Source organism: Teleopsis dalmanni, chromosome X (genome assembly GCF_002237135.1).
Source record: "Teleopsis dalmanni isolate 2A chromosome X, ASM223713v2, whole genome shotgun sequence".
In the NCBI taxonomy this organism is placed as follows: domain Eukaryota; kingdom Metazoa; phylum Arthropoda; class Insecta; order Diptera; family Diopsidae; genus Teleopsis; species Teleopsis dalmanni.
The window spans coordinates 37,265,905-37,554,262 of NC_051848.1; the positions used below are offsets into that span (position 1 = coordinate 37,265,905).

Genomic DNA, 288,358 nt, shown 5'->3' on the forward strand with positions numbered 1-288,358 from the left:
CGCTCTTAAGGACTTCTTGTCTTGGGTACCATTCTCCAAAATTCCACGGAATCTTTCGCGTAATTGGTTGTTTTTTAATAACGCGTCTCATTGATGCAGTCTATAAATAACGTAATAGATGAAAAGAAATATATGAATTAGTAAAATTTTTACATGTGAATATATTAATAAGTTGAAATTGAAAGTAAGAAACATATATAATTTAACTTACAACTACTTCAACGGCAGTGATTTCTTCATTAAATTGAATTAACAAAATTGTAAAATTTTCCAATTGAAACAGCTGACTACATTTTACCCCTTGCTTTAGAATGACTGCATTCGCAGCACATTGGTAAATTAATCGTTCTTGACGCAGTAGCATCTACATAATACAAAACAAAAATTTCAATTATCATTTTAAATATATTTACTTGATTTTGCATATACTTACAGTGAGTTTATGATAAATTCACAAATTTTATTTATATTTTTAGATTTTATTTTAATTTTAAAAATTAAAAATTGTTTACTGCACGCACTTCACTAAAATCAAAAATAGACTAAATGTATACAATGCAGGCAAAACAAGAAATTCTTAATACTCCTTTGCTTTTCTTCTTCATTCTTTTATAATTTCAACCCCGAAATTGCCTATGTCGAAAACAAATGTCGAAAACAAAGAAAAATAAAAACGAAGAGCTATTACCTCTTCGCTTACTTTTTCAGCGCTGGCATAATGGTGCCGCTGGGTAAGAATAGTGTCTTGTAGTATTGCCAATACAAATATCAACAAAGCTGCTACTTATATTTGTTGCATACTTTCAGGCCCTAGGCAATATTAATTTGGAACAATAGACAGTATTTCATGCATTACGGATCCAAAATTGTGGCACCATTCAGATATGCATATTTCCGTAGTAGACGTTTTCACAACTTCAAATTTGAATTTAGTTTTTTTGAAATTTGGTGAATGTTTTATAAAAATAAATGATTTCATAAATAATAACATTGTGATTATAGCATAAGTGCTTCATTTAGTCTAAAAACAAGTTCCAAGAACTATCCAAGTTCCAAGCTATATTTTTCAACATTGAGAGATGTAGTGAGTAAAAAACCACAAATTTTATTTGATTCATCGAATTTTTTGAAAAATCCTACAGCAGATTTAAGTGCTGTCGAAATGTAGATACAAAAATAAACCAACAATGACACTTAAGTCAATAAAAATGCAACAAAGACTAAAAAACTAATTGAATTCCTCCTTTCGTCCTTTCGTGACGATCGGAAACAAGAAAATGTCATTGAGTGCCAAATCAGGATTGTACGGCCAGTGACCTACCAATTCGATTTCTTGAATGTTCAAATACGAGTAGTCGGTTTTTAGATGAGCTGTGTGAGCACTGGCATTACCTAGATTGTCTTGATTGAGAATGATTCGACGGCGCTTGTTTGTTTTCCATATTTGACTGAAGACTTCTGTTAAACAAATGATTGTATACCATTCCGAATTAACCGTTTTACGTTCCTGTAATAGTGTAGTTACCATATGACCAATTTTTCTGAAAAAACAAGCGACCATTTGTATCGAAATCGCGCACAACATTTCTTAGATTTGGTTCTTCTTGAAACACCCATACAGTCGACTTGGTGAAATCCAAGATCCAACGAGAATAAACCTTTCTCACCGCAAAATGATTGTGCAATATTTTATATATGATACTGGAACTAATATCTAGGGTTTCTTTAATCTCGCGACAATCCGCATTACAATTTTACATGATCAATTTTTGCACAGCATCAATGGACACTACTAGGGTAAAAACAGAGAATATGGTCTCCAACCATAAACCACAGAATACTAGGAGTACCACTGTTAACAGAACTGTGTGCTGCAAGAAAGTAATTGGGCGCGACCCGCAACGTTTTCAGCAATCACTGTTGCTTTCCCCTTCTTTTATATCTCTCTTTATCATCAATTATAAATAATTGACAAATTAACAATGCAATAACATTAATAACAGCAACAAATATTGCATAGATGGCAACAATATACAAAACCTTAGACATAACATAGAAACTAATTATAATTATCGGCTTTGGACATACGTATATATTCTTAAAAACCTTCCAAATATTTATAACTTTCTATTTATTATATTGCACTTAAGTTCCAGTTAGACTAAACTATTTAAAAATATTCTTGTAAAAATTTAGTGTTAAATGTAATTATCAATACTACAATAATAAGAACTTTCAGTGTAATCTTATCCATAATCCCGTAATCCGTAATCCACTTAAGCGCTTGAAACTTATCACTGAAGTAAAGAATATAAATTAACAGTCGATACTTATTTTTAAGGTCGATGATGTTTTCAATCCGTACCCTCAAGTGTAAGGCGAGTGTCTAAAATGAAAGGAGTTTGAAAGCATGGACGTTTCACGTACCAACCAATAATTGCTCAGAGATACATGTAGCGTTATTTAACAGTTCAACGTGTCAATTGGGAATAATTGTGTCAATTTCCAATTAACAGAAGTCAATGACAACGTATATCTATTCACATATACTACACTTCTACTAGTTGTGATCTTTAAACTTTTCAAGGTACTTTTCACATAAATGAAACAACAAATAATGCGTTAAATAATATTATTTATTGTAACTGTTACCAAAGCTTTAGAAATAAAAAATATACTTTTCATACTATCTGTAAAAATTTTGATGAATACCTTGAAATAAAAGATTTGATTAAATATTATATGTGTTTGAATTATAACAAAGTTAATTATCCTACTTACTCATAAAGAAAAGTTAGATCCGAAAATATAACCACAAATTTAGAATATCTCTCACGCGTCCTGTCGTTATGTCTTGTCCTTAAGTCGTACTATATGCCAATAATCCATTCATCTATATGTTTGATACCGTCACCGTGAGAATATTAAAGAAGTCCAGAACATTATTGATTGCTGTCAAACATGAGATTTTCTTTTTTTTTTTTTGTTTAAAAAATTATTCAATATATTTATAGTCATATCATACCATTGACGGCCTTTGTAGTGCAATATTATTTTCCGCGAATCCTTCTACCCTTTTTACCCTGTTTTTTAGCACGTCCTCCACGACGGCCTACCTTGTTTTTCTTTGCCCGACGCTTGTTAACTACCCTCTTCCGTTTCGCTGCTTTGCGTTTCCTTCCAATTTTCGGTGTATTATCTTTTAAAATTGAGTAGATACTATCCACAATGTCTTCACTGCTCGACGACACCAGCGGTCCGGGTGTAGAAAATTCCTGTTTTTCTGTTTCATTGAATTTCATCCACATCTCACCACATTCTTTTATAACTTCTACCGATGTCAGTTTTGGGTGTTTCTCTTCAATATACTTTACAAAATTTATAAATCTATCTTCACTCATTGTACCGAAATTTTGTTTTCAAAATTTGATGAAATATATTTTAATAATAATTTTTTATTTTTGTTTATATATATATATGAACATTATTATTGAAAAAGCAAATGTATATGTGATTTAAACAAAAATAAACTTTATATGAAATCAAAATAAACTTTCAATTTTTTTTTATAAAACAATTATTTTAGGGCGATATTATAGACAGTCATACGACGAATGGTCACTGGTATTCTACGGCCATCTCCAAAGGGCTTAAAACCTTAAAGGTTTTTTTATCCCTCTATCATATGGCGACGACTACCGCATCCGAACGAACCATGAACTGTATGAGCTTTATTAACCCATTGATATAATGCAGCGAATTCACATCCAGCGACTTTGCTATTTTGATGAGAATAGAAGGAAATGCTCCAGTGAAAAAGATATTTGAAGCGGTAATTGGAGGAAGAAGGTGTTAAACAAAGCCATGTTCGAATTGAAGAAGCACTAACCACACTTAAAGGATATTGGAGAATTCGTGCACGCAGCAGAAGCATCTGGAGAGGAGTGCTGCGTCATGCCTAAACACGGTAAATTAGTTGTTATCGCTATTAAAGTATGTAAGTAAATTTAATTATTTTTTCAATTATAGTAGACCGTGCTTCTGGTGAAATGATCAAGTTGAGCAAGCTCTAACCGCAATTGATGTAAGAGACGAACAGATGAGGACGCCAAAATCCGGTAAAATAAAATAATTATTTGATCAATTGTAGTAGACCGTGCCTCTGATGCAGTGAGTAAGCTGTGTAAGCACTAACCTGACTTAATGATCAAGACTGGAGTAGACGAGGACTTAACAGAGCTGTCTTAAAAGGAACGCTGCGTCAGGCCAAAACTTGATAAATGAATTGTTATGATTATTTAAATAAGTAAGTAAGTATAATTATTTATTCCATTATAATTATATATTCCATTATAATTATGTTTTCCTTTATAAATATTCATTACATTCCTTTATATTTATTTTATAAAAATACAGTGGACGTCCAATATAACGAATTTTATGTTGCACCCCTTGTTCGTTATATCGAAAAATTCGTAATATCGAATGTTATACATTTACCTACCAATATGGTTATTTTTAGGAGATTTCATATATTTGAGTTCATAAATTAACTTATAAACACGTACGAGTATATATTTATTTAAAAGTATTTTTTATTCGGTTGTTACAAAAATTATTTATAAGAAAGGACGCATTCAATCATAGTGTAGAGTAAAAAAAAATCATTAATTTTTGTTTGTTTTTTACTACACTCAAGACTTTTCTGAACAGCTTTTTCTTGTAGTTCTCTTAGTACAGCTAATTTTGTCAAAATTAATTTTTAAATGATATTTTCAAACAAATACATATTAAATATAAACACCTTAATATGTACATATGTATGTCTTGATAGTATTTCGTATATGATAAACTGAATTTGTGAACAACAGATCAGTGGCGCCTGCATATATGCATTTTGCCATATATAGGCATTTTTCTCAGAAACAAAAAACGGACAATTACATGCATATTCTAAGCTGAATAATGCTAGTTTTATAGTAAAATTATATTCAAAAGCATAATTTGTATAAAACAAAAACGAATAAGAAACAAAAAATTTTTTGTTCGTAATATGGAGCAGAATTTTTTTTTTCGTTCGTTATATAGAACAATCAATGTAAATATTTTGGGTGTTCGTTATATCGAAAATTCGTAATATCGAGCGTTCGTTATACTGGACGACCACTGTAATTGGAAAAAATTCACTTTTTTGGTGATCAAAACCTGTCGAGCCTATTTAACCCTTTAGTTCCCGAGAATGTCTTAAGGCAGCCCACAATAATTTGCGAAATCCTTAAATTTTAAATATATGATGCTGAGTTTGATGATCTTTATTTATATTTTTTTTTTTTTTTGAACAAAGATTGCTTAATTATTTTAAAAATATCTGTAGTGATTTTTCTAAACAAAAAAAAAAGTTGGAAACTGAAGGATTAATTTGGAAACATTTTTTTTTTCTGTTGACCAAGTCCATCATTTCAAACATAAAATATTAATAATTTAATGACGCCCCTAAAACAGCGGTGAAGCTCAAGATCTACCACGCGTCAAAAACAAAAAACAAGAACAAGAAAAAACAAAAACAATTCCGTTGCATTTCGGATTTGCTTTCTTTCTGTCGTGAAAAGACATAAGAAAAAAAACAAAAAAAAAACAAAAAAAATAAAGGGAATGAAAGCATTCCAGTGCAATTGAAAAGCAATGCCTGCACTACTTTTTTATTTGATGAGCAAAACAAAACAAAGCATAAAAAACAATCTGTACCAACCAACAACCTACAACCAACAACAACATTGTATAAGTAAAATCAATTGACATTATTAACTCAGAGCACAGAAGCACGAGAGCGTGGTGCAGGAGAGTCCATTCATTTCCCTTCCAACGAACATTTGATTTGCGGAGTGTGGTGTGTGCTGAGCGGTGTGTGCTGAGTGGTGTGTTTTGCCCACATTATAAAAAAAGAAAAAACAATAATAAAAAAAACAATTTACTTTGCTTTTTACCATTGCTAGAATTTTTCAGCAACAACAGTTTGCGCAGACAGTCTTCGCTCTCTTGTAAGTGCTTGCCTGCTTGCCAGCTTGCTTGCCTGCTTGCTTGCTTGCTTGCTCAATTGAAAAAGTTTGTGCTTAGCAAAAACTGAAAGAGCAGCCGATCGTTCAGTTGTTTTCGCAACGCTTTTGCATGTGGTGTGTCAGGTGTCATGCTCGCTTAATAAAAAGGCGGTTAAGTGCGATCGGAACATATAAAATCGTAATTTTTAATCGTAATTTTTGATTTCAATAAATTTATTTTATTTTTTTTACCTTCAATCGTTTATCTAATTACATTTTTTTTTGAGATTTTTTTTTTGTTGTAATATTTGATTAATTAAAAACAAACATATATGAATTGATGATTTGTTTTTAATGAAATGCTTTACGTTACTGCATTGAAATACATACATAAGTGAATTATCATTTTGTGCTTAAATATTTTTTTTAAATATTTTCAAAATTGTAAATCATATTTTGTACTTAACTTACAATATCTAATACTTCAACACAAAAAAAAAAAAAAAAATAAATAAATAATTAATATATATAGTATATCTGTTTGTAAGTAAAAGTGTTAATAAAAATTAATAAAAAAAATTATTTAGCAATGTGTAAGAAATACATATATATCTACATAATCAGTTGATGGACGCAACGGTGTATATAAATGCGGGCTTATCAGTTTTTGTATTAAACAGTTTGTTCATGTGATAAAAATGTACAAGAGAGCACAGATAAGTAAGAGAAGAGTTAAATAAGAATTATTTAAAAAAAATATATATATTTATACATACATATTTATATGTATATATGTATTTAAAAAATATAATATTTTATTGTATTTTTAACGAAAAAAAAAAACAAAAAAAAATTGTGCAAACAAAAAAAAAACAATACTTAAAACAACTTCATTAAACAAAATAAAAAATACGGAAGTGCTTTCAACTGCTGTGACAAAATTTCTTTAAAAATAAATAAAGTACAACAACAACAATAAATAAAAAATGAAAAAAAACAAAACAGCAAGAAACAGCTACAAAAATAAAAGATATTAACAACAAGGCACCAACAGCTCGAACAACAACAACCACAACACAACAGAAAAACAACAACACAACAACTTTAATTGGTAATAATCATAACAATAATAATGAAATTATAAGATTTATACATCTACATACATATATACATATATAATACATAAATATAATTAAATGTCAACAAAATGTGCACATGTGTATATATTATTTTTTTAAAATTCTTCCACTCCCCTCATTTGCACTTCCCCATTAATCCTGGTACGGCCATTGTTGTGCCTTTAATTTTAGTTATTAACTAAAAATAAAGCAGGTGAATCATTAAAGTAAACGTAAATTATTATTCCAGCAAAAATAAATATAACAAGAATATGCAAATAAAAACTTGTTAACTCAAGCAACAACAAAAATATTAAACAAGAAACAAAAAAAAAAACAAAAACAAAATAAAGGGGAAAAAATGCAAGCATAACTTGTTGATCCACAAATTTTGTTATTGATTGTTTGATTATTGTAGACTTAAGCCAAAGCACCAACTAACAATAGAACGGGGGTGTGCATACACCACAGATTTTTTTTTTGTTTTATTTAAAAAAACAAACACAACAAACATAAAATGATTTTTTTCTCCCTTTGTCAATACACAAATTCGCTTTATAATCAATCGGTAGCATTGTAAAGTCAGAGGATGTACATATGCTTACATACCACCCCAATCCAACTTAGTAGCTGTAAGTCTGCCCCATAAGCAAGCTATTACTAATTATTTCTTATTACAATAATTCTTATTAGAATTAAAACAACAAATATTGTTTCCAATAAGAATTATGTTATTGCAGTTGGTTTATAACCAAAGCATCAACAGTGGCAATCTTAATTTCAATAACAGTAGTGACCGTAACAGTGACAGTGACAGTGTCTGAGGCGGTGACAGTGTCTGTGGCGGTGTGTTTTAACACCATTTATTTATTTGCTTGCTAATTAAAATATTAACAAATTAATTTGTTGCTAATTTCTTGTAAGTGTTTTGAATTTTCTTTTTTCTTTTGTCTTTTAATTATTATTGATAAAAATATTCGCCAGAGTAAGGCGAATCATATCTGTCGTTGTTGGAATTGATAAAGATAAAGTTAACATAAACAACAAAAAACAAAAAAAATAAAAATAGTAAATAATATATTTGCCATTTCTTAAATAAATCATTACTTTTTGAACTATGACAAATGCCTTCGTTGGCGGCACAAAGCTATAGCTATTAATAAATGTTTATATGTAAAATATATATTCGGATGATTATGTGTGTGTTGTGTTATTCTACAAAAAATAATAGCGTCAGTATTAACCGCAGCTCTACGTGCTTCTATGGAATTTTCAAAAAGTTCATTGGCGGCGATTCCAAATAAAATAGGTGCAGGTTTTGTCAGAAATTCGTCAAGTTCAAAATATATTTAAAAATAAAAATTAATATTCCCCTTTTTTATAGATTAAAAATTTTTTGATTTAATTTTAACTTTTTTTTTTTTATTGCAAAAAAAAAATGATTTTTTTAATCTATAAGCAAAAATTCAATTTAAGTTAATTTATTGTAATATAAATAAAAAGTATAGCTATATCTACAATATAACACTATTTAACTATAAAAAGCAGAAATGTTGTATATTGAAAGAGACCCTCCAGATTTATTAAGTAATTTATAATAAATTAACAATTTTATGCTTTAATTAAATTACCTAAATTCGACGTAATAGATTTAGTCTCTACTCTTCTATACTAGGGTTCTTATGAGGAATGTGTTTGCAAAACGGCGAAAAATCGCTAATTGAGGGACATGAAAGTTATCTAATGGCCTGTCACTGCACCAAACTAAAAATGACTTGACTAAACGATTTCAATTGGCAAATCTTAATTTCCTCTTGATTTGTCATTTTTTGCTTGAATTTTGTTCAAGATCTCGATCTTTAACTTTTCGATCGAATTCTTTTTTAAATTTGCTCGAATTTTGCTCGAAATATACACTCGAATTGTTATTTTTTGCTCAAATTTTGCTTCTGATCTGTCATTTTTGTTTGAATTTCATTAAAGATTTGTTCTCGATCTGCAATTTTTTGATAAAATTTTGCTCGAGATCGATCTTTAATTTTTCAATTGAATTTTCCTTGAGATTTCCTTGAATTTAACTCGAAATATACACTCGAACTGTTATTTTTTACTCTTGAACTGTAATTTTTTGCTTGAAATTGGTTCAAGATTTATTCTCGATCTGTAATTTTTCAATAGAATTTTGCTCGAGATCGATCATTAACTTTTTGATTGAATTTTCCTTGAGATTTGCTTTAATTTTGCTCGAAATATACACTCGAACTGTTATTTTTTACTCTTGATCAGTCATTTTTGCTTGAATTTGGTTCAAGAATTGTTCTCGATCTGTAATTTTTTAATAGAATTTTGCTCAAATTTTGTTAAAAATTTGCTCTTGATCTGTCATTTTTCTGCTTGAATTTTGTGGCCCATTAGAATATGTTTAAGAAAATTCCAACATTAAGTGACAGCTATATATATGTCGAAAAGTCAGTACCACTAAAGAAAATGTATGGGAGTAACGTAAATAATTTTGTTGAAACTGTATGATAATAATGACAAATAAATAAATACTTATACTTATTAAAAAATAATTTATATATATAATTAATTTTTATTTAATTTTAATTTTTAAATAAAAAAAAATGATTCTCTGTTAATTATTTAATTTTTTCTTCACCATAAAGCATCGTAATGATTCAATAATTAAAAACAGTTCAGATTTAATTCTAAATAGATCTCGTAACGTAGAGCCATAGAGCTTAAAAGGTTTAGTCAAAGTAACTAATCGCCAAACAACTTAATATAACATATTCCCTGTAACATATTTGCTTTAATAAAGGAATTAAAGTATAAAACAGAAAAAAAATAAATTAAAATTAAAAATTAAAATTTTTTTTTTGTTTCTAATTTATAATTCTCATGTACTTAAACAGTATATGAGTATTAAAAGTATGGAACTTGAGAAAAGTAGTGTATATAATGTTTAATATAAAAATTGTTGCTATAGATAAGATACTCACTAATTGAAATATATTTGGCATTATTATTAGTGATGTCTAGAACTAATGCTAGTATCACCATTATTATCATATATCACTAGAGTTCTGTTTTAAAAATATATATATTTTATATTATAGCTTTTTTGCTAACAAATTTATTTTTTTTTTAAATAAAATAATGTACATTAATGTAATTTAATAATTTTTGTTAAAAAAAAAGGTAATTAGTTTTTTTTATGACTCAAGAAAAAAATCAGTATGTATATTACCCTCGAAGGTTTACAATACTATATATCTTTATTAACACTGTTAAAAACTCCGAGAATTCTTTCTTTCTTCTGTATTTTTATATAGTTTTTTTTAAATATTTTTGCAGAAAACACAGAAACAACCTTTTCTAAGTTCAAATAGAAAGTATACCCACACGAGCAACTACTAAACATGACTTCGGTCTGGTATTCAAACTTCTACCTTTACTCTGGTCTACACTGGTCAGACTTTTGGCATGATTTTTGTGAAGACTCTGACTTTTTGAGAAGGCATATGTTTGTGTAGAAACGAAATTTGAATATAATTAGAATATGTACTCAAGTATGAAAATATTGCAGTCTAGATATTGCGGGCACCAAGTTAACGTGATCCTTTAATTTTGTCGGACAGATAGTGGATCATCTATATTATTATAGAGGTCATTTTTTATGCTAAAATTAACTTTGGTGCCACTCCATAGTCTGTGAATTGTACAAAAAGAGTTTTTTTAAATACGAAAATCGTATAAAATAATTTTAGAAAAATTTTCTAATATTTGGATGGACAAGATATTATTTAAATTGTTAAGTAACTATATACGCTGCAAATTATTCTAAAAATATTTATATAAATTATAAATATTGTTAAGTACAATTCACACGTTTTGAAGAATAGATCCTGATAAGTAATAAAATAACCGATTCATGTTTTATATAACACACAGTTTTCTCTAATAATAATTATATATAAAACTTATTTTCCAATAAACTATCGAATACTTAGAAAACTATTTCTATGTTTAATTGGTTTGCAAATTCATAACAATATATTATAAATAATACTTTTGACTAAATAATAACAATCTATAGGTGATCTTGCGGCTTTATGCCCCACTAAGGGAAGCGGAGACTAAGAAAAATATGGGTGACTCCAATTTGGACTTTAATTTAATAAGAAAAATTAATGTTACTTATAGTTCGTCGAGCAAAAGACCTGATCTCTTCATTTGTATTTTATCAGCAGAGTTTAACCCATCGTTATTTGGCGATTTATAGGATTGTCTTTACTTAGGTAAACAACTGCGACTAGTGATGTATCACATGCTATATGGCTTCTAAACTTAACCTTAACTTAAATGAGTACCTATATTACCATAAGAGTTCTTGACACCATCACAAGTTAAATACTAGTTAAAAAAAAAAAAATTGCTGTTTCAGAAGAACGAATATTTAGCATGTACTTTGATTTATTTTTAAAGTATAAAAGATTCACAGATAATCGCAATACCTTACTTCTTGAGGTCTCGTTGAGGATTCTAAGAATTCGAGCTTTCAAATCTCGAAGTGCGAATTTTGGAAATTTAACGGTTTTGAGTCAAGATCGAAACTCAAATCCATAAGTGATAAAATAAGCTAAACGTTTAATATATAGAAGTTCAGTAAATGAAATGATTAAAATTTGATTCATTCACTATATTACAATTTATTTATTTATTAATGAATTTTTTTTTTTTTAAATAATACATTACAAAGAATTATAACCATTTAATTATTTATTTGATTAAATATATTTGCATTTTTATTTTTTTTGGTGAAGATAAAAGTACTGAAGAGGTACTGGTAATGGATTAAGACACTTCTCAAAAAGTTTCAATGTGATTCTAGTTATCACTTTTTTTTTTTTGTAGCGAGAAGGTGTAATACTTTATGCATTGTCAGAGCGACCGCCGTCGGAATAGTGTGTGTGAGTCCTTAACATATTAATGTGTAGTATACGAACAAAATCACCTGCTCTTCGGAGACACTTATTTCCCGTCTGGAACCGCTTTCGCATTACTTCGAGGAGAGTCTCTTTAATGTTGGTATTTCAAGCTATGCTCTTTTGATTTTCAATCTACGTCCAGACCTCCACTTTTTCACTGCATTGTCTTGACGTCTGCCTTAGTTTTTTGCTTAGTTTCTGCTTCTCCTTTCTAGGTCTAATTTATTCGTTTAGAGGACTTGAATCACATATAATTCTAACATTTGCCAATTCTTTCGGTTCACTCTCAACTTTTCCGCTATATTTTCATTTATTTTTGAAGAGCGAAGATTTTGTAATGATTATTTTGGTTGATTTTAATACTTTAGTGGGCATTTTTCTATAGGTATAACAGTTTCTAGGTAGATAACGAGGTAAATCTAACATCAATCTAACATACTTGTTTTGATTCTCTGTCCTAAGTTAAACTCTTCTCCATGTGTCTATTCTCCATGTACACCCTCTACAGTTTCATATAGCATATAAGATTACTGATCCAACAACTTGATTAGAGTCTTCTAATAGAGTCTTCTAAGTATACACAGTCCTTGCCTAGATATTTCTTCTCGATATACATTAGACTACAATTTATTCGAGAAAACACTGTAGTGGTACTATTATATTCTTCCATATTATTATATATTATTATATATATGGCGTATATAGTACTGGGTGACATGCAGAGATAAACAGACGAAAAAACCTTTAAAGTATAAGAAATATTGATTTAGAAAAAGTTGTGAATATTAATGGCTTACTGATGCCATAGGTGGACCAATTGATAATGATAATTCTTTACCGTAATCAAACTGTAGAATTGACATCGTTGTTTTTATTGATGACGGTATCCCCATATATAATTTGAACAGAAAAAATTAAAGTAAACACTTACGGTTCAGATAATTTAAACAGATTTATTTTCAATAGCAACAAATCTTGTAGTGATATCACGCTTCCCCTAATGATGTCACCGATGTATAATAAAAATATATGGGTTTTCAATTTCTTAACTTTTAATGATTCAAATAATTACAAAAAAAAAACATCATATTTGAAAAAAAAATAATACATTTTTCTATCAAAACGTAGCTTATCACTATCCTGAACTTAAAAGTGGGGTGGTTCGTAGAAATTGATAACCTCTTAGAAAACTCTAATTTAACATAAGTGACAAAGCGAAGGCATACGAGTACTCATATGTGTGCATTTTGAAGTGCATTGATTTCATTGTTAAGAAAATATAAAACCGGAAAAGCAAACAATTTTAATTAATCAAGATTAGAGAAAAAAGCATTTCAATGAAGTACTTCGAATAAGTATTATACCTACATATATAGTAAAGAATTAGGTATACGCTTCAGGCCATCAAAATAAATAGTGTATGATTAATGTCTGATTGAATAAGATAACATTATTATTATATATTAATGTTATTTTTATTAGTTTCATGCATCAACTGATAACTATATTATAAGGTAGAGTATATATCATTATAGTTCTCTTTTTATTTAAAAAAAAAATAATAATTTTTGACTGCTTGTAATCTATAGACAGGGTTGCCTTTAACTATCCAACTTATGGTCTTTGTTGCCATTTTTTAAGATATAGTCTTACTCCCTAATAATTTTGAAAGCTCAAGAATAAATTATAGGAATAAATTATAAGAATATATTATAATTAGTCATAAGTATCAAATAGTATTGCGCCCTGAAAAAAAGTTACAGGGGCTTTCAACCAACACACAGTGTAGCAGAATAAAAACTAAGCACTTAAAAATCAATATTTTCGGTATTAAATATTGTGGTTGATATCTTTCGACATTAGATTTTTAATTAAAAAATAAAAAAATTTAATTAAAATAGTTACTATTTGTTACTATTATTGCTAGAACTATTAAATTATCATACGCTTCTCAAGATAGCTGATCTAAATTATGTTAATCCAGTTCTTGTTGTGGTTATGATAGACCACAAGGATACGGAAAGCATATAACATGAAAGAAATTATATGACGAATAAATGGGTTAGGATGTGGATAGGTCTTCATGGAACACGCTTTTTGATCGTTGGTGCGTTTTCATTGACTTAATCCATTTCTAAGTTCATTGACATCTGATCCATCTGACCACATGTTAATATTAGTTACGGTTAATATTAGTTATACTTACTATTACTGTATGGGTTTAAAATTCTTTTTATCTACTAAATCGGTGTATGATATACATACAAAAGCATTCTTTGTCCAAACTTTTATGAAAATACAAAATTCATTTTACACGGACTTTTTTATAATCCCTTTATCAGTTTCATGTGCCTATGCATCAATTTAGAATAACTGGTCCCGCCGATTTGTTGGATAATTTTAGATATTGTGGAACTTTCTGTCTGCGTTTCGAACATGGTGTCTTCAAGTTTTCTAGCAGACTTAAATAGAATGCATAAGTTTATTAAAAAAACGAATCGTTTATTGCTTCCAGAAATTTTGATAATATTTCAATAGATATTATAGATAATAGATAAAGATATATCGGGTGTTTATTTTAGCTGCATGGAAACTTAAAATTATAATACAAGAGTGAAATATTATTGGAATGAAATTTTTTTATTATAATCTGGTAGATAATATCATAGCTTAAATTTTTTGAATATGATTTCCGGCATATATTCGCCACCGCTACGAGTTACATATTCCATTTGATCAGTCCAATTTTTGACTATTTTTTGCAATAGATGTGATCGTGTGGTATTAGCATAAACCAATGATTAACATAGCGCCATACCCAGTAAATTTGATTGAGAAGCGTTAAATCGCACGAACGAAGGAGTCAGTTAACAGGATCACTTCTTAAAATAAAGTTGTTACCAGTTAGCGAATTGATATTGCAATAAATTGATAGTTTAGGAAGCAAATGTCGTCGAGGTTTAGCTCATTAATTTTTAGGAACAAAAATGGGAACAAACTCATAAACTTATTGAAGAAGTCAATTTCCAGCTGTTATGACTTAAAAGACATTTAACGTCATTATGTCCATATCAAATCGGAGCCATTCACAAATAAGTTGCTAGAAGTCTGATTATCAACTGTGAAAACTGTCGATAATCCGTAAACATGCTTTATGCATTTTAATACTTAACTGAAAGAGGTACTGTTTAGTTTTCCTTGTCGATAAAGTAGCCTTGAGGTGGTGTTAAATAGTGTTTCAAAAATTAAATTAATTTAATTTAACGTCATTAAATAGATATGTAATCAGATTAATTGCGAAATTCAGTAGAGCAAAAAAGGAACCATCATAATTGGAGCCTTCAGACATGGTTATGGTAAAGATGAAAGATAAGCGTCAAGAACGTTGGATGGGTTATAAGATAAGACTCCTGTAATATGTAATATGTAAGATTATCATTCTACATAAGTACATAATGACATACTCAACTAAAAGTAAACAACATTAAATTTTTAAATTATTACTTTTATTATTTCTAATTAAGTTTGATTTTTAACAACAGTTATGACGACACAAACTATTTTCTTAATAGAACCTATTGTTTCAAAGAATTTTGATTGAAGTATTACATATGTAACCAGTCATTATGCGATTATTGGATAAATGAAGTTATAAACAATTGAAAATAAAAGAGATTTCGTTCCCTCTTTTCAATGTTTATCTTCATTATTACTTTGTAAAACATTGTTAATATATGTAACATACATATTATAAAGGAAAATTGTTATTAGAACATACAGGTCTAGATCTGTGTCTATGTCCAGGCTTATCCAAAATCAGGTGGGTGTACCTTTCTTTAACACACGCAGTGATATTTCCAGCATAAGCATTGGCCGGACATTCACATTTATCAATGCTTATGACTGGTTCCAACTTTTCCATTATTCTACCCAATATTTCTTAAAATTGTAGAATTAAAACGGCTTTCTTGGCTAATTGAGGAGGATTCGTACTTTCCTCGACTATAACTAACAAACTAAACTGTCTGCTTATATTGTTTATATGTTTATATTTATATTAATATTGCATTCAATGCTTTAGACAATAAATCTCACGCATTAGTCTCTATGTATATATGAATTTTTATTTATTTTTAGTGCTGTTTTAAAACATTAATATTATTTCTTGTTGCTGTATTAATGCATAAGAATAATTTTTGTTATATTAACTGTTTAATCAATTACTAGTGCATTAAATAAGAAATATATTTTAATAGTGCGTTTTTATTTTGTTGGTTTTTAAAAATCAATTGCTCTAGTGTCGTCATATGTGACTACTTCAGACGAGTATATAAAGTATAGCAGTTGTGATTTTTTATGTATATATATTATTCTTATAAAATTAATAAAAAAGTAAGCATAAAATGTTTAAAAATTAGTTGAAAATAATTCTATTGGTGCAATGTTGATATTTTATTTATGCGCCGTTTTTAATCCGTAATTATTATATTTATTATTATTATTTTTAATAAAATATAAAGAAAAATATAATTGCATATAAAATATATAGATTGTTTAATTCATTTAATATAAGATTTAAAAGTTAATAGATTACATGTTAAAATCACAACATGTACATTTAGGTACAATATACGGGAAAAGAAGATGAGATACTAGATGCTGATGAGATGGTGATTTTTTTTCTTGAAATATTATGAAAAATCTCATCGAACTCATTAAAGATGTGAATGATAAACATTGCTGAATGATATATGAATCAAGGTACCACTTGAATAGATATGGAAGTGAGATTGTCATATAACAGTGTGAACTTGGTACTCATTGTGTACCCTTAAGTAGATGATCAAGACGTAAATGCATGAAGAGTTCAACTTTGTACGCATACATCAAATCATTTATCACAGCGATGAAGAATTTTTTTTGCAATATGTCACCATGGACGACACATGCCTTTATTACTAGATTCAGAAAATAAATCAACTGACATAATCATACGAATATTGTATAGAGCTATTGATGTATTTAGGAATTTAATGGTTTTTTATTGAAGAAGAAAATATTTTGACAACAAGGTGGTAACACACCGTGTCATAAATCGATTATTAAGATCTCCAATCTCTACAGTTTGGTGTGTCTCGATTTGTCTTCCTATGACAAACTTAAAAGGATACTATGTGAAAAAGACTTGTATTGAATAAAGAAAGGGTTTGCTGAATTTGCAGTTTGTTTTGCTTGTCTCCAGAAATCATTCTATAAGAATGATGTAGATATGTTGGGACGATTGTATTAAACTTACAAGTGTATATATCGAACAATAAAACATCATCAAATGCAACAATATATTTTTATTAACATCTCAACCTATCTGTATTATTAGGTTAGAGAACATTAGTAAAATTTGATTTTTTGTGAACTTAAAATGATAATACAAGACAGAAATATTGTTGGAAGGAAATTGTTCTTATCATAATCTGGGAGATAATTTCAAAGCATTTATTTTTTGAATATGCTTTCCGGCTTATGTCCACCGCGGCTACGAATTACATGTTTATATTATATATAGTTTTTTATCTCTTACACACGAGTTTTTAAAATCCTTTAGACTTCTTCTGCTTTAATAAAGCGATAGTCATAATAAGAACTACATACATATAAGAACTATAAACATATAAGATCTGCATACTTGTATTTTTAATTCAAAATAAAAATAAATATTAGATCAGGACTGTCCAGACCAGATACAAACGCGGGCCAATACAAGTCATTGTGCAGTTTGGAGGGCTGCAGAAATAAGCACATATGTCCATGGTTTTTTTGGAGAAGAACAAAAATATGGTGATAATATTACATTTAGTTTTTAATATATTCATTTCAATTAATTTTTTTTGTTTACCATAAAAATTAAATAATGTAATTTTACTAAAATATATCAAAGAAAAATTTGCATAATTGTGGCAGATTAGAAACATGCTTATATATTATTCGCGGCCTGCATCTGACCCGTGGGTCGTGCTTTACACAGCCATATGTTAGAGAATATTTTTATTTAAAGTCTGTTTTACTTAAAAAACCGTCTTTAGTGTTTCTTAAAAATTTGATTTAGAAACATATCAATTTTTAGTTACTTTTTCACATACAAATCCACTCGATTGATTCGTTTCAATAGGTCAAAGTCATGAATAGTCTCTCTGGATTTTTGCCAATATCGATGTTTTATTATTTATTATCTTAAATATGATAAATATATGTATATATATATATATTTATATATATATATATTTATATATATATATATTTTATTTTTTTTCAAATAATTTTGTTTTTAAATAACATGTTGCATTAATTTGTGATTTTGATTTGTATCTGGGGCCTTCAGCAATCTACTTAGCTTACAAATTATTAGATCTTCTAAAACTATTTTTTTGGTTTAAAAAAAAGCGAATATCTTAAAGTTAATTTAAGGTGTAATAATATGTTCCCATTGCAGCTTATTTAATTTGGGTTGCCAATGAAATTTGATTAACCATACAAAAAGCTTTTGTGCCTTTTGACTTAGTTAAGAATAAATCAAGCGAACTCACACTAACATACAAAGAGCTTTCGTGCTTTTCAACTTAGTTAAGAATAAATCAAGGGAAGCCACACTTAAAATGTCGAATGCACAAAAGTTTCTGATACATGAAGGCTCTTTCACATGCCAAAATTAACTTATGTCAATGGAAACGTCCACATCTTAATTTGATTAACATAAATTGATTTGGTTGAAGTAGAAAAGTATTCATATTTGCTTGTTTACCTCTTGAACGCCATCAAAATTTTGATTCGAGCACATAAACCTCTACTTGATTAGAAAAGGAACCTCCGTCTCTATTAATGCCAACCCAATCAAACCAAAAAATAATATAATGCGTAGGGTGCAGATACTAATCGTAGATATAAGTCGAAGGTAACCTGTCTTGTGGGATGCCCGGTTTAATTAGACTTCAAGAAAGCGGACTATTTTGATTAAACAGTGTTTTTTTAACAATAACACCTTTAAGAAATCTTGTATAGAAATTCCATTATTTTAGAATGGGAAACCATTTTATCATTTTAGTAACATCAGCGCCAATACTGATAATAATGAACAGACACTTGAGGTAGATTAATGTTACATCCTTTTGATTAGAGTCGAGTAGTTATAAGCCAATAGAAAAAATTTTTCACGACTCTTCCGAGTCATACCTAAAACTGTAGTTATTGGAAAGAGCTTTCATTCTATCGTTTAAAGATATCCATAGGATTGTCTTTGTTGAGTTGTTCTTTTGTGACTGTAGACGGACCGTGTCATACGTTAGACTTACGACTCTCACGTATATAATAAAGTAGGTCGTCTATAATAAAATAGTCTGTTGATATAGCCATTAAAACTGAATGTATAAAGGATTGTGCACATCTAATAAAAATTATATATTGTGGGTAAATGTGTATTAATTTTGACCAGCTCATCCACATTGGAAAATTTATTTGCCTATGGTAATATTCTATATATAGAATTACTAACTTATAGTTATTTTACTAACTATATTTAGTTTTTTGAGAGTTTTATAAAAAACTTGTGACTATTATAAATTATAATTTATTTTTAATTTATATATTAAAACAATTTAATTAATTACATTGTTATATGTCAGATTATATATCCTATATATAATCATATAACATTCAGTAAGCAAAGTGCTTTCTAAAACATTTTTGTGATTTTTCTATTTCAAATATAGAAATACTCCACAGAGGGAGTACTCTATATGTGTAAAGTATGTGTGGTTCACTTTAACTAAATATATAAACAAGTTGAAATATCTGACTTACGACTTAAAGATCTAGCACAATCTACCCTATTCACATGCATAGTATAGTAGTAGTTTTACAAATCTACTCTTTGACTAGAGTAGCACTGACATTATCCTTATATTAGTTAATATTTGAGAAATAATCAACCAAAGACTTACGTTTAAACCAAGTTTAAAAATGATGTATTATTTTAAAAATTAATAATCACTGAAAAATGTTTATGGAGTGGATATAAGACCCACTTTTATCTCAATAGGTTAGTTAAGAAAAAGATTATATTGTTGGTATGGCCATAAGGTCACCTTCTAATAATAATATACTCTCAGACTCTACTCTCATGGATTTGTAGTGAGTTTTAACCATATTTATTTAAAAATAAAGAAAATCGGAACGTCTTAAAAACGTACCCGAAATAAAGCCATAAATTATAATTTATTTTTGAATGTTCGAATGAATATACTCTGTCTAAACTATTTGTGAGTTCACCTAAAATTTGCTATATAATATATTGTTAGAAAAATGATTTCCAGAATTGAAATCATGGAGCATACCTTGGTTCAACTGTGGTACATGATATAGTGTCAGAAAAATGATTTGCAGAAATGGAGCAGTGGAACGTACTTAATCTCTATACTGCTTTTCGTTTTAAATAGATTGTACTATATAAAATATTATTGAAGAAATCATCACAAAATATGGAATAGTGTTTTTTTGTTTTTTTTTGCGGAGAGGAGGGTTAAAAATGCCTAACCCATCATCACTATGTCGACACAATAGTGGTATGCCCGGTTTGCATACCACCCCTGATGTACCAGACCGTTTCTATCCTGAAAAATATGGAATACTGGAACACACTCTATTTCTACTGTTTATGATTTTAATTAAACTTTGATACATGTTATATTATCAGTGAAATTATTTCAAGAAATAAAACAATGGTCATTGGGTCATTGGAACTTTACAAAAGTCTAAACCATTTCAAATAGTTTTATGCAGAATCGCAAACTTAGAATCTAAATAATTAGTTGTGATTTAGAACATTATCCAAATTGCCTTTAATTTCTCTCGGCACGAAACCTTTCATATATTGAGATGTGATCACAACATGAAACTCATCACTCATCATTACAATGTCGAACCACTCTTCATCTCTCATCAAATGTCCGTCCAGCCGTCTGTATTCTAAGCGGCTGGTTCGCAGATCGATTTGAAGTAACCATTTAAGACCACATTCTGCCACAAAAACCATTAAATTATTTAAATTATTTTTTCTCATTACTTCTGTGCATTTTTGAAATTTCATTTCATTTCTGTAATTTTGTTAAAATGCAAATATTTCTCCAAAATTTAATGCCATTTTTTTCATGCATGAAAGTTTTTCTGTAACCAATTATATATTAAAACCAATAATCATGACAGTGAGGAAATTAAAAATGTGCTTTTTACGATAGATTTTTACATTAAAAACTAATTATAAAAAATAATTGAATTTTCAAATACTTTAACAGTTAAATAAAATATCTTTTCTTTAATATTTATTTTCTCATTATAAATTATGTATTGAATAAAGAATTGATTTTGATATGAAGAAATATAAATTTTACCAGAACTGTTAAATCAATTATTATTATTTGTATTTCGATTAAATCTTTAGTATTATATTTAAATTCAAAAAAACAAAATATATAATAATGAGAAGAAATCATTAAATGACTTCGAAAAATTCCCCAAACAATTTGTCAAAATTTTTTCATTAACATTTTTATTAATAATTAATTGTTCGCTATATATACACAATTTAGCAAAAACCACAGACATAGAAATATCGAATATTTATAAAAAAAAAAAATATTATTAAAATGTTACTATATAAAACCTTTGCCTCACCTAAGAAATGATCTAAGCACACAAGTTGAACCCAACTGAACTTTACTGAACCCAACAATGAACGATGAATTTGCTTTTGACATTAGAAAAAGCCAAGCAAAAAATTATTGTTTAAGATTTTACATATAAAAAAAATATATAGTGTAGTATATAATATAACTTAAAAACTAATTATATAGTTTGGGAATATATATTGTATAGGAGTACAGATATGATTAATACCAGAGCGCTGTTAATGCATGGAAACATCACTCATACGCACCGTGAACTCATAACTGAATGTTGCTGGATTAACTATGCTATGAACCTGGTTGAAAGATCTTAGCATAGATTCATAGTTTTTTACATCAATTTAATTAAAAATTAAATTAATTAAAATTATGTTATGTTTTAAAAAGAAAATAATATTTGATTTTTGGCTTTTGAAGATTTATTCAAAGAATTCGTACACTTCATCGCTTCCTTGAAGTACTAATTTGAAAGAGATGTTTAGGAAAGAATATAAAATCATAAATAAATTCATAATTTGTTAAGAAAAAATTTTCCTCAAGACGACTTTAGATTAAAGTTACAATATTGAAAATAAAATAAATATTCGTTTAAAATAACTGAAGTTGTTTTTCTTAATTTTTTTTTAAAATTTATTATAAAATAATTAATAATTTAAAACTGTACTAAAAATTTTAATTATAAAATAATAAATACAATTTGTTTTAAAAAAATAATTTGAAGTTAATGACCAATTGGCTTAATGCCATACTATATTAATAATATATATAAAAAATAGGCTCCTTGGAATGTATTTTCTTACGGAAGAGGCAATAAAACTCTGTGAAGTAGATTCTATACAACTTTTTATTGACGCAACAGGGCTTAAAGACCTACTCTAAGCCCAGAAGGGGGCACAACAGACCCGACGGTTGCAGTGCCACATCCCCTAACAATAATAATAACAATAATAATAAACAATAATAATAAAATATTTAAAAGTCCTACTTAATTTAATTCAATTTTTTTTTTTGCAATTAACTTTATTTTTTCTAAATTAATTGATATTTATAAATATGGATTTTAATTTGGTATAATGGGTTCTTTGTGAACTTGAGCTGTAGTTGCGCTAAAAATTATTTAATAATTCATATTTGCTGCATACAAAACATATAATTGTTATAAAAAATTAAACAGGGTGCTACTTAACTACATGTTGCACATAAGAATAAGTATACAGAGGCATCATTGAAGCCGCACCTCTTTTTATGAGTTTATCTGCCATTTCATTTATCTGCTTTGGATTTCAGCATGCCTAGAATCTATATTAAGTGCACCTAAATGTTTCAGCCAAGTATGTTTAGGTTGTCAACGCACCCGCATAACAGTTTGGATGTCACCTGGTAAGACATGAGGTTGCGGTTTCGGTAGTTGCGTTCAAGGTTAAAACTGATGCATCTATCTATCGAATATATCTAAGCTTGAAAGATGGTTACATGTTTTCCCAATACTTCCGAGTATCTTTGACTTGCTCCATATACACCAGCTCCAGCTGCGTCACTATTTTGCAGTAGAGATATATTAATTTAATTCAAAATTACTATAATTGTATTCCTTGTGTTTTTTTTCCCAAACTTACTCATTGTAAACCTTTTTGACATGTTTTTGTCAAAACAACCAATTATGTGTAACCTTCGCTCACGATATCCTAGAATCTTCTAAACTTTATTAAACTTTTTATTTAGCTCTGATAAAGAGAAACTTCTAGAAAAAAGTTTCATTTTATATATAATATATTTTAAATATACGATATATATATCTAACGTCGAATATATTTTAGCACTCAATCTTTTGTCTTTTATAAGACAGGGCTGTCTAAAGCACGGCTCACGGGTCCCAAGCGACCCGTGGTTAATATTTGTGCGGCCCGTGACATTTTTGTAATCTGCCATAATTAAGCAAAGTTTCTTTATTTTTTTTTTAATTACATTGTTTTATTTTTAACTTCACATTAATTTACAAGGACTTAAGTATATATTTCATTGTATAACTGATTCAATAAACCTCATATCCTATGCCGTAAGTCATCACATTAAAAATAAAATATTTTCCGTATGACAACAACAGCTATTAGTAATGTAAATACATATTGATATGTATTGATAAGCGGCCCTGTAACCTATTTAGTGTTTTAAATTGGCACACGATCCTTTCTGGTCTGGAAAGTCCTGCGTTAAGATATAAATATCAATTGAAGAATGTTTTCTCAATCGTTTTTTTTTTTTTTTTTTTTTTGTTTTGGGAATATATACTTTCATCCGACTGTATTTGTAACGAGTTTGGACGTGCTCATATCTCTTGGAAAACCTAGATATTACCAATATCTATTATTGTCAATTTATTTTGTAATTATTTTCAGTGAACTCCACTCTTCACTCACAATTTCTTTTGATATATTACATGTACCTAGAATTTAAATATAACAGAAATCATCCATTCTTCAGTTTCCATCCATACTAAATTTACTTTTACTCAACTAACGTAACCATGACTTGTGTCAACAAAGCACCTCTAATGTTTAAACGTCAAATGTAAACTGTACTTAACTCAATAAAATATAGAGAGCCACGACATAACTTACCTTGTTGATGATATGTCAGTGTCGATACGCAAACATCGCCATGGATCAACGGTTCGAGGTGTCAAATATGCTTTTGTCGTTGCTGAAATCGAAGATTGGCACATTGGTGGGCAGCAACTTATGTCTACCCGCAAATTGTTAACATGCAAGTTGTCACTTTTGTGCTATTTTTATTGCTGCTTGCGTTCTGGCCTAGCACCGTACAGAGTGCAGCCAATGTTGCTGTGGCTGGTTAGGCTGTGACCAATGTCATGTATGTTTCTGTTGAATTGAGAATGTTGAATGTTGAATGTTGCTTTTGCTAATGACATTGTTGTGACTGTTGCTGTTGTCTATATAAACATAAATGTATATATATATATATATATATCCTGACTCTTAGAAGTGTTCATATGTCACTAACATATTTGATTTGTTTATTAAAGGTGTGTGCACTTTACACTCTTTAACACTAAACAAATACAGCGATTGGGAATAGTGAAAATGAATGACCAACAGTCGCCACTAATGGTTGTCACCAATGCTCGTCTATTGCAATAGGCAAACTATGATAATTATTATCATCTTCAAAAATTTGATAAGCGCAAATTGCATTCAATGTTGTATACCAGCTGAGTAATCAGCCTGATTCATGCAGTATATTTGGTCTTAGAGTATTTGGAATAATCGCTATTGACTCATATTTATTATTGCAAAAAACAATCGTTTTTATTAATAATGTTATGATTGCGATTAAATTAAACTACACGAGTTAATAAGCATGATAAAATTTGTATTCATATGAATACACCATATGTTTGCCTTCCATTATATGAAATTATCGACATTCATATTACCAGACTACTGTCTCATGCTAACACAGCTTCATTTAGTGATAAAATTCCATTTGTTCTTCATTTGTTCTTCATTTGTTCTTCATTAACGTTAAATGAAGTTTTCTGTTGCACCACTAGTCGCATGAAAAGTTAATTAGAAATTAAGATATTTGGCAACCTAAGCAAAAAATAAGTGTAAAATTGTCTTATATAGAGCGTTCTCTAAAAAACTGACAAAAATTTAGGAGATGATCCTATGGTTCAAAAAATAAAAAAAATAATACGAAAATCAAAATCCGTTCTTAACATTCACGTAGATATAGATATTAAAGCAAAAAAATAAAAATGATAAGAAACAACATTTAATCAAAAAAACACTTAAAAATGGTTAATCCACACAATCCATATAACCATACATTAATTTAAAACTCACTAAATGCTCTTTAATTACGTTTCTAATATATCTTTGTCCATGAAAGTTATATCTCCCCAAGTACAAAAACATCTTAGGCACCAAATTAAAGAGCATTTCGTGAGCCTAAATTACGAATCACATAACAAATAGGTTAGTTTGACAGAATACCTTAGAAACAAATTTACAACACCTAAAATGCCTAAATATATTGTCAGCTTTATACATATTGTTTTTATGCATCGTCAAACTGACCGTCGTCGGAATGGTGTGCACGACTCCCTAACATTAATATGTAGTATACGGACTAAAACACCCCCTCTTCAGCGAGACTTATTCCCCCTCGGAACCGCTGGCGTATTACTTCGAGGAGTTTCTGTTTTATGTTGGCATTTCGCGTCACGCTCTCTAGATTTTCGATCTGCGCCCAGAGCACCACTTTTCACCGCATTTTCTTATTCTATAGCTTTATAGAATAATAAAATCAAAAACAAAAGTGTACAATATCGAATATGTATTAGCTCGAATGGCACAATCTCACTGATATTATAAAACTGCTTACAATCGTTTGAGGTTTGACTTCTATCGCATCTATAGAGAAGAGGTTGAGAATGTATTAGGGACTTACTATCTAAAGATTTTTGGACTGTTACAGTATCATCTAATTTTTTTCTAATATCTTTGGTCTTAATAAAGCCATAAAAAAATTAAGTGGATTTATCTATTGGAGATCGGGAATAGGATACATATTAACTTCTCAAAAAATGTTGAAAAAAATTAGTCAATTTTTTATCGTAATCCATTTTGTGTTTATATATTTTAAGGCTACCTATGTTTTAATGAAGACAAAATTTCGTATTCAGCTTGAAAAATCCATACACACACATATATCGACGATATTATTGTTATGATCCGTACATCAGGTTAACTTCGAGATAGAACTGAAATACCGCCAAAAAAGATACCACGCTGAAGTAGTCAGTTTAAGAATTATATTAGAAGTGCACGAATTTCCTATTCAAATCAAACGATTTTTTTGCGGCAGGTGAAAAGCAGCGAAAGCCACAGTGTGAGACTTGAACTTATTGAAACCATTTTTAAGAAACGAGTTGTGAAGATCCCAACAGACTTCAGAATAAAATCCCATTATAGTTATCAGGAGATGATACTCCTTATAGTAAATCAGGAGTAATCAGGAGATCAGGTTGACAATCAAAGAATCTGCAAATCCAAAAATGGCCAGTAAAATGTAAGGTGAAGCCTAGTTGTCTCCTTATCTACAAATTCACAACCACAATAAAAATTAATATAGGACAGACTAAGTGTCTCTTTAGTCTGCCTTGATACCATAGAACTCAATTGGGTTTGCTTAAATTATTTGTCGCCACAAAAACAATTTTAAATCTTTTGCAACAAAACAAATTTACAATGTTTATAATAATCCGTAACATCATAAACAATATTTGTGTAATAACAACAAAAGCAACTATAACTTCATTATGAAGCATATAAATTAACATCGTTATATACGTCATAATTATAGTTAGAGTATCTTTGTCAACTTAAGGCAACCTCAATGACTTGGGCATTTGCATGCATAATGCATGTGTATGTGGGCATGTCATTTTGACTTGGCCCGACTTGACTCAGCTCTTTTTGGCCTGAACTTTATGGTGACGTTTGTCTGCTGTGTGTGCGTTTGTCATGTCTACAGTCTATAGTCTATAGTCTATAGTGTATAGTGTCTACAAGTGTTGGTGTATATTTTGACGGTGCATAATTTAACAATTTAAGAGTTAATTCCATTTTTTTTTCGTTATAGTCATATTATTTTCCATTAACGTCAAGTGTGACTGACAATTGGCTGTATGCAGCAGTACGAGTATTTAAGATTCATCAGTAAAATTAACAGAATTGAAAAAAGTGCTCACCTACATTGTTTCCATTATATCTATATGATTTATTCTTAATTTTTGTGACACCCCAAAAATATAAATAAGAAATCTCATTTCTTTTTTCATTTCAATGATTTTTTTCGTCATCCAAGCAAGTCCCTAAAAAATGTTTAGGTTTATGTATGAAGCTGTGGAATCACTGCCAAGTAGTATTCATATACATTTCAACATTTTAAGTACTTTTCGACTTACGTGTGGGTACGTATTTCATTAAAGATGTGAGTTGATTTTTAAAACTCACCTATCTTCTTCTCCGAAATTCTTTTGTATCGCTTTTGTCTGACTATGGAAGAAAGATTTGCATTTTTAAATGTCAAATGAATTATATAAAATACGCTGTACGCATGTTCAGCATATTAATTGACATTAATTTGAATATGAACAATACGTCAAAAAATGTGCGAATCTTTACAATTCGTTTCAACCTATGAAAACCGACATCGCGACAAATGAGTCTCATCTGCATATTAACATCACATACGGGTATTTTGTGTACATGGATAAAAATTTCTACACTAAAGTTTTTTCACGAACTCTAGTAATTTTTTTAAACGCATCCCACCACTTAATATAGCTTTATGTTACTGCAAATGACCACCATGAGACACCTTACGGGAGTAGCAGAAATGACGAGAATTTTGAAATAGGTTAGTTCAATTCTCCTACGACTTTGGGAATCAAATTTTAATGAACCAACATAGAGAAATTATAAACAATAAAATTTTTTGAATTCTTTATGAATTTTCGATATGGCGAACGATAGGCTCTTACATACATATTAACGTATGTGAGAGCCTATGAAATATCTATGCATTAAAGAAGAAGATATTTTTAATATTTACCCTAACCTTGGAAAATACTTCTGACCGCAAAGGCGAGCAGGTTCGTACTAGGTGACTGTATAAGCCACTGTACGATTAAAAAATGTTTAGTAAGTTGTATCTCAACGATTGTTGTTCAAGATCTATCTGTTTTGTGTGACAGTTCAAAAATAATATTGAAATATCCATACCCTTTCAACGAAATATTTGGTCGCACATGACTTAAAAACAGCTTCCAAAAATTTTCCGCGTTGGCTTGTCCATCCACATTAATCTTAACATCACGTTTCTAAAACACTAATGCAGAATGACAATCCATCGTGATGGCTACACAAACGATCTCCAATGATAAATAGTAAATTGCAGACGGTGGGCCTTGAGTTCTTGATTATTGTATTTATTTTCTAGTCTAATTTAGGATCTAAGATAAACTACAGATATTTTATTCATTGAGTTAATTGAAGCTTAAAAACTTTAAAATGGTGAAAAACTTTATTCAGTTTCAGCTCCAAAGCAAATAATGAATTTTGTAACAGAATCTTTGATTTTGTGAATAGCTATATCTTTCTAAACTGTTTGTTAAAACCGTAATATATGCGCTGTGCAGGCAAAATAATGATTGCTTACTTACGACTTCCTTGTTTTCTACCATATTTGTGATTAAAATATTTCCATATCCAGTCATTTTGAAAATTTTAAAATATTGATAATAGTTTATTCGATATTTTAAACTCTCTTGTGGGTCAAATAGGAAATCTTCTATTTATACGATATTACAATGGATTACGGTATTATATTCGCCCAAGGTTTTTCAAAATCTGTCGACTAATAAGTTAATAGTAAATAATTAATGACAAATAAATAATAAATTAATTAATAATAAAAAAAAATAAATAATTAATAATATATAATAATAAAAATTAATCTATCAGTGATTTTTTAGAAGAAATCCCGTAACTTAATAGGTTCTGCATACGTTAGACAATAACAAAATGCATATAACACATTATCTTCTTCTTCTTTTTTAGTTTATTATCTTTACCTACATTTTTTTTCTCTTTACTTAATATATATCTTCCTCGTAGTTCTCCTGGTATACGAATCATAATAACAATATCTTCAACTTATATGTGTACTTATGCTAATTTTTTAAATATTGTTTCTGTTATAGTACTATATGGGCCTCTCGTATTGCCTATTTTTATATTGAAGAGTGAAAATGACCTTATATAGATCGTGTTAAATTTTTACTTTGCATCTTACTATATTCTTTGTAGTTTTTGTAATGTTTTTATTTTACAAAATGATTTATTGAACGTCCTAACCACTATTGTGGACGTAACAACAAATTTGTCCTTTATAAAATTTTAGATAGCCTTAAAGTCTATAATAATAAAAATGGATCCGTGTATTACATTATATTCGAATTACTGTTCCGCCTACTAATGACTAAATAATTTCATTTTTTGCCAAAATTTTTTTGACACTTCGGTTAACGGAAATTGATCAACTCAAAGCGGTATATAAATATTTTGACTTTATTTTATTTTATAGGTTTGCTTTGACATTTCATTTCCGTTTGATCAGTTTACTTTATTATTATTTCTTCACTGGTGTTGAAAGCTTAAGGTAAAACAGTTAATTGCCTAAAAATATGAATGATTTCGGTGATTACACAAAAAATGCTGACTTAACAATGCTTCTTCTTCTATCCCGATTTTTTTTGTTGTTACTTTATGAAACTGCGTATTTTGTTATAATTTATTTCTACTTATAACAAACATTTTTCCACAATTTTTTTTTTTTTTGCTATTTCATTGCCTGAAATCAGCAAGAAATCAAATCGAATACAAATAAATTAAAAGTAAGTCAAATTGTTTGTTGTTGTTTTTTGCCTCTGCAATCGCCGTATCAAACGAGTACGGCTTACATACCGTCTGAGATGAACTTCATTATGAGTATGGATGGACATTACGATCAATACTTTAACAAAGAGTGAAAATTTTCATTATTATGATTATTTTCTTTGTTGTTGTGTTTTTTTTGTTGTTTTTCTTTATTGTTTGTTGACTTATTTCAAACACTCTGCAGCTCACAGCTAAGAGCAGCGTTTGCAATACAGCTACAGCAAGCAGGCAGGCAGGCATACACATTGTTATTTCTTGGACAAATGCTGAATGTGACAGTTTTGTCGCATCAACATCACACAGCACAGCGTAAGAAAAACAAAACAAAAACAAAACAAAAACAAAATAAACTTTAACTGAACTGAAGAGAACAGAACAGAACAGAACTGATTTGAACATTATGGCTTTGTGGGCTTAAGTTTAAAGACGAAATGTCAAGGGTTTTTAACAGTATATAACGAATCACCACAAACCTTTGGACGTTACCATCCAAAACCCTAATCGAATTGACTTTAAATGCAGGCTGTTTTCTTTCTAAGCATTTTTACACGCATTGCTACAGCACTTGCACATTTAACAATGGACGACTGTGTTGTTGTTGTTGTATTAGTTTGTTATTAGTGTAGGTGTTAATATTTAGCAAGAAAACAGTGCATCATAAAATTTTTTTTTATTTAATTTGTGCTTTGTTGCCAAAGTTGGTGCTCGTCTCATATTTTTGTTTTGCTTTTGTGCTTACTTTTGTTTTTTGTTTTTTGTCATAACTATTTGTGTGCTCTATGATTGCCGTTGTAGTTGTTGTTGTTGTTGTTGTTTGTGCAAGCATAGTTTTTAAACGTTGCTTTTGCTTTTTGTTTAGGTTGTTGTGTTGTTGTTGTTATAGCTTTTAGCGTTTAGTTCAACTTACTTTGCTGTGTTTGCATTCTGATCTCCAATATAATTCCTTTGATATATAAGCTGCTGTGCTTATTTCTGCAGGCGTTGCAAACACTAACATTTTGCATATATGTATGTACGTACGTATGTCCATTCATTCATCCGTTTGGCAACTCTGCTGTTTTATTTGTTGTTTTTTTTTTGTTGACTGGAATGTCATCAAATCGACCTACTCCAGTATCAAACAAAAGCACGTTTTAATGTTTTTGTTATAATTTTATTTTTTTTCTTTTTGCAAATTTAAGCATTTTTAGTTTAATTCAAATTTATACTAAGCGTTGAAATAATTTTATATCATTTTAATTGCTTATGTTTCAAATTTATAAATAAGTAGAAAGATTTAAAAAAAAAATTCTTTTTAAAAAAAAAAATATTAATAAAATTATTCCCATATATTAGGAAATTTAATTGTAGTCTTACTTTTTACTCATTGGCTTATGAGGACTAATTTAAAACTAGTCGAAACTTATACACAACGAGATATAAGCTAGGTCCGACTGGAATGACAGTCCTCTACACCAAAGCAAACAACAACGTGACATAAATCTTAATATCACGATATTCGTTTGCACTTGGGTCTGTAAAATGCATTAATCAATTAATGCACCATTGGAATAAATTGTGCCAGTAGCTGTAGAAGTCATTCAGTTCGATATAATTTCACTTTGATAAGTAGCAAGGCTGACCTGAAATTTCTTATGTAGTATGGGTTGGCCTGTTACTAAACATTAGTAGTCGGAATAATCATTGCAACGACCACAAATAGTCAAGCCCCATTGTTTGTTGAAATACCACCCTTGTCCATTCCAATACTAGCTACGGTGTAGCTTTAGTTAACGCAATGTTGTATTCATTCCCTGTTTATCTTAGATCTTAAATTTCGCTAGATAACAAATAGTAGATAATACACTAATGGAATGACCACTATATGTGAAACCTTACCATTTGACAAAATACCACATTCGTGCCTTCCAATATTAGCTAGTATCCAACTAAAGCTAACTTAATAAATTAAATATTCCTGGTTTAGTTGAGTTTGTAAATAGCGCTAGATCACAAACGTAGTAGTATAGTGCAGTAATTGAAATGACCACAAGAATTTAAGCACCATCGTTTGATATAATACCATCCTTAACCACTTCATCCTTAATTCTTATTTGCGCTGGAAAACAAATATAGTGGTTAAAGTTTGTTCGGATTCTGAAACTTTTTTTGTTAACCCAATCAATGACAAAAGTTAACTTTTCCAAAGCATGTGTTTCATCCGTACTGCTATATGGTTGCGAAACTTTGACTCGTAACCGAGATAATTCAAAACAAAGTGCTTGCGTTTGTAAAACGGTGCCTACGTTAAATATTACGCATCTTTTGGTCAAACCGAATTTCAAACCAACAATTGTGGAACAGTATGAAGACAAACGACATCAACATAAATATCCTCAAGCGAAAGTTTGACTGAATTGGTCACACCTTACGAAAGCCATCAAGTGAAGTTTGATTTCAAGACCTTACGTATAATCCACAAGGCAGTAGAAGAAGAGATATACCTAAGATTACCTGGCGCAGATCAACACTAAACGTAATTAACAGCCAATCCACATACCTAGGCAGATCATACATCAATATTGTTGAGCTCAGACATGTGACAGCAGGAAGGCAAAGATCGAGGCTATTTGTAGATAGTCTATGCGCAGTACACAGGCCACTTAGAATCATGTGACGCCAAGCAAAGCTTAATAATAGTAATAATAATAATCAATAGAAGAAGTTTCAGGTCAGTTGATGCACTTAACGGAAGTATAAGACAATTGCCAAACTAGCACATTCAAAAATGTATTAAAAACAAAACAATAATACTAATGTTTTTTTAATTAATTAAATATGTAGATTTAAAAATATATACATATATCATTGTAGTCTTTTTTTCTATGATTTTGAGTTTATATATGATAAAATATCTTTAATGTTTCACAGAAAATGGAGAAATACAGAATCATGGATTTTATCATGAACTTCCATTTATGTGCAGACATATCCACATGTGCGCAGGGACTTTCATTCGTGTAGAAGCACTTCCATTTATGTATAGGGATTAACCCATTTACACATGAGATTTGTTATCTTGAATGTGTAAAATAATTGCATTTTTAATTATCAAAGCCAAATAATGTATATATGTACATATGCACATATATGTATGTATAGAAAAATAATAGAAATGATGGATTATAAATTTATTTGCTACCATTTTGCGAAGGTATCAAAACCTAACAGCAGCCGCCCATTAACAGTGACGAGACAACGGTAGCTCTAGTTTTACAGCACCAACAACATTAACAGATATGGCGGCAGTGAGTGCTCTTTTTACATTTTTTTTGTTACTACTGTTGTTGTTATGTTATTAAAATTGTTGTTGGTGTTGTTATGGATGTAGTCATCATTTCGCTTTAATAATTTGAGCTTTTGACAGTTGTAAGATCAAAGATCGCGGTCATAATCACTTCAAAACGTTGGAATTATTTCCAATCGGCACGTTGTACTTTTCATATGTATTAATTTGTTTTTTTTTTTGTAATTTTTTTTTTTCGATTTTTATTTGTGTTGGTTTTTGCTCCATTGCTATCGATTAACATTGATTGCCGCTATGATTTTTGTTATAATTTTTAATTTTTTTTTTTGTGATGTACTTATTTAATTTAATTCTTTTTGTTGTTTACTGTGTGTGTGTGTAACATTAGGCACAACCTCGTAGGTTATTTTTTATCATTGCTCTTATTAAGTGATTTTAGTTGTTGTTGCCATTGTTGACCGCTTTGAGCAGACTTTGCTACTTTGTTAAATGCCGCATTGATCGGTTGGCAAAGTCGGAGCAAATATACGAGTAGCTATTTTTATTTTAACTTTTTTTTACTGCTGATATTTCAAATCATGAAAATTTATTTCTCAAATAAATTTTTTTTTTGTGAGTGTCAGTAATTACAAGTATTTATTTTTGTTGTTATTGTTAACATTCGAATTTGGTGCTGACTTCAAAAATTGACAGAAAAATTGATATATCAGAATTTCGTGCGCCCACATGTATACTGAAGCAAACAACCGTCAAAAATGGTTCGATCTGTTGGCTTTTTAATGTTTTATGAAATTTTTCTGATATAATATTAAATGGACTTTACCAAAAAGAAAAATTATAACATTCTCATCTGTTATGAAGATGTCCAACATTCGCTAGAAACTGAGCTACAATTCTGGGTATTCTCAAGTCCCAGATTCTCAAGTCCCAGAAAAACTATCAAAAACTGATATCGAAGAAGAAGATGTCCAAAACATTGACAATAAGCTGGACTACAGGTTTTTTTGTGTGTATCATGCAATTGGTCAATCTTAACAAGATGCTCAGCTGCAATTCATATAAAACTTTTTCTAGGACACCAAGAGTATCTATGAACCTATCAAAAGAAAAAACTTAGAATCATCACAGGAATCCTAACAGGGCACTGTAGATTAAAACACCAACTTACAAAACTGGGTGTACTTACGGATGCAAACTGTAGATTCTGTGAAGAGAATGAGGAGTCTACCACAAATGTACTGTTAGAATGCCCTGCGCTAATGCACAATCGGAATAGGCTCCTGGGAATGTATACCCTTACGGAAGAGGCAATAAAACTCTGCAAAGTTCTTTGTTCTGTACTACTTTTTATTGATGCAACAGAGCTTAAAAACCTACTCTAAACCCAGAAGGGAGCACAATAGACCCGACTGTCGCAGTGCCACATCTCCTAACAATAAAAATAAGAGAAGCTATCAAATATTGATATCGCAAATTTACCAAGATGAAAAAGAAAATCTATCAAATTCTTATATATTGTGCAGGTATCTTTGGCAAGAAATGTCTGGGAACTACTCATTTTTGAAGATACAAAGAGATGGTTTTTTAGAGAAATTATAAGAAACTTAATTCGAAAGTTTACCAGAAGAATGAAGAATTATCACGCTTTTATCTTTTGTGCAGATATCCAACATAAGAAAAGAGCTGTGCTACAGTTTTTGAAAAACTTTTTTTTTTAAAGGCCTTGAAAAACTATTACAAACTGATGCCGAAAGTTTACCAAGATAAAAAGAAACAATTATCATGTTTTCATTAATTGTGCTAATATTTAATTTTGGTGAAAAACAAAAAAAAATTATCGTTCTCTTAACTATTGTGCAGTTGTTCAACCTTGACAAGAAATTGGGCTGAAGTTATTGGAAATCCGTTTTTTGACAATTTGGTGAAACTATAAGAAACTGAAGTTTCTCACCAAGTTTATCAAGATAAAGAAAAAGAATTATCTTGCTCCTATATATTCTGAAGATGTCTAACCTTGGTAAGAAGTTAAGCTACAATTATTCGAAAATTTTTTTTGTCAAGATGGTTTTTTACTATTCCAAGTTTTTTAAGGGTTTTACGTTGGGTAAGACAACGTAGACGTCTGAATAAAACATGAGTGTGTGAACGTTTTTGTTATTCTTACTGGTAAACTTTTGATTTCAGCTTATTTTAGGTTCTCTGAGAAACTTTTTCTTTGGGTCTTCAAGTAAGCGTTTTCTAAGAATCATCTACATAATAGATGAGAGCCTGAAAATTCCTCTTATTCTTCTTAATAAGCTTTTAACTTTAATTTCTTATAGTTTCTCTAATAAACTATCTCTCAAGGTTTTTAAATAAGGGCTTTCTGAGAGTTGTAGCTAAGATTCTTGCCAAGGGTGCAAACTTTAGACTGCAGTTTCTTGTAGTTTCTCTGAAAAACTATTTCTCAGGGTCTTCAAAAATTTTAAAAAAACATAAATTTTATATAATTTTTCGGACAATAACATTTATATTTTTATTAATTTAGTTGTATTTATTTTGTTTAGTTCTGTCGTATTAACAATAAAATGCATTTCAACTAAAATGTAATTATTTAATATTGCCTTGTATTCGAAAGTCTGGAATATTGACCGCCGTATTTTTGGAACTTTTCTACTCAAGACAAAGTAAAAATATTATCGAATACATCATCGTCATTCAACCTTAATAACCTCTAAAAATACATACAGATGTGATTACACGCAAATGCAAAAGTCACAACCGCACAACAAATATAAAAATATTTATACACGTATATTTATATATGTAACAAAACATACATATGGACATGTATTTAAATATATATCTATATATATATATATATATATTCATAAATATGTACATATGTATGTACATATAATACAGTTCCAACCACAACGACCTGCGCAGCTATCGTATAATATATTTTTAGAACCTTTCAAAATAATGACATGTAGACAGAAAAGCTAACAGACGTACAGACGAACAGACAAACAAACAAACAAACATACCAAATAATCGACAAATATACCAACGACCAAGCAGAGACGGACATAAATTGAAGTGAAAAAGCATTTTACGCGCTGAACTGAACTGAACTGCACTGCACAATCAAATGAAATGCAGTGCAAAATGAGCTCTGAATGCAATTGTACGTAACGCAAAATGTATGTATGTATGTGTGTATGAATGTGTCTTCTCGAAGAGAACAGAGGTCACAAGGTCTCTGATCTTTTGTTGAATTCTTTCTCTGCCTTATCAGCGCCGTACGTATGTCCGTGTTTTTGAGTTTGTGTGTGTGTGTGATTTGGTCTTTTTTTTTTTTTTGTGTGTGTAGCATGTGTCAGTAATCTGTTTCACACACATAAAGGCACCTATCTCAACTGAGGTTGACTGCAAAGATCAGAAAGTCAAATTTAACAACTAAAAACAAAAACAACAGTGAAAAAAAAAATCAAAAACAATAATAAGAACAAAGGAAAAATGACAAAAGTACAAAACGTGTTCATTATATTAATAATAATCATTATCATCTTCATTATTATGTTAAGTTTATTCAATATATATATATATATGTGTGTACATATATGTGGAACTTTTTTTTTGATCTATATTGTTTAGAGATTTTGAAATTTGTGTAGGTATATATGGTATATTTTGTGCTCTGCTGATGTCCCGGGTTACGTCTATTTAAAAAACACCATGGGCGAAGTCACATAAGTGTTCGCCAAAAAAAAGTGAAATGGCAACAGCAACAACAACAACAACAACAACAGAACGAACAGGCGCAAATGTGTACAAGAAGTCGAAGGAGCACACATCAACTAAGTGTAATCGGGCAAATGGCGAAGGCGTCGATATTGTGCGCCACAGAGCGATGCCATGTTACAGCTTTTCTTTATTTTTTTTCCTTTTTCTTTGATTTCTGCTATTTGCCGGTCTTATTGTTGTTGTTGCTGCCATAGCATTTGGTGACTTTTACGAGCAATTTTTTTTGTTTTGTTTATTTTTTTTTTTTTTTGAAGTACACAACAACGCAATTGACTTGTTTGCCAACGTGCGGTAAAAAATGAATTCGAAACGAGGATGGCAAAGGCAAACTGAAAAAGCATGGCACTAGCAAATCTGTTAGGTGGGCGAGAGGAACTTTAGTGACAGTTAAAACCTCAAATAAATAAAATTAAGTAAAAATTGCAAAAAATAAGAAAAATAGAAAAAACAATTATATATAAAAGAATTTCTTGCAAGTTGGTATGGCGTTCGATTCTCTAAGCGTTCGTTTGAGAGTAGGAAGATGTTATTTTCAGTAAATGAGACCCGCAAGAGTCAAGCTAGATCAATGTCTTAGCAATAAGTTCAATACATAGTCATTGAGGTATTTGTGTAGGGAAGCAACAGGTGAAAAAGAACTGCAAAAGATCACATCTGACATAAATAGTCCTCACATGCATTCATTAAAAGAGATCAATTAAAGTAATTTATTATGTGAACATCGATGCTTTTGAATGGGAATACAAAAAACCACTTCCTTTAAAATATTATTTAAAATAGATCACTAGAGAAAACTTAAACTATACCTGTTAGGATTTTAGTATGTGAATATGGATGCTTTTAAATGGGAATACGAAAAGCATTTCCTCTAAAATATCACTTAAAATAGATCAATAGAGAAAACTTAGACTGTAACTGTTAGGGTTTTAGTATGTGAACATCAATGTTTTTGAATGGGTAAAATATATCAATAGAGAAAACTTAAACTATACCTGTTAGTATTTTAGTATGTGAACATGGATGCTTTTAAATGGGAATACGAAAAGCACTTCTCTAAAGTATTATTTAAAATAGATCAATAGAGAAAACTTAGACTGTAACTGTAAGGATTTTAGCATGTGAACATCAATGTTTTTAAATGGGTAAAATATATCAATAGAGAAAACTTAAACTATAACTGTTAGGATTTTAGTATGTGAACATCGATGCTTTTGAATGGGAATACAAAAAACCACTTCCTTTAAAATATTATTTAAAATAGATCAATAGAGAAAACTTAAACTGTAACTGTGGTAGGGTTTTAGTATGTGAACATCAATGTTTTTGAATGAAAATACGAAAAGCACTTCTCTAAAGTATTATTTAAAATAGATCAATAGAGAAAACTTAAACTATAACTGTTAAGATTTTAGTATGTGAACATGGATGCTTTTAAACGGGAATACGAAAAGCATTTCCTCTAAAATATTACTTAAAATAGATCAATAGAGAAAACTTAGACTGTAACTGTTAGGATTTTAGCATGTGAACATCAATGTTTTTAAATGGGTAAAATATATCAATAGAGAAAACTTAAACTATACCTGTTAGTATTTTAGTATGTGAACATGGATGCTTTTAAATGGGAATACGAAAAGCACTTCCTCTAAAATATTACTTAAAATAGATCAATAGAGAAAAATTAACCTATAAATGTTAGGGTTGCTATATATTAGTATAAAAAACATAAGTACATATATTAAAACGTTTATAATGTAAGCAATGAAAACTACTTAAATTCGAATAGATTAATCGGTTAAGTTTAGTTTGTGGTTAGTTGGTTGGTTGGTTGTATTAACGATTGGCCTTATTAACTAGCCATTTCTCGCTGATTTCCTAACAAATTTCTCGTTAGAAACCCTATGATATGAAAAGACACAAACTAAATTTATCACAGCGATATTAGAAAATCTAATAGATCTTGTGTTTTTACCTGACAAATTGTTAAAAAGTACTTCCCTAAAAATCTTTTTCTTTTGGAAGCCGGAATATGGTATTTGAGTATAGGAGTATAGGAATATAAAGGAGTATAGGAGTATAAAGATCAAAATAAATAAGCCTAAATATCTAAAAAAAACCGCACATAAAGTCATATAAAATCTTTCCTTATTATGACTGTTATAAAAACTTCTAATAATCTAATAATTCCTTGTTTACTGACTCTTGGCTAATGATATGTGAAATTATTCCAAATCCTGGGAAAATTAAAACCTAATTTTCTATGTGTTAAAAAATCAAAATAATTGTTGGTATATCTTTCTTCAGTACGGTCGAAAAATCAAGTAATTTATATCTTTACAAAAAATAATTTTTTTTTAGAAAATATAAGGGTCGATAAAGAACTTAAAAAAGCTAACGAACGTGGAGGTTATTATAAGGCCGTATTCAGAGACTCATTGAAAGGTGAAAGATTTTAAGAAAGTATGTTAAAACTAACATATATGCAAATATTTTATTAAAAAAAATAAATTATACGCGTATATTGTGTAAAATAGTCCGAAATATTATAGGCCGAGTTTGAATCTCAAATCTCTCTATTATGCGCTTCCGGCTATTTATAGCCGTATGAGAAAATTAGTATGAGAAAATGTTCTTCATGTCACAAACCTTTCCCATATCTTATATAAAAACTATTCGCTTATTTATTTATATGTATGTAGTTATAGACATATGTATAAACCCAATACATATATATTTTTTTCTTGTTAGAATCTTCAATATCAATCTTACGTATCACTGATCAATATAACGCCATCTAGCGCACTGGTTTCAACTGAATAAAGTTTATTACCCTAACTTCAAGGCCAAACTGAAATTTTAGTATGCTTATGGAATCTCAAGTATCTATACTTGTGATACTACACTATTGATAGTTTATTATACGTACAATAATCTATCCTATTCATCATAGGGTACAGGTTTTTAGAGCCTGTTTTACATTCCTGAAATACTGAGGTGAATATAACTCAAGTCAGGGCTACAACAACAATTTCATTAATTTCTTTATTTAAAGATGTTATATTACTTTCTTAGTATTGATCTTTAGGAATGATAATCGAGTTTTTTTAAACTTATTCTAGTTTTCTATTAAATTCTGTTGTCTTATATTATATTTGTGATATAAAATTTCAGTAATATTTCTTATGAAAACGTATTTTTACACGTATAGTGGGCTTGTGTTGCTATAGTTCTGTCATAAATAAAAAACTTCCTTGCATTGTCGTATTCCTTATGCTATTCTATAACATCTCTTTTTATACTAGTTTTTTCTCGGTTAAATCATATTGCTAATAGTTTTAGTTTAAACTATAAAAACGGCTTGTTTCCTTATGAAACAAGATAAACACATCTAACACTAAAAGCTAAGTCAACGAAATTTTCCGGTCCATGCTGATGTCAGCCGTGTCACCGAATTTTCATTTTTAGCCTTTTCTTTCATAGATTTTAGGTTCTTCAAATGCCAAAATGTTTGTCAATACATCAACGTCTGAGACCAAAAGAGCGAATAGCAGTGCAAGTTATGGGGCTGTTGTGATCTAAAGCATAGGTGGTGGTGGCATTATTGTTTTATACTTTTTTTTGATATATTTTTAGCAAGTCTCGCAAAAGTGTTTGCGTAGACGACGTCGACTACGATGACTACAACAACAATGCCAACAGGCGTCTTGATTTGTTTTGCCCCAATGACTAGCAAACCCACAATCCAAGCAGCAGATCAACCGCCTGCTTGTCTGTCACCCGATTTTGTTGTTGGCCTTTCGGTGTTCAGTTTACTAAATGATCTACACAACTACATGGGCTGACATTTGTTATTGTTTTTCTTTTCGTTATACCAATTGTTGTTGTTTTAAAAATATTCTATACACTGCGAACTCACATAAGTCATATAAGATGACTTTTGTTGGTCGTTTAGTGGTCGCTTATATGCCCTGTGTCGCCGACGTTTGCTCTAATTGTGCTTGTGTGTACTGCCAACATTAGCCACAGTAAAAGCAGAGGCGGCATGTAGATAGTTAAATGAAGAGAGGAAAGTATAGGGCAAATACTGAACGCAGACAGTCTAGCAAGCAAAAAAAAACAAAAATATAGCCAGGCGTCAAAAGAGAACTTCTGAGCTATGAATAAATTTTGAACTATTTAAGATTTGTAGCTGCGGTCATTTTTATTTTCAAAATACAGGGTGTGTTAGAATTGAAAATTCTATATAATTTATATAATTACTTTGTTATTGGAAAATAATGAATACTATTACCAAAGAAGGAATTTATGTCCACTTATCTTAAGAGCATCTTCAATATAGTGGATTAGCAAATCCAAACTGCGTAAATCTTATTACTGATATAACATCAGTTTTCAGTGTATATTTTTTGATTAGATAGAATGGCACACAATGTTTAGATCGCAGGACTTAACCAACAGATCACTGTCTCACTTCCGTTTCAAGCACAGAAACACACAGCTGTAGTCGGCTCTCGAATTTGTTCGTTTCCTAAATCATTATTCCTGTAGCGAGTTTGTCAATCTATTTTTTTATTAGATGGAATAGCACAGTGTTTAGATCGAAACACTTAGCCAACAGATTTGTGTCGCTTCTATTTTAAGTATCGAACCACACAGCTGTTATCAGTTGTATGGTTTGTTCGTTACCTAGATCATTATTCCTGTAGCGAGTTTGTCAATCTATTTTTTTATTAGATGGAATAGCACAGTGTTTAGGTCGATAGGCTTAACCAACAGTCCTGTGTCTCCTTTCCATTTCAAATACAGAACCACACAGCTGTTATCAGTTCTACAGTTTCTTGGTTATCGATGTTTTTATTCCTGTAGCGAGTTATTCGGTATCTGTTCAATTATTAGTGAGAGACTTGCTTTTATGGTTTTATTCCACCACAATACTCCCGTTCACAGAATTGTAGGTTCGTTTGCGCAGATTCGTTATATCAAATTCAGCAGCTGTCTAAGTGCTTAGCACAGTTTTATACTTTTTCGGCTTGCAAACAGATGTCGCCTCGATTATAGTTCATCAGGATTTTTGAAAACCATTTCCTGTGGGACAGTGTCTTGACAACCCTCTAATTACCAGTTTTTTGTAATTATTTTGAATGATGAAAGCAAATGCAAGGCAATGGGCTGTGGAACTGGCTAATGTGAGAATATTGTATTAAGCTCAATGATTTCTGTAATAATTTTAAGGTTAATTTTAGAACTATATATATTATATATAAGGGGTATATTATTACCCCACGACTACTTTTGTTGCTATGTTGGTTATATCATTCTGCAAATCCGCATGTTTTTGATTGTAAACTTCGAATTTTTGTTCAAAACTCTATGTTCCTGATATTATCGCAGATCTCTATTCCAGAAACGAGTTGACTGATTGAATTTTGTCTATTCTATGTATATTAATAACTGAACTGAATTTAATTGTGATCAATCTTATAAACTTTTTGAATGTTAAAAATAATTAATTTCAGGTACTTTCAGTAATTTCTATTAAATTGTATTACAAACTTATTTGTGTCTCTCTTAAATGCACCAGAACTTTGCTTACGAGTTTACTACGAGTACAAATTTCATAAAAAATATAATAGTTTCTTAATTAAAAAAAATTACTATATGAAATTCATTGATTAATGAGTACATTTCGTTAAATGCTTGTTTTTTAAAATTTATTTAATTTTTCTATAAATGTTCGTGCGTTCATTTTTAATCTACAAATTAACATGCACCAATACCGGATCAACCTTTTTCAACTTACATGACCGTTTGGGGTCGTCGAAGTTAATATAAAAACAAGAGATACTAATAAACTTTAAAAGTATTTAGCTCAAAGCTTATATTAAACGATGACTGCAATACATTGTACATGGAACGAGGTTCAACAACAACAACAACAACAACAACAACTACTACAAAATACAATAATTAAATTATTTACAATAAATTGTTGTCAACATTTCTGCGACTAAGTAAGGAACTAGTGTCGAACTATTTAAGAAAGTCAAGACTGATAGGTACCTTCAATATTTTCTTAACTCAAGTTGCTAATTTGCTGAATATATTTAATAATATATAATGAAAACCATACATTATTATATATAATAACAATTTTGCTTTCTAACAATATCTCATTTTTAAGAAACCCAACAGTATGAGGTTGGTTAGGTGAGTGGCTGATTGGTTGCAGTGGCTGATTGTCAGATTCTCTCCCATCTCATTTAATTAGCAATAATTTGTCTTTTTAACACCACATTTCTCGTAAGACATCCTTCTAGTTCAACTAGATCTATCCAGTTAAATTTATATAGTTTAACAAATCATATGTTCTCACTAATGAGCAGTCGAACAGACTGTCAACAAGAACTTCCCTAAAAATCTATTTCTTCTGTTACTCAAAGCTTCGCAATCACTGAAAAATGTGTATTTGTTTCCTCTTCGTCTAAGTTTCCTCAAAGAACTATTGAATAGGAGGTAGAGTATTTCTGTATAATCCTATGTAAGATTGACCTGAACAAACTGCGTTTAACTTGACAGTATAATCTTAGTCTTTGCTAAAAAGTTGGCTTGATCTGATCTTGTTGTACGAAGACTAGGTCGACCCGAATGTCTTACATTTTGTGAGTATGAACTATTATTAGCTGTCTGTAGAAAGTTAAAAAACGTTTTTTTTCTAATGGACTCTAAAGATACATATGCTTTTACCACTTGGGACACTTCGTAGAAGCGCCACAGCTAAGTAAATAGTTGGCGGTCTTTATTAGCGGAAACTCATTTAAGAGTGTATTGACTTCGATTTTTATAAAATATTTCCACAATTAACGATACAAAAAAACTGAGCGATATGATCTAACTTTTGATTTTTCCTTGCTTTAAGTACTATAGCTAAATATGTTTCATGAGTATACTAAATTACTCTCCAATTTCAAAAGCTAAGTTCGTAACTGGATTATTGGCTTAAAAAACCCTATTGTCAAATTTTGCTATAACAGAACTATAGTTATTGGATGATATTATCTAATTTTCTTTGGAAATTATTCGGCTTTAAGTAATATAGCTACCATATTTGCAATATCTTACACGATTATATAAATTAGCTATGTATGTATTACTCTGTTTTCGTTAAAAGTCCAGTGGAAAATAAAAGCTGAAAGTTCTTTTCCGATTATTGGATTATAGGTACAAGAAATAAAATTTTCATAACTTTTGATAACAGATAAACTATATTTATTGAGTGGTATGATCCATCTTCTGAACTTTTTTCTGTTTTAAGCAATTTATATATATAGAATATCTTCCACGAGACACAATAACATATATGAACCATAATTATTAAAGTCGTTAGTTTTCAAATTAAAATAGAATTCCAGGAAAATAGTTTTCATTTTAAAATAGAAGTCTAGTTCATTAAGATGAGTGAGGATTTTGTTAATTTCATCTCAATCTTCTGTCTTGGTCAAATTATGTAAGTTTTTAGTCTCAGTCATAGGTAAATGTGCGAGATCTTTTTAAATTCTATTAAGGAAAATACTTTTCATTTTAAAATAGAGCTCTAGCTCAGTAATATGAATAAGGATTTTGTTTACATCATCTCAATCTTTCGTCTTGGTCAGATTATATAGGTTTTCAGTCTCAGTCATAGGTGAATGTGTGCGATCTTTTTAAATTCTATTAAGGAAAATACTTTTCTTTTTAAAATAGAGCTCTAGCTCAGTAATATGAATGAAGATTTTGTTTACATCATCTCAATCTTCCGTCTTGGTCAAATTATGTAAGTTTTCAGTCTCAGTCATAGGTAAATGTGCGAGATCTTTTTAAATTCTATTAAGGAAAATACTTTTTATTTTAAAATAGAGCTCTAGCTCAGTAATATGAATGAGGATTTTGTTTACATCATCTCAATCTTCCGTCTTGGTCAGATCATATAGGTTTTCAGTCTCAGTCATAGGTAAATGTGCGAAATATTTTTAAATTCTATTAAGAAAAATAGTTTTCATTTTAAAATAGAACTCTAGCTCAGTTAGATGAATAAGGATTTTGTTAATATCAACTCATTCCTTCGTCTTGATCAGATTATAACAGTTTTCAGTCTCAGTCATAGGTAAATGTGCGGGATCCTCTAAATTCTTTGATACATATTTATTTAATAGTGAAATAAAACTAAAAATTCTCACACTATTCCATGGATTCTAAAATGAGCTGCAATTCGCTATGGTTTGTATTCGTCACAGCAGTATTTCCCTTTCGGCAAGTCATTATTCCCATGTACCGCATACATGTGAGATGGGGAAGAGTTCACGCTTAATCGGTACTGTCACTTTATGGATACTCTAATCGGCATTGCCAACACCAAACTTCCAAAAACGCAGACCACAAATTGAAATAAAAATGCATTTTGCATTTCGTGTTTAAAAAAAAAAATCTAAAACAAATGTGTATAAAAAAAGTGTAAAATGTGTAAAATGTGTAAAAAGTGCCGCAGAAAGTGAAGCGGTGAAGTGGTGAAGTGTAAAAATTGTGTGGAAAGAAATGCGCCGCTCTTCATGCAAAAATAATAGCACAAAACCCTTAACCATCATGAACAAGTTCAAAATGTTAAAGCTTTTCTGGATGGCCGCGGTAATTGAGAGGTGTGAGTGTTGCTTGGCCAAATGAACTTTCTCAATGTGTGTGTACGTTTGCATTCCAATGCGTGAGCTTGCATACAAAATGCAAACAAAAACAAATTCAATGTGACACCAAATGGCAAAGTCTGTCTGATTACTTATCTGCCTGTCAGTTAGTCAATATACGCCAACAAACACATGCATACACATGCACACTGTAATGTACATACATATGTATGTATGTACATGCAAGCACTCACTGCTTGACTTGACTGAGTGTATAGCATTTCAATTACTTTCTGTACTCTATACTTCACACTATAGAGATTCGCCTGCCTGCTGCCTGCCGCCTGCCGGACTGCTAGCCTATCAGTTTGTTAATTTATTTAGCCTAGCCGATTGGTAAGTTCTTTCTCTTTCCGTTTCGCTACCACTTACCATACTTCTTCTTCATTGACACATAACAATGTGCTTTTGTTTATCTCTATTTATTTTAGTTTGTTTTATTTAATTTTTATTTATTTTTATTTAATTTTTCATTTGTTCGTACTTTCATAGTTTTACATTTTCTTAGTCTTCTTGAACTATGACCAGGTAACCTCCAATGAACTTTTTACTCATACGAGTGCATTTGCATTAAAAATTCTATGGCTGTGGCTATAGTTGCTGACGTAGTTGAATGTGTGTGTGTGTTTGAGTTTTTATCCGCATTTTGTACGAGGGCCTTAACTAAATTTCATGGCCCTGAAGCTTAATGAATGTTATATTTTTCATTCAGTAAAGATATTACTCGTAACACTTACAAAAGTCTGGGCATAATATTGACATCATCTAAAGATTCTTTGAATTCTTTCTATATTGATTTATTTATTGAAAGATACGAAAACTCAATGGTATGTAGGCATCTCTATTCTTTCATTAAAACAACCCGTAAAAATCTTAGTCACGTTTAGGGAAGATTAAATCTAATTTTTAAGCATTCCTGTTGTAGTTTGTGAAGAGCAAGATGTGAGTCTTTATACCTACTTTGTTAGCACCCAGCGTATACACAGCATTGATTTACTAATTTTCCTTTTTTATGAATTTATGGCCAATTCTACGACCTCCCTCTGCAAAACATTATAAACTTTGGTAAAGGTTTAACGTAATTTTTAAACCTCTGAACAGTATTTATCTCAAACTATACATCGCAAACTGTTACAGAAATTAATCTACAAAATCAACAGATAGCAGTTTTCTAGATTCCAGGAGATAAATTTTTAAGAATACTAGAACAAAAATGACAAATTAAAAGAGTAAATTAACATAACCACTAAGCTTCAGGAGCTTCACCACAACATTGATATAATGTAACAAATTTAAATATATCGGATGTTTGACTTGGTCATATTGTGAGAATGAATATGGTTATGCTCCAGTAAAAAAGCTGTTTGAAGCGTCAGTTGCAGGAAGAATGTGTAGAGCTAGATTGTTTCAATTGTGAATTGGACAGCTTGATGATGCACACCTGTCGCGCTTTTCGTACGAGACTGGATTAGGCGCGTGTGCAGCAAAGACATTCTACATTATTACTGAAACTCTATAATAGATTGTTAAAGTCAATTTGGTAAGTAAGTAAATTACATCACCAGGCTAACATGTATCGGCAGCTGAGCAAATCCAATATTTAAGTAACAATACTCGTGCAGCGCAAATCCTAGCCTGACGGTGAAGTGGGTGACCGTTTAACCAAAAATTAATAAACGGCAAGAGAACAAAGGAAAAGCAAAATTGAGGCATTTCAAATATTGGATTATTGGCATAAGTAAATAAAAAATTTTTAGAACTTTCTGTAACAGATAAAACATACTTATGGAATGATATGATCTTACGTCTTTTGAAGTTGTACTTTGCTTTAAATATTAATTAAATATAAATCTTCAAAGAATAATTGTTTTTTTGATCTTTAAACTTAAGGCTATATTATTGAGAACAATTTATTTGATTATTTACATCGAAGTAAAAATGAGGAGAACTTTAAAAACCAATTCAATTTTGTTGTCTTGATGTCAAGATTAGAAAAATGTTTATTTCTTTATGTTGGTAGTATTTGGTGATCAAATTCGTTGGATTTGTGTTCTTTGTGTTATTATATTTTTTTTTTGTTTTGAGTTTCCTATACTATAAATAATAACCTTTTCAGGTTATGTAGTAAGAAAATAACGTTAATTGGTCAAAAGAGGACCAATGCCGTCTCTGTTACCAACCAATCAACTATACAGAAATGTGTAATTATCGACATCTTTCACATAACTTGAATTTTTTCGACCAATTAAAATCTAACTATATACATAACAACATTTCATAATATTAATTTTCTCTATATCTATTATTAGATATAGTCTGCATCGGACTTTAGTCACAGTCTTTTCTGGAGACTTCAAAACTAATTTCAGCAAAAGAGTAAAAGAGTAGTGTTCTTTATTTGCACACTTCGACACTTAAGCCGCACTTCAGAGCGGCCGAAGAAACTTATTATAACTGAACTGTTGAAAATTTAAATATAATAAACAATTTAAGACTAAAAAAATATTAGAATTAAAAAGACAATAATACAATAATAATAATATTTAAGATTAGTTATTTTATTATATTTTTAATAAAATATAATTTTTTTAAAAAGTAATGTTGAACTGTAAGTAACTTAAGTTTTTTTGTTAAAAAACTTAACACGTTACCCTCGTTGTGCACTGATGCTCACACCAACGTATACGAGTAAAGTGTGTGCATACACTTTCACACATATGAACAGCTTTATCTAAAAGTGGGGTTAGGGGCCACCGAAGTACACAGTGTAGAGTTTGGTCATGCACAGCAAAAATTTTTTGATAGACAAGCGGAGCAGTAGTAGGTAAGGACGCATTTCTGTGCAATTGTAAAGTGCATTTTAGTGTCAATGCAAATTATTATTATTTTTTTTTTTTTGTAATTTTATATAATATTTACTTGTAATTTTATTAATACCAGAAGAATACACAAAATGAAAAAAAATAAAAACATAGTCTAACAATTTTAGTATTGAATTCCTTTAAATAAAATAACTAAAATTTTACTTAAAAATTTTTTTAAGCAAAAAACATAATTAAGAAAATTTTATATTATTTGCTTTCAATTTTTTATTTAATTAAAATTTTAATGACTTAATATGCTTGCACGTGAATTCTTCTCAGCTTTTTACTATATACATATGTATGTATTTATAAATGTATGTATGTATGTTTGTGTTTTTAATTTATTTTTTTTTTTAGTAGTTTAATTTTTGTTGCTCATACGTACGTACGTTCAGTGCAAATCATTTCTTTGACCAACAAGAAACACACTATATTGTTTTGCTAAATTGTTTAGTTTTGTTTTCATTATATCTGTTTTTTTTGTTTTGTTTTTTATTGTTTTTTTCAACAGAGAATTTGTTTGAATTTGAAGCTCTAGCATTGCTTAACACTCTTTTATATGTTGCTGCTGCTGATTTTGAGCTTTTTATTTTGTTGTTTTTGTTTTTTTCTTCTGTTCTGTTTTTATTGCTTTATACGCTCACAATTTGTTGCTCTTAGTTTAGACATGATGAGAGTATAAACACGATTGTATTATATTTTTTTATTGTGTTGCTTTTTTGTTTTTTTTTTTCAAACTTATAGTATTATCAGCTCAATTGCTCGCCCCCTTCTTATATTTGTATTTTTGTTTATTATTTTGTTTTTTTGCGTTGTTGCGTTGTTTTTGCTTTTTAGCGTTATTGCCCCTGCTACTACAGTTTATGACAGTTCATGTCACACTCGCGCACACAAGCACACTCGAACGAACTGTTTGCTACTCGTACTCGGTTGGCTTAAATATTTTTTGGGGCTCATTTTTGTAGAATTTTTTTTATGCTATGTAGTATCAATGAGATTGCGGTCTTGAGAACGCGTCGTGTGGGTTGTGTGTGTGATTTCTGATTTCTGAATTCTGAATTCTGAATTCTGATTTTTCCTTCATTCGTTCGCTCGTTCGTTTGTTCGTCCGTGCGTACGTACTCTTGCATTGCGCGCCTAAATTGATCGTTTCGTTTATTAATAAAAATATTTAAATATATAAATATAATTTTGAATTTTAAAAATATAGAATGTTGTTTAAATATTTTAATTTATTTTTTTTTTTTGCTAAATTAAATAAATGCAAAAAACAAAAAGAAAACAAATTTTGTTTCTAAATTATATTTAACCTGTTGCTACAGCCGGCAAAAAATTAAAAATTACTTTTGTGTGTGTTGTAAATATTAAATTAAAAATATTTTCATTTAAAATGTTATTAACTTATTTCTGTGATAATTAAAATTTTTTTTGTGTAAATATTTTTATAATTAGTAATTAATTAGTAATTGCTTATTAATACAAATAAGAGAAAAAAAAATATTATTTTTTTTAATAATTTGTTTCTAATTTTAATTGTTTTTAACATTAGTATTAACCGTAAAGTTAATTTATTATTCTATAAATTTAGTGAAATTGTTTTAAAAATTTTCAATAACTGTTATACAGTGAAATTGTCGTAAAAAATTGTCAATAACTGTTATACGCGGTGTTGAATTAATGAGTGATTATGTTTGTTAACATTCTGAGCTGAGTCCAGCTGAGCTTAGCATTGCCCCTCGCATGTAAACAGTTTGTGTGGAGTTTAATGAAATTATTTTATGCTGTTGAATTTATTGTCCCTCAATAATTAAGTTCAATAAAAATAATTGTTGTGTATAGAATTACATATGTAAAATTGGTTAATGAAGAAAAACTTTAATTAAAAACTTTTGTGTAGAGTTTTAATTACGATTTTATTTGAATTTTGTTGAAATGACACAATATTAACTCACTTGAGTGAACCATTGAGTCGTCCATTAAGTTTGGTGTCATTCAAGAGGGGTATTAAGAAAAAAAGGGATTAATTAACGTGTTCTAAAAAATCGAAAAAAAGGATGTGATTCGTAGACGAAGTGTCCCTGCAATAGTGATATAGAAATAGTTTTTATTTACTAATAATTTTGACTTAGAATTAGTTTCTATTTAAAAATGATTTTAATTTAGAAAAAGTTTCTATTTTGTAGTATAATTGACTTAGAAATAAATAATTTTGACTTAGATATATTTGTTTTATTTACTAATAATTTTGACTTAGAAATTGTTTCTATTTAAAAAAAAATTCGTCTTTGAAATAGTTAATAGTATAAATAGTTAGTATAATTGACTTTGAAATAAATAATTTTGACTTAAATATATTTTTTATTTACTAATAATTTTTACTTAAACTCAGTTTTTTTTATAAATAATTTTGTTTAAGAAATAGTTGTTATTTAGATAAAGTCGTCACCTAAAAAAAGTTTTTATTATCACGTTAAGGTTAGTTGAGGAGTCGGTGCACTTGAGCACTATTACTCTCTACTAACCGCGAGATTTCTTCATAACCTCTCTCTACGCCTTGTTTCGATTATTGTTTATCATTTCATCAGACTAAGCAATAACTCACCTCAAATCTGCAAACCTCCCCGAAAAGCCTGTAACCATTTTAAGATTCGATAACGCGGTGTGGGTAAATCTGTCAGTTTTCGTAAATAATCTCAGGACTTTATCCTTTTTGTATTTTTTAATTGGATCAATCTTAAAGTTCCTGAGGATGTCATTCATTCTAATCTACCATGGTACCTTGAAAAGTCTTTTCAGAGAGTCTAGCTTTGTGCAATTTCTAGGTGGCGAATAGTAGTGTTTGAGGCCTTGCTGAACCCTACACATCCATGTAGAAGTGATGTAGTATTTAGTTATATATCAGCTTTTTGTTCTTAGCATTGAGATTTTCATTATTGAATAGTGGTTGGAGGTACATGTTCAAGTCATGTAAATCGTTTGTCCACCATGATGTCTAAATATTTAATGCTATCCTTCGAGTTTATCACTATATCTCCCACTCTCACTCTCGACGAGCCTTAGTTTTTTCATTATAGATTTTTATATTCCATTTCTGGAAAAACTCCAGGATGAGATTTATATACTTTTGAAGTAATTTTGACTTAGTAATACTTTTGAACACGAAATAGTTTTTACTTAACAATAGTTTTTACTTAAAAACAGTTTTTATTTAGAAAGATATGTTCTACTATAAAAAAACTCAAAAAAAGATTAGTTAAATTGAAGTATGAGTGATGTACCGTTACTTATCTTATTCTCTTTTATGTTTTGATCACTTATTCACTCTCATGAAGGCGAACAGAGTTACAGCCGTGCACCCACATATGCACTTTTCTAATTACATGAATGTGTGCCTCTCAGCACAACAAACAAAAAAAAATAACAGTAAAGAGTGGAATTGTTGTTGTTTGTGTTTGTTTTTTTTTTTTTTGTTTACATTAACTTTAACATTACCTCTAACAGCATTTTACGCATAACATATTGAGTGACCTTAGTCTGTGTACTTTTTTTACCGAAACTGTTTACATTTCTTTCCCCTCCAAAACCAACTAATTCCAGCTTAAAACAAACGTTCATCAACAGCTGATTTAAATAATAAAAAAAAATTGTTTTTTCTTTTGTCGTTTTTTATAAATCATTTCATTTAATTTGTTTTTTCTTTTCTTTGTTTCTCGTTTTAGTAACATGCGCTTTTCGCTGTTTCTTAGCCGGTAGCAACAAAATCAACTACGCGCTCACGTGCTGCTGTCAATTTGTGTCTGTGAAATGTGCGTTTGCGTTTATCTGCCAGAACCACTGCGTATCTTTACAGTAGATACGACGCCGTAGAGAAATTTAAATAAAAACACGAATAAACGTAAAAAAACAAGAATAAAAATAAAAACAAAACAAAAAAAACAGCACGTGACTGCTTAATTAATACAGATTAATCATTTCAAAAACAAAACAAAACAAAAAAAAAACATGTTAAACAAATTAAAAATAAATGTTTAACAAAATATATTCGTTAAAAACTGAAATTAAAAAACTAAACGTAAAAAAAATGTGAGAATTTTTAAAAAAGAAATTTTAAATCAAAAAATATACAATTAAAAAACTAAAACTAATTTGTCAAATTTGTTTTTATTTATTTTTTTTTTGTTGTTGTGTTTTGTTTCGATCTTTACTTCCACATTGAAATTCACCAAAACGCAAATGCACTAAACTTAATTCACCAAATTTGGTATAATTTTTCGTCAACCTGCAAAAAAAAAAAATTATCCATATATTTTTATAAAATCAAAATCACCAAAATTTTGCACTCTTTTAAATAAAACTTCAAAACAAAAACAAAATTGAAAACAAAAATTAAATAAAAAAATCAAAATTAATAAAAAACAAAATTAAAAAAAAACCAAATTAAAAAAAAACCAAATTAAAAAAAATTCAACTAAAAAATAAAAAATTTTAAGAACAAAAATTCAAATAAATGTAAAGAATTAATAAAACAGAAAAGTTTTAAAAATTCGATTTTATACTCATACATTTTTATTTATTTTCTTTTAGTGAAAACAAAAGTTTAAAAGTCAAGTTTTACTCCTTTTGAAAAAAACAACAAAAAAAAAAAAATAGAATATTTAAAAAAAAATAATAAAGTATCTAAAAATAAATAAATCTGGTTGAAAAGGTCAAAGTGGCAAACGTTGAAAATAAAAATTTTATTTAAAAACCGAGATGAGCAAAACACAAAGAAAGTTAAATAAAAAAATTTTCATGAGATGTTAAATTAAAAAAATAAATAAATATTATTAATAAATAATTAAAGTGTTTTAAAAGATATATCTAATTTTAATATATTTTATATTTATTCACAAAAAAAAATAATAACACATATTTTACTAACAAATGATTAAATAAAAAATTTTTAATTTTTTTTCAATTGCAATTCAACTTAAATAATAAATTAAAAAAATTTGATATAATAATAATATTTAAAAGTATACTAAAAATTATAATAAAAGTGAAAGTTTTGTTGAAAAAAGGCAATAAATTCTGCAAATTTATTTAAGAAGTTATTAATCTGAAGGTAAGATTTTTTTTTCTCTATACATATATTTATATATCATACTTTTTAAGATAATTTTATAAAATAAGAAATAATTAAACTTTAAAAATACATTCCCAAACCAATACAAAATTTTTAATTTTTAAATATCACGGGTTTTGAGAAAAAACCTATAGTTTTTAAGAAAAAACCTATGATAGAGAGAAAAAAAAGGGAATATATATAAATGTATATATATTAGAATATATATATAATATTATATATATTATATATAGAATATATATAATATTATATTTTATATATTCTAGAATATATTATATATGGTGAGCACATCATTCAACTTCTCGATAGTTTGTCACCCAAAAACTTGCATTTGTCATTCAAGAGCATATTTTCGCGTGGTTGTACTAACACACTTACAGTGTGCGAAACACACTTACAGTGTACGCAAACACCCTTATTCTTTAAAAATGTTGCTTGAATGATAAGTCTTGAATGTGACCATGTTCAAATTCGGTCGCTAAAAAAAATATGAGCAAGAGATAGCAGAACTTAAATGGCATTCAAAAATAATAGACTGCATCGCGCTTTATTAAATTAGCTTAAATTTTTTAAATAGGAAGAGATATACAATCAAATTCTCACTTATACTTGCAAGAAAGCTTTTTACACAATTCTTTAAGTAGAGATATCTTATATGTAAATGTGCTACGCTATACAACATAAATATTTACTAAAATTTTGAAATACACGTTTCGTTCACCCATCAATTCACGACAGCGTAGTGTCGTTTACGCATATACCATGTATTAATCAAAGAACATATACATACATAACATATAGTTAAATTGGGGTAAAAGCATAATTCTCTCTCTACGCTATGAGAAATTAATCTTGCAAAATAAAAATGCAGACACATTTGTACTCAGAAAATGAATCCTGAAAATTGATTGATATTAATAAATAAGTTATGTTTTATCAAATCGTATTCAATGCGTTAACTAACATTGGACATCCACATATATATAAGTAGACTGTGTTTTGAACATTTTTATGGTCCAGTTATTTTTGGCAAAATACTAAAAAATTAATTTATTATACAAATTTAATTTTTACAAATGTTATAATAATAGTAATATAAATATAGCCTATTTCTAATGAAATCAGATTGGCTAAGATCGGAATACTATATCCAACTACTACCACATAAACTAAACAATATATTGTAAGTTTTCTTCGTTTTTATCAAAGATATTTAAATTGGATGTGACACAAAATATACTTAATTTCAAACGATAAATTATGCAAAATTTTATTTGTATAGGTCCAGATTTAGATAATGTATATATAAAGGTTTTTGTTAGATATATTTATTTTTAAAAATTGATACGGATTTGCCAACATCGTTAACTGTTCTATATAGATATCACACATACATATAATGTAAAAAACGTATATTAAGTTTACAGAACCCTTGGTACCACATTAAAAACTATATAGAAAATCATATAACTCATACATTTTCTAAGTAACATCGTAGAGACTATGTCATTTAACCATCTTTGTCTGTTTGTTTATCTATTCTTATCTATTCTATTCATGTTTAATTTACATACCTAAATCAATTGGTTTTTGCATATAGAGTTTTTGAGAATTGACCTTGAAGATTTATCAGTCACTGTATTCGCATGTCTACTTTAATATCTGAACTACCGTATTATTCCTCAGAACAGTTCAGAACGATCTAAATATTTGATTTCGAGTATATGTAAACAGTTCGCTAATTTTGACTTTCGAACACTTTAAAACAATATTTTTATTTAACTCCAAAAATGTATTTTTGAATATTTGAGTACTTGATCCAAATATTCGATTTCGAGTATAAACAGATCGCTTATTTTGACTTTTGAGCACTTTTAAACATTACTTTTATTAGTCATTAAAAACTTATTTTCGAACATTTGAGTATTCGATCCAAATATTCGATTTCGAGTATATTTAAACAGATAGCTTATTTTGACTTTCGAACACTTTAAAACATTATTTTTATTTAACACCAAAAATGTATTTTCGAATATTTGAGTACTCGATCCAAATATTCGATTTCGAGTATAAACAGATCGCTTATTTTGACTTTTGAGCACTTTTAAACATTACTTTTATTAGTCACTAAAAACTTGTTTTCGAACATTTGAGTATTCGATCCAAATATTCGATTTCGAGTATATTTAAACAGATAGCTTATTTTGACTTTCGAACACTTTAAAACATTATTTTTATTTAACACCAAAAATGTATTTTCGAATATTTGAGTACTCGATCCAAATATTCGATTTCGAGTATAAACAGATCGCTTATTTTGACTTTTGAGCACTTTTAAACATTACTTTTATTAGTCACTAAAAACTTGTTTTCGAACATTTGAGTATTCGATCCAAATATTCGATTTCGAGTATATTTAAACAGATAGCTTATTTTGACTTTCGAACACTTTAAAACATTATTTTTATTTAACACCAAAAATGTATTTTCGAATATTTGAGTACTCGATCCAAATATTCGATTTCGAGTATAAACAGATCGCTTATTTTGACTTTTGAGCACTTTTAAACATTACTTTTATTAGTCACTAAAAACTTGTTTTCGAACATTTGAGTATTCGATCCAAATATTCGATTTTGAGTATATATAAACAGATTGTTATGTTTAACATAAAAATGTTAATACAAAAAACCAATTTGGCTACCCTCGTTGCTTTATTAATATCATTTTTGTACGATTCTAAAATTGAAAAGTTTTTTTTTGTGCTTAATTAATGCTACAAATATATGAAAAGTAACAACAAAATATATGTACATATGTATAAAATAAGCAAAAAGACAACAAATAAATTATAAATAAATATCATAAACAAAAAACAACAACAAATAAAAAAACCGCACACATTTTGTATAAAGAAAAGCCGCAACAAGTTATCGACACGTTCATGATCACAACGGAAATAAATTTTTAACACACCAACAATAACACCAACAATAATAACAACAACAACAGTCACAGAAAGAGAAGCTGCAGTAGCAAAATAGCAATAGCAACAAAAGCAAACAATAAAAGCAACAACAACAACAGCAAAATTAATAGCAAAATAAGCTCATTGTTCTGCTACGTATAACACCCCCAATGTGCAATCATTACTTTTATACCAACAACAACACAAGCACAAAGCAAGCCATAGTAAGTAAGCGTATGTATGTGTGCGTGTATATGTAATTTCCAAATACTCGAAAAAACAATTTTAAATGGCAATATTAGGAATTAATAAAAAAAAAATTAAATATAATTTTTCTACTGTTGTATTGTAATGTTTAATATTTTTTTTTTTATAAAAATTAAATGTTCGCAATATTTAATACCTGCATTACACGAACAAAAACTTTTATGCTAATAATGATATTGGCAATAATAATAAATAGCATCAACTGTGTTAATATAAGCATGATCGTAACCATCATTATTGACATGATCTGGATGAAAAGAACGCACACGGTAGTCAAAAATATAACTCAATGTTGTTGTTTTCTTTGTTTTCTTTGTTGTCTTTTTTTTGTTTGCTTCTGCTGCACTTATAAGCATTGACCATATAAAAGCTTCTTTTATTGTAAAAACATTAATAAAATTATAAGCTCTGACAACGCGTTGTTATGTTGTTGTTGTTGCTGTAGCGTTTGCGTCTATAATCGTCATGGGGAAGAGTAATGACAAATACATAGAGAAAATGAAAAAAAGAAACACATATGTATGTAGGCATGTACACCTCAACTGAAGTTCAGTTCATTTAATAGCAGAAATTGATAACAATTGTTCGGCGACAAGCTTAAGGTGTGATGGTCATTACGGTGCTATTCCGGTAAGTTTTAATTTTCTTTGTGAACATTTTCTTAATTTGATTTGCCATTGCTCTTTTGTTGTTGCAAATATTTTGAGTTCTCTTGTCATTAGAAAGAAAAAAAAATTCAAACAAAAAAAATACCAAAAAACACACATACTAAACAAATAAAAAATCATATCAAAGCAACAATGAAGAGATGAACACAAGAAAAAAAAAACAAAATTGAAAAAATAAAAACGAAAAAAGAATAGCAAACGAAGGTGAAAAAGTAGGTGTTGAAAGTTCAACTATCGTTTTACCCATTATTTGCCACATTTTGTTACGTTTTGTTTGGTCTTGCTTTTCCTTAGCAATTTTTATGCTGAATGCCTGCAATGTTTGTCTGACTGTTGTTGTTGTTGTTATTATTGTTTATGCTGCAGAACCTTTTGTGTTGTGTATCTTTCACCTTTCGGGTTTCTATTTCAATTTTTTTTTCTTACATTAAATCTCTTTATTGTTTTGCTATTTGTTTTTACTTAAAACACTTTTCACTTTGTTGGCTGATTTGTGTGTTTCTTTTTTAACTCTTTCTCTACCCCTCCTAATAAACTTAAGCTATGAATAGAAATGCGTATTGTAAAATTTCCCTTAATAATTAATTGTTTGGATTTCATTGCCCGCCTTTAACAATTTATTTATTTTTTTTCTCTTATTAAAAATAATTTAATGAATGAAACCACTATTAACTAAGGAAATATTTTTTAACAGAAAAATTTTTATTTATTATTTTTATTGCAATGACAATTAGAGACAAAAAATATTAAATCTATTATTAACCGTGTTTTGTTTTAAGCGCAGATACATCTGCGCTTAATTATTGTTTGCCAGATAACGCGCACATAGAGAGAGAAAGAAAGAGAGAAAAATAGAGAGAGAAGGAGAAATATAGACAAATAGAAAGAAATGGAAAAATAGATAAGTATAGAGAGAGAGAGAGAGAAATATATATTTAGAGGGAGAGAGAGGAAGAGATAGAAAGAGAGAGGAAGAGATAGAAAGAGAGAGAAATATATATACATAGAGAGAGAAATAGAGAGAAAAAAAAACAAAGAGTGAAAGAAATAAAGATAGACAGAAATAAAGAGAGAGAGAGAGAACGAGAAATAGAGAGAGCTAGAGCGAAAAATTGAGAAAAAGTGAACGAGAAATAGAGAGAGAGAGAACGAGAAATAAAAAGAGAAAGATAGAAGTAAAAAGAAAGGTTCGATTTATGGACTTGACTTTGAGTTAAAGAATTTTTTTGCAAATGAATGTAATTTGCTCTCTAAACCTTGTTGCATTCTTTTTAGTTTAAATTATAGAAAATTCGAGTTATAGAAGTTAAAATTATATTTCACGGTGTGTTTGTTAGAGGTGTTGTAATCCAATACTGCTACCACAGTTTTTTGCTACACAACAGCTCTCTTTCTAAAGACACTATCTCTATTGTAGAATTGTAGTATTATAGGATTTCCTGTTATACTACTACGCTGCTATACTTTGTATTTAAATGATCGATTTAATGTATAGCTTTCGCTTTTTAGTCGTTTTAATCTGAGCTCATTGTAGAAAGTTTATTCTTTGCCATCAGCCATTGTTGATGGGTGCTTGTTTTGAAATTGCATTAATTTTGATGATACGGACTATAAACATCGTCGGCGAGTGGCTAAAGAATTGTTTAAACAAAATATATTTTCCTCAAGAAGAGGCTATATTAGCAGCGTTCGAGCAACAGTTTCTCCGCTCTATAAGTGTATACCATAACGGGCCATTATTTGAGCTCAAGTTGGTTTTCTTGGTATACAAAGCCGCCACTGTAACCTAACCTATGAATGTAATCTCTTCTCTTTTGTATCATAAAATCTTTTCTTTTAAATAATTTTGATATATATAATACACTTCACTCCAAGATCTTTCGTGAGTAATCGTTGCATGATTACATAGTAGTATCGCAATTGACTTAATGCTCGGACTTTATTGAGCAGGTTTTTTCTACAATGTGAGCTGCCACATGTACCTTATGCGATGAGGTTTTCATTTAATTCTAACCTCAATTTCCCGAACTATTTTTGTTGCAATTGGAACTTCCACCGTCGAGTTTTGTAAGACATTCAATTTCATTATAACGTGTTGTGGTTCAAGACAGAAAAAAAAAAGATTAATTCACAATTGCTAAATCTATTTCAATATATTATTATTTTAGAGTTCCTTTGAATTTCGTAACGGCAGCAAAACTAGCTGCCATTAAGTGGTATATCAATGCAGAGTTGCCACCAGTTTGAAAGTTTTTGAAGTTGGTTGCAGTTCAATTAGGCCACTTTGTATACTATTTAAGGGTGATAAAAAAACATAAACTTGCTCAATTTTATTACACTGAAATCAAGTAAAAGTAGATATAAGAATTGAATTCGAAGCTAACCTTAAACGTGAAAAAAAAATGTGAAGTACCATTAAAAAAAAATTAAGCATTCCGCATGCGAATAAGAAAAATAAAAATAAAAATAAAAAAATCTACGCAGATAAAAGCGATCACTTTTAAAATACCAATTTCGGGTTGAGATTGTTTCATTACCGTAGTTTGTCTTGTATTAGTTAATGCTAATGTGGATATCGAATAAATTTATTAGTTAAGCTTCGCTGCAATAAAAAACGTACAAAAGCATTTTTAATAAAAAGTTCAGTAAATTAAAATGCAAAGCAAGTCAAAGGCAATTTTTTATTAATTTTTGGTTTTTTGTTTTTTTGTTTTTTTGTTTTTTTGTTTTTTGTTTTTGAAATATTTTTGCAAATTTACTTACCTCTAGACGACACACATGTACGCAGAAGCCTTCGATCCGTCCGATACAGATACACTCCATGAACCGCAGCTTAAAAATAAACTCTTGTGCGGTATTACAAAAAAAAAAAAAAAAAATTAAAACAACAACAACAAGAGCAAAAACTAAATAAAAATCAGCAGTAGTCTCAGTAACAACAATAAAAAAATTTAAAGCAAAATCAAGTTGGGATTTATATGGTCTTCCCGCTGTACAAAAATGTGGTCGTTTGGCCTTCTTGGAACCTTTGACGCGAACTTATGCCCTGAAAGGCAAGAAAAACAAAATTAAAAAATGAAGATAATGCAAAATGCAAAGAGAAGGAATTTTTAAATGTTCAGAAATAAGAAAATACTTTTTTTTTTAAACTGAATTTAATGCCGATTTGAGCAAACAGAAAAAATGTTTATAGTTATGCGATTGTATAGGTCTAAGTTTGCAATATGTATTTCTATAGGTCTGCAATGTATACGAATCCATGCGCTTCATTGGTTTAATGGCTTTAGACACGCACACTTTAATTACAAAAGCAAATTATTTGTGTCAATCATGTTGACTTAATGCAGTACCCTACAATGTTGCCCTGATGAAGAGAACATCATACAGTAAATCTACCAATTTACCAACAGGTAAATTAACTTGTGCAAAATTGAATCTTTATATGACTCTTAGGAAGTGATAATCTTTAAATGAAACTTGTCAGCTACATGGCATTGTGATTCTTGATCACTGACTTACCTCTGTTCAAGTGACTCTTGTTTGTAGAAAATTGAAGACAAATTTATTTCAAATGTTTATTAAAAACTTTTTTTTTAATAAAAACAAATGTAAACTAAGTATTATAATACACATGAAACTCTTTTATGTACCTGGGAAACATTGTGCCAAATATGGTAAGTGCGGAGCTAATAAAGATGTTGATTCTCGGATCAACAGAACGAAAGCCATGTTTAGCGAACTGAACAACATGTGGTGATCTAGTGAACTTAGAAGGTAGACCAAACTGCAAATCTTTAACATAAATATGAAATCTATTTTGTACTATGGCTATGAAATACAGAAGTACTCTAGACGTATAAAGAGAAAGATGCAAGTGTTTGTCAACAAATGTTTACGTAGAACTCTGAAAATATAGTGGTCAGATCAAAATGAACTCCTGCTAAACCAAACGACTCAAAAGCCAACACAAAGTGAGATAAAAACGAGAAAGTGGAAGCGGATAGGCTATATGCTTAGACAATCAAGAGAATACATAGCGAGACAAGCGTTGGCATAGAATTCAAAAGGTAGGTGAAGAAGAATAGTCGCAAATGAACTAGCTGAAGCATGATATATATGAAATGACATCTACAGGGAAGCACCAAATAGGGTCAGATTTAGAAGAATTATTGAGACCCTAAGCTCCACTAAGGGAAATGGACAATAGTAGTACTAGAACAACCATGCATTTCTCTACTTCTAGAAATAACAGGTTTTTAGGGAAGTACCTCTTTGATAGTTTTTTAAACTGTTCATCGGTAAAGACGAAAGGCTATCTTAACACCGATGACTCAAAACACTCGAATTACATATTTAGAATAGAATAGCAAACAAGTTGAAAAGATTTTGAATGTACAGCAAAGCAATACGACTTTAATAAATCTTTTATGCTTTTAACTGCCCTAAGCAAAACAGAAAACATTTAGTCTTTCAAATTGAAGTCGAAATTACTTTCTTTTTGGATTTCCTAATTACAATGGAAAAAATTATATATAGCAGGGGCACAACAATCTGCACTAATAGATATTGATCAAAGAACGCCAAGTAAGGCTGCGAAAAATTATTGATATAATAAAAATCCTAAGTGAAGTTATCAGTGAGATGGTTGTTACTTTCACACAGAGTCGTTCAGAAAGTATTCAATTAATAACTTCCAAGCTGTGTTTGTAAATAATTAGACTAATCGAAAAGAGTTTTTACATTAATTCATAACTACTGAGTAAACATAAATTCACTACTAACATATGTACCAAGAAAGAGAGAGCAGATCTGATAAGTCTTTCTATTCTCAACAATTTTTGTTTATTGATATAGAACATCTATCAACTCACTATCTTTAGGTTGTGCTGATGATATTATAGATATTAGGTCTTATACAGTTAGGTCTTATAGATATTAATAAGATAGCTTAGCTCTTAAATCACTCCATTTCAAGGTGTTTTTGTTAATATGACTCGTTCTATATTTATTTAATATTCGTAACACTCGCTTTTGAGCGCAAGCATACACTTACTTGAAAATCATTGTATGTACATATGTATGTATTTATTGTTATTTAATAGATTCTATTAAATTGTATATAGTATAGATATACAATATATATAATAGATTGTATAGATTATTGTGTTTTAATAGACAACTCTGCCCGATGTCAAATTCTCTTTTTTGTTTTTTGAATTGTGTTAGGTTAATTTGTGGCTTCTGATATTAAATCTGCAACCCATTTTAAAATGGGTTATTGCCTAGGCCTCTGGCAATAAATGGTTTAAATTCAAAAATTTATATTTTAACCTGTTATTGCCATAAACCTAGATGTCTTGAAAAAAAATATGTCATAATTTAGTTTCGAATAATATTGCATTTGCCTAAATCTCTTATAGGTTCAGCAACTAAACCGATAAGAGTTTGAGGAACAGTCCTCTAACTATTCGACTAATGTTTTTGTTTTAGGGACTAGTCTTCTATAGAATAGTTATTCTATTGTAATTTCATAATTAAAAAATAAACGTTTAGCTGCTTAAAAATTTTTATAATACATTTACTTGGGATCAAAAATTTCGGTAATCAAAACTTTGCAATGTATTAATATGTAATTATTCCTCTCTCTCTCTTTCTGTGTCTCTCTCTCTCTCTTTTACTTAACTATTGCAGTAATAATAAATTTAAAATTGATGGAAGTTTTTGTTTATTAGCTACATTATAGTCTCTCATTACTAACCCAACAAATAAACAAGCATACTCCATTGTATTGTATTGGCTGTCTGACACTGTTAATAATAATCAATAAGCATAATAATGACATAGCTTGGTGAAGTTAAGTTGGGCCAACAACAATTGCGAACAAATAAAAAAATGTGAACCTCAATGTGGACAGTATTTGCTCCCCAGAATCCCAAATGAGCTGAACGTGTAAATTATACACAGAAAAACACAATTGAAGTGAAGCAAAACGAACAATAAATAAGAATATTAAAAAACATATTGAAAAAAAAAAGAAAAAAAAAACCCGATGAAGCTAAGTAATGATTGAATAAAAAATTAAACAATCAGCAACGGCAGCAGCAGCAGCAGCAGCAGTAGCAGCTCCTCTTTAAGATTTTATTATCGACTATTGAAGTAGCTGCTGACACTGTTACTACGCTTGCGTCTGTGCTGCTACGCGTTTTGTCTTTGTGTTGTCGCTTTTCATTGCTTCTTCTTATTGTGATTGCTATTACTGATTCTGCTATAGCTGCTGCTGCTATTACTGCTGCTGCTATTATTGCTGCTATTGTTGGAACTGCTACTGCTATAACTGCTGCTGCTATTACTGCCGCTACTATTACTGTTACTGCTATTACTGATTCTGCTATTACTGATTCTGCTATTACTGCTGCTGCTATTACTGCTACTGCTATTACTGCTGCTGCTATTATTGCTGCTATTGTTGGAACTTCTACTGCTATAACTGCTGCTGTTATTACTGCTGCTACTATTACTGTTACTGCTATTACTGCTGCTGCTATTACTGGTACTGCTACTGCTATTACTGGTACTGCTACTGCTGCTGTTATAACTGCTGCTGTTATAACTGCTGCTGTTAAACCTGCTGCTGCTGCTATTACTGGTGCATTTTTTGTTGTGGCTTTTGTGCATGGTTTAAAATGTATTGCGTTGCCTTGATTCATTGTCAATTGACGGCATTTGACATGCGTTCGTCACCAGTGCTTCCAGTATGTCGAAACTATATATGACGTCCATATACTTTTATGTTCAATGGGCTCGTGGCTGACATTGTATGCATAAAATAGCTGCGCATACAAGCGGTATTGCTGCTATACATTGCATGACGCATTTTGAAAAATAAATGTTGTATATTTCATACTTTTACTTACTTTTTATGGATGTGTGATACTTTATCGAGTACATAAATATTTACTTTATACATATGTACAAGCATAAAATTTCACCAAGTTCAAATAAAGCTGAACTATGTAAATAATTCCTACTATAAGTGCTTGTCTATTATCAATTGCTTTTTGTATCAAAAGTTCATTTTTACACTGTATTTTCTATACTACATTGTTTAAGGTGCGCCCATCCCATGAGGGAAGAATACATATTAATAGCATAGACATAATAAGACAACACACAGACCACTTTCAAAATAATGTATAACTTTTAGAGTTTTCAAAATATAACAGTTTTGTTTGAACTATTAAGACCCAAACCCAAATACAAAACATAATGAACTCCTTATATATATAAGGGGTTTATATTAGATTTATATACATATACATAATACGTATATATCTGTAAGCATTAGCTATTGTTACCATATTTCCCATATCAGTAGGTGTAAGTCTACCTGCTATGAGTCACCACCATATATATATAGTCCATTAATTATGTTGTACTCTCCTATCTATCTTAAACTTTTTAATTGCAGTTTTTATGTAATTTTAGTTAATTAAATTAAAATTCAGGCTCAGTTGTAAGTTCACATTTGTTGCTTTCGAAATTTATTATTTAGGCAAAGTGTTCTCACTATATCTTTATCTTGATAAGAAGTCGTTTATTGTTGTCTTTGTATGCTATGAGTTTTAGTTGGTACCTATATCCAATAGTTTTTATTTTAATATAGAAGACTTACCTCTCATTGTTCCATCTTCTACTAATGTTGAGGCTAGTTGAGTTGAGTCAGTGCACCTAAGCACTTTTACTCTCTATTAACTGCGAGGTTTCTACAAAACCCCTCTTTGCGCCTTGACTGGATTATTGTTTATCACTTCATTAGACTACACAATAATTGACCTCAGATCTGCATATCTCCCCGAGGAGCCTGTAACTATTCTGAGATTTGATAACGCGGTGTTAGTAAGTCTGTCAGATTTCGCAAATAATTTCAGGGCTCTATACATCTTCTGTTGTCCTTTATTTTTGTTTATATGATGCTGTTTTTTTTTCTGGTATATTATGTTTATAATACTATATTTTCTGGATCCTTTGTGCTGCTTTCACATTCGCGTCGAGTATTTTCTAGAAACGACGTCCTCGACATCCTTGTCATCTCATTCATTCTACTAAATCTGTACTATTATTAAATTATTATTTATATTATTTCTTTTTTTTATGAAAATATTTTCAGCATATCTTAAGATGATTTGTATTTCGATATACCATATATACTGATATGTAACTACGAAGCAAATCCATATAAATATATTTCATTTGGCATTTTAAATCTTAAGTATTTTTTTAAGCAAGATAAACTTGAAGTGCATATCCAATTTTTATTTTAAACTCAAACAGATGTAAAAGTTTTATTGGTCATTATTAACAACACAGGCTTTAAGTAACAATTTAGCGGAAAACACTAAAATAAAGCTCAATCTGTGCAGATTTATATATTCGACAGATACTTAATTTGACGCCCATTAAACAAACTTTTTTACACTAATTAGTGTGAGAATAGTTAATGATGATTCTGTTGATGTAAAAATACTTTGATGCGGTTATAGTATATAGTATTGTCAGTTAAATGACTGGAAATATAGATAAGTATCTAAAATCTGTAATTAAGTATTTATATGAATTGTATTAAAATGTTAAAAAAATCTGAGTATTTATTTGCTAATTGTTGTGAAAATTAGCACATTCATAAGATTGGACTCTTTCAGATGTCTGACTTATCTCATAATTCCAAATGACAAAGAGGAAAATGACTGTCTTCAAACGAGTGAGTAAAGAGTTATTTTGTAACCGTTTTGGAATCCATATATAAGTATCTTAAATAAGTATTAAGCGTGTTGAAGTTGAGGGCGTTTATATTGAAAAGTAAAAACATATTGAAAACTAATAATTAAGTAGGTAAATGCATTTCTAAAAAATTTGAGATAAATAACCATTACCGCTAACAAATCTGCCAAAGTATTTTCGCGGGATGTTTTAATAAGATTTAAGATAACATAACTTAAAGTTATTTTTTACCAAGATGTCTGATGATTAGCCCTCTTGGGATCACTGATTTGATATTTGTTGAAGAGGTCACCTTTTTTTTTTTTTTGTCATCATTTAGTGTAACAGACTAGATTTTTAAAGTTATGTGTTTTTAATTGTCAACGTTTCTGTTGCGTTACTGCATCTGCTCTTATTGTAAATGATCTACCTGGTTATGCGACTATGATGAAGCTTTGAGTTATGAACATTCTTACTGCACTTCATTTGAGAATACTTCAGTACATTTCATTCATATTAGGGTTATGTTACTTTAGTCTTTCAAACGAAAATATAGTAATAGAAAGGAAAGTAATGCTTGAACACATTGCATGCGTAATGCTGCTAAGAGACGCTACCATTTTTTTCAGTCATTGGTGTATAGGAACCCATGCAGAAAAACTGCACATCCTTCATAATCTTCACTGTAGCAGTTGTGGATATCTGCTTGAAAAAAAAACCATGAAACTCTTTCTCTGTGAATGTCTGACTTTGACGTGCAGAAGAAATAGGTTTTTAAGCAGATACTTGCCTGACAGTTTATCAGACTATTCATCGGTAAAGACGAAAGATCTGTTAAATATAGACTATACTCTTTTATATTAGAAATTCTTGCGAGGAATGCGTTACAAAACTGTAAAAAATCGCTAATTGAGGTACATGAAAACTATTTGTATGCCATTGCAACCAACCAACAAGGAGGTCATGAGTGTCCCAAGATCTGCTTTTGGAGTAGAAGATCATATCTTTTCTACTCTCAGCTGCGTTTTGATAGTGTAGGCAATAAAGACTATTTGCTAGCTGAAGAAAGTATATATATTCTTGAAAGCATCAAAGGCCTTTGAGTATCTGGATCAAATAGAAGTCCAAACAACATGCTTTCGTGTCCTCTACTCTTCAATTATTTTGCAGATGATATTTAAGTATTTATTCCTGAATGTATGGGCGATCACAATGAAAGATTACATGTTCTCTGCTCTCAGCAGTATTTTAACAAATTGGGTTGTATGGGCGTTCTCTTAATTAAATATGGTGGATACATTTTAGGATATTACTGGACCAAACTGAAGTCCAATTCACTATCTTGTTGTATTCCTTATTCTTTCATTATGTTGATGAGGACATGAATGAAGAATAGGAGACTGAATGAAGAATATTTATTCCGAAATGCATAGGTCCAGCCTTACTTAATGGACTGAACAAAAAGACACGGAACACCTTCTTTATTATTTTACTTATTCTACTTTTCGTTTTTATTTTTATATATTTATTTATATAGCTTTAACTTATTTTCTGAATTTGTGTTTCGGAGAAGAACTGCTTTCGTTCCGAACCAAAAACAATAAACGGCTTAAGTCATTTATGTGCGAACTAATTGAGACATCAAATGTTGAAATTTGTTTTACCTATAAAAATGTACAAAACAAGAAAAAAAAAATTAAAGCATCACATTCAGCACCAAAGATGCTAACTTCAATTGTGACTCCCATACCCACATCGACATCGACATCGACATTGCATTGAACTGAACTTCAACAAAACAACAAACACACAAACAACAACAACAACAAAAGCAAACGATGCGGGACAAAAGCCTCAAAGCTGTGAACAGGAAAGTTCCTAAATTATGAGCTAAGGAAGAACCGTGCCAAATATACCAAAGTTTTTAGTGCATTTTAATGGCGATTTTACTGCGTGTGCGCTTGTATAATGAAGTTTAATTTCAGCAAATGCTGACCAAATATCCAGCGCACCACATTGCATCGCACCACACCAAACCACATCGCATCACATCGCATCGCATCGCATCACATTGCATCGCATCACATTGCATCGCACCACATTACTGCGCACAGTGCACTGCGCACTGCGCACTGCACTGCTCTCATCTTCCGAACGACATTAAGAATTCTTGCGCTGCATATATCAGTCCGTATAGCTCCATATGGATACATGGGGCAGGCAAGTGACAATTGATGGTAGGTAGCACTGCTTGCTAGCTAAACGCTTTCACTTTGAGTCGTTTACAGGTGCACGACTTATTCGTCGTCATCTTCCTTAACTTCGTCGTCATCGTCGTCGTCGTCGTCGATGTCGTTGTCGTTCTCGTTGTCGTAGTCGTCGTAGTCATCATCTTAGCCGGGATACGCATATCTCTCATATTGGTAATGAAATATTTTTATTCTGGCTTAATACTTTACATAATACATGAAGTCAAGAAAAGTCCTTAACCATCACGACTGCTTACTAATTCATTTTTGTTGTTGTTGTTGTTGTTGTTGTTGTTGTTGTTGTCTTCTTAAAATAAATTTCTGTGTAAAACTTATAAGAGGTTTCGGACAAGATACATTTTTGTCAAATGGAAGGTGCAGATGTTAAACTTCACGTCTTATTTGATTTTAAGGTTTTAAGCTGTTCTCAGTTTGTTGCTGTTGTTGTTGTTGTTGTTGTTGTTGTTGTTTCTGCAGTTATCATTATTATTATTATTGTTGCTGTTGTTGTTGTTGTGCAAGTATTTAATATATATTATTGACTAATGAAATTTTTACTTGACTTTTTGCAAAAAAAAAAAAAAAAAAGAAAAAAAAATATTCATTTATCTGTCTGTCCATTCATCCGCCCAATTGTGGTGTGTCTGCTGAAAATTGTGTTGTGTCTTTTACGAGTGTTGATTGCATTTCAGGTTCCTGCTGTGGTTAAGACTTCTATACCACCATCCAAACACCAACCTTCTGGAACCTAAAGCTAATTTAGTTATCTCTTGCTTTGAATGTGGCTGTTAAGGAGCTAAGATACTCAAACAAGTTGTCAAAGACATAATGATTAACTTTAATTGCTTAAAATATCTTCTTTTATTTTAATACCAGTTTCTTCATTTCTCTGGCTTTAGAAGTTACTTCTTCGAATTTGTTATTTTCTTTAATTTTTACTATTATTATTCAATTTTCTTAGGACATTTTTTCAATTTCTTTATTTCCACATATTTTTTTTTTCTTCTTTTTTTTTTTGGTTTCCGAAGTTAATGGTTTTTACTTAGTTAAGAGATATTATTGAGGTTTAGTTAATTAGTTAGTAACTTGTTTGTTATCCTACCAAATAAAAACTTCTTAAAGTAACTTGTACTTCTGTTTGTAGATATTTCACTGGCAAGACAGACTCTGTGTTCAGAAAGAATATTTCTTTTTTTAAATAATTTACAAGAATTTCAGAATTTTTATACGCGTTAAATTATTTTGAAATGCATTCCGCACGGTTCTGAAGGTTCAAGCTCCCTGTCATTTAGCTAAGATTATTTGCTCACGTTAGGAATGGTTTGAGGATGTATGTAATGCCATAAGATTTTCTCTAAATATTTAAAACTTTTTAATTAAGCAAATATTTTACAAATTTGTAAAGAATGCATTAAATGCATATTTTTAATGACTTTTCTTAGCATTGTGTGGTGTCTTCGTTTGGGTGAATTCTAATGTTTAGGATTTACACGGTGCTAGAGAAATGATTGACTTATAAGCTAAAAACGAAATTTTGGGAGTGTATTTCCAAAATTAACTCATAAACTAAGTTTTATTTCATTTAGTGCAAATTTTGACCAACCTTAAAAACAATTTATTAAATGTTTTACTCAGGATTTTGAACCGGTATTGAACCATAAATTGAAAACCTAAAAAATTGCTGTTGTGGCCGGAGGAAAAATCGGTAACAAAATAAAAAAAAATTTTATTTATTATTATGTTAAAGCCAGTTGCGTCTCTACGCCTTGATTGGATTATTGTTTATCACTTCATCAGATTAAATAATAATTAACCTCAGATCTGTATACCTCCGCGATGAGCTTGTAACCATTCTGAGATTCGATAACGCGGTGTTGGTAAGTCTGTCAGTTTTCGTGAATAATTTCAGTACAGTATCCCTTATGTATTTTTTGATCAGATCAATCTTGAGGTCCCTGAGGATGTCATTCGTCCTAATGTACTATGGTACCTTGAAAAATGTTCTCAGAGTCTGATTTGGTGCAACTTCTAGCTGGCGAATAGTAGTGTTTGAGGCTTTGCTAAACACCACACATCCACATAGAAATGTCGGACGAATTATTTGGTTTTATATCAACTTTCTGTTCTTAGCATTGAGATTTTCATTTTTGAATAGCGGTTGGAGATGATGAAAAATTTTGGCACAGCTAATTCATTTCAGTTGTACATGTTTAAACCATGTGAAACGTTTGTCCAACGTGATGCCAAGATATTTAATGCTACCCTCCCATTTTATTACCATATCTCCCACTCACACTCTCGACGGGTTCTGTCGTAATAAACACAGCCTTAGTTTTTTCATTATTGATTTTTATTTTTCATTTCTGGAAATACTATAGGATGAGATTTATATATTATATTAATAAGAAATTTTGACTTATTATTAAAATTTGGCTGACCATACTGTTGTAAAATAATAGTATAAATAGAACTCTGTGAATATTAGTTGTAATACACATATATTAAATACAGAGAGAGTCAATCAAAGTCAGGCTGTCGCAAATTAAAGATATATATATAGATATATATATATATATATATATATATATAGATATACTAGCTGACCCGACGAACGTTGTTTCCCCTTGCAATTAATTTTCCTGGCTCAGCTGAGTTATAATATTTGTTGTTATTCAACTTAACCTTTAGCATTTTAATACGAAAATTATTTTGAATTGATTTTTTCTTTTGAACTACAAAAAGTCCACATGCATTACTTATGTTACAAATATTTTCAAATCCTTATAAGCACTACATTTTAAATGAAAAAAGAATATCAATGGATATTGCAAAGCGTCGTAAGAGCGATAACTGTCATCAATCGTATGCACTGTGTTATCTCTGCGTTGTATTCATATATCTTGACGTTCAAATGCGTCGCCAACCATAACAACTGCAACTTCATTAATAGTCGGTGCATTATATCGGCCCGCATGCTGCCCAGATGGTACTTTGTCTGCTTTTATGACGATTGTATAGTTGTCGTTTAGCAGTCGGTTTGAAACGGTATTGAACAACTGGACCAACTGGTTGTGATTTTTTAAAAACGGTTCTAAAATACCCACAATTTCTTGCTCCTCCATCTGCTCGATATGGTTGTACTGGCAACGTGCGTTTATTTGCTACTTCTCATCACCCATGAAGTAGATTTGCAGAAATTTGGGATCGTTATTGGGCATCGGCATTAAAGAACCAATTTAGTGATACACTTAGCCCTGAATCTTAAATGTTGATTGAAAATTGCGACCATTCTAATTCTGAACGATTTTTGTTGCTCCAAATGATGTCATTTGAAAGCACGAATTGAATTTGCGAATTTTACGAAAAAACAATTTAGATTGAGATGTAGCTCCAGCCAATAGTGCTTTCATTGGTTCTGGCGGCGAATTCAATGGTGGCAATACAACTTTTCCAGATGCGCAGCAGAAACCTGCCGATTCACCTTGGTATTTGAGTGCATGACAGTGTTGGCACTGTTTGTTCATAGCACCGATTACAATTCGTGAATGTGACGAATAGTCGATAACCGACTCATATTCAAACGCAAGGTGATGAAATGATGAACGTGTCAATGCCCGATTCATCCGAACCACCTTGCAAGGAATCTATTGCTAACGCGGCCTTCGTCAAGATTAAGCAGAAAAGATGTACCAACGCACTGATTCCTTTTTCTATCTTTATACATTTACTTATTATCAACCTTATTTAAACTTTAATTTACTTCAATTTAATATACTTTTTTTTTTCTTTTTCGTTTATTTTTTATTTTTTATTTTTTATTTTATTTTATTTATTTCTTTATTCTTTGCTTTTCATGAAATAACTTTAACTTTAATTATTATCAATTAACTGCAGTTATAATTGTCAGTTCATTTGTTTGCTTTAGTTTTTTTAAGATTTGAATACTTATTGTAAATCTTCTTATAAAAGAGATTCAATAAATAAAATAGATATTTAAAAAAAAAAAAAAATGCCCGATACACTTGCAAACGCTGTTGTTCACGTGTTCTGAATATGTCGGTGACTCGTGGACGGGCCAGTCTTTGTCTCAATGCATTAGCTCGAAGGCGTTATTTGCGTTGCTCTTGACTTTCATTAACACGTGTGATTGTATCCTGGTTTCTTACATTCTCATTGTTTTCTGCCGATCTATTTAACCGACGGTTCTGGAGTAATTGTGAATTCCGAGTCGCTCGACCAATATTTTCTCCTTGTCCACGAAGACGTGGCATTGTTTTTTGTACGTTATTTATATCTTTATATATATAATTTTTCTTTTTTGTGTGTGTTCAAGTGAATTCAAGGATGGTCTAGATTCACAATTTGGTCCATTTATATTAGACATTTAAAAGTTATTCATTCTTACTTTGATTTGTTTAAAAAGTTTAAACTCTAAAATGAATCGTTCAACTATCCTGTGGAATTTTTGAATTCGCTGGATTTACCAGGAATACCACCACATAACTTAAGATTAAAAATTGGCTCCCCTATAATTATACTGCGGAATTTAAATGCATTTAAGCTATGCAATTTTACGATTCATTTTAGAGATTTTAAACTTTTTAAACAAATCAAAGTAAGCATGGATAAATTTTAAATTTCTAATATAAATGTATATGGATACCAAAAAATAAAAAATTAATTAAAAAGACATTATCCAGTGGGCAAAATTGTGAATCTAAACCTTGAATCCACTTGAACACACACAAAAAATTTCATCAAAATCGGTTCAGCCGTTTAGGAGGAGTTCACTGTCAACACACGTACAGAAGAAATATATATATAGATATATATATATATATAGATTAATATATATATATATATATATATATATATATATATTATAATACTTCCAACGCTGTTTTGAGTATTGCCAAGTACTTATCATTAGGGAATATTTGAATTCCTTAATTAGTTCATAGTCCATATATAATTTGTTTGTTCGCTCTATTTTGGTTTACTACTAGCTGTAATTTTTTCTTTCAGAGTTGTAAAAAAACAGCATTAAGTCTAGTTGAAACAGGTTGGCATCACTTTTAAAATATGTTAAATTGTTTTTTTGTTGACTTATGTTTTTTGTTGTGATTTTAAAAAATATTTAGTGGTATTTTAGTATATATATAATTATTTCTTTAAAAAATAAATGAAATGATTCCAACCGTAATAATATTTGTAATATTGCAGATGTATTCACATGGCAAACCGATATTTTTGCTTGATTAAAATCGAAAAGTATTTAAACTGAAAAACATTCATAATTAAAAATAACTATAATTAATTAATTCAATTATTCTACAGCTGGTTTATAAATTTTTCTCTAATATAACGTAGCAAGTGAATTTGTTAATGAACTTTCACAGCAAATTAACAAAACTTTAAGTTGGAACGTACAAATGAAGTACGGCTTTGAATCAGTTGGTTAATTAGGACTGACTCGAAGCTTCACATTTGGAAGTTGAATCCTTGGTTCTTACAGTTTAAAAAAAATAAATACTAACTTTTAAATGCAAATAATATTTTCAAAAAGACTACTTATGCCTTTTTTATGTCAGAATCAACCAAGATTAATAATAATAATTCAAATCTAAATTAAGTCAAAATTAAATTAACATTAAAATAAAATCAATTTTAAAACTACTATATTACCTTTAAGTGTATTTATTGGCAAAGTAAATAAGAATTATAATTCTGTAATACGATGCTCGTCCCTACATTTACGGTAAGGTATCCTTCCGCAGCAGAGAAGAGTTGAGACTCCTGGCTGGATATTTAACGGATCACCATGGACTACGTTATCTCCTAAACAAAATGGATCTGTCCGAAGAGATAGATTTTCGACTCTGCTTAGAAGCAGACGAGATTGTTAAACACTTTCTCTGTGACTATTCAGCCTCGATTTTCACGAGATAGATATTATTTCGTTTAATTATTTTATTTTATTCATCTCAGAGAGTGTTCAGGCACTTAAACCTTATTAGCTGATGTTATGTAGTTTTTAAACATCACGTCATTTTTAAATATTACTTAATTAATTTTTAAATGTTATTTAATTTTCAAATGAAATTAAATTTTTGATTATAATTTATTTTAATTTTTGCGGAAAAGCAATACTAATATGACGAAAAGTTATTGACCTTAACTGACAAAAGATCAGTTTACTAATGAGTACTAACTCTGAGTTTCAAACCCTTAGTAGGTGCAGCCTCAAAAAATAATTTACGTATAATTATATATAATAATTTCAAGACCTCTAATGATGGGTATTTGGCAATACTTGGCCAATACAATAATTTAATAAATAAGAAAATTTTATTGTTGTAATTTACTACTGTTCAAAATACCTCTCCATCCATTTTTAGTGCAAATTTTGCTTAAGAATGAGACTCACTTTCTTCTAGTACTTAGTAATTGGGACGACTTGATTTAGGTACCTCTGTGTTGTAGTTTCTCTAACACTTAAGTAGTATTCTTATAGCCGAAATTAATTTTCCTAAATAATACCATAAAACTATATACCAAATAAAAAAAAATATTATAAATCATATCTTTGTATGACTTTTTCAAAAGTCATAGAAGTTTATCGATGGTAATAAACAGAATATTAAGTTGTTTAATATAATTACAACACGGTGAAGGAAACACGAAAAGTTCATTAGACACATCACAGCCTATGAACTGAATAGTTTTTAGGGTCTTCTAAAAAACGCATTATTTTGAATAGAATAGGTCGCCGTTCGCGTACATGTATTCTCCTACAACTTTAATGCAATATTTCTGCACATTTCTTATTAAAACAAGCACTTTTTCAATTGAAGCGTTTCATCGTCTTTGTTGTACCATTTTTATAGGTCTGTATTATAGTTAGTGGAAATCGAATCCAAAAAATGTGTGTCTTGTAAAAACGCATTATATTGTATAGAATTGGACGCTATTCATTAATGTATTCTCTTATAACTTCAATGCAACATTTCTGCACATTTCTTATAAAATGTTTTACCAAGGTTTTCGAAATAGTGATTTATTAAAACAAGCACTTTTTAATCGAAGCATATCCTCGTCTTTGTTGTACCATTTTTATAGGTCTGGATTGTAGTTGGTGGAGAACGAATCCAGAGAATAGTAGGAGCGTGAGAATATTATTTTTGAATTAATAAATTACTTTGAGTGAACAATCATCGTTGTCTAACTCGTTTTTTGTTTTTGTTCAAAATACTGATATTTGTTGGGGACCAGATCTGGAGAATACTTTGTAAGGAATAACATTTTAGTCTGATTAAACAATCACAGTAAAAACTCTGTTAAGCGAATACTTATTAGCGCACTTTTGTTCGAATAGGTAGGTTGTGCATACGATAAAGTTATTTCTAAGAGTGATAGTTGCTTGGGAGCAGAACTAGTGAATACTCTGGATGGGTGAACATTTTATATAAGTAATAAAATATTACAGTGAATCACTTTACTAAGCGAACACTAATCGTACGAAATTTGTGGAGGTAGGCTCATTTGAACTATATCAAGTAGTAATAAAAAATGATATGTTTTAGAATATTTTTTCAACCCACCGGGATCTGTAAGTGCTGTAAGGGACTTTCACTGAATAGCTATTTTGGATGTTTTTACTAGAAATTTTTAACATGATCTCTCCTAATCTGAAAACATTTTTTGTGTTAATGCTCACTCGTACGTATGTTTGGCTTTGTCAAAATGGATCTCAGTATTTTCTTACTGCTTCACACATCTACAAAGAAACTGACTGACTTCACAGCTCAAGTTCACTTAAAGATTCAATTGCTTTGTTCGCTTGAAGGGTTCACAATACTTGACCTTCTTCATTTTGCACGTACAACAAATACTCAACTCAATATATTGCGAACACAAACATATCTTCATAGGTATGTTATGTTATATTAATAAATGAATATAAATAATTGTTATTATAAAAAAAAACCAAAAAAAGTATTTTGAAAAAATTCATAAATTTAGATTTATACAGACATCATCTCATTTTTCAATAAATTAACGAACGTTTACCTCTCGGCAAACAAATAAAATTACTTAAAAATTTTTAGGAGGTGTCTAAGTACGTGATCACTGCCAAAGTTCAAAAACGGAGTATAATTGAAAAAAAATATCATTTATGTAAAAATCAAACTTTTGTGTTGATTTCATATAAAAAGTACAGACAATGTCGACTGCAATAATCACAAAAAAAAAAAAAAACAAAAAAAAACATAAAAACATGAGCTCTATAAAGCGATTTGAGTCCAAAACCACAAGAAAAAAATACTTAATTTGTCTAAATCAAGGGGCCCAGTCAATAATGATTGGTCAACTCTTTCTCACTTAGCCGTTTCTCTCTAGTTGTCTTTTTTTTGCATTTATTTGTTGAAATAATCGAGACGTGTTTGTTGCGAATTGAGGCGCTCAAATTTGTTGTTAATGTACAAAGCACGTTTGACGCTCAACGACAGACATACAATTGACGCGTTTTTCTATCTGACTCGACTGAGGTCAAATAACTATAGACCGTAAAAATATGCGAGACACGGTAAAGACTTTTATTTTAAAATGGCAGCTCAAAGAGTTATGCTAATATGACGGCACCAAAAACCGTCAACGAGGTCGTAAAATTCAAAATGTTTTAAAAACATTTAAAAATTAAGTACGAACAGAATGTACGAGTATTAAAAAAATAAAAATTTAACAAAAAACAAAAAACAAAAAAAAAAACAAATTCAAAGTCAAAAAAAAATTAAATTTACTTTAAGCCTCACCTTAACTTTGCTACAAAATAATAATAAAAACGTAAATAAGCATTTAAGTACGTTTTGGTCATACTGGCTTTATGAGATGACCAAAATGGTGTAAACAACCGACAGTTGGATATATGGAGAGATATACTCAGACAGACCCAGGCGAAAGAATGGAGTGACAAACAGACAGTCAAACAAACAGACAGACTCATCATGCATATTGACCGCTCAGACCTGAAATATTTAGTCAACATCAAATTGTTATTCCAAACGACAGACAGACACACAGACACACAGACAGACAGACAGACAGAGGGACGAGGTACTTAAACGAGGAAACTGTAGTCTTTTTTAAGCTTTTTGCTTTTTGCAACTCATCAACATTTAAATCACGTTGCGACATTTTGTCAATATCGCAGTCGATCATCAATGATTTTTTAATTGAATTCTACATCGAAAAAAATGAGCAACAGAAAAATATGTTTTTCGTTAAAGCGCAATTGACTACCTACAATTGCACCGAATAACATGAAAGCCACGTCTAAGCGAACATTAAGGGCCGATTTCACAGTCGTACGATAAGTTTCAAACCTGACTCAAGTATGAATTAAGTCGGAAAAATTACTCACTTAAGTGAGTTTTGGAACTTAATTACGATAATAACATAACATAAGTTTCAAACTTGACTTAGTTATAAATGAAGTCAGAAAAATGTATGACTTAATTTAATTTTATAACTTAATTGTGACAATAAAATCGGTTCTAAACACCTCTCTTCGCATTAAAAGACACCAAAAGATACTAATTTCCCTTAAGCCTATTCACACAGCATGAGTTAATTTTAATTAACTTTTGTTCTAGTTTGAATTTTTATTGTTATGCATGTGTTTGTTGTTTTCAAACCGATTTTAAAAACTGATTTGTGCTTCTAGTGCAAAATATTTTTCAGCACTATTTTGTTTCTATAAAATATACATTTCCTCAAACTAACATTTCTATGAAATTACTATCTATTAATTACTATAACTAGCAAACATTTAATATGAATTTCAATTTAAGCAAAATCAAATAATTGTGATTAACTTATGATATGTGAGTAGAATTTAAATCGTCTTAAATTAAATTTTAATATAAATGAATATAGTCAAGAATTGATATCTCTGTGACTGCCCCACTTTGCTTTGAGCCAAGCGAATACTGCTAGGACGGAAGTTCCTATTCTCGTGCGAAGTTAAGAGGTTCTCAACAGCTGACATTTTGGCTTTTATTCGAAAATGGAAATATCTGGCCGCAACGTTTTGCTCTTTGAAAGCCAGTATCTCATAGAATAAAAAAGTTTATTTTCTATTTTATTTATAGTAAGAATCCATTAGTGATCTAATGAGATAAGTTGAAATAAATTTCCTGCCTTTAATACACAAGAAGATCAAAATACCTCTATAATAATTGTATGTTGTTAGAATTATATAAGAAAAGCAATATCCCTTAATCAAACATCACGAGTTCGTTTATTGACATTAATCTAGATATCAACCAATTTCGTTTTTTAACATCAATCCAGATATCTTCTAACTTCGTTTATTGACATCGATCTAGACATTTTCTAACATCGTTTATTGACATCGATATAGACATCGTTTAGATTTATTTATTGGCATGAACCCACACATCGTTTATATATGTTAAGTTAAATTATTATATATTTACGGCCTTATTCATAAAAAGTTATAGTAGGTTTGTAATACATTTTATCAAAAATGTTATTCATAAACGTTATTTAACAGTGTTATAAAGCATTTATAAAACTCTATTCATAAACGTATTTTAAAGTTAAAATGCTGTTAAAATGCTGTTAAAATATGTCAAAATTTATAATAGGTTTATACCTTCTATAACAGCATTTTAAGCAAAATTTTTGATTGTGTAGTAATTTTTATTGGGTGAATTACAATTAAATATGGATGCCATAAGCATAATTAAAGAAATTGGCGAATATTTAATTTAATTTAAAAATATATAAACAACGTGGAGATCCGTTTATGCTGCGTGATGATGAATTTCAACTGAGGTACCGATTTTCAAAAAAGGGCGTAGAAAAAATAACTGACTTGGTGAAACAGGACTTAACGTTTGATAGTAGAGGCGCTGGAACTTCCGCAAGATTACAAGTTCTAGTAGCTTTGCGATGTTGGAGTCGTAGAGAAGTAACTAATCTTTTTCAAATACTATTACTTACTAGAAGCTTTTAATATAAAAGGTACAAGACGATGCAGGTGATTTACACGGCCTTAGCCTGGCTACAGTCAGTCGCATTTGCGTTAGAGTAGCTAGGGCTATTGCAAAACATGCCGCAACTGTGATTAAAATGCCAGAATCTGATAGAAGAGGAAGCAAATATGAAAAGCTTCAAACGCATAAAAATTTTTCCAAATGTGATTGGTGCAATTGATTGCACGCACATAAAAATTAAAAAAGTGGGTGGAGATATTTCCCAATATTATATAAATCGGAAAGGGTTTTATTCATTAAACGAACAAGTGCGTATTTTTAGTACCTTTAAAATATTTACTTACATTAAAAAACAAATTATATTTTGAAAGTGATATGTGATGCAAATTTAAAAATTTGCAATATAGTCGCAAGATGGAGAGGTAGTACGCACGACTGCCGGATTTTCGATGAGTCAATTCTTAAAGAACAGTTAGAGGCAGGAAAATTCAAAGGGCGCTTGGTTGGCGATTCAGGATACAAACTTCAACCATACCTATTCACTCCAATACTGAAACCACAAAACGCAAAAGAAGAACGATACAATGCTGCACACATTGCCACCAGAAATACAATTGAAAGATGCTTTGGTGTGTGGAAGCAAAGATTTCGTTGCCTTCTAGATGGGTTGAATATATCATTGGAGAATGCGAAAACAGTTATAGTCGCACTTGCAGTATTGCACAATCTTGCATTTACTTACAATGAAAATGACTCCAAAATACCTTATAATGACAATTTTTCTGCGGCTATCAACTTTAGTTCCTTATCTGACTGTGAAGAAATATGTGATGATAATTCAACAAATCGAAAGAAACCTAATGTTATATTAAAAACATTTATTGAAAAAAACTTTTGATGAAATTGCAAATTAAATAACGATTTATTAATCTTAAAAAATTTTTTAAATTTTTATTTTTGTGCTGCATTAATTCATATTTCTCACAGTGTTGTAAAATGTTTTGTGTTTAACAGCAATGTTATTAACATTTGTATTATAGTTATCAAAGGTTTATAATACGTTTATGAATAGTGTGCATTATAAGGCCATTATAAAGTTAAAATACATTTTAACTAAAATGTATTTAAAAAGCATTTTAAGAAATTTTTATGAATAAGGCCGTTATTGTTTATTATATGTTGAATTATTTAATTTTTTGAATTTTAAAAAAAATATTAGTTTAAAAAATTAACTACTCTAAATGGTTTAGGATAGTTATTATTGTCCTGACAATATCAAATAATCTTATTCGAATACTATTATACCCGAATATTTTAGGAAGTAGTAATTTTCGAAGTTATTACTATTGCTAATTGATTTCATTTTGTATGATTCTTAAGAAACATAAACTTCTTGTTTTGTATTATTAAATTTAAATAATTTTTATGTTCAATTAGTTAATTATTTAATTAATTTAATTTTATGTTTAATTTTTTTAAATCTATTTATTGTTCAAAAAATAAGTCAATCGAATTAATATTTTCATTCCTTTTTACAGGGTTGATACATACTACTTATTAATATGTGATGGAAAAGAACTGTTAATTTTAGGTAAGTTAAAATCACTATTATAAATTTAAATAAATCTTTTATTTTTGACAACTCGACAATATTTGCCAACTACAAATTTACTAGAAATCAGTTCCTATAATACAAGCTTGATTATCTCTAACCAGAGATCGTCTATATGCTATGATTATCATGCACGTAATCTTTTTAAAAATTAAAGGACTTCTTTAAAACAGATATTTTTAATAAGGACATCTATTGTATGCAAAATCCATTTTATGAGATTTGGTTTGTTAGTTGGTTTTTGTGACAGTGGAACTTCCTTTCCAGTCTTCACCGGTAGTGTATAAGCGTCATTGGATTACGATTAACCCGGTCATAAAGTTCTAAGTTTTACTTATATTTTCACTTTAGATATTTGTTTTAAATTATTTCAACAAAAAAGTAAAATTATGATTGATACAGAATTGAGCATCCAACAAAGAATTAATAATATATATTGTTTTCAAGATGATAAATATATTAATGATATGGTCTCATTGAAGAACGCAGTTTATGACGGCAGAATTCATCAACAGTATATATGGCTTTCAGACAGATGTGAGACAATAAAGGACAAAAATAATTTTTTTGACCAGTAAAAATCTGTGATCATCAAGTTTCTATCTGTTTTAAGTCTATATACTAAATAATCATAAATGGTGATATGTTATAATATTCAGTAAACATATATGGCCTTATTCATAAAAATTTCTTAAAATGCTTTTTAAATACATTTTAGTTAAAATGTATTTTAACTTTATAATGGCCTTATAATGCACACTATTCATAAACGTATTATAAACCTTTGATAACTATAATACAAATGTTAATAACATTACTGTTAAACACAAAACATTTTACAACACTGTGAGAAATATGAATTAATGCAGCACAAAAATAAAAATTAAAAGATTTGTTTATAATTAATAAATCGTTATTTAATTTGCAATTTCATTAAAAGTTTTTTTCAATAAATGTTTTTAATATAACATTAGGTTTCTTTCGATTTGTTGAAATATCATCACATATTTCTTCACAGTCAGATAAGGAACTAAAGTTGATGGCCGCAGAAAAATTGTCATTATAAGGTATTTTGGAGTCATTTTCATTGTAAGTAATTGCAAGATTGTGCAATACTGCAAGTGCGAGTATAACTGTTTTCGCATTCTCCAATGATATATTCAACCCATCTAGAAGACAACGAAATCTTTGCTTCCACACACCAAAGCATCTTTCAATTGTATTTCTGGTGGCAATGTGTGCAGCATTGTATCGTTCTTCTTTTGCGTTTTGTGGTTTCAGTATTGGAGTGAATAAGTATGGTTGAAGTTTGTATCCTGAAAAAGATTAGTTACTTCTCTACGACTCCAACATCGCAAAGCTACTAGAACTTGTAATCTTGCGGAAGTTCCAGCGCCTCTACTATCAAACTTTAAGTTCTGTTTCACCAAGTCAATTATTTTTTCTACGCCCTTTTTTGAAAATCGGTACCTCAGTTGAAATTCATCATCCCGCAGCATAAACGGATCTCCACGTTGTTTATATATTTTTAAATGGCGACAATTTTTTTTGGCTATTCCATTTAAAAAATCTACACAATAATTTCGTTTTTAATTATATAAAAAAATAAAAAAATTATATAATTATATAAAATTATATTAAAAATTAAATTAAATACTCATCAATTTCTTTAATTATGCTTATGGCATCCATATTTAATTGTAATTCACCCAATAAAAATTACTACACAATCAAAAATTGTGCTTAAAATGTTGTTATAGAAGGTATAAACCTATTATAAATTTTGACATATTTTAACACCATTTTAACAGCATTTTAACTTTAAAATACGTTTATGAATACAGTTTTATAAATGCTTTATAACACTGTTAAATAACGTTTATGAATAACATTTTCGATAAAATGTATTACAAACCTACTATAACTTTTTATGAATAAGGCCGATATAGTTTGTATGTATATATAACGCAAATTAAAGATATATATATCGGATTTTATGGAACACAGTAATTGAAATGAAAATTAAAAAACTTCATTACTGTTGATTGATTGCAGTGACAAGTGATAACTTCCATTAACATCAATTAGCGATTTTGCACTGTTTTGATACCAAATTCCTCATAAGAACCACTAAGATAGAAGAAGATTATTATTATTATTATTATTATTATTAGTAACCCATCACTGTTATTATTAGTGGTTTTTAGAACCCACATCGATCCAAATTTTCAGAAGTTTTTATTTTAAACAATCACAGTCTTTGGTTTTAACTTTCTAATGCCTCTTCAAGAGTATATATTAACCGCAACTTCATACATCCTCATAAAGGTCTTCCAAACTGCTTTGCTATTAATATTTTTTTGTTATTGTTATCTATGTCTCAACGAAAAATATGTGTTTCTGTCACTACATATATATATGGTACATATACATTAGTGACTTCTTGATCCAAGTAATATAAAAAAATTGTGTTGAAAGGTGGAGTTCAATATTTATAAAATGTGTAAAATCTAATAATAATCTAATAAAATCTAGTAATAAGATATTAAATTCAATATTAATCCAATATCTTAACTAAAATTTAGATATACCACACACAAAAAAAATATTTAGTCAAAAAAAAAAATATTTTATGTGCCGAGATGTTTTTATCGGGTCCATCCTTTACATTCCGTTTGAAAATAGAACCTGATTTCTGTTTTTAATTTAACAAATAGAACTTTTCTTTTAGATTTAAGCTAAATTATTATTTCCATTAATATTAGCATATCAGAGTTCGGTTACTTAAAGCGAACACTGTAACACCTCTTTCAAATAATTGGTTCTACACACAAAATTTATTCTGTTTTTTTTTTGCATGCAATACTTAATCATAAATAATACAAAAATTATCAAAATTAAAAAAAATTAAAACCAAAAAAAAAAAAAAGATTCAAAAGAATAACATAAATAATAATAATAAATAAAAAAAGTCACTGTTCGCTAAAAACCTTGTGGAATGCGATTTTGGTCTTGGACTTGGCCAGTAAGCATTGCTGAAATGTCTTATGTATCTTACGCCTTGAATGGTAAATGACGTGCGCTTAAAATGCGACCATATAAACCCGTCAGTACGCAGATAAGCTAACAAACAAACAAATATCCACAAAGTAACAAAATAAATAAGCAAATAAAGAGAATCAACACATAAAAACTAAACATACTAACGAACTAATAAACGGTCGTATAAACGGTCAATCAAGCCCAACCAAACCAAAACAAACTTCATCCAACCGAACCATACCGAAATGAACTATTCAACCAATGAGCTCAGAACGCTCATGCGAGTAATACTCGTAGCTATAGTCGTCACCGTTTTGAATCAGTGGCAAGTGTTTCTCAGATGGTCATTTTAATGGTTGATTATAGTAAAATTGGTTAGCTCCATACAATAATTATAATGCTCAGAATCATGATCAGTCAGTGAGTCAGTTAGTCAGTCAGTGAGTCATTTAATTTGTCAGTCAGTTCTTCTGCAGTCAAGTGCGAGTTAATTACACTATTAATATGTCAGCAATAATCAGCATTTGGGCGCTACAATCAAAAATGCGGCAATAAAATAAAAGGTGTGGTGTCATTTTTAACATATTTTTTTAATAATATAATAAACTAAAAATAAATATAGCATATATTGCACTATTTTTGTATTGTTTTTAATTATATTTACTTAGTTCCAAAATAATACCACTGGAATTATTAAAGTCTATGGATCGAATTACTACACTTTCCATATACCTGAGAAATTAAAAGAACTAATATCCATCGGTTTTTCTTCACATTTTCATATAAAATTTAATACATAACCTAGCATTTCTATTAGTTTAATTTGAAATATATATTAATAAATAACAGTTCACATAAAATAAAAACATATCAAGGTTATTACTGACTGTAGTCACTGGTAACAAAGGTTTTTAAACAAGGCTATAAATTGTTTAATATCTAAAATTTAGTTAAAGTTGAAATAAAAATCGCTTAAACTCTGTAATTAACTAACCATGTCAAGAAAAAGGTCAAGCTGTTGTTCAAAAAAATTATGTCCAAAAAATGTTTGGACAATTTCAAAAATTAAATAATATTTGATTATTTTCTTTTTCCTTTCAGTCTTCCAATATAGGATTAATGCCTGTCTTAATCCACGCAACATCAATCTTATATAATACCATTTTCATTAGTAAGTGTCATAACTACTAATGACCAACGTTTTTTTTTTAAACATAGAGTCCATCCAGAAAATTTGAACTGAAATTCTGAAAAACTTTCACCAAAAGCCTTAAAATGCCATAAATCTAATTTTTTGTTTGTCGAGATATAAAGTCACCTAAGAATTATTGCGGAATTATTGACCGGTCACTGTAGATTGAATAATTACCTATCAAAGTTAGGAATTCAATCTAACTCAGACTGCAGATACTGTAGAGAAGAAAGAGAAACTACATACCAAGTGGTTGGGGAGTGCCCGGCATGGATGCACAAGCTAAAGAAATATCTAGTAGGGTATTTAATGTTATCATAAGGATCCAAGACTAGAAAAGATAGAATCTATACTGTATTTTATTAAAGAAATCGGCCTTGGAGAAACACTCTAATCTGGCTAAGTAACACAATAGATCTATTAGGTCGCAGTGCACCATCAATAATAATAATAATAAAGTCATTTGGTAATAATAATGCAGGGTTTACCACTCTAAGTCATGTTAATACTAACAGCAATACATGTACACCTATGTATTCTGAATAATTTTGAGAATAAATGCTGCATTTACAATTGCAGTTCCAAGAAATAATATAGCATAATGTTTCATATAGAATAGTAGTTTCTGATGTGGAATACACATTTTTCTCAGCATAATGCTCCACATTATAATCAGGAAATTATTAATTACTCTATATATTCTTATTTAATTCAACTGATTTCATATTTCAAACTATCTCCAAATAATTTACTTAACTCAAAGTGGTAATATCTTAACAGTTATCACAATTCCAGCATATATTTCTTCCTTGTTTACAAGTTATATTAATGAATATCAACCTGATACTAGGTTAAACAGTCATATATATAGATTTATCATATGTGTTGTAACAAAAGTGCTCACTTAGTCTATAAAAGTGCTGTTTTTAACCATTTTTTTAATTCCAATATTTCAGTTATTAAATTTTTTGTTTGACTCCCAATTAATATAAGCTTTATTCTCAGTTTCGATAATAGATCGATGTGTTTTTTAGGACAGACTTTGAACATTTGTCAGTGTAACTAAAATCAGATATTCACAAATTCGGTTTTAAGTGCCAATATATACCAAATAATCAGAGTTTTGTATCCTTTTTGTAAATATGTATATACTTTAAAAAATAAGATAATACCTTATATATATAGAAACCAATTTTATACAAATCCAGATGTATCGTGATCTGAGACATTTACTGTGTCTCAGCTTACTGTGAGACATTTTATTTATTACTGTTAATATAACAGACAATAATGATGGCTATTTGTTAAAATTAATGATAACGTAATGATGAAAAGTGATTTTGGTCTGTTGATTTTTTTTAAAGCAATAAAGAGAACTATAATTTTGAGGTTTATTTTCCATTACTTTTTTGAATATGAAAGATTGTCGTCCCACGAATAGTACAGTCACTAATTTTTGTCAAATTTGGAACCGTAGTTGATGTGACATCTACATTAACGACTTTAAATACTATACTTACGATAAATGATCGATTCTAGGGAATTACGCTACAGTTCCATTTTTTAAAACAATATATGTACATAGTTATGGGAAAGTTTCTTTAATAATTCATTCTCATCCATCCAAGACACGTACACATGTAAAAAAAATCTTAGCTTTGTTCGAAGTAACATTTACGGTCACATTTCGAGTTTTGCTATTTTCTTTTTGTCATTGGTCCAAAAAGAAATTACACCTTCCTTGTATATTAAAAACTGTTCACCAGTTACTTGTCACGCATAAATACGTCAGTTCTCAATATATGTCCTAAATGCAGCTCTACTCCTCATGATGTCGACTATCTATTGTTATCTATGCCCCAAAGCGCACACTTACTTGACCTCTTTAGATTTTTGGTTTCGAGTCATTGAAGTGGTAAAGTTTCTCCGGTTTGACCCAATTGAGTTTATATTATTTTTTTCCCACACCCCTCATCCATTACTTATACTAAACACTTTTACTTTTTCCCACATATCTCCTTCCTTAAACATATTCTAACCTATGTATTCGTATTGTAGATCTCCTCGGGTCACAACAGGCACCTATATAAAAACTTTACCAACCATATCTTTGCATTGCGAAAAACTTATCAATACAAATTAAAACAATATCTTTCATTATAATAGTACACTAAGTACGATATACAATAGTATAGTATAGTATACATAGTATATATACTAATATATATATTATATGTATAATATGTGTTATATATATAATATATATATTATATACATATAGCATATAATATTATTATAATCTTATATTATTATTATTATTATGATAATAATATTATATCAATAATATAATATAGTATATAGTATAGTATACTACATTACACTATAGTATACTTAGTATAATACAGGCCCCATTTATTACAATATATAATTATGACAATCAATAAATAAATGTAAATTATAAGAAAGATTATGTTACATGCTACATCGATACAACACCAAGTTAAGGAAGCTGGATCAGATCTGGAAATATAATAAGCAATGAATAAAACAAAAGCTCTTGTAAAATATCACTTATATCTTTGCCTTTTCTTCTTTTGCTCTTATTCTAATTCAGTTCTGATCTTGTTAACATCTGCCATTAGTTTTTTAACCTTTAAACTGGTCGTAACATATTTCAGTTTAAGGGTAGCAATGCGGTTTTTCGTATATGCATCCATATCGTCTGTGTTTCGCATAACATGTTTAAATTCAGTTTTCACTGAATTTGTATTCTCATCAAAAGCCTTAAATACCGCTGCTATATTTTCTTGACCTTGCACTGAAAAATTCGGAAAGAACTTAGTACACATACATATAATACAAATGAATTTTATCATACGATATGATTTCGCAATTTTTATCAAAGGATGATTCAAATCACATTGAGAAATTTCTTCAAGATCCTCTTCTCCGAAACGATATATATTATGGTCTTCACCAGAGACTGCTGGTGGGGGTAAAGATTTTAAAGTATTTATTTTGCCAACATGTTCCTTTGTTTTTGTATTTGTCGGTTTTGGTTTTAGTTCAGTTTTTGCAATTTTTTTTAAACCAATATTAATAACTTTCTTCAAATTATCCTTACATCCAAACACTTTATTCTCTTCTAGCTTGGTTTTCTTTCCAAGGTGTAATTCACGCCGCTTGTCAAAGGGACTTAAACCCTTGTTGACAACAAACTCACTTCTGTGGATATCATTAACATCATCAATTTTGCGTTTTTTAACAAATTTCTTTTGAATAGGTGGTTTTCTGTAAAATAAATATGTAATAAATAAAGACACTAAATTGATACTAAAATACTCACACATTGTGGTTACACTCCGACTTTTTGTTGACCATATTGCCTGCCATTTTACTTATCTCTGCTTTACGAACGTCACCTGACTTCTCAGAGCCCTCAGTATATAAAATTTTCAATTATAAAAATATTGCACTAAAAAATATATTTGTTAATATATATTTTTAATTTATTATATGTTTTATTTTTTTTTATATATATTTTATAAAAATATATGTGGAAAGATAATTTTTAAAACAGTTTTGAAAGAAAATGTATGTACATTTATCATTATAAATTTTCCTTGGCATTTATTAATTGTCAGAGCTTACTTTATTATAAACTTATTTAAGTATATTCTTCTCAGAAGCAAAACTTTTCTATCTAAATATAATACTTTGTACTATTAGTTTTACTAGAAAAAGGAAAAAAACTTTTACAGTTTAAGTTTATCCTAAAAACAGGGGTCTAGGTGTTCCAACATTCTGTTCTTCCACTAAAGAATATACTTGTTAAATGGATTACAAAATTTAGTTCTTTTTGTATAAATAAGATAAAAACAAAAAATTTATTTTTTTAGACAAATATATATATTTGACAGAAGATTATGACTAAAATTACTCCTTTTTGTTTAAACACAACTAGTCAATAAATACAATTTTATGAATTTAGGTATTTTTATATAATGATAGAATAGGACACGCTTTCACTCAAGAGACGTGATCTAAGAATTCTAAGCAGAGCTATTACAGAATGTTATAGCTGCATGTACTTCAAATTAGACGAATATAGGTGTTGCTGTGAAGAGAAAGATTGATTGCCGTATTACTACGACTTTAGTAAGCTCAGGTCAGTCGTCAATGGCCGAATGTCCTTTAATAAAATGGTTTACTAATTTGACATATATATTATGTGGGTGTGAGAGTAGAACGATATTAAAGAAAACTGTATCGAAGATGATGCAGGAACTATTAACGAAGTGGTTGGAGTGCTTGAAAGAACTATCTTTCAAAGTACAACGATATAGAAGGCAACTGTCTCGAGGATGAACTAGAAACTCAAGTTCTCTCACATGTATATCTTACATATATCTTCTGGATGCCACAGTGCAACGATATAGAAGGCAATTGTGTCGAAGATGAAGTAGGATTAACTAAGCGTGCTTAAAGGAACTTTTTCTCAAGTTCTCTCATAGGTATATAAACATATATCTGACATATATTATCTGAATGTCAGAGTACAACGAAATAGAAGGAAACTGTTTCGAAAATAAAAAAAGAACTATTAAGAGTGCTTAAAGGAACTTTTTCTCAAGTTTTCTCACATGTATATCTCACATATATTATTTGGATGCCAGAGTACAACGATATAGAAGAAAGCTGTGTCGAAATTGAGCTAGAAACTCAAGTCCTTTCACATGTATATTTCACATATATTATCTGAATGCAAGAGTACAACGATAGAGGAAGCAATTGTGTCGAAGATGAAGTAGGATTAACTAAGCGTGCTTAAAGGAACTTCTTCTCAAGTCCTCACATATATAAACATATATTTCACATATATTATCTGTATGTCAGAGTACAACGATATAGAAGGAAACTGTTTCGAAAATAAAAAAAAGAACTATTAAGAGTGCTTAATAGTCTCTCAAGTGCTCAAGTTCTCTCAGAAAAAAATGAGAATTTCAGTGACCTCTCAACTTTCAGTCAAAACATAATTCTTAATAAAATGGATAACATTTTATATTATCTGTAGATTTACCAAAGCTACATCTGTTTATTATATGCACACGATAATTCAAGGAAGGTAGAACGATTTTGCAGTCCTACTAGTATTTGGCCTAAGTGCAGCGGCTGCTGACTTTGTAAATTGGTGGCCTCATATAACCTACCTATATACCGAAACAGATTAAGGATTTAGTTTCTATAAATTTTATGTTTAAGATATCATATGTTATATGTACTCGCATTTGAATATTTGATAAACGAATTTAATTTTAAGCATTACTTATTTGTATGGATACTCTCGTATTTATACACTATTTTTATTTGGAAATAATAATAAAAAGTATTGCAGAGCTAAATGAAAATAATTTACAAGTACAGAGAGTCATAGCAACAAATGGTCATAAAAAAGGTGCGTACGGATACAATTTTACAACATAAAATTTGCATAATAACTGCGCGTGCATACGTTTTGCATACAAAACAATCACAGATGCTGAGTTAGTGTGCATCAACATTTGTAGTTTGTAAGTCACTAAAAGTGCTATGGCATCAGATACAATCTAGGCTAGTACAGTATAAATTGATACACATCGAATCAATTCAATAACTATGCAAATTATACGTCAACGAATCAGTAGACATCAAGAATCGAGATATCCGAAAATATATTCAACAAATTTACATGGAGCAAATTTCAATGGAGCATCACAGCAGTGCATTTAAGGCGCAACAAATATCTCAAAGTGTCTAGTATTAGTAGATTTGATTACTTTCAAATAATGCCATTATATAATTTCTAACAAAATAATATTGTATCTCTGGTACTCAACAATACTAATACACACGCTAACCAATCCAATATGTGGATTTTTTATATTTGGAGAAAAATATAGAATGCAAACTAATAAAGAAGCTTAAATTACTTTTGATATTAATAGGAAATGTATCGGGTTTAATACTTAATTAACATATAAATGACGAAAAGTTCTGTGTCAAACGCTGGAGTACTGCAACAAAGTGTTCAATGACAAATTAAAATGAAATTAAGGTGACTAACTATGCAAATGTGACCAGCTTAATTGCTTCAGGTGAATCATTCACCATAGTAACTGCAATTCTTCTACTATTAGTGATCCAAGTACAGAAATGATTTGACATTTGCGAAATATTTGAAAAAAAAAAAAATAAAACACAGAAATGTCATTATACGTTACATTTTTTACTCAGACGAAAAGATGGCCCCTCTACCACATTACTTTGAATCTTAAACTTTTAAAGAAAGACAAAGTAAATTACTAAACATAGAATTTTCACATAAAACCAAAAAAAAAAATACAACTTCATATCAATGTAAATAAATTCAAGTACTTAGTACATAGATATATTACTCAGAAGTAATATATATCTGCATAATTAATAATGCAAATATATTTATATATACCATATTACACACATAATGTTTTTTCTGTCGTAGTGAAGAGGTGGAAAGCTTTAAGCACCGTCGTCGCAATGGTGTTCCATAACATCAATATGTAGTATACGCACTAAAAGACCTCAGCTTATTTCCCTTCGGAACTAATTTCGCATAACTTCGAGAAGGGTCTCTTTTATGCGCTACTCTTGTGATTATAGAGCTGCGTCCAGACCTCAACTTTTTCACCGCATTTTCTTGGTATCTGCACTATTTATTAGCCTAGTTTTTGGTTCTCTTTTTTAGCTCTTATTTTTTTTGCTTTGAGGACTTGAATCACATATGACGGTATCGTTTGGCAGCTCCTGGAATTTATTGGTCCAATCTGTGCTTCCAAGCGTAAGCCATTATTACAGTAAAAGAAGGTGTGCTCTAGGTCATCACAGTCTTTGACGCTATAAATACAGTCGAGTAAATCTGCTTATTCAAGGTACTTACAAAACCACCCCATTTCCGGTTAGCATCCGAGTGAGATAGTGATTTGCGACTCCGGATTTTTATTTGGCCAGGTAATTATATTTGGTATCTTTATTGTCAGATTTCGAGGGTTGCTCCTCCTGATCTTCTCTTGCCATTTGTTGAGTATAGTAGCCGTTTATATTCTTGTATATATTATATTGATATATAACATCTATATGTATACATAATATATTTATTTATATATAATATGTTTTTATATACTGTATATACTTATAAACTGTACTTGAACTTGTTTTAGGCGCCTTAGGTGCTTGAACATATAACCGATATTCGAACATTAAAATGTTCGAAATTTCGAAAAGTTCTAATAATATTTGTATGAAGACATTGAAGAAGACATTAATATCTGTATTCAGTAAGTTATGTTAGCAAGATCATTAAATTAATGGTATAGACCAGGGCTGTCCAAAGCAGATGCGATCGCGGGCCAATGCAAATCACTGCACACATTGAAGGACCGCAGAAACAAATATATACGTTCACAGTTGTTTTCGACAAAAATAAATATACGATCAAAATGTTAAATTTAGTTTTATTAATTTATCAATTTAAATTCATTTATTTGGTACATATACAATGAAAATAAAATAATGTACTTTTACCAGTACATCAAAAGTGAATTTGTGTATTTGTGGTGGAGTGAAAAGATGTCGCGGGCCTTACAAAGATTAGCCGAGGCCCCATATAGCCCGCGGGCCGTGCTTTGAATAGCTCTGGTATAGAGTATTTCACATAGACATATAGACGTAAATTTAAATGTTAACAGTAATTAATAGTAATTATTTAGTAGATATGCAGAAAAAAATAATGTTTATTATTTAAAGTCACCTTATGCAGATTCGAAATGCGCCACTGTACAGCAACTCAGCAATCTAAAGCTATTGACAATGATTGCATTACAATTTGTGACAAATTCATGATTATCTTGCGATTATGATGATTGCTCAAGGCAGCGCAGTAGCAGCAGCCATAAGTCTTTCATAGCCTTTCGTACGTTCGTACGTGCTCCGCACTATTGACAATGACAAATTCCTCTGGAGACAATTTGTAGCAACACGTGTTCATCTCACATCTCCCAATACGAAACCGAAACCGAAACCGAAAATGCCAATGATCACTGTCAGCAGCAAAATCTGTGCGCCGACATTAGCGTAGATGTCAGCTATATTCTGTTTGCTCAGTTGACAATTTGCATTTAAAATGAGCAAACAAAAAAAAAAATAAAAAATAAAAAAAGAAACATAAAACAGTAAACAGTGTTGGGTTAAGGAACTGCCTGGGGCAATTTGGGGAGTGTAGAGCTTTCAATCAGGCGTAGTCACAAAAGATGCAATACTCGCAACAAATTTGCATATCAACAGACGAACGGCGGAGTTGTAGTGAGTGAGCCATAAGCCATAAGCCGTAAGCCATAAGGCATATGCCATAAGCCACGGGCATCGAGCCACTTGCAAATACTAGATATGAGTAGAGTCGTGTGCAAAGAATGCAATAGTGCATTTTGTCTGTCTTGTCAGCAGATAATCGTCAGTGCATACAGCCAGCCTCTATGTAGCCTGTATGTTGTCAACGTCAATGGTTTACGGGTATGGCTCTAGCTTGCTTGTTGGGTTAATGTTAACCATATTAGGACTTAATGTAGTCAAATGAACCGAGTTACAAATTTGTCACTCACAAAAGCGCAAACTCAACGAAATAAATATTAAACAGGCAAAAGGCAAGTGCTGATGTGCCTGATCGTCTGATAGCAATTTACGGCTAAATTAAAATAATAATAAATAAATTCTGAAAGCCTTAAATTCGAAAATATTTACAATGCTTGAAACGGTGCGGTACTGAAAATTATATCGTATCTTGATTTGAATGTATGCAGTCTAACCGTAAGAGATCATCAACTTAATTTATGGTTAAGAAAATATTTCATTTCGTATGCAAAAATGTCGGGCAATTGCTGGATTATGCAAATGATGAATTGATTAAATATTTTTTAAAAGGAGAATCAATCTCATATCACTAATTTTCGATATTTAAGCATTTAAAGCAATAAATGCTAATTATAGGAAGTTAACAACAAATCGGTAACCTTCAGATGAGTCATTGATCGAGCATTTGTAGTAGGAGTGAATAGAGACGACTTATACACAACAAATGATGGTTTTGGTTTTGATAAAGATATGTATAGATATGTATGTACATTGGAATATGTTCCCAAGAAGCTAGAAATTCTTGAAGAATATCTTTTATTTGTATATATAACGTAACATATATGAGCGAAATTACTAACAAATCTGTTTGTTTTTTTAAAAAGCGACCGGTTTCAAATGCCATGTGTCGATGACAATCTGACGTTAAGTTGACAACTTGGAGTTGGTTTAGTAACGATACTTTTGTAATTATGAAAACGATTAAGCAATCTGATTTTTGTGCACTGAAATGGCACTGTTTTTTTAAGACTATTTAGAGTTTTTGAAAAAATATCCTCCTAAATCGAATATATATATGTTCGTTGTTTGATCGAGCTAAGTTTAAATTCAAAACACTTTCGAGTTTAATGGTTCTTCCAGTACATATTAAAAAAAATCTATAAAACTATTTTGAATGACTGTACAATTGCATATCAAAGTATTCGAACATAACGGTGATCCAGCACTTCGAAAATATGTTATGCGCATTTGAACATTTTGCTCGAAGACTTTTAATGTCCGAAAACGATCGGAATGCTCGAAAATCTGCTTTATATTTAACTTTATTTTTGGTTTTGGTTTTATATATATTGAAAATATTTATAACAGGAACTGTTTGAACACAATGTATTCATAGTGGAGATAGAGTATTTCTAGAACAGGAAATAAGACACCTTCCTATCGAAAATATTATGGATAATTGAAAAAATCTTCAAAAAAGTGTTCTGGAAAATAAAGAAAAATCACTGAAATCAAGCAAAAAGCAATCGGAAGTCCTACCTGGAACGAAACCTGAAGTCTGCGACTCAAAAATAAAGCAATTAAAAAAACATATCAGAAAAAATATCGGCTATAAAAACAAAAAAATGATAAAATCGAAACTGAAGTGGGCGGCTAAATGCAAGGTCTACAAAATGCATACGGTATGGAAAAAAATTAAAAAAAAATCAAAAAAAAAATTAAAAAAAGCAAAGAAAAATCAAAACAAATTTAAAAAATACAAAAAAAAAACCAAAACAAGAAATATATCCGGAGTGCTTTAATAAATTCAAGTGTTTTGTTGTGCACGTACATTTATCATACTCGAACATTAAAATGACTCAAGTTTCGAAAAATTCGAATAATATTTAATATTTGAACCACTACGATAATATAAAGTTCGGATAGATAGGTGACACTTAAGCTTCGAAAAATTCGAATAATATTTGAACCACTACGAAATTATAAAGTTCGAATAGATAGGTGACACTTAAGCTTCGAAAAATTCGAATAATATTTGAACCACTACGAAATTATAAAGTTCGAATAGATAGGTGACACTTAAGCTTTTCAAACAATTCGAATAATATTTGAACCACGACGGTATTATAAAGTTCGAATAGATAGGTGACACTTAAGCGTTTCAAAAAATTCGAATAATATTTGAACCACTACGAAATTATAAAGTTCGAATAGATAGCTGACACTTAAGCTTCGAAAAGTTCGAATAATATTTGAACCACTACAGTATTATAAAGTTCGAATAGATAGCTGACACTTTAACTATGCTTTAAGTTAAGCCAAATAAAATAATAATCTGTAATGAAATTATTAAATATTTTATCCAATACTTAAATGATTATTTTATTTTGCTTCAGTGATAAAATTATATATTTGTATGTGAAAATTATTTCTACGTAATTTAATTCAATAGGAAAACATATATTTTCCTTATCTTCTGTGATATACAAACATGCCACCCTTACAAGTTTTACATCACTATAAATATTTCATACAGAACAGAAAAGAAACAAAAATTTAACCCAGAAAATTTTTTTTTTCAGATTCTTTCATTTAAGTTTGCCTTTCTTATCGGAAATATCAGCGTCTCAGTTGACTTTAGAGGTTGTTCAGAATTAAAACGTCTTGACTTTTGTTCGCTTTTCTTATACCGAGCAGTAATATTATTCGCTATTCGAGTTTCATTTATATTTTAATACGTCTTTACGTCTTTCTTTTATAAAATGACTTGCCCGTAATGCCAGCAAATGTCAATCATTTATATTTTAATATACATACATATATACATTAATACATACCAACTATATCTGTGTACTTACATTCAATATTCACTTAATCAATGAAATAGTAATCACTATTAAAGAAGATTCCACTACATCCATTAAAGTCTATTAAGATTTATATATATATATAAATATATATATATATATATATATATATATATACTATATTATATAGTATTACTTTCATTTAATGAAATAATATAAAGTACACAATCGTGATATTAAATAAATTGTCTTAATAAAAATAAATATTTCTAACATAATTTTAAAAAATAATATTAGGTAAAATAAACGTAGTATTTTTTCTAGAGATTTGATTTCTAAGTTTGAAACCTTGTTTCTAGCGGCAGCTTTTTTGACATTTTGCCCCCCATATAATATACATTCAGTATACTTTAACATTTTAACATGAAAACAATTTGAGGTGGTAGTATCACTAGTCCCTATATTGCCAAATATGTACTCGGTCGGAAGTTTACAATGTATAAAGTGCTGCATGTATCCATGCTTATATTCTCCCAATTAAAAAGTGTTAACGCGCAATGAGTTTGATTCTAGTAAGCTGGTCCAATATGTCACAAAGTGCGTGACAAAATTCAACTCTTATAGCTTATCTACTATAAGAATATGTAAAGACCTCAATCTATTTAAATAAACCAGAGACTTTAAATTGCTTGGGAACCAAATTACGTAGGGTTATTGCTTGTATATAGCCTCAATTGCTTGGAAATTGGATTTTCAGACATTCCAGATATTAATAGCACAAACTTAGCTATAACGCCAATTTTATATATATATAAACCGATTTTAGTGCGTTTTATTTCACTTTAAAAATCTTGACACTAAAAACAAACACTCTCTATTCCAGAAATCATTCAAATATATACTTAAATATATATATAGCAGTTCATATTAAGTAAAATCATAATACTATAGAATAATTAAATTAATGAACCTACCCATTTACCCATAAGATATAAACACTATTCCGATCGCTCTCAGTGACACAATATTTCGGTATCCGGCTCAAATATACTTATATTTAACATGACTTATATTGTAGGGTACGATTTATAAACAATACGATTGACTTTTTTTTTTTTAAAACAATATTTTAGAATTTATTTGGTAATTAATTAAATTCCGTTTTTATGAACTTAAAAGAGGTTGGCTGCAGTATATGAAAAGTTAAGGGCAAAGATAACCTCAGGGGAGGGGCAATGTCGTCGGTGTCTATAATAATATTTTATTAATACTTAAAGTATTTTTTATTAATACTTCAAATATTTTTATTACATTCGATTACATATAATTATGCATAGAGTTTACTATTACTATTTCGCATGATATTATTTATATACGGCGATAACCATACTCAAGAGGTTCTGAACTATTGAACTTATTTGGAAATGTTTTTCTTTAATTTTTAATATATTTTTTATATGTCTGACGTAAAACAATTTTAGTTCATTATATACTAATATAAATAATTTATTTAAAAAATTTCAAAAACCCACACAAACATTTAGAAGAATAACTCGATGTACAATTCCATCTAATATTTTCGGTTTTAATAAAATCCGTTATGGTGTTATTAAAATGTTTTAGTGATAATATTAATAAATTTAAGACTTCTCTTTAATTAGTATTAGAATAACTTATACGCATATATACAATGTTTTTTGTTTTAAAGTGCTTTGACCCTCAAATTGACTGATATGATGGGGACTAGAAACAACTAAACGGTCGTATGTATGAAGAAATTTCCAAAATTAACTGAAATACAGGGGAACTAGAGCTACCGTGAGAGAACCCCTGTGTAATCCAGATTAACTCTGAGATACAGTGAATATCGAAGCAAAATGCACTTCAAACATGGATGTATATATAAATGAACTTGTCTTAATAAGTGAAGATAAAGTATCTCAAAGTACCTCAAAATTGTTAGTTGTGTATTTTTATCGAAAAAAGTAATACGTTATCCATTTCAAACACTGATTGCTGGATACAAGTTGTTAATTCTAAAGTAATAGATGATCCATTGTAAATGCCAAATAATGTCAAATTTGAATGGAAATTGAAGTACTGGTATCAGTTGACAAAATCAGTTGTCTTCCTGTAGATACGACAATAGACAAATCTAAAAAAAACAAAAATAGATGTACGTTGAGTTATGGTTTAGCTTTTGCTAATCGTTTTATTAATTGTGTAATTTACTTGTTGATCTGATCAAGTGTCTTTAATTGTGTATTAGTTAGAAGATACAAACGGAAAGGAATCTTATGTATATTTATTTTTTTGTTTTCTATTTTAGAACATCAGCCTAAAATATATATAGAAAATTTCTCTCGAGAACTCAAGAAAAAAATTGTTAGGGGACAGCACATACCTTAGGTTGCTATTCAACTCTTAATACAATTCGCTAATAACTCCTAAGCCCATCCTAAGGGATGCACACTATCTCTAGAAATAAAACTCTGATCTGGCATAGCAATGGACCTTAATGGTTTACGCGTCGCCTTTTTGGTCCGTCAGCATAACCTAACCTTATGCGAGTGTGCTTTCTCTATACGATTTACTCGAGCACTATATATCATATGGACGAAGCCTTTGAAATGTATTTAGTTATATAATATTAAATCTATTGTAATTATTATATTACTTATTGTTAATAGATGAATAAATGTTTGTATAATGATATCCTATAGTTTACTATAGTTTATATTACTGTGCTCACTGGATGCGATTGACTGGAGCACTATATATAATATGATCGACATCTTTGGTGTTCATTGGCTTAGCTAATTTCTCTTGGGTATCGTACCTAATGACTTTAAGACACATCATTAAGAGAAGAATAAAGATTAATATAAAGATGTTCATATTTGTACTACGGTGTGCTATGGTATGGTGCTCTCTGGATGTGATCGATGCAAGCACTATATATCATATGAACGATGCCTTTAGTGTTGATTGAACTAAGCTAATTTGACATATTTAACGTATTACAATAAATTTATTGCCTATTATTCAGAGATGTATAAAAAAAAATGTATTTTTTTAAGCTTATTTCTCAAAGGGCGTGGTAGAATGCACAAAAGATTAAACTGGTCGCAGTGCTGTACTTTCGTCGGGAGCTAGTACCCCGTTCATTCCTTCCTCGAAGGGCGCAGTTATTTGGAATAAATTATTGTTGGATGGAAAGTTAATTAAAGATCACACATTGTTGAATGCTTAGGAGAATTTCCATGGGACATACATTTCTAAAAAAAAATTTTACTCGTGTTAAAAAACTAAGCTTATCACATTTAAATGAGTTTTATATACTTGTTCCATTATTCTAGAGATACAAGTTTTAACTTTGTGTCATCGGATGTACCTAGGTGCACCACTCATCGCTGTATTGGATAAAATCTATGTGATGTGCAATTTTGTGATGCACCAGTTATGCTTTTAAAAATATCCACATCTGGTAGGCACTGTTGTCTTGGCTACCCAGAGATATATCTTTTAGTATTACAGTGTGTTCCATGGGTAATACTTTTAATTAAAGACACGCTATCAGTTATTCGTATTACAAAATTGAGTAAAAATATATAAGCAGCTTAGCAAATAAAAAGCGCAAACTCTAACAGCCATTCTCTATTTTTTTTAAGTATATTTTCAATTATCGCTGGCATATTGATATAAAAGAAGTGCAATTGCAGGCAGACTTAGAGGCACTTCAGGCTTATTTACTTCTGCTTAATTACTGACAAATTTATAGAGCAAAGCGCATTAATTTTCGCACAACAGCAAATCGCAGAAGTGCATTAAATCCGATTTTCTTGTCAGCTCGACCACCGGCTGACGGCATGCGTGTCTATTTATTCCTTTTTTTATAGTCCCGATAAAAACTGAAAGGCTTTAATGAAAAAATAAAAAATAAATATAATATATAAAAAAAAAGACATAAATCTTAGCAATTTTATTGGCTCAAAAGACGTGCGCCAGCTGCAGTTGCAATTGTGGCACCCCAATGTGCAATGAACTAACAAAAACAAGAACCCAAATTCAACCGCCGACAAATGCAATAAACCAACAAAAACAAATAAATTCCTGAAGTGCATCTCAGTGCAATGCTGTATGTGGCTCTAGTGCATAGCGTTCATAATTCGGTCGATCTTATCTGAAATGCATTCAAAATCGTTTATTTGTTTTCTAGCACAAACGCGAAAGCTGCTATGCTGAGCTGCTGAGACTGCGACTGCGACTGCGATCGCTCCACTCCATCATTTAACATAACCTCGCTTAATTATGAAATTTAATTAATCTGCTGCACTTGTGCGCATGAGCGCATGTGGCCAACTGCACCACTCGAGATATCGAAACTGCTTCAGTGCATTTTATCTGGAAGCACATCGATGACTGACAATTATCGCTCCAATGATATTGTTATGTTTTATATGTTTCGCGCAATTTCGCTTAGATTTAACTAACTCTTCTTTAAATCCCTTCAAAACGAGTATATGGTATTTTACTACTTCCCAATTTTTTATTTATCTTTAATTGCTTCCTTATATTAATTATAATTATAAATTATATATATATTAAAATAAAAAAACATACGTACATATGGTATAATTTTTTTTGCTATTGACAGTAAAGTATATTTTTCTTATAATGTTTCCTATATATAAGACACCTTGTATTACTTATATTTGACATTGACACTTATTTAGGACTTGCTTCGAACTACGTGAAAAAATTCTTTTAATAAGGACAAGGTGTCCCACTTGAATTGCAACCAACTTCAATTGTAGTAGCAACATTGTATAATCGCCTAATGACGCCAAAATATTGAAGACCCTTCTTGCATGCAATTGATTAGATAAAAAATTTATTCATGATGGAATACAAACATATTTGTGTAATAGCGCTATATAAATAGAAAATCAGGAGTAGTATTATTACAGTCCTTAAGTATAAGAGCACAAATGTACCGGTGATCCAAAGCAAACCACTTAGACCTATTGATCCACTGTGTTACCGTATATGGAAACAACTGAGAGGTGTAAAATCACCTTCAATTTTTGGCAAAGATTGAAATACTATTAAATCTAGTAGGTCTAGTAGTTGATTACGATCCTAAAAAAAAAGAAGGCCCCTAGAGTAGTAAGACAGCGCCACGCTTTTGCTGGGCAAGAAGACAGCAGATGAGAGGCACTTTCATCGTCCTCTCCACAACTGCTGTAGTTATAGTTTAAAGGAAGATCCAATATTCTAGCATGGTTTTCTAATCTACAATGAACTGCGAGTAAACCCATCACAAAACTGATATCTCTATGGGGCATATCAAAGAGCAGATAATCGATAAAATAAAATAATATATCACTACTAACGCTATTATCGCTTTTCATGCCATTTGTATGTAGTATATGTCATCCTACGAATATATGGTATTAGTTGATATTCTATAAAATCTAATTAACATAGTTTGAACTTAATTTTATTAATTATTCTTTTATTTTAATTTTTTTTAATTATTAATATTTTTTTATTTTTTTTTTCCAGGTAAGCACATGATCAAGATGATTTTCTAATAAACTATTGATACATAATTATTTCATTAGCTTTATAAATGAGTATTGGGCTATCAGTCAGATTTTGTAATTATTTCACCTATAAAGTAGGTACTCAAAAGAAATAAATAAGAAACTAATACTATAATAATGTGGTAAATACCTTTAAATATAAAATTTGTGTACCAGTGTAAATTTATTAAAACTTATGCAGCTACAAAAACTTTCACTATGCATCCACCCTATAATTCGGCCCTTACACTATCTGACTACCATTCGTTTTGGTCTCTGGAAAACTAACTTAATAGTAAAAAATTGGCTGACCGAAGAGACTCTGAAAATTTCTTCGTCGGTTAAGTTTTTTGCCCATAAACCACAGATATTAATAATGGTCAATATAAACATATTAAAATTAAATTTTCACATAAGAAAATTTTCTTCAAAAATATACCCAAAAACGGGGGATACTTTTTTTTTATTACCCAATATACTATATTAAATAAACAAAAGTATTTGCCGTTTTTATTCGAAATTGAGAATTTGCACTCAAAATCTCTTTTTTAATCCGAAATATTTCTTATATTCTATCATTTAAAACTTAAGTTGAGTCTTACGACAGCAGGAGAACGTGGTAGAAATCGTAACTAATAACAGATCGATGGTTTAGAGATAGCTTTTTTAGTAGATTCATTAACACTTCCCAGTCAATATATGTACGGCCTGGCATTGTCATTATAAATCACACAACCTTTTCTCTTGATCATTTCCGGAATTATTCCTAGTATTAGAGGTTCTAAGAAGTCATATGAATGGTAGTTGTAATATTCGGTTTAATGATTCATTTTACACCTCATTATATTTTGAAAGGTTTTTATCAAAACAAAAAGATTACATTTTTACATTAAAAAATTATATCTTATCTATTTCTGGAAATCTTATTTCTATCTCTAGAAATCTAAGTAAGAAAAGAAAAGATATAATTTATTTATTTGAGTAATATGTTTGATGTAATAGTCGAGTCTACATAATAAAATGACTAATCACAGTATAATACTCTTTCAAAAATTACTAATGAAAGATAGTAGAGGATAATTGAAAATGAAATTAATCCAAATCTCATCAAATTTACTTTCGGGACCAAAAAATGGATAACCCGTATCATAAATGGATTATCTCTTAATTTAATACGTTGTGATTATCTTAAGTCTATATATTTACTACATCTATAATTTATTTATTACTACATCTATTATTTATTAGTAAGTTAATGTTTCACTCTCATAATAAGCTGAAGTGGGCTTGAGATTCTATGGATAGTAGTCGAGATTGAAAACTTTTTTTAATTTCTTAAGATTTATATATATTTTCTTGATTTTTATATTATAATATATAAACCAATCAAACATGAATAATATAGATAATATAGAGAGTAGTCAAAATTGAAAAAACGTTTCTTAATTTTATAAAATTCATGTTATTTTCTTGATCTTTACATCATAAAATATAAAACCATCGAATGCCTTAAAATTAAACGGCTATTAAATTTTATATATATAATAAAATAGATTTATGGAATAATGAAAAAACTTGAGAACTGAAACTCATATAGCAAAGCTGAAAGAAGAAAGAAACAAAGACGTTTAAAACAAAAGGAGTTCAACAATATTCCTAAAACTTATAGAGAAAAGACTTGTTTGTAGAATTTGATTAATGTTGGACCCTTAAAATAATACTGTTACGAATATTCGTCACAAAAAACTCAATATACCAAACGTTGAAGTCGAGAAAGCAAGATTCTTTGCTGAGAAAAGAAATAAAATGTCACTATCACCTTTCGTTTTGAGTTCCTTCATTCATTAGGTTTACCTTTACTTTTAACTATGGAGATACCTGCATTTCAAGCAGCAAACTATAAATATTTTTTTGTTTAAACTATCCTTTATTGGGTTTATCTTCACTTTTGAGTATGGAGAGACCTGTATTCCAACCAGCAAACCACTTTTTTTTTCATTCAAACCATCTTTCATTGGCCTTTATTTTTGAGTGTGGAGAGACCTGCATTCCAAGCAGGAAACCATAAATATTTTTTTGTTTAAACCATCCTTCATTGGCTTCACCTTTACTTTTGATTATGGAGAGACCTGCCTTCCAAGGAGAAAACCATAAATATTTTTATCCTCACATCCCTCACTGGATTTTACTTTACTTTTGATTATGGAGAGTCCTGCGTTGTTTGGTTTTTACAACACTGATCTATTGTATGTGTCTCAAAAGTCTTCTGATTTCTATCATTTGATTGCAATATTCACATGATCCATGCTTGAGAAAAGAAATAAAAGAAGAAAGTCTTATTTGCATTTCCTAAGAATTCAATACCGTTGTTTCCTAGCATTAAGATGATGTCCACTGCGTCCATTTAGTTTTATTGATATTCTTCATATGTTTGAAATTTTATACTTGCCATCAAACTGGTAAAAGCAAATTTCTTATTCAATTTAATGTGATCCGGTGAAATCTATTGCCAATCGCTTGAAATTGCACCGGCAGTAAATTTAAGGTGGTGATCTGTTTATGGATCCAAACGGTTAATACGATTATGAGTTGTGTTCAATTGCGTTGAGTGTAACCGCAGATATATTTGACAAAACATTCAAAAAACAAAGAAAAGAAAAAAATCTAATACGAATACTGAAAATGTACTGCAAGTAAAGAAATAAAAAATAAATTCAATGCAAATTGAGGAAAAAACCTAATTAGACTTTGGTGTATCGAAGCAAGACCAGACCGCAAGACAACGGTTTCTGCACTTTAATTGAAATTCCGATCGATAGGAAATCAGATCGCAAGTGCAGCTACTTTTTTCTACTTTTTCATCTTTTAACTGGGCTAAAAAAAAATAGTATCTGAACGCTATTAACAACTCTTTTTTAGAGCGTTTTTTCTATTTTATGTCTTTATGCAGTGATGGAATTTATTAAAACAAAAAAAAAAAAACAATTTATATAATAAAATAACAAATATTATTAACACCTTTGCCATTTGCACTGGACAAACGAGAGCAAGACAGCAACATAATAAATGTCGCAGCTACGAGTACAACTACGTGGAATAGCACAGATGCGGATAGACGGCACTGGTTCAGGTGCAGGTACAGATACAGGTACAGGTACATTCTTATTAGGGAACAGGTTTTATTATCGACATTCCCGTCGTGTAGTAAGCAAAGCAAAATTATTGCTGTTATGCCTCAATTCATAATCAAAAAATTCTAATTTCTACTGCAAACCGCTTTTCTTCACACATTTTTATCACATTTGCTTTTTAAATTTCTGTTTTATTTGTATTATCGTTAAAAAAGTTATTAAGTAAAGTAAATCTGCAAAAGAAATTATAACAAAAAACAAAGTCGGTGAGTAAAAAATTGGTTGAAGTAATGACTTTAATGGAAATTGAGTTGCGATTTGCTGACTTCCATGCAAGCTGCCTGCCTGAAATAACTACGACTGGGTTTTATGTGCTACGTACTGGCACTGTTTAAATCAACATACTTGCAGCCATAAGCAGAAGTATCCACTGCACTCGTACTAGCTTTACTCCAATATGCAACACATTCAGGTTGCTGCCAGGTTGTGTGCAGTTAGAGTTTCCTATCCGACCTATTCAACGAGGAAGACACTGGTTAGCGCTAACTTAGTTATAGGTTTGCACACTGGGTTGACTATATTCTGTTTATTCTGTTTATTCTGTTTAGTATTTAAGTTGTATATAAACCTCTTCAGCCTCCTCAACTGTTTCATCCACTTCATCTACATATCATGGTAATTTCATTGCGTACCTGTTTGTTTTTGTAACTCCACTGACACTGACTTCTTGTTACTGCATTCGGTGTATTGACCACTAAGCCACTCGGTAAAGTGCCAGGCCACGATCTACGAAATGACGTACAACAGCTATTAGCATTTAAGTTTATTATCAAATTCTGCATGCATTACGTTCATTGCACTAAATTCCTGTAAAACAGGTGCATTTGAGTCAATTTACTTGAATACTAAAATTATGGCAGCTCCACTAAGAAACACTCTAACTACAGCACTTACCACATATTCTAAGCATCTAATGCGTTTTCTTCTCTCTATTAGACAGTTTAATGTGTTCCACTTGATTCTGTGATACACTACAAATCACAGTTTACCTAATAGAAATATTGTAATCACAATATATAAAATTGTGATTAGAGACCTACGAAATTAAAAAAGTGTCATATTTCGTTTCCTGTAATAGACGCATTGACTTTCTTAATAGTCCAAAAATTTATATACATATCATTAGAACTTGTAATGACCCTATTGGTGTATTAAATATGTATCAGAAAATTCTGATTAACAGAAAAATAAGTACAAATGCCTTCAATGACAATGATTAGCAACATGTGGCTTTTATCTGCTAAGTTCTGCTTGGATTAAAAAAGATTTTTTAATTTGTGTTAATAATATTATTTTAAATAAATGATATCATGAATTAAAATAAAAATAAAATTAATTTATCATTAGCCAACTGATTTGGGGCAGTTGGCTAATGAACACTGCCTCTGAGCTTCAAATTTGGCAGGGCACAAGTTCAACGCTTAGTATTATTCGATAAGCTTGACTTAAGTATAGAAATGAAAGGAAGTTAATATGGTATTAAATTCCCTGTCGAGTGAAACACGTTAACCATAGTACATTTTTTTCTTTTTTTTAACTTAACAGAAGATATTCAAAATATATTAACAGGATGCTAAGATCCCTGTAGAGCGAAGCAAGCTATCACAGTAGATTTTTTGATTAACTAAACAGAAAGTATTAAGCCATTGAAAAGAAAGTAAGTTAGGTGTATCAGACAGCCGCATTAACCAAATCTTTTAGACTCTGGGATCCATTGTGATAACACTACTCAACGTTTACTTTTAATTACTTTTAATTAATTACTTTTAATCATTTCAAGGCATTTATTATGCGTAGGATATTTTTAATTATGGCGCTAGAGCTAAGGACATAACATCTTAAGAAATTCGCTCTGCTTTTGGATTGATTCTTCTTTTTTTCTCATATCTGCTGCAATAATTATGTGTGAGAATTTTCTGTCTAATAGCTAGTGATCGGCTTTGCAAGCCACTACTTTAGATGTTATATGTGCTCCCTTGATAGACTAAGTAAGTTCATTCATTTTTTATTATCATGTTTTAGACGCATACGGACAATTGCCTTCGCTTAACTGAAAGAAGTTAATCTCTCGGATGAGACTATTCTTCAATAATAGTTAAAATCAAAACCTCTCGAGAGTCTGTTTACTTTCCCATGCAGAAATAAATCAATTTTCGTGCCTCAGGCCCTCTTAATAGCATCATTAATTTACTCTTAAAATGTGCTATAAACAGCACCAAAAAGCGACTTATTAGGTGAATATCGGTGTTTTTTTTTTTTTTGAAAGCGATTACTTTAAATCAATCCTTGTTTACTTTTAGTATGGGAATTTTTTTGTCTGTTTAGTCTAAAGGTACTCTTTTACCTTTACGATGTAGTTGATGGAACACTTTTAGGTCGTCTTTACTGCAAATATGACAATTTTTCTAACAGAAGTATTTGATTTATTTTGAAAATATACATAAATGATATATAAACTCTATTTAGAAATAAGTCTTTGAATGATACTTTGTTAAAAGTGTAATTCAACAAAGTATTATTCAAAGACTTATATCTTAGTAGAGTTTATATATCATTTACGTAAGAAATAGTGTTAGTTGAAAAATTATTTTAAATGGTCAGTCAACACCATTTATACTATATTAAAAAAATTGTCTGTCAGAAAAAGATACTATAACGCTATATCAAAAAAATTATATAGCAAAAACAGATAGTATAGATGTTTGTATGAGATTCGATTTTTTGCTTCCTTCAGTACATACAATGACTATCATTTAGAAATATAAAGTAACGCCTTAAATTTTGCTTAAAATCTAACAGTAAATAGCTGAAAAATATTCTATTGTCTGAAAGCATTGTGACATCAGACTATAAGTACACTCCAATGAATTTTCGGGTATATTCCTATTTCTCAGGTAAGTTGGAATATAGCAAAGTCATTTACTTTGAGCATTATATTCACCAAGCTGTGTTCCTATATAGCGCCTTGAGGTAGTAAATCTACTGGTTTTCAAGTCAATAATATATCTACCTTCAGAGCTCGATATCTCGAAAACTAAGTTATATTTGTGTATAATGTAATGCAATGAATTATTAAAAACAATTTATTTTTGATCAAAATTCGTTGTCAAATAAGTTTGCTTGATTCTTGATTCTTCTTCTTCTTGAGTTAGTGGTATTACGCACTTTTACTCTATAATGGCTGGGGGGCTTATCTCTACCCCACACTAGGCTTTAACTAAGCTAAGAAATCCTATCATTTATTTGTCTTTTAGTTGATGACGGAACTTAAATCAGCATATCTTCCTGAGAGTCCAGAAGTGGACTTGAGGATTGTTAGGGCGAGGTTAATTAGCGTATCAACTTTAGTGAATAATTTTAGGGCTCTGTCTCTGATATATTTTTTCACTGAATCAATCCTAAGATCACTATGTATGCCTGTTGATCTAATATACCATGGAATCTTAAACAGTTTTCTTAAAGCCAGGTTTTGAGCTATCTGTAATTGCTTTAAGGTAGTATTTGAGGCTTTGCTATATGTAACACATCCGTACAGTAGTGCAGGTCTAATTACTTGCGTATAAAGTAACTTTCTGTTTTTAAAGTTGAAGTGATAATTATTAAATAGCGGCTTTAATAAATGTAGAATCTAAGAGCAGCTATTCCGAGTTTGCTTGAGAAATCACAATCATACCAAGTTTTCTAACAACTTGTTGACGTGCCCTCGTATATTTATTGAAAAATGAATTAAAATTAAAAAATATTTTATATAAATATTAGTTTTTTAATTATTCGAGATTTGGTAGAGATTTGGTATATAAACATGGCTAACATAAAATTAATTATTGCCCTCGATCAAGCCTTACTGCATTTTAATTAACCTTACTCTATATATGTATGTATGTACGGATATAATGCACTGACTGCACCCTAATCACTGACTTAGTTCACTATCTTCTTATGGTTATAGCGTGTAAGGAATGCCTGTATTTAAACAAAAAATTCTAAAAAAATAATTAAAAATGGAGCAAGAAGCCATAATAGTTTGCCATACAATATAATCGTTTGTTTAATAGAGAATCTGCAGGTTCTACGCCGGCCATAAAGTTTGCATGAATTTCAATTAGCCTCTGAGTGCAGTTACAGTAGAGTTCAGTGTAGTTGGGTTCAAGTCGAATGTACCTGTTCGACTAATTATTTGTTTTCTGTTGTTGTTTTTGTTGTTTTTGTTGTATTTTGTTTTTTGCGTTTTTTGCGTTTTTTGTTGAAACTTTAAACCAAACTAAATAATAATTAGCGCAGGTCCATATCTACTGTTGGTCATTAACCATTACCATGACTATCGGTATTGTGATCATTAAAATGCTGTGGCCTCTGCAGCGACGTCTTCGGCATAATCGACTGAGTTATCTGGTGCAATACACCTTTAAGTTGCTGTTGCAGCATCGGACAAGCTCTCCGGTATTTATGGTATTCGCCATACAAGTTGTAGTTACGCGTTACAGTTTGCATGTCCAATGGCAATGTTGTACTGTCGATCCGCATTGTGGCATGCAGTTTGTGCTGCTTTCTATGCAACATAAAAGTTCATGCATAAATTCAAATGCTCCTGTTAATGCAGTTTCCACTACCGAAGTTCACTGCTGCCTATGCACATAGTCTTGCGACTTTGCTCTCCTTTACGGGCTCATGAATCAAGTGGGCCCGGTTGGTATATGTTTCTTTCGAGTTGCATGTTGTATTTTGACGCTTCGCTGAATTTCGGTGATTTATCAGCCAATGTTCAGATACAGATACTCAATTTTAATGCTCCTCGCACTCGTACAAAAATTTATTTCAATTTTACGTGCCTTGAAATTAAATACAAATATTAATGATTTTAATTGTGCATAAATATTTTAAAATTGTTTTTAAATTAAAAAATAATTTTTTTGCCAACACATTTGTATACATTAATGTCTATAAGTGTGTAATTAAAATTGTTTTTTAATATTTTTGATTCGTGTGCGCACTTTTTGTATTTATTAATTTATTACTTTTTTTAATTTAATCATTTAATTGTTATGATAACATTTACATAAATAATTTATACAATAGCAATCTTTAATTCACCGATCCACAAAATCCATCGATGTAAACGATGTTTTCTACTTTTATATCTGCCGTCACATATAGATTTTTTAAGAGGCTACTCAACCTCACTGGGTTCAACCTATAGTTCTACTTATTCCAATCTATAAGAGAAAATTTTAAAAGTAGTGGTCAGTCGTGAAGGACTCTAGACTTCGAAAATAACTTGTTGTGAAAACGTAATTAAAATAAATTAAATTTAAATTTTTAAATTAAATTTCTTGATTTAAACCATAAAATAACCATCCTAAATATTAGACAGGTAGCAATAAAGGCTATCAATTCTTGACCTGTGATTTCGTTTGCAGCAAACAATAAAAGAAAAACGTAAAATTTCGTAAATTGGGATTAGTCAAAAAGGTCTTTAGATTTAAAAATAAATTATTGTAAAAAAGTAAATGAATTAAATTATTCCAAATTTTTAAACTAAATTTCTATATAATATTCCCAGCACAGAACACACCCTGTATAATAGTTATATAATATTCCAACCACAGACCACACTCTGACTAATAGATTGGTAGCTATAAAAACTCTCAAGTCCGATCGGATACCGCCAAGACTGTGGATAAAGTGTCTTGATAAACTAATTATTTCAACCTAATCAAATATGAATTCTACACATTCTAGGTCACGCTGAAATTTCTTCCAACGCAATGGAAGATGAATTTGTTATTCATAGTTTGTTACTCATAGTGGGTAATACATATATATACTAATAGTGTAAATACTCATAGTGAGCGAAAATTCTATCATTTATTACTAAGCAACACTGTTTTGAACAACGTGACCTGACAAAGAAAACCTCATCACCATGATCAAATTCAAATTTCTCTCTCTTTTGACTCCGCCATGTCCAGCGAAAAACACTGTGACAAGTCGGATGTTCTTTCTGTTCAACATTAGTAGATCCCTAGTTTTGGCTTTTAAATAGATTCGACATAAATTCTTCAAGCAAGTGCTAGAAGTTTGTCCGGCACTGATGCATAAACGACAGAAATGCCTAAGCATGCATCTAATAGCAGGTAAAGACATAAAAGTAGTTAAAGTAGGGTCAATACTACAATTTATAGAGGAAATTGAATTTGGAGAAATATTCTTTGTCTATAAAAACACCAAAACATATTCAAATTACATCCTAAAAAGTCTTCAAATAACAGTCAATCATACTTCTTCAATCTTCTTCTTTCAATAATCAATAATTATTACAGATATGTTTAACGAAAGAACTGTATTACCAGCCACAAAATATAAATGAAAGTCGGAACTGCATGTAAGAAATATTGTACATAAACATAATTAAACAATCATATAATCAATCATATAAAAATATATAAGATCATTACACATTATTACAGTTCAATATTAACAAATATACAAACAGATTCCACTCCGCCTAATGGATCGGATATGTATATAGTAATAGATAGCTAATATAAAATAGCATAAATCATCGACTTTGTAGTCTCACTAGACAGTAATATGTAAACAATATATAACATTAAAATTGGTACGACTTATAAACAACCAAAATTTCAAGATAATAACAATAATTCCAATACTAATCACTACAACTGGAACCATATGAAGACCAATAACAAAAGTAATAGTAGTTCGCAATCTTTAAGAATGTGTGATCATAGAAAAGTAGAAAGCAATACTAATAAAAACGGTCAACCTAGTAAAAGAGATTCTAGGATGAGGGTCTAAAACATTGACCTCCACAAAGTTCACTTCCGTGCTCTCTAAGAACCGGAGAACATGCCAATCGACTGACTGTGAGAAATTCGAATCATATTAATACTGTATATATACATTATAACGACTTATTACTTATTTACTGGGCTGTTCAACAAATTCTCGAAGCGCCATTAGACTATGAATGCCTTAAAATGAGTTTTCAGTGAAATTTAGATTTTCCGGTAATTGAAGAACTAAAAACATAGCCTAGCCATTTGGTTATGTCAAGTAATTACTTCTTTATAACGTATTGGAAGTGGTTGTGCTAGTAAGCATTTTGTTAAACATTCAAACTATATACTGAAGATTTTGAATATCATAGAATAACATAGAATCAATGTTTTGCTTTTTTTTTTATTAAAACGTTATTGAATGGTTTCAGTGATTAATTTTGAATTGCATCACTAACGCTTACTCATGTTCTGACTAATCTAAAATCTTTTAGTTACTTTTTAATAAATTATTAATAATCTTTGTTTAGATATTACACGTGTTCATGTGTGCTAAGGAAAATACGAAGAATCAGAGCTCTTCATAGAAAAACAACGAACTCTATTACCTTGCGGCTAAGTCACATAGTTCACACTGTACAAATACCTATCTATATCTATATTAGCTGTAAGTAGAAGATGTGCATATACTGGAAGGTATTGTATGTGGTTATACATTTAACTCTATAGCAGCGATAAGATGGTCAAACAATGAACCGAATTGGGGCGATAAGAACACTTAAGATACACAAGTAAACCACAAAAAAAAAAAAATGGTTTACTGATTTACGTAAATATTAGACATGCGAAAAGGTGACACAGTTTTTTACAGTAGAAAACTACTCAAGTACAACCTTTAAGAATAAAATGAAAATTGCTATTAAATCTAACAAACACAGATATATGGTAGAGACATTTGTTAGTATTGCATTACAATGGTAGAACTAAGTAGATATAGATATGAATTGTTAGACATCGTAACTTATACATTACGTGTACCATACACAAATGTCAATACATACTTTTATAGTTTATTTATTATAAAAATAATGAAAAAATACAATTTTTAAGTATAACATGACAAGCATTTTCTAATGTTTCTTCACACTTGTAAGCTAAATCTGTCAGTTACTTTCTGTGAATGAAGATGCTATTGTAAATAAAAACGTAGTGAAATTCTATTATTCGTTATGAGAAAAAAAAAGAACAAATAAACAAGCCAGAAGACATAAATATATATAAAGAAGACAATTTTAGTTTCTAAAATAAAAAATAAAAATTGAAAACAGAAATTTAATTCAAACGAGATCGCTACAAGGCTACACTCCTTTAGATTCTAAGATACACAGTTTCAAATCTATTGTACTACAGGATTCCACTGCACAACCTATACTAAATTTTATTCTGTGCTTCATTACTAAAAATTATAACTCAAGATAAACAGAACATCCTCCAACTTATTTCTTCCGTTTTCAAAAATGCTGGTATCAATCGTCGTCTTCAAACTGCCCCTATTACTCTAACATAAATCTAGACAGTCTAAAGCATCTTTATCCTTTTAATAAAATAAAAGGCTTTCACCAGTTTTTGTCTAGGACATTGCCAAATAACGTATGAGCAAATCATCTGATCTATTGTGATCAATATTATCATATTCACCCTTTCTTTATCATTCGCCTTCTAGATAGTTGTCTCCGACTTGGATTATTTAGAGCTGCTTACGGCTGCACTATAAAAACTTTCTCCCACTTCTTGCGACATATGTAAGATCTATAATTACAAAATTAAACTTTTTAATTACATTAATTAAAATATAATGATAATAATTATTTATTATTAATTATAGTTAAGATATTCAACTTAGATCAAAATATCACTATTGAGGTAAGGCTTTTGTTGCTATTGCTCATTATTATTTTGTATATACATTTATTACTATACTTTTTTTTTATAAATATTAAAATAAATATTTCACAACAAAAATGGACAAAAAAATAATTTATAATTTTAAGGCAATTTTTCTTTCTTTAAGTTTACTATAAGAAACTTAATTCAGTGATCTCCAAAATATTTTTTTTTAAATATTAATAATAATAAATAAGTACATAAAATTTGATGTTATCTCCAATAATTCTAAGAAGTCTTTATAAAATTAGCTGATGGCTCACTTTTTTGTAACAGAGCTGCTGGAACTATAGGGAACATACTGATCTCATTTGTAGGGCTTAATTTATATATTTTTATTTATTTGTTTATATATATATTTATTATATATGTATGTTTATTAAATATATATTTAATATTTTTTACTGTTTTGAAGATATGCATAAATGATTAATAAACTCTGCTCAGACATAAGTCCTTAAATTATAATTTGTTAAACCTTACTTAATAAAGAGATACTGATTTTATACTATATAAAAAAAAATCTTTACCGAAAGAATATTATTATACTATGTACATATATTAAAGAATGACCTAGATGTTTGATCACTATAGAATACCCAATTTTTCCAATTAGAATATACAAACAACATCTACTTTCCTCGTCTACAACAATGGCACGAGGTCTTAAACTCTAAGACGTTGAATTCTAAAGTCGAAAAAGTCTAAGTAAATCTTAAAGTCTAACAATGAGAAACTGAAAAATTCTCTTTATCTAAAAGTATTGTGACATCAGACTATAAGTACACGCCAACAAATTTCAGCGATATTCCCATTTCTCTTTTATTGAATTTAATGTCACATCAATAATCCTAACAAGATTTAAATTGAAGAAACAGCACCCACTGATCTCTGAAATATTTTAATTTTTGTTAAAAATATAAGAAATAACACATTAATATATTAAAAAATAGAATTACAACTCAACGATTCTTCAGCTTAGTCCACTTGAGCTCAAATAATGACCCATTGTGGTACCACAGGAATAGCGTTCATTCGTACATAGACAAGGCGATCAGCATATGACCAACGTCGAAAATGGCAACGACTACCCCATTGAGTGAAGGTAAACCCACCTGACAATTCTATAAATTTGACTAGATCACTAATATTACAGGATGACAGCTCATTCAGCTTGTTCAGGAAAGAGCTCCCAAGATTTTTGTTTTTCTCCTAACTAAAGATGGCCACTGACACATAAGATGAAACACAGTTTTCTCCTCATCCTCAGAGCCACAACTGCGACAAAGGTCATTATTAGGAAGACCTCCCTATTAGGCAGTGACCCGTCAGCCCCGATACCGTAGTACAGAGCAGATTCCGCTTTAGTTGCAGTAGCAGATTAGACTATAAATGTGTCAACTGGATTTATCAGCCCATTGTTGCTTGGGTATATCTGAGAAGTAAATATCTGCCCTGCAATTTATTTATGATAAATAAATGTCATATTTATTTAGAAAGATTTCAAAATAATTATAAAAGAGAAAAGAAATTTTATTCAATCGTTTTTCGCTAAACAATAACAATACACACATTCCAACCAGTTGTACAGCAGAGCCTTGCCTCACAACAGATCAGAACTACCTACTTACTGCGGCTGCGGCTGCGCTGCTGTCAACAAACATGTCTACGCTCTCTGCCTTACAGTGACTTATGCGTGACTGCAACGCATAAGCTCACATTTCGCTTGGGTGTACACTTACACCCAACGCTGCTCATTAGCGACAATGTGTGCCATTGTGTATGGTATTTCGCTGCCTTGTATTACCTTTTGTGACTTTTGTCTGACTTTCAGCTGAACTTCGCAGCAGCGCGTGTACTGACAGCGCTGCGACTGCAAAAAATATTTCAACATTTGTGCATATGTTGACGGCGAAGTGTGCTTGTAGACAGTGGGCAGGCAGTATACATAGTAAATCATTCATATCGGCGCTTATCGATGTCGTCCAATATTAGTGTTGTTATTTTATTATATTTGTTGGAGTTGCTGTTGTCACACTTGCTCCAATACGAATATAAATTCTTTGTGTGTGTGTGTGTGTGTGAAAATATCAAATAATTAAATGCGTCGACGTTTTTAGTATTACTCGTTGCCTATAACCTTTACCATCACTGAACGCACGCAGTGTTAGAAACAGATACGAATCAAGATAAATTATTTTTTAATTTGATTTACTTGTTAGCTGTACTTGTGTTTTGATAAGACAACAATTCTGCTGGCGCGTACAGATATACAAAATTTAACTAATTTTAATAAAAAAAAAATGTGTCTATAGAAAAGCGATCATAAGGTATAACTAGAATCTAACTAGAAGGGTAAAGAGCGCTTGCTGAGGCAGAAAGGTTTATAGTATTTTCGAGGTTCAAGTGATTACAGTACATAGTACCGACTTATGTCACCGCTTATCTGTTTGTCATTCACTACGGGTAACCGGAAGGGAGTTTTTTGCCATACATTAAGACTGAAAAGTTTTCGGAAATTCTCATTTAAAATTCGCGCGCTGTATATTTTTCGATATTTTAAGTTTATGTAGTTTGGCAGCACTGTCCTTAATTACTATGCCAAAAATGAGCTCGATCTGTCAGACAGTTCGTTTACGGCAGCTGTTGAAACCAGTTCACCTCAGTAGTGCGTTGCGAAATGTCTTCGACGGTCGTACGACCGTCCTGGAAGGCTTTGTACCACTCATAAACTTGAGTTTTCGATAAAACTGATTCCCCATAAGCCTTTTGTAGCATTCGCAACGATTCTGCACACGAAATTTCGTTCGAAACACAAAATTTGATGCAAACTCTTTGTTCAATATTTTTTTCCATTGTTTTTTTCGCAACGCCCTACTGAGGTGAACTGGTTTCAACAGCTGCCGTAAACGAACTGTCTGACAGATCGCGCTCATTTTTGGCATAGTAATTAAGGACAGTGCTGCCAAACTACATAAACTTAAAATATCGAAAAATATACAGCGCGCGAATTTTAAATGAGAATTTCCGAAAACTTTTCGGTCTTAATGTATGTGATATGTATCTCACCTTAAAATGTATTTCATCACATTTATCTCAATAGATAAATACAATATAATACAAGAAATTATATAATGAAAATCAGTCTTACACGCTTTATTGGATAATTTTATTGAAGAACTCTTAGAACACAGGTATTCGAGGCACTTTTATGTAAAAAAAAAATTTTTTTCATTAATAAAATTATTTTTAAACAATTTTACCCCTTTCAACCTATAGACTAAGCAAATAATATGCTGCCTGAAAACCACTGTATTTTCAGATACAGTTCTCTGTTCTTTGTACTTATAGAGAACAGTTAGTTATATGTCAAATACAGTTCTCTGTTCTCTGTATATAGAGAGAACAGTTATAAGAAATTTCTAGCAACTAAAACATAGAAACCTTACAGAGATTTTTATCAATAGCACTTAGAATATTTCTTAATGGTCCCTGATTAATTGCTTATGAGTCGAAACAACACGTTATTGGGTTTCAGCCAGATGCAACATTTCTCTCCAGGCGGCACTGCTGCGTGTGCTCCTTCTCCAGTCAAGTATATCAAGTGGGGCTTGTACTGCCTCAACTTCATCATTCCACCAGAGACACATTCTATATCTTCATCTTCTTCTTTCAATTGTTACCTCAAACACCTTTTTCGGCATCCATTCTCATGACATGATCAAGTCAGCAAAGTTGCTGCATTTTAATTCGCTAAATTGAAACAATGTCATAATAAAGCTCCGAAGATCTTATAAAGAACTTTTCTTTCCAAATTTCTTAGTGCTGCTTCAGTATTCTACGATAGCTTTAATGTTTCTGATGAGTCGATACACAGCAACTTCAAAATCACACTTCAAATATACCAAAATGGGCTTAGTAATCATACAAATATTAAAAGATTACATATATTATATGGTTTTAACAAAATTACAAAATAAAAGAAATAGAAAACTATAATAAGCTATGAGAAATCCAAACTAACAAGGACGAATTACAATATATCGGGAGCGAAAAGCCTACTAGACAGAGTTAAAATTGAAATTACAAAACTTGCGGCAGTGCTCCAAGCCTCTATCAAATGGGTACTCATGCCAAAAATCTAACTTAACATAGACGAAAGTCCTACTAAGCAGAATCAAGATCTATAGATTTTATTTAACTTACAGTGACTTTCATTCTCTAAATATATGTCGAACGGTATTTTTATATTGTCCATTGTATTACATTATATTGACAGCGTTGTCATTGGGTATAATATTTCCATCCTTCTTTGTATTAACCCTCTCTCTGCCGCCCTTCTTTTTCACTCTTCTCTCTTTCTTTCTCTTCCTTTGTGTCTGTCTCTCTATTTCCCTTTCTCTCCATCTCTGTCTCCTTTTCTCTCGCTCCGTTTCTGACGCTCTTTTTTTGTCTCTCTTTCTCTTCCTCTTCTTCCCTATCTATTTTCTTCTCTTTTTTCTTCCTCTTTATCTTTTATTTTTCTCTCTCTATTTCATTCTTTCTTTCTTTTTCTTTATATTTTTGGCTTTCTATTGTTCTTTCTTTTGCTGTCTGTCCATATTTCATTCTTATCATCTATTACATGTTTCTTTCAGTACTTTTTTAAGTGTACCATATTGCTGTCATCAGCTATGAGTATTTAACCGGTCAATTTTAATCGATACATTTTTATGTCTGTTACGATATCTTTTAAACCAGTTCCACATCTGGATTAAATATCTTATTGGTGTTGTCATATAAAGCTAGTAATTCTTTATATGAATAAAAATTCTTAGTCTTTAATAAAGCTTAAGATGCTCTATAAGAGGAAGTCCTATAACTGATATAGATGTTCTGAAAATTACGACATAAGTATGTTTCATCTGCGAAGCACTTCCCAATTGAATATATTAGACATGAACATGCCGACTACGAGATGGAACCTATCAATGAAATTACTTGATTTTTAAAGTTAAAGTTTCACTCTCTACTGTTACTTGATGTAGTTTCTAAGCCATAGAAATTAATATGTCATTGATATAGATATTTTCTTACAACTCTACAATCTATGAAGATTTTATGAGTTATTTTGTTTAAAAATTAATAGAAATAATACAAAATTGTATCAATAATATTATTAACAATTATTAAATCATTAAAAGTTGTGAAAATTACTGAAAAATGTTCCATTAAATTTAAGTCAATAAAGTATTTACGCAGTGGGTATTGCAATAATTCTATAAAGTACTCGCATATGAACATTAAACATATTACACATACAATGTATCTCGACTGGTATTTATACTAATATTTTTGTATTTATTGCTCGGTTTTGTTTACATAGTTTTTTTTACATATTTCCGAGTAAAAATAAAATATTTACTTTTTTAATTTTGGCACGACACATTATCGGGGTCAACCGTTGATAAGCTCTTTCATACTCTTTCAGTGCGACTTGTTTGTATGCGAAAAGGTATCTGTGATGTACTTGTGAGTCTCAAGAACCTTTTATCTCTGAGTGTAGACATTTCCCTCTTTATTGTTTGCTGAAATGCCTTATAAAATTTTCTTATTTATTTAGTTTAATTTTTTTCGAAATCGTTATTTTTCTGAGCATTTTTATTTCACAATTTTATCTGTTTTTTTTTTTGTTTTTGTTCTCTTTTTTAAATATTAAATGTTGGTCGCCATATATCTTCCCGAGCTCGTGCTGATAAAAGGTGCAAATGAAAGCCGCTAAAAAAAGAAAAATATGACTGTCTTAGCTTCTGTTAGCTGTAATTTATTAATGTAATCGTAAAATTTAGTTATTTTTACATATTTTTCTTTCATTTCTTGAAGTTAATTGAATTTAATGCTTTTGTATCTTCACGTCTCAAAACCTTGACAGCATTTCTTGTCTTATGTCTTATACAACATCCAGTTAAAAAATGTATACATTTTTATTTCATCTAACTCATAAGAAATCATAGTTTTAAAATCATAGAAATGTAGTGTAGCCCAATGAAACTGCAAATTGCTTTGACTTTTCAACAGGTGGCAACATTGTGTCTATATTGCACCCAATGATCGACCGTTGGTTTACACGAAAATGTGTTTTCAGAAAGCATTGGTTTCTCATTGTCTTCAAAAAAAATAATATAAATGATAAGTCCATAAAACAAACCAGTCTTATTTATTTACTTTTAAATAGTTGTACGTCTTAGAAATTTCAGTGAACTACGACTATGATTCGGTACTAATACTGTTAATAATTAAGTATGGTATATAGTTAGTGCTGATTGGCCGAAACCACTCATAGACCTGATAGGTCCATAGCGATACCAAATTATGATACTTAAGTACAGTTAGTGACAGTAAAGATTACTTAAGATTTAGAAGCGAATTTTACGAGATAGTTCAATAACTTCTTCTAACTGATAAGTTTAAAGGATTTTGTTAAAGTTTTCGATAGAGCCGGTGAGAATTAGAGAAGGATTTTCTTGCTTCCTGATTAATGAAATTTCCTGTAATCGTATCTGCTAATGATGTTTAGTTTTCGCTTATACATTGCAAGCATGCAATGTCCTCTTAGCATATCAACTAACTTTCTACAGTTCTTTCGATTTCCATTTGGTACTGGCGTTTATATGGATACTTTCGTTACATCACCTGTACTTCACCCTCTTGAGCAAGTTACTGTAAACCAATTATTTAATCATTAATAAATTTATTACTAGATTTATCAATGACAAATCAATGACAAATGCGGTGGGTCTGAACAAATTGAGTTGTATTTGCCAAAATTTTGACTCGATATGGGTTTTCAAAACATCTAAATATCTGTTTGATCTAAAATGTTATTTTTCATTGCCAGTATGATTTATTTTGTATCAGACTATAAAACTGAAACTTTTTGTTATTCAATTTCGAAGTCTTTTGATATTTCGTTCTTTATTTGTAGACTTTCTTTATACTTATTCTATTTCGTATTCAGTTTTATAAACACTTGAGAAATTAATGTGTGGGTACCCGAAATTGTAAGGCTTGTTTTAAGTTCCATGCATATTGCGACTTAATCTAATGTACATATAGTCATACTAATTATATCTATATTACTTCATTTAGATATGCTTATATTTGATATCCTTTTTGCTTAATTTATTAAGCCTTGAATTTTTTAATGTATAAATTGACTTTGTTCTCAAAGTTTAGTTAAGTGTCTATATTCATCGCTCATTTTATTCAATTTGGTTGACATTCTAGTTCTTGAATTTTATAATAGATAAGTCAACTGTGTTCTCAAAATTTGTTTAAGTGTATTATCCTTCGATTCTTATATTGAATTGGCTATTGAGTTGGCGTGGCAGTTCTTTAACTCTATAATAGATAAGTCGACTTTGCTCTCAAACATTGTTAAACTATCTCTATTTATCGATTCTTATATTGAATTGGCTATTGAGTTGGTGTGACATTTGTTTAACTTTATAATAGATAAATCGACTTTGTTCTCAGACTTAATAAAAGTGTCTCTATCCATAAATTTTTATATAGCATTGACTATTAGTTCTTTCATTTTAAAATAGATAAGTCGACTGTGTTCTCAAACTTGGTTAACGTGTCTCTATCCATCGATCATTTTATTCAATTTGCTTGGTATGCTAGTTCTTGAATTTTATAATAGATAAGTCGACTGTGTTCTCAAAATTTGTTTAAGTGTGTTATCGACTCTTATATTGAATTGGCTATTGAGTTGGCGTGGCAGTTCTTTAACTCTATAATAGATAAGTCAACTTTGTTCTCAAATTTTGTTAAACTATCTCTATTTATCGATTTTTATATTGAATTGGCTATTGAGTTGGTGTGTTAGTTGGTTAATTTTTTAATAAATAAGTCAACTTTGTTCTCAAACTTTATTAAAGTGTCTCTATCCATCAATTTTTATATTGAATTGGCTATTAGTTCTTGAATATTTTAATAGATAAGTCAACTTTGTTCTCAAATTTTGTTAAACTATCTCTATTTATCGATTTTTATATTGAATTGGCTATTGAGTTGCTGTGTTAGTTTTTTAATTTTATAATTGTCTCTATCCATACATTTTTATATTAAATTGGCTATTAGTTCTTTAATTTTTTAATAGATAATTCGATTTTGTTCGTAAAATTCATTAAACTGTTTCTATCTAACAATTCTTATATTGAATTGACTATTGGGTTGCTGTGTTTGTTCTTGAATTTTATTATAGGTAAATCAACTTTGCTCTCAAACTTTATCAAACGTTTCTATACATCAATGTTCTTGAATCTCTAAAATTTTATCTAAAAAAGGTCATATCATATCGCTCTCTTATACAAAACGGTAACGGAATTATATAAAACGTTTATTCGTTTATCATGTACATATATGTATATCACATATCAGTAAGTAGATAAATACGATAATATAGTACATTATATGTAATATCAAGTCAAATAAATTCCTCATATCAATGTACCCATACTTCCCTCTTAACAGTTCTCCATCACTTCTCTTTTATTTACGGTATAACGAAATGGCAATGAACTTTACCAGCCTAGCACATTCAAAGCAATTCGAACAATTCGAATTCCGTCATATTTCGTACTCTCGTACGCGTCAAAAGTTTATGATGAAGTCGATTAGTATTTATTGACACTTTGTACGCATGTGTCCGAATGAATAAGTACGCCTGACAAATGAACTGACTGACTGACGACTGACGACTGACTAAGTGACTGACTGACTAAGTGACTGACGGACTGACGGACTGTCAAGTTCGAGCAGAGCAAACAAATGAACAATGAAGAAATATCAGCACCGATATATGTGTAATGTCGCTGATACTACCGCCGCTGTGCGCCATCGAAACTGTTGTTGTATCTATCGAACTAGCGATTTATCTGAGTTTGAGTACAAGTATCTAACTGTTGTTCTTGTTGTTGTCAACAGAGCCAATAGACAGTGGAGTTGATAATTTAGTGCGGCATTAGGCACTTAGCACCACCAACACAATTACAACAAAATATACGTATCGCACAATGGCACCTCTGACATTTCATATGTCGCAGCAGTACTATGAAGCGGTGTAAAGAGCAGCGCGGCGGACGTAGCTGCGTCCAAGACTGCTCCCAACCTTAAAATACAAGTTAATTTCTATGCTAATCACGATCGAAATCAGTTAACGATAAATCGCCTTCCAAACAAAACTTAAATTTAACAGAATTAAAAGAGCAAAAAAAAAGATTTTTTTTCAATAAAAAAAAAATAAAAATTAAAATATCTTTGCACGAAAAAAACTAAATGCTGCTAAAATTAGAAGAAAAAAAATGTGTTGTGAGAAAAAAAATAGATGCTAAATGCTTTCAAGCCCGTAAAATGTTAAATAAAATATTTGGTAAATAAAAAAGAAGGTTCCTCCCATGTCAAAAACGCTCATAAAACTGAAAAGTATCTTTTGAAAAAGACAAACAGGTGCCAAATAAATTTTGTCAGTAATTCACACATTCTCTTTTCTATTTTGACTTTGAGTTTGAATTTAAGTTTGAGTTGAGTTTGGCTGTCTAAGGCTAACCAAAAAGGTCAACGCTTTTGTTAGAGGTGTACTAAATTACAACAAAAATGAAGATTTAAATTTTTTAATTAATTTTAGTTACATTTAAGGTTGAATGTAATTAAATATTCCACCTATGCGACTCTTTTGCAAGTAAAATGTGAAATATCTTTTCAAACCATAAACCAAACTGACATTTTTTGCAAGATTCAATTTTCTGCAATTTATGAAATTTTGTTATTTTTTCTATATTTTTCATTTTTTTTTTTTTTGTCAATCAACAAAATTGGTAATTTAACAGATAACAAAACAAATTTCAGTTTGCTAAAAAAAAATAAAACATTTAAAAAATTAATAACTTTCAACTCCACTTTCTTTTTGTAACACAAAAAAAAAAAATTTACTTAAGACATTGTCAAATTTATTGCAATTATTTTTTTTTTCTATTATAATTTCTATAGAAATTGTTGACAATTTGTAACAATGATTAATTTTTCTTATAACAGTAACTACTATAGTTTCTATGAACTATACTTCCTGAAAGCGATCATCGGTTCAGTACTATTCGAAACCTCTCTATTCTCGAAACAGCTGTGTGGTCAGCTTAAAATTCTATTAATTAAAAATTAATAAAAATTTTTGTTGTTTCAATTTGGTACTATTCGAAACCTCTCTATTGTCGAAACAGCTGTGTGGTCAGCTAAAAATTCTATTAATTAAAAATGAATAAAATTTTTTGTTGTTTCAATATAGTACTATTCGAAACCTCTCTATTGTCGAAACAGCTGTGTGATCAGCTAAGAATTCAATTAATTTAAAATAAATAAAATTTTTTGTTGTTCCAAGTCAGTACTATTCGAAACTACTCTATTCTCGAAACAGCTGTATGGTCAGCCATAAATTCAATTAATTAAAAATTAATAAAATTTTTTGTTGTTTCAATATAGTACTATTCGAAACCTCTCTATTGTCGAAACAGCTGTATGGTCAGCCATAAATTCAATTAAATAAAAATAAATAAAATTTTTTGTTGTTTCAATATAGTACTATTCGAAACCTCTCTATTGATCAGCCATAAATTCAATTAATTAAAAATAAATAAAAATTTTTGTTGTGCCAAGTCAGTACTATTCGAAACCTCTCTATTCTCGAAACAGCTGTGTGATCAGCTAAGAATTCATTTAATTTAAAATAAATAAAATTTTTTGTTGTTCCAAGTCAGTAGTATTCGAAACCTCTCTATTGTCGAAACAGCTGTATGGTCAGCCATAAATTCAATTAATTAAAAATTAATAAAATTTTTTGTTGTTTCAATATAGTACTCTTCGAAACCTCTCTATTGTCGAAACAGCTGTATGGTCAGCCATAAATTCAATTAATTAAAAATAAATAAAATTTTTATTATTTCAAGTCAGTACTATTCGAAACCTCTCTAGTTACTCTTTACTTAAACAGAATAGTATTAAAATTTAACAATTAAAAATAAAAATATAATTAATTAATTCAAATATTCTACAGCTGGTTTATGATTTCGTTCTAATATAAAACACAGCAAGTGAATTTGTTAAAAAAACCTTTCATAGCAAATTAACAACACTCCAGAAAAATGTGCGAACATAAAAGTCAATTACGGCTTTGGGTCAGTTAGTTAAGACGCGCTGACTCTGAGCTTCAAATTTGGCAGGACACGAGTCCTATTCCTGATACTTGCAGTCTCAAAAAGTTATTTACGAATGATTAAATATAAGAAATAATTCTAAGACCACTGATACTGGGTATTTGGTAATACTTGAAAGAGCTATATGATCAGCGAAAAATGTATTTAATTAAAATAATATAAGAAGAATTTTTGTTGTTGTAGTTCATTACTGTTCGAAATATGTCTTTAAATTATTAAGTAAATAAAAGCAACATATTTTATTTTAAATAAAAATAATATTGATCTAATAGCACAAAAAATTAAACATAAAAATTATTTACTGGGACCAGAACTCAGCAAAAAGTTGACACGATTCTCTAGCCCAATCAAAATTGTAACTATTAGAAATAGTTGGTAAAATATAACTCAGATTTATAAACCTGATACAGATAAAATAACTTTAAAGCAGAGATACAAACATGTACCCATTAATAGTGACTGTGAATCTAAGTCAATCGACAAAAGTCATAACACATCATACAAATATGAATCTGCGGATAAATAAATCTTTATCTATTTAAGAAGCATAACATCTTAACCACACCAGTATTATAATTCCTTAGTGATGGCTTTGCACTACAAAACTGTATAATAGTTCATACCGAGAAGTCGAGAAAGTCTATATCTGGTGACTGTAGAGACCTCAATATTGAAATTGAGTGTACAACCAAATCTTTCGGCTACTGTTTGGTGGTAAATGTTCTTTCATCGATATGGTTGGTTGCCACCTTCCCAAACTTTTTAGGGGTTAATATACTTAACAGCACCGTTTCTAAGTTTTAAGATCTTTCGAATGGATTTAATTTCGTATAAGCATATTGTTGAACTTTTAAATAAACTTGATCGGTTTGTTTGCTTAAGAATTGTTTAACTTAAATATTTTTTTCTGATCAAGTGAAACGATATTCGAACTAATACTTTCGTTAAAGTACATGATTTATTTTAACGAACCTGTGTTTCTTTAATATCATAAAATCACTTTTTTGGAAATTGCTCATTTTCAGTATTCATAACATATTTTCAGTTAATACTAATGTGTATTGTTTGAATGTCCTCACCGACATACTTTCCTATGAGAGTATATAAAAGTTATAAAAGAACGTGTATTGATTATTGAAAGTTTTCTTTATTGCAATTCGAAGAACTTATAACAATATTTATGTAATTACAAGCAATGTCTCTTTTACTACATCACTATAATATTATCATTTATAATTGAAAATTATTTTTGTTACAATTTATTTATTAATTTTAAATGATTATAAAATTATATATAATATTTATATAATAATTATATATTATAATTAATTATAATATTATATTATTTTATATAATTATGATTAAAAAATTATTAATAATAAATATTGTTTTTTTTTTTCTAGGCTAAGCAAAATATTAGCTGTGCAAATGCAAAGCCCTAAAAATAAAAGAAGGAAAGAAGGTTGATTAAAGCTTTTATCTAGCAAAAATAAGTACAATTGAAAATACACAAATGCACGTAAATCCTTAAAAATTTTATCTGAATATTTTGCTAAAATGATAAGTGAGCGAATAATGCTGCAAAATTTCAACACATTGGCCAAAAATAGCGCAGCAAACAGCTCAGTAGTAGCAGCGACATTCTCTGGTGCTGCCACATATCCAACAGCATCGTCGTATAAGAATGCAGACAAGTTGAAAAATGTAACCAGTTCAATATTTGGCAATATGTCAGCGGAGTCACTGAATCTGAACAGTAAAATCGAACATAACGACTCTGACAGCCTAAGTAACTTAAGTACTAGCAACATCAATCATACAAATCACAGCAGCATTCAACATCAAACACAAATTGGGAACAATCACGTGAAAAGAGAGAGACAAAGTCCCAGTACCAATGGAGAATTACAAGCAACAATATCAAGGTATGTAACATATAAACTGCGAGTATCTAATTAGCAATGTTAGAGCGTATATATATAGTCACTTATATATGTCAGGTAAAAAATATTAAAAATTTACGTATTTACATATATTGTAGGCTTATCTCAGTAGCGTAGCTAGGATTTTTCCAAAAGTGATAATACTAGAAAAGATTTAGTTTTGTCTATGCTTTTTCTAATTCACTAATTTTTTGTGCTATGTGTTATATCATCATTAAAAGGATTAGGAGATAGGTCGTCCTTCCTTCATAAACACTCCCCTGAATACTCTACTTGTGTAGCGTAGCGTAGCTAGGATTTTTCCAAAAGTGGTAATACTAGAAAAGATTTAGTTTTGTCTATGGTTTTTCTAGTTCACTGATTCTTTCCCCTGAATAAGAGTATTCTGGTGTTTTCTATATATACCTAAAACTAAGTAGATAAATAAATATACTTTTGTTCGGTCTGTATAAGGAATAGATGGGTCCTTCCTCTAATCACATTCTTTCAAAATAGGGGACTTATAAACTAAGTTTAAAAATACCACTAAAATAAATAAAATCAAAAAACTTACAACCATTTATATTCCAAAACAGTACAGGTTGGTGGGCAATGGATTTTAATTACCTTTTACGACAGGCATGCCTTTTCTACGGAATATTCGAACTCCAATCCTCAATTGCCAATCAAATTGGCATTTGCCACAAAATTTAAGCAAAAAATAAATGATCCTAATAAATTTTGAACAAAAAAATGACAGATCGAGTGGAAAAAAAGATAGATTGAAAGCAAATCTCGAACAAAACTCAAGCAAAAAATAACAGATTGAACAGATCGAGAGCGAAATTCGAGCAAAAAATGACAGATTAAAAGCAAATTTAGAGCAAAATTCGAGCAAAAAAATTACAGTTCGAAAAATTACAGTTCTAGCTTTGCTCATAAAAAACGACATAAAAATCATGGAAATAAACAAATAAAATTTCACTAATGCCGTATTAAATTTATTTATTTATTTATATTCATTAACAAATTTATTAGTACCCCTAGAATCTAAATTAAATAATTACTTTCTAGCTCTCAGATTGACAGCCAGAACGAAATGTCTTTATTAATCTAAATTGGTAAACCATTTACATACTTCACAACAACAACTAATGCTTTTTGAGCTACTGAAACAAAAAACTGTTATAATCATTTATAACATATAAGCGAACAAGATTTAATTGTGTGAAAAAAATGTTAACTTAACAGCTGTAAGGCCTAATCTGTCTGTCTACAGGCAGTAAGTTGCCACACTTTTGCTGTCATTACAAATTAATATTGATTCTTTTTGTTTCCCGAACAGATTCAATACAAAATTAATGTTTTAAAAAAGAAACATTTAGTAAAATAAACCATTTATCTTTATTAATTAATATAACAAATTAACCACAAAGAAAACAACAACAGCATAACACAACAATAGCATAAAAGCCATAGAACAAAAAATGCAAAAACCTCAAAGCAAAAACGTATGCTTTTACAATAACAAAAACAACATTTCTTTAAAAATAGTTAAGCAGTGAACAGCGTTTAACTAAACGCAACAGCCCGCAGCATAAAAGCCAAAATATTTACAAATCTTGCTGGTTTGTACATAGTATATGCATATGTGTGTGTTGTGTATGTATGGTAGTGTCTGTTGTGTTGTGTTTGATTGTTCTCATTCATAACGAGCATGATGCTTCCTCTTACTGTTGTTTTAAATTAATAGACATATTAGTTAAGCAGCGTATTTGTGGTTACAGCTTAACAACAACAACTAACGTACAAAATATATAACAGAGAACAAAAACAAAAACAAAAACAAAAATTGTCTATTGAACAGAAACACAACAGCAAAGAACAAGAAAAACTGTTAAGACCAAAAATTAATTTACATATTAACGATCGCTTATATTAATTTTGGCACCTGCGGTGTATACTCGTAAATAATAAATTATAAACAAAAATTGCAAAAAAAACCAAACAAAAAAAAAAAAACAAAAACATAATATATTAGTTTTAAGATAAATCTGTGTTGTTTTAACAAATTTTGTAAACCGATAAAAAATTCTCATACTTGCCATCACGATTGACAAGTATAAATAATTTAAAATATAATTTGTTGAAAATTGAATGAAGTATTTATTAATTTGAGTTAAAACATATAATTAATTTACCGTATTTGATCGTGTTGATCGTTATGGAATAAATTGAATAGGTTTGAAAAATAATTATTTACAGGAAAAAAAAAATTAAAGAGATTTTTCGTACAGTAGTGAAATACAACAACAAAAATCCTTTTTATATTATTTTAATCAATTGAATTATTGGCAAACTATACAGCTTTCCGAGTATTGCCAAATACCCTTTATCAGTGGTCTTGGAATTATCTCTTATATTTAATTATTCGTAAGTAATTTTTTGAGACTGCAAGTACCAGGGATTGAACTTGTGCCCCGCCAAATTTGAAGCTCAGAGTCAGCGCACCTTAACCAACTGACCCAAAGCCATACTTGACTTTTATGTTCGCACATTTTTCTGAAGTTTTGTTAGTTTGCTATTAAAGTTTATTAACAAATTCACTTGCTAAAACACATAGTTGTCTAATTGTTTTTATTAAACTTTTACAGATTTTTAAAGCTCAAATTAATTACTCTTTGGATAAAGATAATACTTCAGTTTAAAATATGAAATGAAAAATATTATGTGTTTTTAATATTAATCGAAATAGTAAGTGTTAGAGAAAAATCTATTTAAAAAACCTACAAACATAAAAATCTTAATAACAAGGACAAATAACTACTATATTTAATTCACTTTGACTATAATATTAAATGATTAATATGATTAATATTTGTGGACAGAACTCATTGGGTTCAACGAAAGCCGTGTAGAGGTACTGGTTTATTGGTTTGATTGTTGTTGTTGTTTTTGTTGCTGCTGTTGTTGTTGTAGCTCGAAATGATCTGTGAAGTAGATAACATGATATAAATCACAAAAATATATATGCGTGTATTGCATGTGGATAACTAAAACTAGTGTGAGAAGTGAGAGGATTGTTTGAGGGATCAAGAATAGATTGCGAATAGATGGGATTTAAATTAAAATCAACAAGGATTAAGACGAAAAAATCTGGCCACTTCAATGAACGGATTCAAAGATCTATTGTGCTCAAAATTATGTGTGCATTGGAGTAAGAAAACTAATAGGCGACATCATGGGATGTGAAGATGCACTTAGGAAACAAATTGGAAATTGACGCATTTATGCATGATAAAGTGGGTATTATACATTATACTTGGTGCTACAACTTGGTATGTTGAAAAGATCCTTGTAAAAGGAGGAAATAAGCTAAGTGCATAAATTATACCACTACAAGCTCATCGCTATATATGCATAATGGTGTAGATCAAGTTGCTTAAAAGCTTGAAACATCAAACTCTTTGACATCGGTTCGGAGTTAGTATCGTTACAGAGACTTAGAAGAGGGTGATAATGATGATGACTCGGTGTTTACTGTTTTTGGATTATTATCTTAATTAACTCAAGCATTTTGTAGTGAAAAATTGTATTATTTATAGTTTGAGAATTTATAACTAATATAGATATGACCTATTCTAATAACATTCGCCGATAACACGCGCATCCTAAGTGATGCACACTATCGTTAAAAAAACTCTGATCTGATATCGCAATGGACCTTTATGATCTGCGCGTGGACTTTTTGGTGTGCCAGCAAAATCTAACCTAACCTAGATATGATAGAACGACAAATGATATATCCTGATTTAGGCTTTTAAAGCGAATTATGATGAAAGAAGCTATTTCCAATTAGAAGGATTATACAGTAATGAATTATAACAACAAATTCTTATGAAATTAGTAAATTATAATATATATTTTTTTTAATTTTATGAAATCAAAAATATAACAAACGAAATGCTCTTTTTTTGAAAGATATGTTGAATTGAATATATTTTTATTTAATTTTCTTTAAATATTCTTTCTCCAACAATCTTACAATTTCTGACTTCGCTTCACATATGTTTAGATACCAATGTTGTCAACATTGACGCAATACCAACATTCAATAAGCAAATTCCTATAAGAATTGATCATTTCGGTGTGAAAATCGATTACACCAAAAACAACATTAATAATGCAAAAACAATAAACAGAAGCTACTAAAAAGGCAAATCAATTTGCTAAATTTAAAGTAAAAATACAAAATTTAAAATAAAAAATAAGCAGAATAAACGCAAAGTAAAGTTAATGGCATAATAGCCAACAACAAACAGTAATGAAAAGCAATTGCATTGGAAGCCTTTCCAAAAACAACAACAACAACCGCAACAAAAGTATAGCACAGATACAACAACAAAAAAGCAACAAAAATGATAAATGGCACGAGTTGCTCATATTTCGGCAACTTACGTACGAGTACGTTAGCTGACTACATACATACGTGCATATGCACAATGCAAATTTCAAATATTTTCACATGCTTTTGCTTTTGTGGGGAGCTGTGATAGCGATTTGACCGCACTAAATGTTTATAAACACAGCGTGATCGTGTTGCTGCAATATATGTATAAATGTATCTATGCATATGGCCGTATGCAAGTGTGTTTAGAAAAGTTTGTTTTAATAAAAAGTGATGTGATGTGATGTTTAAAGTTTCAGTTTTTCTATAAATTGGTGCCAAAAATTATTTGCACGTTTTGTGTGAAAAATACACAGTGACTTTCTTAAATGCATTATTATTATTTATTGTATAAAATTTATATTTTTATTATTGTTTCTTCTCCAACGATTCCGTGCAACATTTAACAGCATTTTTTTTAACAATTGCGCGTCATTAGCACAAAATTCAGTATAGTTTTATTTTTTTTTTGTCAATTATTTTTGTATAATTTTGTTTAAATTTTTTTAATCATCATTTCTAATACTAAATCACGTAAAAATCGTTCATTTTTCTGTCCGCTGTCATTATGGAGCTGGTTAAGTGTTAAAATGCAACTAAGCCAAATATCACGCGATTGCAAGCAAAATAGAGAAATAGTAAGTTGAGTTTAATTTTTTGATTAACTGAAATATTTGATTTATAATTGGAAAGAACTTAACATGTACTTTCATAATATATCTATATATCCGCTCACATGGTTATTGCACCCAAAGCGAATGAGAACGCTGAAAAATGTGACGTAGGAGTACAAATAAGAAGACTGAATGATTTAGATATTATGTAAATAAGTGTCAAAATCTTCATACAATCAATTCTAGTATATAGACTGTTTAAGATTCCATGGTATATTAAATCAACAGACATGCATAGAGATCTTAGGCTTGGCTCAGTGAAAAAATATATCAGAGACAGAACTCTAAAATTATTCACTAAAGTTGATACGCTACTTAACCCCGTCCTAACAAAACTCAAGTCGACTTCTGGACTCTCAGGAAGATATGCTGATTAAAGGTGCATCATCAACTAAAAGACAAATAAATGATATGATTTCTTAGCCTAGTTAAAGCCTAGTGTGGGGTAGAGATAACCCCCCCAGCCATTATAGAGTAAAAGTGCGTAATAACACTAACTCAAGAAGAAGAATCAAGAAGTCAAGAAGATGCGAAAGACATATGGTAATGCCTTAGATATAGTTGAGCGCAAAATTTATGAAGAAATTAAGTTGTCCAACTAGAGATTAACAGCTATTGTATATGGTATGAACTAATGAAAAGTAGTTCAAGTATTAAAAGTATATAGATGACAACGAGGTTACTGCACAAATAATTTAAAAGCTGAAATCCATGCTGGCTTATCCACATAGACTAACATTTTAAAGTATATCACAAGAAGTAGTCTAAGAATCACATGATTTTGGTGAACAGGTAACAGGTTCATTTTCGGAGATTAATATTCATAAAAGTCTTTCTTTAATAACTCGAAAGTTGTTCTAGAAATATCATATTTCAAATCATATTCATGCAGGAGATGTCGTTCTATATGAAAGAAACAGTTGATGACTCTTGGAAATAAATAATCGGTTATAAAAAAGTGAGCTGCAATAATGCTAGCCCTAAATCACACTGAAGATTTTTCGGAATATCTCGTTAATTAAATACCCACAGAAAATTATCTAGCGACATCACATCACATAAATTTACTATCTAGGCAACGGGTTCAATTTTTAAAGTTGATAATGTCATTAAATTATTTTTTTTTATAGGAACCAAAACCATTCTTAATCATATTTGTGCATTTTTAAAAAGAAGAAATCCGTCAATATGAAAGAATAGAAAGAGATTTATTTTTAGCAAATGCATCAATTTTACTTATTATTTAAAGCAACTAAAGAAAAATAGACCATTTTATATAGCAATAAAATTATTTGGTAAAAAAGAGGATTGCTTTCTAACCGTTTCGGCGTACATTCACTGAAGTCACAGTACAAACGATGGCTGTGGAACTTTAATTTTTGTAACAAATACATTTTAGAATCTTTCAAACATCGACAGATACATCAACTTCCTATGGACGAAGTCGATTCGATATATAAGGATGTTTCTCAACGCTGGCCTTAACGGGGTTGATAACTTCAGCTTTTTACACTCTACAAATCCTGGGAGATAATATGGTATCCATAAGAATAAAATTGTTGCGAAATTGTTGAATCCTTTTTTGAATAGCCATAGTTAGTTAGTTGATTTTGTTGATCGTAAAGTTAGTTAAGCTCACTGAATGGATTTCTTATTGAGCACTGATTTGAGAAGTCATCTCGGTGCAGCTCACTTATACGATTCTTATGGAGCACTTGTTTTAGAAGTCATTTTGGAGAAGCTCACTTATGCATTTCTCATTTTGGAAGTCATTTTTTACAATTTAATGATGATTTGTCAAGGAATTATATATGCAAATATCCTATTGGCTTTTCGATAATCGATCAACATTTTCAATGTTGCTTCATTGAAGGAATCACCTGTTGAGAAACACTCTTTGAATGTATAATTATAAACTATTGTTATATAAACTATCCCCATTAAACTGAAAAACTTATATCTGATGAGTTAGTTTCCTCTACTTAAAAGCAGATCTATATTGTACCATCATCCGAGCTATTAATCTGTCTAAATAGCCAATGATCGTTAAAAAAAGTACCTTTAAGAGAGAACTGGAATGGTTTTGTGTTTTTTTTTTATTTATTTGAATAGCATGTTTCATTAGACATAGAAAAAAAAAATTAAATTATGTGTTTAATAGTAATTAACATATAAAGATTGCATAAACCAGAAACTCCGAGCAAACCAAAACAAAGTCAATACAAAATTAACCATTAAAGATTTATCAAAATAAAAGAAAATAATTTATGCAAAATTTGTTTATTAAAAACTAAAATGACAAATATCAAAATTCGTGCGTCACAACTTTTTTGTTTAAACTAAAATATCACTTTTTAATTTATTTATAATTTATAATCATTAAGCCGCTTTAATGTGCTTCTTTTTATTTGTAAAATTAGTGCCGCAAAAATATTTGTATTATAAAATGACAAGAGTTCTCAAAGAGTTGAAATAGAATTTAATTTTATGTATCACCAATCACATAAATTGTAAATGATAGTCATCTTCATTGATTCCAAAATTTGCACCAAAGATATGAAAACAATGGATAAGAACGTTCTTGAAAACTGTTAATAATAAGGGTGAACCACCAGTTAATGGCCGATAAATAAAGCAACCGATTATTGAAGATACCAAATTTGTATAATTTGTACTTATACCATAATAAAGATATATCTGTAACCTGAAGAACTTAAGCTCCGCTACTTAATTCTCCGCTTATTTATTTATGTACTGCTCTCCTCTAGTATAGATTATCCAATTTCGTTGCTTTCAAGTATTTTGACTGGATCTAAAGATAGTAACTTAATGTCTGCTATCATATATGATCTCTGGTACTTTTTTTACTATATACCAGCGACTAATAATTCTCTAGTATGTGCTCTGGCGACACAGCTATAGAACTTATCCATGAAACTTTATATAACACATTTATTCAATTTCGTTGCTTTCAAGTATTTTGACTGGATCTAAAGATAGTAACTTAATGTCTGCTATCATATATGATCTCCGGTACTTTTTTTACTATATACCAGCGAATAATAATTCTCTAGTATGTGCTCTGGCGACACAGCTATAGAACTTATCCATGAAACTTTATATAACACATTTATTACTCTGATGTTTCTTAAGCTAACAACAGAGAGTCAATAGCTGGGTTTACATTCCTTTGGATATTAGAGACACTATTTCAGAATTTAAATATTTTGCTATTGTGGTTGCCTTTCAATAATCTTAAATGTCTTAAATCTGTACGACTTGCAGAAAATCCTTTAGAACTCTTTAATATGCTTGTAGACTGCGTAGACCTGTTTAGACCTTATCATTGTTAGGAGCTTTAAGCCCTAAACTTTGTTTTTTCTTTCCAAACAAAATTAATTTCTCAAGACCCACAGATTTATACAAAGTTAAAGTCAACTTCATATAAGCTGCAAGTAGCAGCTTGATTGTTGCATACCATCAAGTGGTAACTTGACATCTCCTAATGTGTAGAGTTTCGTTTTTTGTAACCATTGTGTAGATTAAATTCAGCAAATCTTTCGAAGATTGAGATTTCTGCTTGGGTCTTGTTTACTCGGTTCTTGACCCGAACACTCCGAACACAAAATAACGAAATATTAAAGCATAATAGCTACGAAGCATAACTAAATCTATTTTAAATGTAATTTTCTTTAGGAAAGTATCCCTAATGAAGCATCTCTTACAGCGCAGATAGTACAGAAGAAACTTTAAACTAATAAAGTAAACATAGAGATCTATTTTCTAGTTAGAATTCATTATTGTTCTATTCAAAAAATAGTTTCTTTCGTTATTAAATTAATAACAAAATTAATATTTTAATATATATTAATATTTTATTATTAATATTATTTAAACTCAAAAATTAGATTAATTAAGCAAGTTAAGTAGATAAGTCCTTCAATGGAACCATATTAACAGGATTTTCTTTGAGTAGAGACTTCTTTCTATAACAGCACACTCGAAGAGCTGATACTGAACAATCTATTAACTAAGGGAAATTTGGAAAAACATTGGCATGATTGTTGAAAAATGCGGCAAGTGGAAATATCTTCATCAATGACATTCAGAACATAGTTATGAAGTATGATTTATTCTTTCATAAACGGGTGACCATATTTTATATTAAAGACTCTTTACTATATGAAAAACAATAATTTTTAAAGGAATGTGTTAAGTACTGCATAATCTCTCAATATAAAACTGTGGCATGGTCTCTTCTGTGGAAGTATATGAAGATTCCAGCTTTATAAGCAATCACTGAGATGCGCCCTTAAGAAAATATGGAAAATTAGTATTGTATTGTAGATCGAATTTTTAATGTTTGATACTTTATTTATTTGTTGCAATTATATTAATTTATTTTTACTTTGAGAAGTTACTCTTTAAAAAAAAAAAACAAAACATTCTTTATTAACAAAAACTTTAATAGATAAAAGTTCAACTGAATTCTTGAAGTCTTAGCATAATATTTTGATATATTTGACATATATCATATTTTAACCCGTAAAGAATTTTTATGCTAATATAAAAATATTTTATAAATTATGTAAATTTATTTTCAATCCATAATGTTATGCCCTACACTCTTATGTATTGGTATATTAAATTTGTTGTTAAATATTGCCTCTTCAGTTACGTGTTCATTATTTGATGTTCGAAAATTTTAAACTAATACTAATTATTAGATACTAATTACTTGAGCTTTTTGTTCCATCAATATAAGATTGTAATGACTAAGGTGTACTTAAATCCATTCACTTTTTATGCTTCGTAGAAATTTTAACTGCCTTTACACCCTACGTAAGGTGGGTGTATCGGATTCACTTAGGCCTATGCCCCTGTTGTGTTAGTTAAAGATATGATCTATTGTATAGTAAGTGGTTTAAATGTAAAAGTATAGAAATAATTTTTTATATTTGCGTTTTTAATTTATTTATAATTAAATTATAACTTAATAACAATCTTTAAAATGTAAGGTATTCTTTGGTCTACGCTCGCTCTATCATAATTACGTTTTACTATTCGTGTAAATCGAGTTAGAACCCGTTGTTTCTGGTTCTGTTTCCTTTTGCTTAACCTATTGTATAGGTCTGAACAAAAATAATAAATGTGTTAAAAGTCAAATAATTTAATTAACATATTTATGAGATCTCGTTTTGTCAATTAAGATACTGACCTGTTGAGTAAAGATAAATTTGTGGTTTATGTAAATGATGTAGCAAATTAATATTTATTTATTTATTTTTTTTTTATATTCTATCAAACTTACAGGTCTCGCAGCGCCACACCCTTATCGCTACGAAGTACGCCACCGCAAGCACCACATAACGCAACTCAAGAAGCCCATTTACCAATGCATGGCCTGCCGGGATCCTTACTGAATAGCATGCATCAAGCGCAACTACCAACAGAATCACGTAACGCCGCATTGGGATCTAGTGCTGCAGTCAGCGGCATAGCTGCAGATTTTCCAACGCGCAACTACTCAGATTTTATGCGTAGCTTAGCTGCAAAATACAATAATTCCAATCCGAATGAGTAAGTCCAGCGACAGAAAATGAAAAAGTGCTCTTAATGTTTTTGTTTTAACGTCTTTTTGAAATTTTAGTGGTAATGCAACGCGTCGAAATGCATATGCCAACATTTCATCCACGCCAGTACCAAGTAATAGTAAAGTTCCAGTTACTAGTAAACCCACTCCCAATACTGCAACAAGTTCCTTAAAAAAAGAATCAACGAATGTTACTCAAGCTACGACAAGACCATCATCAATGTCGCCCACAGATGCTACTTCCTCCAGCCTTAAGTCACAGAGTGCCCAGTGTCAGTTGAGTGCCGCTTGTGCTGCAGCTGCAGCTGTTAGTGTTTCACCATTTATGACATCATTACTGTCTAGTCTATATTCGCCCAGTGTTATGCAACCAATTTTTGATATGAGCAGCACACAAGCCTTAATCACACTGGTAAGTAAATTGTTGTAACTATTTTTTCCATTTCTATTTATTGTTTATTGTATTATTTTACTTTACCTTTCACTTTATCTGCTTATTTCAAATCCTAATTGATAGGCACATGCGGCTAAGGAATCAGAGATACGCAGTGCACAAAAAGCAAATGAGAACAGTGAACGTACCCAAAACAATGTTTCCTTATCGCCCAGTCCCAGTTTGAATATTGTACTGCAACAGGCAGCACAATTCGCTTCACCTGCTCTGATATATTCAGGTCAACTTCAAGAGGCACATTCCCAAGCAGTACGCCAATCTAGTCCATTACACACACGTGCTAATGCACGCGTAATCGCCACAAATGCTAACTCCATCGGCGGTAATATTGGCAACAGCAACAACAACAGCGACAATACCAATAGCAATAATGCATCTGCCAATGATAAGTCAGTTGGAACAACAGCACCACTGGACTTAAGCGCACAACCACCCGCAGCTAAAAGATTTAAGGCTGAATCCACTTCAAGTCGCAGCAGCACTGAAGGCATTAGTACAAGACGCATTTCATCCGCATCCACATCACCATCACCACCATTATCGGATAAGGGTTCCGTACCAGGATCTAGTACAACGTATAACGATGAGACAACAACGACTGCCACCACCACAATTTTATCCACAACAAAAGCCAAAGGGTCAGTAACCTGCCAAGCACAAAGCGCAGAAGTCAATTCATGGACAGTGGATGATGTTTGCGCATTCGTGGGCAGCATTGACATATGCGCCTGTTATGTGCAGGTAAGTCAAGATTCTTCAATTAAGTAATATTAAGTCCTTTAATTTACAAATATAAACGCATACAGTACAATTTTTTTTAAGATACAGATGAAAGAATATGAAATCGAATGTCTCATATTTAAAATACCTCTCTAAGTGATATGTATTCACATAATATAATATATACATATAATCATCTTTATGTATTAAGATTATTATTTATAATATAATTTTTTTTATATTTTTAATAATATATATCTATCTGAAGGCTATAAAAAACTATAAAAAAAAATTTTTTGTACAATTGTACAATATAGACGACAACACAAAGAGGATGACGTACCGTAATCCTGATGAGAGTCCTCTCAAGGAGAGTCGAAATATAGAGTATAAAAAAAATTATTTTTTATATATTTTGAAAAATATCTGTCTAGCTATCTATAAAATAGATAAAATTGAAACGAAATAAGGAAATCAAAACATATACCGAGCTCGGATTCTCACTGGGGACTTTACTTTTAACACTTAATGTTGAGGTGCCTCTACCATTGCTATAATTTAACCCAAGTTGGATCTCAAAACTTTGATTATAATTTTAATGTGCCTCTAACATTGTTTTAACTTGACCGGAGTTGAGACTTGAAGCTATGAATATAGTTATAACGTTTGCTTAGACGCTTATACTATTGCTACAATTTGACCCAAGTTAGGACTCAAAACTTTGATTATAATTTAAACGCTTACTTAGACGCGTCTATCATTGATATAATTTGATCCGAGTTAGCTATGAATATAACTTCAACGCTTACTTAGGCGCCTTTACCATTGCAATAACTTGTCCCAAGTTGGGACTTGAAGCTATGAATACAATTTTAATGCTTGCTTAGGCGTCACTACCATTACAATCACTTGACTCGACTTGATGTTCGAACCTGAATAACTAGATTTTAAAATATATACATTTTTAACAGTATCTATCTGAAAACTAAAAAACAAAAAAATAAAACCAAAACTTAAGCTGAGTTCAGATTCGTACAAAGAAGTTTAGTTCTAACACTTAATACTTAGATACCAAAATTATTACTATAAATTGATCCGAGTTAGGCTTTAAGCCTGCTTAATACTTCGGTGGCTATACTATTATCATTATTTGAACCAACTTGGAATTTAAATCTGAAAATTTAGATTATAACGCTTAATACTTCTTACCCAATTCAAGTATGTCACGACTTGAACTTTACAGTGGCTAATAAAATATTGCATAAAGTCATGTTATGAGAGGGTCACTTCCAATGTCTGACTTGATTACGCTGGTAGAGGAAATAATATGAGTGTCATTAGACAAATGACAGAAAAATTAAAAACTTCTTTAGTTTTCATTAAATTTAATAGTCTGGAGACACCTTCTTCACAAATGTATAAATTATTGATTCGTTATAATATATATGATTGCATTATACAGATATCTTTATATAAGACGAACTAGATCTCTCAACTATAAAAAGTTATAAAAAATTATAGCTCCATTTACTATCTGAAAAAAGGCTTTCCATATTACGTGCCAGTTAATCGCTTTGCCACCGGTGAATTTTAATTTAAACATTAAAGCAAAAACGGACTGTAATTTGTTTTGATCATCAAATTTTGATCCTACTCGAAACGTAGCCGCTTTTAATTTAAAGCCATTTGTCGCAATCACAAAACTGCCAATTCGCACGATATCCGTTGGTAGTCCCTCTTGCTTTTAACACTAAATATCAATAATATTTGCGAATGACTTGCAGAGAACGATCGTCAGACAGTGTAAAGACCGCAACATAGCATAACGTATAGGATGAAGTGCAGCTTGCATTTCAAACCTAACATAACAGCAAACATACTGAATTCTTCAGCACTGCACTAACTCTCAGTTCAACAAAATTACTTAAGGATTGCTGCTTAACTACTGATGCTGTCAACAATGCGCAAAGGCAATGGCAATGGCAACAGTAAGAGCAGCAAGAAGCAGCTTAAAATTGTTGTACCGATTGCGGTGCTAAGTTGTTTTAATGCTTCTTACCTGAAAAAGATCATTGCGGCCAGTTCCGGCAAGTTGGACGACTTTTGATCGGTCAGCCTTACGGTCGACGATCGGTCAACGTCAAGTCATTACGAGCAAAGGCTGTTGACTATGTTGACTATGATCTCGTTTAAGTGTAGTTCGGTTCGGTTAAGTAAACTAGTTCGTTTCCGTCTATGGAAGCTGTACTGCTTTTATCCACTACCCAATTCGGTGCGGGTAAAAGTTTGCATTCATTTCGGTATGTGCTTCATTATTTCTGGGCTGCTGCTGTTTGTCTTTTTAATATAAAATCTTTTAATGTTGCTGGAAAATTGAAGTCCACAAAGAAGCCACTCTAGCAACAGCATTAGTAAGAGTAATCGACTTTAGAGTTACAGTTCAACCAACTGCCAACCGCCAAGCAACTTGCAACTATGCAGCCAAACGGCCAAACGGCCAACCTGCTATCAACCCAACTATTCATCCATATTAAATCAATTTGGTGGTAAAACAAGTTCATAATCAGTAAGGTAATTTCTATCATGAAGCTCTGCGAAGTGTTGACGAATAATTATTCGTAATAAGTTTTTTAGCCTTTCATTAGTTTGCTTAAAGCTTCTTTTATTCCTTTTTCAAGATATTGAGGTACAGAACGGAAACTAGACTTGAACATGCTGAAAAAAAGTAATAAGATTAAAAAATTTCTGTTTCTATCGAAAAAAAATAATAAATTAGATAGATGAATAAGAAGAAATGATGTGACTGTAAAGATAATAGAAACTGTCGCCTAGCATAGTATATAAATCCTTGAAAGAAAGTGAATATCTTCTAGAATTTGAGAAGAGTAACATTTGTTGTGAAGATTTTATTATTTTGCAAGTAAACATGATTTCGTTGACCGGAAACGAAAAAGTAGTCAATTGTTTTTCGTTTATAGATTTCGTTTACGTAAATTAAAATTCAGTCATCACAATCGAAGACTGGGTCTCATTACACATTCACTTGGTGTCATGAAACAATACCCACACTTAGAAAATGATTGTATTTACTATAAACGAAAAATTAGTCAATTGTTTTTCGCTTGTGAGATTTGTCACAAACGTTAACCTAATTTCTTGATTACATCTCGCAACTGATTTGCTTTTGAAGATCTTCACAATACTTATTGAAAAAGAATTTTGTTTATTAATTAATTAAAAAAAAATTTCTGTTAGGAAAAATATAATATATATAAATATTTATAGAACAACTACCATTTAAAAGTATTTATTAAAAAAATAATTAATTAAAAATAAAGCAATTTACTATTCCTTATTTTTATAGGAAATAGTATGAAGTCCAAAAACACCAAAAACAAACTCGATACAATTTGTATCAAATATACAAAATATGTTTATAGATATTACTTAAGAAGAACTAATTTTAACCATTGTAGTAGAGAGTCTCCAACAAGAATGAAGTCAAAGTAACCGGTGGTCGAAATAACCACATGAATGAGACTCCATAATAACAGGAGTGTTCGAAAACTATAGCTTATTTTCTTTCTTGGTCAAAATGAAAAAATATCATCGTACAATGTATAAATATTTTTTTAAATTATAGATCCATTTTGGTCCACTACGTTTTGCCAACTTTTTAGAAGTCGTTAGATTACAGATTCATACAATTTCTGACCTTTACTAGAAAAAAAACTAACTAAATAGCAAGTAATAATGACTAATCTAATGAAAGCGTTGGATATGATAATACATCCTATCTAAAATATCTATATTATTCGTAGGCTAATTGAGATGTAACTATTAACTTCTTTAGTGACTTTTTTTATAGCTTTGATATATCTTAAACTTCTTGGTAGCTTGTCTTTGCATATGACACAAGATGCCTTTCTCTAAACGATAATTTCAACATAGGGAAGAGAATAAAATCTCACGAATTCATATTAGCCGATATAGATATTTTATCGATTGAATTTTTTAAAATGAGTTTAAAATGCTCTTTATAAAACTTCTTAAAAACAAAAAAAAGGGAAATAGGCTATTCATGAAATGATAAGAAAGTACTACTCAGTGTTTCTGACAATGTGAATTACTTACAAAAAATGCATTGCATTAAATTTGGCATTCTAGTTTTAATTAACTATGTTGAAGCTATTGGAGCCAGTGCACTCGAGCACTTTTACTCTTTCTTAACTCAAAGTATTTTCAAAACCCCTCTTAACGCCTTGACTGGATTATTGTTTATCACTTCAACAGACTAAGCAATAATTGACCTTAGATCTGCATACCTCCCCGAGAAACCTGTAACCATTCTGAGATTTGATAACGCGGTGTTGGTAAGTCTGTCAGTTTTCGCAAATAATTTTAGGGCTCTATCCTTTATGTATTTTTTGATCGGATCAATATTGAGATCCCTGAGGATGAAGCGATATTACTTAAAATATCGCTTTAAAATTTCGCATGGTAACACAGTGCTGTGCACCCATTTATCGGAAAAAAATTGTGACGGTTTCTGATACGCGAGTTCTTTAATTTATAATTCTTGAATATTTCTAAAACAGTATATATGCTGAAACTTATAAGGTAACAGTATTTTGTATATAAATTAAATTTGTTTAGATTAGATTTTGAAAGAGTTGGAAACTATATCATCACATCACTGCATCCTTTAAGAATTATTGTGACAAACCAACTTTAGTTCCATAGACGCGTAGCAGTTAAAAATGCCATTATGTCCCTAAGAGAGATGTTCCCTATTTTCGTTATTAGTGGATAGGCAGCTGATAAGTACCGTAGTCTAAGTCTGGTAAGATTATCACAGTGACACAGACTGTTTTCTGCTGTTTCCGCTTCTTAGTGATAATGTCTGCAGTTATAGTCCCTTATAATACCTAGGCTCAAAAGATGTTATTTAACTGCGAAATGTCCAGTGAGAAACATTATAAGTCGGATGCCTTTTCTGTTCAGCATTAGTTGCTCCCTAGTTCTCAGTTTTAAATCGATTCGGCATGAAGTCTTTAACTTGTCTTCTATATAAATCATTTAAATTATATATTTTTGTTACCACAGTACCGCAGTGGTTATAACAAAGTAGAAATTATGCAATATAACATTTTTTTTTGTTTTGCAATGCAAGTAGACAATCAGTAGTCTTAAAGAGGCTTGTTGAACGCCCAAATATATTAACAAAATATATATAATTTTTAATGCATTTAATTGCATTTAATTTATTTGCATTTTATTAACATATTTGGGCGTTCAACAAGCCTCTTTAATAAACTTCTCAGTATCTAACTGCATTTCAAAACTAAATGTTACATTCCGTTAAATAGAAAATTTTTTTTTAATAACACTTGAACTAATTTTTTTAAATTTTTATTAAATTAAATTTTAAATAATAGTAATAATAGTTGAAAAAATATTTTAAAAGAAATTTTTTTATAAAGAGATTTTTCGAACAGTAGTGAACTACAACAACAAAAATTCTTTTTATATTATTTTAATTAATTGAATTTTTAGCTGACCTAATACCCATTATCAGTGGTCTTGGAATTATTTCTTATATTTTATTATTCGTCAATAGTTTTTTGAGACTGCAAGAGCCAAGGATTGAATTCGTGCCCTGCCAAATTTGAAACATAGAGTCAGCGTTTATTAGGCAACTGACCCAAAGCCGTATTTGACTTGTATGTTTTTTTATAAATTTTAATTTGCGTGATATTTTTAAAAGTTTAAACTTATTAAATGACAAGCTCTTATGTCAAAAAAGACAAAGAAACAATCGCTTTGAGAATGTAGAGAAAGATTGTATTTGCCAATTTCACACACAAAGATTAATTAAAACAAAAAAGTTCAAACGAATAAAAATGAACACAAATGAACACAAATGTATCTCATTATGTATCTTACATAAAATTTGAAAAATAATTGCATTTAAACGGTGACGAATTTCTTATTTGCATTTCAGTACTTAAAACAAACTGGCAGTGTCAACCAATTTGCATTTGTACAAAAAATTGATTAATTATTGCATTCGACTTAATTACGAATTGTTGCATAAAATTGCATAAAAAAGTGCATAAAATGCTAGCCAAACAATTGCTCCAATCCACAAGAACTCATGCGATACACGAGGAGACACTTGAGATACATTTTACGAGTCATGACTCTGTGTGTGTGTGTGTGTGTGTGTGTGTGTGTGTGATGTGATGTGACGCCTCCACAAACATTTGGCATTTGCCATGTCAAATCGCTAAATTAAAATAAATGAAAAATATAACAAAAAAAAAAAAAAATAAATAAATAAAATATTAATAAATAAAAATAAAAGTATTTAGAAGTAAAGAGCAAAAAACCTGAACTGTTTTCAATAAACTGAAGTGGTTCTCAGGTTTGCCTTCTATTTTTTTTTTATTTATTTTTATTTTTTTCATAATTTTGTTTTAAGTTTTACGTCTTGACTTGACATTTAACATTTCGAAAGTCTTTTTGCGTAGTTGGCATCAAATTTGAATAAATGCTTAAATCGAAAAGTAAATATGTACAAATAAAGTATTTGTACATTTTATATACATATTTTTATATAATATACAAGATTATATATATATATATATACACCTATTAACTTTGAAGAGCAAAAGTTATTGGAGAAAAAAATTTTATGTGCACTTTGATATTTCACAATAAAATATTATCAAAATTAAAGCAATGAGGCAAATTTTGAAATTATAAAATTAAATAATTAATTAATTAACTACTACTACAACAATAACGATTAATTATTCCAAAACCTCTTTTATGGGTTATGTGTATTATACGTTCAAAGGTCAGTGGTGGTGGCTGCTGATAACCTCAATATGTCTTATCTCAATAACCTCAGTATTTCTTATCTCAGAAGTATAATTTTTGAAATTCGGTAGAAATTTTATTTTTGGTACTCGTATATCCCTAAATAAAATTTAACAACACAGTACAAAGATACTATGAATATAAATAGTATATAATACTGTATATAATTCTATATGGTTGTGTAGCATTTAGTAAAACTTCAAACACTACTATTCGCCAGCTAGAAATTGCACAAGGCCAGGCTCTGAGAAGACTTTTCAAAGTACTATGGTACATTAAGACGAATGATATCCTCAGGGACCTCAATATTGATCCGATCAAAAAATACATAAAGGATAGAGCCCTAAAATTATTTGCGAAAACTGACAGCCTTATCAACACCGCGTTATCAAATCTTAGAATGGTTACAGGCTTCTCGGGGAGGTATGCAGATCTAAGGTCAATTATTGCTTAGTCTGATGAAGTGATAAACAATAATCCAGTCAAGGCGTGAAGAGGAGTTTTGAAAATACCTCGAGTTAATAAAGAGTAAAAGTGCACAAGTAATATAATAATAAATACAAATACTTTTAATATAAATAATAGTATTTAATAAAAGTAAGTTGTATTACTGCTTTCCTGTACACCACTTACTTACTTACTTACTCATTTGCTGAGTTTCCCACTACAAACGTTAGACATCCTTGATAACGTCGAGTATCCACCGCCAGCCAGCCTGATCAGTAGCTTGCTTTCGCCAGTTAGTAGTGCAGAGCACTCCCAAATCACTGGTCAGCTGGTTTTTCCACCGAAAATGCGGATGTTTTCTACCACGTTTTCCAACTGCGGCTACCGAATTAAAAACTTTTCTAGCCGAAAAGTATTTTTATTTTGGTCTATTGTAGCCCTCTCTATTTGTAGTACACCAAATTCTATAGTAACTGCTGTTTTACAATTAATTTTTTAAATAAATAATCTCTACTCTAATCTCTACTCTTTTCTAATCTTTACTCTTATTACCATAATTGCATAATGCTGTAATTTGATTTATCTTAGTAGAATTCTAAGATAATGATGATATACTATGCTACTGATGCTATAATTATGTATTAGTTATTCTGCGTAAAATCACTATGCGATATGATATTGTTTGATATGAGATCTAAGTAAATCTTAAATTATTTATATTACTAGATGATATGATCTTTTAAATATTATTACTCCTTAATGAAAACAATTAAATTTAATGCCTATTGTGACATTTGACTAAACTACATTGAAAAAAACATAAGTCCCTTTAAGTCTTAGTTGGAGATCTCAGTAATAATTTATTGTCTTCATTGAGGATTTCATTGATTTTGAATTAAAGTGCATTGAAAGCAGCTTAAGTCCTTTAAAGCCTTATTTGGAGAACACATTTATTTATGGGAATTTATTTATTTATCTATCTATATAGATATATACTCGTATTATATATACTTACAATAGATAATAAATTAATATTGTTTCTATAATATATAACATATTAAATAATATTATATTGTTTTTATGTTCATATATTTATATGTTTGGAGAAGCTTAATTTGGGGAACTGACTGACCCAAGAAAAGATCAAACAAATTTAACAGCTATTTTAAAAAATTTTTTTTAAACAAACAATTATTATACGTTAAAAAGATGTTATAGTTGTTCTATAACTAATTCGATAACTACCACTCAAAGTATAATGTAAGTTCTTGTTCTATATACCAATCAAATAAATGTCTATATATCTACCCCAGTATTTTTCTTATGTGATGAAATTGTATATAATAAAAATGGAAATAGTTTTTGAATGAAGTTTTAATTTTATTTACTTCGCGTTTCCCTGATTGATTTTAAATTATAAGCATTAAGAGTATTTCTACATTGCTTAAGCTGGTCTATAACAAAAATCAAGAATCATACTTTCTGGTATATGCCATATGCCGCATGTTTTATGCAACATAATGCGTTGCCTCAAATATGACGTGTATTTTGAACCAGTTTTCAATGTCTTTATAAGACGTTCAAGTGCGCGTTCATAGCTCAACGGTCATATAAACTAAATACGGGCATATTTTTAACCTCCACAATAATCTTAAGATTGTGCACCTTCCTATGCACCTATGATAATGATTAGTCGCCAAGTCGTCATAGATGTCTGCGTCGTCGTCGTCATCGTCGTCATAGATGTCTGCGTCGTCGTCGTCATCGTCGTCATCGTCACTACTCGTTATACATTATTCGTTGTTTGTTGGTCGCTGCTTATTGGTCTTCATCAAAAATTACGTCGCCTTGCCTTTGTCATATGGTCATACCAACTATTAATGTACTTAGATGCAAATACTTTGTATACGAACCAGCCATGCATCTATCGATATGTTTATCTGTATCTCATAGCTAAGTTCGTTGATTACTGTTGAACTGTAATGTTATTGCCGACTGGTTTGTTTGGCAGTCGGTTGGCTGGCTTGTCGACCGTTCAGTCGCTTGTTTGTTGAGGTCGTTGCAATTGTCATATGTATATGAACTAACAACACTTAATCTTGTTGTTTACAAAAAACTCTATCCACATCTCTTTTACTATATATGTATATAGTTACTTTCCTATAAAGTGCACTAAGGAGAAAAAAAAACAATATAATAAATACCATGAAATTCACAACGTCCACGGATTCGCAATGACATTGCGCGTTCCATAAGCGTGCATGCGGAACAAGTTCATGCAACTGGAGCGACATTGCTAAGGTGTAACTTAGCTTTATATTTACAGATACTCATACTTATGCAGCTATATATGTATATATACTGTGACTATAGTTATACATAGTTTGTATTGTAAATAAATAAACTTAAGCAAATAGTTGGACAATCAAGTCAAGTGAGAACATCATCATGCTGCATGCCTACATTGGTGCAGTTTCAACTTATAGAAATGTTAAGAAGAACATCAATACGTGATGTTTGTTAAGATAATTTAGAGGCCAACTTAAGAACTAAGATATTAAAATCAACATATACAACAGCAAACAAAAAAGCAACAACATTTCTGAGTGAAATAGCTACAACAACCAAAATGCATGTAATAATCAGGTATCATATAGTTTATAAATTCAATTGATTATTACTTAAGTTGCATCTACAACCAGCTTATACGTTACTGCATAATGCTTAAGTAAAAATATTATTGATAATAACGATGTTTGCTTAAAATTAATATTAATATAATAACATATTATTACTAGTTTTAATTCATTACACTCATTAAAAATACTATGTAAGTACTTTTGATTTTGTCACATCAACAGATCTAGCAGAGCTGACCGATTCAGTTGCCAGTTGCTTACATATAGCAAAGAAAAAAATCATTTAGAATTCCAAAAAATGCTGTAATAAAGCAATTTGATGTTGAATTAAGTAGCAAATAGAATGACTATTTCTTTTTATATGGAAGAGAATGATAAAACTAAATCTTTCTTCATTCCTTTAAAATGCTATTCGTGTTCTATTCGTTTTATATTTGGTTTGTACTCGTTATATATTGTTTTTTTATTGTTTTGTATTCGTTCTTGTTCATTGCGACATAACAATATGTGTATCGGAATATATATGTATGCACTTTACTAACTTGTTTTATTTATTTGAATCTTTTACAAATTTTTGAACCGCAATAGATCGAAGTAAGGTGCATAATATTTTTAAATAAGTTTCTATATCTTCCTTTTTTAATTGGTATATGATTTATACTGTCCATTTTCTGTTTAGAAATGGTGGCAATGCTCCCAATTCGAAATCTAAATGAAGAAAAGTCCTCAACTGTAATTTAAGGGGCATTTTCTGTTTAGAAATAGTGACAATGCTCCTAATTTGAAACCTAAACGCAGAAGAATCCTCAACTGTGATTAAAGGTCGATTTTTTGTTTAGAAATGATGGTAATACTTCTTATTCAAAATCAAAACGAAAAAGAATCCTCAACTGTGACTTGAGAGCCATTTTCTGTTTGGAAATGATGGTAATGCTCCCAATTCGAAATCTAAATGAAGAAAAGTCCTCAACTGTAATTTAAGGGCCATTTTCTGTTTAGAAATAGTGACAATGCTCCTAATTTGAAACCTAAACGCAGAAGAATCCTCAACTGTGATTAAAGGTCGATTTTTTATTTAGAAATGATGGTAATACTTCTTATTCAAAATCAAAACGAAAAAGAATCCTCAACTGTGACTTGAGGGCCATTTTCTGTTTAGAAATGATGGTAATGTTTCTAATTCAAAACCATAACGAAGAAGAATCCTCAACATTGATTTGAGGGCCATTTTCTGGTGGCAATGTTCCCAATTCGTAACCTAAACCAAGTAAAGTCCTCAACTTTATTTGAAAAAGCAATTAAACCATATATTGAAAATGTCCTCATTATGAAGTTTTCGATATTTGGTAAAATTTTCATTTATTTTTAGGTATTTTGATTTATTATTCTTTTTTAATTTTTATTTTTTAATACACATAATTTTATTTTTCTTTTAAATTGTTAAATAAGTTTTAAAGAATATTTCAAGCATCTTATATATTATAAATAAAAATTTTGGCGTTCAAATAATGTATATATTAACTAATTTAACTAATATATATATATAATTTATACCAAAACTATATTAAATCCTACTTATGAATAACTCCACTTTATTGAATTTATAAAAATCATAGTGTAAATCCATTTACTTGACTTATGGTACACATACAGTCAGTGCTCAACGAAATTTTCTACTTCGGAATGTAATTTTTGGTAAAAGAAACGAAAAAGTTTTATTACAATTAAGAGTTTATTTTCAATATATATCGAGTTACCGATCCTAAAGAGCCGTTAGTGACTACAGATTGAAGGTTGTAATTGACTTTATGTCAGAGTACACTATATTAATATCTACTCTAAATGTTTATATTAATATTTGATATATTAATATTTTTAAATTATACTTGTTTATAATTATATTATAATAGACAATAGATCTAATAGAAAAACCTTATTTCTCTATGAACTATTACACCATACTATTTAATTAATTTGTTATTAGAAAACAAATCCTATATTACTAAATATTCCGGATTAACTAGAATCTTTATAATAAATATATATTTATTTAATTAATCTATAAAATTGTCTACGAATTTTACATAGTTTGAAAATGAGTTCACAGCCTTTCCTAAAGAAGATTGACTATTCAATTAGACCATATCCAACCTTACGCAAACGATGAAAGAGATGTAAGTTTGATATATATTTCAAATTTTATATATAATCGAATGTTCACTATTTTATAAATCGAAATTAAGTTTTTTAATGTTCATTAAAAAAAACGTACGTACGTAGTTCTCCGATTTTTATTTATATATCTACAAGTTCTGTGCAAAATAAAACAAAAACCTTACCTTTTTTTTTGTGTTGAAATGACTAGTTAGCTGCATTTGCTTAACACTAATTTAGTACCAGTATAGTATCTATATTTGTTTTTTTTTATTGTCATTAAACTAATACTAAGTCACATTGTCAGAATCTAAAGGCTATACTGAGACATTGAAAATGATATTAAATTTACGCGCAACTGCTATTTATGTGTTTTCTTTTATAGTACGCTTTGTTGTTGTTATTGTATCTGAAACTGAAAATGTATCTGCGTATGTACGGCGTATGCCATCGTATAGATTCAGTTCACTTTTCAACAGCAAACGATTTTAATTTATGAATTGTGCTTTTTGTATGGAGCAATCTCTATACTTCTTTACAAAGTCATTTGGAAAGTTGAGTCGAATGACATTGACCATATGTTAATAAATATAAAAAAGCAACGAAAGAAAGGTTAACATCCATGGACATATCATATTCAAAACTATGACAAAATTCTTGATTACACTCACAAAAGGTTTCGTATATTTTCAAATAGTAGGGAGTTCACAAAAGGTGGTGTATTATCTTCCATTTTATAGAATTTTATGAAAATGATTGTAGCAATCCAAATTCAATGTTATAGCTGATACGAGTAACATTGCTATCGCTGTATTAGTCTAATTTCCCCTGGGTCTTTCCATTGCCATTAACGGTAACTGTGATAAAATGGTGTGGTGAATTCGGTCTTAGGATTGATGCAACTAAAATGGAGGTTATTCCGTTTACGAGAAGATATAAAATCTTTTCCTTCGACTTACGAAACTTCTTTATCTCTCAGTCTTAACCTTACCATTACTAGTATTAAGACAAATGTCAAATATCTGAGTCGCATTCTTGTCGATACAGTAAGTTTTTTAGTCATCATATGTGTTGTGATAAGATTCACAATAAGACTTCGTCTGGAAGCTACTTCTGTTACAGCAGAATTATTCTAACTTAACATACCTCCTTGAAGGTATACAGATCTGAAGTCAATTATTGCTTATTCTGATGAAGTTATGAACAGTAATCCAGTCAAGGCGTAAAGAGGGATTTTAAAGATGCCTCGCAGTCAATAGAGAATAAAAGTGCTCAAGTGCACTGGCTCAAATAGCTACAGCATAATAAATAGAATTTAACCATTTGCTTAAAAGTTACTTAATGAAATCTGTAAAACTATTTCTAACGCTTTTCTTTGCAAGAACCCAGATATGGTAAGATTGATACATTCCATTGTAGAAATCTATGATCTAATGTACGCTGTTTGATATCCAAAAGGTATATTCTTTAAAAAAAATTTCCGTTATGCAGGAAAAAGATTAGTTTCTAAACTGTGATTTTCATGGTTGATTTTCACGAATCGATCATTCATTCTTGCCAAAATTAAGATATTCTTTAACAAAAGTATTAACCTGGCGGACATCTGAAACGTAGATTTAAAAAAAATAATTGCCATTATCAAGTGCAAAAATTCATTTTAAAACTAAGATTTTCATGACTTATACAAAAGAGAATAATCTGTCGTTACTAAAACCAACTCACAATAGATCTTTTGGGTCGCAGTTACTGTCCCTTTTTCATAATAATAAAACCAACTTAACATTCCTAACGTTTATTTTAAGTTTAACGAAATTCCGATCGTCTGTTTAATTGTTACACGTCATACACTTTTTTAAGCTCCATTTTACTTTATCTTTATCATACCGACGTTGAAACATGGTTAATTTTTGATTCAGGTTAGACGCAATCTCTATATACCCGCCATCGAAAATTCTATATCCCACAACATAGTAAAATGTATTCCCTCCCTGAAACAAACATCAACCCTCTTCAACCATATGAGGAAACTGTGGTTGCATAAATGACAAGGTCCACGTCTCGGAGGATTACTAGTCTAACCAAGTGTCACTTATCGCTCCGGTTGAAGATCCTGTATTGCGATTTACAATGACAAGAATAAACTATTATTTTAACACTTTCCTTTCAACTATATTTTTATTACTTTGTATCTTGTATAAAATACTTTAAAGAAATATTTATATGGTAAATATTTTCTTGCTTACTCTTAATAAAATTCGTAGTTTATTAACCCTTCAGTACCGTCAAGTCTAATTTAAACTTGAAATGGGTTTCGGTAGGCCTTGGTGGCAACTCGTTGAATCACTGAATAGTTTGCCACTGAATATTAAAAACAATGTTACGAGCATTGCTTCTTAAGTCTATTTCCTGATCGGTTACTTAATTTTTCATCGTTTTTACTGCCTGACAGTCTATTTGTCAATTAAGTTTTTTCACCATCTAATACTTCTGTTTGACATCTTAATCTGTTAATATTCCTGGCTGTATTTGTCTACTGTTTCGCTTACAAGTCAATCACTTTACACACAGTCTTTGTAGTAGTAGAAATCCGCAGGTGCGTTAATATGGTATCTACGAGACATCGTAGAGGCAAACCATGCGTCATGCGTCCGCTTTTGACTTTTTCACTGCCGATTACCGACCTGACCAGCTAATAATTTTACGTAATATATGCACTTGGTTGCAAATTTATTAACGTGCTCTCTCTCTCCACTCAACAATTAAGTGTAATAATTTTAAAAATTAATAAATATTTTATGCAAACTTGTTCTATTCAAGCACAAAAAAAAACTTTAAAAAAGTACGATATAAGCAAATTTTGTCATTGATTAAATGGCAGATCAGCAGTATATGATCTGGGATTCTGGTAAAGAACTTAACTTTTGAGTTATTCTGTGGTTTTCATAAATATTGTTTATTTCTTATTATCAATTTTTTTTTAATATTTTAAAATAGTTTTTTTTTTTTGTATATTTTCCACTTTAGACTTCTTTAGTGATCTTCATTCGATCAATCGAAATCAAAATATTTGCATAACAAAACTAACAAATTTACATATTAATTTGTTTTGACACTTACTACTACCGCACCCCACCCTTTCGCGCACGTGAGTATCTAGTACGTTTATCCGTATTTAGTATCTGCTCATTAGCATATAAAACACATATAAATTATGTGTAAATCAGCAAGCGTAGATCTGAATTATCGCATATGCGCGCTAGTGCCTTGATACCTATGCTGAAAATGTGATTAGACGATTGAAGGTTGTTCAAATGTTTTAGATACGCCACTCAGTTTAGCTGTGCAATGGTTCAGCATTTTAGCGATATTACCTGATTCCGTCTTAACTGTGCTTTCTCGGTGTATCTTAGCATTGCAGACCTGTCTAGGCGCCTTGAAGTTCTCATTTATAAGTTACGAGCGATGTGTGTGTGTGTGTGTGTGTGTGTGTGTTGGGAACAAATTTCACTTATTCTACAAATTGATTCGTAATTATTATTGCAATTGCAGTAAACATTCCACAGAATTACAAATTACAAGTGTTAACAGCATTTATCGTAAAATAAATTACAATTATGAAACAGTTAAAATGTAATTAAAATTGTGAAAGTAAATACCTGTTGCAACATTTCATAAATTTTAGAACATATGAATTCGGTACTAAGAAAAATTGTGAGTACATACAAGGTCATACTATTGATATTTCCAATGAGATCATATACAGAGTATTTCAACTCAAAACTCCATATAGTCAAGAGGTGCATAACAATGATTGTATAAATATTGCCATTAGTTTATAGAAACCTAAGCTAAGCAACTGTGTGATCTATTAAACGTTAACCGCAGAATTTTTGGAAACTTAAGCAAAAAATAAGCGACTATTTTTCCAAGATTTTGGATTAATACTTGCTTGACAGTATATTAGGAAACTCTTATAGGGGTTTTCGATACATAGGCTTATCTATAGGATACTGCTGTAGTTTATTTATTATAGACTATGTCTTTAGACTATCTATTACATATGTATGGAAAACATATGTAATAAATATATAGTTCACATTTACTATATATAGAAAATCCGTATAGTTTGTTTGTTGAAAATGTCTTCAGTGTTTCAGTAGAAAACCTGTATAGTGTATCTATAACAAACCCGTATAGTTTGTCAGTTGAAAGCGCTATAGTGTATCTGTTTTTTTATAGGAAACCCCTATACTTTATTTACAACAAACCCTTATAGTTTCTCTATAGATAACCTCTATAGTATACCAGTTGAAACAACTGTAGTGTATCTGTAGAAAATAAGATCTATAGCAAACATCTATAAATTACATCTGTAGTGTATCTGTAGAAAATAAGTATAGTTTATCTATAGCAAACCTCTATAAATTACCAATTGAAACCTCTATAGATTACATCTGTAGTGTATCTATACAAAATAAGTATAGTTTATCTATAGCAAACCTCTATAAATTACCAATTGAAACCCCCGAAGAGTATCTGTTAAAACGTCTATACTTTATTTCTAGAAAACCGCTATAGTTTATCTATAGATAACCTCCATAGTTTATTTCTACGAAACTCATATAGTTTATCTGTAAGAAATTAGTTTATCTGTATGAAACTAGTTGATCCATTATATAGAGAATATAATTTAACTATAGGATACCAGTTTATCTATAGGAAAATAATTTAACTATAAGTAACTAGTTTATCTACAGGAAACTAGTTTATCAATAGAAAACTAGCATATAGAAAAATAGTTAACTAAAGGAAAATAGTTTGTCTATAGGAAACCAGTTTATCTATAGTAAACTAATATTTATGTATAAAATTTCTATACTTTATTTTTAGAAAACTCTTATAACTATCTATCGGGAACTCGGATTTCATATTTTAAGAAAACCGCTATAATATATTATAGTTTATCTATAAGAAATCACTAAAGCTAAACTAAAAAACCCTTATAATTGAACTATTAGGAAAACGATTAGAAAAGTGATTATAAATTAGGAGGTGGAGGTAATTGCTCGGCATTAAGGTCGAGAAAAGTCATATTAAACAGGAAAAAACCTTTTTTAGTATTAAACGAGCTTTAGAAAAGGAAACAAAATTAAATCAAAATAAATGTTTATTTATTCTCTAGTAATCAAAAATTTTTTTAAACCTTGGGAACCATTTATCATGGCTCAAAAAGATAATAGAGTAACTCGTTAATAGAGCAATTAACGATCCTTAAAACAGTATATATTCGAAAGCAAATATATATATGAGAACACAAAATATATTGTAAAAAATTAATCCTAAAAAAATATAAAAATTCTATATTATATTATTCTTTTGCCTTGCATTTTTTGCTATTCTAACATTTTTATAAAATATTTTCAATATATTATTTTTTTATCTACATATAACATATGAGTATATAATAATTTATATTTAAAAATTATATAATAAAATAAAATCATTCCCATGAAAATTAAAAGAAAACAATGAAGATATCTTATTTTAGTTTTATAAACCAATTCATATATATAATTATAACGTATTTACAGAATTATAATTCTTATTTACTTTCAAAATGAATGCTAATAAAATTAATGTAGTGATGTTATGGAAATTATACATTTAATATAATTTTGTTAATGACCTCTTATTAGGTTTGCTCTACTTAAATTTGCCCCTAAAAAATATATCTTATATATATATTTCTTCTGTACGTGTGTTGACAGTGAACTCCTCCTAAACGGCTGAACCGATTTTAATCAAATTTTTTATGTGTGTTCAAGTGGATTCAAGGAAGGTTTAGATTCACAATTTGGCGCACTGGATAATGTCTTTTTAATTAATTTTTTATTTTTTGGTATCCATGTACATTTATATTAGAAATTTAAAATTTATTCATGCTTACTTTGATTTGTTTAAAAAGTTTAAAATCTCTAAAATGAATCATAAAACTGCCGTTGCATAGCTTAAATGCATTTAAATTCCGCAGTATAATTATAGGTGAGCCAATTTTTAATTTTAAGTTATGTAGTGGTATTCCTGGAAACTCCAGCGAATTCAAAAATTCAACAATATAGTTGAGCGATTCATTTTAGAGTTTAAATTTTAAATGAATAACTTTTAAATGTCTAATATAAATGTATATGGATACCAAAAAACTGTATAATAATTAAAAAACGTTATCCAGTGGACCCAATTGTGAATCTAAACCATCCTCGAATTCACTTGAACACACACAAAAAAGAAGAATTATATATATAAAGATATAAATAAGGTACAAAAAACAATACCACGTCTTCGTGGACGAAGAGGAAATATTGGTCGACGGACTCGGAACTCACAATTACTCCAGAACCGTCGGTTAAATAGATCGGCAGAAAATAATGAAAATGTAAGAAACCAGGATACAATCACACGTGCTAATGAAAGTCAAGAGCAACGCAACGAACGCCTTCTAGCTAATGCATTGAGACAAAGACTGGTCCGTCAACGAGTCACCGACACATTCAGAACACGTGAACAACGGCGTTTGCAAGTGTATCGGGCATTGACACGTGCATCATTTCATCGCCTTGCGTTTAAATATGAATCGGATATCGACTATTCGTCACATTCACGAATTGTAATCGGTGCTATGAACAAACAGTGCCAACACTGTCATGCACTCAAATACAAAGGTGAATCGGCCGATTTCTGCGGCGCATCTAGAAAAGTTGTATTGCAACCATTGAATTCGCCGCCAGAACCATTGAAAGCACTATTGGCTGGAGCTACATCTCAATCTAAATTGTTTTTTCGTAAAATTTGCAAATTCAATTCGTGCTTTCAAGTGACATCATTTGGAACAACAAAAATCGTTCAGAATGAGATTGGTCGCAATTTTCAATCAACGTTTAAGATTCGGGGCCAAGTGTATCACCAAATTGGTTCTTTAATGCCGATGCCCAATAACGATCCCAAATTTCTGCAAATCTACTTCATGGGTTTTGAGAAGCAGCAAATAAACGCACGTTGCCAGTACAACCATATCGAGCAGATGGAGCAGCAAGAAATTGTGAGTATTTTAGAACCGGTTTTAAAAAATCACAACCAGTTGGTCCAGTTGTTCAATACCGTTTCAAACAGACTGCTAAACGACAACTATACAAACCAGGAATGCTACCATATAACTTAAGATTAAAAATTGGCTCACCTATAATCATGCTGCGGTGAAATTATTTGTGAAATCTGACAGACTTATCAACACCGCGTTATCAAATCTCTGAATGGTTCCAGGCTCCTCGGGGAGGTATGCAGATCTGAGGTCAATAATTGCTTAGTCTGATGAAGTGATAAACAATAACCTTTTTTCATTTGAAATGTAGTGCTTATAAGGATTTGAAGTAACATGAAAATATTTGTAACATAAGTAATGCATGTGGACTTTTTGTAGTTCAAAATAAAAAATTAATTCAAAATAATTTTCGCATTAAAATGCTAAATGTTAAGTTGAATAACAACAAATATTATAACTCAGCTGAGCCAGGAAAATTAATTGCAAGGGGAAACAACGTTCGCCGGGTCAGCTAGTATAATATAAATAATAAATAAATTTTATTCAAAACATCAAAAATTAAATAATATTTAAAAATTTAATAACATTTATTTACTTTAAATCGATAAATAGCAAATAAAATAATTTAACGAAATATCCATCCAGTAAAAATTCAAAACAATGATGTCCCAAGACAGTCTTGCTCCTATTTGCTAGTGCTGGACATTGGCACAATATGGTATATGCCTCCTTTTCTTCTAGTGAGACTCACTTACTTCGTCAGTAAGAGTTATTGTTTTGAGGTGACACTCACGGTTGCCACTTGAAAATTTTTTTCTGTACCAAAATTGGTTTAAAAAGGTACCATTTCTGTAAAAAAAGTTCCAAAATTTTTCTATTGTCTTTTTATAAGAAAATACAATTTATATAAAATGTACAAAAAGTATAAAACAATACAATATCCACAATAAAGTTGGGTCGCCGAAAATGTACCATTTTTTGAACATGAGTACCAGAGTACCAAACGGAAAAAAAGTACCAATTTTGGTACTAAAGTACCATAAGTGGCAACCGTGGTGACACTTGAAGTTTTAATGTCCAGCAATTAGTGAGCACCCTAAGCCAGCTTAGGGTGCTTCGTGGATAGCTAAGCACTTTTAACGCTTCGCTGATCAACGGTTTCGCCGCCATGAGTTTAGTCTGTCCACAAGTGCTCATCTCTCTCGATCTATTAAGATAAAGTTAAGTTAATCAGGTAATCATAACTCTGATATTATTAATATACTCTTAGAACTTCTCTCATATATTTCTAATATACTGAACTTAACGTATATGGGGCACTAAACAAGTATTAGGACTAGCTAAGAAAAAACAACTTTGTCGGTAAAAATGGTTTTTTGTATAATGTATATGATATTTCTTATTTAAAGTATAGCGTAAAAATTAGGCTATGTTGTTGTAGCTTACGGACTTCACGTTCATTTAAGCACGTGCTAAACTTTTCGTGCTAAACAAAAACAAAATTCGCGTTCAACGTCACACCAACAACGTGGCTACCTTAAACTAAACATTTCGGCTATTAAATTTTCTTGAATTGCGGATTGCGGATTGCTGAGATGCACGTACAAAATGTACGAATAGTAACACTGAGGATGAATGTACCCATGCTCACAGTACAAATCTTCAGTTGCAGCGACATTGGAGGCATCGGAGGTAGCTACTCTCTTCATTGCAAGTGCATTGTTTGTTTGGGACACTGCGAATTCAAAGCAAGACTTAAATTGCTCTTTCTGCACCATATTTCAATAATCCGGCACTCGATGCGATGAGTAGCCACACAGATACTAGTGGAATTACAAGAACAATATAGAGATATAGAGAAAGCCAACATACCACAAAGCTGGCAATTATTGTACTGTTTATTGTACGTTGATCATGTACTTCGATAATGATGTCTGATGATGAGAAGATGTAGAGATGTAGAGATGTACTGCACTAACTTGAAACTTAGAACAATTGTGATAAATGCGAGTAGTTTCTGGTCTTAAAGAATTGGCCAAGAATTAACTAAACTCCTTAGATGCGTTGAAAAGAATGAACTTAGGTAAACCGATCTCAACTGTTGTCTTTGTTGTGCTCGTATTTATGCCAAACCATGCCAAAACCGCTTCGCCCATGTACATGATGATATCAGGGCATAACTGCGAGCAGTGAAGCAATAATATTTAGTTCAGAGGTTAGAGGAAACAAGTAAAGAGGTTAGAGGTGCTACAATAACTTGTGGTAGCCTTTGTGGTAGTACTGGCGATACCACAAATATGCAACCAAAATATGCCATTTAACTTGGCTTGCCTGCCAGTATCAAATAATAAAAAAGCCATAGCAAATAAAACTGAAAGAAAAAAAAAATATTTAAAAAGAGCACAACTTGTTCATTTATGGTTCGCTGCTGCTGCTGCTTATGTTGTTGCTGCTGGTCGCCATACCATACAGCAGTATTAAAAAAAAAGATACAATATTGCTGGATACAATATTGCTGGATATTGTAGCGATTGAAAAACAAGTAAAAAATGCAAAATATTAACAACAACAAAAAGATCAAGCCAAAGACAATTGCTGCTTCAGGCAAGAAGTCAGCATAAAGTCAAATGCCAAGCCGAAGATCAGCGTTCCACAGGTCGATTTTCTTGCCTGCCGCTGTGATTTAAACTCAACCGAATTGCACTGCGGTGTGTGCTCCATTATGTGTTCCATGTTCCTCAACTGATTCATGGGTGCATTACTGTCCCTTGTTGTTGTTGTTGTTGTTGTTGTAAGTACTGCAATTTTTGGCTTTTGGTGTGTTATCAAAGCTGATGATGATTATACCTACTTGCACGCCTTTTTTCTTGCCAACTGCAAAAATTACTACAAAAAAAAAAAAGAACAGGGTTTTGCTGCTGCTTTACTCTACTTCACTTCATTGTTGTTGTTCTAGTTGTTGTTGCTGTTGTTGTTGTTGTTGGTGCTGCTGCTGTTGCTATTTCTGTTGCTGTTGCTGTTACTGTTGCTATTACGGTTGCTGTTAAGGTTGCAACAATTGGAAGCTTGTAGCCTTTTATGTATTATTATGCGCATGCGCGCATTGGCCGCATAATCTAAAATTGTATCTTTGGTGTGTAACCCGGGGCAGTTTCATTTCTTTTTAATTTAAAAGAAACAAAAAAAAATCTATACATTATGAGCAAATAAAAAAGAAGTGATTCCTTTGTATAAAAAAATGAGATTAAAAAAAAGTGAACCGAAATTCAACTGATTACACTGTTTGCATCCGCACTGCAGCGGAATTTACTGAAATATGACTTTTATATATAATGCACCATAAGAAGATCTTATAAGGGAACATAAGTGAGTATAGATTAAAAAAAAATTATATATGAGTGCAAAGTTTACCGACTCTCAAACCAAGGTCAATTTTCAATGCTACATACAATTTTGTTAAAAATTTAATATATTTGATTCTTTGATTTATATACATAATGAGATATATATCATATTTAATGCATAAATTAACTTTAGACCTTCGTTTAATATATATAATGATATATACAAATTATACTTTTGGATTGTATTATGTTGTATTGTCATATATTGTATTATATTATATTCTATTGAAGTGTATTATATTTTCTGTATTGCGTTGTGATGAACTTTAATATAAGTTGTTAATGTCGATTGATGAACTGTTGTAACCTTCTTGAACCATAATAACCGAAGAATTTTATTCAATGCAATTGATCGATCACTCAGATTTAAGCACTCTGATTTGTAAATCAATTCTTTATAAAAATTCTTTTCTTCTTCTCCATATATTTATTGTGTAAAAGCGAGGCATTCTCCGAAAAGTATGTTCCATATGTTCCATACATAGAAACTCGAAAGTCATTACTGCTACAACATTATCCTTACTTACAAGACATTGATCTGTTCAGATTTAAAAGATATTTGCACTTTTTCTCTGAATAGTTTGTATAGAATAATTGTGTAAAACAAAAACCTTTCCAATTAGCCCACTTGTGGTTAGCTCTATTGATGAAGTTCGATTTAGTTAGACTTTTAAAATAATTTTTGCAGACTCCAAAAGTTGACTTCGGGTCAGTTTCTTTAAACAATTCATACGCTACTTTATTTCTGTCAAAACCGTTGCGTTTCGGTATCAATATTACCAAATGTCTAGCTATCAGGTTTTGTAAGGTATTTACTGTCTCCCACACCAGTCAAGGTCGAGTCGAAATCTTTAACAGTGACCCAGTTATGTGATATGAGAACTATCCTCTTGTGTCTTAACATATTCAATAATAAATGTCTACCACAAACAATTTATGGCGTAAACTTTATTTTGAAATACAGAAGTCATTATATTTAGAGTGAGGGATATTTGGTTATCGGAGTTTTATATTCTCAACCACAATTCCTGTTCAGTTTTAGAGCTATCTACATACCAGACAATATCATTGATAGTGATTGTGATAATATTATCTTCTCACCTCTCAATGTCTGATGTAATAGCACTGTACTTACTCGATGACCAAAATTGTAGATCATGACACTGATGTTTTTCTGATAGTAATGCTTAACTCAAGATGCCCTTACAATCCAAAAAAAACTGTATTGTAATGCAGAAGAGTCTGAGGCACAAAATTCATTAGTAGTGATGGATTCACATTTCATCAATACTTATAAAATTACCCTAAAAAGAAGTTTTTGAGGTGTTAAAGGGCATTCGTTAGCAAACAAGGTATGGCTTAAAGGATGAAGCTTTTCAATGTCTAAAACTTTATATTTTTCAAATGCAAAATACTCGCTATTTATTCGATTAATTGCAAATATAATTTGATGCTGACCTAATTGATTAACAATAATAAAGCGAATATGACCACGTTTGGAATAAGTCATTCACCATTCTACTGTTATATGTTGTACGTGGTGCCACAGAGTCTCCGTATACTTTATATAATTTCGTATAAATTTGTAACAAAGTATCATTTTATATAGACTTGTTCCCTTTTCATTTCAAAAAATACCTAAAGTCGGCCAATGAAATAAATTATTTAAATTTGACTTCGATAGCCAAAATTGCTGATATTTTTTAGCAGTTAAAGTTCCCCGATATAAAAATATTTTCCAAACTGATTTTGACAGTAGAAATAGCTGATATTTTTTTAGTACTTAAGGTCAACCAATGAAAAAAATTATTAAAATCGTTTTTTTTAACAGCAAAAATAGTTTAATATTAGCTATTAGTATTTGATGTCAACCAATGAAAAAAATTATTTTAATTGATTTTGATAGTAAAAATAGCTGATATTTTTCAGTATTTCTGGTCGACCCATGAAAAAAATTATTTTAAATTGATTTTGACAGTAAAACTAGCTAATAATTCTTTAGCATGTGATGTCAACCAATGAAAGAAATTATTTAAAACTGATTTAGACAGTAAAAATTGTTGACATATTTCAGTACTTGAGGTCGACCCATGAAAAAATTATTAAAAACTGATTTAGACAGTAAAAATAGCTGATTTTTTCCTGTATTTGAAATCGAACAATGAAGAAAATTATACAAAACTGATTTTGTTATTAAAAATAACTGATATTAAGAGAATGATATTCTATGAAAATACCATTGTCTTATGAGAATGAAAATCTATTTCGTTATTGAATGCTTTTTATTGAAAACTTTTTAAATAGTCTACGTATTATTTACTGGTTTAAGTATATTTGAAGTTTATTAATTTTATCAAATTTTTTTCTTTGATTATTGAAAAACTTTGCTCCACTTGTCTATGAAACGGTCTACGTACCTCTATATTTTAAATAAAATCTCCGACAGTACGAAGCGCACTGCAAATATTTTTATTGAAATTTGCATTCAACATGCCTGCCAGTAAAAACGCAATCGCAGTTGCAATTTCATTGTTAGTTGCCTCAAAAAAAATTCATTCAGAAAACAAAATTTCAGAGGGGAATCACTGCAATTTACTACATGCAACCTATCAAAAAAATAATAATATTATTACCGGGCACATTGCTCTCCTCCTTGAATGTAGGTGTCCGCCTTTACTCTTTTCTTCTAATTTTTTTTTTCCATTTAATGCTTCCGGACAATAAGCCAAACTGACACACTGACAGACAGACACACAGACAGACAGACAGACAGACAGAACGGACGAAAGACAGAACAAAAGATAGACGGACCTCGGACCTATGGACGGACAAACAATTGCACAAACTTCAGATCGGTTGATTGTTTGTTACAGTCATTTGCTGTTTCTCACTCAACCACAATGGGCCGTTCATAACTAAAATCCTCTTTAATAAGCACCTTCCACACTGCTCCTGGCTGCTGTTGGCTCCTTGTGAATGATGTTGGTTAAGTTAACTTTGTTGTTTTTTACTATATTTTGTTGCTCTTTGGGTATAATTTTTTATATTGTTTCTGCTAAGATGCAAGTACATTTTAATTTTAACTTTCCGCACAACAACAATAACAACAAAAACAAAAGAACGAAAAAAACAAAAAGAGCAAAAAGAACAAACTAAAGAAGACGAAAAAGAACAACGAAAAGAGCACTTAATTGTATTGCGAAGAATTTAGTTGTAGAGTTTTTGACCTGTTTAACCTTTGCGGTAAGTATTTTCTCAATATACTGATTCAAAGTCGAAGTTGAAAAAAAAGTTGATTTACCAATTGCAAATAAAAAGCAAAAAAAAAAGTTAATAAAAACTATTTACTCGTATAAGAAGAGTAAAAAAAAAAAAAGAACAGCAGTCAACAATTTCAGTTCTAAATTGAGCAGCTTCTCGGCTACTATGCCCGGGAGCCAACGGCGTCATTCATACAAACGTGGGTAGAGGCACCTATCATACTACCTACGTACCAACCCATCTACCGTACTCACTTATGTGCCCGTACCCACTTCACTTATTAGCCGCAAACAATGCAGCAACCTGACCATGATTCGAAGTCGTACGCCTATCAAACTACCAAAGCCGTTTTGGGGTTAACATATTTCTCGTTTTTCGTATCATTTTTGTTTTCGATTTTTAGTATTTTTTACAGATTTTACAGATTTCTGCTTTGATGACTTGAGTTGAGCTGAGCTGCGTTGAGCTGCGTTGAGTTCGGCTTCGGTTGGTTTGATTTGATTTGATTTTGAAAGCCCTGTGCTCTGCTTTACTTACCAGCCGTGCTAAGTCACAATTACGGCGCATGTTAACATGCTTCAGTTTTTCTGTTTGAAGCGGTTCGACTATATAAGTGTGAGCGGCTGCCAGAGAACCGCACAACATAAGCACAGTTTGCGGAAATTAAGCTTTAATTTTGTTGTTTAAGTACGTTCATCACTTGACTTGCCGTGGCGATAGTTGCCACTTTTCAACAACAATAATTTAATTGTTATACCATCAAATCGAAAAAAAACTATCGATAAATATTTTCTGAAAAATTTCGCAAATTATGGTTTCAAAAGGTGTGCCTTTCCTTATGTGTATGCACACGGACTAACTATGGTACCACTTAAATTATGTTAAAGAAAGCCTACTTTAGATGCTCTGCTGATTATATGGTTTCTGCTGATTTGAATTATTTAAAATAAATGAAGAAAACTCTCTAGAAACGTTCAGATCCACTCAAGAGGGGTGGAATTTTCTACGCAATAACAAAAAAAATTTGGTTTTTGTGAAATAATCCATAATTAATAGAGATTCATATCCATTAGTGGAATTTTTTTGGTAAATAAACCTGAGTTATTCATTCTGTGGTTCCAAATAAAACACATGTGAATGTTTATTAAAAAAATTTTAATAAATAGAGAAAACTCCATACAAATTGTACTTCCTATCAAGCCAAGAGGGATCAAACTGTTTTCCAAACTATGATAAAAAGGCTTTAGTTTTAAAAAAATTATACAGCTAAGAGGGACATGCATTAGAAAAATTTTTGTAATAATGTAACCTGGGTTATTCATTCTGTGATTCCAAAAATAAACATCAACAAAAAAAAATTTAATACTATGATAAAAAAAGCTTTGGTTTTGAAAGAATTACTCATTTAACATGGATGTGCATTAAGAGAATGACGTCCAAAAATAAAAATCAACAAAAACAAATGTGAATGTTTATTAAAAAAATTTTAATAAATAGAAAAAACTGTCTAGAAATAGTACTCCTTATCAGCTACCTTTGTTCCCTATCGAGCCAAGAGAGCTCAAGGTTTCCAAACTATCATAAAAAAAGCTTTGGCTTTGAAAGAATTACTCATTTAACATGGATGTGCATTAAGAAAATAGTTTAGAGTAATACAAAGACATCATATCCATCATATTATAAAGCCCCGTATTCAGTTATTCTTAGTGTGACTTAAAACTGTTAGAGTAAAGGTGCTGATTCACCAACTCAGACATCTGAATATCAATATATAGTAATAAAATAAGGGTTCTTTATTCGATGATTCCAAAAATAAACGTCAACAAAACACACATGTAAATGTTTATTAATAAAAACGTAATACGAGGATCACTATTTATATTTTGACTCTTGGCAACACTGATTGTTGTCGAGTGTCATCTGATGTATACATACGGAAGTTTGAGATTATTAAACATAACCTATATTAGGCTTTTTGTCAAAGGAGCGTTATTTGTGTTACAAGTATTTACAGTGATTTGTAAATTGAGAATTCGCCAAAAAATGAAATTGACCCGAGAAAATTTTCCTGCGATGATTTATTACAACTTTTGACATGGATTATCAAGACAAGAATGTATCGAAAAACTTACTTCGAACTTCTTTAATTAGCAATGAAGTAAAATTTTCATCCTTTGCATCTATAAATCGCTCACTGACCTAACTGAAATTCGTAAAGGTCATCTTAAATCATTTATTGTGCCAGTAAACATTGATGCTGTACCAAAACTGATACGAGTAATACAAGATCATAATGCGACATACTGTGAAATTGAAGGATTGAGGAAACCTTAGGCATTAGTTCAATCAGTATATATAAAATGTTGCACTATCATTTACCGGTGAGAATGGTTTGTTCCTCTCCATCATTTAATAAAATCTCAAAAAAGATGCTTGTGTCGATTATTACTCACAAATGCTCAAGAAGTACAATGGCGGTGCTTCAAAGAACTTATATAAGATTATAACAAGTGACGAATTATGAATATATGCGTTTGAAACGGAACGTAAACAGCAGTTGACTTTGGATGTTTCAAAATGAACCAAATCAAATAAAAGCTGTTCACGCTCGAAGCAGTTCGTAAACAAATGGTCGCTTATTTTTTTAGGAAAACTGGTCATGTGGCAACTACGAGCATACCATTACAGGAACGTAAAACGGTCAATTCCGAATTGTATGCAACCATTCGTTTACCGAAAGTCATTTTTGATAGAATTAATAACCTAACAGAGATGTTCATAAGTAGATTTTTTACAGTAATAAATAAATGATCTCCACAAAACACTAGAGTATCCCTTTGAGATAATTTTCAATGACTTATCTGCCTATAACTAATCTAAACTGAAGCAGTGTTCGTTTTTCAAACATCCAAAGTTTGAGTATCCTACCACACAATCCTTTGCATAATCCCACAACAAAAAGTCCAGTGTTGTGAAATAACATGATCCATTGCGAAAATATGATGATAGCCTTGATAGCTAATTAAAACTTCAGTTCTTTTTGTAGTATATTTTAGAAACCAACTCTGACACATATAAAGAACGAATAATAATTTAATTTTTTTTTATGTAATCAATATACGTCTTATTTTTTTAATCGGTCTAAGCAAAAGTATATTTAAAATTTCCATAATTTTAAAAAATAAACCAAGAACAAATTATTTTATAAATGATTAGATATATTAGGTATATAGTCTATTCTAAATACTCCAATTCATATATTCATATATTAATTATATTATTTAGCGAATGTTATTATGACGAGGCATAATGTTGCATCCCGCAGAGCACACTCAATTCTAGCTATAATACGTAGGAAGCGATCCTGTACTATTTTGCTTGGAGCAAAATAAATTATGCCTACTATATCTGCTAAGCGTTTACTATTCTTTCACTAAGCGGCACTGACACCAAACCGGGAAAAAAAATTTATAAAGTGGACTGACCAACCGCAGCGAGTTTTTATGACAACTTTATTGGCCAAGCAAATCCAAAAAAAAAATAAAATAAAATAAAATGAAATGCATTAAAGATGCACTTTTAGTAAAAGCAACTCTAATGTTGCTAAGCAAAGTGCAGCAAAACAAGCTTACAATTCGATCAGCCCAATTTTATTAAACCAAACATTACTTATTATTCTCTATAACTTTTTACTATTTTTCGGTCAGAACCATGACTTCCTTTTTATAGAATTTAGTAGTCTTGTCATTTATACATACATATATATATATACATCGTTTGCAATTTATTTTAAAGAACGTTTTTCGTAAAAGACAGTTACAAATAAATGATAATCACTATATACAACCTAAGTGGCTGTATTATAGATGCCACAAAATTTTGCAGATAACGTCTTACTATTATAATCAAGAAATGTGTGGTCTAGAACCATTTTTCATTCGATGAATTCTAAATTCTTCTTTTTCGTTTTGATTTTTCAATTGCTATTGCAATTGTTGATAAAATAGATTTTAATGAATGGTTTAGGCAGCCAGCAGTAGCTCAGAACGGATGATATGGAAAACCCATTAAACATTTAGAAACATATTTCTTATTATAAACACCAAAACAATACACAATGTTATATCTTAGTATGAATCAATAATTTTCCAGAGCAATAGTACTAGCTTATAACAGGTGGTTATAATTATCAATTCAATTAAATAAACATTATTATATATTTTATTATCATACTCGTCTTTGCCACCATTTAAGGAACTTAATACTCTTTCCACCAATAGTTTTTATCGCTTTTTGTCATCATGGGATCAACAGGCGAAACCTTTTAGTATCCTAACCTTTGCTCTCAAAATTTGCCACATATTTTTTGGACTAACCTTAGCCTAACTAACTAACCTAACTTATTTTTGTTATCTTAGATCCCACTAAATCTAATGAGTTGGATTTCTGTATTGTTTTTCTTATTGTTATTTTAAATTCCCCAAAAAAAAGCAAAGGAATATTATTCTCTTCAAAAATTACTTAGTGCCTTTTTTATTTTAGCAATAGACATTCGATCCTATAAATTTTTTACACTCAGTTTATGAGGCACTTTGACATCGATCTACTATTTGTATTCTGTTAACTACATCTAACGATGTAGTGACTTCTCATATTCCACTCTTTTTTAACCTTTTACAAATATTTTTGGATATATGTAATTACACTAGTTTACTCCAAAAAAAATATCTCAAGAATTACACCTATATTTTTAATAGTAAAACGTTTAATAGATTGTGAAAATCCTGATATTCGCTAAAAGTTCTTATATGCCTTCAAACTTCTTTTTTCTATTCTTGAAGTATATAGTACTATGTACCACATACCATATATAAATTTTGGCGTTTTAACACATCTCTAACTCCTTTCAGTGGCTTATACCTATAGGGATTTATTTAGTCAAGACTTTGTACACTACTATTTTATTGAAGTGCCCATTATATCAAGTGTCAAGCGTTTCAAAATATACTTAGGGAAGTTCAAAATTTTTTCTAAGCATTTCTTCTTAAATTAAAATAAATAAATAAATAAATAAAGAGTAGAACTTAAATAAATTTTACTCTTTTTCTGTCAAACAAAGGATTTTAAGTAATATTTTAAAAATCCTTCCTTTTGAAAGAAAAGTAAGGGAATTTGGAAAGAGATGTTTGATGTAAACATATTTATAATAAATTTGCTAATTACACATAACTTGTATATCTCAAAAAAAAAAAAAATTTAGCAATCGCTTGAAATCTCATATTATAAACTTTAAACCGTAAAGGCGGATCTACCCGACACAGCGCACATCTTTAGTGTAAAAGCTGGCTAACATTTAGAGAAGAGATAATGGCTCAGATAGGACCAAAAATCATTAAAATGTAGTGGAAATGTAGAGAGCGAAACCAGAGAACTGACGAACGATAGAGTCATATGTGATTCAAGTCGACAAAGCAAAGAAATGAAACCTAGAAAGGCAAATCAGAAACTAGGCTAATAAATAATCCAGATACCAAGAAAATGCGGTCAAAAAATGGAGATCCGGACGCGGATTCGAAAATCAGAAGAGCATGGCTTGAAATGCCAACATTCAAGAGACCCTACTTGAAGTAATACCAAAGCGTTAAAGAGACCCTACTCGAAGAAAAATTCGTTAAATCCAGAGATCTAGTAATTAATTAATTCTTGGACGTAATACCGAACTCATAAATTAATATCTTTATCTAAATTTATTTATCTTACCTACAAATATTCAGCAAATTCACCAACTAGTTAATAACTAATGTTACAGTTTTGAATAGATCTTTTAATACGATATTTAAAAAGAATAGAGAAAAAGCATTTAATAATTTTAGATAAAATTTGAGTAATATTATCTAATTGCTCAATTTTGATGATTTGCAGATTATGTACTGCATACTCTACCTATTGTTTTTGTACTACGCCGCCTAGGAAAATATTTGCCCAGCACAATTACGAAAAACACTCTACCACCACAACAAGTCTATTTTTGCAAAAATAGAAGATATAACCGAAAATCGTTATGGTTCAATTCGTAAAGTAGAGACTATTGTCTGTCCATTTGTCTGTCAGGTTGTTCATTGATTTTATTTTGCCGTTATTGTTGCGGCTATGTTGTGGCACACGCTGTCATTTACTCTTCTAATTTTACTCGTTTGTGTAACAACTTTTTACAACGAATGGGCCTCACTCGCAGGAGTTCAACATTATTATTTTTGCATATTTGCAGCGTCATTAAATTCTTGCTTGCCGTTGTTGTATTGTTGTTGTATTGTTGTTGTAGCATTTTAGTTGAATTTTAGCAGCACATTGATTAGAGTTTATTGTGCAATCTAGTCGAGGAAACTCCCCTGAGGTCTACTTAGCCAGAGCTGTTGTACTTAAGTTGTTAGTTTGCTGCCTTTCCAGCCTTTCCAGCTGTACTATGTCAATTACTGAACACAACAGAGAAATTTAGCACACGCTTTTTGCCAATCACTTGAACTGGGACTGGGACTACCTATTCGTACAATGGTAGTTTCTCTAAGATATTAATGCTGCATGTGCAGCACTTCACATTTTTCCCCCTACAATTGCACTTCCTTTGTGTACTCAAAATGCTCAATCAGTCGATCGATCTGTTCGTGTACAAGTACAGTTCAGTCGGAAGATCAACGGGAAACCTTCTTTTAAGATGAGACCAAATGCAACAATTGAAATTTTTGCGGTGGGGGCTTTAATGGATATCGACTCGTTAATGTTTTTAGAGCAAAATACAATAGTTGACTGAGTTTAACTTATGAATTCCAATTTAACTTCAGTTCCGAAAATTTGCTTTGCATGATCAGCCAGATTCTGTTGCGTTTTCTATTATTGTTGGTGTGGTATCTATTCAGGCTCTTGGGAAACTCGTTAGGAATATAGGATTTTTAAATTTTATAATTTCAATTTTTTTTTTTTGTTTTCTTTTTTTTGATTACTTATTTTTATGGTGTATTTTTGCATGTCATACTGCAACACAGTATGCGCAGTTTGACACAAGTGCACATACATTTATTTGGTTTTGAGATTATCACGTGGGAAATATTTCAATTTGTGAGATCCTTTTGACATAATCACTATGGTCCAATCGGTTAAATATGTTATGGAAAATAAAGGTTCTATACACGGTGAACTAAGTTTATAGTATTAACAGTAAACTGTGCAATTCGACTAGTCACACAAAAATCGAATTTGAAAATTAAAAACACTTCCAAGTCAACTTTTTCGAGTAACGCCATCTGTTGGGATTTATATGCATAAAGAAAATAGATCTTTCCCTGATGTGTTGTTCAAATTTTATAGATTATCTTTAGATTATCGGTACAAAAATGTTCATCAAATCAAAAACTAAATAAGTTTTGTTTTAAACTTCGTAAAGTTTAAAAAACCCTTCCGCCGATACAGAATAGTATTGAGGGAGTATTGAGAATCGGTATAAATTAATAATAAATTGTTTCTATTGTTAATTGTTTTTTTAATTACAAATCTTACTCATGTGTAAGTTTAATTACTTAGTACTTTAACTTGGTCGTAACCGGTTCCAAGCTAGTCTAAATGACTTTTGAGCACAAACAACTCTTTCAAAACTCACTAAGAAAGTTGGTCACCATAATCTTTGCACCCATCACTTATTGACTAATTACTACATATACTCACAACAAACATGAATCAAAACAGCAGCGAAACTATTTCGCTACGGGGTAACCGGTCCACCGCTAAACCCCTTGCCACGGCAGCAGGCGCGCCAAATTTACGTTCAAATATCTAAATTAATGAAACGGATGAAGTCCTATGCTTCACTAGGGAAGAAGGATAGCAGTAAGTAAGTGAGGTACTCATGACAATATGAAAGATGACCACGATGTTGAACAACCGAAATCTTTCAGTTGATGAATCAAGTTTATATTGTTAATTGTTTACTCCATTGCAGAACTCAAGAATAAAATACGCAGTTTAAAAATGCCTAAGAAGATATATATGATCGTCATAATGTTAACTAAACAAAGTCTGTGATGATCACTGCTATCATGAAAACTACATATGAATCTATCAAGGTTCAGTGAAAATCTTCAAAAATTCACAAAACTGAAATTGAGCATATTAAAAAGGTTACTACATTATAACCTAACAAATGATCCAACATTTGGTCGGTTTAGACTCTTATAATATCAATATTTAAGACATTCAAAAAATAGCTATTTGTAGTCAAGTTAAGGCATCTATTGTATCGGCAAAGTCCACTAATGGCTCTATTCATCTGATTTGGCATCGACATTTGCCATTTGCCAAGACCATCTATAATCCTATTGCCGATTTCTAAAGAGAAGTTGACAATTCTTCATAAAACTAATTGTTGGCGCCAAAAAAATAACGTTTTGCAAATCTTATAAATAAGAAGTATAGAAGTCCTCTTTAATTTCGACATCATTCTATTCGAATATGTTAATAGGCTTTAATTTTGGTTCATTAACGATTTGTGAATAATTCATATTGTGAATACTTAATAATTAACTATCGAATTTGTTAATTAGTGTTTAAAATAAATCAAATATAGTCAGCCAAAAAATTCAATTAATTCAATTTATTTTTTTTTGTGTTGTAGGTTATTACTATTTAAAAAATTATTCTATTAGCACAATAGATTTCTTTCGTCATAATTGAGTTAAAAAACTCAATTTAATGTATATCAAATATTATTTAAATATTGATAATATTATTAATATTTGTGGCTTTTTCCTACTCAGTTGATTTTAAAACGCAATACCTTTAAATACATTAAGACAATCTTGCAAGAAATATGAATGAAAAGACTAGACCTATTTATAAAGACGGTATCATAACGCAATTGTCTACATATTAATGTTGGTCGGTTGCAGTGGCAGGCCAACAGATAACCTTCCATTGCCCACTACATTTCTTAAAAGAAACACTTAGAGAGATACAGACTAAATCTGTCAAATTTAGATAATTTAATAGATCTTTCGTTTTGACCGGTAAGTAATTTGATAAGCTGTCAAAAAAGTACTTCCCTAAAAGCCTATTTCTCCTAGACGCCAAATCTAGGAGAAATAAATTTTTCTCTGGTAATTACTGTTACGGAATGAAAATAACTAATTTATGAAATGTATTATGACAACAGATTAAAAGATTAGCATATAATATATTATAATAAAGATCTGAAGAACCTTTCATTCTTAATTAATTTTAAATAATTGAACAATCATAATCACATCAACATATTGCACTATTACTTTTTTAGTAACTCAAGATAACAATTTATATGCTATATATAATGGTATATATAATAATAAAATTTTAAATAGATAAAAAATTATAAAAAAAAAATTATTATTAATAGATATTTTTATTTTTGAACAATTCATATTTTATTATAATGTTAAATGTCTATTAAATAATATGTGATAAGACTCCAGAAGCTTTCAAGCAGAAAACTTGACTCTATTAATATATTTCAATATATATTTATAATATATATTAAATATATATTTATAATATATATTAAATATATATTTATAATATATATTAAATATATATTTATAATATATATTCATAAAAATTAACAATATATATTCATATATATAAATAATACATATTCGTATATATTAATAATATATATTTATATAAGTTAATAATATATATTCGTATATATTAATAATATATATTCATATATATTAACAATATATATTCATATATATTAAATATATATTTATATATATCAAAATATATATTTATATATATTAATAATATACATTCATATATATTAAATATATTTTCATGTATGTTAATAATATATATTCAAATATTAAATACATATTTATATATGTATATTAACGGACCTATTCTGTGCACTTTATAAACTTGTCAAACATTGACTCTTGTCAAAATTGGCTGCTGTAAAGGTTTTGGTATTCTGTGAGCTCTTTTCCTTGTTAGTTGTCAATACTGCAAATGCTGTTGACAACTATAAAAATATGCTCTTTTTAAGCATTTTTTATTTTTTGCATGCATGACAAATATTCTTAACTAAAATATGGTAACATATATGCTCTTCACAAGCATATTTTTTATTGTTAATTGAATGCATAAAAAATGCTCTTGGCAACTTAAAATATGTGCTCTTTACAAGCATTTTTTACGAACAGTTACGAACATTTACGAACAGTTTTCTATACAAAACTCTTTATACCATAGTGTGGTAAGAAACACTAGGTACTTGAGGTTTGAAATTTGTCAAGATGTGTCCAGAATACCAAAAAGCTTTCTGATTTATAAAAATCAAAAATTTTATTAAAGAATTTGAATTAAAGAAAGAATCTGTCAAGTGCACAGAATAGGTCCGTAAATATATATTCATACATTAAGACCGAAAAGTTTTCGGAAATTCTCATTTAAAATTCGCGCGCTGTATATTTTTCGATATTTTAAGTTTATGTAGTTTGGCAGCAATTAGGGACAATTACTATGCCAAAAATGAGCGCGATCTGTCAGACAGTTCGTTTACGGCAGCTGTTGAAACCAGTTCACCTCAGTAGTGCGTTGCAAAAAAAACAATGGAAAAAAATATTGAACAAAGAGTTTGCATCAAATTTTGTGTTTCGAACGAAATTTCGTGTGCAGAATCGTTGCGAATGCTACAAAAGGCTTATGGGGAATCAGTTTTATCGAAAACTCAAGTTTATGAGTGGTACAAAGCCTTTCAGGACGGTCGTACGACCGTCGAAGACATTTCGCAACGCACTACTGAGGTGAACTGGTTTCAACAGCTGCCGTAAACGAACTGTCTGACAGATCGCGCTCATTTTTGGCATAGTAATTAAGGACAGTGCTGCCAAACTACATAAACTTAAAATATCGAAAAATATACAGCGCGCGAATTTTAAATGAGAATTTCCGAAAACTTTTCAGTCTTAATGTATGTATTAAATTTATTTTCAATTATATTAATAGTATATATTCATATATATTAATATATATTAATTTATATATTAACAAATTCTAATATATTTTTTTTTTATCTAAACTAATTAAATAAAACTTTGAACTCTTAACTTTATACGCTTTTTTAATGACCACTGGAACAAGTATTCGAGACAACCTAAGTCAAATCATTCTTCTAATTACTTTCTATCGATATAGAATAAAATTCAACATTAAGTATGTTGTATCTTTTTTTTTTTTTTGCAATACGCATAAAATATCTTTAATTTAAAAATAAAAACGTAATAAATTTGTATTTCGTCTAATCCTTGTAAAATAAATTAAATGTAGCTACAAAATAAATTAGCATTAATTAATTTACTTATAATCAATCGTTCGTTCACCATTCAGAAAGTCATTCAATGGCAAAAGCCATTAATAAATATTTAAAATACCTAGTATACGAAAGACAGTATAAATTATAAAAATTTATTTGACAATAGAAACGTGGACTTCTAATTTAGATGAACAACCGCAAATTTTTATGATTTTCAAAAATTGTTTACATATATTAATTATATAGTATGATGGATATCGTGCTGAAATCTAAACTCAGTCAAAATATTGTGTTTTTGTTAAGAGTAAATAAAGCTTTTACTAACGACACTTATTATTTTAAAAAGAGAAACACCATATTGTTTGGATATAGTATGAACCATTTTTTTAGTACCGAATGTGATGGAGGCGTCAATCAAATTTATGTACCATTTTATTATATGAACCTTAATAATTCGGTGTGATATTCGACATCATTCAAATATGTCCCACAAAGGACATATTGCAAAACTGTACCTTTTTCAATTATTTTTCGATGGCTTATATCTATTGTATATGGGTGACAATAGCTTGAACTTCATTTGATGGATACTCATTACCAAACTATCAACAATTTGAAGATTAACAACTTTAACTCGATTCATTCCAGTGGTGATAAATAACATAATCTTGATGGCAAATTCACAACATCAAAATATGAATAGGTACATACGACTTGAATATTTCTCATGCATCAGAACTAAAACAAGACGTTGTCTGTTATCTGCTTTGTTGATTTTGGCCCCGTACCGTTGTAACCACATATCATTCATATACATATCATTAGTAGCATTTCAAAAACAGAGTTAGTAATCATAAGACTGTAGCAGTTACAATTAATGACTTATATTAGCAAAAACTGTAAGCCCATCGCCTATGAAAATTGACTGTCACACCTCCAAACCAAATACCACACCATATAGTGGCTTTTCGTGTATGGCTTGATATTGCTTGAATTGATCTTGAATATCGATCTTGATAGCCATCGTTTGGTTGGTCTTTTCGGTGTACAATTTTCGCTTGGTCTCAAAAGTCCTACAACTTTGATAAATCGGTCGTTATATGCACTTGAAATCTATTCTTTATAAAACACTGCATTAGCTTGATTGTGATAACAATTAAATATTTTTGTGAAAATTAAAATATAGGGTATTCCAACTGCGGTTTTAACTTTTTTAACAATTATATTATTATCGTAACCCGCTGAATTGATCAAATTCTAAATGTCGCAGTATCTGTCAACCAGTTTTGTAAATTTTAAACTGACATTTATCGCTGGTTTAAGGTTGTTTTTTTAGTGTCAAACATAAACTACAAAAGTTAACTCAATTGATAAAAATCTAAATAAAATATCTAAAATAGCAACAATAAAATCCCACAATTTTAATCACAAAAACTTTAGAAAGAAACTCGTTTTTATTTAAATTATTGAAGGAAGAATTTTTATTAAAGAATACTTTTTGCGTTATTGTATAGAATGTATACAACTCATGTATATAATATATAATATTAATAACAGTTTAACAGTTTAATAAATTGCTACAGTATTTATCAAAATCTTAATAATCTTTAAATATATATTCACTTTTTTTTCCCCATATTAGAACAAACCACCAAACCATAAAATCACTGCATAATTATATTTAATTAACAAAACATTCTGTCAATTTTAATATTGCTTAAATATTTTTTAAACTTGAATGCAATGATTTCTGGATCGTTTTAGCTTGGCTAAGTTCACTAGATATTTTCACAGACTACCCTGATCTTCTAATTATATCCTGCTAATCTAAAAAATCGTTTTTAATATGCTTCTCAGCAATTCGTAATGAGCTCAATATTTGTTTCTCCATCAGAAATGTTTATAATCCTTGCATGGATGCTGAAATGTTCTCGTATTCTCCTGTACAAAAAGATCTCAATCAATAAAATTAAACTCTATTTGTGACAGGTCTCAGTTAAGATTAGCACTGCTTGACTAATTCTCTCATAAATCATCTTGTTCTTCTGATTATATTATGCTTGTCTAAAAAAGTCATTTTAAAAAGAAATGCCCTTCTCAGCAATTCTTTATGAAATCAGTATTTATATCTATAACAAAGATGGTTCTCATCCCTGCATGAGTGCTGGAAACCATTTCCTCGTATTTTTCGGTGCAAGGAAACCCACATTATTGATATTAAATTCTGATTATTACAAATCTCAGTTAAGTTTAGCAGTGATCACTAGCTCTCTTACAAAACAAATATATATTTTTCTATAATCATTTAAAAAAGTCATTTTAAATACACTTCTCAGCAATTCTTTATGAAACCAGTACTTACCATATATCTCTATCAAAGATGTCTCTGATTGATCCTTGCATAGGTGCTGTAATACCATGTCTTCGTATTCTCCGGTGCAAGAATTAGCTCTTGAAGAATTAGCTCTTGAAATGAAAGAATCTCCTTAGTACAATTTAACTATATAGAGCAGGGTTGCTTAAAACACGGCTAATATGTGTATGGCTCGCGACATGTTTCTAATCTACCACAATTCGGCAAATTTTTATATTTTGATATATGTGGTGTTATTAATTGTTATCCCAAATAAATGAATTAAAATTTTTTAAATAATTTATTACACTTCACGTTAGTTTACTTAATTGGTAAAGACTTTAGTATACCATATATATCTTTGTACAACTGGTAAAAAAACTTGTATCCAACCGTAAGTAATTTATAAAAAATAAGGGATTTACTTTTGCGCTCCTACAATCTAGTGTGTTTTCAGTGTTTGTATCCGCGTCCGCGGTCTTCTCTGGTCTGCACAGCCCTTATATAGAGTATTGCGTGTTCAGTTCCAATTCTATCCTTAAAGCATCCTTATAATTGTAATTGATTCTATGTTAAATGCATTTTCCCCTTACTGTTTCGTTGGAAAGACCTTTACCTTTACTTGAATCTTTATTTTGATTATTTCTTCTGTTGATAAACTTGAAGAAAACTTTTTCGGGTCTTCACAGATCTTTAAGACTAACCCATAAACTAACTGCATAAATGAATGAGGTTTATTTCAAACAATTCTTCTATTTATTTATTTGATATTTTAACATCAAACAGAACACTTTGTTCTTAAACATCCCACACCACTGAACCTACAACTTCCGTCTAACACATTTCTAATATATATGGTAGTATAAGTGACTCCTAACAGAATTCTTTTGAGTTCACTCGCCTAACCTAACTTCACCTGTATTTACTGAAGGCATCATCATCAGCAGCAGCAGCAGCAGAAGTAACAGTCGACTAAATATGGGATTTTTTCCGCCCAGTTTAATTTTTTTTTTACTATTATTTAAACTTTTACCAATTGTTTTACTATTGTTGTTATCGGTACCGTTGCGATATGTTGAGTATTCTACTGGGCAGCAGCAGCTCCACTGACCGTCAATTGCACATTTAATGACTTATAGCTTCCAGGCAGATTTTGTGTTTTTTTTTTATTCATATTTTTGTTTAATAATTTAATTTTTTTTTATTTTATTTTTTTTTATTTTATTTTTTTTTATTTTTTTTTTTAGTAGCAATTTTCCCCAATTGCTATAGTTAAAGTAGTTTTCCTTTTTTTGTTTATAATTTCAAGCTGCCACAATTGCTTCAATTAGGCGTTAGCAACTGTTGCAAGTTTTATTGTTTTTGTGTTGTAGTTGTTGTTGTTGTTGTTGTTGTTGTTGTTGTTGTGGCAATAGTTTCGCCTTTTTACCTCACGCGCACATTTAACTTGATCAATCGTTGATCGTGATTTTGCTACCCGTAGGCGCGTGCCTTCACTCCATTCGATGGTCCGCACAATACCGGACATACAACAAAACCGCACCACTCCACTTAATCGGATATTACAACTTTTCGTTGTGGCATTTAACTTCCAAACAAAAACTTCAGAGAAACTGAATTTAAATAGAAACATGAAAATGTGAAAATGGCAAAATGGCAAAATGGCAAAATAATACAAAATAAAGGAAGTCTCAATGGTTAATCGTAATGTTAATACTAAACTGACTTAATTAACTAAGTCCCGTCTATATGTCCAAACGTTTTTATAGTTAATGTTGTTGTTTTGGTTATAGGTAGCTTGGCATCTTGATTGCTGATGTCTCTAAATTAAATTATCTTCAAGAAACTGTCCATTTAATTGACTCTATAGTATAATTTTACTACTCTTTCTTTTCTCAAACAATGTCTTATATATTTGTAGGTTAGTTCATATTTTAAATTCTATAGAACTACTACTAAGACTTTTTAAATTCGTGTGATATACAGTTTACTATGGCCACCAATTGTTTTTCAAAATTTTAGATCGTTCGACGAAAAAAAATTATTATAGTTTTCGAATTCTACGAAAAGTTTCTCTGTAGAAAATATAGGTCTCATTTTTAAAAATGAATGCGATGATGATAAATGATAAAAATTTTTAATCATTTATAAACTAGTATTATTACAACTTAAATTTTAATGGAACTAACAGAAAAAAAGTTGAAAAATAAATCACATTTTTATAAAGAGATTGTTAAGAAGTAGTGGACTATAACCACAAAAATTCATTTTTATATTATTTTAATTAATTGAATTTTTGACTGACTATACAGCTGTTTCGAGTATTGCCAAATACCCATTATGTATTTAATTATTCGTAAATGATTTTTTGAGACTGCAAGTAACAGGAAACGAACTCGTGCCCTGTCAAATTTGAAGCTTAGAGTCAGCGCACCTTAACCGTACTTGACTTTTATATTCGCACATTCGCACTTGCTGTTTTTATATTAGAACGAAATCATAAACGAGCTGTAGAATAATTGAATTAATTAATAATATATTTTTATTTTTAATTGTTAAATTAATTGTTTCAATACTATTCTGTTTGTAAAGGCATTATTTGCTGCATGAGTCATATATTCTTTCTTATGTATAGAACCTAATCTAGGACCTTTGGTACTTGCAGTCTCAAAAAAAAAAATTATTTGCGAATAATTAAATATAAGAAATAATTCCAAGACCTTGATGATGGGTAATTAGCAATACTCGATATAGTTGTATGGTCAGTCAAAAAATCAATTAATTAAAATAATATAAAAAAATAGTTTTTGTTGTTGTAGTTCACTATTCCTCCTCATAATTTTTTAGTAAACAATAAAATTCTATCTAACATTTTAAATCAGTGAATTTTAATAACATACTTTAGTTTTTGCTAAGGATTAAGTTACGAGTTTATTTTTTAATATAAATCTCCCTAGTCTCTCGAATATATAAATCTCCCTGCTGCAGATTGTTGTACAACATTCCTGTATTAGTTTTTCTAAATATTAATTTATTTTTCAATATTGCATTACCATAAAACTATTTCTTTATTTTTCTAGTAAGAAATCAATCATAATAAAGCAAAATAGGGAATCAGCTTGATCTTTTTAATCTTTTAATACAAATCTCATGCGGATCGATTATATAGCCAACCGCTGATCGAAATTGTGCTTAGCCATGCTGGCGTTGCAAATTCAATTGCTACTGAATACAAAATCCTATTCAAGCTATAAGTAATTGAAGTAAATGGATGAAGTAACCGAACGATGTTCTCTCTTACCATGTTACCATCATAAACACCTTGTTGTGAAATCAGCAAGAGTCAGCCAACGTCAGCCAAAGTCAGCCAAAGTCAGCCAAAGTCAGGCAAAGTCAGCCAAAATCGACAATGCACTGCAATGAGTTCCACAAGCAGATTCGATCATAGGAGCAACAGCAACAGTTGTTGGTTCATAGTAGCTGGCAGGTAGCCTGTTTGGCTTTTTCATTAAGAATTTTAAATGGGCGCACATTAATCAAATACGCCCCAAAACAACAGGAACGGCAGCAACTACAAATTTTACAATTTATACAAGTTGTAAGAAAAAACAATTTCTAAACTAATATCATCATTCAAGTGAACGTATCTGTATTGCTTTTGTGGTTTGTTTTTAGTTTTTAGTTTTTAGTCTATAGTTTATTTATATATCTATACTATACATAGTCTTTTAGATGTTCTCTTTATTTCTATAATATTTAATTTTTCCTTTTTTTGTCTTGAATTTTAGAGTTTTCGTGATCAATGCATCGATGGTACCGGTTTACCACTGTTGACTGAAGATCATTTAATGAACTCTCTTGGTATGAAATTAGGACCAGCCTTGAAGCTGCGCTCAATGCTGGCGAAAAAATTGGGCGGACCATGCCCATGTGTCGCTTGTGTTGCGCAGGCGCAACACATTTTGGCATTACAAAGCAGTACAAGTGCGGCTGGCACGCCAGGCGCAAATATTGGCAGTAGCAATGGTGGCGGCAATAACACTGGCAGTAGCAACAACATTGCCATAATTGGTGGCTGCCATATTGCAACAACCAGTACATTAACAGCGAGCAATATAAATACACCAACAACAACAACAACAACAAACGCTGTATCAACCAATTTTATTGGTGCTGCCAAACAGCTTGACAACGGAGCAAATCATTTTCTAACCAACAGTAAAAAAATTGCTGATGACAGTAGTGACAACAATAGTAACACTAACGGTGACTTCATCAGCAATGTCAGCAGCAACAGCAACAGCAACAGCAACAACAACAATAACAATAACAACATTAATAATACCAATAACAACAACATTAAACTGAAGCGCCCAGGTAGCGCAGACTCAGGTGGGACCTTATATGAAAATAATTAGTTATAATAGTAATATAATTTGCATGCTTATATATGGGCATATGCAATGCTATCTTATAAATAAATTTTATTTCAAAATTTTTATGTTCAAGCAAATTATAATTAATTAATAAATAAAATTGAAATTGTATATACAGATGCTTGAATTTTATTATAAATGAAATATTTCTTTAAAAATAAATCTTCAATTTTTTTTAAAAATAAATATTTAAGAAATATATAAGAAAATATATTTAAGTCTTGCTTAATATTGCAAATAAAATAAATATTTTTATATATTTATACATACATACATACATATGTTATATAATGTAAATACATATAAAATTAATATATGCATAATAAGTTAATAAGTTATAAGTTAATGTTAAGTTACAATAAGTTAATAAATTTAAAATTAAACAATTGAACTATTAAATAGGTATTTAATTTCATATTTATGTTATTTAATTTTATTTTAATAAGTATTTCTGCTATAAGAAATAAAATCAAAAATATTTGTTAATTATTTCGAAGGACGGCTGTTCGTAATTTATTTTCTAAACGATTCTCCGTCTTGACGTTGGACGGTCAACACTAATCGTGTACTTCATTATATTCTTATATGCCGCCCGCGGTGAACCAGAACGAGAGTGAAAATGTCCTAAAAAATTTGAGTTCTCACTTTTGCTATGGAAGGTCATCTAACATAAAACAAAAACACCTCTTCGATTAGACTTCAATTATTGCCAAATTTAGAAAGCTCAAAATCTGTCAGCTTGATTTTTATTTTTAAAATCAAACTGCCTGAAAACTTTGTTCATTAATTTTAATTACATTTAATTAAATAACTTATTTTATTATAAAGCAATTTAATTTTAAAAACAACAAAATTAATTTTCCTTACTATTAAGATTAGCTTAAAATATAACGAGTTGAAGTTCATTAAACTTAAAATATCACAAAAGCGTTTAACATTATAATAAAACACAATAATATTCAAAATACATATAATATATAATAAAATATAAGAGTACAATAATATATATAATAATTTAATAAAAGAATACAATAAACAATAAAAGAATAATTTATTAATTAAAAAATAATAACTATGATTAGTTAATTTAATTATTCTACAGCTGATTTGTGCTTGTGTGTGATGAACTTTCCCTGCAAATTAGCAAAACTGGAAGCCAGGACATACAAGTCTAGTTCGACTTTGGGTCAATTTGCTAATGATTTGGCAAGACACGAGTTTAAACCATGGTACTTATAGCGTCAAAAAAAGATATATTTCCAAAAAGACCACTGATGATGAGTATTTGACAATAAATACTCGAAACAGATATATAGTCTGTCAAAAATTCTTTTAAATAAAAATAATATAGTTTTGTTGTTTCAATTCACTACTGTTCGAAAGACTTCTATAAAAATATGTAATAATTCAATAATATAATAAAATCATAAATACAATAATATAATAAAATCTTAATAATAAAATCTAATTACACAATATTAATATAATTAAAACTAATAATATAATGAAATCTAATAATACTTTAATATAATAAAATATAATAATATAATAAAACTTAATAATACAGCAATTCAACAAAATCTAATCATTTTAATCATTTTAATATAATGTAATAGAATATATAATATAATATAATATATAATATATAATATATAATATATAATATATAATATATAATATATAACATATAATATATAATATATAATATATAATATATAATATATAATATATAATATATAATATATAATATATAATATATAATATATAATATATAATATAATATATAATATTATAATATATATAATATAATATATAATATTATAATATATATAATATAATATATAATATTATAATAATATATAATATAATATATAATATTATAATAATATATAATATAATATATAATATTATAATAATATATAATATATATATATAATATTATAATAATATATAATATAATATATAATATTATAATAATATATAATATAATATATAATATTATAATAATATATAATATAATATATAATATTATAATAATATATAATATAATATAATATAATATAATATAATATAATATAATATAATATAATATAATATAATATAATATAATAAAATAAATTGCAAAAATAACAATAAATATAAAAAATAATAATAATATAAAATAATACAACATATGATATAACTAATCAAAATAATGATATAATATAAAATAATAAATTATAATAATAATATAAAAAAAAGTACTCTCAACGCAACCAAACTTTTTTTCAAACAACAAAAAGATATGAATACCAATTACTTTAACTTTTATTAACTTTTTAATTTTAATTAAAATAACTAATGCATTTCAGTTGCAGTTATAGTTATTAACTGTTATTAAATAAAAGTTTTCTAAGGAAATGAAAATTTTTATACAACAACAAACTCAACGTCTTCCATTTAAATATTTACGTAAAATTTTTAAAAAAATTTTGTTATAAAACAAAAAAAAATAAAATCTTGCTTTTTTAGCTCAGTGTTCTAGAATATTATTAACTTTAAACGTAAAAAAGAGTTTCTAAATATTAAATATTTTCTCTATTTATTTTTTTACATATATCATACGATATTGGTATTTCTTTTTTATTCTTTTTATATATTTTATATCCGGCTACAGGTCACCGTTTTGTTAAAATTAAAATTAGACATTTGTTTAACACATTTTTTAATATATTCTATATATCGCCTTTCCTTGAAAGTCATTATCAGGCTCAGGACTTAAACTTTAATTAATATTAATAAAAGCTTTATCCTTATATTTTCTTTTTTATGTAATATATTATTTAATTATGCTTTTTAATATAATTTAAAAAGACAAGATGTAAATTTTTTAAATTTAATTTTTTATTTCATTTTTAATAAATTCTATTTTTTTATTTGGTATGTTATATATATCTACTAAAAAAACGTCTAGTTATTACTTATTGTACTAATCGACATTATTTTATTATTTTATTATACTTCATTTTCCTTTTGATAAAAATTTTCTTTAATATTTTTATTTTGAATTTAATTTTTTTTTTAATGATTTTATATTTTAACTAATAAATTGTTGCATTTTTTATAGAAAAAAAATCATTTATTTAATGTATATCTATTATCTATATTTTTTTATGTAAAAATTTCAATGCTTTTCTCATACATATATATTATTTATAATTTATATATTTTTTAATTACAATTATTTTTCATTCGTAGTACAGACATATATATTTGTTTATAAAGTTATTTTATAAATTAAATGCCGTACTTATTACGAATATAAAACAAAAACAGTGAAAATTTTTTACAATCTAACTTTTTTTTTTAAATTCAATTTAATTAAAATTTAAAATTTTTTTCTAAATTCCAATTTACTATCTATTTTTTATTAATTTATCTTGCATATATTTTTATCGTTTTTATTATATAAAAGTTACCTGAGAATTTGAATATTTTTTATTTTATACATATTTTTTTAAAAATTCGAACAATAATTAATATACATTGAAATTAATTAATCAATATTTCAATTTTTAAAATTATATTGTAAAAGATTTATATTATAATAAATTTATTTATTTATTTTTTTTTTATTGTTAAAACTAATAATATTTTATATTTATGTTGTTAATAATTTAACTAAATAAAAACAGTTAATTTCTTACATACATTAGGTATATATAATATATATATTATTGGTGGTTATATTTATTTTTATATTACTATATATAATAACATATAATACTTTATTTTACTTTACTTTCACATTAAAATTTTTCTTTTTAGTTATTATTTTTCTAAACAGAAAAATAATTTCCAGAAATTACTACAAGAAATATATACGTTTATTTTTATTTATTCATTAAAATTATATTTAGTGACATTTTTTTAACTAAATATTTGGTACAAGAATTACAAATAATTAATAATAAAAAACAAAAAAATAAATTAATGAAAATTAAAAAATAAAAAATAATTAAAAACACTTGGAAAATTTTTTTTTTGTTTTTAGTATTCATCGAAACCTTATTTTATTTATTTTTTATTTTATATATTGAAAACGAAAAGTATTGAAATTTTCAACAAATTTTATTTATTTGTATTTATATTTATATATTCATTTTCTTTTTTTTGTTTTTTTTTAATTATTTAAATGTGAAAATTAGCTTTCTGTTTATTATATTATTATATATAATATATATTCCAAATCGTTTAGAAAATTTTTTCTTAATTATAAAATTAATACAAAAAATGTCATTGTTTTAAATAAATTTTTTAACTTTTCTTAATTTAATTTATAATGAATATTTTCGTTTTAAATTTTTAATTAAATTATTTTAGAAACTATGTTTATATATTTAAAAACTTATAATTTTCAATTCGAAAGAACAAACTAGAGCTATAAAAGCAAAGACTTAATAAACAAAAACATAAAAAAATTTAAATAAATTCACTGTAATTAAATTATTTTATAAAATTTTAATTAATTCAAATACCTAAAAACAGAATCTAAATATTAAGGAAAAAAAAATTAATTGTTTAAAATGCACAGCTGTCAAACTTAGTTCTAAAATTTAAATTAAGATTATAATTAAAAATTAAGTAATGTGAAGTATGAACTATATATTTTTAAATTTTTAGTCAAATAATATTTATGTTTAAATAAATTAAATAAGCAAAGTTTTTAGTTTTCCAAACTGATAGGTGATTTTTTTAAGTGTACTAATTTTAACATTAAATTTAAATTGTGTTAACTTAAGTTTGCTGCGTACTTATGCGCTTAAGTCAAGTTGGATAATTTATTAGTAGAGTTTATTTTGGAACAAAACCGTATTGTAACATTTTCAAAAACAAAAAAAAAAAATAATATATAAAATGAATATTTCAGAAATACACCTTTTTTATATTTTCCAAAAATTTTATTTAAGAAAGATTTACTATTTTCGAGATATTATATATAATTATTACATACTATCTGTATTTTCCCCTAAATATTCTCGCTCTGTTCTTACACTATTTTCTATTTTTATTATAATTTTTTATCATTTTCGGAATATGTCTCAGTTACACTATTACTACCCATTATTATTCTACCTATTAATTCCTTGTTGGTTTTGAATACCACAAATTAAAAATCCACAAAAGAGTAATATTTCTGTGTACAAATATGGACTTATCTTCTAGTAGTGTTTACTCTAATGTGTGGAAAAATTATTTCAGGTTGGTTAAAATATTTGTAATAAATACGTCGAAGACATTCTAAAGTGTTTGACATTGACTTGAAGAGATAACTTATCTGTCAGTTTGTCTATTTCAATGCATATTAATCTCTCAATTTCTTGAGATGATTTCTCGAATAAACCTTTGCACATAGACTTTTTGTGAATCCATACAATCTCAACCAACACGTAGTTAAATTTGATAGATTATGTTATATATTATTATTATATTTTTCACATATATATATATAATATAACGTTATGTGGTATATAGGATAGTAAGAAGGTTCTTCTATCTGTTCTAAGTTGCTGTCATGCTCATTGTTATTCATTCAAAAATGTTCTTCACCATATAGTCTTGAGTTCTTCTTGTCTTCTAAAGGCTTGCTGATGAAATTGCAATGTCATTCTTATTATATCGAATTCATCGACACTTTTCAGCTATTATATATATTATATTATATGTATAGCTATTATAGTTGTATGGACAGTAATGTTTAGACTGCCATTGTCGTTGTAATTGATTCAAAACCGTTCGTCTCCATGTAATTTTGAACTTTCTTAGTCTTTTAAAGTCCTTCAAATTACATTGCAGTGAAAGATCTAATTACACTGTGGCAATATCTAATCTATTTTCTAGCTTGAGGTATTAAAAATGTATCCACTATATGTTATATAGCGCTCATATAAAGTAATTTGAAAATATGCTTATATATATAAATATATGTAGATGTGAATAAACAAAAATGAAGATATTCATACATACTTTTGATATATATATATGTATATATATACTACATATATTTGAAAATATGTTGTAAGTAAACAGAAGATAATTGATTTGTAATAAAACTACTTATTGTAATAAAAAAGGATATTAAGGGTAAGACAAATATAAAACTAACTTTCTAACTTGCTTAAGTCCAATCCATAAAAGGAGCACATGAGCGATCTTATGCTCATTAACATATATTCACAAAATATTCCAAAGATAGCAGCTTATTGCAATGTAACTAAATAATTTTATATTTTTTATTTATTTGTTTATTTTTTTTAATTAATTTTAAAGTTCTACCTAAATACTATTGAAACAATTTCTACTTCTAGCTTTCAGTAAAGTATGTTCTTTTTAATCTGTTACTATATTCTATGTTCCCAATCTCTCTACAGAATTGATTGCTTTCTTCAGCAGCATACACAATACGAAACACGCCCACTCATTTGTACTTAATTTTTAAAGACCTAACTTGTATTATTTAACATATACAAGTCCATATATTATATACTATACACAATATATCATTTAAATATGTTACATATTTTTTATAATACATATTATTTAATACATACACAAATACAATATAACTGGCAACAAAACATTTAAAAAACTTTAATAATTAACAAATTAATAATTAAAATAAAATTATTTTATAGAATTGTATTTAATAATATTTATTTTTACTAGTCAGTAGAAAAGCTCATGTTTTTATTTAATAATGTTTATTTAATTTATAATAATTTTCAGACTTTAAAAGCAATTTAAATATTAAAAAAAAATAAAATTTTGAATCCATTAATTAAACTTTAAATTTATTATTAAAACTGCAATTAAAAAACTATATATCTTGAGTTGTTAAAAATAGAAATATATTTCTATTAAAAATATTTAGAATTTTAAAAATTATTAGCGAAATAAATTTATTTTTGCGGCCATTTATCAAAATTCAAAAAAAAAAAAAAGAATATAAAAAATCGTAAGACTAATTGAAAAAAAAAAACATCTAGTTAAAAAAACTGACTATAAAAGTCAAAATTTGTATGTAAATAATTTATTTAATTTATATAAGAAAAAAAAATTTTTGATTATTTATGTATAAGATTTTATTAAACTGTAAAATTTGAAAATATTTTTATTACATATCTTATTTTTAAAAATATAAATAAATATTTTACAATTTCTAAGCCGCCAAGCAACTTAATTTTTATATAAAAACTTATTACTGAAAAGTTAAATATATGAACGTATTTATAAAAATATTTATACAGGCATAAAAATACATTTTATTATTATTTAGAAAATGTTTAAATGTTATTAAAAACTTTTTTAAAAAGTTACAATAAAAAATTTTATATAAAAACAAACATTTTTTTTAATTGTTTTTTTTTTAATTACATTAACGAAGAATGAGTTCTCTTACGATTGTCATACATTTAGAGTTCAGGTGTTGGAACGAACTTATATTTGTGAAAGATATATAAGTTCCTCTACATTATTCTGGCAAAAGGCAAAGTAATTATTGATCATTTTATATTAACATTTTTTTAAAGACAATTGTCCACTTAATTTATTCAAAAAAAAAACTATTCCGATTTCGTTCCTCTTCTAATCCTTTTTATTGCAAAGAGAAAATTAGGACCAATAGACCTATATTCACTGCGGTTGCAGGTTACACCCACCTTGTGCCTTTTTATAAGCTTTTTATTTTGTTAAGAAAACATTAATTTTATCAAGTTAAATTCCTTATTAAATATTTTCTATTAATCCCAGCTTTTTAATTACCAGTAGTTCAGTCGTGAATAGACCTGGATTTTTAGCAATTACATGCTTCATTGTGTCTCCATCTTTAAAGTTTTAACCGTATTAGTTTCTTTGGTAGATGTCTTATTTATACAAGTTGCAGTTCCAGCTTTAATACCCTGTAGTGACTTCACATAGAATTCTCAAATCAACTCTGCTATGTAGCAATGTATATGCTCCCCTTTTCATGTTGAAGAATGGGATTATTCTTATCTATAATTCTTATCTATTCGTTCCATGTTCTCAAATATGACTTTTAATTGGTTTTAACCGTGCTATATGTATAACATTATGATCCCTCTCATGTACCTGTTTATTTAGGTTATTGCAGCATTGATTACAAAACATGGACTTATGTTTAAAAATATATCTTTTCAATATTTTTAGTACCTATCTTGTGAGTGTCCGAAACGATTTATATACGAAGACCAAAAATTTTATTTTCTAACATTTTACACTTAATTAAATTTATTTTAAAAAGTTTCGCATTAAGTAAAACACCGCTCCATATACAGATATTTTGAATCGATTGGTATACTATCATTATTCGTCAGTTCTAAACTATAATCTTATACAAAAGATATAGCATCGACACATACAAAAAAATATAAATGTTGTAATATACAGTGAAAGAAGATATTATAAAAATCTGGATATTAGAAAAGCAATATCTTATATAAATCTTTTAAACCGCAACAGGTATGGTCAAACTCACTACTTCGACGAAGTGGACCGTAACCTCTCCACTATCCCCTTATATAACCGCGGCTTTCGTGACCCCAGTCACAAAGTATATTGTTAATTCCATCCCCGCTAGTTAGCCGTAACCCCTCCCCCTTCTATATCATCCATCCTACCTAGTTTATGCCCTTGCTTTCTGACTTAGATGAATCTAGTTCACTAGGTATTAAGTCTATTTTCTCATTCCCCTTTCCCATGATTACTGGAATGAAGTTTCCACATTGCTGTGGAAATCTTCTTCATTCATTCCTAAGAGTTGGTTTTAGTGGGTTCAATCTCACACTGTGGCTTTCGATGCTTTCCACAAACTGCAAAAAAAAAAAAAAAAAAAAAAAAAAAAAAAAAAAGGTATAGTCAAACTCAAAGACAAGAGTTTTCAGATAAGGTTTTTAGAAATATGTTCTATAAAGCTTGCCGCACTTTATGGGATTATATCTTATACTCAAGGAACTCAGATCCAGACATTTATGGAAAATGTAGAACGATGAAATAAATGTAGCACTTTATGGGATTATATCTTATACTCAAGAAACTCAGATCCAGACATTTATGGAAAATGTAGAACGATGAAATAAATGTTAACTAGCATAGGTAAACAAATTTTGTTAAAAAGAACTGTACTTTATATTTATTTTATGAATACCTAACCTATTTTTGCGACAGATGACTAAAGCCATGTTGTATAGTTCTTATTCAATTATACTTATTAGCTTAATATTAGCTTAATATATGCGTATATAAATTAATAAAGAAAGACGTGACTAATTAGTCTCACGAAAGGGATTTGTTTGAAACCTGTTTTATTATAAAGTTAGAGTCAAATTCATCCGTGGAGCATTGTGTTAAGATATGCGACTTGATAGTCGTCACTTGAGTTTAATTCTTTTAGATGAGAAAGAAATTTAAAATACATTAAATATAATTTCATTATTGTAACCGACATTCTTTTAGAATGCAACAGAATAAAAAAATAAATGGGAAATTGGCTCCCAGTGAATTAAAAAACTTCTACCATGGTTACTCTTTTATAGGTCCCAGCAGAACACACTCCGCCTATGGAATGAAAATGAAAATGTCAGCTGTTGAGACAACTTGACGATGTCTTTTGATGAAAGTTAATGTCAAGGACAGAAATCTCTGATCTAACAGACTCCTCCCCTCCCATATCAAAATCGAACAATCACAACAAATGTGACTAGAAGTCTCATATGCATCTAAATAGAGACGACATTGCGTTGATAACGCAGTCCATGTTTGACACGTCAAATAACCTGTCAACAACCTCAGTTCCGTTCTAATGAGGAGGATTTATTATCGTAATTGAATAGGGCTACGTAGTAAGATACCTGTTCTTAATCTTTTTAAATTATTAAGGAAGTCATATACTATTCTGTCCATCTTGATATATGAAATATCTTCTCCGCAGAGTTTATTGCTTGTAATCGGGTTAAACAAATTTTACCAATTTTTCTACATTCAACCGACCGCATTTTGGATTTTTATATGTAACAATGGATCCAAGATATTTTCATTTTAAAATACTATATGGTATAAAACAGATCACTTTAAAATGAAAGAAGAACAACATGTCGCTTGAGAAACCAAGTGTTTATCTAATCCTCTTCGCGGTCGAAAAATCTTCTTCCTGGTACGTCTAATTCGCGTCTCAGAATAATGTCGAAGCTAGAAGTTGTTCTTAGCTTAAGCTTTAATCCAGTTCCACACCTTTACGCAAAAGATTTCTTCGCTTTACAGTTTGACAGTGTCCGCAAAGTGTTTTATTTTATTTATTATTAAACATACAAAATCTGACGGTATTCCAGGCGATAACTAAAGGTTTATAAAATATTTCTTTCTTAGAAGAAAGTTTATTTAAGGATAAATAATAAATCATTTAGATCGAAAAGAATAATTATATAGTAATCAAAGTAGACATAAATTTAAAGAAACTGACTAGTAAAATTAAAAAATAAAAATTTTTGTTTTTTCTCAAAATTCTAGCGTTAACTTCAAAATTTCTTGTTGTATCAATCTTGGTCGTATTGGACACTTGGACACTTGGACATTAAAATGTAGCATCCAAATAATTATAACAATTAAGTTTGTTATATATATATTATATTTCTATCATCACAAATTTAAAAATAAGGTGAGTAGGAAAATTATTTCATAGTTGCGTGGTTAGTTGCGTACTCAATACGAGTATAACGATTTAAATATATATATCAGATTTTTTATTATAATATTAGAAAGGTTAACTAAAACGAAAACTATTAGAACTATAATGCTTTTAACCTTTTCAAAATCTATATCCACTTCTTTTTAAACTTTTTTCAAGGAGGCACCATCCAATCCATCCGTGGCAAAAGAATATGTTAGGAAAACTATATCTCAATTTTAAACCATATATAAACTTTCATATAAACTAAGTTCAGAAAGAGGTGAGTGAGATTATTAGATTATCTTACACAAATTAATTCCAAAGATTTCATTAAATTATAATAGCATTTCGATTTAAGATTCTTTCTCTATAAAATTTCTTTATACTGGATAAAAATTTCCACTTATTATTAAAATGGAGTGAAGTTAAGGATACGTGTTGTTTCATCATTTATTATAATATTAGAAAGACTAACTAAAACGAAAACTATTAGAACTATTATGCTTCTAACCTTATCAAAATCTTATATCCACTTCTTTTAAACTTTTTTCAAGGAGGCACCATCCAATCCATCCGTGGCAAAAGAATATGTTAGGAAAACTATATCTCAATTTTAAACCATATATAAACTTTCATATAAACTAAGTTAAGAAAGAGGTGAGTGAGATTATTAGATTATCTTACACAAATTAATTCCAAAGATTTCATTAAATTATAATAGCATTTCGATTTAAGATTCTTTCTCTATAAAATTTCTTTATACTGGATAAAAATTTCCACTTATTATTAAAATGGAGTGAAGTTAAGGATACGTGTTGTTTCATTATACACTACTATAGATAATGATTCCTTCGACTTCGTAAATTTTTATAATACACATTTCATTTATAAAAATCTTACTATATATCCTTATCTTATGCAAGTTGCTTTGGTTAACAGTACTATATTAATGTGTAATATTCATTATTTAATAAAAGACCAGGTAGGTGGAAATTCAATTAATTATTATTTGTTATATATCTTTAATTCATTGAAATCTTAGATTTTTTTTGAAGAGAGTTTCTCTTTTGGTTATCAACGGATATAATGAATGATTGACTGGTGGAAGGAAGTACATACAATATTTAAAAGCAATTACAATGAAAGCATATACCTATATACATGTATATATACATATATGAAAATTTATAGTACAAATCTATAATGAAAGTGAGTAGTACATATATGGTATATCGAAATCTTCATATTATGCATATGATTTCTTTTGTATTCCCTAGAAATAACCCTAAAAGAATTACTTTAATTAAAACTCTCAAGTGGATCAAAGTAAATCTGTTGAAATCAATTAAGCATATCACTTGAGATATGTGTAAGAAAATATTAATATATCTGATTTGATGAAAAATTATATATAACTTTTAAATTTCAGATTGTTCATGATGTAGTGAATGTAATGGAGTCGTCGTCTATGGAACCATTAGTTAATTTGTGTTTATTTTATTTTTAATCTGGATCAAAAATTTCTGAAAAATAAAGTTAAAATATATTGTAATATCTTTTTTAATTGTCTTACTTTGATTTTTATAATGAGGGAGTTGTCTTGTATGTATTTGTATTTTTAGTTCCTGGTATTGATAATTTGGGAATACACTTGTTTTTGATTATGCGAAACCAAACAGTGTATACTTTTCCTGATATCATAATCGATGAGGAGCAATCTGTAGTAGTGCCAAGCTTTTGAATATGAAGAACACATTGAAACGAATCGAATGCGTTTGCTGTATTCATACAATAAAACGGGGAATTAAACTTTACAATAATGTTGCTTTTATATATGTTAATAACGGTGCTGTTGTTAATTTGGAAAGATGTAAAAGTTTTTCGTGTATCTCTCTCTCTCTCTCCAGAAGATAGCAAAATATTTGCAGTCATATATTTTTTTAAAATTTATTTATAATCTATACACTAGCAAAATTTGCTAAAGTGAGCTTCGTCAATTTTAAAATCCATATGATCGAGCTAGTAGTTCTGCTATTTAAAAAAAGACTCATCGATTTTCACAGCACAAGGTGTAATTCATCAATCCAACAGCGTTCATGAAAAATTTGTGTCTATCCATCCATATTATGAAAAACTTCGCATTCATATCTTGATGGTGCAAAACTTTCAATCCGCTTGATCATTGTTTGCATTATGATTTTAGTAAATGAGCATTTCAACGGCTAATATTTAGGATCACTTTTGCCTTAGTGACTTCATCTAGGAGCAAAATTACTCTTCTTAATGCGAAGAACCTCCGACAGTAATGCTTCAATATCTGATACACACTGCAAATGCACTATTTTCTACAGTTTATGGGCTGATAGCGTAGTCACATCATATTTCTTCAAAAATAAAGTTATTGACAACGAGATCGCGAAACTTGTTAAACAACCGCTCTCTAAAAATTGAGTAAATATGGTCTGTTAGGTTTATCGTTTTAAGAGGATAGTGCGGCATGGTTCTAGAGCAACCATCGATTTGAATTAACCTTTAATGGCAACACAACTTTCATAATAGTGCTTTTTGTACAGATGTTTGAAAGCACTAGTCTATGGCGATGAGCTATCAATGGGGGTAAGCTATCAATGGGGGTAAGCTATCAATGGTGGTAAGCTATCAATGGTGGTAAGCTATCAATTTTACATTTAAAAGTCAAAAGTGAGATATCGTAGTGAATGATTGAAAATATGATGAATAATTCAATCTCGATATTTTACTTTCTCAGATTCTCCCATGTTGTCATATGACCGGAATGATTTTATCAGTAATGCTATAAAAAAAGATCATCCTTTTATATATTTTTATTAAAATTGCATAGTTTTTTTAGTTAAATGACAACATTCAGGGTGAAAATATAATATTATGGTATATGTAGTGCAAAGTAAGCATTTTCATTGTAATTGTTTACTTTGATATATCATATTCATTCGCATGTGCAACATTATATTGCAATTATAATTTCTGTTATTAATTGCTCTAGTTGTTTAGTCAGGAAGTAAATGCATAAGTGGCGGGTGAGCGATTTGCGTGCTTTCGGCTTATTTTCATGCTCTTTGCTGCCTCGCTAATGAATTATTCTTTAAGCTCCAATTTGTAATTAGCTGTTGCCTCTTTTCGACTTGCTAATATTGCACCTTCACCAACCTTTCTGCGTGCTTTTAATTACTATGCATTCTTGGTTGATTTTTGGCGCAACGGTTCCGCTCGACCCAATGTATCTCAGAGGTCAGCTTATGTGTTTTATGCGAATTTTAATTGCATATACGATGCTCCGCATGATGCACAACATGCATTCGTGATCTTCTTTTTGTGCTTCAATACAAAAAAAATGATAACATTTTTATATGATCATTAATCTCTTAATGCTCGTATATTGTTTAAGGTGTTTTCTTCCAATGTGAAAATAAAACAGCAACAAACCTAAAGCACATATTGAATTAATGAGAACAACTGTATTAATTTAAAAATAAATTTCTTGCAAATCATACTTACTGCGAGTAATAGCATATACTGATCTATGTATCTTCTACGTACCGAGATTTTTTAGTTGACCGGTTTTAATATAAATTAACTTTCTATGACCCGCATTAAATGTATTCAATTCATATTATTGTCCTTTTCTATATATTAACCCTTTCTGGTTATTATATGGTCTACAGTTAGCAAATATGTTAAAAAACAAAAAAAAAGTAAAAAAAAAGCTTTTTCAAAAAATTAATAAAATTTTTAAAAAAAATTAAAAAAATACTGCCATAAAGCAATTATAGATAGCACAAAACTTGGCTTTAAGAAGACTAATTAAGATTTATTGGTATATTAGAACAACAGACATGCATAGAGATCTAAGGATCGACTCAGTGAAAAAATGTATCAAGGACAAAGCCCTAAAATTATTCACATAAGTCGATATGTTGCCCAACCCCGCCCTAACAAACCTTAAGTCCACCTAAGGACGCACAGGAAGATGTGCTGACCTACGATCCGTCATCAGTTAAAAGATAAATAAACGATAATAATTCTAATATAGTTAAAGCTTAGTGTGGGACAGGGATAAGCCCCCCCAGCCACAAAAGAATAAAGGTGCGCAATAGCACTAACTCAAACTACAACAACAACAACAAAAATTTTAAAAATAAATTTTAAAAAATATTAACAAAAAATTAAAAAAAAATATATCAAAAATTTTGATATAATACAAAAAAAAATTAAATTAAATTATAGAAAATAAATAAAATTAATGAGAGTTAAAAAAAAAAATTATAAAAGCTTTTAAAAAAAATTAAAAAAATATAAAAATTTTAATAAAATAAAAAAAAATAAATAATAAAAAAAATAATAATAAATAATAATAATAATAAAAAAAATTTAAAAAATATATTTAAAAAATTATATAATAATGAGAAAAACTGTCCATATTAAAGTTTGTTTTAAAGCCCGATTAATACAATAATTATTAAATCTAACTTTAATATTATTATATATACCTGGTATCTGCATAAGTTTTTTCCTGGTGTTTTTTTTTTTTTTGAAACTGAGTAATTTTCAAAGAAAATCAATTTTTTTTATTAAAAAAATTGGCCATAGGCTTATACACATTTCGTCCATCTTTTAACTAATTTATAAACTCTATAACAGAAAAAGTGTCTTTTGTCTTGTTCGGAAAAGGATTTGTCAAGACATATTCCAACTTCTTCGATATTACTGAATTGGTACTCTACAAGCGCGTACCCTATTGAAGCGAAAAGGTAATAGTCAGCTGGCGCCAAGTCTCAGAAGTACAGCAGATGTGGAAAGTTCTCTCACCCAAATGATTTCAAGGTATCTCCCACTAGTTTTACTGTATGAGACTGTGTATTGTCATATAATGCATTGCCATTTCTTGTCTTATGGCCCATTCATTCCATGGTCCAACGTAACTTATTAAATTGAAAAATATAAATTATTTCAATTTAATTTTATTGAATGTTTGTAAGAGTTAATCATAGTTAATCTACGAGATATGATATGATGATTTAAAACCGTACAGAATATTTTAAAATATTCTTATGGGTATGCATTTCGATATTTGTGTTATAGATTATTAGGACTACTAATACTACTAAATTATACAACTATCGTTATCTTTTCGTTTTTCGATTAATACGTGATTTAAATTAATCATTTGTTGAGAATAGAGTTGTGCATTAAGAGTTTCACCGGTCTTCAATAGTTCATAATACGCAACCGTTCTGGTATAACCACGCATGGTCTTCTTTGCCTAAGCGATTCGGCCTTGATGTTAAACTATCGGTCTCGCCAGGTCTACTTCTATGATTGTAGTTTGATATTAGACAAATAAAATGACGTACATGTCAAACTAATACGCTATATAGCTTTCATTTGCGCCATCTCTTAGTTAAACGCGAAAAAACTTAGGCATACACCTTTTACTTTAGCAACAAACTATACCAGCACATTAGCAGTAGTATATCATATATTAAAAAATTTTCTAAAACATATATGAATAATGGAATAGCGATTTCTTTTTGTTTTAGATTTTTACTGGATTGGTATTATTTCCGTTAATTATTCTATGATATTATTCATCGATTTAAAATAAAAGTAATTCAAAAGGGAACTTGAAGGTGACAAACCAAATGGAAGACCAATAACAATATTATATTAAATTTACAAATTCTATAAAGTTGCTATATAACTTTTATAAACACTCATTGGTAAAGTTAATAAGAATTATAATTCTGTAATATGACGTAATTATGTGTATGAATTGTTTTTTAAAAACTAACATGGGAAATATGGATTTTTGTCTTCGATTTTTGATAAGTATTATTTCATTTAATTATATTATTTTATTCATCTCAGAAAGTACTCAGGCACCTAAACCTTTTTAGCTCATGTTATGCAGTTTTTAAATATTATTTAATTTTTAAATATTATTTAATTTTTAAATATTATTTAATTTTTAAATATAATTTATTTTATAATTTGCGAAAAAGCAATACTAACCCTATGGAAGATCCTTAACAAAAGGTCAGTTGGCTAATGACACTAACATTTAATTTCAAATTTGGTAAGGTAGGTGTTCAACCCTTGGTACTTGCAGTCAAAAAAAATTATTTACGAATAATTAAATACAATAAATAATTCCAAGACCAATGATGATGGGCATTTGGCAATACTCGAAACAGCTGGTATGTTCTGCCAAAACTTTAATTAATTTAAAAAATTAGAAAAAATTTTTGTTGTTGCATTTTCACTACTGTTCGATACAAACCTCTTTATTGACAACAAGAGTTTATATATAAAAATTTAGTTTCTTTCGTCAAAACAGGCGTTAAAAATCAATTTAAAATAAGAGCTACTAGGCAATATTACGATACAATCATCACAAACTTACTAAAAAACATAACAATCCGATTTTAAAAAAGTTTATACTATTATTTCAGGGTTTGTTTAAATTATTTATTTAAATAATTAAGTAAACAAATTGTCCATTCATACACAGCCACCACGTATTTTATCCATAGATTTAAATTTTCTAAAATATATTTAGCTTGTTATGTATCCAATGATTGATTTGAAAAAATATATAATATAAACATTTTTATAAACCCAGGTTTACAAAGTTTGTTTATCCATTGCCAAAAACATAAAAACATACAAAAGTCATTCCATTGTACCCCAAAACAGTTCAAAGTCTTGAATATACTGTCAGAAAAACCGAAACATATATCACATAGAGCTATATTTAAAAAGTCAGGTGTCTTCTCGAACTCCATTTTTCTTCATGCAATATCATTTCACACGCTTTTTTAATAATGTATGGGTAACGATTGAATTTGGGAACCCATAGTGGTCCATCCATAGTGGTCCGTAGTGTTCAGGAAATCACATAACAATTTTCAAGTCATTGCTGTATATTATTATTTAAACTTATTTCATTTACAATAAATGTAAAAATTGTAATATAATACATATATTATATATTACAGCAATAAAAGATATACATAAATATATATTTTGGCTATATAGCTTTATACGCTAGTGGAAGAAATTATCACAAATTACGGAAGAAACATCGTTAACTTTAAAAAATTATAACCAGGCTCTCACTGCATCTTGAATATACAGATAGTTATAGATCGTATAGGTTAAAACCACTTTTAAAAATTGATGCCTGACTTCTTTCAGATATCAGCAGGCCATTAAACATTTTGCATAAACACTTATCTTTAATATAGATTTTCTGAAAGTAGGTACCGCGCTTGGTAACATCAGACTTAAAAAATCTTAAACTCAAAAACAAAAATCGGGAAACATACTCCAGTATTAGAGGTTTTTACAGTAGGTGAAAAAAATAAAAAAAAACAGTGTGAGACTTGAACCCGCTAAAACCACCTTTTAGGGAAAAATTTAAATGATCTCAACCATTAGACTTGAAAGTCATCTGGCTGAGATCTCATTCCAGTAATCAGGGGGAAAATATAAAAAGAAGCTTGCAATTAGTTACAACCGATAGTTGATTTAGAGCTGATAGCTGATATATTTCGAATGAATGGCTGATATATAGAAGCTATTAGTATCACATATTGTAAGGAAACATATAGCGATAAGCACGCCCCGGTACATAGCCAGGACACTCAACGCATAGAATTTGGTTCAAATAATTTTACTGTTCATTTAACGGGTCACCATGGACTGCATTATCACCTCAACAAAATGGGTCTGTCCAAAAAGATAAATTGTCAAGTCTGTTTAGAAGCAAACGCGACTTCAAGTCACATACTCTGTGACTGCCCTGGGTCGAAAACTACTCTCCCCTTCTGACATTAAGAGATCCTCAACGACTGTCATTCTGGCTTTCATTCGGAAGGCGGAAAGTCTTCTGTTGGATTAGAGTCTGTTACAGCACAAATTATCACCCATGGTCGCAGTTCGCCGCTCCGTTGGGGGCTGGTAGCGTATTTATTTCTATTCCAATTTCTATTATTCATCGTAAATGGCTATTTTAGAAAGCTTAACACAATACACAATATTTAGAAAGGCTAAATAAGTTTGAACATCGCTGGGATGATTATATAGAGTAAAAAGAAAAATAAGATAGTTTTATCTAAGGTGGTCGTAAAACTTCTGATTAATTTCATAAATAATAAATTCATGTTAAAATTAATGTTATTTTAATTATAGTAGTTTATTTCAATTATGATTATAAATTACAAAATTTATTTATATACCAGCCAGTCAGTCGCCAACCATTTGCCTTCATGCAGAACGTCATTGCACTCTTTGCTTCGAATATTGCATGCAGTTGTTGCAAAAATATACTCTAAAAAAAAGTATCTCTAAAAAAAAGTAAAATAATATTATTAATAGAGAATAAAAAAACGAAATATACAAAATAAATAAAACTCACAAATAAAATATGTGATTTATATTAGATGAAGAATTACTTGATTTTAAAGAGCGATAGCAGTTTATTAGACAAAGACTGATAAATTAATTGCAATAGTCGAGAAAATTTCAGTACAGCACCAAGTGACGACATTTCCAAAGCACTTAGAATCGCTACCACCAAAACTAATTTTTGACTGATGATATTTGAGATGATACCAAAAAAGATTTCTTCAGATCGATCTGAATCTTTATCGGACATTTAAGTTTTGTACGACTTACATACATTTCCACTGAACCTATTTCAGAGTTATACACAAAGAAATAAATAGGTCTTGTTCCATACATGTTGTCACATTTGTACGGAACAAACATCTATAATTTACAACTCCCCTTTTCACCTGGGCAATCATAAATTAAACATGGTACGCACAACCAATACATAAAAAAACATGACTCGATAACTAAGATACAATACAGTGCGTACAGCATCAAAATTCTCAATACTTTTTGAACACATTCTGTAAATCAGATAACTCAACCTAACTTGAAATCGTCACTTTATAGTTGGTTCCGATATCTGTAACACTTTCCTGCTTTTATTGATCTCAAAGGAGGATTAAAAACGGTACCCCTGTGTCACTCCGCAAATATAAAGCCCAATAAATATATTGGGAAGTGGAAAACTCTCATACAGACTGTACTTTATTTCAATAATAATAAATTTCTAATAATTTTGAATCAAGTTGGCATATATTTAAAATAAAGATACTTCATTTATTTACAAAAATAAATTTATTTATAATTCAGTTTTCATCATTTTAGTTGCTGCTTTCGTATTGCAAAATTTTTGTATATTTTGGAGTAATTTATATTAAACATTTTATTTTTCCAAATTCAAAAAAGAAATTGCAATATGAATATTTTTGTAATAGCAATACTTTGTCTAATAATAATCCTGTTATTACATATATTTTTCCACTGTACCGACCCCGTAGTAACATCACCATCTTCTCCTTCTTGGAAAATATGCATTCGTCTTCCAAAAGAAGTGAACATTCGTAGTAAAGTCAAAAATACTAAACAAACAAATAAAATTGGTGTGAATAAACTGAATAATAAAAAATGGAAAAAAAATAGGAGTCCTGGAAACGACAAAGCTCTCCTCAAGCTGAAATCTAAACGAATCCTACCAATTGGTGGAAGTCGTAGGGAAGCTACCTATATTACCAAATTTAAAAAACAAAAAAAATTTGCAAACAAACAAAATAAATTCAAGGACCAGGTGGATTTAGAAAATCCAGAAACTTTTAATGCTACAGAGCACCAACGGGAACAGGAATTTGACTTGGAAGTGTGAACTGAATGCCTACGAAACTATTGAGAACGGATGAAGAGAACAATCTTAGAACAATTTACAACTAAGATCTATGAGTTATTAGTTGAGGAAATTTCACACTTCAGGGAGTTTGATTTTAAACAAACACCTCTTATTAATTTGGTGAGTAGTGGTCAATAAGGTTAGTTTCTCGCAGAAAACAGCAATATGAGGACAATGAACGGGAGGATTAGCAATTGTAAGTTTACCTCATTAAGTTTTTAGAATTAAATGTACACTAATACCCGATTTGCGTCATTAATTGGAACGACCAAATGCGACGCATTTGAATAAAAATTTTGTATATTTCAATATGTTAAAATTGCCATATCTTCAAACCCTCTAGTGTCTGTGTGGAAGAAATGATAGTATGTTTAACGAATAAGTTGATGGGTGGTAAGTGAAGCGGGGTAAAGAAATATAATAATATTTATAGCTCCTACGCTTCTCATGATATGTGTAGCCTACCTAAGCCTATCAATTATAAGTTTGAGCAATGGCATCGTGTAAATAAATGATTAAATGGATTTGCTTTACAAATTCTCCGTCAACAGTGCCCTGTTATTAAAAACTTAAAAAACTTCAAAACCTATTTATTTAATTTTAATTATTTATATTAAAATTGTGGAAAGCTCTGCAGGCAATAAACCTGATACTAATAGCACTACATCGTCCACAATTACTACCTCTTTTACTCTTTTCTAGTTGAGGATAACAAGTAGTGAATTCATTGCGAAGAACATGAGAACACTTTTTTGCCACACGAACTACCAATCTACGTATTATAAATTCTAGTACTAAGTATAGAATAGATGTTCATTAAGAGGACATCTAAAATATTGTGTACAACAGTTTATACCATAGAGTTTTCTCTAATATAGCCTGGTAAATTGAGCGATCAATCGACGATCAATCTTTAGATCATTAAGCTGGAATGAACTAATGATTTGAAAATATTTAAAATCAGTAATTAATGATTTTAATGATTATTACTAATCAATGACTAATGATTTTAAAATATTTTAATCTCTAATGATTTTATAATATTTAAACGTAAATACAAGTAAAATTTCTGCTCATTTTTAGAATGAAGACCATACTGATCTAGCTCAAAGCCCTTGTGAGATAATTGATTGACATCACAAATATCCAATTTAAATGCATATATTTTGGAAAATTTAATATAATTGGAATGATTCCAACCGAACCCGGACAAGTATGAACTTTTGGTAAATTAATTTTATTTTTTTATTTATTTTAATTTTTATGCCAAACATTGCCAAAAAAAATTCAAATTCATTAACAAATAATAATTTGATTATAATTTGAAATAATTTGAAATTTTGTTGATATAAAAATATAATTTGATATATACCTTCTTTCTTTAAAAAGTACAGACAGACATACCCAAGTAAAATTAAGTTAAGTGATTAATAATCACTTAATCACTTAACTTAATTTTACTGGGGTCTGTCTGTCTGTACTTTTTAAAGAAGGAAGGTATATTTTTAATATTAACAAATATAATAATAAAAATAGATTATATAGAAATAAGAACACTAATTTATTATTTATATTTAAAAAATTTATATTTTATAAAAATAATTGTTCTAATATTTCGACTATCTTCGATAGTCATCTTCAGGGAAACTAAACAAAATATACAATGTTCAATTTTATAGCGGAAAATTACAATTGTTTATAATATTCGTATAAGCCTGAGCACAGTTGTCCGTATCCGTTTTATAATTTAGTCTTATACTATTCGGAATTTTAAGTATTGAAAGCGTTTTCAGAAAACACCTTTTATTTTGGTTTCTTTGTTCATGTAAGATCTTGGGATTATCAAGATCAGGCTCATGTTTGCAGCCAATACAATATACAGCCAATACTGTACTGGCTTCAGCACCTCTTTTATTTTTCAAATATATTCATGAATAAATAAAGAATATAAGGAATATATAAGGAATACATAAATTAGTCAATGAGATAGGTGGGACCCTGTAGTACCCCCAGCTATCAAAGAGTAAAAGTGCCCAGTTGCGCTGATTTGAAAAAAGGATCAACATACATACATATATACTACATTAGATTTGTCCGTATTATTTATTTTTGTCACTAAGTACCAGAACTCTTCTAAATTGAATGCAGTGTTTAAAAAAACGTGTTTTGGATGATATTAACCTAAATATCTCTAAAAATTTTAAGCTCAAATATAATAGTTTAAATTATACATAGCCAAAAAAATAATTTTTTTAATTTATATTATTATCAACAATGATAAAAGAAAAATAAAAAAATATCCCTTAAAATATAATTAAAATAATTTTAGGGTAAGGAAAAAAATATTATACCAGCAACAACGTTTCATGGGATGCTGATATCATAACATAATCCAGACAAATTATGAGAGATAACACAAGCATCAAAAAGGGAGAAGATGCTAAACTCAATAATTTATGTCAAAATTAGTAAAAATTTACTAAGTATTTTCAATCCAGAACATGAAGAATTCAAACAGTAAAAGATTTAAGAATATTGTTAAAGAGGCAACAATCTATAAACAAACGTGAGTCTGTTTGAAGAAACATCGTGGAGTCAATACCTAAACCATATCTTATAAAACTAAAGATTTAGTAGAGATTTACTAAGTATTTTCAATCCAGAACATGAAGAAACCAAACAGAAAAAGATGTAAGAATATGGTTAAAGAGGTAACAAACTATAAACACACGTGAGTCTGGTTGAAGAAACATCGTAGAGTCAATACCTAAACCATATCTTATAAAACTAAAGATTTAGTAGAGATTTACTAAGTATTTTCAATCCAGAACATGAAGAAACCAAACAGAAAAAGATGTAAGAATATGGTTAAAGAGGCAACAAACTATAAACACACGTGAGTCTGTTTGAAGAAACATCGTGGAGTCAATACCTAAACCATATCTTATAAAACTAAAGATTTAGTAGAGATTTACTAAGTATTTTCAATCCAGAACATGAAGAAACCAAACAGAAAAAGATGTAAGAATATGGTTAAAGAGGCAACAAACTATAAACAAACGTGAGTCTGTTTGAAGAAACATCGTGGAGTCAATACCTAAACCATATCTCATAAAACTAAAGATTTAGTAGAGATTTACTAAGTATTTTCAATCCAGACATGAAGAATTCAAACAGTAAAATATTTAAGAATATTGTTAAAGAGGCAACAAACTATAAACAAACGTGAGTCTGTTTGAAGAAACATCGTGGAACTACTGATTATTCGGTTTCAATATATTAGATAAAATTTCATAATTCTTCATACCAGTGGTCATCTAACTTTAGAAAACAAAATACAAAAGCAGCAACTAACATAAAGTCTATTTTTTTATTTGAATCAACCAAGACATATCACATAGAAGTATTGGAACTGATAACATAAATTTAGTACATTAAAACTATCAAACATTATGATTATTAGTGGTTTCACAGTAGCAATCGTAATAGTTCTTTTTGGCATTATAGATATTTCAAGAGGTCATTTCTCCATGCGAAATAAACATCAGGCAAATTATTGCAATTTGCTCTTTTAGTGTCGTTTTTGGAGACATCCTTGAGACTAACCTTTTTTTTTCAAAAATCATCTTTTAATCGACGTGAAAAATTCTAATTTGTTATACACACGATTTATATATCTTAGACCAAACTTCTTAACTACAAAAAATTTTGACAACTAGAATACTATAACTAACAAAAAAATTTACATTGAAAGTTATATGCCATAAATCGCATCTCTTTCAGAAACAATGAAAATATGTGATAAATATATATAAACAGTTCTTAAGCTTATATATTCGCAAGGATTATGTAAAAAACCTTCACAAATATATATATGTTTAGACACATAAAAATAAAAACAAGATGCAAAACTTAGCCTTTACGTAGGCGGCCATGGCTACTGGCTTTTATATGTCTGGAACGCATGGCTAATTTTGCTGAGTTACTACTTCAAAAAGGACCACACAATAACTGAAGCATTCAATATAAGTAGTCAACATCGTACGAGTTATTCCCAAAAAAATTCAATTGCTTGACAAAAAAAACTTACTAGTTGATAGAGTAATATTCATGCCGAATCGATCAAAAGCCAGAACTAGGGACCTTCTAATGCTGAACAGAATAGGCATCCAACTTGTCACAGAATTTCTCACTTGACGTTGCAAAGTAAACAAGCATCTATCGAATAAGCATCTATTTATTACAAGAGACGATAACTACAGACTTCGTCACAAAGAAGAGGATACAGTAGAACACATTCTGTGTCACTGTGATAGTCTTGCCAGACTTAGACTTCAGTACTTATCAGCTGCCTACCCACTTATAACGGAAATAGGCAACATCTCTCCAACGGACATAATGGCATTTTTAACTGCTACACGTCTATGGAACTAAAATGGATGTGTCACAATAATCTTCAAACGGTGCAGTGCCATGGTGACAAGTTCTCAACCCGTTTAAAGTGTAATCTAATCTAATATTCGGATAAGGGATATTTTGCGGAGACTATAATCTCTTTTAGTTATTTGAACAGTGGCATATTTCACTATAGTGATTTAAACAAAATAATTAAACAAAAATTTATGAAAAAATTATAAACATTTAAAAAGTAGTCCGTTTAGTATTATGACCTTTAATTAAATTTATAACACAATTATCAATTATATTCACTCCGCTAAAATTTACTTCCTAAGTAAAATATAAAAAATCCTTTAAATATGAATAAAATTATGAAAAAAAGTCTTTAAACTTCATTTATATACTTGAAAAAATTTGAACGAAAAGAATATATAGTCCAAAATATTAAAAAAAAAAATAAAACAACGATACATAATAGTTTTGGGTACAGGGAAGTTTGTTATAGAAGTCTTTTTCCACCACACAACGTTATTTGTTTATTACATTACTTTTGGAGAGTTTTATTTGCAACTTGGAGAGTTATTAAATCTAAACACCAGCAATATATAATTTTTAAGCATCTGCTTTTATATCTATCAAGAGAACTATATTTCCCTCTAAACTACTTTCGAAACTATCCAAGTTTTTGCTACAGCCACAACACCAAAACCTTACAGAAATCATACCAGTAACATCGTAAGTACAACTCTTGCCCCAAAATATACAATTGCATAATATATAATCTATAATATCTATCAATCTTGTACAACATTTCATCCTCTTTTTAGATTGAGAGGGCGTGATAGATGCCATTGAAATAGTAATAATAGGATAGTAATAGAAAATAGTTGTTTGTATTAACATTGAAATAGTATTAGGCCTTATATGTTGCAATAATCCCAGTACATTAAACTCATTTGCTTATCTTGGTATAATAGTATTAAATCTGAAATAAATAGAACTATATAAATCAGAATTTAATAGATTCAAATATATATATAAATACCATGGATTTTGCACGAATAAAACAAAAAAAGTTCGCAGAGCAAGAAAATGTGATTTTATTAAAATACCCATGTCTTCTTAATATTTCTGTCTAAAGTAAATTAACTCACTTTCAAAAAATTACCTACTGTAGATGTAAAAATGAACTTTACTATGGACGCAATTTTTGGACCATATAGGCAAGCGGTTTTAGCATTCTTATCTAAAAGAAAAATATATGAATCAAGTTGCCAATAGAATAAGTATATATTTAATTCATTATTTTATCAAGCCTTCACCTTTTTAGTTTCATAACATAATTTATTTGCTTTAGCTTATCTTCTTCTTATTAGCGTCCGTTTTCCCTAGTGAGGCATAGAGCCGTTATTTTAGCTTGTACTACTGCATAGCCGCCAATTAAAGCCAAATTACTTAAATAACAAAAACGCATTTATAATTACAAATTTTTACATTTATGTCCGTCATAACTTAAACTAAAATTAAAAACTGTTAAAATTGTTTTCTACTAAATTTAAAATTAAATTCAATTTTTTTAACGTACCTTTCGCTAATCTTAACAGTAAATCCTGATAGAGAAACCTTAATTAATTTTCAGAAAAATCAGCTTTGTTAATGATATGTAAAATGATATAAACGATGCTGACAATGCGCCATTATTTTTAAATATTATTACTTCATGCCAACACATCTTTCGCATTTTTATTTAATACATTTTTAGCAAACAGAACTTATTTTTACTCATAGTACTCATAGTAACTTTGAGTAAACACTGTGTATACACAAGCGCGTTCCACCAGCAAATTTTCAAGTATTTTTGTGTAAATTTTACTTCTGTTTTACTCATGTTTTACTATGAGTAGCTCGTGGAACAGACCTAATGTAAAAATATGGTCGAGTTGCCAACTACTTCAAAATTTTTATATAACATACTCATATTTTAGCATATTTAGCATATGCTAATAAGCCGACCATAGCTGATGTGACAATTTAAAAATTCTATTTATACTTTCCTCAGATTTGAAAAAACTAAAGGTGTTTTTATATGTTTATAGAATAAATATTTTATACTTCCATAAATAAGGGTTTTACAGAACTTATTTTTAATAAATAATTTAAAAATATGGTCGAGTTGCCAACTACTTCAAAATTTTTATATAACATACTCATATTTTAGCATATTTAGCATATGCTAATAAGCCGACCATAGCTGATGTGACAATTTAAAAATTCTATTTATACTTTCCTCAGATTTGAAAAAACTAAAGGTGTTTTTATATGTTTATAGAATAAATATTTTAAACTTCCATAAATAAGGTTTTTAAAAATACCTAATGAGCTGATATATATAAACACCAATATATAAATCTTGTGAGAATCGAAGTATATAAATGGCTGTTCTGTGCAGTGAAAAAATTTTTTACATGCATATTCACACTCAATTTTCTTTTATGTTATTCGTTCGTTTGATTTCGATATTTGATACAATTGAACAATATTTAAAAAAAATATATTCTTATAGTACTTTATGTTATCTCAATAAACTTATTTTGACAATTGGTTATTTACGAATTGTATTTAATAAGTTGCATCTTTTCCATGCTATAGAAAATTATATTTATAAAGCACAATTTCTTATTCACTTCAATTTAAAGAATGTTGTCGATTTTAACAATCTTAAAACAACTTTTAAGGCTCGCCTAAACGGAGTGATTCACTGCTTATTGTGATATAATTAATGCCATTTATTGAAACAAATGCTAATTAATGGTCCATCTTGAACTAATCTCGTTCAATAAATTGAATATTTCATATATTATATAATATAATTTTTCATATATAATTTTTTTGATCAGTATATCTTCGTCTTCCAAATAAATTACTTCAATGAAAAACTATAATAAAAAATTTTTACTGAAAATACAACCGTGCAGTTGGTAACTCTATTTTGGTTTGTGCTATTGTCAAAACTGTTTTGCGATTGGCGCTAGACTTTTACGTTTGAGCAGCAAATAAGTGGAATAGAACAAAAGTTAAAGAACTTAAAATAAACATTCTTAAAGAAAACACCGTAAAAATCCAAGAAGCAATATAGCAATGGATATGTACGTTAATAGTGACAGCCAGAATCTAGGTGACGTTAGCCATGGAAAGGAGAAACAGTCTCATGCCTCGCGCCAGGCTTTTGGTGAACTTAAGAATGTCATCCGTAATTCGGCAACTCCATGTACAAATATTGGTTTAAATAATGACAAGGATAAAATTGGTATGGAGAAAAATAATTTTAAAAAACCTATGCCAAGCCATGCGCCTTCAAAGGATGTTAATGGTATTAAGACACCACGTCTTAAGGAACTAGTCGACAACCATTCTAATGAATTTGACGAAGGCTTTATTGATTCTATTGACTTTAATCATTTTAATGGTTGCGAAAAATGTAAGTTAATGTAAGCATATTAAATATACTGAGTTTTAATTTTAACATTTTTTTTTTAAATCGTATTTATAGCTGATCAAGAAATTTGGTCAGAAATGGGTGCATTGGAAGATTCATTTATAAACAAATTAATAGAGGGAGTAAAGGAAACTATGAATTCAAATGATGATGAAAAACATTTCGAAGATGATTTTACAGATTTGATGGATATATATACCAACTCTTTGATGCCCAATTTAAAGCAAATTGACGGCGAACACGAAGCGAGTGCAAATCTATACCAACAGATTGAAATACCAGATTTATCATTATCAGATGATGATTTACCTTTTTTAGATGATTAAAACGTTAATTTATTTCATTCAGTAACTAGTATATTTTGTTCCGTTTGTTTTCTTTTTATTTTGTATTATTTTTATGTAACATTATTATTTTTGAATCGAAATTGAATATAAAATGAAATGAAATCTAGCCACTCTAGAAGTTATATTGTGTAATTTTCTGGCCATCACTTTGAGTGTGGTGTACAATTTATACTATAAAAATTGAATCACCTACTTAAATAACGTAAATATTGTATGTTTAAATAATTATAAATATGTGTATAAAATTTATTTTTAGTTTAAGAAGCATATATGCTTAATTTTAGATAAAACAAAGTTAAATTGTAGAGATAATGTCTTCTTAAAAATTGTCTTACATATTAAATTAATCAGATTAAAATTGTTCATTGAAACTTATCAAATTATAAGATAAAATTAATTTTTCATAACATTTATGATTAGGATTCACAACATTGTGGTTTGAGAAGTGGCCGGAGGGAGCTTTGTTTCAGAAGCAGACGTCAACTCTGTTCGAATACCGCTTGCAGCTCTTATTGTAGTTCCAACGTTTACAGGGTAGACGAAGCAAGTATACTTACTCAGGAATGGTGCAACTACCCGGATCATAACTACATATTTTCTTTCTGTTTAACTTTTGATAAGAATCTACCCGCCTTCTCTCAAAAAGACTGCATGAGTTTCAATGATTCTTAATAAGAAGCTACCTGTTTTCTCTCAAGAAAGCACTCAGTAACAACTGTTAACTACAGAAATAAGAATTATTTTTTATATATAATATAAACCTGTTGATTACTAATGTCTACTCAGATACATATGTATGTAGAACTATACTATACACAATTATTTTAACATTAAGTAAGTAGCCGGTAAAGTCGACTGTAATGTGATAATTCAAGAAAATAAAACAAGCTCTACTTAAAAAATAGGAATAGATTATATCACTTACATATAGGAAGCATTTAATGCAAGAGTCAAAGTATACTACAAGAAAGTATGGCTACTAAAGCAATTCTCGTGAATTATTAAAGTTCAAAGTGAGTTCCTATGGCTTTAGGGATATATGCATATCACAAAGTGGAACATTTCACGTCTACTTACTATAGAATCATTTAGAAATGGAAAATCTACAGCAGTTTGTGAAAAGATGTCAGGTATTCAAAAAGTTCCAATACACATATTTTCAAGAATTCATATTGTGCTAGTGTAACGTTATCATTATAGTATATCCTTAATTTATTGGAACAAAGATTTTGTTATATTATGACCACTAAGCTTCGATTTACAATGCATATCTGCATGAGGAAGCAATATGACTTTAGTTTGGCGTTATAAGTCATTTATTTGTTATTAAAATACAATACTTACGACTGTTTTTAATTTACTATGTATGTATGTCATATCAACAATTTTTTATTTGTCTCGTATAATTTAACAGTTAATGTGTTTTCCCTACTAAACCATTTAAAACCAATAAATTGAAACACTTTTTAGCTCTTCAGACAATTGTCTGCTTTATGTATAGTTGGGACACCATATTGTTGGTAGTTAATTTATTATATATATCGATAGTTTATCGATCAATTATTCAGCATTGTTCCAAACTCTTCAAATTATTAGAAGTTATAATTGTTTTTTAATTTGACATACAATTACACACAACACTATGTATTGCCAAACCCTGTAATAAAGGCTACACTATCTATTTTGTATAAATTATTATTTTACAAGTTTTGCTAGAATTATTTATTAAATAATATAGCTATTAAATTTTAACCAAATAATTTTATTAACACACAAATATTTTAATTATATACATTCAAAATACATTCATAAATAAATAACGTTCAAAAATTGTTTAAATAGCTCAATAAGCATATACGAGTATAATTTCAAAAATTGATTTGATGTTTTAAGCTAACAGCATTTCAAAATACATAAATTGGTAGTAAATTTAAAAATATATTAAATGTACTTATTTAAATTTTTATATAAATACATATTTTGCAAATTCTTATTTATAATTATATTAAGGTACAAACATTATAAATTTTTTCTTATAAAATAATATGCTTAACATTCACAAATTTATTTTAGAATCGATATTATTGCTATATATTTAAAATATATATAATCTTATTTAATTGTTTAACAATCAGTGCGCCATTCACGTTATTTAAAGCCTCGTTACTTTGAACTTTCCATTAACATATAGAATCAATCTCTACAAGCATTCTGTTTAGCAATAGAATTTTTAGCAAATATATTGGTCTTTTGTGATTATATGAAAGCTTTAGTTTCAGATATATATGATCTTTTGAATGCGATTAATACTTGCAGTCATCACAAATATTTTATTCCATTATTTTGTACATAATCGTATAGTATATTGTTGTTGCTGTTCTAACCGTTCTTACGATAAATGGCATAAGTTGTCTGGAAAGATGAATACCTCCGAGACGTTGTTGCAGCCAAAAATCAGATTCCGATATGTTGTTGTGGTAACCATAAGTCAAGATCCAAGACGTTGTTGTTGTTGTGATAACTATAAGTCATGGTCCCAGACGTTGTTTTTGTGATAACCAAAAGTCGAATATCGATAGGTAGAACCGGCCGCGCTTGGAATACCTCCGAACAGCACGCTAATATGCTTTTTATGCACTAAACGCCTGTAAAGTGCACGTTGTATATTTTTATAATTTTATAGCATACACATTTATTTAGAAAAAACTGGAGTGCTGAAGTAAATGCTTAACAAAATTTATAGCTAGTTTTATATTGTGCATATATTTGACAAAAAATGCGTAGTGCTCCTGTTTGGTGGTAATGGTGGAAGATATAGTTTCAATTTGTTTATCGTTCAAAAAGTTTAAATGCTAGCTAAAAACGTTTAATATCTTTAAAGCAAAAGAGCTTCAGTCTATCTTATGCGTATTAACAAAATTTTAATTTCATTTTTGTAGTTTTTGGTACATTACGTATGGTCAGCGATATACGTTTACCACGTTGAAGACAATCACCCATTTTATAGACTGTTTCGCAGTTTTCATAATTGCGTATGCGATCACACAACACGTCTTGTGTTGATTCACTTATAGCATGTAAATAGTCTGTATATAAAAGATCCTTTAGTATGAGTAAACTGCGTGGTTCTAGCAATAATTTAAAGCATACACTTCTCTTGTAACAGCTTTTTTCTTCATCACTCTCCATATCATTAAGCTGTACAAATTTTTCATTTTCTGTCATATTACTGCAATCTCTGGAAGTTGGTGTTTTTTCACGTTCAGTAAATTCAAGTACAGTATGTGAGCCACATGATATTGTTGATACGGTGGGGTAAAATAGTGGGCCATCAGTGTGCGCCATTATACCTTGCCCAGGCAAATATTCATTGACCAGCACATGATTTGCTTTTTCTGTTTCAAAGATACCTATGAAGTGTATGGTCAAACAGTTAATAAAAAAATTAAAAATAACTTTTTTATCTACATACCAAAATTATTGATTTTATCAACGTACGTTTGCAGCCATTGAGGTATTTCCTCAGCTACCATGCCTTTGGAATGGGGCACCCCTCCGTAGTTAATCAAGCGACGATTAAGTAATTGCGTCCACTTAGGTTTTGGTGCATGCTCCACTTGTCGCATTATATGCTGTTCCTCTTCAGACGTTATAAAGTTTGGAATATACGTAATAGTAGGTGGACACTGCAAATAGGCAACATTAACCATTAATTATTTACAAATTTATATTAAAACCTTCCAGTTTTCTTAGTAAACTTACAGTTCGCACAACAAAATTTGTAAAATCCATTTTTATTCTAATTGCAACGGAATATAAATTTTTATTAGTTTTAGTAATTAAAATAGACCAATTTATTACCAATCCAATTTTATAATTTTCAACTTTCGGAATGTTATTGCTGACACTGGCCTTGAAAAATGAACTCTTTTGTTTTGGTATTTTTTCGTACTCCACAGGCATTGCCAACAAAACATTTTTATTCGCATATGTCATTGAAAACACCTGATTGCAAATTGATATTTGCGCCTATTCTGCATAAAAAAATTAAAATGTTTAAAATAAGTATACAGTCCATGTTGGAACTAAACTTGTTTTACGATATTTCTCTATTCTTCTCTATTTTTGGTTTTTATCTTTCAGTTGGTGACATTCATATATCTCATATACAGATACAGGTCTTGTCGAACACTGTCACTCCATCTTTTTCGCCATCTGCCTTTTAATCTGGCTGTTCTAACATCACTCTCGACGATTCTGGTTAAAATACATAATACAAAATTTAAATAACTGTTTTGTTGTAAATAAAATAGGGAAAAGCAAAAGCTCATATATTATTAAAATTATGAATGCACTTATAATTTGTCATCTGTCTGTCTTTTTATGGCTGGTCAGCCATAGCATTTGCCTTAGTAAATAACACAATAAATGATATGAAATGTAATCTATAATATAAATATTTAAAAGCACAAGTTTCAATACTTTTGCATTATTATTTATCAGTTATTTAATTGCAGGATATCAGTAAATGTTATAAAATATTTGCGAGACATGAACCAATGTGATTTCTTCTCAATGTATATAGGATATATAATATTTATTACCATTTTTTAAACCATGGTTTATTTTTTTTTTGTTTTTGTGAAATCAAATAATTTTGCACATGCAACGATGCACAGACATCCTGAATACCACTTATATGTTTTATTACGTTTATATTCTCTTCATTAAAAAAAATTTTCCACTTTTCGATTCTATTAAATTAGAAATTATTTCAGCAAAAAAAAACATTTAATAATTATATTTATACATCTAACACAAGTCAGATGTATTTCGGCGTGACTTTTTTTTTTGGAGAAATTTTTTGAGTAAAATTGTATAGTACGATATAATAAAGAGTTTTCAAGAAACTTACTCATTCTGATTTAAGGAATGGAGAAAGTAAATAATGAAATTAAAATAGCTTTTAACTAGACTTTTATTTAAAGTACGTACGGAGACATACCGATTATAATTTATAAATACAAAGCAGCTTAAATGAATATTATTTATGCATACATTTACATTTTATCATGGAATGCAATTTTTCGTTATTTTATATTGGCAATGCTTCTCGATAAAGCGAAATTCCAAATGTCATGAAAAATAGCGCCAAATTTGTTCAAAGTACCGCAAGTTGGAGTCACAGACGCTGCGTAATTTGTGTTAATTTTTGTGGTAAGTATTTATGATTCATTGCTAAATTAATATTAATTATAGTTCAAATTATAGTTAATATTTCTACAATCTCAGCTATTAAAATGAAAATTGAAAAAACCGTACTTCGTTGGGCAAAATTGAGTGAACACGCATTCGAACCGGTGCGTGGTTCAGTTAAGGCTGCTGGTTTAGATTTACGTAGCGCTTATGATGTTAAAGTGCCGGCACGTGGTAAAGCTTTAGTCAAAACCGATATACAAGTCCAAGTACCAGAAGGCTCTTATGGACGTGTAGCACCACGTTCAGGTCTTGCTGTTAAAAATTTTATTGACGTTGGCGCTGGTGTCGTTGATGAAGACTATCGTGGTAACTTGGGTGTTGTACTTTTCAATCATTCTGATGATGACTTTGAAGTAAAACGCGGTGACCGTATTGCTCAATTTATATGCGAACGTATATTTTACCCGGAACTCGAACAAGCAGAGAAATTAGATGACACTGTACGTGGTGCTGGCGGATTTGGTTCAACTGGTGTTAAAGAAATACCAGAAAAAGAAAATAGTGGCGTTGTTGCTAACTAAAAATAAACGTCCCAAAAAGTATTTAAATAGCATTCCGTTATGTTTCTTGTTATTGGTTTCGTTTTGTATTTTCATTTATTTTAAAATTTTTATATCATTTTCATCAGTTTAATATCTCATTTCCAGTAAAGGATAGCTTTAATGAAATCTCTGTTTATAAAACTACGTTACAAATAAAATACAAATAAAATGAAAAATAAAAGTAGTTTTTAATTTTAGTAAAACATGAGATTTCTAATTAAGTCTTCGCTTTTATAATTAATAACAATTTCAATTTGACTGTTGTTGGTTGATGAGGTTAACGGGGTATTTGTGGGTACTCGACTAAGCGTTGTTGATAACTCTCGTTGTAAATTTCAGTGCACCTAAAGACGTCTTCATATATTAAATTTTGTATTTAAAATGTTTTATTTGAAAACAATTGGCAATGTAGTTCAGCGCTAGCTTGAACTAAGTTATCATCAATAATGTGTAGAGGAGTGTTGTGGTCGGTTCGTCAAGAAGATGGTTAATGTTTTCTTATGTATTAAGTACACAGCAGCTTTTGTTGCTTGTGGTTTATTTTACCCGGATAAGGATACTTTTAATATCTTCAAATGCCAAGGATAAAGCCAAAAATTATTCTAAATTTTAGCAATTTATGTAAACATCTGCATGATTGCCTATTCGAATTTCATCACTACGTATGTATGTACATTATTTAAAAAAGAAAACGTTTAAATGAATTAATGATCTGTTATATATTTCTTAGGTTATTGTAAAAACTGTCTCACGTTTATTTACGCAAATAATATTATCCTTTAGAATTGCAAGAAAAATTGTCGATACTTGGTGCAATCTTGTGACACTATTTGCCGCTTGATGTTACTATATTTTAGAATGGCAAGATGTCCATTCTATATGTAAGTTCTGTAAGAGCACATAAAACCTAATTTTTGCCTCTTTTTACTTTAATAATAGCAAAGCAGCGTCTAAGCTTAATCGACAAGATTTCTTATCAGTGTAAAAAGATGGGTAGATAAAAGGTGTATGAGGTACCGCACACTCCTGATACCTTTATCACATTTACCTTTATTATTAGGTAAAATGAGGGTTGCCTTCAGTTATTTTCAGGTAAAGGTCAACTTAGTAACTGGGCGTCGTATAAGACTACCTGCCGAAACAATTCTTATTTCATCACTCCCATCAGAGTCTATGATCATTACGTCCTTGCGAATTATAACAACAAATTCAATCACTCAAAACTGGTAGAACGGTCGGGTCTACGTCCCCATCCCCAAATGGGACTCCACAAGCAGGTCCCGGCGGGTTACAACAACAACTCAAAACTGGTAGTTCTAAATAATTTTAGCCCGGTTTTCAAGATAGCCGAATACATAGAGAGGAAATCTTCCAGAATTTTCAATCAGGTAAAGTACTTGTACTAGTATGTAATAATGATTAGTAAAACAATTTTCAATTTCAGTGAAAAAGATTTAAGTCTAAAGTGGATACAGTTCTGTTACGAGTTGGTTAAAGCTAAGGTCATTAAAGTGCTTCTGAAACATTAGTTTTAAAAGTATGAAGAACTTTTTTTAATATATTTTTTAAGACTTGCACAACTTAAGGAGTTGTGTATTCTCTCTAATTGACTTTAAGAACTCTTATTTGATATTGCCACGGATATATCCGAACTAAGCATGTCTTTAGCCTTGTAGTAAAACTGTATATATATACATACATTATATATAAATAATGTATTTCTATAAGGACTGAAGCAATGCAGAAACTTGTTGAAATTAAGAAAACTGTCTAATTAAGCGTTTCGAAAAAAATTAGTAAATAAAGTTTAAAAATTCAAATTCTTTTTAAAATTATTGCATGTAATATAATAATATATTGTTATTATTCTATTTAATGATTTAAATGTTTATAGATTTATTATTATTAGTAAACGATGCTTCTTTAATTCAAAAAAAAAAAAAAAAATTTAATAACGGATTTTTTGTAATTTTATTAGTTGCTGCTGTAGTTTCATAAATGGATTATTAAATGTTTATACTTTATTGTACGTTCAGCTACCTCCTTCCCTCACTTATGTAATTAGAATCATTCTATGAAAACTATATGTGAATATTTGGCAAAAATTCATTCAATCTGCAATTCCATTCAGTTATGCACAGCCTTTTTCCATCCACATATATAACTGGTTTTAGTGTGATGTCCATTTCTAATCATATAGCATATAGCGATATATATGAAGGACCCTCTCTACAGCTGGCATATTCTCCTGTTATCAGTTAGATGTGCTCTTCGTATCACTGTAAGGAAAAAATATTACATAAAAATCCAATTTATGTATTAATTTACTCACTCTCTGTTTGCATTTCATATCTAACAAATGGATACATTCATCCAACCTAAGTTTGGAACTTCAAACTTCGCTAATGTTGCACTGCGTTGGACACACGTCACGTTGGACCTTCTGATAAATGATAAATTCTGATACCAGTTAAAATTCATGCGATAAAAGTAAGTAGCTTTACTTACGATGGATGTTCTGCAGACGATATCTGATTTATCTTTATAAAAATATAAACAGTTAAATAATTTTACCTCAAAATACGAACCTTTGCCTATCATGCTTAGTGCATTATCTTACATATGTAGTTACTATTACTTGATCCTAATATGTCTGTCTGTACTTCAAGCTGTATTTTTTGTGAGGGCTGATGAGCTCCGCTCATTTTTAGATGTAATTGTAGTCGCCAGTAGTTTATTGTGTTTTATCTATAATTATATGTTTATTTAATTAACATTGATACTTAAGATCTTAACATATAAGTATTTAGCGAAATTACCAAAAAATTAAACTCACCAGCTTGGTTTTCTGTAAACTTATTCCTTATCCTATTTGGTTTGTTTGAGTTCAATACTGACAATCGCTTGGATTGCTATCAGATGTTAGCGGGGAGTACTTGTTTCTGTTTATGTAAGCCGGAACATTTGACAGCACTTTGATTTAATTCTGCTGTTACTTAGCAATTCCTATGGCTTAAAACTTGACACATGTCGTAACTAAATATGATGAACTCTGCTTGTTTTCTCATATCAATGTAGACAACAGTACTTTATCGTATTGATCAATATATAATTACATGCTTTCTTGATTATCATTGATACTTTAGACCCTTCAATATACGTATTTATTATTACCAAAAAAAAAAAACAGAACTCACCGGTTTGGGTATCTGTAACTTTAACTGTAAACTCTTAAGTACTTGACTTGCCATTAGATATTTGCGGGTAGTACATGCTTCTATTAATGTTATATGTAAGCTGGAACATTTGACAACACTTCAATTGAAGCTCAAGAACTATCTTTGGTAACTTAGCGTTCTACTGTTACATAGCATTCTGTAACATAGAATTTTCTACATGTCGTAGATAGATATATGTATATGTGATCGCCAGTAGTTTAAGACTTTAACATATAAGTATTTATTTTAGAATTAGCAAAAGACTGAACTCACCACTTTGGTATTCCGTAAATTTACTTCTTATGTTTTATTGTTTGGTTGAGTTGAATATTCTCAACTGTTTAGCTTTGACTTGATGTCTGATATTTTCTGGTATTATGTGTTTCTATTAATGTAAGCCCGAACATTTGACAATACTTTAATTTAAGCTTAAGAACTATCTTTAGTAACTCTAATGTTACTTAGCATGCCGTAATTTAGAATTTTCTACATGTCGTATCTAGTATATGCAACCGTAGGTGTATATGTTGATTGCTTCTCATTCACAAAATTGTCTCCTCTTTTATTCTTAGAAATTGTTAAGAGGGCCATCTACATCATATGTATTTTAGACTTGACTTACGTTACTTTCTGGTAATATCATATCGTTGATCGTCTGTGATTTGTCATTTAATAAACCGTCGTCATTGCTCGATGTAGTTTCATCTTCTTCAGGCACAGTTAACATATTTTCATCGTTTTTCTTGTCATTTAATAATAAAACCATTTTATTGCTAGATTCAGTTTCATCTCCGGTAGGCGCAACTAAGATATCTTCATTATTTTTCTGGGGCTTGTCATTTAATAATATAACGACTTTTTTTGGAGATCCGGTTTCATTTGTAGTAGGCTTAATTAAAGTATTTCCATTAAACATCTGTGCCTCTTCATTTAATAATATAACGACTTTTTTGGTAGAACCAGTTCCGTCCCTAGTAGGTATTACTAAACTATTTTCATTGACTGTCTTGGCTTGTTCATTAACCATTACAACGACTTTATTTTTAGATCTAGTTTTGTCTCTGGCAGGCATAACTATGATATTATCGTTCAGACTTTGGACAGTGCACAGATTTTTGATAGTTTTTTTTGATTTGATTGTGGGGATAACTTTTGCTTTCTTACTGCTTTTACTTCTCAAATTTTTATCCTTTGTTAATATATGTATACTTTTTCCGTTTTTATTTTTACCTTTCTTAGTCTTAGTCGTATCTTTTAGTTTCTTATTTTTACCGATTTTGTCTACAGTCTTAGATTTGCTAAAGTCATTTTGCTTCTTCTTTGTTGTATTTTGGTTAGCGCCCATATCTGGTTCTACATTAATTTCTATTTTGACAGAAGAGGCCGGTTCGAGTTCATCGTCATCGAAATGTCGTACAGCGAAGTTTAATAAACACCTAAGTGCTAATATATAAAATATGGCGGCCAATATATAAATATACATTTTGCAATTTTTTTTGTACTGGAATTTTGAAAAGAATATTGTATTCTTTTATAATCCAAAATATTAAAAATTCTGCCAAATATATATATATAGCAGCAACTAAAATTTAGAAACTTAGTTTATAATAAAATTAGATATACTAAAAAAACTAAAAAAATATTAAACAGGAAAATTTTTGATTAAAAAATTTAAAACTATGAGTACGTGATATCTTTTATGTTACTATATGTCATAGAGTATAGATTTTCTGCTCTTCAATAAAATAATATCCTGTATTATAATCAATGCCGAGTATTATTTTTTATTTTGATATTTTTTCAAGGAGTGAACTTTTTTTATAAATTAAAAGTTAAAAGTCTGGGTCTATAATTTTTTAATATATGTATTTTATTTACTACATTTTCTCTACTCTGAGTAACTTTTTGAACATCGACAACTGACACCCTAATTAGGAATAAAAGTTTTGCTGTCAAAATAATTGTTAACTTCAATCCTAAACGTAAGTACCAAAATTAATGAATCGTTATGTTGATCTTAGCCAATAGTCATCAATGTACTTAAATCTGAACAGATGGCGTCAAAATTGTTTAAAGAGAAGTTTACGAATATAAAAAACAAGCAAATATGAATTCTATAGAATTTAGGGTTTAAAGTAATGAAATGGCAAAAAAACCCTGCTTAAATGGGAAGAGCAGTATCTCTGCTTTAGCGATCAAAACAATTTTGGAAGTGGAAACATTACCTTGTTTGTTTGGAAAGAAGAGAAAACACTAGTATAACTTACCCGATTTTTAACATTTCAACATTTCCTTTATGGAGTCATATCGATTTGTTGATAGGTTGGACTTAACAAGAACTCTGATAGTACATTGTAAGTGGAACTCACACCTCAACAAACTAGGAATATTATTAAATGTGAATTGTAGTTTTTCCAAACAGAACGTGGAGATTATAAAGCACGTAGTTAAGAAGGTGCCTTGCCCAATTGCTTAAACGAAAAAGCAGTTTGAAGAATATATAACATCCGATGGTGAACTAAGACTCGAGGTACAATAGAAAAAATACTACTATATATTGTACAAGTTTAAAAAGGTGAGAATGGATTTTAATGTCACGTTGTTATACTGTCATTATAACAATATTATATTGTTACTATTATAATAAAAAGGTTCTTTATGACATGAGATATCGTAGACTTTTTTATATGGTCGCAACAATTGTAATTTAATCAACCAATAAAGCAAGTTACTAATTCTTAGTTAGTCGATTATTTGTTAAAGTTAATCGTAAGGCAATGGTAAAATAGTCTAAAATCCGAATCTATAGAACTGTTTCGGCATAGCGTTGAAAGAACAGAGAAACTGCAGTTGTAGCGCCCCTTGTAGAACACATATAGTGTTTCAACTTTTTTCTTTATTACTAGTTACTACTTTATTAGATTTAAAAATTTTTTTAGACTTTATAATAAATTTTAATTACTTTTAATTTAAAAAAATAAAAAATAATTTAGGACACAACAACTATTACATTCCCGAATTGTAGTGATAAAAAAAACATTTTAATTTGACTGAATTATGTCTCCTATTTCACAATAATTAAGTTTTGTCGCATTAAATTATCGTGCAGCTCTTATTACATGAACTATGCTTCATCCTCCCATTTGAGATGGAAATCTTTTTCGAATATATTGCGATCGTATAGACGAACTTCTGAAATTCTTGCTGATATATCTAAACGTAATTCATTGACAGCTAGATGGAAATTCTGTCTGGCTATGCGCTGTTTGTCGGCTGATAACGTGTCTAAAGGTTTTCGGAAAGCTGTTAAAATACGTTTCAGATGGTACTCCACACCAGCGCATCGACCTATGCACACCCAAAGATTTTCAGTATTTCGTGTGTTTTCGGGAAATCGTTTCTTTGAATCGAAAGGAGCTGCGCTGTTCAATAATGCTTTCACTTCATTGACAATGATATTGTGACCTCGTGCACCAGCGACAGTTACTGTCTTGTACTCATATTTATCACAAAATGCAATCAGGTCGCCAATACAGCACCATGGCAATAATGCAAGTGTTGTGTGTTGACTACTCCAGTTCACATATTTACCATTCGGGCTGGAAGTGTTTGGGCTGGCCGCTATTGATGTTGACGTAGTAGTCTCATCTAGCTGTGTTAGCTTTGAGAGTTTTGTTATAATCGAATTTGAAGTACCACTGGAGTTTGAAACTGAGGTCGTCGGAAATGAAAATGATACAGTGGAGATCTTAGTACTTTCCAGACCAGTCTTAATACCTGATGCAATTGGTGTTGTGGTTGTAGTGGTTATTGATGTTGCAGTTGCCGCGGTTGCCGCTGATGTTGTTGCTGTTGTCGCTGATTTTGATGATAGATCCCTGTGATAATATTTAGCAATCTCTTCCCATCGACTTGTCATATTTCCTTTAAATTTATTGTATAAACTATTATAAATTGAAGTGATCTTTTCCGATTCCGCAAGATTGAGATAATTTGCTGCTATAAGTTCAATTCACAATTTTTATGTAATCACCTTGACACGTACGTTGCTATTTCACTTTTATTCTTAATTTAAAATCAAATTTATTTTTAAACTCTTTTAATTGCATTCAATTGTTGTCTCTTAATCGAACAGATCGTTTATAACTCAGTCCAAGTACTAAAGCATACTAAATACCTAAGAATTTAGACTTGCGATGTAGACACGCACACAAATTTCACACTTCAGAAGATTGACACGATACGTTAAACTATTAATTCTCAAATATGTTTCGAGCGCATTCGATCGAATTTAATTGTTTTCTTCTTATGTATGGAGAAACACATATTCTGCCATCCATTATATTTTGCAAATTACAGAACAAAATTTTGAAAAATTTAATTTAAAAATCTTTTTGTTTTAATATGTTAGATTAATAAACCCTCAAAAGAAAGTAAAAATAACATTTCATAACGAGAAGATAGATTTCAGTTCCCATATAGTATGTTTCCACTGGCTTCGTTAGACCAGTTAACTTACTTGAGATTGCTTCAATTACTTGAATCTCAAGTAAGTTAACTGTTAACCAATGAAGCCAGTGGAAACATACTAATACATTACATTAATTAAACTGAACAATCTTAATCTAAAGATGAAAATGTGGCTTGAAGGATCCACAGACGAACAATTGTATGTAGTGATAGTTTTATATGCTACTATATAGAATAAAGTATTGTGATTTGGAAACAGTTCCAGTTATGAGAGGCAAAGTTACTAAAGTCTTTTTCCATACGCGATGAAATCGTCTATATATTCTTTATAGCGACAGCTAGGCTGTAATTAAAGTAGAAACTTTGCAAACCTTATTAAAACCTTATTAACAAAAAGCGTTGTGGAGTGAATACGATAAATGATCTAGGAGTGAGAGAAAAACTGCGAATCTACTGGGTGGTCGGTCATTAAGACATTGATGGCAATGGAATGGTGGATTGCCTGACTAAAAAAGAAGTTAAATAATAATACTATATCTGACATTTCGATAACTTCTATATACATAGATGTATAGTTAAGCAAATAGAAAAAGAATTGTCTACTGTCAGGATCAAATACTATACAGGTCGTACACTGTAAAATTTACAAAATACGTACTCTTAATGTCAAATGTGGATTTCTAAAAAGTCCATTGCTTGTTATAAACACAGGAAATAGGATTGAACATTAGCGACATATGCAAGAAATATGAAATACCGAAATCAAAGGATATTATCTGTCAGTGTTGAACATTGATGAGACTACGACAAAAATACTTAGAAGATGCAGGGCTCACAGATTTAAATGTCGCTATAGAAATATGAGTTGTCAGACTACTGCTTGAAACTTTGTCAATCTTTTTTGAATTAGCAATGCCGCAAACTTCGTAAATAGTTTAATTTTTTCTTTCTGATAAAACCAACGGTCAAGTTGCTCTATATGAGACTCTTTCGAGCCAGCTAGACAAATCTAATGTACAAATATACCAACGCCATTCACTATTTAAATTGTGAATCTAAAAATACATATAAGAAAAATGAATTTTAATTTAAAATTGTTTTATTATTGCTATAAGGAATATTCATTGTCATATAAAACTTCACAGGTTAGAGTTTTTAATTTTTTTATACATTAATTAAATTGTAGTATTAAACCCACTATGATTTTATGACCTGTTACCTTTATTGTGATTCTCATGTGCCTAAAGTACTATTCTATATCTCACACAATGTTCTTATCATGTCTCTATGGTTATAATGTGTGCACTTACCTATTTTATTTATATTTTATATTTTACCATGTAAAATAGAATGAGATGAGAGATATGAGAGATGCTATCTTCATATTAGGATATGGATAGTTATTTGATCTTAATTCAATGGCCCTATGCCCTGCTCTTGGGGAGGATCCTAATCGGGAATTGTTACCTTGACGTGGTGGGGGGTCTTATTAGTTGCGATGATTTCTCGAACGATGCCGGCGGTGGCATAGTTAATAGTAGTATCACCTCTGCCGGTAAAGTCTTGAAAGAACAATGAATGATGTGCACAATTCACAATCTTTTCAGCGTCTGTTTCACCAGGCTAGGTGCGACTGGAATGAGCTTCTATACTTGAATCAATCGGGTCGCTATATAAATGTGTTTTTATATTTGTGGCCTTTGCACTTATCAAACATCGACCACATGCATGCAAATCAAATGATGTTTAGGAAATAAACCCAAATAAATATATATCTCCATGGTGTAATCAGGAAAGTTCTGGAAACCCTCTGTACAAGTAGCTGTCAGTAAATCGAATATGAAGGTATTAAATTCACGTCAAAACAGATGATCAGATGATGAGGCGCTATGCTTCACAAGGAGAAAAAAACTGCATTATGTAAGTAAGTAAGTTTCTTCTATTTGATTAGGTTCGGTTGGGTGATCAACAATTGTCGGAGTACTCTATTCCACTGGAAGCTAGTAGTCAGTTTATTCCATTCAATTTTTTTTTTATTTACTAAACAAACAAACATCGTTTTGTTATTTCTTACAAATATATTTTAAAACTTCAGTGTTAATTTTTATATAAGTGATCATTTGAATCTTAATTAAATATTGAAATATTTATAATATATAAAATATATAATATGGAATACATTGTATATGCGTAAAAAATATTTCATACATGCTTTAAATATAATTATATATTGACATATATTAACATATTTTAACAATAACGAACAATAAGTTGTAAATGTTTGTAAATTTTAACAAAGAACAAATTTAAAATTTTTGTGTACTATTTTTCATAAGAGCATGGCACCGTTGTCTGTTAAGGCTTCTTTTCATATCATAATTATTTTGTTTTTTTTTTAATTTTTTTTTAATTAAGTACAAAATTAAATATATACGAATAAATATTAAATTTTCTACTTTCATATTTAAATATAAAATCACTTAAGTTTAAATTGTGTGTTTTAATACAAATTTTTAATTGATGATGGCTCATTATTTAAATATTATATTATTTTGTTATAAAAGTACTTGCTTTTTATATGTATTTGATAATAATTTATGCAAAAAAAAAGGATTTGCACATTTAATACTCAGTTTCTTTTATGTGAAATTATTTTAAACTTAACTTAAATGCTACATTTTTAGCGTTTAAATTCTAATTAATTAATAATTAATTAATGCATATTTAATTAATTAATATATAATAAATTTTATATAAAGAATTAAGCACTGCAAACATAATTTGGACTTGAAAAGCAACACAGACACATATAAAGTACACAGACAAATATTTAATGGAAAACTAAGAATAGATTTGGTATAAAGGATACGTTCGTAAATAAGTTGCTATAATCAATATCGACTAAATTTTTGATTATCATTTAACTTAATAATAATAACAGTAAAATTAAGAGTAATTATAATAATAATTATGAAATAAAAACAATACAAGACAATAAAAATTATTTTACAGCACATGCAAGTTAACATAAATAAAAAATAGCTAAGTTTTAGTTGAACATACATAAAATATATGTAAAAATTGCAGTAGTAATAAAGCACAGCTTTTTTAAATTATTAAATAATTTAAACACAAAATAGTTTATATAAAAGTAAACAAAAACAAAAAAAAATTAAACAAATTAAATAACAATATAGTTTAAAATTAATAGACGATTGGCGATTTATTGAATACCAGCTGTATGCATAAGTTTTTCTCCGGCTTTACTAAGAGTTTAATAGCTTATTAATTTGATACTAATATTAATTTAATCTTTATATTATTTTAATTATTTAATATTAAACTACAAGCACACATAAGTTGAGTCCGCCAAAAACTAGTCTCTTTGTGTGCCTAAAAAAGAACATTTGCGGCAGGGGCATTGCTTTACTTCATCAAAAAAAAACACAAAAAAAAATCACTTGAAATTCATTGTCCGGTAGAAACATGTGATAAACACAATCCATCGATTAGCACATGTGAGATAAGGTTTTGACAATGTAAAAGTGATCTGCTCTGGTAGACCACAAAAGTAGTATTCGTTCCTTTTTGGAACGAATTGTGACGGATTGCAAAATTTTTAAAATCAAATGCAAAACAAATTGGATTTATTTTGAAAACTCGAAACGGAAAAAATTGTGGCTTTTAACTGGCACAGCCGATCATTTAACACCAAAGTTGAGCCGCTTAGGCAAAGAAGACCATGCATGGAATCAGAGCAGTGTTGTGCATTATAAACACTTGAAGTCCAACGAAATCGTCAAAGCACAATGTTATTACCAATAAATGATTAGCTTTAATCACGCATTAATCGCAAGATGAACGGAATGAATCAGAATACATGGATTTTGTTAAACGATAATGCGTCGATCTACACAGCAAAACCTGTTAAAGACACTTTATAGTCGTTCCGATGAGATGTTATTCCATAGTCGTAAGATGGGTAGTACCCATCTTTTTGCATTAATGGGGCTCGCATATGCAGGGCAGAAATTCAGTAATTTGGAAGAAGTTGAAATATGGCTTCATAATTGGTTTGTCGCAAAAGACTATTAGTTCTTCTGGCATAGAAATTAGCTAAAAGTTCTTCTTCTTTGTTTGAGTTAGTGTCTAAAGCACTTTTACTTAATTATGTCTGTGATCACTTGGATGATCCACTGTAATGAGAGCTCCATTGAATTCGGATAAGTTATGCATATAATTTTATACTTTGAGTATACTTTGAAGCTCAGAATATCTTCCTGACGGAATACATATTGCATTTGATTTGATAGAGAGCAATTCTGATTTAGTGTGCGCCTCCACAGAATTAAACAATTTTAGCGAAAATAGATAATTACGGATTTTATTTATTAAAAACAAAAAAAAAAAAACCGGAAAAAACTTATCCATACATCTGGCAAGCAGGCAACGGTTGCTGAATGCGTGACGGAGTGCTAAGGTCTAAGCACAATATTGTGACGGTACTTCGTATATGATATTGCCGTAATTGTTTCTAAAACTGGGATTTTCTACGCCGGAGGTGCCTTCAATTGTTATGTTCCGTAATTTATTTCCTAATCGGCATGCGATTGTGGGACTCACGTCTACGCGTAGTTCACGCTCATGTATACTGAAAAAAAAATTAATAATAATTAAATCTAAGTTTATAACTTTGAATTTATTTCATTATTATGTTGAGGCTAGTTGAGTCAATGCACTTGAACACTTTTACTCTCTATTAACTTCGATATTTTTTCATAACCCCTCTACGCCTTGACTGGAATATTTTTTATCAGTTTATCAGACTAAGCAATAACTGACCTGAGATCTGCATACCTTTCCGAGAAGGTATACTAATATACATACATATATTGTATATATATAACATAGTAGGCAAATATTTGTAGTAAAAGTTTCTATATTCTATAATATAGTTATAAAGTTTCTATAAAATTTGGAAGTCAAAATTTCACATCACATTTATAAAATTCCTGTAATATACAAAATTTCCATATACGTTTTGGCTTATTTGAAATTGTTTCGATTGATTTTTCAAAATTCCGAAGTAATATTTAAAATTAACACAATGCATCCATTGTTATACTTCTTGATGTTCATACTGGGACTTGTTTTGTTATTCGACTTGGTTGTATTGTATATCGAAAATATATGGGCACCAAAACAAACTATAAAGATATACATTAAGGTCTCACCAAATGTAGCTGTCCATAAATATATAAGAAACAAAATCGTTAAGAAGGTACGGAAAAGACAACAGAATAGGAAAAATAAATCCAAAAAACCGAAACGTGTAACATTTTATGAAGACGAAGAACAGAAGATAGATATCGCACAAGAGCCTGAGGAAATAATAGAACTTAGCGATACGCATGAGGAAGAACAGTCGGCGGCAGTTGGACCTGATAAGAAAAATATGAAATTCGTTTCTGTAAAAAGGAATACTGGCATTGGCAATAAACTAAAAAGTTGGTACAAGAAATTTGGTAGAAAAGGAGGTCGACAAAGATTAAATGTGCCAGCCATAAAATACAAATAAAATTTTTTTGAAGGTCACAAAAAACAAAAAATTTGGCGATACAAGTTAACAAGCAATAGTTGACAAAAGAGAGTGAAAATATCTTACACAGAAAATGTGGATGTTTCCCTCATTTAGTGAAAGCTATAGAACATTGAACACATAAATCCTCTATAGTAACAGCTGTATTTCATATATCATTGGAAAGTAGCAGAGATTGGGCACATAAATCCTCCATGATAACAGCTGTATTTCACATATCCTTAGAAAGTTGCAGAGATTGGGCACATAAATCTTCCATGGTAGCAGCTGTATTTCATATATCATTGGAAAGTTGTAGATATTGGGCACATAAATCCTCCATGATAGCAGCTGTATTTCACATATCCTTAGAAAGTTGCAGAGATTGGGCACATAAATCTTCCATGGTAGCAGCTGTATTTCGTATATCATTGGAAAGTTGTAGATATTGGGCACATAAATCCTCCACGATAACAGCTGTATTTCACATATCCTTAGAAAGTTGCAGAAATTGGGCACATAAATCCTAGAGATTGGGCACATAAATTCTCCATGATAGCAGCTCTATTACACAAAACTTTGGAAAGTAGCTGTTTCATTGGTCTCATTACTATGTACACAAAAAACGCCTGCTAGAAAGTAAACTACAAATTTACAATTAAATTCTATAAGCAATTCCATAAGGTGTAGTCGGGATTTAATTTTAAATTTTGTCGTTTTGGTAATACGGTTATCTATCCTTGAAACAATCTGAAAGTTACTGACGATTTTGAAGACAAGTCTCTACATTAACTGACAACCGAATAGATGCACTATTAATTGATAATGTTATAACTAGACTTGATAGTATTATCTCTGTCGTAAAAAAAGTGTGAATGGTGTATGTCATTTCAGCATCTATGTAAACGATTGGCTGCAAAATATAGACAAGTGACCGGTTCTGGAACCCAGATAACCCACATTAATATTACTACTGTAGCACTCGTATATATCTATTAGTTATCATACGTATGATGTCAGACAGGTATATATATTTGCTACACTAATAATCCACATTAATATTACTACTGTAGCACTCGTGTATATCTCTTAGTTATCATGCGTATGATGTCAGACAGGTATATATCTTTGCTACAGTTTGTGAAGTGAGAAACAAGGAGAAATATTTGAATAGGCTGTAAAATAGATCTTGTGCATTGCAGTTCAAATAATTGTTGACGGATGAAATAAGTATATATGTAATATGATACGAAATCTTGTGGATACTATATGATGTTAAAAATAAATCTAATTACAGGTAGTAAAGCTGTAGATTGAATGGTTTGTAGAAAAGAAATCAATTAGAGGCACTAAAACTGTTGGTGGTTTGGTTTGGAATTGATTGTCGAATGTAATCTAATCATAGGCAGTTAAACAATATATGGTACAGCTGGACTTGAACGCGCATTTATCGAAACTATTATCTACACAACAACCTAAATCGAAAGAGCTGAAACTATAGGTAGTCTCGTATGAAATTTGTTGAATTTCCCTTACAACTTGTGATTGGAGGATCAAATTGAAACGGAAGTGCTAAAAATGGACTTGGTATGGAATACATTTTCTGTTGCATACTCATTTTCCTACTATGATTTATGAAATGAATCCAGAACGAAAAATAGTATGGAATGGATTTCGTTTTCGCTATGATTTTAAGAACAAATTTAAACCAAAGGTAGTAACTTAATATATTTATGTATATATCCAACATATGGTAGGGAGCTAGATTCACTTTTATATACATATTATTTATTAATTTTTTTCAGTATGCATCTCACTGGAAGTAGTAACAACATTGTTAGTATGTAGTTTGCTGCAGACATTTGGTATTTTTTTTTTCATGATTGGCGGCATATATCCAATTAAATGCAGAAAAGTGCAGTTTTGGTACCGTTACAAATGTTAACCGAAGATCCATTGTAATTAATGGTTTTAATTAAAGATAGTAAAATAGCTGATAATAAATGCTTTTGCTATAGAATTGACACATCGACTAATGAAATCGACTATATAATAAGCTGTGCGAAGTTCGGCATAATATACTATAAAAAATTTAACTATACTAAAATATTACAAACCTATTTTATAGCTTATGCAGTACATTTAGTTCATAAAATACAACAATAGTAACAAATAAAAATCCATAGAAACCATAAATATGAATTTTTTATTCAATCTATAAACAATATAGACTTTAAAGGGTTATATAGTTATATAATATATTGTAATACAATTAAAAATACCAGAACTAAAATAGTTTATTATATAAATAATATTAAAAATAATTTATTTCAAATTTAATAAGAAATTATATATAAACTAAGGAAATGGAGAGTTTCTAAACTAAAGGTTTTGTATTTTGTCAAGGAAGCAATTTCAAAATGTTTCGATAACGGTGCAATGTAAGTCGCAAAGTAATTTAATATGAGTTGCAAAAAATTAATAAAATTATTGAAATACTAAATTATATACGGAAAGCTTAATTGTTTCCAAAGACCACTGATGATGGATATATTTGAAATCTAAAATAGCTGTATGTAGTCAATCCAAGAATTCATTAGAATAAAAATTCAACTTTTGGATTTAAAATATTTTTCATTTCGAAGATAAATTTCTTTCCCTAAGACCCAATTTAGCAGATATGACTTGTTGTGTAAATACATAAGTCCATGATTCAAATTTGACAGGATTCGATGACTCTTATAGTATAACATTTATATACAGACATTTAAACCAATAATAATACTTATTACATTATTTATGATAATGGTTTATATTGTGGATTGCTAATAGGTGCTACTATGGGCTCAGTAGGCAATTGGAACGTAGAGCTCTCTCTCGACAAACGAAACTTACGCTCTATAGGTCGCTCATCCTCCCTGTGTTTCTGTATGGCGCAGAAGCATAGACGTTATCACAGAAGGATGAAGCAGCACTAGGAGTGTTCGACAGAAAAGTTCTTCGTAAGATCTTTGGTCCTCTACGAGTTAGCAACGACTATCGCATTAGAATGAACCACGAGCTGTACGAGCTTTACCACGACATTGATATAATTCAACGCCTTAACATCCACGCTGGATTGGTCATGTAGTGAGAATGGATGAAGATGCTCCGGCGAAAAAGGTGTTTGAAGCAGTAGTTGGCGGAAGAAGATGTAGAGGTAGACCGTGTCTCCGGCGGAGTGATCAAGTTGAGGAAGCACTAACTGGACTTGATATACGAGACTGGAAAAGGCGCGCACACCCAGAGGCGCCTGGGGAGACATGCTGCGTCAGCTCGAAACTCGGTAACGGGTTGTTATGCCCACATAAGTAAGTAAGTAATGGTTTATATATTGAGCTTAGACCTTTATGAGCTGCGACCAGCTTGGTCTATTGAGCACCCCTTTGTACTTAGAAGTTAAGGATATTGAAGATATGAATCAGCTATAACAAAATTTATTTGAGACATGTTCTATGCACAAAAATAAAAAGACCTAAAGAGGCATACAGCTATATTGAATTTATTGGATTATTAAACCAAATAACTTATTTAATTTAAATAAGGTGTTGAAAAAAGAATATAATAGATTTGTTGCTCTTTCCTAAGTTACAAGATTTCTCTATCTTGGCTTGGATTAGTTTATAAAATCCAAAATCCCAAATTTACACCTCAGTTTTACTTTCATATATATTGCCGCCATTAAACATATCAACCCACGTATTATTTCGGGGTTAATTACTAAGTAGTTTATTTTAGTTTAATCATTAAAATGTATACTATTAACTATCGCAGATATTTCGACACTTACTCATAATATTTTTTGCAAACAATTCCCACTATTTCTCCAATGCGGTCTTCTTTTAGTGGTGTATGTTCGCCCTGTAGTGCAAACACCAAATCGTTATTCAAAGGCGAATGGAACACTATAAGTTGATCACGTCCAGGGCTAATGCTAATACCAGTTAACTATAAAATGAAAAAAAAAACATATATATTTTAACAAAATTATCTCTGGAGAATAATAATATTACTCACATCTTTAATATAAATCGACCGATTCATATTTTTAAATTTATTCTTAGCACCATCAAGTTTGTAAATAGCAGCATCAGTTACGATTACTACGCGATCTGCTTGCTTATTGTGCTTATTGAACTTCTTAACGAACGAAGAGAAAAGTACAGCCTTGACATTTTCGGCATTTCTCAGATTTTTCACATTTGAACTGTACACTTGATATGAACTATTCTCCAGTGAATTGGCCAAATAGTCACCCAGCCACTTACGCTGCTGTCCCCAATGTTGTCTTCGTCCCTTTATAGCAGTTGCAGTTATCATTTGCAGTTGCAATTGTGGCCACTCCGAACGTGGGTATTTACGTAGTATCATATATGCACGCCAGTGATTGAATATGCGACGCAATTTCGCTTCAGCAGTACGTCCTGCTAGAGGTGGTTTGGGCCAAACTATACTCCGACCATAGTCACGCAACTTTCCAGCACCTTTGAATTTCTGCTCCAAAGCCTGTATGTATGAACGCAGTTTATAAGTTTTATATGCTCTCATTATAACCAATGCGGCTTTCATTTTTTTATAATTTTGACGTGCGATCCAACCGCGTACTTGTTTCTGCAGTAGTGTGACAATATGTGGTAGCATTTTATTGCGCTGCTGTTCCAATGAGAACAACGTGTTTGGTGAACGTATAAATATTTTAGTGTGACCATATTTCACATCATTACTGAAACCTTTCTCTTCGATTAATACACGTACACCATCACGTTCAGTGCCCATGCGGAAGTTAGGCCAAGTAAATTGTGAAATCATCTTGTAGCGTAACAAAAATTTGTCGTACCGTTGGCGATGTACAAAACCAGCACGTCGTACCCTTACATTTTCCAATAGACCCAAATAACGTACTTGATGTTGGACGCGTTCATCATCGAAGACAGTTGAGCTCTTAATATCATTGGGCTTAATGCAACGCACATAGAATGGCTCTTTTTTAAGTAATGTTTTGACAAGCTCAACCATAGAACGTTGGAATAGTGTTCCAGCGGTAAGTGGACGTTTGGTGGTTTTTTTAATATCTTGGGCACCTTCAGGCCACATCTCACTTAGATTGGCATCCTTAGAATGATGAAGTAAACGTTTAAAATCTTGATATAATGTATCTTTGTTCTTTTCTATAAATCCTTTGATATTGTATATGACATCACCGGCATAGTGAGTAATGCGAAAATCTTCTTTATGCTTCAATTCCTTGTCCATTGGCTTTAATTGACGACTACTGTAATGTGGATGTGCGCTTAGATTTTTATCCATAGCACTCAATAAAGTTTCATCAGTAACTTTGCCTACGCTAAGGCAAGCTTCATCCATAATTGCTATGATACCTTTGTGTGGTTGCTCCACTAAATCACAAATGATCTGAAAAAATTAAGTAAAAAGAAATAGTTATAATTTTATTTATAATGTCACTATCTATTTATATAAAAAATATACCTTATTATTGAAGTACTCAATATTTGTCCATTCAATACCTTCGCGTTGGTATTCTTCTTGCTCCTGTTTAAGGACTAACTCTGTAATATGATTAGCGGTAAAAAAATAAAATTCTACGAGAACTATATGACTACGTACCAATAAATAATTGTTGCATTTTTTCGTTGCAGTAATTAATGCAGAATTGTTCAAAATTGTTGGAATCGAATATTTCAAAACCGTAAATATCCAAAACGCCAATAACTGAATTAAAACGAGCTTGTGTTTTAGAGCCCCGAAATAGAATGGCGCGATTAATACGTGTTATAATCCACGTAAAGAGGCGATCATATATAGCCTTGGCTAGCGCATCCTTGCCATATTCTGCTTGTGTTGCATTGTGATCCTTCTGCATAACATTACCTCCAGCTGCAATTACTCGTTTCGTCAGTGCCGATGACAATTCAGTTTCAGTAACCTGCAGCAATTTCGCGGCTGACTGCAGATGTACCTTGTTGCTTATAACCAAGTCGTCTTCAATCACTTTAAATATAAGAAACAAAAAATTTAATAACTTTTCTTTTCACAAAGTTATATATTCGTATACTTACTTTGGAACTCAATATTGCCCAAATGCAAAATTGCTGCTACTGTGCGCCATATTGTGCTTACTTCATCAGCGGCAAAACCCAATGTTTTAAATGCGTTATTTGTGCCTTTGTAATCAGATTTTTCGTTAAGTATATCCATACTACCTTGATTCACATAATGATATTTGCTTGGATCTTTATTGAGATCATGCTGACGTAGTTCATTTTCAGTGGCACCTCGTAAAAGCTTTAAGTAAATAGAAATAAATTATTATTTATATTTATAATTTATGTAACTTCATATATATTAAATCTTTTTTATACGAGGGCGGTTTGATAAGTCAGTGACTTTTTGAATTCCCCGCGCAGTTACTACAAATGCAACAGTGCTGCCGTCAGCTGTAATCTACCAGTGGGCAACTTTTTAATATAGCCGTTCAAAGCAGACAACCTCGTAAACTGTTACGACAATGAGAAAAAGTGAATTTCGTGTGCTGATTAAGCATTGTGGCCAAAATCCACGAATTGGGATACAAACTACTACCCCATCCAGCATATTTTCCAGATTTAGTCCCCTGCGACTATTATCTGTTACCAAACCTAAAGAAATGGCAAAACTCACTACACGGGAAATTCAAAAGGTCACTGACTTATCAAACCACCCTCGTATTTATATTTATACTATCTTATGCATTATATTTTATATAATTATTACAAAATACTATAATATAAAAAATGATATATTCCCCTATCATCTTTTGAATCTAATGATTTTAGGAATATAATCGACCCATTTTGTAATATCTTAATTTCCATTAGTCGTTCCTTATGAACTTACGACTATGATAAAACATTTTTGTTATTATTGTATGTGTGTTTTCTCCTTACTATATGTAAAAATATCAAGGATTATTAGGTTAGGGAAGGTTATACCGGCGATCTCTAGGGGATCCACTTAGGCCCATTGCCTTGTGATTGTGTTCAGAGAACAGCAATATTTGGCATGGCCCAGATTTTATTAGAATAATGCAAAAGTATCTAAAATATTATTCCTTAAAAATATCAAGCAAAGACAACGTGTACCGATATATGTACACTCAAAAGAGTTGTTTAAGATGATTTGTGATTTAGAAGACATTCCCTCTTTTGTTGATTAATAAAATTTTTTATTTACAATTTGTGAAGGCTTTTGCAAAAACAAAATAAAAAAAAATTTTTGATATATTTTAATAGTTTTATATTATCAATGTTTCTGCAAACCAGAAAGGTACATTAAATCCATAAATCGTAATGAAAAGCGTATATAGGTTATCAATACCTATACCTAGATTATAGGTTAGCAACTTGTAAGTCTGTTTGGATTTTTCACACTGGGAAAGCGTTAGGCCTATATACATATACAAATAAATCTAACCATTTTTATAAAAAGAAAAAAAAAAATTAATATCGTTTACCATTTTAATTTGTTGTTAATAATAATTAAAATGTTTTTAATGGACAAAAAAGCTTTCAGCGATGGTCTGCTGGCCATAGTTCCATTTCCGCTTTTAATTGAAGCGAAAAGTGTCTGGCATATTAAATTGCAATTCGAGTAAATGACCGCAAAACAACATGTACTCACATAATATTAATATGGTAAATAGGCGGTGGAAATATGGATATAGATCGGTACGTACATTTGTAGTTTTCATACAAAAAAAAAACAAAATACTAAAATATTTATAACAATTTAAAAATTGTAAAAAGAAAAAAACATTGCTAAAATTGTAAAAAGAATATTAACTAGTGGAACGGTTAGATCAAAAAAGGCTTTCCGGTACATTTTATTAAACGAATACTGAGTACAAGAAAATAAACAAGAGTGTAACAGTATTTCCTAAAATGTAAATAAAATGTTGTATTAGAATAAATTATGTATTGTATGTTACAGTACTATATTCATCTATAGCTGATTAGAATAAAAAATTAAAATAATTAACGAAATTCTTCACCTTTGACTATAGTTGAGCCATATACCAGTTATAATCACATACTTGATATTGCGGTCTTTGGAAAGCATTATACTCTGTATAATATCAGAGCTATTATTGGAAACTAAAAACCTTATTTCGATTTTTACAGTGAGTGATAATACACAACAGCGGCCTTATGCTTCTCCTAGGAGTTAAAGGAATTTATATATATATATACACTATAACTTCTATAACTCGAGGTACCATTATGAAGACTTTGAATTAAAGAATTTTTTAGTAATTGTATGTAATTTGCTTTCTTAACCCTGTTCCAGTGTTGACAAAAATCACGGGAATTTGTCATGAATTCTTTTTTAGGTAATGAGTCACTTTACAATGTCTCTGGTGGAAATGGGTGCAGGTTTTTAATTTATTTCGCGGTCAGTTGGGGCTTAATACTATATGAGTTTATTTTAGAGTATTGGGGATAGATAGAGGATACTCTGTTATTCTTGAATGATTATTTTCAGTAATGGTGTTTGTACTGTATAGGAATATGGCAATTTTTTATCAGCTTTTATATTACCCACGATACTAGCATGATCGGTAATCCACATGAGTTCAACTTTCTGTTGGTACCGACTCTTTTCTATCATAATACTCTTGTTTGAGAAATTTCTATTTGCATTTACGACAGTGAGGATATCTGTTTATGTATAGTTATAGTTTGAAGCTACTTGACTGTAGCTTCAACTGTGATTATTGAATAGTGGGGCATAATAAGTGATCAATTAATTGAAGCTATAAAGGAAAGTTTAGGAATTACCAAAAACATATTAAATGCGCTACGCCTTATACAAATGATTATGTTTTTAATGGGAGTTATTTACATTTTAAGTATAAAGTTCTATTAGCTTGAAGTAGACTATAACTTTTTATATATGCTTTTAGTCTTTTAATTATAGTTATTAGTAATCATAAATAATTCTAAGGTTTTAGCTATTGACATAAATTAAATTTTATTTTTATTGAATTTCAAAAACTGTTATGGATTTAATTTGTTCAAATAATAAAAATAATTTCAAATAAAATTAAAAAAGTTTTACTTTTATTTTTTTATTATGTTATTATTAATTATTTATTATCTTAAGAGATTAATGTGTTGTGTGAGTGATTAGTCATACGACGAAACACTCAAAAAAATCGTAATTTTTTTTAAAATATTTTTAATTAAAAGAACTCATGTACTAAATTATACAATTAATTTATTTTATAGTTAACCATTTAAGTAAGTGCTTAAGTATTGTCTTACGCACACAGTACTCGAAAGCGGATGATAAAATATGATATCATAAATTAAAATAAATTTTGTTTGCACTTCAATGGATGTAGTATTGCTTTGAAGTGTCATATATGAAGTGATTGCAAGCAACTATGAAGTAAAAAAGAAGGGGAATAAATAGATGCTAACGTCCACATTGCAGATCTTTTGATAAACCCACATTATACTTCAGTGAGGAGTTAATGAGCCGGTAAATTGCATTCATTAGGTATGAAGGTGTTAATAGTAAAATAAATAAATGTAATTTTATTGTATATAAAACCAAAAAAAAAAAGTATTACAATTACTGTTGATTTACAGCTTTATATCTGATAGATATTAAAATAAATTATTGTTAAAAAGCTGGAGAAGTAAAAAAGTTTTGGCTGATTAGCAGATGTCATTTCAATTCTCAAAATATCATACACTTTTTTTAAGAAGCCTTTATTAATATGATCAAATTCATACTATTGAGGTCATTTAATTTAACAGTTCTTCTGTTCTTACCAAAGAACAGTACGACAGACTGTTAAGAAGGTATTATACTTTCCTTTTTATTCATTTTGGCAACCAGCCTTGGTGTGTAATAGTTACTTTTTTTTTAAGTTTCCACGAGTTCTATAATGAGTGTTGCAATTTGTAGTTTCATAGTTGGAATTTCTATATAGGTATATGTGATCTGCAATAATTACAAGTAGCCTAACTGTATGGACTCGATTGCTTCTTAAAATTTTCACAAACCTGAACTTATTATACGAAAGTCTGATAGACGGGAATGTTGGAAATGACGTCTAAAAGCTAAACTAACTAAAGAAAGTTGCAGTTTTGTAGGACACGACTTTTGATATAAGAAAATAGCCTCATTTTTTATCGTAAAATCTTTTTGAAAAGTTTATGGGTTTATTGCAAATCAGTTTAACCAAAAACTTGTATAGGGGAATAATGCAAAACAAAATTATCATTCTAAAATGATAATAGTTAAAATGGTCCCTGTGCTAAACTATAACTAATAACTCAGTCTTTTTTCGAACTATTGAATTTATTAAAAAACAATATTGGTATATATAAGTTTCCGGCCAGAGTTCATATTTTTGTTAGCAAAAAAATTCTTTGCTAAAAATATTACCCATCAGGAACTTTAAAATTTTTTCGAGTAAAATATAGATTCCGCATCGAAAAGATTTTTCATCCTTAAAGACAATTCTCCAGCTTTTATAAAATTTCTAAATAGTTGCTCATTTGGCATATTTCTTATCAACCACACCTGGTTTTTAATGAACAGGGATGAAGAGATATAGCTATATGTGATTTTGTATCGTCATATTAAGCGGTTATTTTATACCGATTTAACAGAGATAACGGTAGCGGTCTTCAATGACGGTAGCGGTCTTCACACTACTATAAACAGAAGAATATGGTATAGAAATAAACACATATATATGCTATTGAAGGCGACAGTTTTTCAACATAATCAACCGCTTCAACAGCATTTACAAGTAAACAAAGAAAATGCTATGAAAGGTGTTCCTTTCCTTTTGCCCAATCTATGCATAAGGTTGAGGAACATCGACATGTGACTAACTATAGCCACGAAGGGCAGTTTAATATTGTTTACAAAGCACTTTGAAATAACTCTCATTCCGGTATAAACTCGATATACAAGTAACCCATAGAGTAATGGGTGGAATACTCAACATCGAATTGCTGATGATTGTAGAGCATTAATGTTTTAAACAACACTAAATGATTTAAGAAAAGCTTCATGTCTCATAAATTGCAATAAAAGGGGCTTCAGTGACAAAAGTATAAGTGTGTGTAAGTATATGGATATACTCTACTTTTGGACCTTCGATTTCGAAAGTCGTAGTAAAAAATAAACCTAAAATAAATCTTTCACTGTAAATAATATAAATATGTATATATGTATACATATATGTACTCGGATGTAGTCAAAAATTTTAAACTTTCCAGTGGTATAAGGTCAAGTGCCACCTAGCATTAATTACCAGTGCTGAGAAATATATAGTGACTCTTGTAATAAATATACATATGTAATATATGCAAAAAGAGTTAATGATTGAATAATTCTGAAAACTATAAGTCTTTTAGAAATAAGTTTATCCAAAGAGAAGATGCACTTATTTAATATAATTAAATAGGATTTGGAGTTATATGCCAATAAAAGCTTTAGAATACATATATAAAATATATTCTATGTTTGTCCATAAATGCTTATGTGAATAAATTATTTTTAGGTTTTTTTTTTATAGCGTTTGCAATCAGTTACGTTTATCGTTTATGTAAATATTATCAGCAAAGTTTAAATTCTTTTCTGATAAGTTAATTTCCTTTTGTGATAGTTCCTGCCCATTGCTTTCGAATGCTAGCACTCTTATCAGTTTTCATATTTTTTTTCGTTTCATTTAGTTTCTAGAGAATAAAAAAACCTTACGTGTAGGGAATTTGTAGAAAATAATATTCATCATATAATATTTTCGCACTATAAATTCACATAGCAAAAATTATAGAATGCAAGTACTTAGCACAACAAAATGTTGATTGGAATGATGTGTTCACCACACCTTAGCCAAGTAAACAATTTAATGAAAAAAAAGTACCTGATAAAAACTGTGGAAATTACGTTCTCCTGATTGTTGTTGTACCACACGCGACTTTTCCAGCAAGTAATTTGTAATGATACCGCCCACAGGATCCGCTTTATAATCGAATTCAATGTCCATATACTTGCCGAAGCGACTTGAATTATCGTTACGATTTGTTTTTGCATTTCCAAAGGTCTCCAAAATGGAATTACTCTGTATTAAGACATTTTTAACCCTTGAAAGAGAATACATAATACAGATTAATTATTATTTAATACTATTTATATTTCATTATTAATAAAAAGGAGTTTGTATATTTTCAAAAAAATTCTAGTAATAAAAGTCAGTTATTTAAAAGAAACTAAAATCGGACACTTATCATACTGACCTATTGTTCTTATATTGAAAGAATTTGTAATATATAGGTAATGTTTAATACCTAATATTGTATCATTTTGTTTTGAAATCAAAGAAGTCATACCTACTGTTCTACAACATGTATATAGAAGTATATAGAACATTTCCTTAATAACACAAATATATTATATATGCATCCAATGATAATTATTTCTGAAACGACTAAGCGCAAAGCTATACATACTAACAATTAAAAGTCATAGAAGGGTTCGAACAGTAATGAAGAAACAACAACAAATTTGGAAATTTGGCTGACCATACAAAGCTGTTTTGAATATTGTCAAATACTCATTAATAGTAATTTTAGGAAATATTCGAATTTTTATTTAATTAATTTAAGAGTATATCTACAGACTGCAAATGTCAGTCTTAGAACTCGTGCCTGTCGTATTAGAAATTAATTAATTAGTTACTAATTAAAAGTCTTGTTATTATCCAGAGACTCACGTGGCAGTTTGCCTCTAGAATTGCTATAAAGAGCTTTTCAGTTTAGACAATTAATCTATTAAACATGAAGAACTTAATGTTATGTCTTTATACAAAGATATATCTATATGTTATACTTATATATTAATACCACTTGCAAAATAGTTTAGAAAAGGTATGTCAGGTTAGTCAACATTTTTATAATACATCAAAGAAATTATTGTAGACCTTCTAAAGTATATACATATATTCTTCAACATCTTGACAAGTTGAGTTGATTTAGCTCTGTCTGTCCATTACTTTGTTATGCTATTCCAATGAAGCTATGCATACATATTTTCCGTAAGTGGTTTTTGATCATTTGTCGGATTGGTATTAAGTGGACCACTATATCTTATGATTGTCATATAAACTGAACAATCGAATATGAGTTTTTTCCGTTTCTTACAAAGATTTTTAAATAATATTTTCTACAGAAAGCATTTACATTTATATATAAGAATGTACATTACTTTATTCACCATATATCGGTCGATTTAGACACATGTTTTTATCAGAAAAAATTTTTATGATATATGTACTTTATATTTGGAACTTTAATATAATTTAAAGAATGCAGTTAATATTTAGGTATAGCTCATATATAGACACGCCGATTTAGAAATATGTTTTCGCTTTTAAGTTAGAATTTAGGTATTCACTATACAGAACTCTATATCTGTGGAATGGTAAAAATTATGTCAAATTGTTCAGTTTTGGATATAATTGTCTTAGTAAATAATATTTCTAATTTATCTTATTATATAAAAAATATTTTTTTTGATAAAATTTTTTACCAATATACTACTTTTTGATAGACACATTGCGAACACAAGTACTCTCCAATTTTAATAGCTAACGAAATTATAAGCAAATTTATAGCAGCTCTTATTACTATTATTATGCATTATATTATATTAATACTTTTATAAATTATGTTATATATATATTACAACATATTATCATATATGTATATGAGACCTCAAAGCATATATGTAAGCTTTTGAAATTTGTACTGTATAGTACTGTACTACAGTAAACTATTCAAGTTAAAATCAAATTCATTTTGCAGAAATTACGATGATATAGAAATCAGATGTCAATATTTTCATACAAATCTTTTTACTTTTCACTTTTTTAGCTCTCGAGATCAAGAATAATTCGAAATGGCAGCGAAAATTACAATTAAAACTCTCATGTGAATGCATTATTAGTAAATCTGTCCTTAAAATACCTACAGTGGTCAAAAAAAGTATTCGTCATTAACTACATTTTTATAAAATGCTATAACTCTGTTATGCAAAAACGGGGAAAGCCCATTTTTTATATTTTCTATGAAGAAAGCAGCGTTTGGCTCCTTATTATGAAGTATTTTTTGCAGTATTATCTTGATATTTCCAAAATGGGTCGTAAAGGAAGAGAAGTTTAAAGCATTTTATAAAATTTTAGTTAATGACGAATACTTTTTTTGACCGCTGTATATTATGAATGAATGTAACAATTACTTTAAATTAATCGATAAATTTTGTATAAAATTGGATATGAGAGTCATGCTGTATTTTTCATATCCAATATTTGCAAATATATTCCGACTGCAAAGAGGTCGCGTTGTTACTCGACATTGTCTCGATTTGATTCAAAGTTGCAAAAGTTATAAGACGCATATATAAAAAATTCTCGTTGGATTTGCTAAAATGGATCTTAATAGTCCCGGATATGTAACAAGTAGTGATGAGTACAGCAATGACGAAGACGATTTAATGGATGGGGCTACAAGTCTGCAAAATACTTCAAATTCTGAGGCACACACTGAGTCAATTAATAACAAAAAAAAATGTCACGCAAAAAAAATGGACGATGCCAGAAAGTGTTTTGAATCGCAGAAAAAAGGGTTAGTTATTATATTGTTAATATTATTGATAATATTATAATATTATATTAGTTAATACTATATAGTTAATATTATATTGTTTTTGATCACAATTTTATTTTTAATAATAATTGATTTTCAGAAGCTTTTGCCTTGTCATAAAGCCATTGCAATCGCCTGAAATTAAAAGTAGTAGTTTATCACTGTTTCCAAATGAGGTTAATGACCCGAAGAACAAAATCAGATTCAATGATAAAGAAGCAAAACTTCAGCATTTCGTAGAGGAAGTATTGAATGGAAATGATTCAGATAATATGAAGACATTGCAATCGCCTGAAATTAAAAGTAGTAGTTTATCACTGTTTCCAAATGAGGTTAATGACCCGAAGAACAAAATCAGATTCAATGATAAAGAAGCAAAACTTCAGCATTTCGTAGAGGAAGTATTGAATGGAAATGATTCTTCAGAGAAGAACACAATCAGATTAAATGATAAAGAAGCAGTAGTTGATCTTTCAGAAGATTCAGAGAATATGAAGCATAGTGACATTGTTATTAGTAGCGTTATAAGTTTAGAAAATGGGAACGCTTCTATTATCAAAACATCAAAAATCAAAGAAAAGGTGGAGGATATAACCAATCATGAGGTTATGCAGCCAGCACAAAGTAATGATATTAAATTAGACGATATAAAATCAAAAAGTGGTGACATAAAAATGGTAAAAAATAATTATATTGAATTTAATGTTTTTAAATTTAGCAAAAATATTACATTTTTCTAGAACAACATAGAATCAAAAATATCACATAACCACAGCGTTTCAAATGATAATGTGCAAGGTTCTAAAAAGCGTTTACGATCCATTTCGCCACCATCTAATGGACATTCAAATGAAGATAAAAACATTAACTCACAAGATAAATTCTATAGTGAAATTGACGAAATGTTTGCAAAAAACGATCAGACACTTAAAACTTATATAAATTATATATATTCAAACGGCGAAAATGTCGATGGCCATATAAGGCGTTTAGCTACCGAGATAGATACAGTAAATGAATTAATTGAGACAAGAAAAAATGAAATTGAGAGACTATTTTACTTCAAACAACTTAAGGAAGGATATATGTATCTATATGAAAGAGAAAAACAAAAAAATTTAATGCAAGAAAAATCTCAAAATACAAAATCTGGTGCTTCAAACACAAGCTCTGCTGAAGAAGCAAAGTCCACATCAACGAAAGATTCAGTTGAATGTGTTGCAAACATGGGAACAGTTGAATTGGAAAAGGAACGACCTAACACCAGTGGGTTGTACAGGTAACTTCTATTTTAAAAATGAAGTTAATCTACATCTTAATACAATTCTTTTATATAAAATCTATTATAGTAAACTTCAATCGGAAAATATATTGGATAGGGCTCAAAATGCAAACTATAGTAACGCAAGTGCTAAAGTTAAAAATATTCCAAATTTGTTGAGAATTCCAAAATATTTTGAAAATCAACAGTATTTAGAATTGCGACCAAAACCAAATGTGGGACGACAGGGACCTTTTCGCCTAATTGATAACTATCGAAACCAGAATCTGAACAAACCACAACCTGAAAAGAAATTTAAGTATCACGATTTTCCCGATAGTGTAGGTTAATTTTTTTTGCTAAATATTTCAAAATTTTATCTTTTTGCACATTTTTTCAGATGCCAACACATAATAAGTCATATAATGAAGACTATTTGGCAAATTTTTCGTACAACTTAAATAGAAACTTAGGCATATGTAAAAGTCAATCAGGAATCAATCAGGATTATCAAAACAATTACCGAATGCAAATTTCTCACTATGAGTCGGAAAATGTGTCTATGTCAAACAATATTCCATACTTCCCAAGACGTTATAATAATATTCGTTCGCACACGGTAGTATCAAAAGCATTCCAATACTGAAAATTGTAAAATTGTAACTATATATAAAATTTTAGAATACTGCACCACGGCTTTCAGGAAATGAAATGAATAATGATAATGATGTGTGCCATGAATGTAAGTCCACAATTTTTGTTGGTGACGGATGTCGAAAGCAGGTGTATTGCAGTAGGGAATGTCGGGTAAATATAAATATTTTATTTTAAAAAAATTACTATATCTTTCAATTGACAGCTTAAAGCGTGGGACAGGTATTTCTAGATTTGTGGTGTTTGATTACAACAGCTAAATCATCAAATTTATCCACATTTATCTAAAGTAAAATTATAAACAATCTTTGATTCCAAGTATATAATATTTTGTAATAAATAATATGATTAAATAATAATAACACCTTAAAATGGAAATATTTTTGTTTTCATTATGAATATTGCGTATTTATCAGAGTTCGTATTTGCTTACTCATGAGCAGCTCACACTCTTGAGCAAGAACTAATTATCACGTGAGCATAAGACTTGATCATAAGCGTGAGCCTAAAATTTGCTAATATTGAAGAGCTGCTCATAAGCGTGAGACTTCAGTTTGTTCATATTGAAGAGCTGCTCATGAGATCTCGCATGCCGAGAGCTCAACTAAAAAGCGAGCTTACTAGCCAACTAGTATTTTATTACATTTAAGGCATGTAAAATTTATTACACTTGTTTTTCGTATTCTAAGCCAATTATTTCCGAAACACTATATAATATAAATTTTAACTCTTAAATTAATATAAAACGACTAATTAAGTAAACGTACAAAATTCAAATAAATAGTGGCACGTGCCAAATTGTGTAATGAACACGACAACAACAATGCCATATATTTTTCATTTTCTAGCATGCAGCATCTTCTTGTAAGCAGCGTGAGCATCAGCTCATGAGCATCAGCTTGAACTCTTGTTCACGAGCGTGAGCCAATTTATAACTTAATGACTGCTCTTGCACATGACCGTGAGCTTCTGTAATTTGACTCGCTCGTGTGCATGAGCAATCGTATGAAAAGAACTTGTTGCCTGTTCATGAGCAGAAAACAGTCGCTCATGGGTAGGTAAATACTAACTATGGTATTTATAGAGATAAAAATAGTTAAATTGATTTACCAAAATATAAAAACAAATTAATAACTTAAATTTCTTTTTTTTTAAATTTTATTTTGGCATAATTCTGCTCTAGTCTTTTAACTAGTTTTTTATCTAAAGAAAAAGATGAAAGTAGTTTAATACAAAAATATTAACTAAGCAATACAACAAGCCAATCAACAATCACACTATATAGTAGCGAAATAAGCAAATGGAAGATCCTGGGCGAAGTTTATGAAGGCACATTTATACGGCAGAGTTATAAATTATAAATATCTGAATAGATCCAATTAAAAAAATATCAATAATTCCACAATATATCGTATTTTCCATATTTATGCGGGGTGTTAAAAACAGTTGAAGTACTTTTGGAGTATTTTTTTCTGGTTCCTGAGTAATAGAATTATAAGTAATAAAACTAACAACAATAAGACATAATGTCCTTTACTACGTTTTTGTAATAGTGAAAAAGTCAGAAAAAGCCGCTTTTACTACGAAGGACCGAATATAATTCAGAAAACCATTTATAAAAGATTTATTGTGAGCGTCTACAGTTGTAAGAGTTAGCGAGCCTGGCCTATTCACTCTCTCGAGAGCTTGGTACTTGAAATTGGTTCTGATGGAATAGAGGTAGAAAAGAGTGTGAGAGTGAAACTTTTTCACTTTTGTGAAAAACCTTTGTGTGTTTATATTCCACTACACAAAATATTTTACACGATTACACAAAACAAAAGACATTTCTAGCTTCAAGTTTGGGATAAGTGTAAACGCAACTAAAAACATTGTTAACGTCAAGCTCCGCCTGTAATGTTAGAAGGGCTTTGATATGTTGGCTTTGATATATATGAATATTTTAGTATCAGATTTCCATTAAGTAAAAGAAAACCTATTGGCACAAATGTTTCTCAAGTGTGCGGGTGTGTTGGTTCCCTTTTGCTATACGATTTCGCAGAATTGTGTGATTTATTTGTTCGGAATTTAGAGACATGCCGATTTAATAACGGACTGTAGTAGAGTCTGTTAAAAGCCTTAACAATTATATGTCGATATAGTTCGATTTACGAGATATTATGGTTTAAAATTATGAACTTTTGGTTTTTTATGAATACTTAAGTTGCAGCGGTATAATAATTTTTGCATTGGATTTACAGGGCTTTAGTGACAACCAAATAGCGTCAATGACATCTATCGGACCTAGATTAAAAACTAGTTACTTTGTACTATATCCGAATTTAAGTAAAAATGTATGTTGGTTTTTGTTAGTTTTCTTTTCAATTTTTGTTTAATTCATACCTTCAATTTTCGTTGTTATCACTAGACGATCTTGAAAATAATAACACTAATGAGCAAGGAATCACTGCTTTTGATTAAAGAATTACTGCGAGAGCTATGATCGATTGATGGTTATGTTAGATACTTGAAGCATATCATTATATATAAGCAATTTCACAGAATTTGACGCTTCTTTAATGAATGTAAAGCAGTAATTTATAAAGTTTTATTGATTGACTGATCTGATGAAAAAATACATAAAGGATAGAGTCCTGAAACTATTTATGAAAACTGACAGGCTTACCAACACAATGGTAACAGGTTCCTCGGGGAAATGTACAGATCTGATGTCAATTATTGCTTAGTCTGATGAAGTGATAAACAATAATTCAGTCAAGGCGTAGAGAGAGTTTATGAAGAAACCTCGCAGTTAATAGAGAGTAAAAGTGTTCAAATGCACTTTTCTTCTTTATGTTATGTAGTGTATAGAATTTTTAAATTGGTTAATTAGAAATGTACATAAATGTCTCGATTTTTCTATCATCGCTTTTAAATTAAGGGGTTCAAAAAATATTTTAGAAACAACTTCATTTGGCACTACGCAACATTTTCGCTGATAAATGTTTCCATTCTCTGGTCTTAAAAATTTATCTAAAAAAATTTATATACTCCTTCTAGAAACGACTTTCACATTTAAAATAGTTTTTCATATATTAAAAACATACTAAAAACATTTTTAATAATATAAATATGCTATACTAAAAGCACAAATGTGCTATATTATGGCACTTTAACTATATTAACTATATAAGAATTCATTGCACTCTATAGAGATGAAATACAGTTAATATAAGCATTTAAATTATAATGTGCAATTACATAACGTTCCATTCGATTTGATTTTTTTTTTTATTGCAAATATTCAAATGTCTTCCCGATCGAAAGTAGTCGAATAGTTCAATTCTTTTAAAAAACTATTTTCGGATAATTCAAATCAAATTTATATTCAAATCGATTTTTTATTATCCAGAAGTGGTTATTGAAACCATAATTTTGCATTCAAATTATATTAAAGCATAGTTATTTTTTTTTTATTAAATTATAGGTGTGCTAAAACTATTTCTTAGATATAAAATTATTTCAAGACATATATCACCTGTCATAAATTGGTAATATACGTATCTGTATATAATATTTAAAACGCAAGTTGCAAAGCCCTCAGTTAAAATAGTAATTCAATATAGGTAAAATATGTAGTGGAGCACATAATGATTTGAATCGGATTTAATGTATCAATCTTTTATTGAAGTTTTTTTTTTTCGTCATAAATCCTTACTTAAAACATATTAAAAATTATATATAATTAAATATATAGCATTTAGAAAAATAATAAAAATAATTTAATTTGATTACAATTTTTGATGAGTTCACCGTAAAATTGCCATTAAATACTTTTTATAACTGACCGCCTGCTTTGTTTGAAGAACTTAAAGGAGACAATAAAAATTATATGTGCATTTGGAGTATCCAAAAGGGAAGAGGCTAGTTGGAAAAAGTACGAGTTCTTACAAGGAACTGTTATCGAAATGGGCTGGGTTTGGGATATGGAAACAATTAAAAAAATGAAGTTTGCGTGTACAACAATTAACGAAGTTTAAACTCTCATAGCCGCAGCAAAATATTTATTGAAAGAATTTACGACTACGTCGATGAGCGGAAGAGCTTGGAAGGACGCAAATATTGACGCGCTTCCCCAATTTGGGTGTGTAGTGCAATTAATATAGTGCAAAGTGCCTTCTGGTAAACATACAGTGAATGGCAATGAAAAATTTTATTTAAACAATTTTACAAGCTGTTACAATACTTAGTAGATGACATTGGGAAAGACAGTAAAATCTAGCAAATAATAATAATAATAGCCTATAATCGTGATAATGATGATGTGAAAATTCTCAAATTTGAGTTTCGGTGTTATTGGCAATAATAAAAATTGTTTATATTTATAAAGGAACGAAACTACTTTAAAAAATATTAAAGACTATCAATTCGCGAATTTTATGTAGCACTCTAGTAATTTTGGTATACTTTCTGCTCAAAAATTACTCGAATTTTGTAAATAAAACACACAAATTTAAATTTTATTCCAAATTTATTTTATCTCCTTCAAAATATGCTCCTTCTGAAGCGCTACACATATGTCAACGCTTAACCCAATCTTCCATACACATTTTTGGTAGGCCCGTGAAAGTATGGCTTTTAGTTCCTTCAGCGAATTCTCTTTTACCGATTCAATCGACTCAAAACGCTTACCACGAAGGGGTAATTTGAGTTTCGAGAACAGAAGAAAGTCACACGGATCCAGATCTGACGAATATGGTGCCTGAGCGATGACAGTGGTGCCGTGTCTGGTCAAAAAATCGCGTACAACAAGAGTTTTCCATAATAAGAATCGCTAAATGCACTTTGGGTAGTCTCAAATTAACAGCTGCTGTAAACAAACTACTTGACAGATGGCGCTCATATTTGTACCATATGTCAAGAAAGGGTGTACCAACATAACAAAAAAAATTTTTTTAAAAAAGGTCTATTACTTAAGGAGTAGTTAACAAACAACAAAATTCGGATACTTTTTGAGGAGAAGGTAGTATTCTTGCATTTCGATCACCATTCAATGACTTTGCAAGGCAGTGTGAATACCACTATAGTGATTTTTGGGTCGGTCAATAAAATATTTCAAAGCACATACTAATTATTATTTATGGTTAAGGATTGACAATAGTAGATTGGTGGAAGTTGTTTTTCCAAAGAGTTGGTCCTTAGAAGACTATTTTAAAATATTCATAGATCTTGTTGTTCCATCACTGTTGTCACTCAAATATTAAAATTTAAATAAATAATATTTTGTAGATATATACGCTATTATTTAATTACTTTCCAGCTAATTGTGAAAGCAGCAAAAAGCTTTATTAAACTTCATTCGATATTATTAAACTTCATCCAGATTCACTGCAAATACTATGGTATATCTGTACTTGGAACGAAGAAATCCATGGACCACAAAATGTGAGTACATATTCCCTGTTGATGATGTTGATAATCATATATTGAATATTATTAAATTACCCAATAAGAATGTAAAATTTTAAATCGATGTAATTAATCTTTATTTCACTATAAAACATTAGGTTTATGTATAGTTGAACTCAAGTTAAAAAAGAACATCCAACATATTACATTTAGTTGGTTAGTCCTTGGTAAATTTTTAAATATATATACAATATTATAAATTGTTCCTTTAATATTTGATATATAGTTTTAAAAACAATTATATTGTATAATAAAAAATAAATTTAAAACCAATAAAAATTTATTTATTACTCCTGAGCGACTGTTGGGAATTTTTTAATACTGATATTTAATAATATTTAATATTTAATAATAATTTATTTAGCGAGTTTTCTTTCAATAAAATGAACTCATCAACACTATTTATCACACGTTATTTCGTAATTACTCATTTTTATTAAAATCTTCAACGTATTTATTTTAGCTGTGAATTAGTCTTTTATAAACAATACTTTGAATTCATTTTTGATTACGATATTTAATGAGCAATACCGTATAAATTCAATGATTCGTTGTTGGAGAGGAAAAAAGATTCTCACGGAAGCTTGGTTTATTATTGTTAGACTTTTGGTTAATTAATTTTATCTTAGTTTATTTGAAATATAAAACGGTAAAAATTTTACAAAAGAAAACACACAAATATTAGTATTATAATTAAAAAATAATAAATATGTTGAAATACATATGTTATTGTTTAATTTAAATAATAATAATAATAAAATTATAGACATTTTACACTTTATATTAAAGCAAATTACAACAAAAAAAAAATTAAAAAAAAAAAAAAAACAAGAGGCTTAATGAATGACAATAAAAAGATACTGATTTGATTTAAAAGTAACGAACATTTCATATAAATTTTAATATTCAATTTAACTCATAACCTCATTTACGAATTTAACCTTTTCAGGTAATGCATCCAGTCAGTGCTCAACTTAGCTCATCAATGAACATATATATTAAAATAAACTTTTAGTGTCAATTGATTACATTAAAATATTAAAGAATTAACAAAAAAAAATTCCACAGTCAGGGTGCCACCTGAATGCACTAAAATACAGACAAAGCGTTAGCTAACTGCACTAAAAAAAGGAAATAAAATAACTATTCATACTGCATCAGTATGAAAACAAAATTAAAAGTTAATCAGCAATAGCATATATCCATGAGCATTGATTTGCATAAAAATTGAATGAATATATTTTTTAGATTCTAATATGTTCTCTAGACGAAAATACTTCCCATCTACTTTGTTTCTGTCCAGCATATGCGCGGCATATATACTAAAAGCTACTAAAGGATTTTAGTAGATATAGTGGAAGAAAAAGTTGTTCAAAATAGTTGTGTTTAGCCGTTGTCAAATAGGTGTTCCTGACAAATCTAAATCGTGACATATATTATTTCTGCAGAAGATATTGTGGAGGAGGTACAGACAACGTTTGTTATTGTCGATGTACATAACTGTTGTAGTGTTTCAGTGAATCACTCAATGTATTGTCTTTAAAAAATTTACTTTACACGAACTAATGAAGGATTTGGAGTTTATTGATCACTTATAGTGCCGTATATTTGCTAAATGCATAATTGATCCAACTGAATTTAACAAAATTCAAAAGATATTCAATAAAAATGTCTATTAAAAATATTTACTGTTCTATTCAGATTTTTGACTGTCAAAGTTATCCAATCCAATCATTATTTTATTGAAAACGTTTCCATTACAGGGAATGATGTCTATTATCGTGACATCTATTTGTGCTTTTTATTCCCTCAAAGAGATAATATCGCTTTTCAAAACACATAATTTTGCTAATTAGGTAAGATGCCAATTAGCAAATAAATTTGTTTTAATAAATTGCTTTCTAATTACTTATGGATATTATAGTACTTTTATATAAAAAAATGAAGTATATATAGTTATGGTAAATAATGAACAATATTTTCGAATGAAATGCAATAGTATAAATCACCTTTCAATTTCATTTTGTCCTTGTACATTGGTTACAGCAGCAATATATTTCATAATAATTTTGGAGGCTTCGGTTTTACCAGCACCAGATTCACCAGAAATCAATATGCATGTATCTTGATGCCTTTGTTTTAACACTCGGTACGCAGCATCTGCAGTAGCATAAATATGTGGTTTATTTTCAAAAAGTTCTCGACCTTTGTAAATTTTTATCGTTTCAGGTCCGTATATGTTCATTTGACGATATGGATTCATAGAGACGCATACTTCCCCGATGTATGTGTAAATGGAACCAGCTTGAAATCTAAAATAAAAATAAAACGATATATATAAATGATGTGTTGATTATGTAAATTTTTCATTGGTTGCATTGATTTAATGCAACTGCTCTAATTAAGCTATATAAATCAAATCGAATAGAAGATGTGTGGTCGGTCCAACAACATTTATGTTTTCCCAAATCATTTAGTATGTTGACTAATTTATTATTTCAACATAAGGCTGTACATTTAAATAAATATTTATACGAAAACTGAAAGATTTTTAAGCCAATATGTAAATAAATACAAGACGGAAATCGGGAACACCAACACCATGGAGCTTATATCAAGCACAGCAAGTATGACGCCTGCTGTTCGCATGTTCTAAAATAAAAAAAAAACAAAAAAAACATTTCTGCAATGCACTTTGAAAATGAAATGGATTGAGATATGCATTTCGGAAAACAATTTGAGATCCACGTGGTTTCAATTTTTTACTATGGAATTACTTCAAACATGCATCTATTCTTGACTTGGCGAACCTGACATAAAATACTACTTCAAAAAACTACTTCAAAAAAGTTCAAAAAATAGTTTCATATATTTTCATTCTATTTTTCTTAGCGATGTTAATAAATTGTCTACTTATTTTAATTAAAATTATATTGATAATTAAATTAATAAGTTTAAGCTTAATAATTTAAATAAAAACTATAAATTAATGAGTGCAATAAAATAAATTTATTTACTTTAATTAGAATTAAATTTCTGATTTATGCCATTAAACATCAAGGTACCATGGTACATTAGGACGAATGACATTCTTAGGGACCTCAAGATTGATCCGATCAAAAAATGCATAAAGGATAGAGCTCTGAAATTATTTGCGAAAACTGACAGATTTACCAACACCGCATTATCGAATCTTAGAATGGTTACAGGCTTCTCAGGGAGGTACATATGCCGATCTGAGGTCAATTATTGCTTAGTCTAATGAAGTGATAAACAATAATCCACTCAAGGCGTAAAATGGAGTTTTGAAGATACCTCGAGTTAAGAAAGAGTAAAAGTGCTCAAGTTCACTAGCTCAAATAGCTTCAACATAAATAATTAGTTACGAGATTTGTCTGTTAGTAACCTTTAAGAAGTATCTGTAGGTATAAAGTTTTATAGCACTGGAAGAAAAACTGAATTACAAGTAATGTCGGGTAAGAAAAAAAAATTAAAAGTATAAATAATTTTATGATGTAAAAAACGTAATCAACCGTATCTGTAAAATTTTAAAAGGTACAAAAAAAAAAACAAAAATAAAATTGATAAAGAAAAATCTAAACAAATGGAAACCAAACCATGACATAAATTTTATCAACACTTTCCATTTCCATGGACTAACGATACATCAATAAGAAGAATAAGAAGAATACATGTGATATTAACATTATGAGGTAAAGACCATTACCTCATAGACACGGAATATTAAATAAAGCAGAGATGTTCAAGTCAATTAGCGGATAGTGAGAACAAAGAATTTTTTCTTTTATTTCTCTATAAACGTGAATGTGAATCATAAATATTCATCAAGTTGCAACTGTTGCTATTAAAAATGAAGTTTCAATATTTAATGAAATTATTTAAGCAGACTTTAAGTGTTAACAAGGCTAAGCAAGAACACTAAAAATATTAACACTTTTCATTTTCTTTGCTATAAGGTGTGGATCCACACTTTATTTCAGATATTAGACGTTTTTGTATTGAAGACTCATTAGAATCTGTCTACAAATGCATTACGACTTCTTGAAGTGTTGAAGCTGTTATAGGATACGCTAAACACAATGACAAATAAAGGGAATGCTCCAACTCCTCCAGCTCATTTGCTAACAATATCCAGACTTTGCGCTCGGGTGCATAGTGCAAGACGGCGGTGTTAAGACGATATTGCTTCATTTGTAATTATATTGGTTTCTTCAGCTTTGGTCTTCTAATCGTAATGACATGCATAACATTACACAATTGTAAAAATAAACATAAACGCAAATAAATTTTGTTTATTTAAACTTTAATGCTTTTTTTATGAGTTTTTATTGCTTACAAGACGTACATATCTAACATTGTAACAATATAGTTCGCTTTGTTTGGAGATATACGAATACTCTGGAATAATAATTTAGACATACATACATACTATATGTATTATAGTGGGTATTCTTCCTTGTAAACATTGGATGAGGTCAATAATATTGTCTGGCAAATGTAGTAAGATTTTATTTTGTCTACTTAAAAAAATATTAGAAATTAAGAGACCACAGATGGTGAAAGGTATTGAAAAGTTAATAGTTTGAAGCTTAAGTGTAAATAATAAGTACATCAACAATGCTCAAGAATATTATAAAAAAATGTTTGTATATATACTTTAGTTAATTCTGGACTTATTTTGTTTTCTTATTTTTCTCTGACGTTTCATTGGGTTTATATCAGCTTCTTCAGGGGTTGATTTATGTTTTTTTACAAATCTACAAAATATTTATAATAAATGAATATAAAAAACAGGGTAAGAGAGCTCCCAGCGCAGGAGCGTACTTGCACCATGACAAAATATTTGTATTATATATATATTCCTCGGGAGAGGCTGTAACCCCTAAGAGTAAGCTATCCGCAGGTTGCGAATAGCAGATGTCTTTCCTGTTTTCAGGTGGTAAGTGAGAAATAAAATTCTTCCCGCGGACCAAACAGCCGGCAGAAGGGTCACTGCTTAAAAAGATTTCTACCCGCGAGCTAATCACTACATAAATTGAGAATCTAAGTTGTGGGTGCAGTTGCAGGCCAATACAAGAATCTGTTAAAGCGTTTGTGGCGAAAGAACCATAAACGGCCAAAAAGCAGCGCTCAAATCTTTTAAAAAAGTGCACTGTCACAAGATAAATCGTTTGTCTGGAATCAATAGTTGGCATCCCCAGTACCAGAATCGGAGGCGATAGCCCAATTACTGAAACTGAACAGATAACACTCAACAGTTCGAATCAAGATTGCAATGTCACTTGCCGAGAAAAGGAGATCCTAGCTTAGTGTTTTGATTCTAGATGAGATTAAAGCCCAACAGTCACAATAAACATAACTGGAGATCTCATCTGTTACAAACAGAGCTAATATTCTGTTTTCTTAAATAAATCAATCTTGTTGGGAGAAAAGTTCAGATTATAATTATCACTCAGTTAATTTGTTAACAGATCTGTTCTATTAAAGAGGAGCACATAACCATGGTTGACATGACGGTTACCCGGAGTATCGCATTACATTCTTATGAATGTAATGCACTTTTCTATCAGAGACTTAGTTGTGGGTTAATAATCTTTTAAAATTAGGCACTGTTATATATAATTAAATGGCTAATCTTGTTTTTGTGAGATTGTATGTAGACACAAGATCCTTGAGTTCTAGGTACCCAATAAAATAATACCCTGTTTGTATTTCCATTTAAGCGTACATTATTTTGATTGATATTTGCCAATTTCTTCAAATACAGACATCAGCGCTTTTAAACCTTTAAGTATGATCCATGTAGAGACTTTAATGACTTTAACCTCTATTCGAAAGACAGCTTCAGAAACTTTAGTAAGAATGACATTCGAAGACAAAAGATCTCTATTCGAGGTTTATATATTTAATGCGATCCAGAGTATAGTATTTGGGCCATAGATCATTGTAAAAACTCATGAAGTCCGTTTGGTGAATATCGGAGATATAAAACGAAATATGTTACTTATGTTTATCTTTATATAAGTCAAAAATGGACTTATAAACCATAATTCTAAGAAGACAAAAAAAAAAAAATTATCTGATGGATTTTGTTTTCATCACCAAACTGGTTTTTATCGCTAAGAAGATAATTTTAATGATACAACGATATTATATTTTGTGACATCGCTAAAAATATCGAATAAGTTCTGAGATATGGTGGACTGCTGGTATCATAAGATTTTATAAGAAGCATTGTTGTAGTGCCAATAAATATCTCTGTTGAAGTTAATAAATTTTGTTTTTTTTGTTTAATTTTATTTGGATATGAAATATATTTCTTAATATAAATTAACATATTTATGGCTTCTTCCGTAAGGCTTGTGGAACCATCGTAGGTTGTTTTTAATATGTATACAATTTTATCTGGATTATGTTTTACGTAAAAAATATTTAATATATGTACATTCTCAGCAATAGAAGTCGAAATTTATATAAAATGCTTATTCATTATTTTTTTTTTATTAAAATAGAATAACTGATAACTTTAAAGATCTCTTTTCCCATGAACAACTTTACATAAAAAAATCTAATTTATTGGTTAAGTTTTTATGAGCTCATATTTAACCTAACGATTTTAATTCGAAATACCTTTATTAATAAATTCTGAAAAATTTCTTACCTATTTCTTTATTATTTAAGATACTTTTTTATTTATTTTTATATTAAATTAAATTTTTCTTATTGTAATTGTACAACCAGAATAATATGGTAGAAATGCTGGAATAATAACTTAAATATCAACGGATAAAACTTACTCAAATTAAAGTAGAAATTTATAATAAAGGCAATATTGTCTTATAGCATTTTGGTCATTTAGATACTTTAATCTGAGTATTTTATATGCTTTCAGTATCACATACTGAAAGCACTACAAATAGCTTAAAGCGAACACGATTTAGCACTTAAATATAGTAAACCCTTATAACTGTTTTAATTGTATAAATTTCCAAGTGAATTGCTTAAAGTCAGCACGATTAAATACCTAAATCTATTTATATGTACATATTATTAGTACTCTTTTTATATTTATATCTTTTAAAAGAAAACAACTATAACTTCTTATTACACTTAAAAATTTCTCTCATTAAATGTGTATTCCTTTTAGGTATATTTGATAATATGGCCAACTTACTATTTCTGATACACATTATTCCACTTAATATATAAATTATATGTGTACTTTAGGAAAATTTTTCATAAAAAAATTTTACTTCTATTAAGCAGCATTTTCTTGAAGCGAGTAGAAGACTAATCGTCTATTAAAAGGAACTATCATAGCTATCACTATTTTAAGGCTTGGGCTATTGAAGTGTTTGTTACCTATGCAAGCGATTAATCTTTTCTGTGTGAAATTATTTTTTATTGATTAATATTACAAGAATTTGTAGAAATAATTAAAATTGCAGAACCCTTTCAGTCTAGCTCGATGTGGCTGGCTACCTTTTGCCTTGACATGCATCTGCTCAAGGTATTACTACCTTTATGGTCTTCAAACGGTTTAAAAAGGAGTTGCATGATTCACGAATGTGATCATCCGCTATTTTGGCTCATTCCTGAACAGTCGTATTCTTCATAGCATCCATACTGGCATATTTTTTAGTCCACATCTGATTCCCCAAAATGGTCCAGATGGAATAGTTCATCGGATTTGAAAACCATTGTGTGGACATGATTTTTTAATCATTCTTGTGTCACAGGTGTTTTATGAGACGGTGCCGAGTTTTGTTGAAACGTCCATGGTCTACGACCAAAATGTGTACGGCTCTAAAGCAACTTTCAAAATATTTTCCCAGGCTCGGTGAAAACGATTGGAGAGTGTCCATCGGCGCTCACAACTGCCCATACCATTACTTGAGATAGAAAAGGAAAATTATTTCGGGTGACCATTCATGGTCTCAAATTTTCGGCAGTGCAGTCAGTTAAGTAAACACAATCATTTTGAGAATTTATGAACTGCTCAATGGGAAAATTTTTCTCATCAGAGAACGAATGTTTGGAAATTCGCCACGTTCGTACAAGCGTAACATCTCCTTTGCTCTTTTGAGTCTAATTTTCTATTACTTTGGTCTAAGATCCTGTGCTTTTTGGTACATGTAAGGTTTTACCTTGAGTTTATTTTGGAATATGTGTTGGACGCTTCGCTTCTAGTTCTTTAGTTTTAGTTCTTAGGCCATTTGATAACATGTAGATTTCGTCAAGCCTTCACTTTCGTCCACCACCATAGTGCCCGACCATTGGCGACGCTGACTATTGTAACGATTTATGACACGATACACAAACATTTTATTTACTTTGAGGTGTTTCACGAATAATAAATGTGGTTTTCCAACTATTTTTTGCATTATTATATTTGAATTCCATTTCGAACTCAAGAACTTTTGTTCTATAAAACTTAGACGCAAATACTTGTGATAGCTTGTAAACAATATAAGTAGCTGTCATTTACGTAGTTGACAATATTAGTTCTACAGATTATACTTGTGTGGAGTTGGTAACGCTTCAATACTCTAATCCTGTATATTAGTTATTAGAAATAAAGAACTTGGAATAAATAATGTGGGTAGTCCACATTAGAAGAGATCTTGGATGGTGAGTTTTAAAACGAAACGTGTTCTAATATTGCAAGACCATATTATCATTTGTTTTAATATTTGATATGTGATCAAGACATAACCTTCATCTCTTTTAAAATCAACCGGAATATCAGATAAACCGCTGGAGTTCGGCTATAGAGGAATAATTGTAAAAATTGTTAGAACCAAGAAAAATAAGTAATATTTGGGTTAATAAATGTCTATGTTTTACTAGTTTTAAAACTCACTGAATACTTTTTCCGCAACCCAAGTATTTGTATGTTTGTGGATATGCATGTAGCTTTTGCTTTTTTATTAAATAAAATTTTTATTTAAAAACGCCCATTGATTTGATTTCTTTGAGGTTATTAAAAGATATTAAAAGGGTTAAATACCCGGTTTAGTATACATTTTAGTTAATAAGTATTTTAAAGAATTTCTATAAATTTTCGTGGCATTAAAATGCAGCATCGTAAAAATGACTATTACTTTAAGTCACAGTAAACTTGCGTTTTTTAGTATTTTTATGTTTTCCACATAAAAACTATGCCCAGTTGACATAATGTCAATAGGCATTATGAATAGTTATCTTGTTAGTTTTACTCTTCAGCTCCATTAGGTCGCAAAACTATTAACATTTCTTTATATTTCAAAACACAATAAACTTAATAGTTTTCTTTTTGGTTTCTTTTTACAAACTATAGCAAAAGTATTGGCAGACGGACGAACGCATGCAGCGGATAAATAACTTAGTTCATATAAAATATATTGAATAATAAAAGTTATTATAAATTTTAGTAGAGTATAAAATTTTGTATTAACTGCAGAATTGCAGATTTGTATATATAGTAAAAATCATTTATTAATCTATTTTTGTTTAAAATTAAAAATTAATAAAAGGTTTATTTATCCATATACAGTGAGAACTCCTTTAAACAAACATCGAAGGGACCTGACACTAATTCAATTAGGTTTAAATAATGACACAATATACAATTGATATGGAAAATCACAATTGGGAACTAGCAGCATTTCACGATTATTAAGATAGATGTTCGTTTCTTTAAGAGTCAATTTAACAGAGCTTTAAGAGAATACCTGTTTAAGAAATAATAAGAGAATACCTGTTTAAGAAAGAATAAGAGAATACCTCTCTAAACAAATGTCAACCTCAACCTTCTCATAGTGATCCCTGTTTTGAACATATGAGGCAATGCCGACCGAGTATTCAGCGGTATAACTGTTCCACAACATCTGGTTCTTGGGGGAAATATCAATTACCACATAAAGTTCGGGTCAGCTTTTATGTAAGGCAGCAAACCTACCAACGAAATAAGTTGTTTTGGTCTAATCAGCCACTGTATTTGACTTCCAAATATTTCGAGTATTCACAATAGCAGCTTCGGATAGGAATAGAAATTTGGTGATGAGCCTATGCAATGTTAAAAGGACAAGATTCGGACAATGGAATATACGTATGCTATTCCAAACTGGAAAATTTGCCCAGCTCTCTGTGAAAAGCTTAAGATTTAAATAAAATTTGTTATATGTATTTTTTATATATATTTATTTGTTGTGAATTGATCCGAAAACCATTCGGAAAATACCTCTGTATTGGATTTTAAGAAAATTTGCAAAACACTCCTATACAGTAGCTGTCATCTTTTCGTTTGACGGAAATCGGTCTTCATAAAAGATTTTAAGAAGAATTTTAGTTAGAGTTCGAGAGTTTTAGTGCAGTGATGACAGATATAAGTCAAAATAACATTTACGAACCACTTAATGAACGTTCAAAAAATAAGCAAATTCATTTAGCCACAAACAGAACTAATTAGATGCACAATAAACGATATGAAAGATATCAACAAGTAGGTCATTTTGAAAATTAAGCTCTGGAACAATGCCCTGAGCAGCACTTTGTGTAATTCGAGTAACAGCTAAACATATTTATAAGAACATATCTTAAGACACTTCATAAAATAACGTTTGTATTATTGAAATTTATACAAATCTTAATAAAAATTATTCAAAGTACGTAAGTAATGTGAATGAGAATGGTAGAATGTTTTCAGTCAATTACTGTGACGTTCAGTCAATTAATGTAGATTTAATCCGTGGTGTGGACTTGGTTCCAAAATTTTTGTTATTGTACAGCTTTTTGCATATGTATCTCTTCGCATAAAGATGAAAGAATCAGACTATATAAAATGTTTAAATATAGTAACATAATTCCAACTATTTTATATTTGTGATTATAACATATACTATTATATATAGAAAAGTTAGTATATTAGATAAATTATACTTGTTAATAGTAGTTATGTTAAACCAAGAAATTATACTTTTGTTTATATGTTTCTCTTTTTGTTTCTAACTTGACCCACATATGACTAATACTATGTATTTCAACTATAAGGCACAGTACGAGGTAGTACTCAATGACGTCATGCACACGTTTTTTAATCCTCGAATTAAACTCATTGTCAATGCATAAAAATACAATATTAAAACCAACAAAACTAAATGAAATTAATTAAAATAATGTTAAAGAATTTTAAATAATATTGATTTCAGTTTATGAAGTCACTGCATACAATAAGTTAAGGCCTTAATTTGGCATGTTCAGAGTATAAATTAGAATATCAAAACTATTTTATTAGTTTTTTAAATATTTGCATTCAATGAATTCGAATTCCATTGAATTGCTTCAAGTTTGTTGTTGTGACTCATAAGTGTTAATAAATGCACAATTTTATAGCAAATAAAAATATATGCAAATTTTTGTTAATATTACAACAAATACATATTTCAACTACTTTGTATTACTCATTAACTAAACCATCGCCGTCGCCCCGGTAAATAATTAAGATAAAAAAAATAATTATAAGGAAAAATAAAAACAAATTAATTGTTTAAGTCTACAAAAAAGCTTATATATGACATAATCATTCTCAAGCATATACATATATATAAATATATATACATGTATGTATGTATACTTTTCATAAAATAAAAAGTTCAAATATGTTAACTTCTCGTATTTGATTGATCGTACAATGGAAGCCTACACGCGTTTAGGCTTAACCCTTGACAGTGCAAGGTATTAGTTATTGTGCTATAAGAGCCGCGAGACACATTCATAAGAACTTGAAAAAAAGATTATAAAAAGTTGAAGAAATAATTTTCTTATTCACACACAGACCATAAGCCAAAGAAAATTATGTTTTCTTTATATCTAGAATAGAATAATTGTACTTGCAAAATATATAAGTCATCTGACATATTGTTATGATTGACTGTTATGACTGCTTAGTAAAAACCATTAAAGTATATCACGAGCTTGAATTTAAATCAAATCACAAAATTTATTCGAAGATGTTCGAGCTACTCGAAGATATTCCAGTTACTCGAAGATATTTGAGCTATTCGAAGATATTCCAGTTACTCGAAGATATTCGAGCTACTTGAAGATATTCGAGCTACTCGAAGACATTCCAGCTACTCGAAGATATTCGAGCTAATCGAGATATTTGAACCAGTACAAAATAAATAATCAAGGAGGGGGAGAATCATATGCGGCTCATATACTGAGAAGACTTCCCAGGACTTAGATAAAGAAAGCAACTAATAGAACTATACTCTTACAAACACCATCCTTAAATTCTCAATATGTAATTTAAGATTGCATACGGGTTTCATTACTGGTCATTATGGTCTAAAATATCAAGTATATGTATAAACTTCGATTATCTGCTAATTCGGGATGCAGATTATCGAATCTTCTCGAAGACCCGGAAACAACTATGCAGAAGAAACTTACTACATATAGAGTTTCAGTCATCAGAACAGATTAAGAGCTCTTATCTAGTTCTTTAGTTCTAGACTTTGTTCAGAAAGTTTTAAAGGGCTTTGTGTAATTAAAAGTGAAATTTGGTGCAATAGGACTCCTCTAGCAGCAGTACCGACTGTTAGGCAATTTCATGACAATGGTAGATATTCGAGCAACTCGAAGATGTTGGAGATATTGTAAAAACTTAATAAAATAACAAACATTATGAATTGTCCGTACTTTATAGTATATGAATGCAATTATTTGATGTGAGATGAAACAGAAATATATTATATAAATAGTTATTTTTTAATATATTTAACAGTTTTAATAGTTCTGTATATTGTTTCAATTTCAATATTGTTGGGATTCTAATCGAGTTCGAGTTATTTTAGCATGAGGTTCAAAATATTAACATCCCCTATAAATGTTATTATTTCACAGGGTAGCGTCTTTGGTTCCTTCATATATATTTTCCGTTTGAGCCAGATCGTTTTGCTTGTAATAGCCTTATCACCTCTGTTTTTACCAACGATATAGAAATTTTTTGTCGTCACAAAAATGTTTCAGAAGCTTCAAAGCAACTTAAAGTTTACCTTTAGCTTTCATGTAGAGGTACTTCCTTGGCAATTACGTTAAACATGAAGGCGTACCTTCATCAGAATACGCGTACCTTCCTACTTAGAGATTCACTTAGATAGCACACGAAGATGGCGTAAGCATATTAAATTAAAGAAAGTCCAAATCAAACTACAAGCTATTAAGTTAGACTGGCTTCTTCTTCTTTTAACCTTACAATATAGAGTTCGATTCTGCATAAAATATTGAAACATTGTAAAGCACTTAGTCAGAAATATTAAGGGTAATTACAGGAGCAACTTTGGTATATTAAAAACTATTAAACAAAAATTCAGAAAGATCTTTAAGTTTCTATGGTATTTCTATCGTAAATATAAGATAAAACTACTTTGCAAAATTAAATGAGGACATTAACCCTATAGTTAGACAGCTAGCTTTGACGATTAGACACTCACGTCTAATCGGTCATAAAAAGATAGGATCGCTCCGTAAAAAGCCAAAACCAATCCTATTTTAAGTTATTATTTATTATTGTTGTTACAACACATTTTCTGCTTTTCTTCACTTCTCTTTCTTCTTCTTTTATGGAAGAACATTTAATCCATAAATCATATATTTACAGAGCATGATTCTTTCTATTCTCTCTAGCTTTTGTGGAGCTAGATAAAGCTTGTGGAAGTATTACTTATTATATAGTACCTGATTTGTATTCGTTTATGTGTTATATCATAATTTTATAATGTAGATAAGTAGTTTTAAGATTTTAATACTTATTGTTAGTATGTATGAGAGTGGACTCAATAAATAAATTTCATATTTATAATATATTGTGTATTTGTATATATGTAAATGTATATAAACAGCTGCAATATTTTTTAGGCCGTGACACTCAATGAGAATCTATTATTTTGTAGAACTTGTGTGAGAATTCTTGGAATATTTATCACATTAAGTATGATTCAGCCAGTTTAACATGGCAAAATCTTTAACAAATGTATAACACATTCATATGGAAGGAACAATAATTCAAATATTAATTTGTATATTATCTACAGTGTGTATATATATTATCATATTTAAAATAAAAAAAAAATACTAACAAAATATATAAAAAAGAAAAGAAAAATGTTTACCAATGAAACGAAAAGTGTAAATAATAAAATTAAAAAAAAAAAATTAAGAAGTTCGGTGAGCTTTTGTAGACGTGTTGAGAATGTGCTTGCGTCATTTTGCAAGCAATGAATCGGTGTCATCCAGCAGTGAATATCGGAATATTTTAGATATCAACAAGTACTTACATATATGTAAATACCTATATATATAAATATAGTATAACAGCACAAAGTGCTTAATTTCTAATCTAATTTTTGACTCCATAATTTTAAAAAGTTTTTACTTGAGGCTTTTGAAATCTATTTTGGTTCCGAATTCATCAAATTTTTTTCAGTTTTTTCTTTTATCTAAAGTGCAATGGTCAAATTGTTAACGCCTATTTTTGTCAAGGGGAATTTAATATTTTTTTTGAATGTTTATTTTTCCTATGAGTGATTAGATTGAGATAATTTTGATTATTCATTAAAATATTTTTTATTTGCAATTTAGTCATTATATAGTACAATAAAGATAATAATAAACTTTATAAGATTTGATAGGTACATATCTATGGTAATTTCATTTCAAAATATATAAAAAAACAAAAACTTCAAAGAATACAGGGTTAAGTGATTGAAATGTTACCTATACACGCGGCCGTATCTTTTTTGGTTGAAATTATTTTTTATTGATTAAAATAATAAAAATTTATAGAAATAATCAAAATTTCAGAACCGTTCATTCTAGCTCGATGTGGACATCTTTTGCTTTGACTTTGGCTTTCAATTAGTTAAAAATAAGTTGCATGTTTCACGAATATGATCTTATGGTATTTTGGTTCATTCCTGAACAATGGCTTTCTTCAGCGGATCCATACTGGCATATTTTTTAGTCCTGACCTTGCACTTCAAAATGGTTCAGATGCAATAGTCCATCGGATTTGCATCTGGCGAATTTGAAAGCCATTGTGTGGATGAAATGAAGTGATTTTTTGATCATTCTGGATTCACACGTGTTTTATGAGACAGTGCTACGACCGGAATGTGTGCGTGCCCATGGCTCTTAAGCAACTTTCAAAATATTTTCCCAATAATAAATCGTATTGACTTTGCCACCAGGTTTGATGCAAACGATAGGAGAGAGCAAATGCTTGTGATAGCTTGTGAACAATTAATCAGCTATCATTCGTATAAATTTCACGTAGTTGTCAATACCAGTCTGTAGGTTGGTAACACAACTATCGCCTAATCCTGTAGATCCTGTAGATTGGTTTCAATAGATATGCATGCATACCTAAAAGCATACTGATAGCTTAATAGCTCTACAAGAAATTGTTGAATTACTATTTTCAAAGATATTTCATACAAGTGGAAATTTATATCTATATAAAAAATCTTAAGTTGTAAGATATAATATTGAAAATATAATAGTGAAAAAATGAAAATGACAACTACTTTATTTATTTAGATCATAAAATCATAATAATATGACGACTTCTGTATTTCTGAAATAATAGAATTTTTATAAAAGTAAGCAAAGCAGATTTGCGAGGTCTGTAATATGTAAAAATTTGGTTTCAATTTGTTCAAATACGACTACTCTTTAGACAGATTTATTTAGAATTTTGTTAATAATAATTTTTAGATTAAAACTATTATTTTATACTGTATATTAAAATCTTAATCATTTGGTAGTTCGGTATAATTTTAATTACTTAATGAACAGATTTCATAAAAATGTGGTTTAGACGTTTAAGTCTGATTCCGAAAATTACTTATAGTGCAATGTAGTATTTCTCAACCCAAACTATACAGCAGATGGAAAACATTTCCAATATTTTTTCGTGAGGGCCGGAAGTAAATTTTTCCTAAATATTTATATACTTAAAGATAAAAATATAAGTTACGTATATTAATCTTTAGTTAAGTAGTATAAATAGTACACAAAAATTAAAATGACGAATCTAATATTTCTAAGAACGCATTAATTTAATTTTGACTTTAAAAATATTCTAAGAAAAATATATGACCGATGGTGTCAGTCATCACGGATCAGCAGTTAAAAAACTCTGGAAGACAGAACTTGTGCAGTCATTATCATTAATATTAAATACGATTAACAGCTGCTTAAATATTAATGTTTAGTTTATAGTACACTATAGAAAGCAAACAATGACATTTTATTACTACTAGTAATATAGATTTAGAACTGTATATTCGTAAATAAATATAATTAGATTTCTGTAGGATTACTAATTATGACTAAGTCATAAATAGAAAGTCAAACCGATCGGCTATAAAACCAATTAAGCAGTTTTAATATATAATATTATTATATGCAGACTGTTAATTAGTGGGTGATAACTGCACTAAATAATTTTTCAATTTTATTTATTTTAATACAATTCTTTTTAAAACCTATTAACATTTCAAAGCTTAGTGATTATTCCCACGATATATCGTTTGTTTTAATAGAGGAATTTTTGTATGAGTTTGCAAAAATGAAAAGAGAAGAAATTCACTTGTTGAATAAACACGACTTTTTAAAAAACGAGAAATATGGAGACTATATTATTATATACACCTATTTAAGAAAGTGTCTTATAGCGTTTCCTGATGGTCGTATGCAAATCAAAGATACTGAGAGGTTAGAATGCCCATTTTCATTTACAAATCTGGATATTGCGGATAAAATCGATGAAAAAAATTATTCGAGATTATTATTGTAGTAAAAATTTTAAATAAAACGTTCAGATTATTTTGAAAAAGCATTTGCATATAAAAAAGTTAACAGCAAGATGGGTTTAATCATCTTAAATCATCTTAAAGACAGGGTTGATTGGATTAGAAATAGTAATCCAATTTATAACTGTAGATTAGCTATGGATTTATCATTATACTTTGGAATTGAAGGAGCAGTCGAGACAGTGAACTTATCTTGATTAACGTGTTTCATAAATGGTAAAGACAACCAATATGTGAAAAAGGTTTTAGCTTCTGTTGTTTGAGATAGCAATATTTTCTAATTATGTTCAGTTATCTTGATGCCATCAAAATGCTTATTGATGTATTGTATCTAGAGAACATATTAAGTAGAATTTACTAGATTTCCAGATTTCAAATCATTTGATTTTTATTTGTCTATAATTTTGAAACAAATGACTTTTATCAAATTCGGTTAGAAAATCTGCAAGAATTGAAAATTCTAAGGATTACAAAGAATCCAATTTTTTAGAATCTTGCAGTATTCGCAGAGTTCTATAGTGGAATGTCTGAATCTTGACAGGTCTGGGCATATGTAATGCAAGTCTTTAGTTGTAGTTTTCCCCACTTTTTATTTGCAGATTCTTTGCATCTCTGATTGAAAAGGACACCCAATTTCTCTAATAAATTAATACGTACAAGAATTTTTAAAACAAGATTATGGTAGTTCCAGTTTATATGACATCTATAACTAGATTTTAATCTATGGCTACAATTTTCACTAATTGGTAATAAAAGTTGAAATATTTATAAATTAAATTAAGCACAAATATATTGTGAAAATAAAGAAGATTAACTTAAAAAGTAAAAAAAGCTTGAGTAAATTTTTATTTCTGCTTGAGTAATAAAACATCTAAAATTTATATTATTAAAGCTTGTCATACATATATCATAACATATACTGGCATTAACTTTTATTTACAAATCTCTTGAGTTTACTAAAACAAAAAATCCCCAAAGCTTGACTTTATTACAAAATCATAAAAGTTCCATTGTTAATAATATATATTATATTCGAGTAGGTGTCCATTGATAGTACCAAGAAAAATAAACAACAATACAAAAACTCACAAAAGGTGTTCAATCCAGTCAATTGAAATTATTAACAAAACTATGACAACACAGAAAAAAGACAAAGAAAATGAGTTATAAGCCCGCATGAATGAATTCAGTTTTTAGTATTACTTTGTACAACAGTTTCAATCATGACCAGCAGTACCAGATAGTTAGATACAATTTTGTTACCATATAAAATTACAGCATACATGCGGATAGATCAACAGAAATTACACATAACACCGTTGACATTGTGCTGGTCTACTAGATTTAATTTGCTCTAGAGTGTACTGAAGACTGGTATAGTATTATAAAGTCTTAACCGTGAACAATCATAGCGAGCTATACCTACGTTTAATAGAAATCCATTGGCCAAACAAGTAAAACGGTTGGCAGTACGAAAATATGCCAACGTAATATTAGTTATTTATTTTACTATAATATAACTATTGTGCATACGATACTTGTGTAAAATTCATAGTTACATGTACATATCGTATATAAATATCTGATATTTCTTTATAAAGTTGAATTTAGATTTGATGCCGTTACTTGCCGTTGCCAGAGTTCCGATTAAGTGATTGACATGTGCCTACCAGTCATTGACAGCGCGTTTAGTGAAATGCATTTTAAACGAAATAATGATGACACAGCAATTAAATAATTTTACGCATCTAAACACTAAGACTAATTTAGACCTAGGCATTCATTTATATATTTATATACCTAACTATATATATACATATTTAAAGCAAATACACATATTACTATACAACCATAAATAGTTCGTCTTGAAAAGTAAGAAGTCAATATGGCATTTGACCTAAATTATAAAGCATATTTAGACAAATTTTATTTTATATTTATATGAGTACGTTTTTTGTTTTCTGCGGTACGAATTCACAATCGGCACTTTCAGTTTAATAGATTGACGATATATTAATCGCTAGTGCGATTAAAACGATTAAGTAAGAAGTTATTCTGCAATATCCCTTCTAAAATTGTATTATTTATTAACAATAGGAATCTTGTCTAAGGTTAGTAGCTACATATGGGTCGGAATCTATATGATGATAAAAACAGATGAAGAAAGTTGTCTAATCATTGAAAGAAAAATAATTCGCCAAGTATATGTAGAGAGATGAGTTTTTGGAAAATGAAAATATTCTAAGAATTTGAATCGTCACAAGTATATGTGACGATTCAAATAGACGAACAAACTTTTTGGAAAGCATGTAGAGAAATTAATGAGTTTTTGGAAAATGAAAATACTGTAAGATTTATTAAGCACGAAGACTTAAATGAGTTGAGCTTTCTACTGTGTAAGAATGAATCCTGAGAGAAACTTGTAAAGAGGTCGAATAAAAACGAGATAAAAGACAATGCTTTCGAGGAGACAATAACTCTAAATGTTGTTAGCTAAAACATATCATAGGCAGATCAAACAAAATGGAAGAAGGCCAATGTGCAGAATGAACTGTAAACTTAAAAAAAGAAAGAGAAGAAAAAGAATTATATTTAAGACGTTTGAAGGAAATTTGCTATAACATACTACTGTAACATACTACACGATCGATTCTTCCTGGTATTCCACAAAAAAACAAAAAATCCAGTGCTGACAAAATACATGGTTACATTACTAAAACGTGAAGTTACACAAAGTTACACAAAGTGAAGTTAAACAAAGTCAAAATCAAACCTTTTGTGGCATTGGTCTTTTCAAGCCACATATCTTCTATATTCATATTCTTAATTCTTCAATTCTTAAATTCAATTCCTAAATGTGATATTGGCAATTAGAATTGTGCGTTTGTGTCGCATCTTTGGCATTTTTAAAATAGTGTGGGTCTATCACATCACCAGACCAAATGTCACATCATATGATGACTTGTTGTGGTTTAATGGTCTTTCGGCAGTTACTTGCGACAACTTTTTCTTGTTGACATTTCTATCAAGGAAAAAATGAGGAAATTATCAATATTTTTGCAATAAAGTTTACACAATTTTAATATTTTCAGCGGTTGTTAAACGAACAATATTAAGAAATGGTGAATTCATTTCTTAATATCACTAAAAAGGTGCTGTCAAATTAGGATCATGGAATGCACAATTATATTAATTTGTGTACATACTGTAGTAGTAAAAGATCTGTATATTGAAGCAGGACTGAGTTAATTGAAAGAAGGAAATGTTTAAAGCACTGAGTTTTTTTCATTTTTTTCATTAATATCTATATTATATAACTATAATATATATTTTTTTTTTTTTTTTTTTATTTAACTATATATCTTTATTGAATCGCTTTAAATTAAAACTTAATTAAATTAAGTTTTAGAATCTTAAAGACTAATAACATTACATTACAAATTATTTTATATAAACATACTATAATGATACATATGTATAATGATTTGTAAATTATTTCAAGGGGCCTCTGAATAAGTAGCCAGGGCTTATTTACCAGATATCACGGTGTATAAGTTGAATTAATCAGGATGATCATTAGGAAAGTAGGATGGCGGGTCTATCGTTCCGTTTTAGCCTAGAGGAAGTAGTCATATTAGCAAGAGGTCTAGCCAGCGGATTTACATGGTTTTCAAGATTAGAAATATGTTTCTGCCTTATTCTCTCGAATTCGACTTTAACCATCGGAACTCTTAAATCGAAATATTTATTTGAAATGAAATAAATAAATATATTTAAAGTAAAAACAAATCTTTTAACATGAAAGATGATTCTGTATATAAATTAAATGTACAAATTAAAAAAATATCATATAAAATACTTTTTAAATTTAAATTCTATTATATATATGGTACATATTCTAATGTAGGGTACACTTATAAGTCACGATATATTTCCTAAATTTATTGTTTTTGCAGCTTTTGTTTTCTTCCGTTTTGTCTTTAGATTTGTTGGAGATTCTTATAAATGGTTTTTTGTTTTGTATCTGAATGTTTATAATTTTGAACACAATTTTGTGTTTGGTTTTTGTGGCAAATATGCGACTGTCTTTATATTGTATTGCGTGTCAGTCGGTTTGTCTAGAAATTTGTTGGTTTTGAACGATACTTGCACGGATAAGGTAACATGTTTTCATTTTGTTGAATGATTTGTAGTGAAATTTAAAGTTTTTTGTTTCATGGCATTTAAGTTTTGTTTTCATTTAAATATAGCGGCTTTTTATCTACAACAAACCAAAGAGAATAATAATCTGAAACTATCAACTAAGCAACCAACCAACCAACCAACCAACAAACCAACTAACTAACAAACCAGCAACGTGCAAGAAAATTTAGGTAAAGTTACCGTTTCTACTCTGAAAAATTTGCTCTTCTAAAATAAGTTAATTAACATTTTTGTTTTGTTTTTTATTGCATTTAAAGAGCTTATAATTATAATTATTTAAATACAAATGATTTGGGTATTTTTATTGTATTCTGATTATTAAAAAATTTATGATGTGCGAAGTTTGTCATATTTAAGCAAACTATAATAAATTTAAGGTTCACTTAATCAAGTTGAGATATATGTACTTCTAAAACATGTTTGAAGGCGACTCGTTATTAATAAATTTTTTTAAATATTTTGTTTAATTGTCAGGTAGTGTAAATATATTTAGCGCAGTATATGTAACATAGTCGATTGTGGTAAATTATATACACTAATATCCCAATTTTCGTCGTTAATTTCGATCGATAAAATGCGACGCAAATCGACTCGTACTTCTCCACATATTTAATTTCAAAAAAAATATTGGTTTTTGATCACTTGTTGATAGAAAATTACCTTTTAAATCATTGAATATCGACAGAGCTTTATTCTGAATTAGCATTTGACTCAGTGGCATTTTTCTTTGATTCTGATTTTTAATCCAAATGGATAAAAGGGACTCCATTTACAATCCATTTACAATTAATAGACTTCTTATTTTTATAATTTGTGTGGTTTGCAAATGTGTGACGGCTTTTCCATAGTCCTCTATCTTCTCCGCATCACGAATTGTTCTTACAGTAGTTGGAACTATATCCAGAATTCTTCCAATGTCAGCAGTAAATTAAATCGATAAATAAAACGATAAATCGATTTAATCAATTATCTCATACTTGTCCAAGGGTACAACTGCAATCCAGTTAAAAATGAAATGGAAGGTTTGCGTAAAATATTACGTATCTTTTTGTTGCAGACAAGACCCAGTACTGATCTCTACTGGTAGAGATCTAATCTATCTAATCTATTAGATTAGATTAGATTATACACACAATTGATTGAGAGGCTGCTAATTAATCAGTTCACACCTGAAATTGGCTGAGAAGGTTCTGCTTACTTAGTTCACACACGTAATTGACTGAGGATATTCTGGTTACACAGTTCACACGACAATTGATTGAATTGAGAGGATTCTGGTTATTAACTCAAAATTCATATTTTTTTTGATAAATGATTTATTTACTATATATAAAAATATTTTTCAATAAACGTGACTATAATAGTTTGAACTTATATGATAAATGGTTAGAATAAATGCTTATGTTATGTTTTAAATAAAATAATTATTTTTAAAGCAAATGAATTCAATTTGAAATACTCTCAATAATTACAGCAGAACTCCAAAACTTATCTTTTGTCTATAATAGCTGGAAACTTGCTTATCGGCAAATATAGCTTTTTGTACATACATATTCCCATATAATGAATGTTAAGAAATATCTTCAATTAAAAATCAACAAAAATGTTCAATAACATTTTCTTATCAATTACTGAACTAAAAACTCAAACAGAGCAGACAAACATTAATTATCGCAACAGATTTATTTGTATTATTGAAGAGAAACTAATAGAATATAGCAAATCTAATGCATATGACCTCTTTAGAAACGCATTGAACTATGTTGCAACAGTTCAAAGTGTAGACAAACAGATATATTACCCTGTATAAGTGCAGTGTGAAAAAAATACCATTGATGTGATATTATATCAATGCTACTGCCAGGGCATTCCATTATAAAATAGTATGCCATGTGAACTGTCTATAGCTATGTGATAATATATTAACGATATGTGTAAACAAATATATGTATTTTATGTAGGCACTGAATGAAATAAAAACTCAGTATAGAAAAATTAAAATATTTAATGAAACAAGTGCACTTTTATGTCTGTTAATGTAGCTATGAGGTTCTATAAAATATGAGGTTCTAACCGCTTAGGGGAAGTGGAAACTCAAACTAATTTTAATGACTGTATAATATATTACGAGTGCATAGTCTAACGATTGCTAGCAAACAAGAACCTAATGAGTTTGTCTTAATGTTCTTCAAAATAAATTCTTTTGATGCAAATATCTTTACAGTGTTTGGGAAATTAACGAATTACTTAATAAAAATCTTAGTTTTAAGTATTTAGAAATTTTTTGAATAAAATTGAGGTTATTAAGTGAAATATTTTTAATTTCTCACTTAAGTCAAACCATACTGCTGTTGGCTATCAAAATTGCTTGTATCTTTTATGGTTTTATTTATTTCAATATTGCTACAAGTAATTTTTACGGTCCTTGACTAAACTTTATCGTAAATTAAGCCAATTTCACTAATTTTAAATGTGATTTTTTTTTTTTAAATAAATATTTCGAATTGTTGCTCAACTTTTTGGTTTATTAAAATATATGTATATATATTAACACAATACAATCTTATCAGAACTTTTTGCTTCTTATATATATATATCTATGTTGTGAGCTTAACTGTTGCAAAATAAAAAGTTTATATACAACCAAAAATGTAATTGTATATACATATATACATATGGTAAAGTGTGATATAATAGCAGAGATATTTTTTATTTTATTTCTATTTGCAATATATGGTATTTCTATACTTTTTATAGCATTTGCTGATATATTCAATTCAGATAAGATTGTACATTAACGGAAATTATTGTTTAGCTTTTCATTAATTAAACATTCAAGACTTGGCCATGACTAATTTTTATTGAAAGATTATATTGGTATAAGTAGTGGATCTTATAGTACATACATATATATATGCTATATATATATATAAGTTCTTGTTGGACCTAAGTTTATATTTTTTCATAAAAGTTGGTTAATATGTGTGGTCTAATATGGAATGTGATGATAATTGCTGCATTTCGTGGTTAAAACAACGGAAACTTGCACAATAATACTCATTGTGTTATATTTAAAACTATGGTATAGAAAATTTAAGCAATAATATTTTGCTTTAATTCCTTACGACTTATGTAAGGATTAACTACAAATAAATAATATTTTACCAGAGAAAAAATAGGTTTGATATAGTCGAAAAGCATTAGCCGACAGCACTATTATTGCAAAAAAAAGATATTAATAATCACAATAAATGATCGCGTATTATCGCAGTTAAGCAACGTTTTTGGCATCGATGGACTCGAGAATATTTAAGTCAGTTGCAGTCTCGAATTAAATGGTTGAATTCGTGATGTTTTCGATTTTAGTAGTCTCAGCTATTTGAAGCCACTTTAAACCACTATAAACTATGTCAGTACACTTGACATATAGAGACACCTTCACAAGACATCGACGTTTAAAGTTGTAAACTTGCTACACAAGCCATCTAGCGGGAATTATTATAAGCAATTTTGACACTGAAAAATGCGCCCCATCTAATGGTTTAAGTGTAAACATATTCAACTTAAAAGTCCGATATCTTGAAAACTAAGCTATATTGTAGTGCAGGGTTGTCCAACGTGCGCGGACCAATGCTGTACATTGGTCTGTACAGATTACAGATGACTGTACAGATAAGTCGGCCGCAGAAACAAATACGGTGATTATGTTAAATTTAGTTTTATTAATTTATTCATTTGAACTCATTTTTTTTTGGGATACCATAAAAATAAAATAGTTATTTTACCAAAATATATCAAGGAAAAATTTGCGTAATTCTGTTAGATTAGAAACATGTCGAGGACCGCAAATTTATTACCCGCGGGCCGTATCTGGCCCGTGGACCGTGCTTTGGACAGTCCTGTTGTATGGAAAAAAAAATAAATAGCTGAAAAATATAATTGGTTACATTCTTTTGTCATTTGTATTATAACAACAAATACTATCCAGACTATAGTTTGCTGAAATACAGCTATTGTTAGCAAATTCAATAAACAATTGTTCGATGATTATATTCTCTCCAAAAATTGAGCTAAAATTTGGTTTTGTAGTCATGAAACTTATTATCGGTACAGCATTTTTTGGAGAAATTTTTTTTATGTAGACAAATTAATAACGTAAAACCTAGTGAAAAAAACCCTGTGTATATTTCGTCCGATACAGATGTATATATTCAAAAGTGTTGTGGAAAAAGCTTACAGATTTAGTTCATACCATATATGTCTTCATAATCGTATACTGGTTGAAACTATCGTTGATATTATAGATGAAATCAAAAAGACTGGCGTATGAGGAATTGCACTATCATTTTGGAACTGAAGATGAACCACAATATTATTTCTCAAACCATTTACTATATAACATACAGTTGGTTACACAGAGAAGCTTGATGTTTGGGCACCTAATGAAACTGATTAACAAAAACATACATTTATTTTGTTTTAGTGGCATTGACTAATGAATGGTATCGAACTATATGTGCACATTTGTACTAATAATTTTTAAAGAGTATATAACTTGTCCACATTAAATTTAGTATCATCATTTTATCACGTTTTATAGTTTAGTTAATTACCATAAATTCAAATCACAATTCATTTAATCAATGAAATTTGATTAAACTTTTGGCCTCAGAATCGAGATACAATCTAATTCTTTCTAGACTGCAAGACTTGAATTCTTAAGTAAGTTTAAGGAATTTATTCCAAGTTAATTAAATGAAATCTACGGGTATTATTAAATCTATAAAATTACAATAAACCTTACTTTCCTTTTTTTTTTTTTTTGTTTTTTATTATTGATTCTTTGCCAATATTGGCGGCAAATTGTTTTCTTCAATGAAATTTATTTGTAAAGAAAAACGTATACGAAAATTCCTTAATTAAGCCAAAGTGCATTCATTGGCTTCAATGCAATTTTATGCAAATGACAAAATTTACAGTGTAGTAAGTCGATAAAATAAAAGATATGTACAAAAATATATTTGAATATAAAATATGCAAAAATAAATTATTCAAAAAAAAAATAATAATAATAAATACTTCCATGTATATATAGAAATGCACAATTAATATTCTTTCCGGAATGATTAAAAAAATGCATCTGCAGTGAATTGAGATCGCCACTGTAAGCTTCCCTCAGTGCAGTGAACCTCCATCTGTGGAGTGTAAGTGATAATCAAACTGATAAACTTATTGATGAAGTCACTTTCGAGCTGTTATGACTTATGAGACATTAAACGTCATTATGTCCATATCAAATCGGAGTACGTACAAGTTGCTTTGATAGTTGCCATTCACAAATAAATTGTTGGAAGTCTGATTATTAACTGTGAAAACTGTCGATAATTCGCAAACATGTATTATGCATTTTAATACTTAACCAAAAGTGGCACTGTTCAGTTTTTCTTGTCGATTCAAACTATTGAATAAATTAGTCTTGAGATGGTAATAAATAGTGTTTCAAAAATTAAATTAATTTAATTTAACGTCATTAAATAGATATGTAATCAGATTAATTGCGAAATTCAGTAGAGCATAAAATAAACCATCATAATTGGAGCTTTCAGACATGGTTAAGGTAAAGATGAAAGATAAGCGTCAAGAATGTTGGATGAGTTATAAGATAAGACTCCTGTAATATGTAATATGTAAGCTTATCATTCTACATAAGTACATAATGATATACTTAACTAAATCTAAACAACATTAAATTTTTAAATTATTACTTTTATTATTTCTAATTAAGTTTGATTTTTAACAACAGTTATGACGACAGAAACTATATTCTTAATAGAACCTATTGTTTCAAAGAATTTTGATTGAAGTATTACATATGTAACCAGTCATTATGCGATTATTGGATAAATGAAGTTATAAACAATTGAAAATAAAAGAGATTTCATTCCCTCTTTTTAATGTTTATCTTCATTATTACTTTGTAAAACATTATTAATATATGTAACATACATATTATAAAGGAAAATTGTTATTAGAACATACAGGTCTAGATCTGTGTCTATGTCCAGGCTTATCCAAAATCAGGTGGGTGTACCTTTCTTTAACACACGCAGTGATATTTCCAGCATAAGCATTGGCCGGACATTCACATTTATCAATGCTTATGACTGGTTCCAACTTTTCCATTATTCTACCCAATATTTCTTAAAATTGTAGAATTAAAACGGCTTTCTTGGCTAATTGAGGAGGATTCGTACTTTCCTCGACTATAACTAACAAACTAAACTGTCTGCTTATATTGTTTATATGTTTATATTTATATTAATATTGCATTCAGTGCTTTAGACAATAAATCTTACACATTAGTCTCTATGTATATATGAATTTTTATTTATTTTTAGTGCTGTTTTAAAACATTAATATTATTTCTTGTTGCTGTATTAATGCATAAGAATAATTTTTGTTATATTAACTGTTTAATCAATTACTAGTGCATGAAATAAGAAATATATTTTAATAGTGGGTTTTATTTTGTTGGTTTTTAAAAATCAATTGCTCTAGTGTCGTCACCTGTGACTACTTCAGACGAGTATATAAAGTATAGCAGTTGTGATTTTTTTATGTATATATATTATTCTTATAAAATTAATAAAAAAGAAAGCATAAAATGTTTAAAAATTAGTTTTAATTCGTAATTATTATATTTATTATTATTATTTTTAGAAAAATATAAAGAAAAATATAATTGCATATAAAATATATAGATTGTTTAATTCATTTAATATAAGATTTAAAAGTTAATAGATTACATGTTAAGAACACAACATGTACATTAAGATACAATATACGGAAAAAGAAGATGAGATACTAGATGCTGTTGAGATGGTGATTTTTTTTCTTGAAATATTAAAAAAAATCTCATCGAACTCATTAAAGATGTGACCGATAAACACTGCTGATTGATATATGAATCAAGGTACCACTTGAATAGATATTGAAGTGAGATTGTCATATGACAGTGTGAACTTGGTAGTCATTGTGTACCCTTAATTAGATAATCAAGACGTAAATGCATGAAGAGTTTAACTTTATACGCATACATCAAATCATTTATCACAGCGATGAAGAATTTTTTTGAAATATGTTACCATGGACGAAACATGACTTTATTACTAGATTCAGAAAACAAATCAACTGACATAATCATACGAATATTGTATAGAATTATTGATATATTTAGGAATTTAATGGTTTTTTATTGAAGAAGAAAATATTCTGACAACAAGGTGGTAACACACCTTGTCATAAATCGATTATTAAGATCTCCAATCTCTACAGTTTGGTGCGTCACCCAACTCCTTTTCTGGATTTGTCTTCCTATGAAAAACTTTACAGGATACTATGTGAAAAAGACTTGTATTGAATAAAGTAGGGTTAGCTGAATTTGCAGTTTGTTTTGCTTGTCTCCAGAAATCATTCTATAAGAAGGATGTAGATATGTTGGGACGATTGTATTAAACTTACAAGCGTATATATCGATCAATAAAACATTATCAACATCTCAAAATTATTAACATCTCAACCCATCTGTATTGTTAGGTTAGAGAACCCTATTAAAATTTGATTTTTTGGTTACATATATCGGATGTTGTTTTTAGCTGCATGAAAATATATAATGATAATACAAGAAAAATATTGTTGGAAGGAAATTTTTTTTATTATAATCTGGTAGATAATTTAATAATATTTATTTTTTGAATATGATTTTTTGTGTATATCCGCCGCGGCTACGAGTTATATGGTCCATTCGATCAGTTCAAATTTTGAATATTTTTTGCAATAGATGTGGCTATACGACGTTAATGGTGGTATGAACATTAACGTTTCAAATGCTTTAAAAGTTGCTGGTTTGCCACATACACATAAAAAGTCGGTTAGGTTAATGAGACCAGTTAACAGGATCATTTCTGGAAAATTACCAAATTAATTTCGTTATAAATCGATAGTTACAATCGGTCGTTTGTATTGCGAATTAAATTGTTGCGTCATGTTGGAACCGAATATCGTCGACTTCGATTCTAACCAATTATTTTTTGGATTCACAATTTTGGTAGCATGGTTCGAACAGTTTTATTTTTTTCAAAAGTAAATTTTCACTATTTGGAAGCGTTGTTCTAGCGTTAAACGATTCATGATGAAGTGACAAACCTTACTGAAATGTCAAAATATCGATAATCATAGTTATCGATATCGATTGTTCTCATACAGTTAAAATAGCATTCGATACAAATACAAATGCATTGTTAGCGTTTAATAAAGCACTTTTAAATAATATCAAAAAATATTCACTTACTTTCAGTACTTATTGTGTAGGTATATGCTATTTAACGTACGTCCAAAAGTAAATAGGATTCTTTTAGAAATAGGTACCATCTCTCAGCAATCACATGCCTCGGTTACGTTAACCACTTTTCGTATTAACTTGATTTGATACCGTGCGACTTCTAACTTTCGGATTAATACTATTTTTCCAAAAGACATAGCGATTCCTATGATTGCACTCGATTCATGAAAGATCCTAGGCAGGAAGACATAATTGCTTTTCACCTAACAGTTTTCTTAGTGTGCAACAAAACTCTGGGTCTTAAATCTGGATGTACTTTAGTAATTACTTAGTAAGTTTAAACAAAATAAAATAATTAGTCAGAAAAAAATAAACTTGCCATATTTATTTCAAAAAAAAAAAAAAAAAAATTACTGAATTGCAATTTCAATAAACCACAAAAGGCACACCCATACTATATATTGAAAAAAGTAAGGAGAGGGGGAGTAGTCAGTCACAAGTAAAAAGTTTGACACTTAGTTAAAGGAAATGGAAAATAAACATCTTTCAATTATAAGAAAAACAACTATTGAACGTAACAAAATTCCTTAGAAAATTTATGAAAACTACAATAACAAAAGTCAAATTAGTTGGGCTAAAGTAAAAGGCCGACTTTGAGGCAAGTTGCCTGCTGCCGGCAAAACAAACAATTTGCTGGCTCTTTAATTAAAAATACAAATTTATTTTCATTTGCTTACAATATTTCAAAGAAGCGAAGAGGTGTTTGGGAAGTGCTACAAATCGTATGGGGAAGCTTCAATTGTATATGTGGCAGCTTCTTGCTAGCACATGAAATCTTATGTACGTAAGAGAATTTTAAGCACCGCTGTCGAATCATTCAAATTATCCATCAATCATTGGAAACTTTTATGGAGTATGCCACACTTTCTGCTTTTTTAAACAACTGACTAACTTCATGTCGAGCTACTGCACACCTCTAGCATGTCTTTAACAAGACGCCTGTGGTTTTTATTTGTGCCACCTTAAGTGCTGCAACTAGAGCTGGGCCACGCGTATGACCTTAATGTAGCTCGACTGCAGCATGCACATTCGAAGCCCATTTAACAATTCCAACTGCACCATGCCATGCAGCAGCGGTAGGCCTTATACGAAAAATTCGAAGAAATGTTTGGTTAAAAAAATAAACTTTTGGATTTTTTCCTAAATTGAAAGAAAATCACCTTCTCGTATTGAGGTATTAAAATTTAAGTATTTTTTTTTTTTTTTGGTATTAAGTGGTGCCCGTGGTCGAGGCATGAAGCACGTTCCAATGGAACTTGCATCCTCAAGATGTGCTCTTGTTTTCGTTTTTTTCGTTTTTCTTCTCGGAGTAAAAACCTGTTTATCTTTTGGCAGTTGTGAAGTCGTAGTGGGTGCTACCGTAAATTCGATCGGCTTTGCTATTGACGCCATCAACTGGTTCTTTATTGGTTACGTATGGCTTTGGCCTTACCGTTTCCCCCTCTGATTCCAATCATATCAAGAAACTAAAAATATTTCATTTTTATGTTTGAATTATATTTATATATTTTTAGTTTTGTTGTTATTGCTCTTATTTTGCGATCACGTCGTGCAGCGAAGTGAAGTGACTCACAGCGCTGTGCAATGAAAGATTCATTGGCAATTCAACGCCACAGTCAGTCACTCAAGATACTTTTTCATATTCGCCGCAGAATTATACAAACTTGTAGCTTTGCTCTTCTCATTTTTTTTTATTCAAGTAAGAAAAATATAAATATTTGACTGCCGGCAGCATCTTCCATGTTACGAGATCTGTCTATGTGTACGAAGAAGTGTCTATTGATAATACAATTTTTTATTTTTAAGTAATATTAAAAATATTATTGACATTTAATTTCTTAAGAAGTGTCAATCAGTTGTAATTCATATTACAATATTTCAAAAAAAAAAAAAAAATTATAACAGTTTAGAAAACATCTGGAGCATCTATTGGGTTGAGAAGAAAAACATGAAGGGGTTTTTACTTACTAACTGAAATGGACATAACAACTTATTACCGGGTTTCGACCTGATGCAAGATGTCACTCCAAGCACCTTATCTTTTTGGGTACATCAAGTCTAATTTGTGCTCGCTCAATTTGATCCCTCCATCTGAGAAAGGATATACCTAACGCCTTCTTTCTCCAACTATCGCTTCAAATAACCGCTTTTCGCTGGACCAAGAAGGGAAAAATATTCATCTTATAAGTATGAATCAGGCTTTCGAAGGAAAACAACTCATCTTATTACTATGTTAAGAACCACGCTCCCAAACTAACAAGAAAATATAATGATGATGCAAGTTTCTTCTTTGTATGCAAGGTATTATAAGAGTCACAGTTATTTAGGGATTAATAAACATATTGGATATCGAACAATTGGAACACATAGATCCAGACTATAGATATCTCATAAAAAATTGAAAATGCTTAACCTTAATATACAGAGTTGACGATTTTGTAGTTGTGTTTGAGTTTTTAATCAAATATTGAGTTTTTCTTTTAGGTGTGGAATACTACATTATTCAAATATCTTATATAGGTTAAAGATATCAAATTGTCGGCATAAAGTTATCAATAACTCTGCATTAATTTAATATATGATCGTTTTAAAAACATCGAGAGTTTGAGGTTTGTCGGTATAAACACATTTCATATAATCCCACAAAAAAAAAGAACTCCAATGATGACAAATCGAATGATCTTACATGATCATATCATTAAAACGTTCAATTATAAATCTGGGAAATATTACGTGTAACAGAGCTAAAGCACATTCCAATTTTAGACTAAAATAATTTCATAGTCATGTGAATGTAGTGATCAGAATTGCCGGTTTATATCACAACTTTAGCATTTCCCAAAAGAAATACGAGTCTAATATATACCCAGTTGAAAAACCATGTCGTAAAATATCCTTTTGTGTTTACAATGGTTTTCCAAGAGTTAATTTTGGTTTTTCACTGCCCACGAAGCAATAGTTCTTTATTAAAAAGATTAGTTTCACAATAGTGAATTAGAACAAAAATTCACTATTGGTCATACAGCTCTTTTGTGGATTGCCTAATTACGTTTATCAGTGGTTTGTCCCTTTCTGGAAATATTTTTTATATTTAATTTTTCGTAAAACATTTTTTTGGTAGAGATTATAAGTAACATGGGTTGAACTTGTAGCTTGCCAAATTTGAAGATTAGAGCTAGTATTAATTATAGTCGATTTTTTTTTTGACCTATCAATCAAGCAAAAAATTAGTTTTATCACTGCACAAAATTCTATATGAAAATTCGTCATCATTTTTGTAGAACGTTTTCCGAATTCGGAGACTCAGCGATTGTTGAACGAACAATATTGTAAAATGGCAAATTTTTAGTTTAACATATGATGTCTTGACTAACACTTCCGTTTGACATATATCACTGAAACTGTAGCCAAATCACGATCACAGAAAGTATAACCCTTTATTAACTCAAAACGGATGATAAAGAAATGAAGCAGTAAATATTAAAATTTATATATATTCATAACATTTATGATTTAGTGTCTTAAGTGGAGAACATGATTTTTATTGCTGTGTAGTAAAATGAAGCACATATGTTTCACAGATTATGCAGATACATTTAAATGATTGTTAAAAAAAAAAAACATTTTTAAATAAAAATTGCTAAAAATAAAGATATATAGTATGTATATTTTAAATGTAAGAATTTTATTTAGAAAACTAAGTATTATATCAAACCATATATGCAAGAAATGGACTGAAGTGTTTTGTTGTAATCTTTATTACAATTTATTATTTTAATCATTAATATATTTATAATGTTGAATTTCTTTGAGAACACATCTATAGCGGAACTCTGAAAGTATGACATAATGATTTAGACACATTAAGTACCAACCCTTAATCAATCCTAACTATGCTAGTAGTATGGGTATGGGTATGGGTATTCTAGACAAGTTCTGAGTAATAATATATTGTTAATATATAATATATACCATATTTAAAACAAAATACTAGGGGGAATATTCCTAGTATATATAATTAATCTATAAAAAATGTTTAGAGATATGTTATGAGTTATTCATATGAACATTTCTATCACTTCATTATAACATTGCTTTTCCTATGTTATAAGTAATAAATAGTTTTTCTTTTTTGGTTTGAAGTATATAAAATATATATGGTTATATATATATGTATATATTTGAAGTAAAATTATTTTTTATTTTGCTTAGTTAATTTAAAACGTGCTTTCGTCATACATGCACTAACTCAGCATATACCATTTTGGTTTATTTTTCCTTGATGATGTCATAGACATTAGTCAGTAAAAATTTCATGGTCTGCAATTGCAAATGTTGTTTTCGCCTAAAGTAAAATTGAAAGTGAATTTCCTTTTCGTGCTCATATCTAATGAATTTATTTCGTAATAAAATAAAACAATGTACGAGTAAATGTATTGCAGTGAAGAAGAGTAGGAAAATTGAAAGAAAACTTTGTTTGCGGTTTGCCGCGTTTTGACCCTCAAACGTATTTTGTTTTCCTTTCGTAGCTTTTAAATACGACATGCAATTTCTATCTACCGTTTTCCACATACCATATCTGTACCACATAAAAGCGTTAACATAACATAGTAAGATCGTTTTTCAAAAAAAAAACTATAAAAAAACATTTCAATTAAGCTATATGAGCTTAATTGTGGGTTGGTTACATAGGATTATAATAAAAATGACCGATGGAACTATTATGGGCACTATTATGGGTGATTAAATGACTTGTGGAAGGTTTGTATTGGTTGAACATAGATTACTTATTCTATTGCAATAGTATAGTGATGTTGTCAAAGATATAAATGAATATAGTCTTAGATAAAAGGTTAAGTTATGCGATTCTAAAAATCTACTTAGACCTATTGACTCATTAAGAAAAATGAGAGGTTTAGAAATCGCCTTGAACCTTTGGCAAAGCATTAAGACAAGGTACTGAAGCTTGGCAGGATTCTTAAAAAAAGAACCCACAAAAATAATAGAAAGTGTCGCGCATATCAAAGCAGATGTGAAGCACTTTCATTGTCTTCTCTATGACTCCAACAGGAATGATTAAAAGAGAGATTTAAACTTTCAGCATAGTTTCTTAATCGGCTGTGTCTGTGA

General features: G+C 29.5%; 9 protein-coding genes and 6 long non-coding RNA genes across 21 annotated transcripts in view; 8 read left to right on the top strand and 7 right to left on the bottom strand.

Annotated features, from left to right (window-relative positions):
* Positions 1 to 2,670: 2,670 nt before the first annotated feature.
* LOC119690139 lies at positions 2,671 to 3,428 on the bottom strand. The gene is made up of 3 exons (XR_005253559.1): positions 3,026 to 3,428; positions 2,782 to 2,971; positions 2,671 to 2,712 (listed from the first exon to the last, which is right to left on the bottom strand). It is a non-coding gene; the product is annotated as an uncharacterized LOC119690139 (long non-coding RNA).
* Positions 3,429 to 81,645: 78,217 nt separating this feature from the next.
* On the top strand, positions 81,646 to 183,841 carry LOC119687930 (myosin-G heavy chain). The gene is made up of 6 exons (XM_038102488.1): positions 81,646 to 81,699; positions 127,358 to 127,879; positions 138,311 to 138,577; positions 138,648 to 139,002; positions 139,108 to 139,785; positions 183,127 to 183,841. The coding sequence occupies exons 2-6, from the start codon at positions 127,512 to 127,514 to the stop codon at positions 183,754 to 183,756; spliced, it is 2,298 nt and encodes a 765-aa protein (XP_037958416.1). The 5' UTR covers positions 81,646 to 81,699; positions 127,358 to 127,511; the 3' UTR covers positions 183,757 to 183,841.
* On the bottom strand, positions 88,362 to 89,455 carry LOC119687931. The gene is made up of 4 exons (XM_038102489.1): positions 89,301 to 89,455; positions 88,833 to 89,245; positions 88,538 to 88,772; positions 88,362 to 88,474 (listed from the first exon to the last, which is right to left on the bottom strand). The coding sequence occupies exons 1-3, from the start codon at positions 89,345 to 89,347 to the stop codon at positions 88,555 to 88,557; spliced, it is 678 nt and encodes a 225-aa protein (XP_037958417.1). The 5' UTR covers positions 89,348 to 89,455; the 3' UTR covers positions 88,362 to 88,474; positions 88,538 to 88,554.
* Positions 183,842 to 194,302: 10,461 nt separating the features above from the next.
* Positions 194,303 to 196,008, top strand: LOC119687786. Of its 4 annotated transcripts, XR_005253263.1 has the most exons (7): positions 194,303 to 194,482; positions 194,672 to 194,774; positions 194,853 to 195,151; positions 195,230 to 195,476; positions 195,537 to 195,703; positions 195,772 to 195,863; positions 195,924 to 196,008. It is a non-coding gene; the product is annotated as an uncharacterized LOC119687786 (long non-coding RNA). The 4 variants fall into 4 exon arrangements; XR_005253262.1 differs by lacking the exon at positions 194,303 to 194,482 and having other exon boundaries at positions 194,642 to 194,774; positions 195,216 to 195,476; XR_005253260.1 differs by lacking the exon at positions 194,303 to 194,482 and having other exon boundaries at positions 194,642 to 194,774.
* Positions 196,009 to 203,803: 7,795 nt separating this feature from the next.
* Positions 203,804 to 207,662, top strand: LOC119687785. Its single transcript, XR_005253259.1, has 3 exons — positions 203,804 to 204,504; positions 205,392 to 205,534; positions 206,638 to 207,662. It is a non-coding gene; the product is annotated as an uncharacterized LOC119687785 (long non-coding RNA).
* A 2,119-nt stretch (positions 207,663 to 209,781) lies between these two features.
* On the bottom strand, positions 209,782 to 210,512 carry LOC119687787. Its single transcript, XR_005253264.1, has 3 exons — positions 210,292 to 210,512; positions 210,029 to 210,160; positions 209,782 to 209,952 (listed from the first exon to the last, which is right to left on the bottom strand). It is a non-coding gene; the product is annotated as an uncharacterized LOC119687787 (long non-coding RNA).
* A 1,139-nt stretch (positions 210,513 to 211,651) lies between these two features.
* LOC119687784 lies at positions 211,652 to 212,931 on the top strand. The gene is made up of 2 exons (XM_038102273.1): positions 211,652 to 212,184; positions 212,257 to 212,931. The coding sequence occupies exons 1-2, from the start codon at positions 211,845 to 211,847 to the stop codon at positions 212,526 to 212,528; spliced, it is 612 nt and encodes a 203-aa protein (XP_037958201.1). The 5' UTR covers positions 211,652 to 211,844; the 3' UTR covers positions 212,529 to 212,931.
* A 2,145-nt stretch (positions 212,932 to 215,076) lies between these two features.
* On the bottom strand, positions 215,077 to 216,345 carry LOC119661944 (alpha-ketoglutarate-dependent dioxygenase alkB homolog 6). The gene is made up of 3 exons (XM_038071463.1): positions 216,312 to 216,345; positions 216,022 to 216,235; positions 215,077 to 215,959 (listed from the first exon to the last, which is right to left on the bottom strand). The coding sequence occupies exons 1-3, from the start codon at positions 216,339 to 216,341 to the stop codon at positions 215,460 to 215,462; spliced, it is 744 nt and encodes a 247-aa protein (XP_037927391.1). The 5' UTR covers positions 216,342 to 216,345; the 3' UTR covers positions 215,077 to 215,459.
* Positions 216,346 to 217,693: 1,348 nt separating this feature from the next.
* LOC119689119 (deoxyuridine 5'-triphosphate nucleotidohydrolase) lies at positions 217,694 to 218,508 on the top strand. Its single transcript, XM_038103865.1, has 2 exons — positions 217,694 to 217,766; positions 217,821 to 218,508. Exon 2 carries the CDS (start codon positions 217,850 to 217,852, stop codon positions 218,327 to 218,329), a length of 480 nt encoding a protein of 159 aa, XP_037959793.1. The 5' UTR covers positions 217,694 to 217,766; positions 217,821 to 217,849; the 3' UTR covers positions 218,330 to 218,508.
* Positions 218,509 to 221,186: 2,678 nt separating this feature from the next.
* On the bottom strand, positions 221,187 to 223,086 carry LOC119689878. Of its 2 annotated transcripts, XM_038104808.1 has the most exons (3): positions 221,842 to 223,086; positions 221,548 to 221,742; positions 221,187 to 221,499 (listed from the first exon to the last, which is right to left on the bottom strand). In XM_038104808.1, exon 1 carries the CDS (start codon positions 223,049 to 223,051, stop codon positions 222,176 to 222,178), a length of 876 nt encoding a protein of 291 aa, XP_037960736.1. In that variant the 5' UTR covers positions 223,052 to 223,086; the 3' UTR covers positions 221,187 to 221,499; positions 221,548 to 221,742; positions 221,842 to 222,175. The 2 variants fall into 2 exon arrangements, with proteins under 2 accessions (XP_037960736.1, XP_037960735.1); XM_038104807.1 differs by having other exon boundaries at positions 221,187 to 221,742.
* A 328-nt stretch (positions 223,087 to 223,414) lies between these two features.
* On the top strand, positions 223,415 to 224,411 carry LOC119689284. Its single transcript, XR_005253396.1, has 3 exons — positions 223,415 to 223,550; positions 223,623 to 223,922; positions 223,978 to 224,411. It is a non-coding gene; the product is annotated as an uncharacterized LOC119689284 (long non-coding RNA).
* A 155-nt stretch (positions 224,412 to 224,566) lies between these two features.
* On the bottom strand, positions 224,567 to 225,710 carry LOC119689285. Its single transcript, XM_038104077.1, has one exon. The coding sequence runs from the start codon at positions 225,485 to 225,487 to the stop codon at positions 224,693 to 224,695; it is 795 nt and encodes a 264-aa protein (XP_037960005.1). The 5' UTR covers positions 225,488 to 225,710; the 3' UTR covers positions 224,567 to 224,692.
* A 3,489-nt stretch (positions 225,711 to 229,199) lies between these two features.
* The window catches only part of LOC119662220 (unconventional myosin ID), a 67,232-nt gene continuing 8,073 nt past the window's right edge, over positions 229,200 to 288,358 (bottom strand). For all 3 annotated transcript variants that reach the window (XM_038071798.1, XM_038071799.1, XM_038071796.1), the window contains 8 exons: positions 255,754 to 256,056; positions 243,603 to 243,822; positions 237,733 to 237,958; positions 237,281 to 237,664; positions 237,143 to 237,222; positions 235,673 to 237,067; positions 235,446 to 235,603; positions 229,200 to 230,689 (listed from right to left, as the gene is read on the bottom strand). In XM_038071798.1, the coding sequence (XP_037927726.1) occupies positions 230,521 to 230,689; positions 235,446 to 235,603; positions 235,673 to 237,067; positions 237,143 to 237,222; positions 237,281 to 237,664; positions 237,733 to 237,958; positions 243,603 to 243,822; positions 255,754 to 256,056 (2,935 nt within the window). In that variant the 3' untranslated portion in view covers positions 229,200 to 230,520. The remainder of the gene's footprint in view (positions 230,690 to 235,445; positions 235,604 to 235,672; positions 237,068 to 237,142; positions 237,223 to 237,280; positions 237,665 to 237,732; positions 237,959 to 243,602; positions 243,823 to 255,753; positions 256,057 to 288,358) is intronic.
* Positions 231,068 to 233,803, top strand: LOC119662223. Its single transcript, XR_005250729.1, has 3 exons — positions 231,068 to 232,854; positions 232,914 to 233,330; positions 233,422 to 233,803. It is a non-coding gene; the product is annotated as an uncharacterized LOC119662223 (long non-coding RNA).
* On the top strand, positions 246,066 to 248,609 carry LOC119662222. Its single transcript, XM_038071800.1, has 7 exons — positions 246,066 to 246,360; positions 246,482 to 247,058; positions 247,122 to 247,660; positions 247,731 to 247,983; positions 248,043 to 248,261; positions 248,324 to 248,449; positions 248,502 to 248,609. The coding sequence occupies exons 1-7, from the start codon at positions 246,164 to 246,166 to the stop codon at positions 248,526 to 248,528; spliced, it is 1,938 nt and encodes a 645-aa protein (XP_037927728.1). The 5' UTR covers positions 246,066 to 246,163; the 3' UTR covers positions 248,529 to 248,609.

Bases quoted from the DNA above. Each gene is read 5' to 3' on its own strand.
- LOC119687931 (XM_038102489.1), bottom strand. From the start codon at position 89,347: ATGGCAGGCAATATGGTCAACAAAAAGTCGGAGTGTAACCACAATGT. The intron at 89,246-89,300 runs GTGAGTATTTTA...TTTATTTTACAG, and splicing joins TCGGAGTGTAACCACAATGT to AAAACCACCTATTCAAAAGA. The intron at 88,773-88,832 runs GTATGATAAAAT...CGAATTTTTCAG, and splicing joins AAAAATTGCGAAATCATATC to TGCAAGGTCAAGAAAATATA.
- LOC119687930 (XM_038102488.1), top strand. From the start codon at position 127,512: ATGATAAGTGAGCGAATAATGCTGCAAAATTTCAACACATTGGCCAAA. The intron at 127,880-138,310 runs GTATGTAACATA...TCAAACTTACAG, and splicing joins TTACAAGCAACAATATCAAG to GTCTCGCAGCGCCACACCCT. The intron at 139,786-183,126 runs GTAAGTCAAGAT...CTTGAATTTTAG, and splicing joins TATGCGCCTGTTATGTGCAG to AGTTTTCGTGATCAATGCAT.
- LOC119687784 (XM_038102273.1), top strand. From the start codon at position 211,845: ATGGATATGTACGTTAATAGTGACAGCCAGAATCTAGGTGACGTTAGC. The intron at 212,185-212,256 runs GTAAGTTAATGT...TCGTATTTATAG, and splicing joins TTTTAATGGTTGCGAAAAAT to CTGATCAAGAAATTTGGTCA.
- LOC119661944 (XM_038071463.1), bottom strand. From the start codon at position 216,341: ATGGATTTTACAAATTTTGTTGTGCGAACT. The intron at 216,236-216,311 runs GTAAGTTTACTA...GCCTATTTGCAG, and splicing joins CAAATTTTGTTGTGCGAACT to TGTCCACCTACTATTACGTA. The intron at 215,960-216,021 runs GTATGTAGATAA...TACACTTCATAG, and splicing joins TGATAAAATCAATAATTTTG to GTATCTTTGAAACAGAAAAA.
- LOC119689119 (XM_038103865.1), top strand. From the start codon at position 217,850: ATGAAAATTGAAAAAACCGTACTTCGTTGGGCAAAATTGAGTGAACAC.
- LOC119689878 (XM_038104808.1), bottom strand. From the start codon at position 223,051: ATGTATATTTATATATTGGCCGCCATATTTTATATATTAGCACTTAGG.
- LOC119689285 (XM_038104077.1), bottom strand. From the start codon at position 225,487: ATGACAAGTCGATGGGAAGAGATTGCTAAATATTATCACAGGGATCTA.
- LOC119662222 (XM_038071800.1), top strand. From the start codon at position 246,164: ATGGATCTTAATAGTCCCGGATATGTAACAAGTAGTGATGAGTACAGC. The intron at 247,984-248,042 runs GTAGGTTAATTT...ACATTTTTTCAG, and splicing joins ATCACGATTTTCCCGATAGT to ATGCCAACACATAATAAGTC. The intron at 248,450-248,501 runs GTAAATATAAAT...TTCAATTGACAG, and splicing joins ATTGCAGTAGGGAATGTCGG to CTTAAAGCGTGGGACAGGTA.